The sequence below is a fragment of the Salmo salar genome, chromosome 07, assembly GCF_965601325.2.
Source record: "Salmo salar chromosome 07, fSalSal1, whole genome shotgun sequence".
Classification (NCBI taxonomy): domain Eukaryota; kingdom Metazoa; phylum Chordata; class Actinopteri; order Salmoniformes; family Salmonidae; genus Salmo; species Salmo salar.
The window spans coordinates 44,590,374-44,878,731 of NC_138297.1; the positions used below are offsets into that span (position 1 = coordinate 44,590,374).

General features: G+C 44.3%; 2 protein-coding genes, 1 non-coding gene and 1 pseudogene across 17 annotated transcripts; all 4 read right to left on the reverse strand.

Moving 5' to 3' along the window:
- Positions 1-45,862: 45,862 nt before the first annotated feature.
- LOC106609187 (zinc finger protein AEBP2) lies at positions 45,863-67,716 on the reverse strand. 2 transcript variants are annotated; one of them, XM_014207698.3, is made up of 8 exons: positions 67,091-67,716; positions 62,248-62,464; positions 61,595-61,702; positions 57,869-58,055; positions 57,274-57,398; positions 51,470-51,537; positions 49,488-49,601; positions 45,863-48,470 (listed from the first exon to the last, which is right to left on the reverse strand). In XM_014207698.3, exons 1-8 carry the CDS (start codon positions 67,594-67,596, stop codon positions 48,458-48,460), a joined length of 1,338 nt encoding a protein of 445 aa, XP_014063173.1. In that variant the 5' UTR covers positions 67,597-67,716; the 3' UTR covers positions 45,863-48,457. The 2 variants fall into 2 exon arrangements, with proteins under 2 accessions (XP_014063173.1, XP_014063172.1); XM_014207697.3 differs by having other exon boundaries at positions 57,274-57,416.
- Positions 46,139-46,268, reverse strand: LOC123743891 (small Cajal body-specific RNA 14). Its single transcript, XR_006770743.1, has one exon.
- Positions 67,717-69,243: 1,527 nt separating the features above from the next.
- LOC106609184 (pleckstrin homology domain-containing family A member 5) lies at positions 69,244-215,199 on the reverse strand. Of its 14 annotated transcripts, none has more exons than XM_082977663.1 (31): positions 215,049-215,199; positions 214,861-214,937; positions 213,987-214,044; positions 122,647-122,730; positions 115,043-115,237; positions 112,090-112,231; positions 108,763-108,867; positions 104,735-104,807; positions 102,872-102,972; positions 101,391-101,506; positions 98,970-100,049; positions 85,902-86,077; positions 85,254-85,579; positions 84,980-85,063; positions 83,881-84,000; positions 83,202-83,255; positions 81,337-81,417; positions 79,391-79,456; positions 79,077-79,157; positions 76,952-77,101; positions 76,680-76,781; positions 76,431-76,583; positions 75,977-76,165; positions 75,144-75,288; positions 74,761-74,894; positions 74,293-74,493; positions 73,462-74,097; positions 72,361-72,512; positions 71,991-72,157; positions 70,917-71,039; positions 69,244-70,595 (listed from the first exon to the last, which is right to left on the reverse strand). In XM_082977663.1, the coding sequence occupies exons 1-30, from the start codon at positions 215,138-215,140 to the stop codon at positions 70,957-70,959; spliced, it is 5,223 nt and encodes a 1,740-aa protein (XP_082833789.1). In that variant the 5' UTR covers positions 215,141-215,199; the 3' UTR covers positions 69,244-70,595; positions 70,917-70,956. The 14 variants fall into 14 exon arrangements, 13 of the variants coding, with proteins under 13 accessions (XP_082833789.1, XP_014063156.2, XP_082833794.1 ...); XM_014207681.3 differs by having other exon boundaries at positions 73,504-74,097; positions 215,049-215,198; XR_014392920.1 differs by lacking the exon at positions 71,991-72,157.
- Positions 91,087-92,462, reverse strand: LOC106609186 (toll-like receptor 13; annotated as a pseudogene).
- Positions 215,200-288,358: the final 73,159 nt, after the last annotated feature.

Consider the following 288,358-nt stretch of genomic DNA (forward strand, 5'->3'; position numbering starts at 1 on the left):
CCCGGGTGGCGCAGCAATCTAAGGCGCTGCGTCACAGTGGGCACAATTGGCCCAATGTCTTCCGAGTTCGGGGAAAGTTTGGCCGGCTGGGATATCCTTGTCCCATTGCGCACTAGCGACTCCTTGTGGCGGCCGGGCGCATGCACACTGACTTCGGTTGCCAGCTGTATGGTGTTTCCTCTGACACATTGGTGCGGCTGACTTCCGAGTTAAGCGAGCAGTATGTCAAAAAGCAGTGTGGCTTGACGGGATCGTGTTTCGGAGGACGCATGGCTCTCGACCTCGGCCTCTCGCGAATCCGTACGGGAGTTGCAGCGATGGGACAAGACTAACTGCTGCTTTTCCTTCACTCTGTCCAACTCATACCAAACCATCTCAAGTGGGTTGAGGTCGGGTGATTGTGGAGGCCAGGTTATCTGATGCAGCACTCCATCACTCTCCTTCTTGGTCAAATAGCCCTTATACAGCCTGGGAGGTGTGTTGGGTCAACGTCCTGTTGAAATACAAATGATAGTCCCACTAAGCGCGAACCAGATGGGATGCTGTATTGCTGCAGAATGCTGTGGTAGACATGCTGGTTAAGTGTGCCTTGAATTTGAAATAAATTACCAACAGTGTCACAAGCAAAGCACCATCACACCTCCTCCTCCATGCTTCATGGTGGGAACCACACATGTGGAGATCATCCGTTCACCTACACTGCGTCTCACAAAGACACAGCGGTTGGAACCAAATATCTCACATTTTGACTCATCAGACCAAAAGGACAGATTTTCTCCGGTCTAATGTCCATTGCTCGTGTTTCTTGGCCCAAGCAAGTCTCTTCTTATTGGTGTCCTTTAGTAGTGGTTTCTTTGCAGCATTTCGACCATGAAGGCCTGATTCACGCAGTCTCCTTTGAACATTTGAAGTTTCAGATGTCTGTTACTTGAACTCTATGAAGAATCTATTTGGGCTGCAATTTCTGAGTCTTAACTCAAATGAACTTATCCTCTGCAGCAGAGGTAACTGCAGCGAGGTAACTCTGGGTCTTCCTTTCCTGTGGCGGTCCTCATGAGAGACAGTTTCATCATAGCGCTTGACGGTTTTTGCGACTGCACTTGAAGAAACTTTAAAAGCTTTTGACATTTTCCGTATTCATGTCTTAAAGTAATGGACCGTCATTCCTCTTTGCTTATTTGAGCTGTTTTTGCCATAATATGTGACCCCAATCAGGAAACTAGGCGTATGTCATAAGTCACGACTTCACAGGAGAGCTGTTTGAACATAAACAATATTTTTTTATCAAAATGCGTTTTTTGGGGGAAAGAAATACCTTCTCGAACATGTGAACTTTCATGTACCTTAATATCAAACTTGTATGCCATCTGTAAATAGGAATACAATTGTTAAATTACGAGCCTAGTTGATTTAGCCACAGAAAAATTGAGAAACCTTCACGCTAGCCATGATTGGCTGAGATAATGAGTGGGCTGGACATGCCGAGAGATGAGTTTGGATTGGTCTACCATATAGCACGCATCAGTCTATTGGAGCTAGTCAGTATGTTTAGGTAATCGTGTCGAACACTACTTTTTTTTACGTATCGCATAGTAAAACTGCATAAACCTAATGTCAAGTTAAAGTGTACTGTTAGCTAGCTAACATTAGCTGGCTGGCCCACTAGCTAACGTTATGTGTATTTTTTATTTATTTCACCTTTATTTAACCAGGTAGGCTAGTTGAGAACAAGTTCTCATTTGCAACTGCGACCTGGCCAAGATAAAGCATAGCAATTCGACACATACAACAACACAGAGTTACACATGGAATTAACAAAACATACAGTCAATAATACAGTAGAACAAAAGAAAACAAAAAGTCTATATACAGTGAGTGCAAATGAGGTAAGTTAAGGCAATAAATAGGCCATTGTGGCGAAGTAATTACAATATAGCAGTTAAACACTGGAATGGTAGATGTGCAGAAGATGAATGTGCAAGTAGAGATACTGGGGTGCAAAGGAGCAAGATAAATAAATACAGTATGGGGATGAGGTAGGTAGATAGATGGGCTGTTCACAGATGGGCTATGTACAGGTGCAGTGATCTGTGAGCTGTTCTGACAGCTGGTGCTTAAAGCTAGTGAGGGAGATATGAGTCTCCAACTTCAGAGATTTCTGCAGTTCATTCCAGTCATTGGCAGCAGAGAACTGGAAGGAAAGACGACCAAAGGAGGAATTGGCTTTGGGGGTGACCAGTGAGATATACCTGCTGGAGCGCGTGCTACGAGTGTGTGTTGCTATGGTGACCAGTGAGATGAGATAAGGCGGGGCTTTACCTAGCAGAGACTTGTAGATAACCTGTAGCCAGTGGGTTTGGCGACGAGTATGAAGCGAGGGCCAACCAACGAGAGCGTACAAGTCGCAATGGTGTGTAGTGTATGGGGCTTTGGTGACAAAACGGATGGCACTGTGATAGACTGCATCCAGTTTGTTGAGTAGAGTGTTGGAGGCTATTTTATAGATGACATCACCGAAGTCGAGGATCGGTAGAATGGTCAGTTTTATGAGGGTATGTTTGGCAGCATGAGTGAAGGATGCTTTGTTGCGATATAGGAAGCCGATTCTAGATTTAATTTTGGATTGGAGATGCTTAATGTGAGTCTGGAAGGAGAGTTTACAGTCTAACCAGACACCCAGGTATTTGTAGTTGTCCATGTATTCTAAGTCAGAGCCGTCCAGAGTAGTGATGCTGGACAGGCAAGCAGGTGCGGGCAGTGATCGATTGAATAGCATGCATTTAGTTTTACTTGCGTTTAAGAGCAGTTGGAGGCCACGGAAGGAGAGTTGTATGGCATTGAAGCTTGTCTGGAGGTTAGTTAACAGTGTCCAAAGAGGGGCCAGAAGTATACAGAATGGTGTCGTCTGCGTAGAGGTGGATCAGAGAATCACCAGCAGCAAGAGCAATATCATTGATGTATACAGAGAAAAGAGTCGGCCCAAGAATTGAACCCTGTGGCACCCCCATAGAGACTGCCAGAGGTCCGGACAACAGGGCCTCCGATTTGACACACTGAACTCTATCAGAGTAGTAGTTGGTAAACCAGGCGATGCAATCATTTGAGAAACCAAGGCTGTCGAGTCTGCCAATAAGAATGTGGTGATTGACAGAGTCGAAAGCCTTGGCCAGGTCGATGAATACGGCTGCACAGTAATGTCTCTTATCGATGGCGGTTATGATGTCGTTTAGGACCTTGAGCATGGCTAAGGTGCACCCATGACCAGCTCTGAAGCCAGATTGCATAGCGGAGAATGTACGGTGGGATTCGAAATAGTCGGTAATCTGTTTGTTAACTTGGCTTTCTAAGACCTTAGAAAGACAGGGTAGGATATATAGGTCTGTAGCAGTTTGGGTCTAGAGTGTCACCCCCTTTGAAGAGGGGGATGACTGCGGCAGCTTTCCAATCTTTGGGAATCTCAGACGATACGAAAGAGAGGTTGAACAGGCTAGTAATAGGGGTTGCAACAATTTCGGCAGATCATTTTAGAAAGAGAGGGTCCAGATTGTCTAGCCCGGCTGATTTGTATGGGTCCAGATTTTGCAGCTCTTTCAGAACATCAGCTATCTGGATTTGGGTGAAGGAGAAATGCTGGGGGCTTTGGCGGGTTGCTGTGGAGGGTGCCGGGCAGTTGACCGGGGTAGGGGTAGCAAGGTGGAAAGCATGACCAGCCGTAGAGAAATGCTTATTGAAATTCTCAATTATAGTGGATTTATCGGTGGTAACAGTGTTTCTTAGCCTCAAAGCAGTGGGCAGCTGGGAAGAGGTGCTCTTATTCTCCATGGACTTTACAGTGTCCCAGAACTTTTTTGAGTTAGTACTACAGGATGCAAATTTCTGTTTGAAAAGGCTAGCCTTAGCTTTTTTAACTGCCTGTGTATATTTGTTCCTAACTTCCCTGAAAAGTTGCATATCACGGGGGCTATTCGATGCTAATGCAGACCGCCACAGGATGTTTTTGTGCTGTTCAAGGGCAGACAGGTCTGGAGTGAACCAAGGACTATATCTATTCCTAGTTCTACATTTTTTGAGTGGGGCATGCTTATTTAAGATGGTGAGGAAGGCACTTATAAAGAATAGCCAGGCATCATCTACTGACGGGATGAGGTCAATGTCATTCCAGGATACCCCGGCCAGGTCGATTAGAAAGGCCTGCTCGCAGAAGTGTTTTAGGGAGCGTTTGACAGTAATGAGGGGTGGTCGTTTGGTCGCAGACCCATTACGAATGCAGGCAATGAGGCAGTGATCGCTGAGATCTTGATTGAAAACAGCAGAAGTGTATTTGGAGGACGAGTTAGTTAGGATGACATCTATGAGGGTGCCTGTGTTTCCGGATTTGGGGTTGTACCTGGTAGGTTCATTGATCATTTGTGTGAGGTTGAGGGCATCAAGCTTAGATTGTATGATAGCCGGTGTGTTAAGCATGTCCCAGTTTAGGTCACCTAGTAGCATGAGCTCAGAAGATAGATTGGGGGCAATCAATTCACATATGGTATCGAGGGCACAGCTGGGGGCAGAGGGAGGTCTATATCAAGCAGCAACAGTGAGAGACTTGTTTCTGGAAAGGTGAATTTTTAGAAGTAGAAGCTCAAATTGTTTGGGTACAGACTTGGATAGTAATACAGAACTCTGCAGTCTATCTTTGCAGTAGATTACCTTTCTTCTGTTGCTCTAAAAAAGGACTACTGGGAGAGGAGAGGAGGATGGAGGGGGCATTGATGGAGCTGTGTCAGGAAAACAAAGGAGAGGAGAGAGGAGACGATCAGAGGGGAAGAGAAGAACAGGGAGGAGAGAAAAAGAAGAAAGGAGAAGAGAATAAGAAATTAGAAGAGAGTGGTGGAGAGACATGAAAAGGCAGGGGAGGAGAGATTAGAGGAAAGGAGAGAAGAGGACAAGGGAGGAGAGGAGGGACTGTACAACTGTACTACTAAACCGTATGAGCCATGTGTTATGATGCACTTAGTAGCCCACTTTTGAACCTAATTAACCCTTACTAATCAGCCAGAGCTCAAGGTTCAAACTCCTCTCCAAATCCGCCCAACTGGATCAACAAATCAAACATCCCATTTCTGGGAACAGTGTAGCATTTGGAGGGGATACAGATTCCTCCATCCATGCAGCAAAAAGCTACTAAAAACATCCCATATTTTTCCAAACACAGCCGGTGAATTTTTAACCTTCCCAAACGACAGTGATTCATAACCATAACAGGGTTTAATTAAGGGTCAATAATGAGTTCATATCACGGTTGAGTTAGACCGTGGTTTCTGACAGCGAGGCTGACCTGTGTTTGAACCCTGGGAGCAGTCAGGCAGAGAGGCTGCTGAACTGAGGCCTGAGGCTAAGTACCTATATCTCCGTGTGGGCTTTGTTGTGTAGTTAGGAGCCTTCTTTATCCATGTGTTGGCTTCAGTCACTTGGCTCTCGAGTGGTGCAGAGGTCTAAGGCACTACATCTCAATGCAAGAGGCGTCACTACAGTCTCTGGTTCGAATCCAGATTATATCACATCCGGCCGTGATTGGGAGTTCCATAGGGCGGCACACAATTGGCACAGCGTCGTCCGGGTTTGGCCGGGGTAGGCCGTCATTGTAAGTTAGAATTGGTTCTTAACTGACTTGCCTAGTTAAAGGTTAAATAAAAAAAAAGAAACATTCAGGATACAAGGCTAGTTGTGTAGAGACTGGATCGCTGAACTGGATGTCACACAGGGTCATTTAACACATTATGAGGTGAGGAAGGCCTGGTTACTCTGGCTCCAGTCAACCCTCGCTCTGTGTAGCCTACAGTCTATGAATGTGAACATTTTAGTTCATCTGATGACTCGTCAACCAGACAAAAGATCCACTTTCAGAAAGCACTAATGTTTCACAATGGAGTTTAGCACTCAATCAACCCCATGGGCAGATCAGTATGTTGATGGCAGATATCCAGGTGGATGATTCCCAGGTATACATTACCAGGGTCCCTTTGATGTCCATGGGTCTCCTCTCCTCCCCCCTTCCCCTCCTCTCCTCATTACAGTTGACACACACACACACACACACACACACACACACACACACACACACACACACACACACACACACACACACACACACACACAGTGAGTGTGCACACATATTGCCTGCTCCAGAGTTTCTGGTGTCGTGAGCTGTGAGCTTGCTGAATGAGCAGCAGCAGCCCCTGTGTGTCTACAGAACTGAGACACTGCCCCCAGCCTCAGCTTGCTACTGCAAAGAAAGTAGAGGACATTTTGAATCTCCATACTCCTAATGAATCAACACAGCTGTGTCAGTTCCTAAGAAACTGTCGTAATTAATATTAAATGTAATAATATGAACAATAATATTTTCCGTTAACTTACTCAACATTAATTCCACTTATACCTGTGTAGAAACATTGTAATTACACTAGTAAAAATATTGTATTAACATGCTGTTACATATTACTAGTGATCAATACATTTTTAGTTTCTAAATGGACAAATGGAGATTTTTTGGTTTTAGGCTAAAACCCACCAGAATGCCTGGGACGGACTAGTCTGCTGCAGCTGTAGTGGAGTGGAGTGCCGCCTGTTTGCTTCGTGGTCACAAGTCACTTATTCTATAACAAGATTTACACTTTCACTGTATGTACATGGAATACTTCTGCTTCTCAGGTCAATTCAGAATGCACTGCTATTGCCATAACCTTTTCAATAATAATAATACCACATAAAACTATTTGTCATGTTCTGACACTCTGGCCAGTGCGACGTCATAGGACGGGTGTTTGCTCAATGGCTGCCAGTACAAACAGCCAGCATCCCCCTCCTCTTTAGTAGAGGGCACACCACACTAGGTTACTGTGTTTGAGTGTGTGTGTGTGTGTGTCTGTGTGTTGGCGCATGTCTGTGTGTGTGTGTGTGTGTGTGTGTGTGTGTGTGTGTGTGTGTGTGTGTGTGTGTGTGCGCGTGCGTTTGTGTGTGAGGAGGGGCCTCCAGGGGCCCAGAAAAAGATGACTTCATTCTCAGCTCAGTTCCTGCCGGGGCGATTAGATGTTTTCCTAAACTCGAGGAATGTCGTTAGAAGGTGCTGCTCTGATGCTCTCACCCAGTGGTCCAAGGGGCCACACTTAAAGGTGCTTCAGAAACCTCCAACAACACCTTTACTCTCTGAGCCATGTCACCCGCAAACAGCCTCTGTGTACTTTTCTGTAATGTAGATTTTCCAACCTGATTCTAGAATGTAGATTTTCCAACCTGATTTCCTCAAATCAGCAGAATGAGCGATGTTGCTGCATTTTGTTGTGTTAAACGTTAGCCTGGTAAATGGAACAAATGTATTGTGTGACATTTTCAATAGGGTTGTTCCTATTACTAAGGTGGAAGGGGAGATTGTTCTTGTGCATTCATTATTATGAGTATATATGGAGTACTTATATCGTGATCTACCTTTATGAAACAGTATCCCTACAATTATCCCTGAAGTATTGTTATAAATGGAGAAGATAAACATGAATGGGTTATGGTGATAGCGGGTGATAACAGATTCCATCTGAGGGTTTCACATGCTGCAGTCTGTTGAGGAGAACATGATCCACTAACAGCATGGTTATTATATTACTGTAATCAATGACTCATACTAATGGACAGAGCAATTATAGAGGGCAGACATACCAGCTGGAGGCTCATCTGCCTCAATTCACAAACATAGTGTGTGTGTGTGTATAGCCTCAACATCTTACTGCTATAGCTTTAGCTGACCAATGTAACAGAGGGCTTCAACAAACAGTTTTTAACAATTACATACCACCAACCTTTTGCTTGACCTCTTGTGGTTTTATCACACATGCAAACATATCCCTAGAAATCTAAAACTGTCACAAGGCACTGTATCCAGCCTAGGTCTGTGGATAGATGACGCGACATTGCATTTGCATTTCGAGATGCTAAGAATTCAGTGTTTTTACTGCTAGAGGAAGTTGCTCCTAACCAGAGATCTAGGATGTCTGTCTTTCCCTACATTATGATTTTGTATTTTTCATCACTTTGCTGACAGGCAGAGATGATTAAACCTCTACAAAGAGTCCCTGCTTCCTCAGCCTGAAGACGAATGGAGGGAACTGATTTTAACATCAAAGCGTTAAAGATGCTTTCTCACTTTTTTTTTTTACGAGAGACAATTTTGGTAACATGATTTGTGGTGCATATTTTTACAACGGTTTAGAAATTGCATTCCAAGAAAATATCCTCTCCAATTACCTTCTCACACTCCTGTTTAGGGTTTCAAAAATCCGTTAACTTTCCCCAAATTCCCCGGTTTACCAGAAAACTCTGCTGGAAGATTTCCAGAATCAGGATTTCGGGAAAAACAGAATAAAAAATTATAATTTAATACATACAAAGGGATCTGCTAGCAGAAACAGTATTTTGTTAACAAATAACTTTTGTTGTTGCAGTTTTACAGCCAATTTCCTGCAATTCTACACATTTTGCAATGACTTATGTCTTAAGCCATGTTAACATGATATCTGAGTTAGAGTGACAAAATCAATGGGGGCCCGGCTGGTAATTCGGCCGTGATTAGTACAAGTTTAGATAACTGGCTGGACTCATTTACCAATGTAAAAATATTTAACTGACATGGGCTAACTGAGTGACTGTCAATGAGTGGCATACTGTATAACAAGAGGGAAACTGCTGATGCACAACCAAGTTTAGAAATTGCACCTTATCTATTCTACTATTCTCACTCTTAACAGTTGAGACTGAGTGAGTTCCTAAAATCTCTCTATATATTTATTTGTTTAATTCATATCTATGCTCATATCTATACTGAACAAAAATATAAACGCAACATGTAAAGTGTTGGTCCCATGTTTCATGAGCTGAAATAAAAGATCCCAGATATCTTCCGTACGCACAAAAAGTTTATTTCTCTGAAATTTTGTCCACATATTTGTTTACATCCCTGTTAGTGAGCATTTCTCATTTGCCAAGATAATCCAGCCACCTGACAGGTGTGGCATATCAAGAATCTGATTAAATGGCATGATCATTACATAGGTGCAGCTTGTGCTGGGGACAATAAAAGGTCACTTTAAAATGTGCAGTTGTCACACAACACATACCACAGATATCTCAAGTTTTGAGGGAGCCTGCAATTGACATGCTGACTGCAGGATTGTCCACCAGAGCTGTTGACAGAGCATTGAACGTTCATTTCTCTACCATAAGCCACCTCCATCATTTTAGAGAATTTGGCAGCACGTCCAACTGGCCTCACAACCGCAGACCACGTGTTACCACGCCAGCCCAGAACCTCCACATCCGGCTTCTTCACCTTCTTCACCCGGACAGCTGATGAAACTCAGGAGTATTTCTGTCTGTAATAAAGCCCTTTTGTGGGGGAAAGTTCATTATGATTGGCTTGGGCCAGCTCCCCAGTGGGTGGGCCTGGCTCCTAAGTGGTTGGGCCAATGCCCCCCCAGGCCCACCCATGGCTGCGCCCCTGCCCAGTCATGTGAAATCCATAGATCAGGGCCTAATGAATTTATTTCAATTGACTGATATCCTTATAGGTACTGTAACTCAGTAAAATCATTGAAATTGTTGCACGTTGCGTTGATATTTTTTGTTTAGTATAGCTATGGACCTGACAGCTTTGTCCTGTGTTTCAATCCAACAAATCCAAAAAATAAGAACGACAAACTATTCACAAAAAAATGATGTAAACCTAGCACAGAGCAATTTCAACATTGCTATAGATTTTACATATATACACTTTAAAGATTACCACCAGTAATTCCTGCTTCAAGGCTTACTCTTTTCCCCAGGAGAGGGTAGAGATTTACATTTAAACTGGATTACTGTTTTATTATCTTCCTTACTGCTCTGCTCTTCTCCTCTGCTAATTGTTTCCTTACGATAGAGGGCTTTGTTTATGCGTTGGTGGAGCAGGAAATTCTCAATTTCCCATTTTCTCTCCTGTACTGCAGTATAAATTACACAGACAGGCCTGTTCACACCAACAGTATGGTTAACATTGTAATGTGCTAGACAGTCCTCCATAGATTGCTGAAATACCTGCATCTCTTGATCCATGATGTATATCTCTTTGTGCGCACTAGGGGTTTGTTAGAAAGGGAATGGGGTTATTTTAGAATACTTTAGACTATTGAGATATTACCCACTCTCATAATGATTTTGACCTCCGACCTCTAAAGTATTACAGCTGGTAACAGGTCACTTCCTGCCCCACGTCCTCCATGTACTGGCTCAGTTGCATTCTAGACTTCTGCTCCTTTCCTTAGAGAGATGGATTACGTTGTCCAAACTCCCTAGTCCCTAGACGCTGATCTTAGGTCAGTTTAGTAGCCCCTACCCTAATGGTTAAATTTGGCTTTGGGTAGGCCTAGCTGATCCTAGATCTGTGTATGCTTATCAGCAATCCCGACTACCCATAGTGAGATAGGAGACTTCCATCCCACTCAGTCAGTGACGTCCATCTCCTCTCTCAGCCCAGACGTTTCAATCACTCTGATCTAATCTGCACAGCTGCAGGGAATCCAAGGAAAACCTATTATTCTCACTAGCTGGTCTAAATAGAAAAAAAAACAGAATTTCCTCCAGGCGGCCCAGTGCGTTGCAGTGCGGACCTCTCTTGCGTCAACAGGAGATAAGCCAGGGCTGCTAATCCTTTAGGAATCCAGGGATAAAAGGCTGGTTATCAGCAGCTGATTGGGGCTGCTCGCCCCACCCTCCATCCCTGTCTGTGTCCCTGCTCAGAGACCACTACGTATAGGTCAGGTGAGAGAGAGTCTGGAGTCTGGGAACATGACGGGGGGTGTGTGTGTGTGTGTGTCTATATGTTTGCGGATACAAACGTCCTTGTCCATGTTTCTTTCTGACACACACATTAACTTATCAGAGAGGTGAGAGAAAGCGAGAACAAGTTGGATCCTAGTGGACCACATCTAATCACTCATCTTCCATCTCCTCCACATCAATTTTCTGGTCACTCTCTCTCTTTATAGAGCAGATTTTCACCTGACCTTCATCACGACTATAGCGATCACTGAAGTAGCCAGGGATGGATTCCTACCGCCTGCAAACACGCAGAGGAAAGAAGCAGAATTCCATCCAAGACCTCTATACCAGGCGGTGTCAGAGGAAGACCCTAAAATTGTTCAAAGACTCCAGCCACCCAAGTCATAGACTGCTCTCTCTGCTACCGCACGGCAAGCTGTACGAATGCACCAAGTCTGGAACCAACAGGACCCTGAACAGCTTATATCCCCAAGCCATAAGACTGCTAAATAGTTAACCAAATAGCTACCTGGGCTATTTGCATTGACCCGTTTTAACTCATCACATACGCTGCGGCTACTGTTTACTATTGTTCACTTTATTCGTAGTTATATGTACATATCTACTTCAATTACCTCATACCCCTGCACATCGACTCGGTACTGGTACCTCTTTTATATAGCCACGTTATCGTTACTCATTGTGTATCTATTAATACTTTTATTATGTGTTTTAATTTTCTATTATTTCTCTACTTTCTTTCTCTCTGCATTGTTGGGAATTGCCCGTAAGCATTTCACTGTTAGTCCACACCTGTTGTTATCGAAGCATGTAGTTAATACCCTTTTATTTGATATGTCACTTAGGTTGGCCATTTAAACTGGGTAAATATTGAAGAGTTGCGTTTGTTGTTTTTGTGAATTTTTTTAAATCATGGCCTTAGCTGCTCTTGTATCCTTTACCAAATGCCAGTGAAATTGTGACTCAATGAATGAATATGACATATTGTCAGTGGAAGAAATAACTATGCACAAAGCCAAGACGTCTGGTTTTGATTATGGAGGACATTGGACAATAATGCCAGCAGTTGCATATGTGTTGGCGGGTGGACACCTGTGAGCTGTGGCGGATTTAGGTATAGGCGACATGGGCAGCCTATACCTAAAGGGGGGGGGGGGTTCTCCTAGGGAACCATACAAGCTAGAACCGCCACTGCCTGTGAGTGAGTCTGCACTGAGGAAACCTGAAACCGAGTCAACTGCATGTTTTCAATTATTTCATATGATGAACTGGAACATTTCAGATCTGGAGAGAACAAACGTGTTATTGAAGCGCAACGTTAGAGAAGCCTGAGCTAGAAAACGCTCTATTCAAATCGCCGGTGTGTGTTCATAACCCCAAATGATCTGATTTTCATCACTCTGTGTTTACAGCCAGAGGCTATTGCCAAGGGAGTGACGACCCAATCAGTTTCCCCATCAACCCATGAAATAAAGTCCCTAATAAGGGCAGGAGCCATCCATGCAGCAGGCATGCCGACTGATGAATAAACCACACACACACACACACACACGCAAAACCTCAATATCCATCCATGCCATTCATCAACATGTAAATCAAACCATTTTCATAACTGACCAAAACAAAAACCTTTGAACATGGTTAGATTGGGGCCAACTGGTGGTATTAGAGTTGTGGATTGGGAGATAGGGGAGGTAGTAGGAAATGAGGGTAGATCCCAGCTTAAAGACTGATCAGCATTTACACATACATGCTCATGTGCACACGCACACACACACACACACTAAACCAGACTGTACTTGAGAAGGGGGAGGGTGATATCAAGACTCATCAGCATTGTGTGTTTGACTAAAAGCCCTTATAGTCATCCTGGCATGGAGCCGCAGAATCATTCGACTCTCTGGTTGCTTTGAACATTATGCTAATTGCAACACCTGATTGGTATTCAGTATCATCGCTTGTTTATCCCACAACAACAAGAATAGATGACATGCTCTACAGTCAGGAGAACTTACCTTGCCACAAAGGAAATATGCGGCCTGCACTTTTATTCAATAGATTTATTAAATGTATTCACATATATTCTTCTTCGACATTTCCCACCGGGCACACACTGGTTTAAATCAATGTTGTTTCCACGTAATTTCAATGAAATGATGTTGAACTAACGTGGAATAGACGTTGAATTAACATCTATGCCTAGTGGGATGGCTCTTCTGAAAAGGAGATTCCTATCTCAATGGGACTCACCTGGTTAAATAACCGATGGATATAAAGTATAAAATGTCAATTTATGTGTACTCGTTCTTATCAAAAAGCATTCTAGAGATTTACATTCTAGAAAAGGATGTAGCAATCACAGGAACATACTATTGGGATATATATATATATATAGAGAGAGAGAGAGAGATAGAGAGAGAGAGAGAGAGAGAGAGATATATATAGACATACACACACACACATATATCACACACACACAGTAGCAGTCAAAAGTTTAGACACACCTTATTCCAGGGTTTTTCTTTATTTTACTATTTTCTACATTGTAGAATAATAGTGAAGACATCAAAACTATGAAATAACACATATGGAAACATGTAGTAACCAAAAAAGTGTTAAACAAATCTAAATCTAAATATCTATCTATCTATCTATATCTATATCTATATATAATCTGTTTTACGCCCAAAAGGCTAAATGCTAAGGTTACTGACACAGAATGAGTTGGATTTGTGTTTGAAAACCTTGTCCCAGAAGGCTTTGGGAGAGATAAAGCAGAGGTCAAAGGACATGTAAGGATATTTATCTATTGTTATGTTCTTATTCTTTAGCTAAGAGGATTTATGAAGATTATCACTCTCTCTAATGGCAGTTTAGGAACCACTGCATGCTGACTATGAACATCATGAGTTCAGAGGACACTAGATAGATTTGTATTACTCTCAAAGTTGCCACTTCTATGGAGGGATTATGTCAAGTTCAGGTTCAAGTTACATAACAAAACAGCATATGACAAAAGGGCAGCACAGCAAAATATCCTCACATCGGATGTATGGGACTTTCATCCATGCAATATCAAATAGAACATGATAAGGAATAGCAATATTTGATTGAATGAAGAAGAGATTGTCGTGTCAATGCTCAGTATGCCATTTCATCCGTTAGGAAAGTGTCACGTCCTGACCAGTAAAGGGGTTATTTGTTATTATAGTTTGGTCAGGACGTGGCAGGGGGTATTTGTTTTATATGGTTTTGAGTGTGTGTTTATGTAGAGGGGCGTTTTATTTATGTTTCCGGGGTTTTTGGTTTAGTTCTATGTTGTACAGTTCTATGTCTGTTTCTAGGGTGTTTATTTCTATGTTAAGTATTTGGGATTGGGGCCTTCAATTGGAGGCAGCTGGTTATCATTGCCTCTGATTGAAGGTCCTATAATTAGCAGTTTGTTTGTTTTGGGGATTGTGGGAGATTGTTCTTTGTATTGCTGTGTGAGCCTACAAGACTGTTTGTCGTCCGTTCATCATTTTCTTGTTTTGTTTCGTGTTTAATAAAAATGAGCATTCACATACCCGCTGCGCCTTGGTCCATCCGTTACGACGACCGTGACAGAAAGTATAATCTTGTGTTGTTTTTTACTTTGTGAATATAAGCGTGAATACCTGAGCAATCATAACCTCCTAGTGTGGGAAACACAGGAAACAGCCAAAATAGATGTACTGTATGTTGTCAAAATAAGTAGCAAATTGTAGTTATAAAGGAGTTTCAGTCCAGGACGATTGTCTCAATGTGTCTTGAGAAAGTTCGGAAGATAACAAGCTTTGATCTCATCCCATTTCTGTTCAACAGAGGACATGTTCAACATTTCCGTTCCTTTCCCATCAACAGCCAGCCAGGGCGGCATTCCCAGTTTTTCCACAGTCAGTCCTAGCCAGGATCAGTAAGAGAAGGTCCAGAAATGTCAACGTTGTCTAGCACTGGTGATGTCATCATCAGTTGACATGGAGTTTGATGGTTTGGGACAGATAAAAACACTAGACTTTCCCTCAGGACGTTAATGGTCTAGTCCACAGGGAGACGTCTTTACCTCATTTGCACACACTGTATATAGACTTTTTCTCTATTGTGTTATTGACTGTATGTTTGTTTATTCCATGTGTAACTCTGTTGTTGTTTGTGTCTCACTGCTTTGCTTTATCTTGGCCAGGTCGCAGTTGTAAATGAGAACTTGTTCTCAACTAGCCTACCTGGTTAAATAAAGGTGAAATAAAACATAAAAATGGGACTGGGACAGAGATTTCAGCTGCTAAAGGACCTGATCCAAACAGACCACTTTATAACGTGGCTCAGTTAGTAGAACATGGTGCTTGCTATGCCAGGGTTGTGGGTTCGATTCCCATAGGGGACCAGAACGAAAATGTATACACTCACTACTTACTGTAAGTTGCTCTGGATAAGAGTGTCTGCTACATGACTAAAATGTAAAAACATTCAAGTGGAGTTCTATTGTCAATTCAGGAAATTAATTGAAAATTCAATATTTAAAGAGTGTTGAATTCCATTTATTGTATTGGAATTTCAGCTTGTCCCTGAGCCTAAACAGACAAACATTCTATAAAGTCAAAAACATCCCATATCATCTCAGCTGAGGTGCCACTTGTGGACACGTACCATAAGTGTTTGGAGGGACATTTGTCATGCAATGTTTTGACAAAGCATCTTGATGGCTTCTTATGACAATAACCAAACATAGACACCTCACACATACTGTAATTTGCAGTACTTATTGTAAGTTTGATTTATGGGGTGTGGATATACTCTATATTTCACAATTTTAGGCAGATTCAGTTTCCATGGAGCTGGCAGATCCCCGATTAATTAGGTGATGTCCTCATTAATCAATGTTTGAGCTAATGAGAAGTGATCACAGTTGTGATTGGCTGACCCTTGAGCTGGCCAATTTAAACAGCTAGTTCATATTGATGTGACTCTTGAGTAAAAAAAAACTCAAAAACAGGGCCCATATTTAGGACTGCTGATCTAGGATGTTTTTTTCATTTTATATCGTAATTAATAAGATGATATGGAGCGGGATGATCTGATCCTAGATCAGCAAACTTTCTCTGAGATGCTTTTTGAATACCAGTGAACTATTGTGTCCCTTAGCACTTTAAATTTAAGACAATTTTTTGGTGCAACCTGGTCTCACAGCATTTATTCTGTACATAAATCCAAGACGCTCCATTTAGTACGACATGTTATGGTATGTATTAATTTGTGGATGTCCATGACCCATTTCGTTTGATATGTTACGATAGGTTAAAAGGTTAAGATTAGGGTTAGGATTAGGGGAAGGGTTAGCGAAAAGGGTTAAGCTTAGGGGAAGGGTTAGCTAAAAAGGTTAAGGTTAGGGTTAGAGTTAGATAACATGCTAAGTAGTTGTAAAGTAGATAAAAAGTAGTAAGTAGTTGAAGAATTGCTAATTAACAAAAATGCTATAGTCGTCCATGATGAGAATTGAAATCACAGCCTTTGGGTTGCTATACAATAACATTATATTCCCACCCATCCACCCTGATTTTGTCTTAAGTGTCCATCTGTTATAAGTAACCCTAACAAACGTAACATATCATACTAATTAGTGTCCCAGATTTACGTTTACTATGTTACGTCTAGTATATGAAACCAGGCTATTTTGTGACACATATACAACACACTCTAAATCACCTTTTCACCTGCATTTCCCAAAAGCAAAAGCCTCATTTACTATCTCAGTAATCTTCAAATGGGATGTCTGAAATGTCATCCCATAACCTACAGATGTAAGATCTTAACTTGAGCCAGTTTGTTAAAGCAGGAAAGTAATCCTGCAGCAACAGGAAATGTGAATTATTATTTGGATATAATTAATTATAATTAAATGGACATGTTTGTAGGGGATGATAAAATAAAATATAAATATAAGTGGAAATTACAAACTTTAGAAGCCTTTTTAAACTTAGAATACACTACAAAATTTGAATTTACTGCAGTGTTGGAAAATTCTCAGCCACAAAAGTGTGATCAAATTAAGATCCTACATCTCTATATAATGTACTACTTCTGGCCAGAACTCTGGCCAAAAGTAATGCACTGTATATGAAATAGGTTGCCATTTCAGCCACAGCCACAGTCCAACACTGTGAGAAAGTCCAGTCTCTGGCCTGGATGGCAGTAGTAATGAGTTGATAAAGTTTATAACAGCCCCCAGGACATTTACAGGCTGTTATGAAGCCGTAAAACTTCATACCTAGTGGACAGCCTGTCCACCCAGGGTACTCACTCTTGCGCAAGAGAGAGCGCAAGAGTGAGAGAGAGAGCGAGAAAGACAACAAGAGCGAGAGAGAGAGCAAGAAAGAGGGAGACAACAAGAGAGAGCGAGAGAGAGCAAGAGTGAGAGAGCGCGAGAGAGAGAGTGCGTGAGAGAGAGAAAAAGCAAACGAGTCAATATAACTGTGCCAGATTTGATAAACATCAAACCCAGCTCATTGCCGCCAGTCATACAGCAACAGTCATAAAGCTCTCAGTCTCAAGACAGTGTTAAGTTAGGTCCTATGTGGGAACCCTCTCTCTGCACCTGCCATCTATCACCTCTCTGTGTACAGTGATCACTCTGAGAATCATATAAAACACAAAAGCCCAATAAACCATGGCACTAATCAAAGCTGCTACCGACACAAAGTCATCCAGTACCGGTACTCCCAGCTTCACTAGAATAGAACTGGAAAGCTTTGGGCCGAACAGTGACGGGGGGGGGGGGGGGGGGGAGCAACAATATTACAAGCTAATTAATTAGCTATAGATTTGGACTTAGTTTAAACCTTGTCATTCACTCCAATGACAATAAATGGCTTAACAATTCATTGAGTAAACCTACAAGTTGGCTGCGGTTCACCATTCATGTTTAAAACAAGGTTGTTCTAGCATTTGTAGAACACACAGAGCACGCGCGCACACGCACACACACAAAATAACAAAAAGGAATGCAGAATCCTCCTGGCTCTTGTTATTAGGTCAGTGTAGCCCCCAGGCAGTAGCTCCCGTATGTGGATGGGAGGAGAGGGGAAGAGAGGCAGGCAGAGCAGAGGACAGTAAACGGCTGTGTTTGACACTCATCGTTATTGAAGGGGAGCATGTTCCCCAGACATCACAGCTCTGCTGACAGCTGCTCCCTCTCTCCTCCCGTCTCTGACTGACCTTACCCAGCACTAATGTATGCATGGACGCGGGCGGACACACACACACACACAACTTGTTTTGGTGAAAGGAGCTATAGGAGGATGGGCTCATTATAATGGCTGGAATAGAATTAATGGAACGCAGTCAAACATGTGGTTTCCGTATACTTGGTGTTTGATACGGATCCATTCATTCCATTTCAGCCATTACAATGAGCCCATCCTCCTATAGTTCATTCCACCAGCCTCCTCTGGTTGACACACTTCTCTCCCTCCCCCCATTTCCCTGGGTGCCTTCTTTAAAAGCATTCAGCACAGGAGGGTGTCCTAACAGTAGGTCCTACAGCACACACAGTCCTATACGCTGCTGTAAGGGTCCTTAGTATCGCTCGGTCTTTGGTGTGGGCTCTCTGGGCTACATCAGTCCTGGGTGACTGCTCTTAACACAAGGTAAGCAACTGCAAACTGTCCGGCCTCTGTTCCCTAGCCAAATGCATCTGTGACGCAGCCAAAAGTGGAAATGAAGTATGAAAGCTCCGGTCCCACGGGGGGGAACATATTGACTGTAACACCGCATTGTTTTTATGCAAATTGAATTTCCTAATCAATGGCGGTAATTAGGGGTTAGAGTTGGGAGCCCTGGGATACAGACAGGCATGTAAGGTCTGCGGTTTGCCTGGTGTCATCTTAACCTGCGAGGGCTATGAGACGTGACGCAATGGTCATTGCTCCCCTGCAAATCTAAATATTATCACAACGGGAATCTCCTGATTAGATGAAGGATGGATAATCATAAAACACTTTCTCCATTCAGTTGGAGTCAGTATGTGGACACAAAACAAACAGCCTAAGATGCAAGAGTGCCAGGGCTGGTTTCCCTCACTCTCCTCCCAGGTTAGAAATGGCATCTGACTAAGAAGAGATAAGGTCAGGCCTCTCCTCTTCAGTCCAGATCCACAATAATAATCCTGACTCATAGTTATTACGTAACTAAAAGAGATGGACTGATCGATAGAGATGGGAGAGAGGGGGAGTGAGAGAAAGAGAGAGGAGAGTGATATAGAGAGGGGACAAGTTTTCATCTCAGCTCTTAGCGCTGCCCAGTGTGTGTGTGTGAGCCTTGGAGCACATTTCTACCTGAGTGGTCCAGACAAAGACCTCTCCAGCATCACTCTAAACCGCCCCCTACCTCCTCATACATAATTATAGCCATAAACGTATACTTAACAGACACTTAACATAGTTATCGAATCTACAACAGCAGGACAACCTTAAACGAACCGTTCTCTTAAATGTGACGTAAAAATGCAATTATCTAAACTTAAATGATTCCCATTTACAGTACAACGAGCCATACCACCCTTCCTTCATTATCAACACACCATCATATACTTAAAAGGTCTATCTGTATGTTATTCATAATGTCTTCTAAATATAAGTACTCGGCCTCTGTGTCACGTGTACACCGGTCGCATGAGGATTAGACTACTGCATTATAATGGAACACTGCTTGCGTGTGACTGCCTCTCTTCTCTGTCAGCAGAACTCGTTCTCACTGGAGGGATCTTCAGGGATCACAATCACACAAGTAAACAATTTCAACACCCATCTCATGAGTTGAGCCCTCCACAAATCTTTGATGGAGGACCTGAAGCATTTACATAACTCATGAGAGCGAAGGAGGACGAAGATGAAGAGAAGGAGGAAGAGGAAGTGGTGGAGGAAGGAGAAATATTTGGTGTTTTTTTCGCTGTGGGTAGCAAAAAATGTTTTGCCGCACTACAGATGGCTATATCGGTCTGCTAACACAGGAATAGTAAAGTTTTATTTCTTTATTAATATATACAACGGCTTCGGAAAGTATTCAGACCTCTTGACTTTTTCCACATTTTATTACGTTACAGCCTTATTCTAAAATTCATTAAATCGTTCCCCCCCCCCTCAACCTACACACGTTACCCTATTTTTGCAAATTCATTACAAATAAAAAAATAAATATCATATTTACATAAGTATTCAGACCATTTACTCAGTACTTTGTTGAAGCACCTTTGGCAGCGATTACAGCCTTGAGTCTTATTGGGTATGACGCTCCAAGCTTGGCACACTTGTATTTGGGGAGTTACTCCCATTCTACTCTGCAGATCATCTCAAGCTCTGTCAGGTTGGATGGGGAGTGTTACTGCACAGATATTTTCAGGTCACTCCAGAGATGTTCGATCAGGTTCAAGTCCGAGCTCTGGCTGGGCCACTCAAGGACATTCAGAGACTTGTCCCGAAGCCACTCCTGTGTTGTCTTGGTGTGTGCTTAGGGTCGTTGTTCTGTTGGAAGGTGAAGCTTCACCCCAGTCTGAGGTCCTGAGCGCTCTGGAGCAGGTTTTCATCAAGTATCTCTGTACTTAGATCCGTTCATCTTTCCCTCAATCCTGACTAGTCTCCCAGTCCCTGCCGCTGAAAAATATCCCTACAGCATTATGCTGCCACCACCATGCTTCACCGTTGGGATGGTGCCAGACTTCCTCCAGACGTGTCGCTTAGCATTCAGGCCAAAGAGTTCAATCTTGGTTTCATCAGACCAGAGCATCTTGTTTCTCATGTTCTGAGAATGGAGTTTGCCAAAAGGCACCTAAACAAACTGTCTGTCATGTGCCTTTTACTGAGAAGTGGCTTCCGTCTGGCCACTCTTCCATAAAGGCCTGATTGGTGTAGTGCTACAGAGATGGTAGCACTGTCAACTGTGGGACCTTATATAGACAGGTGCGTGTCTTTCCAACTCATGTCCAATCAATTGAATCTACCACAGGTGGACTCCAATCAAGTTGTAGAAACATCATAAGGATTATTAATGGAACAGGAATCACCTGAGCTCAATTTCGAGTGTCATAGCAAAGGATCTGAATACTTACGTAAATAAGGTATTTCTGTTATTTATTTTTAATACATTTGCAAAAAATTCCTGCATTCCAGGTGACTACCTCATGAAGCTGGTTGAGAGAATGCCAAGAGTGTTATTTGATAGTTTTGATGTCTTCACTATTATTTTACTATGTAGAAAATAGTATAAAATAAAGAAAAACCCTTGAATGAGTAGGTGTCCAAACTTTTGACTGGTATTATATACACTGCTCAAAAAAATAAAGGGAACACTTAAACAACACAATGTAACTCCAAGTCAATCACACTTCTGTGAAATCAAACTGTCCACTTAGGAAGCAACACTGATTGACAATAAATTTCACATGCTGTTGTGCAAATGGAATAGACAACAGGTGGAAATTATAGGCAATTAGCAAGACACCCCCAATAAAGGAGTGGTTCTGCAGGTGGTGACCACAGACCACTTCTCAGTTCCTATGCTTCCTGGCTGATGTTTTGGTCACTTTTGAATGCTGGCGGTGCTTTCACTCTAGTGGTAGCATGGGACGGAGTCTACAACCCACACAAGTGGCTCAGGTAGTGCAGCTCATCCAGGATGGCACATCAATGCGAGCTGTGGCAAGAAGGTTTGCTGTGTCTGTCAGCGTAGTGTCCAGAGCATGGAGGCGCTACCAGGAGACAGGCCAGTACATCAGGAGACGTGGAGGAGGCCGTAGGAGGGCAACAACCAAGCAGCAGGACCTCTACCTCCGCCTTTGAGCAAGGAGGAGCACTGCCAGAGCCCTGCAAAATGACCTCCAGCAGGCCACAAATGCGCATGTGTCTGCTCAAACGGTCAGAAACAGACTCCATGAGGGTGGTATAAGGGCCCGACGTCCACAGGTGGGGGTTGTGCTTACAGCCCAACACCGTGCAGGACGTTTGGCATTTGCCAGAGAACACCAAGATTGGCAAATTCGCCACTGGCGCCCTGTGCTCTTCGCAGATGAAAGCAGGTTCACACTGAGCACGTGACAGACGTGACAGAGTCTGGAGACGCCGTGGAGATCGTTCCGCTGCCTGCAACATCCTCCAGCATGACCGGTTTGGCGGTGGGTCAGTCATGGTGTGGGGTGGCATTTCTTTGGGGGGCCGCACAGCCCTCCATGTGCTCGCCAGAGGTAGCCTGACTGCCATTAGGTACTGAGATGAGATCCTCAGACCCCTTCTGAGACCATATGATGGTGCGGTTGGCCCTGGGTTCCTCCTAATGCAAGACAATGCTAGACCTCATGTGGCTGGAGTGTGTCAGCAGTTCCTGCAAGAGGAAGGCATTGATGCTATGGACTGGCCGCCCGTTCCCCAGACCTGAATCCAATTGAGCACATCTGGGACATCATGTCTCGCTCCATCCACCAACGCCACGTTGCACCACAGACTGTCCAGGAGTTGGCGGATGCTTTAGTCCAGGTCTGGGAGGAGATCCCTCAGGAGACCATCCGCCACCTCATCAGGAGCATGCCCAGGCGTTGTAGGGAGGTCATACAGGCACGTGGAGGTCACACACATTACTGAGCCTCATTTTGACTTGTTTTAAGGACATTACATCAAAGTTGGATCAGCCTGTAGTGTGGTTTTCCACTTTAATTTTGAGTGTGACTCCAAATCCAGACCTCCATGGGTTGATAAATTGGATTTCCATTGATTATTTTTGTGTGATTGTTGTCAGCACATTCAACTATGTAAAGAAGAAAGTATTTAATAAGATTATTTCTTTCATTCAGATCTAGGATGTGCTGTTTAAGTGTTCCCTTTATTTTTTGGAGCTGTGTATATATATATATATATTTTTTTTAGGGGGTGCACCCTTAGCCCCCTTACTTCCCGCGGCTATGGAGAGGTGCAGGTGTGAGGAGAAGGAGGAGTCAGGGATGGTGAAGGAGATGGAAATCGAGGGGAAGGTGGATGAGGTTCTTTTGGAGTACCATGAATACTACAAGGACACAGCTGGAAGAGAGACACCATACCCTGTTCCAAAATACCACCCCACTCTGACACACACACACACACACACACACACACACACACACACACACACACACACACACACACACAGCGGGCAGGAGGATAGGAAAAGCCTGGTCCATTTAGTCATCATCCTTATCGAGCGAATCTGTGGCACAGCCATTACTGCCACACTCCACCCAGAACACTGTCTCTCGCTGCCACCAAAATGCCACCCCATTCCCTACATAGCACACATTTTTTTAAAGTAGTGCACTATGTGGGGAATAGGTTGCCATTTGGGACACAGACCGTGCCAGAACCAGGTGAAACCGATCAAATGACCTTGATTCGTAATGGATGGACCCAGCAGTGATCACCATGTCCTGGATAAAAGCCTTGGGGCTTTTCACCGAACTAAGTCCCCAGCAGTTCTAGGGATTATTCTGGATCTGTAAGAGCTCATTTAATGGGACAGCGTGTGTGGACAGGATTCATACAGGATAGAATTATATATAGACTATCCAAATATGTGGCTCTAAGTAGCTCTATCCATAGGTAAAAGGGTTGTCATTGAGCTTCTAATATAATCCTGATGCATGTTGAGTAGGTGGTTTTTGTATGTTACGTTACATCAGAGTTGCATTATGTGATGAGACAATGAGAAAGAATTGGAGCATATGGCAGTCAGTCAGTCAGTCAGTCAGTCAGTCCAACATGATCAGTGTGTCTCTTTTGCTTGATAAGTGCAGCTGCATCGCACTTGAAAAAATACTATACTGCTCAACAAAAATAAAGGGAATACTTAAACAACACATCCTAGATCTGAATGAAAGAAATAATCTTATTAAATACTTTTTTCTTTACATAGTTGAATGTGCTGACAACAAAATCACACAAAAATAATCAATGGAAATCCAATTTATCAACCCATGGAGGTCTGGATTTGGAGTCACACTCAAAATTAAAGTGGAAAACCACACTACAGGCTGATCCAACTTTGATGTAATGTCCTTAAAACAAGTCAAAATGAGGCTCAGTAGTGTGTGTGGCCTCCACGTGCCTGTATGACCTCCCTACAATGCCTGGGCATGCTCCTGATGAGGTGGCGGATGGTCTCCTGAGGGATCTCCTCCCAGACCTGGAATAAAGCATCCGCCAACTCCTGGACAGTCTGTGGTGCAACGTGGCGTTGGTGGATGGAGCGAGACATGATGTCCCAGATGTGCTCAATTGGATTCAGGTCTGGGGAACGGCGGGCCAGTCCATAGCATCAATGCCTTCCTCTTGCAGGAACTGCTGACACACTCCAGCCACATGAGGTCTAGCATTGTCTTGCATTAGGAGGAACCCAGGGCCAACCGCACCAGCATATGGTCTCACAAGGGGTCTGAGGATCTCATCTCGGTACCTAATGGCAGTCGGGCTACCTCTGGCGAGCACATGGAGGGCTGTGCGGCCCCCCAAAGAAATGCCACCCCACACCATGACTGACCCACCACCAAACCGGTCATGCTGGAGGATGTTGCAGGCAGCAGAACGTTCTCCACAGCGTCTCCAGACTCTGTCACGTCTGTCACGTGCTCAGTGTGAACCTGCTTTCATCTGTGAAGAGCACAGGGCGCCAGTGGCGAATTTGCCAATCTTGGTGTTCTCTGGCAAATGCCAAACGTCCTGCACGGTGTTGGGCTGTAAGCACAACCCCCACCTGTGGACGTCGGGCCCTCATACCACCCTCATGGAGTCCGTTTCTGACCGTTTGAGCAGACACATGCACATTTGTGGCCTGCTGGAGGTCATTTTGCAGGGCTCTGGCAGTGCTCCTCCCGCTCCTCCTTGCACAAAGGCGGCGGTAGCGGTCCTGCTGCTGGGTTGTTGCCCTCCACCGGCCTCCTCCACGTCTCCTGATGTACTGGCCTGTCTTCCTGGTAGCGCCTCCATGCTCTGGACACTACGCTGACAGACACAGCAAACCTTCTTGCCACAGCTCGCATTGATGTGCCATCCTGGATGAGCTGCACTACCTGAGCCACTTGTGTGGGTTGTAGACTCCGTCCCATGCTACCACTAGAGTGAAAGCACCGCCAGCATTCAAAAGTGACCAAAACATCAGCCAGGAAGCATAGGAACTGAGAAGTGGTCTGTGGTCACCACCTGCAGAACCACTCCTTTATTGGGGGTGTCTTGCCAATTGCCTATAATTTCCACCTGTTGTCTATTCCATTTGCACAACAGCATGTGAAATTTATTGTCAATCAGTGTTGCTTCCTAAGTGGACAGTTTGATTTCACAGAAGTGTGATTGACTTGGAGTTACATTGTGTTGTTTAAGTGTTCCCTTTATGTTTTTGAGCAGTGTATATTATACTATGGTTTAAACCTATAGTATTCAATGTAGTGTTTTTGCAGACTTTACTGTAGTATTTTTGCAGACTATAGTATTTACAGTAGTGTTTTTGCAGACATTACTGTAGTGTTTCTGTTTTATTATCTTTGACATAGAAGTGGTGGCTTTCTCCTTCAGGAAATCTACTGGAGAAATACTAAAAGAACACATTTTCCATAACCTGTAGGTATGACTTGGGTCTGAACAGATAACTCAGAGCTTGCTCTTTTCTATAACCTGTAGGGAACACAATATATGGTATATACTTGGCATGTAGGTTTCTCACTTATTGGTGGCACAAATTGCGATATGGGGGAGGGGAATGGGAAGGGTATATGCTAATGAAATACTGTAGTATTTACTATAGTTAAAGTGTTTTGTTTCTGTGGACATTACTGTAGTATTTACTACAGTGTTTTTTGTCTTCTGGATAATACTGTAGTACTTACTATAGTATTGTATAGTATACTACAACATTCCATTCTATAGAAAGTACTATACATGATCAAGGGATACTACCGTGTATAGTATTCTAAAGTGTACTACAGTTTACTATAGAATTCTATATTAAGTACTGTAGTATCATATAGTAAACTGTAGTATTTTCATGTGGGATGGTAGCCGCCATCTTGTTTTCCCCTATTAGTGTCATGTTATGGTGAAGAAGAACAACAACACTAACATGAGGGGACAGAGCATATTACTGACTGTGGAGAATGTAAAAAAACACAGCATTCAGAAGACAATGACCTCAGGTCTGGGCCAACTGGCTCTGACAGCATACTTAACTGTCTGAATTAAAAGAGCAGTAGGTGAGTTCTGATCCACATTGACTGGTTTTATGTATCCACTTAATGTCTCATGGGGTTTGAATAATGAGGCAGGTTAAGAAACACATGCACATGCAAACGCACACCACCTCGATGCCTCCAACATCTCAATCCCTCCAACATCATTTGGCAGTGCACTCTGCTTTCCAGAGCAGGGCTGTGAAACCGGGAGGCCGGTTTCACAGCTCATAAAAGCAGATTTGTGAATTTGCTGTGAGCCAGAGTCTGCAGCCACTGTTAAAAAGAGAGGAAAGAAGAGCTTTTATTGTCTGAAGCATTAGAGAGCCGGACCTCTACCAAAATGAAAACAATTATAGTCCCACTCCCTCCCTCAGTACTGACAAACACTCTTTCTGCTCTGTGAAATGGCTCCTGGACAATACAGTGGAAACAGAGAAATAAACATTCCTCACCAGAGAGGGTTTATGAGAAAATGTTAACCAGTCGGTAACTAGTGATACGGCTCCCAAAAAAACAACTACAACTAGAAATAGTGGAAAGAAGTTGTGTTTTTTTTTTAAAGGTGGTTGACAAAAAGTAAAGGCAGAGCACTTTTACTGTGTTCTTCAATATTAACAAGCTACCTCAGAATGTGAAGTCTGTGTGTGTCTGTGGGTACGTGCGTTTTGGGAATTGCACTCAAACCCCAGGAGACTGCAGACAAGCTGTTTTCATTTACATGGAATCGGCCCCTGAAGAGAGCTGTGATGGGGCCAAAATATGTTCCATAACCTCCTCTTCTCCTCCAGGGGAAAAATACAGTATGCTTAACTAAGCCCCATCATACACACAGAGTAGAGAACTGTATGACACACAAAGCAGACTCATCACAGCCCAGTCATTACACACTCCCAGTAGTGCATGATCCGGTACTGGGGTCAGCTTCAACGATGTGAGAAAATAATGAACACACTGTCCATGGCATCCATCTCTTCTGTTCAAGCTAAGACTCTGCTTTTAGAATGTATAAAAGTCCACAAGAATTTCAAAGCATGCCTGTCATCCAAGGGACATTATTGAGAGGATGAAAGAGGGAACGAGAGGGAGGGGAAAGAGGGAAGGAGAGGGAATATCTGATGAAAAAAAGAGGACATGTCCTGAGAATGGTACTGCAAGCCCATCCAGGGCCAGAGAGCAAGAAAGAGTATCAGTGGAGTTTTATGAAACATCTGGGAGTCATCAGGAATAAAGAGAGTAGAACACTGGACTCAGCTGTTTCACCATGTTCCTCTTTCTCCCTTCCTCCCTCGCTCTCTGTCTTCGTCGTCTTCACCCTCGATCCTCCCCTCTCTCTCTCTCTCTCTCTCTCTCTCTCTCCTCCTTTCCTCCCTGCTTCATATCGACCCAACACCTTCCCATGGGGGCTGGGGGCTTACAGTGACCTTACAGAGTCTGACAGGAAAGGGAAAGAGAGAGAGAGGAAGAAAAGAGAGACCGGGGAAGAAAGAGTGAGAGAGAGGAAGAAGAGAGAGAGACCCTGGTATCTCCCAATCCCATTGACCTACACTGAAAGTGTCAAATAACAGGCCATGTTGTTACCAAACCAATAACTAGCCTGCTAATATTGTTGCATTCGCTAAGTCTAGGGGTCTTAGGCCTAGTTAACTGGTCTATAACCTGATTAAAGACTTGATTGTGATTGTGTGTTTTGGACCATTGTCCTTCGGCATGACCCAGTTGCGCTTCAGCTTCAGCTCACAGACAGACGACCTGACATTCTCCTGTAGAATTCTCTGACACAGAGCAGAATTCATGCTTCCTTCTATTAAGACAAGTCGTCCAGGTCCTGAGGCAGTAAAGCATCCCCACCATCACACTACCACCACCATGCTTGACCGTTGGTATGAGGTTCTTACTGTGGAATGCAGTGTTTGGTTTTCGACAGACATATTGGGACCCATCTCATCCAAAAAGTTGATTCTAGTTTGCCAAAAAGCATGTGGAAGCACCTGGATGATCATCAAGACTCTTGGAAGAACGTTCTATGGACAGATGAGCAAAAATAATTCACTTTTTGGACGACATGGGTCCCATTATGTCTGGCGAAAACCAAACACCGCAATTACTTTTTCACACAGGGGCATTGGATGTTGCATAACTGTTAATAAAATAAATAAAATAAGTATGTAATTGTTGTTATTTGTTAACTCAGGTTCCCTTTATCTAATTATTAGGTTTTGGTTGAAGATCTGATAATTCAGTATAAAAAAATGTGCAAAAGTAGAGAAAATTAGAAAGGAGGCAAATACTTTTTCACAGCACTGTATGTGAACAATCAGCGAATGCGTTGAATGTACATGGGCCCTGGGAGACCGCAACCTTACCTTGTTCCAGGGCCAGCTCTGTCTCTCTCGACCTCTTGGTTGGCCATTCCAAGCGGATTATTGTTTGTTCAGATGGTGACTAAACATAAATAGATACAATAAGGAAACTACAAACAGGCATGCCTAAGCTAAAGATTCAAAACTAAATGAAAGGCCTCATGGCCACCAAACCAACCAGCAGCTTCACGGCTTTACAAGCTGGCACTCTGACTGACAACCTCCTTAAATTGGCAGCACCTGTCTCCTTATCAACCAGGCTCAGCATTTGGACAAGGTTGCTGCTGCCCCCTGGGGGAATGGAGTGTGGAAGTGGTAGTGTGCTGTCTAAACTGCCTAACCTATTCCATAACGATGTAAACACACACAAAAACAAACAAGGGAGTTTCAAATTAGCCTACTGGGCTGAACTGTTTGGCACCAAATAGATTAAAATCACACACACTAACATACAAGTACCAGCAGCCATACTTCAAGCTTACCGGCCTTTGCAAAAGCTAATGGAAAAAAGTGGTGTGTGCACACCCCCCTCTTTGCTGAGTGAGTGAGCGGAGCACTTACGAGGTCGTGCCTAAATTACAGCTTCATCTATGGATTGTCGTCACTCGCTGCTCCCTCCTCACCATTAATAATTCAAAGAATCTGCTGTTCGACGTTTATCAGCAGCACATTGCCATAGATGGCTGCAGCGCAGGTCAGTTTATAGTATGTAACTGGAAACATGTCTGTCCTGCTGTTTCCTGTGTGGCAGCGGTCTGATGGTCTGGGCAGCGGGCACGATGTGGACCAAGCCCTGTACCAACACTCAGAGGGATATGCCAATGTTACACAGCCTGATGGGAACGATAGTAAAGCTGAAAGAATTTCCATGCTACATTTTCTCAAGTCAGACATTCAGGGTGGAAGGCATGCAGTGAATGGCTGACTGGGTAGTGAAAACCAAATGGGGAGATTCACTATGATATTCTGTACGGTAATCTGTATAGTGTTATGTTGTGTGCATAGGGTGTTTCAACTTCCTCACATGAAAGCATATGCTTAGAAAGTATTTCACCTCTTGAAAGATTATTGTACAGAACACATACACAACGGTTCATGCACACACCGCTCGTGTAATATGCATGAGCGCTCGCACAAAAACGCACACGTCACACGTGAACCACCAAACAAACGCACTGCATAATAAAGCACGTTACTGCACTCTCCCCTTTCAGCTGCACTGTTACTGTACATCACACACACACACACACACACTTTGGGTGATTCCTCAAAACTCGAACAAAAAAAGAGCTTTGGAGGGAGGATTGTTGACATATATTTAACATTTGTATCGTAAAGCATAATTGAGAAATAATGAATCAAAGTTGGAATATTTCTGACATTTTGGCTTTACCCAGGCCTCCTTTAAGACTTCATAATGTTTCATCTGTAGATGCTACAAAGCAGAATTTGGTGTCGTGAAGCTTTACCACTTGCTCTGTAATATGAGTCCTATTTTGATTTCAATAACACATTTTCTTACATTCATTTATACATTTTGAAAAATATAAACATGAATATTGAAAATATAAACATTTGGTGTTGCAAATGTTTCAATATATTGTTGAACATAATATACTCCACAGAGTAGGATCTCGTCGAGTTTTAAAGTTATGGCCCATTTTATACAGGGAAATTGGCATAGTAGGCAATGTAATGAATTACAGCCCTCCTTTTACTTGTATCATTGCACATCCTTCTAATCCACAGCAGAAGGCGACCATTTTGAATCATTTTCATGCGGTAAAGCTTCATATGACATACATTTGTGCTTTGTAGCATCTACAGATGAAACGTTATGGAGTATTAAAGGAGGCCTGGGTATGGCCAGAATGTGACAAATAGTCCAACTTCAATTATACTTTAAAGATACTACTAATATCAAATATATGTCCACAATCCTTCCTCCAAAGGACCCTTTTATTGATTAAATGTCATGATTTTTTTTTTGTTCAAGTTTCGTGAGGAACCGCTCCTTCAGAGTTTTAAACATGACTAAGGCACGGTAGTGTGGGTCAACTCTCTGCTGTACGTCAAAACAGAATTAGCTTCAACTGGCATGTTATTCATAACACTTCAGTGCCATTGACAGCTATTCTACTAGGTGATTCAATACTCATCTATTGGTAAAGCTAACATTACAAATGATGTACCAAATATGTTTGCAGGTGTGCCCACCATGGAAGGTTTCTTTGAATGGGAATTTGGACTGGATTAGGAGCCAATAGGCCAATCAGAATCGTATGTACAGTATACTGGAAGGAAATGGGCCAATCAGAATCGTATGTAGGGACAGGAAATGTGCTCCGGAGCCTGTGGACCATGGCCAGATGATGTGTTTTATAACACACTGCTCTCGGCTCCCTTCTCTCTCTAGGGAAAGGCTGGGCCCCTGGGATAAGGCAGCTCACAGACCACGTACATCAATTCCTTAACTAACCACAGGGCTGGCTGGGGGTTAGCTAGACTTAGGCCCAGAGCAGTGTCACACTCACACACATGCACACGCAGGCTTGGTCATTGTCACAAGACACTGATCTCAGAGGGAGGAGCATGCAAAATGCCAAACACACACACAAATATTGACATTAAGCCATTTGAGAGAAAATGCACCAATGACCTGCTGAATATAAAAACTAATCAGAGATAAAGCACTGGTCAAAAATAGCCCAGGAGACACAATGGTGATTACAAGGCGGTCTCTTTTTACCCCAAAGACATGACAACGCTCTCAAGAAAGAGCAGTAGATAGATGCTTACATGGGCAGGAACTGAGGTGAGCACTTAACTCAGCATTGCTGGCAGACAATCACTGGCAACGCCTGTCATCTGTGATGTACTCACACACACACAACTGTATCAAAAGGCCTTCCTCGCTCTCTCCTCCCTCCCTTCAGTCCCATGGTCCTATCAGCATCACTGGCAGTCTCAGCCAATCAACATGCAGGAGACTCACTGAGCATATCCGTATAGATCACTCAGCAGGCAGAATTCCCCTATCATCATGTGACGCACACACAGGCAGACAAACACACACACACACACACAAAATGATAGGCAGATTAGATTCACCTATGATATCATGAGTGAGTCAGTCAAACCAAAGGGATGTTATTAGCAGTATCTGAAGGGAAAAGAGCAGGCAGACATTCATGTCTACAGGGGAGACTTAGTTAAAGAGCATTACGCTAATGATCTACGATAAAAATAACCTTTGAGTAAAGTCTATGTACAGTACATACACTGCCACAGGCAACACTCAGATACCATCCAGCAACAACCCTTCAGGGCTTTATGTCTCTGAGATACACTGAACAAAAATATAAATGCAACATGTAAAGTGTTGGTCCCATGATTCATGCGCAAAAGATCCCTGAAATGTTCCATATGCACAAAAAGCTTATTTAGTTAACATTTTGTGTGCCAATTTGTTTACATCCCTCTTAGTGAGCATTTCTCCTTTGCCAAGATAATATATCAAGAAGCTGATTAAACACCATGATCACCTTGTGCTGGGAACAATAAAAGGCCACTAAAATGTGCCGTTTTGTCACACAACATAATGCCACAGATGTCTCAAGTTTTGCCTCTAGTTTTGAGGGAGCGTGCAATTGGCATGCTGACTACAGGAATGTCCACCAGAGCTGTTGCCAGAGAATTTAATGTAAATGTTTCCACCATAAGCCGCCTCCAACACCGTTTTAGAGAATTTGGCCGTACTTCCAACCGGTCTCATAATCCCAGACCATGTGTAACCACGCCAGCCCAGGACCTCCATATGTGCACGACAGCGTGTTCCAGTTCCCACCAATATCCAGAAACTTCACACAGCCATTGAAGAGGAGTGGGACAACATTCCACAGGCCACAATCAACAGCCTGATCAACTCTATGCGAACGAGATGTGTTGTGCTGCATGAGGCAAAATGGTGGTCACACCAGATACTGACTGGTTTTCTGACCGTTTTTTTTTTTTTTAAGGCATCTGTGACCAACAGATGCATATCTTTATTCCCAGTCATGTGAAATCCATATATTAGGGCCTAATGAATTTATTTCAATTGACTGATTTCCTCAGTAAAATCTCTGAAATTGTGTCAATCCCTTATGCCCTTTCAAAACATCAGACACACACGTGAATGCTTTCACTCACTGACTCAGACACACGCATATAGGCATGCATTCACATAGACACACACACACACACTTTCTTCCCACCACATCTGTTTTTCCTGATGCATCTAATAATAATGATGGTGTGTTATGGAGATGGACCAAGCGGAATGTCCTGTCAGCAGTTGGACTCATTCAAAGTGACATACATTCCCAATTATTTATCCGACAACTGCCTTAGTACATTCACTCTGCGGTCGTCTCGCTGTCCTCACTGGCTGACCGGTTTTCCCTTTGCATCCAAAAGCTTACTTCACACATTCCTTGGATTGTGGGCTTAACACACACACTGCAAGAGAGAGCTATGCATGATACCAAGGCCTATCTTCTTCTAAAGGCAGTGATTTACTGTTTTAATAAATCACTAGAGCCATCCCCTTTGGATGGGGCAAACGCACGACATACTGAAACAGATAATCAGAATCTGAATAAATGGGTTTATTAATGAGAAGAGTTTAAAGAGTTTATGGGTCATATGAGACTCCTTCTGTTAACAACATTTACCGTGCCAACCCCAGATGACAATTTCCTCTTTCTGCAATCATCCACTTTTCGGATTCACATTATAATATGACAAATCCTTAGAACCCTGAACTTCCTAAAATGTAGTAGCTCATGTTCCTCTTGTATAGAGCTCACACAATTCCCTACTGTTCAGAGAATACAATAGGTCATTTATTTTCCATTTAATTAGAACAGAAATACGTCTTCTGCCTTTTCCCCAACCCCGGGAGCATGATGGACATGCATTTCTATTCTTCATAATATATCTGACTGTTCTGTTCCGTAACATCCTGTAATATTGCAAAGCTCTTGAGCGCGACCCTAGATCTTCCTGACCCTAGATCTTCCTCTCAGACGAGGTGGACGTGGGCCACGTCTCACATGTGTTTCCTGGACGGGTGTTGGAACCTCTCTCTCTCTGTCTCTGCAGCATTGTTTAATGTTTTGGTTGGGCACACCTCTCTGAACTGGTTCTTCTCTTCCTTTGACATTTCTAAATTCTACCTTTACGCCAATTTATCCAGTATGCTTCAAGACACTGAAGGAGTGACCCTATTTGAACAATGTTCTGTGTTCTGACGAAGGACGGGAGTTACATCAACACTCAGACACCTAGTGAATTTATAGTATTAGTAGTTCACTTCACTTCTGAAAATGAAGGAAACACCTTTCTAATAATATAGGCGTTTTCTAGTACATGGCACCTATACATGTTTATCTTCACTGTAGCCAGGGGCGCAACTTCGGTTTTAGAAGTGGGGGGGACATATTAATATTATAATTTAAAAAAAAATCCAGTTAGATAAACAGCCTACCCAACTGCTTGGAGGCGTCCGTGTGGTCCTAAAGCACACCGTTGCCTCATTTTGTATCACATTCCAATGATAAAACTGGGGGGGACAAATATTACATTTCAGAATGTGGGGGGGACATATCCCCAGTGAAAGTTGCGCCCCTGCTGTAGGCTAACAAGCTATAGAGCTTTCACCACCAGCACTATATAGGGAATAAGTAGTGGGCTTTTGTGATGGAAACTTTTAAGTCCTACATTTGTCTTAGAGAACGCCGGTGGTGGGTGGTAGGTTGTGTGTTGATGTCCTATACATTTGTCATATGTTTAGTTTTGTAGCCATAACTCCATGGATAATGTACATGTTAGAATAAACATGACACATTACGCAGTCATTAGATTACCATGGTTTGGGAACATATAAAATCAAATGCATTTGTCACATGCGCCGAATACAACAGGTGTAGGACCTTACAGTGAAATGCTTACTTACAAGCCCTTAACCAACAATGCAGTTTTAAGAAAAATAATTGTTAAGTAAAAAAGAGAAGTAAAAAATAACTAATAGTTAGAGAGCAGCAGTAAAATACCAGTAGCGAGGCTATATACAGGAGGTACCGGTAGAGAGTCAACGTGCGGGGGCACCGGTTAGTCGAGGTAATATGTACTTGTAGGTAGAGTTATTAAAGTGACTATGCATAGATGATAACCAGAGAGTAGCAGCAGCATAAGGGGGGGGGGGAGAGAACAGTCTATGACTAGGGTGGCTGGGGTCTTTGACAATTTTTAGGGCCTTCCTTTGACATGGCCTGGTGGATCCGGAGCCAGGAAGCTTGGCCCCAGTGATGTACAGGGCCGTACGCACCACCCTCTGTAGTGCCTTGGAGTCAGAGGCCGAGTAGTTGCCATACTAGGGAGTAATGCAACCGGTCAGGATGCTCTCAATGGTGCAGCTGTAGAACTTTTTGAGGATCTGAGGGCCCGTGCAAAATCCTTTTAGTTTCCTGAGGGGTAATAGCCTTTGTCGTGCCCTCTTCACGACTGTCTTGGTGTGTTTGGATCATGATAGTATGTTGGTGATGTGGACACTAAGGAACTTGACGCTCTCAACCTGCTCCACTACAGCCCTGTCGATGAGAATGGAGGCGTGCTCAGTCCTACTTTTCCTGTAGTCAACAATCATCTCCTTTGTCTTGCTAAAATTGAGGGAGAGGTTGTTGTCCTGGCACCACACGGCCAGGTCTCTGACCTCCTCCCTATAGGCTGTCTCATCGTTGTCAGTGATCAGGCCTACACAGTATCACTGTTGTGTCATCGGCAAACTTAATGATGGTGTTGGAGTCCTGCCTGGCCATGCAGTCATGGGTGAACAGGGAGTACAGGAGGGGACTGAGCATGCACCAGTGTGGGGCCCCCATGTTGAGGGTCAGTGTGGAAGATGTGTTATTACCTACCCTTACCACCTGGGGGCGGCCCGTCAGGAAGTCCAGGATCCAGTTGCAGAGGGAGGTGTTTAGTCCCAGGGTCCTTAGTTTAGTGATGAGCTTTGAGGGCACTATGGTGTTGAACGCTGAGCCGTATTCAAGGAATAGGATTCTCAAGTAGGTGTTCCTTTTGTCCAGGTGGGAAAGGGCAGTGTGGAGTACAATAGAGATTGCATCATCTGTGGAACTATTGGGGCAGTATGCAAATTGGAGTGGGTCTAGGGTTTCTGGGATGATGGTGTTGATGCGAGCCATGACCAGCCTTTCAAAGCACTTCATGGCTACAGACGTAAGTGTTACAGGCCGGTACTCATTTAGGCAGGTTACCTTCGCTTTCTTGGGCACAGGTACTGTAGTGGTCTACTTGAAACATGCTGGTATTACAGACTCAGTCAGGGACAGGTTGAAAATGGAAGTGAAAACGCTTGCCAGTTGATCAGCGTATGCTGGGAGTACACGTCCTGGTAATCCGTCCTGCCCCGCGGCCTTGTGAATGTTGACCTGTTAAAGGGTCTTACTCACATCGGCTATGGAGAGCGTGATCACACAGTCGTCGGGAACAGCTGATGCTCTCATGCATGCTTCAGTGTTGCTTGTCTCGAAGCAAGTAAAGAAGTAATTTAGCTAGTCTGGCAGGCTCGTGTCACTGGGAAGCTCATGGCTGTGCTTCCATTTGTAGTCTGTAATAGTTTGCAAGCCCTGCCACATCCGACAAGCTTCGGAGCTGGTGTAGTACAACTCAATCTTAGTCCTGTATTGACGCTTTTCCTGTTTGATGGTTTGTCTGAGGGCATAGCAGGATTTCTTATAAGCGTCCGGGTTAAAGTCCTGCTCCTTGAAAGTGGCAGCTCTACCCTTTAGCTCAGTGTGGATGTTGCCTCTAAACCATGGTTTCTGGTTGGGGCATGTACGTACTGTCACTGTGGGGACGACGTCATCGATGAACTTATTGATGAAGCCAGTGACTGATATGGTGTACTCCTCAATGCCATCCCTGGAACATATTCCATTCTGTGCTAGCAAAACTTAGTAGCAAAACATAGCTTAGCATCTGCTTCATCTGACCTCTTCTTCATTGATCGAGTCACTGGTGCTTCCTGCATTGGTTTTTGCTTGAAAGCAGGAATCAGGAGGATAGAATTATGGTCAGATTTGCCAGATGGAGGGTGAGGGAGAGCTTTGTACGCGTCTCTGTGTGTGGAGTTTAGCTAGTCTAGAGTTTTTTTTCCCTCTGGTTGCACATTTAACATGCTGGTAGAAATGAGGTAAAACGGATTTAAGTTTCCCTGCATTAAAGTCCCCAGCCACTAGGAGTGCCACCTCTGGATTAACGTTTTCCTGTTTGCTTATGGCCTTATATTGATCATTGATTGCGGACTTTGTGGCAGCATCGGATTGTGGTGGTAGGTAGACAGCTACGAAGAAAACTCTCTTGAAATAGTGTGGTCTACAGCTTTTCATGAGATACTCTGTAGACCACACTATTTACCAAGAGAGTTTTCATCTATATTTCAGGAGACTACTTGGTCTACCATTGACATTGTGGCCTGTAAAGACTGTCCCAAACGTGCTTGTGTGTTTGTGTACAAGGCCTCGGTCCCTCCGAATACTTCAGGGTTCGATTGCTCAGATCACTCTCTGGCACTCCACAGGCGTACAAATGTAAATACTAAATTCTGAAAGGTCTTCATTCCCCTAAGGGCAACTGGGGAGCAAGACGGATGGAGAAAAAGAGCACACACACTCTCTCACAAACACACACAAGTTAGTAACACTGGTCCAGAAGCCTGGGGCCCTCAGCTGGATGAGGAAATGTCTCCCACATGTCCAAATGAACTTCACCTGTTCCTGTTGTTCTATTCTCTCGAAGCTATAAACACAACACTACCAAGTCAGCAGGAGTGTACTGTACAGTACAGGCAGTGTGCCACCATAGTAATCAACAGCATGCTATGGCAAAGTAGAGGATAATGAAGTTAATGCCTCCAAATGCTCCTAAGTGATATTATCATCAACAGGATAGTGTACATTCATGCTAAAAGAAGCCAGAAAATGACAAGGAGCTCATCTGTTTGGATGAGCAACAAGAAGCAGACATCATTGGATGGAGAAAAGGGCAAGGATTCAGAAGACAGACTCAGAGGAAGGAATCAGAGGCTGTAGTAGGGAGAAGAGACTCCACTTAACCAGTTAATGACATACACAGCTTACACATCACTTTGACCCCTCATCCGTGGACCAGAAGGGATTTGGTGATCTGCAGTGCCAGAGCCTGAAATGAACTAAACGACTAGAACTGATATTCCAGCCAAATGCTTCATACCAGGATAGAGAAAATCAAACATTGAAGTTGGAAGGGTAAGCAGGCAATGCTTCATGCCAAATATTGCTGTCAATCGATCTTTATATAATAAAATGATGGGGTATTAGTCATTTGATTGATGGGGAAAATCCTTGTTTGGGAGCAAAGCATTTACTAATCAGCTGTATGTGTGTGTGTGTGTGTGTGCGTGCGTATACCCAGAAGATTTGTAATGCACACTCGGAAGTATGTGCTTACTAGACTACGAACCGAACGCAGGGACATGAGTCGCGAGTGAGCAACTCTGATTTAATCCACAAAGTATAGAGGGCACAGAAAATTATCCGCTATTTGGAGAAGCTATTGAATATGTAACAATCAGTCAGCCTGCCTGCACCTCCTCTGGCTGGGGAGAACACTCTCTCCGCTTTTCAACCACTCCATTTTCAAGTAGTCTCCTTTTATTCAGGTAATTTGTTGTGTGACAGTGTGTGCGTCCCAAATGCCACCCTATTAAATACATCAGAGCCCTATAGGCTGTGGTCAAGTGTAGTGGACTATATAGGGAATAGGGTGCCATTTGTGATGCAGCTGTGACTGTCTGGGACTGGGGTGAGGAGCAGGAATGTGGAGTACAAGGATGAAAAGGTTACTAGCAGTGGTGTAAAGTAATTGAGTAAAAATACTTTAAAGTACTGCTTAAGTCGTTTTTTTTGGGTATCTGTACTTTACTTTATTGCCAACCTTTACTTCACTACATTCCGAAAGAAAAGAATGTACTTTTTACTGCATAGATTTTCCCTGACACCCAAAAGTACTCATTACATTTTGACAGGGAAATGGTCCAATTCACACACTTATCAAGAGAACATCCCTGGTCATTTCTACTGCCTCTGATCTGGTGGACTCACTAAACACAAATGCTTCATTTGTAAATTATGTCTGAGTGTTGGAGTGTGTTGTGCCGTCTGGTTTGCTTAATATACAGAATTTGAAATGGTTTTTACCTTAACTTTTGATACTTGAGTACATTTTAGCAGTTCCATTTACTGTTAATACTTAAGTACATTTAAAACCAAATACTTTTAGACTTTTACTCAAGTAGTATTTTACTGGGTGACTTTCACTTTTACTTGAGTAATTTTCTATTAAGGTATCTTTACTTTTACTCAAGTATGACAATTGAGTACTTTTTCCAATATTGTCAATAATTAACATTTCAATAACTTTAGATAGCAAATAACAGAATGAGATGGGGTTGAATTACCAAGAGAAAACATGAGATAACTTGGGGAACAAACAGATTATGCCAAGTAACCATATCCCCCTCTCTCTGTCCATATTATACTCTTCTGTGGCTCTGTCTGTGTGAGACATTGTGTTGGGAAAAATAAAATAGACTGGAATATTATCCACATAACATGCATATGCAATAACCAGAAATCTAAGGTCTGACTTGGTTGTATCCAAATGCCCTTATGCTGAGGGCTGCTAACAAGCCCTTATGCTGAGGGCTGCTAACAGGCCCTTATGCTGAGGGCTGCTAACAGGCCCTTATGCTGAGGGCTGCTAACAGGCCCTTATGCTGAGGACTGCTAACAGGCCCTTATGCTGAGGACTGCTAACAGGCCCTTATGCTGAGGACTGCTAACAGGCCCTTATGCTGAGGACTGCTAACAGGCCCTTATGCTGAGGGCTGCTAACAGGCCCTTATGCTGAGGGCTGCTAACAGGCCCTTATGCTGAGGGCTGCTAACAGGCCCTTACATTTTAGTCATTTAGCAGACGCTCTTATCCAGAGCGACTTACAGTAGTGAATACATTTCATACATTTTTTCCCCCCGTACTGGTCCCCCGAGGGAATCAAACCCACAACCCTGGCGTTGCAAACACCATGCTCTACCAACTGAGCCACACGGGTTTAGTGTGGTTAACCAACGGTTCTGTGTGGTTAACCAACGGTTCTGTGTGGTTAACCTACAGTTTAGTGTGGTTAACCTACAGTTTAGTGTGGTTAACGTACAGTTCAGTGCGGTGTTTAACTATTCTTGTGGGGACTTGAACAAAAATTTGACCAACTGGGGGCATTTTTGTTGGTCCCCACAAGATAAAATCCTATTTCTAGGAGGTTTAGGGTTAAGGTTTAGACTGTGTGTCTGTGTGTGTGAGACACATCAGGCTAGCTCTCACAAATGGTGATCAGGTCCCTGTGAGAGAAGAACTCTCAGCAGAATTTCTCCTGGGAGGCTGGGGGATTGTACTGAAGACAACAAGTCATTAATCAATGTGTAGTCACCTCTAAGTCTGCTCCACTCCACACAGAGGGAACGGTAACTCCTTGCAGACAGACTGAGTCATTCCTACCATGACCACACAGGACGGAAGAGAGAGGGGATAATCAGTGGGGAACCAGCCTGGTGAACAGACTGGACCACCACAGGCCTGGGTTCAAATAGTATTTGCTTTCTTTTAAATACTTGCTGACCGTTTGATTGAGAATGCCTGGAACGCATATGAGCAGGGTGGTGTGGAGGAGAAGAGAAGCACCCATCGCTCCTCTACTGACAATACAGTTCACATTACACCTTCCATAGATCTAGGCCTACATGCTAAAAATGCGGTAGCCGCGGTAAAGACCGGTTAGCGCTGTGCAGCATTGTTTCGTTTGGTCAAAAGTTAAAACATCTTATCAATAAATGATACACACAAAGCCTGATCAACTCCAGATATGTAGTACTGTTCCAAAAATATTGTCTATCATGAACTAGCATCTTGTCTGTGTTGTTTGAGCTTCTCTCTTCAGGACAGAGTGGTGGAGTACAGCGAGCTGCAGGAGGTAGGGGCCGATGAAGAACTGCAGGAGGTAGGGCCAATGACGAGCTGCAGGAGGTAGGGCTGATGAAGAGCTGCAGGATGTAGGACCGATGCAGAGCAAATGTGTGTGCCTGAGTCAGCACATTTTGACGCATTACTCTGTCTTTGGAGAGGGGTACTATCTTTTTTCTTTAGAAATTATTCTGCCAGTGATAAAATATTATGCTCAGCCTTTTTATATGGAATAAATAATTGAATGGAATCTCGTAGTCGTCAGTGCTATCCTTTCAAGACTGAGGCCCTAGGTCTCTTTTGTACAGGTGGGGTTTGAACTTTTAGGACTATTCTATTGCTTTCATTGTGCAAGGCAAGTTCAATCAAGCCTAGCTAAAGTATTTTAAAACAAATAGTATATGAACCTAGGTCTGTGGACCACATAAGGCTTTGGTCACAAGCTGTAGGACTGGACAGACGAAAGTCAAATATACATGTGGCTTATTATGGTAGAGATGAGAAGTGCTGGGCATGTGTACAGCTAGCAACATATAAACTCAGCAAAAAAAGAAACGTCCTCCCACTGTCAACTGCGGGGTTTTTTCAGCAAACTTAACATGTGTAAATATTTGTATGAACATAAGAGTCAACAACTGAGACATAAACTGAACAAGTTCCACAGACATGTGACTAACAGAAATGGAATAATGTGTCCCTGAACAAAGGGGGGGTCAAAATCAAAAGTAACAGTCAGTATCTGGTGTGGCCACCAGCTGCATTAAGTACTGCAGTGCATCTCCTCCTCATGGACTGCACCAGATTTGACAGTTCTTGCTGTGAGATGTTACCCTACTCTTCCACCAAGACGCCTGCAAATTCCCAGACATTTTTGGGGGGAATGGCCCTAGCCCTCACCCTCCGATCCAACAGGTCCCAGACATGCTCAATGGGATTGAGATCCGGGCTCTTCGCTGGCCATGGCAGAACACTGATATTCCTGTCTTGCAGGAAATCACGCACAGAATGAGCAGTATGGCTGGTGGAATTGTCATGCTGGAGGGTCATGTCAGGATGAGCCTCCAGGAAGGGTACCACATGATGCAATGATGCTGTGACACACCGGCCCAGCCCACAACGGACCCTCCACCTCCAAATCGATTCTCACTCCAGAGTACAGGCCTCAATGTAACGCTCATTCCTTCAGTGATAAACGTGAATCCGACCATCATCCGTGGTGAGACAAAACCACGACTCGTCAGTGAAGAGCACTTTTTGCCAGTCTGGTCCAGCGACTGTGGGTTTGTGCACATAAACGACGTTGTTGCCGGTGATGTCTGGTGTGGACCTGCCTTACAACAGGCCTACAAGCCCTCAGTCCAGCCTCAGCCTATTGCGGACAGTCTGAGCACTGATGGAGGGATTGTGCGTTCCTGGTGTAACTTGGGCAGTTGTTGTTGCCATCCTGTACCTGTCCCGCAGGTGTGATGTTTGGATGTACTGATCCTGTGCAGGTGTTGTTACACGTGGTGTGCCACTGCGAGGACGATCAGCTGTCCGTCCTGTCTCCCTGTAGTGCTGTCTTAGGCGTCTCACAGTACGGACATTGCAATTTATTGCCCTGGCCACATCTGCAGTCCTCATGCCTCCTTGCAGCAGGCACGTTCATACAGATGAGCAGGGACGCTGGGCATCTTTCTTTTGCTATTTTTCCAGAGTCAGTAGAAAGGCCTCTTTAGTGTCCTAAGTTTTCATAACTGTGACCTTAATTGCCTATCGTCTGTAAGCTGTTAATGTCTTAACGACCATTCCACAGGTGCATGTTCATCAATTGTTTATGGTTCATTGAACAAGCATGGGAAACAGTGTTTAAACTCTTTACAATGAAGATCTGTGAAGTTATTTGGATTTTTACGAATTATCTTTGAAAGACAGGGTCCTAAAAAGGGAGGTTTCTTTTTTTGCTGAGTTTACATGTGTACAGCTAGTACATACACTGTATATGTATACACTGATCGTACAAAACATTAAGAACACCTTCCTAATATTGAGTTGCACCCCCACTCCCTTTTGTCCTCAGAACAGCCTCAATTCGTTGGGGCATGGACTCAAAAAGGTGTTCCACAGGGATGCTGGCCCATGTTGACTCCAATGCTTCCCACAGTTGTGTCAAGTTGGCTGGATGTCCTTTAAGTGGTGGACCATTCTTGATACACACGGGAAACTGTTGAGTGTGAAAACCCCAGCAGCGTTGCAGTTCTTGACACAAACCGGTGCGTCTGCACCCTGTTCAAAAGCATTTAAATATTTTGTATTGCCCATTCACCCACTGAATGGCTTACATACATAATCCATGTCTCAATTGTATCAAGGCTTAAAAATCCTTCTTTAACCGGTCTCCTACCCTTCACCTACACTGGTTGAAGTGGATTTAACAAGTGACATCAATAAGGGATCATAGCTTTCACCTGACACCTGGGCGTCTGTCATGGAACGAGCAGGTTTTCCTAATGTTTTGTACACTCAGTGTATATTATACATCTCCCAAATCCTGTCCAAACAAGCATCAATCCATATCTCCAACTTCATGCAAAGGTGGAGCCGGTTATGTTTGTTGTACATGCATATTTTTACAGTAAAAGAAAATGACCACATGGGCATATGAGGGGCGTTGGCAAACTCACAAGACAGAAAACATTCTCATTTTCTATATGTTTATTATGAGTCAAGTGATGAGAAACTCACAACCCCAGTATAGAGCCACCTCTGGGAATTGTGGGAAATCCATGATATCATTCATGACCACATTCTCATTGTTGGAGGACAGCTAGCTATAATCTGTGAGGCCCCCAGGAAAGATGCAGTTATAAGATGTGTCAAGCTATAAGTGAAACCCTGTGGTGTTGTTTCCCATGTTAACCTTGCCACAAACATTCGCTGTTTATTTGGAGTGGTTAACAGCTATAGAGCCACTTTTCCAAGTTTCTTTTTTTAACTATGGGAGAGTTACAAACAGTCCGCCTTCCATAGGGAAATAGTTTGAGAGAATCTGATTTAAAAGGGAGAACGTTTTTATGAGATTTCTTTTAACACAATCGCTAAACGACACAATGTTCTTGGACTGTATTGCGTTAAGATGGCCAAATTCAAATTAGCAGCCTACCCAAAAATCATGATTTATGAGCAGCTGGCTAATCAGATCCAATCTGCTGGATAAATCACAGAGCTTGTGAATCTTATGTAAAAAAATACCCCTAATGATCAAATCCCAAAGATAATGAATTTGTATGTGTGCGGGCAACATGCGTGTGTATGCATGTACAGTTGGAGTCGGAAGTTTACATACACTTAGGTTGGTGTCATTAAAACTCGTTTTTCAACCACTCCACAAATTTCTTGTTAACAAACTATAGTTTTGGCAAGTCGGTTAGGACATCTACTTTGTGCATGACACAAGTAATTTTTCCAACAATTGTTTACAGACAGATTATTTCACTATCACAATTCCAGTGGGTCAGAAGTTTCCATACAATACGTTAACTGTGCCTTTAAACACCTTGGAAAATTCCAGAAAATGTCATCACTTTAGAAGCTTCTGATAGGCTAATTGACATCATTTGAGTCAATTGGAGGTGTACCTGTGGATGTACTTCAAGGCCTACCTTCAAACTCAGTGCCTCTTTGCTTGACATCATGGGAAAATCTAAAGAAATCAGCCAAGACCTCAGAAAAACATTGTAGACCTCCACAAGTCTGGTTCATCCTTGGGAGCAATTTCCAAATACCTGAAGGTACCACGTTCATCTGTACAAACAATAGTACGCAAGTATAAACACCATGGGACCACGCAGCAGTCATTCCACTCAGGAAGGAGATAGGTTCTGTCTCCTTAGAGATGGACGTACTTTTGTGCGAAAAGTGCAAATCAATCCCAGAACAACAGTAAAGGACCTTGTGAAGATGCTGGAGGAAATAGGCACAAAAGTATCTATATCCACAGTAAAACGAGTCCTATATCGACATAACCCGAAAGTCCGCTCAGCAAGGAAGAAGCCACTGCTCCAAAACCGCCATAAAAAAGCCAGACTACGGTTTGCAACTGCACATGGGGACAAAGATGGCACTTTTTGGAGAAATGTCCTCTGGTCTGATGAAACAAAAATAGAACTGTTTGGCCATAATGACCATCATTATGTTTGGAGGAAAAAGGGGGAGGTTTGCAAGCTAAAGAGATTTTCAATGAGTGTTGATGAAATTAGTCGGATTATGATCTTGACGATGAATACAGTGACACCCACACAGAATGAGCCACGCGTCTGGCCCACTTTGCCTTACAAGAGGCTACAGCATGTCACAATGTGCTGGCGTCTGCGTTAGCCTAGATCCTCTACCGTGACTACTGTCCCTCACCCGAAACCACTCTGGATTATGTAGCTCCTGCTTTTTCTCCAATAACTATTCTACAATTGCAGGCTACTGCAAACCACAGCCGACCTTGTCACCACAGCCATAGTTATGGAATAATGAAATGACTAGGATCTTTCTAGGGAGAGAGAAGAAACTGTTCCAGACTAACTCAACCCTGAATGCTTTCTGCCAGCATTCATATTTTGAAACCATTAGGAATGGAGGCCGAGAAAAATATCCCAGAACTGATTTTAGGGTTCTACGTTATTGCCTTTGCTCTTGATATAAGACCTAAATTCTTGATCTCGACAGTACTAGTCATAGCCAAAAATCTGGAAAGGGATATTTTTCTACATTTTTCTTCCTTCCCAACTTGCACCCGACAAGTCAAAGTTGTTGGATAACTAGCAAGTAATATACTGGGTCATAAAGAAGTGATTGATCCAATACATTCTCAGTAGGAATCTGGCACGTCGGCAGAAGCATAAGCCGCTTTCAAATGTTTGTTCTCTACTCATATTTTTATGTCTACGGATTTCAGTCACCACCAGATGACATTTATCATGTAACACTAACAAACCTAATGCCAGATCTTGTCAGTTGGTGAAAAATGATCGATAGATTAGCGCTAGCCTAGAGGCTTCATCATGTTATTGTAAGGCTCAGAGTGGATTCAGAGTGGACTGATATTGCTAATATTGGTTTTGATCAATGTTTTGTTGTTCCATACCTCAATGTTCCAGCGGTGATGTCAGCGGTCATTGATCACTTCAATTATCAGTTGCACTTGGCCTAGATGTAAATAACATTCTCTAATCTGACTTCAGTTCACTGTGGACGGTCATGTGTGTTGGACATGCGTCACATCCCTGTCCAATGCATTGAACAACGCACACAGCCGATGCTGTAGGATGACTTTTATTGGGTGTGTCGTAGGTCCGTCCGCACTATGCTCACGAATCTGCTCAGCAAATCAGTCCCAGATGCCCCTACTGCCCCCGCATTCCTCCCAAACAAGCCTGTTACACAGCCTCCCAAACACCATAACAGCTCTGCTCTGGATCAACACACACAGGCCTGGTACACAGCCTGAACCAGCTAAAGAATAACCCCAGAACAGCACTCACAAACTAGGCCAGAGAGACAGCAAACCATGCTCTACCAACCAAGCCATAGAATGTGTATGGAACCATCGCACAGGGAGCCCAATAACTTGCTAGGTCCTGTCGGTGAGCACCAGTATCACTATCTGTGGTGTCATGGTCAACAGTACACTGCTCAGTACTGCAATTTTAACTGAACAACCACAATCTCCGCCGGATTCGAACCTACAACCCTTTTGAATATAGTGCAGTGTCTTAACCACTGGTCCACCAATCCACTGCCTAATGTCAGAGGCAATTATAAGAGATAACAGGTTTTATTTAAACATTTTATTCCAAAAGACCTGTGATGCCATGTTATAAATGGACCTCTATGGATGTTCAGACAGACCGTGAAGAACAGTCCTACTGTATAGTTCAACATGATTATCTCTAATCCCTGTGGACACTAACATGCAGAGGTTAGTTAGCCAGTCTGACAGAAGACTGGATAGGGGTTAATACTGTTCTTGTCTATTGCCAGCAGCACAAAGATAACACAAACACCTTCCTCATGACCATCAGAAGCTGCGACGGTAAAATGATCCTAGCTAGTGTCAGACAGAAGCCGGGTGTACTTAACAGCCTTTAAAGAAATAATAAGGAATTGATATCGTCCATCAAAACTATTTTCCTATTGCATTATGTACAATTATTACAGTTTAAAACATTTTAAAAACATTGGAGCAGAAACAATAAAAACATCTACAGTACAATTTCCAGGTATAAAAATATATTACCAATCTCCAGGAGTATTTACAAAGACAAGTTTCTCTACAAAATGCAACTGGGTCTCTACAACATCAAGTAACTGTGCTGTTTAGCTCATAGTCTAATTGTATTAACTAAAACTTACAAAAGCACCTCCAAAATGGCTCAAATGTTTAGCACCTAGTATATAATACATTTGGCCTACACTACATGACCAAAAGTATGTGGACACCTGCTTGTCGAACATCTCATTCCAAAATCATGGGCATTAATATGGAGTTGGTCCCCCCCCCTTTGCTACTATAACAGGCTCCACTCTTCTGGGAAGGCTTTCCACTAGATGTTGGAACATTGCTGCGGGGACTAGTTTCCATTCAGCCACAAGCGCATTAGTGAGGTCGGGCACTGATGTTGGCCCGATTAGGCCTGGCTCGCAGTCGGCGTTCCAATTGATCCCAAAGGTTCGACTGAGTTGAGGTCAGGGCACTGTGCAGGCAAGTCAAGTTCTTTCACAACGATCTCAACAAACCATTTATGCATGGACCTCGCTTTGTGCATGCGGGCATTGTCATGCTGAAACAGGAAAGGGCCTTCCCCAAACTGTTGCCACAAAGTTGGAAGCACATGTCGTCTAGAATATCATATGCTGTAGCGTTAAGACTTCCCTTCACTGGAACTAAGGGCCCTAACCTAAACCATGGAAAACAACCGCAGACCATTATTATTCCTCCATCAAACTTTACAGTTGCCACTATGCGTTTGGGCAGGTAGCGTACTCCTGGCATCCGCCAAACCTAGATTTGGCCGTCGGACTGCCAGATGGTGAAGCGTGATTTATCACTTCAGAGAATGCGTTTCAACTGCTCCAGAGTCCAATGGCAGCGAGCTTTACACCAGCCAACGCTTGGCGCATGGTGACCTTAGGCTTGTGTGCAGCTGCTCGGTCATGGAAACTCACTTAATGAAACTCCCGACGAACCATTCTTGTGCTGATGTTGCGTCAAGAGGCAGTTTGGAACGCCGTAGTGAGTGCTGAAACCGAGGACAGACGGTTTTTACACACCATGTGCTTCAGCACTCCCATTCTGTGAGCTTGTGTGGCCTACCACTTCGCGGCTGAGCCGTTGTTGATCCTAGACATTTCCACTTCACAATAAAAGCACTTACACCTGACCAGGGCAGCTCTAGCAGGGCAGAAAACTGACTTGTTGGAAAGGTGGCATCCTATGAAGGTGCCATGTTGAAAGTCACTGAGCTCTTCAGTAAGGCCATTCTACTGCCAATGTTTGTCTATGGAGATTGCATGGCTGTGTGCTCAATTTAATACACCTGTCAGCAACGGGTGTGGCTGAAATAGCCAAATCCACTAATTTGAAGGGGTGTCCACACACTACTGTGTATGTATAGTGTATTTTCAGAAACCATTAAAAACAAATACTAAATTCACTTCATCATTTGGAGGAATTTGACATTGAAAAGAAAGTGAAAAGAGCAGAAAGTGAACAAAGAAAAAAGGGGGAAATAAGAGGTATTGAAATCTCTGGTTTTCACTCCTGTCCAGACAAGACATGACATAGGGACTTCCTATGAGAGGTGACATCGTCAGGGCTCCTTCGGAGTCTCTTGATTGGTTGTTCTTAGTCTCTAGAAGAACATCCTGTAACGACAGGCAGCACTTTACATTAGTTTACAGTTATGCATATCATGACTTCTAACACGGTCCACCTCCACCCACAGTCATTCGTGTAATGTAAGCATCCCTCTACATACACAGAATGTTCTATGGGAGGATGCCGAACACTACATCAAAAACAAAGCCAGTCTGAAACCTTGTAAATGATCATACAGGCGTAATAAAGGCCCGGTGCACAACTTTTTTGGTTTTAAAGATTTTTTTAAAAGATTATAAAAAATAATTTCTGATTTATCAGGGGGGTGGTGATGAGAGGTATTGTAGTGGTCAGAAAGGTCCACAGCAGGGGATGACACTCAAGATGCAAGAAAAGGGTTGGAATGCTTCTTTTACAGCGTAGTACTTTCTACTGGCTGACAACAGTGACTGGCGCCACCTGGTGGGGAAATAAATAGCAGTCACATCATTCCTGAATCTTGCGACAACACACCATAACCTGACCCTACTGAATATCAGGATTCCTCCTCTCACCGTCCCGTACCCCAAAATACAACTTAAGTAGTACTTTACACCACGGGGGGGGGGGGCATTCTTCAGGGAACCATACCTTCTTCACTTTGCCGAAAAGCATCTACAACACTGCTTGTCAGAAAAGAAGTGAGGAAAGACTTAAAATAGATTTTGTTTCTAGGTAACACAAACTCAAAGCAGCATGCAAGGCCGACGTGGGGTTCAGGATCACATCTCCCCATCCATCTCTCCACAGCCATTGGGCGTTCAGATTTAGCTCTGTGCTGCATGGCCATCTATTACAGGCAGAATGTAGCCGTCATTCATTAGCTGTGTAAACAGAGTAGCACTGGCCCTCAGGGATCACTGGGGCCGGTACTGAGTCTAGGAAAACACACCGGCTGTGGTAGCTACGCTCACATTGCTTTTGTTGTGAGTCAACCAAAGTATGAGTTATGTGCACGTCCACAGGCACGCACACTATTTGGAGAGTTAATGATTAGCCCTAATGGTCTCTGCACGCACACACACCTGTATATGTTGGGGTCCAGCAGTACGTGTGTGTCCTGGGGCAGCTGGGAGAGATGGACCACCTTGGTCTTCTGCTGTGGCCGGTCACTCTCATTCACCCACACATCAGGTAGTCTGGAGAGAGGGATAGAGAGATTGAGAGAAAGCGAGGGGGAAGGAGGAGAGAGACACACAGAGAGAGAGAGCGAGGTGGAAGAGATGAGTCAGTACAAATCCAGTCTTCCAATTGGTTCCGTTGCCTCTAAGCTGGTGTCTGACTGGCATCAGCTTAGAAATGGGTTAAGAGGAGATTGAGTGGTACATATGCATGCTTCCTAAAGTGCTTGTCTAACTAAACAGTGTGTTTAGGTGTTATCTGTGGGAAACAATGGGAGAGGATCAATACCAGTACTGGGCTTCTCTACTCCTGCCACTGTGTGCGTCACCAGAAAAGCACCCCAGGGGAGAGAGCGGGGGAGAGCACGGGGGAAGAGTGTTGGGGAGATGTGAATGAGCGGTGCTTGGTTCATCATTAGCAGACTGCTTGGCTATAGATCACAGATTCAGAGAGGGGCAGATGAAAGCCCCAGGGGGAGGAAAGGAAGAAAGAGGGTTGGATAGCAGATGAAAGGAGAAGAGAGAGTGGTGATAAAAGAAATGGAGAGGCGAGAGGGGACCATACCCTTGCAAAGGGATGAACACAAGCGGACAGAGCCAAAACAAAAACAGCAGAAAAGCACCCAATAACATGGTAGGAGACAGAGAGGGCGTGGCCTCAGCTGTCTCCTGTTGCGGTTTAAATCATGGCAAATACAATGCTCGCTGCACAGAGGACTGTGTACATAGGGTGCTGCTGCAACTCTGTAGCTGAGAGCTACAGTAGGAGTGACTACAACAACATCTGTTAGACAACCTCCATGGTAGCGTGGGTGACGGTTGCTTTTACAGCAGCATGGTCCTTGGAGAGACATATCCAACTCTTAACCCCTCACAGCTTCTGAAACGAGTGCCGCAATACGTCTCTTGCTCCTCCTTCCTCCTTTATCCAAAAATTCCAAAGAGAGGGGTTTATTTTGGACATGTACCGCGAAAGCGAGCGTCGTTTAGGCTTTTCGCCCATTTCCTGACCCAGAAAGTTGTTTCTATCGGAGATGAGCTCTCGGGGAGAGGGGTTTTAGACGGAGCAGAGTTGAGCTGACAGCCCGTTCCTCCAGCTGAGAGACTAATGGCTAGAGATGAGGGGGGCTGCACAGGGCTTCGTCTCAGTCTGAAGTGAATTCCTCTCCTCTGGCTGAGAGACTAATGGCTGAGGAGTAGGGCTACACAGGGCTGCGGCTCAATAGTCTGAAGCGGCATCCTCTCCTTGTCTCCTTACCTTCAATACGTTTTCTGATAATATACTTTGCTAACTACATAGCTAACTTACAATATTCCAGTCTGAAACGCACGTAGCTGGTTAGGATAGCTGGTATGCTAGTCAGGGGGAAAGAGACAGGGGAGCTCTTGGTCCTTAATGCTCTAAACTGGGCCACTGATGCGGGCAAAAGGAACAGCGAAAGAGTTAGAGAAAGGGATGAAAGGAAGGATGGAGAGCGAGGCCACAGGGTAGCTCCCACCAGATGAGTGAACTCATCCAGATCACTGACCCTTCTGGATGGAGGAGACGCTTAGCTAGGTATCCTCCTGTGTGTGTGTGTGTGTGTGTGTGTGTGTGTGTGTGTGTGTGTGTGGTGGGGGGGGGTGTGCGGTGATGTGATTGCCTGCCTCCTGCCCCCAGCCACAGGACAACCTGTCTAACCACCACTTAAACACCTGCTGACATTTACAGAGCAGGGGAGGAGAAGGATATGAAGATAGGAGGGTAACCCTCTGCTTGCCAGTAGTACAGGAGAGAAAAGGGAGCGAGGGGAGAGAAGAGGACTGTGGCCTTGTGTCTGCCAACAGGAGAGAGATGAAGGGCAGGATGTGGGGAAGAGAGGAGGGTGGAGAAGAGGGCAACTTACATGTCCTCAGGAGTCCAGTGAAGGAGGACTTTAACCTTACCAGAATCTTCCTTCCTCCTCGCTGTTACCTAGAGACAGAAGAAGAGAGTCAAGACAGCACCCAGTAACAGAGACACTGGGAAAACAACATTGTTGTTGAGGTCATACTGGGAGACACACACCATTCCTAACCAAAAAGGTCTGATGCTGATGGCAAGTCAGTAAAGGAATGAGACACCTGGTTCCAGTCTAATTGAGCCAGAGTCAATCTGGCCACCCTCCCACTCTGCAGACTAACACTGTTACCTCACTGGCCTGAAGACGCCAGTCCAGCCGCTAAACATATACACACACCCCGTGTGGTAGGAACAATACTGCCCCCGACTGACGTTAGTGCATTCCACAGTTCGTGAGTGTGTGACCCTGGACCAAGGTGAAGACTAGGAATGCTATTTATCTTTAGAAACACACACACACACACACACACACACACCCACACACACACACACACACACACACACACACACACACACACACACACACACACACACACACACACACACACACACACACACACACACACACAGCAAGTAGCTAGTTACAGCGTGAAAAGACGTTATACTAGACTCTCTCAGGGTTTTATTTGCTTATAGCTTTGGCGTAGACAAGGCCTGCTGGGTTTGCCGGGCTACCCAAAGTCCTTGCTTCAGCCAAATGCTATGCCACGGTCGTCAATTTCTTCTCTGCAATGGGTCTGGATCAGAGTACCTCCCCGACAATTTCTAGAACGCAAACACATTCTAACCATTCTGATTGGTCTCAGAAACTGATGGGTTGGGAACACACGTGGGTAAAGCAGTAGTTTGAAAATGGAATTGGCTTTGATACTCTGATTAGAGACAATCCAAATTTCTGATGACTGTAACACCCCTCATTTGGACATCACCACAAACGACTTCAATGACGGCAGTCTCAGACTGAAGTGAACAGAGCAGCGGAAGAATTCAGTTGGAGTCGTCAGGCATCTGCTGGGTTCCTACGCTGTCTCTCTCTCTCTCTCGATTTCTCTGTAAAGATACTGGTCGAAGCACTCCAACTGCATGTGTAGGGGAGAGATGGAGGGCGGAGGGGTGAGGGAGGAGAGCGGCGTAGGGGTCTGTTTTTTAAGCGGCTCCAACAACAGGCCTGGCCTCTGGCATGTACGTCAGAGCAGTGTGTGTGTTTCGTGGGAGGGTTGCTGGCAGTTCCCTTATTAGCAGTTTAATTAAAAAGGGGCATGGGAGTCAGTGTTATTCCCTGGCTGGGCCCTTCATTTTCCACAGGCCTCAATACTGCACACATGAACTCATGAGAGTTTAAAGCAGACTGCTGGTAATACGTCCATTTTGGAAAACAAGCCGTGTCAGACTCTGGTATTATTACTGAGAAAAATGAGCTAGTGGTGCTTTTAAAAATCAGCATTTCATCTCAGCAGGCTTTTTATTTGAAATAAATGGCGGTTTAATTGACCCTGGGGAGCCAGTCGACTGCCTGGCCCTCTCCCAGCCTCCAGTTGGCTCAAAGGAAGTTCCGTCAACTTCTAGTGAATCTCTGTTTTCATTTCAATAACTTTCTACTTGTGATGTGCTAGACGCCACGAGGAAGATCACTGTAAAAAAAATGAAATAAAAATACACAGGGGCTGATTTGCTTGATCCTTTCTTGCTGCAGCTTTCTGATTGTAGAATCTTTAACACGTTTTACCTTACAATTATTTCTGGTGCCATCCTCAGGGTCTGGAAAGCGGCCCACATACTCCCCCTTCAAAAGTTGGTGACGCGTGTGACCTAAATAATTTGCGCCCCATTTCCAAACTCTTGCTTTGGTAAATACTCAACTTACATCCTTTTCAACCACAAAATGTATTTTAAATTATACACCGTGGTGGGTCTAATCCTGGATGCTGATTGGTTATAACTGCATTCCTGTCGGTGGCTATTCCACAAGTTACCATAGCTAAAACTATGACATTGAAATGCCTATTTTCTCTGTGCAATCAGCCCAGCCAGGCATAGCCGCCAGAAGCAGGGGTGCTGAGGGTGTTGCAGCATCCCCTGAAAAAAATCTGAATATTTAAAAAATATACATAATAATAATAATAATAATAATAATAACACACAAAAGTAGTGCACTGGGCCTTTACTAGTATTAGTGTCAGGACTATATCTCGTGGAAGGATGAAATAGTATGAATACATTCATCAAAATAAAGTTAATGAAAATATGTCAATAATTTTAATCTGTTGGTAACCCGTTGTATAAAAGTGTTAAACGCTCTCGAAGCCGGTGTTGAGGATATATTGGCATGGTTTATGACACCGGCTTCTCTGGCATTATCACTTAAAAGTCAATCAGTTATGTTTCAGACCAGGTTATAGCATCATCTCGGCTACTCCATTGGTTTTAAATTATGTTCTTAAATTGTTTGGATAAGTAGTAACACTGTGTGACCCTTTTTGTTGACCTGTCTAAAGCCTTCAACAGTGTGTTTCAAGCATGACTTATTCAGGTTTTCATCAATTGGCCTGGACCAGGCTGCGTGTAGCTGGTTTGAAAATTATTTAAAGATGCACTATGCAGAAACCGCTCTGCCATTTCCTGATTGCTAAAATTCAAAGTTTGCCTAATTTCAGTTCCTTTATTAGGAGTTTAATTAAAGGGGCATGGAACCAACATGTAGAGAATCATTGTACCATCTAAACCACTGTCAAATGTATTTTCCATAACCAAAAATATTGTATTTCCAGTTGTTTGACGCAGTTGTACAAAACCCAAAGTAAGACGCAAAAAACGAAACTTAGCGGAAAGCATAGAAATAAAGCACATATATGTACCACTTCGTCGACGTGCTTTCAATGAGAATGACAGATCTATAACTCACATTTCTATGTGAATTTAGTTGGGTCACCTAAAAAGTTACATATTGCTGCTTTAAAAAGTGTACAGTGTGTATTTACTGATGGTGTTAAATCAGGTTTTCTTCACATAACAAAGGGAGTCCTACAGGGATGGATTCTTGGTCTGGTTATTTTCACATTAACAATATCATTTATCTGTTAAAAAATACATACATGTATGCAGATGACACTGTGGTGTATGCCATTGACCCCATAGCTGACCAGGCCCGGTCAGTGTCAATCTGCCTCTATTGCCCTCCAGAAAGCCTTTGTTGAACTGACATTGGTACTTAATGCAGGGAAAACCAAGTTCTTTTCCAAATCACATACAAATCTGAAGATTTATGCATACGTACTTTGTAGGGGTGTAATGGTACACTTATTCGTACCGAACCATTCGGTCCAGGGACCTCGATTCGGTCTCACTGAACCCGAATGACTACATAAAAACAACAATTATTACAAAATAAAAGTACTACGCCTTTAGGCTATGCATACGCTGCGTAGTAGGCCTGTGCCGCTTGAGAAAGTCTGAGCTAAAAACAAACATTTCAGGCTATTCCGTTAAAACGAGCACCTATGCAGACGGAATCAAACTACCTTAACTGGCGCATTTCACATTTTGTGAAGCGCAGCCAGGGACCAGTTATGTATGATGGTGAGGTCGATAAACCAGAATTTGAGGAACATCAACAATCGTTTAAATCGCCAGTTTAGGAACATTTAGGCTTCCCAGCAGATTAAACGGAGACGGGCAGAACGTTGTGGATAAAACGTTAACAGTATCTCGCCACGCTCAACAAGAATAGCCGATGGAGCTGCCAACACTTCAAATTTGTTGACACGTTTACTCTGACGTCACCAAAGTACACCGGAGCAAGACAGAAACACAACGCCTCACTTCTGGTTTCAAGCATTCCGTGGCACCTGATTCTGACCGGGCCAAAGAAATTACAAGAGCGATAGGTAGGCTGTGTTTATATTTTTTTTTACAGTCTTTGCTTTATAACCACGGATATGCACCAACTCGCGGTGATTGAGAATAGGGGGTTTCAGCACCTTGTGAAAGTGCTTTAGCCACGTTAAGAACTTCCTTCCTGCACCAATTTAAGCAAACAGGTTGTACCCGCTCTATATAAGCAAGCCAAAAACGAAGTTCAGAATGAATTGGCCAATGCACCCTGTGTTGTGCTTACTTCACAGTGACAGCCCATCACATTACTAACAAATAGGAGATGTACCGTGCTACAGACATGCACCTTTATGAGCGCCACAACTGCGCATCTGTCACTGAAGGAGACAGTGTCATGGTGTGTTCGTAACCAAGTGAGAATTTACCACATACGACTGGGAAAACCCCACTTGAATGGCCCTCCAACTGGTACTTACTTGTGGGAAACTTGTCAATGATCTGAAGCACACACTTCTCCCACATGATTACCACAGACGTCACCTGCTAAGGAAATGGCCTCTAACAGCATTTGGCAGTTAAATGGAACAAAACATTTATAAAAAGCAAATCTATTGTGGTTTGTTGAAGAAAAACATTTTTTACAAGCATAGCTGTACTTTTAGTTTATGGTTGATGCAGCTTGTTAAGCCATTAGCCACTGGCGTTTCTCAACGAGTTCAAATCACATGAAGGCATCCAACTGCTATTTATGACTAAGCAACTCATAAATTCCCACCTCCCAGAGTGACATCAATGCAGCATCAGAGTGGAAACTTGAGAGGACCAACATAACAATCCTGCCACAACAGAATGACAGGAATATTGTGAGTGCTAAACATTGTGAATGGAACTTCATTTTCCCCGCTGTACAGAAACTGAACCGTGACCCCAAAACCTACCAAACAGTGGGCTTGATGAACTGTTACACCCCTAATACTTTGGATGGTGCCCTCATTGATCGTGTCCCCTCTTATAAATATCTGAGCATTTGGATTAACGAAAAGCTCTCTTTCAAAAAGCATGTTGATGAATAAGGTAAGAAATGAATAATTAAAATAGGCTTCTTCTATAGGGCCAGGCTCCCGTCTTTCGTTAAATAGCAGAAAAACAAATCATCCTGTCAACGTTCATTCCGGTTATTGACTATGGCGATATTGTCTAAATGAATGCTGCTGCCACGGTACTGAAGCCATTGAACACAGTTGATCACAGTGCATTATTACGGGCGATAGGTTCCGTACACATCACTGCATTTTGTATCAGAAAGTAGGCTGGCCCTCCGTGAAGTCTCGTAGATCGATGCATTGCGCTCTTTTTGTGTCTATAAAGCCCTCTTGCATAAACTTCCATCATACCTTAGCTCGTCCTTAAACTTCAGACTTACAAGTAACCAGACTCAGGGATGGCTAACCCGGGAGAGCCCTTCAATCTCCACCGAATTAGGTAAATCTGCTTTTAGTTTATTGCACCTCATGTGGAATAATCTCCACAAGTCCTTAAAGTTAGAGTTGGTGCCTCTAGAGAAATTCAGGCAGATGTTAGAGAGCCTTTTTTACTGAAGAATGCGTTTGTTTCATATGCTTGTGTTTTGCTTTTCGTGTTTACTTTTCATGTATCGTGTAATTGATGTGTGTAAAGATATGTTCAATAGTGTAATGGTTGTGTATTGGTGTGTTCATGCAAGGCCTCATCTGCGAAAGAGACAGTGGTCTCAGCATGACTCCCAGTTTAAAGGTAACAACAACAAAAAAGACTACTAAACTCCTCTGTGCAGCTGAGACCGTAATACTGTAGGTCTGCCGTGCCCTCTGCTGTCTGAACAGTGAAGTACAGTGTGTGTGTGTGTGCAGGACCATGCATGGTCTGCTGCTGCTGGATCCCTGACCACGCTGTGGAAGACGACTGTGATGGTGTGTGTGTGTGTGCACTACTACTAACCGTGCTGTGAAACACCACACTGTGTCCGTTGCCCAGGCTCTCTATATGTGTGGCCAGGTTGAGGCAGATGGCCCGGTGTCTGATAGCATCCATGGTCTGGGCATCAAAGAAGTCGTGAGGTCGTGCTGGAGGGACAGAACACACTGGGGTGAGAGAGGGGGAGCGTTAAACTGAGGTTCATAGGTCAGAGGTGATTAGCCAATCAGATGGATCTGACCCTCGTAGATATTCATCAAACCGTTTCCCACCACCCGATTGGTTAAGACGCTTGGTTTGAAAGCCAGGCAACCTGATCAGCGAGTACATGATTGATTGTTTGTATGATTGAGTGTGTGCGTGCATATCTGTGTATGTGTACATATGCTTGCATTTGTGTGCGTGCGCTTGTATTACCATCCTCGTGGGTACCAGAAATTCCAAATAGTCCCAGAGGACAAAGACTATTTTAGAATTAGGGGTTAGGTTTACGGTTCAAATTCAGGTAACAATTTGGGATTGAATGGAAATCCATTTTAGGTCCCCATAAGGATAATAAAACATATGCTGTGTGTGTATTGTGTGTGTGTTTATATGTGCGTGTTTCTCGGATACGTACGTAAAGTCCTCCTGCGTTTATTCTTGAGTTTCCGCCTCTTGTTAAGCCCCGCCTTCGAAGGTGAATCCTCCTTTATCTTGGCCTGATTGGCCAGCTTGTTGGAGTTCTGTGAGCTGAAGTGGGTGGGTACGTGGCGCGCCAGCCCCCCCTGGGAGGCAAATGTGGCATTGCAACCCCCCACCACACACTGGAGATGGAGACAACACCGGTGAGAATACAGCCTAGTAAATAGTTTATACAAGAGCACTTACATACAGTTGAAGTTGGAAGTTTACATACACCATAGCCAAATACATTTAAACTCAGTTTTTCACAATTCCTAACATTTAATCTTAGTAAAAATTCCATTTTAGGTCAGTTAGGATCACCACTTCATTAAGAATGTGAAATGTCAGAACAATAGTAGAGAGAATGATTTATTTCAGCTTTTATTTCTTTCATCACATTCCCAGTGGGTCAGAAGTTTACATACACTCAATTAGTATTTTGTAGCATTGCCTTTATATTGTTTAACTTGGGTCAAATGTTTTGGGTAGCTTTCCACAAGCTTCCCATAATAAGTTGGGTGAATTTTCGCCCATTCCTCCTGACAGAGCTGGTGTAACTGAGTCAGGTTTGTAGGCCTCCTTGCTCGCACACGCTTTTTCAGTTCTGCCCACACATTTTATATAGGATTGAGGTTAGGGCTTTGTGATGGCCACTCCAATACCTTGACTTTGTTGTCCTTAAGCCATTTTGCCACAACTTTGGGTCATTGTCCATTTGCGACCAAGGTTTAACTTCCTGACTCTTCTCTTGTCTTGAGATGTTGCTTCAATATATCCATATATTTTTCCTCTCTCATGCTGCCATCTATTTTGTGAAGTGCACCAGTCCCTCCTGTGGCAAAGCACCCCAACATGATGCTGCCACCCCCGTGCTTCACGGTTGGGATGGTGTTCTTTGGCTTGCAAGCCTCCCCTTTTTCCTCCAAACATAACAATGGTCATTATGGCCAAACAGTTATATTTTTGTATCATCAGACCAGAGGACATTTCTCCAAAAAGTACGATCTTTGTCCCCCTGTGCAGTTGCAAACCGTAGTCTGGATTTTTTTATGCCGGTTTTGGAGCAGTGGCTTCTTCCTTGCTGAGCGAACTTTCAGGTTATGTCGATATAGGACTCGTTTTACTGTGGATATAGATACTTTTGTGCCCATTTCCTCCAGCATCTTCACAAGGTCCTTTGCTGTTGTTCTGGGATTGATTTGCACTTTTTCGCACCAAAGTACGTTCATCTCTAGGAGACAGAACACGTCTCCTTCCTGAGTGGTATGACAGCTGCGTGGTCCCATGGTGTTTATACTTGCGTACTATTGTTTGTATAGATGAACTTGGTACCTTCAGGCATTTGGAAATTGCTCCCAAGGATGAACCAGACTTGTGGAGGTCTACAATTTTTTTCCTGAGGTCTTGGCTAATTTATTTGGATTTTCCCATGATGTCAAGCAACTGAGTTTGAAGGTAGGCCTTGAAATACATCCACAGGTACACCTCCAATTGACTCAAATGATGTCAATTAGCCTATCAGAAGTTTCTAAATCCATGACATAATTTTCTGGAATTTTCCAAGCTGTTTAAAGGCACAGTCAACTTAGTGTATGCAAACCTCTGACCCACTGGAATTGTGATACAGTGAATTATAAGTGAAATAATCTGTCTGTAAACAATTGTTGGAAAATGTACTTGTGTCATGCAAAGTAGATGTCCTTACCGACTTGCCAAAACTATAGTTTGTTAACAAGAAATTTGTGGTTGAAAAATGAGTTAATGACTCCAACCTAAGTGTATGTAAACTTCCCACTTCAACTTTATATAATAATAGTATTGGTCTTTCTATTTGATGAAATATAGGTGATTTCCTTTTCAATAAAAGTTAAAAAGGTTATAATACAGAGGAAACTGTAGGCCTGAGTATAGAACCACTGTTCAATGGAAGCATTCAGAATAATATCATGCATTAGCTTTACACAGGATAGTGTGTGACAGATGTGTCTTGTGTTAGAATGATTATAATGCTCTCCAAGGCTAGAATAATCTATAGCACATGATATGTACATACATGTACGGGGCCTTCAGAAAGTATTCATCCCTTGACTTTTTCCACATTTTGTTGTGCTATAGCCTGAATTTCAAAATGGCTTAATTTGAGATTTGGTGTTATGGCCGACACACAATACCCCATAATGTCCAAGTGGAATTATGTTTTTGAAAAAAATGTACTAATTAATTAATTTAAAATGAAAGCGGAAATGTCTTGCGTCAATAAGTATTCGACCCCTTTGTTATGGCAAGCCTAAATAGATTCAGGAATAAAAATGCGCTTAAATCACTTAAGTTGCATGGCCTAAGTGTTTCATAACATGATTTATTAATGACTACCTCCTCTCTGTATTCCACACACATCTTTAATGTCCCTCAGTCGAGCAGTGAATTTCAAACACCGATTCGACCACAAAGACCAGGGAGGTTTTCCAATGCCTCGCAAAGGGCACTTATTGGTAGATGGGGGGGGGGGGACAGACATTGAATATCCCTTTGAGCATTGTGAAGTTATTCATTACACTTTGGATGGTGTATCAATACACACAGTCACTACAAAGATACAGGCATCCTTCCTAACAAACTCAGTTACTGGAGAGGAAGGAAACCACTCAGGCATTCACCAGGAGGCCGGCACATGGGGACTTTAAAACTGGTACAGCGTTTAATGGCTGTGATAGGAGAACACTGAGGATGGATCAACAACATTGTAGTTCCTCCACATTACTAACCTAATTGACAGACTGAAAAGAAGGGAAGCCTGTACAGAATATTCCAAAACATGCATCCTGTTTGCAATAAGGCACTAAAGTAAAACTGTAAAGAATGTGGGAAAGAAATTAACTTTATGTCTTGAATACAAAGCGTTACGTTTAGGGCAAATCCAACACAACACATTACTGAGAACCACATCACATTTTCAAGCATGGTGGTGGCTGCATCATGTTATGGGAATGCTTGTCATCGACTAGGATAAAAATAAACAAAACAGAGCTAAGCACAGGCAAAATCATAGAGGACAACCGGATTCAGTGGGAGACAAATTCACCTTTCAGCAGGACAATAAGCTAAAATACAAGGCCAAATATACACTGGAGTTGCTTACCAAGATGACATTGAATGTTCCTGAGTGTCCGTGTTACAGTTTTGACATAAATTGGCTTGAAAATCTATGACAAGACTTGAAAATGGCTGTCTAGCAATGATCAACAACCAACTTGACAGAGTTTGAAGAATAAAACAAAAGACTAATGTGAAAACATTGTACAATCCAGGTGTGCAAAGCTCTTAGACTTACCCAGAAAGACTTACAGCTACAGTCGCTGCTAAAGCTGATTCTAACATGTATTAACTCAGGGGTGTGAATACTTCTGTAAATTAGATATTTCTGTATTTCATTTTCAATAAATTAGCAAAAATAAATAAAAACATGTTTTCACTTTGTCATTATGGGGTAGTGTGTAGATGGGTGAGAAAAAAAACAATTGAATCCATTTTGAATTCAGGCTGTAACACAACATGTGGAATAAGTCAAGGGGGTATCGTTAACTTTGAAGACACTGCCATGAGGATGTGGTTTGCAGAGTCAGTGCTTAGATGTCCTGTGTGTGACAGTGAAATGGAAGAAACGAGGGCGTTTTCTCACCTTGAATGGTTTGTCTCCGCTGTGTGAGACCATGTGTCTCTGAAGCCAGCTCTGACTGGTCGACGGGGTGTTATACACCTTGCAGCCCTTCCAAAGACACACAAACACCTGGCGAGAGGACAGCAACACTGTTACACACACATATCTTCACAGGTGACTCGCAACCTAGCTCTTATGAGTTACCCAAGATGCAATGTAAGAGACTAAATGTCCTACGAAATCCTACTATCCTAGAGAATTGGAGTAGTTGGCAGAAAGACATTTCATATGTAAATTCGATGACAGACCATTTTTAACTGAAGCACCTAGAAACCCAATCCCCCATAAACTGACCCCCGCCCCCTCTCTGAACCTAAAGTTCCAAGAGAGATAAAACATCAAGCTGTCTTTCATACAGCAAGAGTTTATTATGTACAGCAGTACTTTTCATCTGGACTTAGTTTAACACAGGATGTTTGGATTATCTTCAAGATGGAGAAGTGGAAGGGATTGATATTTTGAAGACAGGGTTGTGGTGGTGGTGAAGAGGGGGAAGAGGAGAAGACGAGTGGAGGCATAAAACTAGGAGGTGTAGGAAGAAGAGGATAGAAGATGGTGAGCAGGCAGGAGGACAGAGAAGAAGATTTAGGAAGTTGCTTTCCTACACTACATACCCCTCCTCGTTGTCCGTCCACGTGCACGCCCCTGATGTGCTCAGCCAGGTCTGGGCTGGTGGTAAAGAGGAGCTGGCATTGGTCCCAGCAGCAGGTGTATGCCACGCCCTTACCCACCGACGGGGTGGCGGTGGCAGGGCCGTGCCCGTTCATCATGGCAGGTGTGGAGCGCCCGCTGGAAGCTGTGCTCTCCATGTCCATCAGAGTACTGCTGATACTGAGGGAGGGAGAGGGACAGTGAGAGTGGGAGGGAGAGAGATGGGGTCAGCACAGAGATCTGTTGTACTACAAAACAAATCAAAATGTTATTCTTCACATGCACCAAATACAACAGGTGTAGACCTTACCGTGAAATGCTTACTTACAAGCCCTTAACCAACAATGCAGTTTTAAGAAAAATAAAGAGTTGAGAAAATCTTTACCAAGGTAAAAAAAAATAAGAGCAACAATAACGAGGCTATATACAGGGGGTACCGGTACCGAGTCAGTGTGGAGGCTATATACAGAGGGTACCGGTACCGAGTCAGTGTGGAGGCTATATACAGGGGGTACCGGTACCGAGTCAGTGTGGAGGCTATATACAGGGGGTACCGGTACCGAGTCAGTGTGGAGGCTATATACAGAGGGTACCGGTACCGAGTCAGTGTGGAGGCTATATACAGGGGGTACCGGTACCGAGTCAGTGTGGAGGCTATATACAGAGGGTACCGGTACCGAGTCAGTGTGGAGGCTATATACAGGGGGTACCGGTACAGAGTCAATGTGGAGGCTATATACAGGGGGTACCGGTACCGAGTCAGTGTGGAGGCTATATACAGGGGGTACCGGTACCGAGTCAGTGTGGAGGCTATATACAGGGGGTACCGGTACCGAGTCAGTGTGGAGGCTATATACAGGGGGTACCGGTACCGAGTCAGTGTGGAGGCTATATACAGGGGGTACCGGTACCGAGTCAGTGTGGAGGCTATATACAGGGGTACCGGTACCGAGTCAGTGTGGAGGCTGTACACAGGGGGTACCGGTACCGAGTCAGTGTGGAGGCTATATACAGGGGGTACCGGTACCGAGTCAGTGTGGAGGCTATATACAGGGGGTACCGGTACCGAGTCAGTGTGGAGGCTATATACAGGGGGTACCGGTACCGAGTCATTGTGGAGGCTATATACAGGGGGTACCGGTACCGAGTCAATGTGGAGGTTATATACAGGGGGTACCGGTACCGAGTCATTGTGGAGGCTATATACAGGGGGTACCGGTACCGAGTCAGTGTGGAGGCTGTATACAGGGGGTACCGGTACCGAGTCAGTGTGGAGGCTATATACAGGGGGTACCGGTACCGAGTCATTGTGGAGGCTATATACAGGGGGTACCGGTACCGAGTCAGTGTGGAGGCTGTATACAGGGGGTACCGGTACCGAGTCAGTGTGGAGGCTATATACAGGGGGTACCGGTACCGAGTCAGTGTGGAGGCAATATACAGGGGGTACCGGTACCGAGTCAGTGTGGAGGCTATATACAGAGGGTACCAGTACAGAGTCAATGTGGAGGCTATATACAGGGGGTACCGGTACAGAGTCAATGTGGAGGCTATATACAGGGGGTACCGGTACCGAGTCAGTGTGGAGGCTGTATACAGGGGGTACCGGTACCGAGTCAGTGTGGAGGCTATATACAGGGGGTACCGGTACCGAGTCAGTGTGGAGGCTATATACAGAGGGTACCGGTACCGAGTCAGTGTGGAGGCTGTATACAGGGGGTACCGGTACCGAGTCAGTGTGGAGGCTATATACAGGGGGTACCGGTACCGAGTCAGTGTGGAGGCTATATACAGGGGGTACCGGTACCGAGTCAGTGTGGAGGCTGTATACAGGGGGTACCGGTACCGAGTCAGTGTGGAGGCTATATACAGGGGGTACCGGTACCGAGTCAGTGTGGAGGCTGTATACAGGGGGTACCGGTACCGAGTCATTGTGGAGGCTATATACAGGGGGTACCGGTACCGAGTCAGTGTGGAGGCTATATACAGGGGGTACCGGTACCGAGTCAGTGTGGAGGCTATATACAGGGGGTACCGGTACCGAGTCAGTGTGGAGGCTATATACAGGGGGTACCGGTACCGAGTCATTGTGGAGGCTATATACAGGGGGTACCGATACCGAGTCATTGTGGAGGCTATATACAGGGGGTACCGGTACCGAGTCATTGTGGAGGCTATATACAGGGGGTACCGGTACCGAGTCATTGTGGAGGCTATATACAGGGGGTACCGGTACCGAGTCAATGTGCGGGGGTACAGGTTAGTCGAGGTCATTGAGGTAATATGTACATGTAGGTAGGGGTAAAGTGACTACGCACAGATAAACAGCAAGTAGCAGCAGCGTAAGGGGGGGGGGGGGGGGGGGGTCAATAAAGCCATTTAATTAGCTGTTCAGCAGTCTTATGGCTCAGGGGTAGAAGCTGTTAAGAAGCCTTCTGGACCTAGAGCTCCGGTACCACCTGCCGTGCGGCAGCAGAGAGTTCAGTCTGACTTGGGTTGCTGGAGTCATTTTTAGGGCCTTCCCTCTGACACCACCTGATATAGAGGTCCTGGATGGCACGACGCTAGGCCCCGGTGATGTACTGGGCCGTACGCACTACCCTCTGTAGCGCCTTGCGGTCTGTTCTAGTCATAGGTTTGGACAGCCTCAGTCACTAAATCACGGTGATTTAGTGTGTTTATAGCATGTGCCAACACAACTCTGAGCAGAGTCGGCACATGGTATAAACACACCATTAGCATAGTTTATGTCTGTGTGTTGACTTCTCTGGGGCATATGAGGTTTAGTATGCCTGGTCTACAAGGAGGGATGTGAGGGTGTCATGGCGGATTTGAATCTCATGGCATTATAGATGTAGAAGTGTCCCTCTCTGTCCTCACACCCACACAAAGCTTCTCAGAGAGCATTAGTGACTCAGTAATGCAACCACGTTGGACTGAATGAAGTGACCACACACACACACACACACCTCGTAAGGCTGCCTGCCTCCAGCTGCTCCCCTGCTCTGTTCCTGAGGTCCTCAGTGCCAGCAGGGGAACAAAAGTTACATTGAGACCATGCAGCTGCCCAAACAGCAGAGCTCTCTCCTCCATTCACTCCCTCCTTTCTTACTACAGGCCTTTCTGCCCCGGCCAGACAAAGCAACGCGCCATGACGGGAGAGAGTCGAGGGGGGAAAGGGGGGGAGAAATCGGATCCTCTCTCCTTCAGATACTACACTTCAGCTCCTGAAGCATCACAGGGACTTCAGCCTTTGTGTTAACTGGGTTTCTTTTGTCAGCTACCCTCGACAGGTCGTCGCATGACTACAGACTGAGGCAATCTACCGGGATCCAGAAAGGGGAATTATTCCACTATTCTAGCAGCAAAAGGAGAAAGGTGGACATCGGGGTGTATGAAAATCGTTGATTTCTCTGCTTCCATTTGAACAAGAAATGTATGTGTATATCGTCCTTATCCGTTGGCTCGTCCAGTGATATTCAGACGGCGTGTGCAGGGGCAGATCTGTGTGTATTAGTATATGGCTGATAGGACCCTATATCTACACTGGACGTTTGCATTCAGGCTTCATGCTATAGTTTATGTCTGTGTGTTGACTTCTATTGTTACATGTTACATAAAGAGTCAGGTTCAATTACATACACACGTAACTGGAGTTCCCCATAGAGTTAGGACAAACTCACTGCTTTGGAGGGGCCGCAGTAACCCCGAGTAAATGATTTGAAGTTGCATTGTATGAGAGTTGAGCAGTGAGTTGCATACAGCATTACTCATTTTTAACACCTTTGATCTGTCTTCTGCACTAGTTTATGATGCAGTGGAAGTTCCATCTTGGCCATTTCACATATTGTAATGGGGAATTCTGGGTACACATCTAAATATCTCAGAAAGATGTGTGTATGTGACTCACTCATGTGCATGAGGGTGAGAACCTGTGTGTGTGTGTGTGTGTGTGTAAAGGACTCATCAACACAGACATCCTGTAACTCGTCACCCAGCCAAACCAACTAGAAGGTGAAGTGTTACGACCACAGTGAGCCAGTTGACACGTCTGTAAGTGTGTGTGTGTGTGTGTGTGTGTGTGTGTGTGTGTGTGTGTGTGTGTGTGTGTGTAGATATGTTAGAAGTAGCTCTGTGCCTAAACACCACCCTTCATATGAAAGCTGGGGCCTGTTGGTTGGCTTGTTAGTGAGTGATTTGTTTCTTTGTCTCAGTGCTCCACTTGCGAAATTACTCATGGGACTTTCACCAAACGGTTTTCAAGGATACATGCCAACTTGGAAAATCTTACTAAACTCACTGAAATTGTTAATAAGATAAAATCAAGTCTGAAATGTTCATATTGCTGGTGTCTCTTTTTGACCGTGGTTTCATAGTAACGACGTTATTACACAATGAGCATCGTGGTGGCAATGCTGGCCATACATGGACATTATGTCCAGATGCGGGTGTACGTGCAGCGTGGAACCATTCCATTGTAAACTAAAAGGCAAGCTCAACTATCGGTTAAAACTATGCATGTTCTCTGTTGTCAACTGCCCATAACGCATAGTTACGCATTGGGTGCTGATGCATTGTAGCAAAACAAACCCGATTGTTATGCTAAACTGCTGTTTGGCAAAAGACAAAGTACGGAGATATCACACCACGCTACATAATTGCAAGGATAGTGAGTGCAACTTGTAACAATGTAGCTTGATCAAACGTAAACATCTTATGAACATTGAATCATTGTTGGAGTGGGCTGGCAATATTGCTGCGCTGCTTTGTATTCAACATTTGGTCGGGTATTAGTAATCCACAGACCTGTCTTCCGAATCCATTCGACTGAGAGGTTCTCCATCCGAGGATGATATCTCGACACTGGCCCGTCTTTTGATACCGCGGTCGGTTTTCTCCGTGGATTCCTCGCTTTTGGTCTTGTGGGAGCTGGGAGACGAGGACACGCTCTCCTCTCTTTGTTCTTGTTTCAGCTCCACGATGCTCTCCCCGGTTTCGGTGCTGCTCGCAGGGATTCCCTCCACGGGACTTTTAACCGGTTCAGACAGTTCACAGGCCGGTTCTTCTTTGTTACCATTTTCCGTGGACAAAACCGATTCTTTGGCGACTTCTAGTGCGACTGAAGGCTTTTCCTCTTTGCTGTCTCCGTTGCTCACGTCCATTTCTGTTCCGTCCTCGTTGTCACCCGGTTCCTGTTTAGAGTCTGTGGGGCCCTGCTTCTTATTCCCGTTTTCGCCTTTGTCCAATGTTCCATTTTGCTCGTTTGCCGATGTGGAGTCTTGTTCGGTACCGTTGGTTGTAACTGCAGCCATGTTCACAGCGCGTAGTAAGCTATTTTGTGTTGTAGGCTACCCCACAAAGTTGGTTCTTTCTCCCAATCGCATGCGCTGCTTCGCCACGGGTGTTCAACGGGGACGCTAGGGGAGGAGGCATAACCATGACGTAGTCCCCCGCATTGTGGACCGTTCCACGTGTTTCAGATAACTATTGTTATATTGGTTTATATATATATATATATATATAATATATATATATATATATATATATATATATATATATATATATATATATATATATATATATATATATATATATATAAATATATATATATAAATATATATATAAACCTAATATTTCCCTTTAATTTCAGTCAATCATCACCCTAACACATTTCAGTCATAAATCTAAACAATTCTTACCACCATACCTGTGCTCAATTCTATTAGTAATCCTAGCCTATGTGTAATGACATTTTTGCATAAAGCCTAGATTTTCATGCAAATTCATCAAAGCGGATTTATTTTATTTTCTACATGACCTCCAGGTCTTACTGTTGTAAAAGTATGGTAAGAGACCATGACCACATGTGATGGATTCTTTAAGTACAGGCATTGACATTCAAGAGACCATTCCAGTGTCCAGTGCAAGTTGGACTCCATTGCTGGAACTTGATGGAATGTCGGCACTGACTGATATTCAGTGGACCCCAAGAAGAGTATCTAATGGGGATCCTAATAAAATACTAAATACGTAAGGTGGTAGGGATTAGGAACTATAGGGTAGGAGGCATTCAAAGGGATGGAACTAGTGGAAGGAGTGGAATGGAACCAGGCCCAAATATCCACAGAGTGGTACAGACAGGGATTACAAAAGATTCAGAGCCTAATTAACATAATGGAAGTATAGCTACTGTCTGTCAAAGTTTGGCAAATGGGCAAAGCATGAAAGGAGAGAGGGGGAAGGGAAGGAGAGAGGGGGAAGGTTAGGAGAGAGGGGTAGGGAAGGAGAGAGGGGTAGGGAAGGAGAGAGGGGGAAGGGAAGGAGAGAGGGGGAAGGGAAGGAGAGAGGGGGAAGGGAAGAAGGATGGGGCAAGAGGGTGTGAATGGAGGTAACTGACCTTATTGTGCCGATGCCCTGACTGATTGGCTGCGTCTAGTGTGACAGTGGCATTGTCCAGAGCAGAGATCATTAATTTACCAAGTGGAGATGAGCTATTGGCCTGTAGGATACACATCCAGTTGAAGGCCAGAGTCCCAGTCCCTCAACAATGCAGAATGGAGTTTCTTGACCTTTAAAAAGTTTGTCAAAGTCTCCTCTTCAGCACCATCAGAGCTTCTATCTCATCAGTGATCAGCAAATCATATCCGTAACATGATAAAACCAAAACAGCAGGAAGCATTGGAAATTTAATTCCTTCTCCCAATAGTTTTTTAAATGTGGGGGTGGCAGGTAGCCTAGTGGTTAGAGCGTTGGACTAGTCACCGAAAGGTTACAAGATCGAATCCCCGAGCTGACAAGGTAAAAATCTGTCGTTCTGCCCCTGAACAAGGCAGTTAACCCACTGTTCCCCGGTAGGCCGTCATTGAAAATAAGAATTTGTTCTTAACTGACTTGCCTAGTTAAATAAAGGTAAAAAAAGTAAATACTTAGCATGTGTCCTAACAACATAACCACAGCAGTTAAGAACATCAACATTTATTTCACATGATATAAAACAGATGAGATATGAACATTTTGCATATTAACTCTAATAATAATAACCTCAGTTACAATTTCTGCTCTGCTCTTTCTATGGTGTACATCATTTACACAATGAAACTTTACATTTATGTACATTATATTTTAAGTCCTAGAGGAACAAAATGCCTGCTTATTGCTTATACATGTGCTATTCTCTTCTCTCTGTCCAGGACTCCACACAACCAGACAGAATCTAACACACAACCCTAACCTCATAAAACTATTTTATCTTTCATGTCTATATTTTACTTTAAATATATCTCAGCCATAGAAAAAAAAAACGAGAAGCAGATCGATTCTAACCCAGGACATTCACGTGTGGTTGCCGGCGGCGACCAGATCCCCATCCTCCCGACATAAATAAACACAACCTTAATAAAATATTTAAACTCTGTCCATCAGCAGCAATAGGGTGGCACCTTATTGAAGTATAAACCCATTGTATAGTTAGTTCATTCTATATGTTTTATATATTTATATATTAACAACTTGTATGAACAATGGGGGAATGTGCAGTGTAAAATATGTGGAAAATTAAACGTTTAGGGCCTCAGGTTAAAAACTTAAATGGGAGTAAAACCAGTAAAAAAAAAAAAAAAAAACGCAAGAGCATATGGCGCCCCCGTGTGGTTAAAGTAAAGCACTGCCTTCGTGTGTAGATTTGGTGCTTGGCCCTCTCCATAGTGTGTGACGATCTCAAATGCATACTCCTCGAGTCCTCAGGTCCTCGTCTCCTTCTCAAAACCCATTGGATGAGAAAGCCAGAGGTCCCTCCTCTCTGACCTTCTCCTCCAGTGGGTTTTGAGAAGGAGACGAGGAGACAGGACGCGAGGAGTATGCAATTGAGATCTTCCCAGTGTGAGACTCCTCTAGTGTTCTTATTTACAACTGTACAGTCCTCTCCTCGTTACAGCAGTGCTCATCACATAGACACTCAACGCATCCTCACAGAACATGTCCAAAATAACAGACCATCATAATACCTATAATAATAATAATAATAATCAATTATCACTCTGTAATACTATCTTGTCCTCTGAGATCTCTGTGTGAATGAGAGAGTTTTGTATCGCAGTTATTGTGTAGGCAGGCAGTAAGTAATACGAGCAGGCCTGTGGATCTACTCTTTCTGTCTGTCTGGCTATAGTCGTTTCTACTGTATACACACAGAGAGCTACTGGGCATGCTCTGTGCAGGCTGGCTGGTGCCATCTTGGCTCTGTAGGATGCCATCTTGGGTCTTCAGACTGGCATCGCTTATGAGTCACTGCTCACAAAGGTCAATGTCTGGGCTGCAGGGGTGAGTGGAAAGAGAGGGAAGAGAAAGAAAAGAGGAAAGAGGTGAAGAGACACAAAAATAGCTGAGGTCACAAGCCAAAATGTCTAAAATAAATCTGAGAAAATGTTTACGCTGACATGACTAGAGTGCGCTTTTTGATTAGATGATAAATTATGGCTGTGTTTAAATGTCCGGTGTGATATTGCCTGTAAGATCTATGTCGATTGGGGGGTAAATTACTGAGGGCTGAGCTTTGGGCCCTGGAGTTTAGGGGTTGATGGGTAGAGATGAGTAAAGGTCAAAGGTTGTAGGTAAGGACAGAGAAGTCTCTTACTGAGTGTAGTTCAGTTCACATAACCACCTCCTCGACACGTCTACACACACATGAAGTGGGATCCGTCAGTGAGTTGAGGAGGAGAAGGAGAGGAGGACTGGGGCGGACAGGGCAGGCTTTTCACTGCAAACAACACACACGGGGCAAACCCACAACACATACAGTACCAGTCAAAAGTTTGGACACCTACTCATTCAAGGACACCAATAAGAGACTTGATTGGACCAAACAACACAAGCTATGGACATTAGACCGGTGGAAATCAGTCCTTTGGTCTGATGAGTCCAAATTTGAGATTGTTGGTTCCAACCGCCGTGTCTTTGTGAGACGCAGAGTAGGTGAACGGATGTCTCCACATGTGTGGTTCCCACCGTGAAGCATGGAGGAGGTGTGATGGTGTGGGGGTGCTTTGCTGGTGACACGGTCTATGATTTCTTTAGAATTCAAGGCACACTTAACCAGCATGGCTACCACAGCATTCTGCAGCGATACGCCATCCCATCTGGTTTGCGCTTAGTGGGACTATCATTTGTTTTTCAACAAGACAGTGATCAAAAACACATCTCCAGGCTGTGTAAGGGCTATTTGACCAAGAAGGAGAGTGATGAAGTGCTGCATCAGATGACCTGGCCCCCACAATCACCCAACCTCAACCCAATTGAGATGGTTTGGGATGAGTTGGACCACAGAGTGAAAGAAAAGCAGCCAACAACTGCTCAGCAAGACTGTTGGAAAAGCATTTCTTATGAAACTGGTTTGAGAGAATGCCAAGAGTGTGCGAAGCTGTCATCAAGGCAAAGGGTGGCTACTTTGAATAATCTCAAATATATGTTTATTTGTTTAACACTTATTTGGTTACTACATGATTCCATATGTGTTGTTTCATAGTTTTGATGTCTTCACTATTATTCTACAATGTAGAAAATAGTACAAATAAAGAAAAACCCTTGAATGAGTAGGTGTCCAAACTTTTGACTGGTACTGTACGTAAGTGCTTTGACATTTATTAGTTATATATCAATCCATCAACCAATCATCATTAACAAAGCGATTTCTGAAAGCGTGTTCTCAAACCTGCCATCAGGTTGTTGAGTTTAGCTCCCTCTGCTGGTAGTTCATAGGATATGTCAATGTTGTTCCCCTGGGTCTCATGCTCCGGGACCTCCCCTCGCATCGCCTCACTCTGCATCACATCCTTCTTAGGTTCAGGAGTCAGTGCTTCTGACACAGCAGCTGGCAAACTGGCACATTCACACCTTCAAATTCAGGCCTTATTCCAATACTTACAAAATGCATCTTTCTTTTCTGCCTTTAATGAGGTAGTCACTGATCTAAATACCGTTGGATGAAAGAAGGGATGGTTTTAAAGTATTCAAAAAGGGTCAAAGTTGCTATCGATCCAGAGAGGCTAAGATAACTCCTGGTGAGGCCCAGCTAGTCTCACCTGTTGTGGGGAATGAGGGTGTTGGGAGTGTGGGTATTTCTCCTCTCTGTCTCCCTCTCCCCCTGCTGTTGATGTTGTCCAGGGATCAGGTACTGTACATACAAGGGCTTCACACCCTGATCTGATATCACCATCATCTGGGTCTCTGACACCTGCAACACATGGACAGTGAGATAGCCCAGACTAGTCGGTGTTCAGGAGGTACCAAACAGGAAAATATGATTTGAAAATGGAGCTCATATTTTCATATGCCCTACTGAACACGATCTTGGTGGTTTAATGTCAACCCCTAGAGGCTACCTCTTCGGTATTTGGGGATCTGAAGAAACTCCAGTCCTTGAGCAACACCAGCAGGACACATTTTTATTCTAGCCCCTGGACAAGCACACCTGATTCAACTTGTCAACTAATCATCAGGCCCTCCATGAGATGGATCAGCGATGTTTGTCCCGGGGCTACAACAAAAATGTGTACTGTTGATGATCCACAAGGACTGGAGTTGAGACACTGGTATAAAGCGCATGGTGATAACCAATGGTCTTAAGCAGCTTTCGCAAATATTATTTTTAAAACTGGGCAACTATATTAGAGGACATTAATTGATCCATCATCATCAGATCATGAGATTCCGTGGAGCTCAGGCCAGCTCAGGGAGGTGTGACTCTCTCTGTAGCCCAGTGTGAGTCACCACGGCTGGGCTGAGGCCCAGAGATAAACCCCTAAATCCAGGCTGGATCCTCCTCACGCCCACAAAGCCTCCATTAGCCTCCCAGATCAGATTAAAGGACATTAACACCGAGACCAGGCTGCTGCCAACACAACACAGCCATTTACGCCCTAAAACCCTGAAACAATCTTAGCTCAACGTTATTGGATTAAATATAAATTTGTCCTTGGACGGGGAATATGTTTCAAGTCTTTCCTTTATCTCTGAATACCCTCTTTGAAAACATTCATTTTTTAGTTAAAGAATACAGTGCTCTGTGCATCCTTGGTATGGATCTTTCTTATTCATACGGAGTTACAGTACACCATGCTGACTCAGTCACCACTCCTACTAGTCATCAACATACGTATCAAATGATAGTCTGCCATACATACTCTGCTCTCTGGTGGTCTGTGTGAGTAGGGACACTCCCGTACCTCTGTGTCCATGTTGGAGCTCTCCGTCTGGGGCTGTGGCTCCTCCTCACTCAGCCTGGGGACAGGGATGACATCCACCTCCTCAGCTCTGTAGCTGATCTCTTCCACCACAGTGATTTCCATCTCCAGCTCCACCAGCGCAGCCTTGTCAATATCTAGCGCCTCTTCTGAAGACACTGCAGTCCTCTCTCTCACTAGTTCTTCAGCTGCAGCTCTAGCTCTCTCCAATTCTTCTGCTGCTGCTGCCACTGCGGCCCGGTCTCTCTCCAGCTCCAATTCTGCAGCCCTGTCCATCTCCTCTTCTACAGCCACAGCAGTCCTGGCCATCTCCTGCTCCACCACTGCAGCCACCTCAGTCATGTCTCGCTCCAGCTTTTCTATTGCAGCTCGACCCCTCTCCATTTCTTCTTCAGCAGCTGCTGCAGCCCTGTCTCTCTCCAGCTCCAGTTCAGCACCTCGGTCTCTCTCCAGCTCCACGGCTGCAGTCCTGTCCCTCTCCAGCTGCTCTGTAACTCGGTCTCTGACCTCCTCCAGGTCTTGCAGTGCTGCCTCCAGCTCCTGGGTGTCTGTGGAGAACACCACCTCTCGCCTGACCTGTGGTAGACACACATGCCAAATGAATAACTCAGTTTTAAAGTGTGTACACAACGCTGAGAAACAAGGTTTATCAACACACGCACACTCGCGCACAGAAACACGCGACCCCCCCCCCCCACCCCAGCTGTCTCTGCTGTCATGTACACATCAAGTCCTATCAAACACACACACACCAAACAGAGGAGGACTTACCTGTGTAATGAAGGGGTTCTCCTTGGAGAAGGATGGCGAGCGTGAGGGGGAAATACTGCTGCTACTTCTCTTCTTCTCCTTGAGCGAGGCCTGCTGGTGTCGCCTGATCCTCTCTAGCTGCTCCTCTACACTCATCCTGGCTCTGCCGCTCTCCCTCTCCCCCGGTCCGCATGTCTGCTCCACCGCACTGTGAGGACGCTCCTACAGGAGGAGCAGTGGAGCAGGGATGAGTCACGTTGGATTATTTTTACACCGAGAATGTTTTTTCTGCCCGTCTATTGGTGACATATATCCATCTCCAGCTTTTGTAGTGGTAAAAATGGCAGGGAATGAATAGCAACAGTAGCACCTCCAAATCCAAAATCAGTGCTGTCCTGTCTATCAAAAAAACTGTTTCTAATATGTTTTCTAGGGTCAGTATATAGTTCCGTTCCCCTGCTATTCCCTAAAGTGCTGAGTCAGACTTACAGTCCTGGGGTCAGGCTTCTTGCTCTTCCTCAGGGTGACGTAGGAGGCGATGGTGCAGGACTCTGGGGGGCTCATGGGGGATTTGGTCCTGGGGGGCACGATACCCACTGGGTAGACTGGTACTCCTAATGGGACTGGGGGGAGGGGAGGGGGACTAAGTCAGTTACAAAGCCATTTGGGGTGTTACATTTCTTTATATTCAGTTAATAGAGTACTTCTAAATCATACTTATAATACTCTTTTTAGAAGTTTACTTTGTATGGAATTTGTAATTACAACTTGAATTCACTGAATTACAATAGTTTTGACCCTAGCCCGTATCCACCTTGAAACAGCGGTGACAGCGTGACCAAACTGGACATTGTTGACAGACAGTGACTGACCTTTAGTGGCCGCAGGCTCCTTGTCAGTGGTCAGCCCTGTCTGTAGTCTGTCCTTGTCATTGTCCTCTCCGTTGTTATCGTCCACCTCCTCGGCCACAGTGGTCAGCTCTGGCTCACTCTTATACAGACGGTAGTCTGGGCCTTGCTGTAGAGGGACAGTCAGTCAGCATACTGAGAGGTACACACATAGGAAACACGCACAGGCACGCAGGTCACAAAGTGGTCATGGTGGATGTGACCGATGGATAGTTGAGGGAAATTTAAAAACGGAGCTGCAAAGAGCAGAAAACTGTTAAACGGCAGCCAAAACACTAAGAGTAGGCACACCGCAGCACAGCACTCAGACACAGTCAGAATGACAACTGGGGTGGAATCACATAATCACACACGCTTCCATGGAAACAAGAACAAGCCAAACCGAAGAGCAAACTGAGATGATAAACCCAAGGAATGAATATGTCAAACTCAACACTCCAGGGTAAGAGGCAGGGAAAAACCTAAATGTCGACAAATGTTAAAACAAATGACAAATGATTCAGAGCAAATGAAAAGAGTCACAACGGTGACCCAAGTTGGCGATGAGAGATAAACCACGTATGATGAGGGTAAAGGTGGAGGGTCTGGGGTCAACGTGTACTGGTCTTGTACAGAGTAGGATAAAGTTGCCCCTAGACACGACCTAAGATCAGTTTTGTATCACCTCGCCTGAACGGTTAAGATTAGAATTTATTTGGTGAAGTTAAACAGATCCTAGATCTGTGCTTAAGGGCAAGTAGTGATGATGAAGCACAAGGACAGGGATGGGTCAGGCGTGAGGGGTCAGCGTGTCTTACACTGCTGTGTGTTCCGTTCCTCTGGCCGTGCTTGCTTGTGTGTGGTGGCGGACGGGTGCCCGAGGGGGAGGGAAGGGGGGGTACAGCGGGAGGGCGCTCTGTTGAGCCGTAGTACTGGGGCAGGGGCGGGCGGGGGGGCTGACGGTCACCCTCCGTGAGAGGACAGAGTGACCGGAACAAGGTCACCGGCTGCCGCATGAGGAGAGGATAGATAGAAAGTTGTTGTTGTTGAGACACTCTTGGGACAACAGCATGCCACACCAGACCCTGCTTAAGACAGATCAGCACAGCCTCCTGTGGCATTGAGTGGAGCTATCTGGCTCACATCCGTCTCACATGTAGGCTACGGACAGCTCTAAATCAGTTCACAAAGACTCCATACACAGATTATATTTATCTGGTGTTGACATATTCTGATGATTTTCTTTATCCACAAAGTAGAAGTGAGACTCACCTCGTTCTTCTGTAGGTTTGAGATGGGTTTGGAACCAAGGAAACCAGTGTCAGTGGTCCTCTGGGGTTTGTTCTTGGCCAGAGCCTCCATCACATCCTGGATCCTCCACAGCTCCTTCTGGATCTGGACATGCTGCTGGCTGGGAGGTTCTGTCTGCTCACACAGTGACAGAAAATGATTAAAAACACTCTCCATCTTGCTAATGTGTGATTGCATGTGAGTGAGTGGTTGAGACAGAGAGAGACTTACCTGTGGGCTGCCCAGGGCCTCTAGCTGTTCCAACAGGTTGGTTTTGGCCAGAGAGACGCCAGTCTCCATTTTATCATACTCCCTCCACGAGCGCTCCAACTCCTGAGAGACGAGAGGGTGTCACCACTAGACAGCCTGTGTGTGTGTGCGTGTGTTTATGCACTGACTCACAGCATTGACCCTGGAGAGATCTTGACAAGTGCTAATCAGTGTGTGTGTTTGTGTTGACATCTGCATGTACAGTGTGTGTGTGTGTATACATATGAACGCACAGTGTTGACCCGTGCCAGTTCTCTACAGGTACTGAGCAGTCCATTCTGCAGTACGTCTCTCTGCTGTATAAGGCTCTGTACGGCTGCTGGGTTGTCAGAGCTCTGCTCTATCTCCTGACTGGCAGACAGCAAAGCCGTCTCCAGGGTGTGCTGCAGAGAGATAGGAAGAAGAAGGAAGAAAGAAAGGAAGAAAGGAGAAGAAGACGTCAACGACACAGATCAGCACAACATCTACAGCTAACATTTGTCTGACAACTACACAGATACACAAACAGAACCACAGGCAAATAACCAACCAAACATTATCAAAGCATCTCCACCATCAAAAGGGGGTACCGCCACTCCCAGGACTCTAGGGGGCAGGCTAGGGCTGCTGTCTGAGAGGGAGAGACAGTTCCCAGCTGTGAGTCTGCTAGCTAGTCTATACACTGTGTACCTGTGGTACAAGCCTGGCAGAGGAGGGTTGGTAGCCTTGGAGTGACCATGAGAAAGTATTCATACCCCCTTTTTCCACATTTTATTTTGTTATAGCCTGAAAAAAAAATATATATATAATAACTCATTTGTCTACACACAACACCCCATAAATGACAAAGTGAAAACATGTTTTTAGAAATGTTTGCAAATTTATTGAAAATGAAATACAGAAATCTAATTTACATAAGTATTCACACCCCAGTCCTTTGGCAGCGATTACAGCAGTGAGTCTTTCTGGGTCTCTAAGTCTCTCTTCAGAATTCTTCAAGCTCTGTCAAATTGGTTGTTGATCATTGCTAGACAACCATTTTCAGGTCTTGTAATAGATTTTCAAGCAGATTAAAGTCAAAACTGTAACTCGGCCACTCAGGAACAATCACAGTCTTCTTGGTAAGCAACTCAAGTGTAGATATGTCCTTGTGTTTTAGGTTATTGTCCTTCTGAAAGGTGAATTCATCTCCCAGTGTCTTGTGGAAATCAGACTGAACCAGGTTTTCCTCTAGGATTTTGCCTTAGTTCCAGTCAGTTTCTTTTTTATCCTGGAAAAACTCCCCAGTCCTTAATAATTACAAGCATACCCATAACATGATGCAGCCACCACTATGCTTGGAAATATGGAGAGGGGTACTCAGTAATGTGATGTATTCGATTTTCACCAAACATAACACTTTGTATTAGAACAAAAAGTTAATTGCTTTGCCACATTTTTTGCAGTATGACTTGTAAACAGGATGCATTTTTTGGAATATTTTATTCTGTCAATTAGGTTAGTATTGTGGATTAACTGCAATGTTGTTCAACCATCCTCAGTTTTCTCCCATCACAGCCATTAAACTATATAACTGTTTTAAAGTCACGATTTGCCTCATGGTGAAATCCCCGAGCCATTTCCTTCCTCTTTGGCAACTGAGTTAGGAAGGACGGCTGTATCTTTGTAGTGAATAGTTGTATTGATACACCATCCAAAGTGTAATTAATAACTTCACCATGTTCAAAGGGATATTCAATGTCTGATTTTTTATTTTATTTTTACCCATCTACCAATAGGTGTCCTTCTTTGCGAGTCATTGGAAACCCTCCCTGGTCTTTGTGGTTGAATCTGTGTTAGAAATTCACTGCCCGACTGAGGGACCTTACCGTTAATTGTGTGTGTGTGGTACAGAGATGAGGTAGTCATAAAAAAATCATGTTAAACACTATTATTGCACACTATTATTATTGAGTCCATGCAACTTATTATGTGACTTGTTAAGCAGATGTTTACTCCTGAACTTATTTAGGGTTGCCATAACAACAGGGTTGAATACTTATAGATTTTTTATTAATTTTAAAAATGTTTAAAATCGTAATTCCACTTTGAAATTATGGGGGTATTGTGTGTAATCCAATGACAAAAAAATCTCAATTTTAATCAATTTTAAATTCAGACCGTGACAAAATGTGGAAAATGTCAAGGGGTGAGTATGCTTTCTGAAGGCACTGTATTCTCTCCCTCCCTCCCTCTCTCCCTCTCTCCCTCTCTCCCTCTCTCCCTCTCTCCCCCTCTCTCCCTCTCTCCCTCTGTGTAATAAAGGTCTACTCCAGCCTCAGACAGCCCAGTGTGTGTGTGAAGCAAGTTGTCAGTTGAAAGAGGGAGTACAGTAGTTACCTTCTCTCTGTGTAGTTGCTGTAGTTTCTCCTCCTGTGTTCTCACCACTTGGTCCTGCTCACATAGTCTGCTCAGCTTAGTCTGAAACACACACAGTGGTTGTTAACACACACAGTAGTTGGTAAGAATTCGGCATTGAATTATGATTTTTCCAGCGAGCTGAGCTGTGTGGTATTCTATTAACTTAATTGAATCTTTCAATCTATGTCTAGGAAGCCAACTGCTGTGTCTCTAGACTAGAGGATACATGCAAAGGGAAAGGAATACTTTCCCCTCTACCTAGACAAGACAATAATAAAAGGACTTGATCTTACGTCTGTGTCGATGTCTTCTGGCCTCTGGTGGCTGTAGGAGTTATCTCTGTAGTCCTCAGGGCTGATCTGAAACACCAGACAGTCTTAGAGACACATGCTGTGTTTACACAGGCAGCCCAATTGTGATCTTTTCACTAAAATGGTCTTTTGACCAATCAGATCTGCTCTGATTTGAAAAGATCTGATGTGATTGGTCAAAAGACCAATTAGTTGAAAAAATATCAGAATTGGGCTGCCTGTGGGAAGACAGCCACAGACAGGGGACGGCAAAACAACCTGTAATACAGACTCATGACATGGGGTGCTTCTCAATAGTCTACTTGTCACCTTGTTAAAGAACTGTACTAGTGAAAACCCATTTCTAGTAGGTATCCACCATATTGCTTACAGCCGTCCCGTATCTTCCGATCAGTGCAGATGAAGGAGAAGGCATGAGGAGAGAAGGCCACTAGAGTATTGAGATGCACCCATGGTCTGGTTATTCATTGTGATGTGGTTTTCATGGTAAATATCTGCGTCCTTACAAGGAGTTGTCCACAGGGTCAATGAAGCCCAGAGAGAGAGAGAGAAAGCGAGAGAGAGCAAGCGAGAGAGAGTGAAGTGATGGAGTTCTTCATGCAATTTCAATGACCTTCTCTTCTCATAACTTTACAACACTTCGGATACAACTTCTCAGCCCAAATTTCCATTTCATAATAAGGAGTGTCAGCCCCCTCTGCTGGGAAATCAGACTGTTTTCCACCTCAGTAGCATCACTGATAACAGTCCTACTGATGGAGGCTCCAGGGGTGTGAAGAAGCTATGAAGAGGACAGGAAGCTGGCATCAGGTCATCACCAGAGGAGGATGTTCTCTCTCTCTCACACACACACACACACACACACACCACACACACACACACACACACACACACACACACACACACACCTTAAGAGAGGCTAGAGGGCTGCTGTAGTGGTTGGCTAGGCTGGATGTATAGTCCTCTGTGCTGGCAGCTCTGCCCTGTGCCACACTAATTACCGTCCCCTCGGTGCGCTCTTCATTACTGTCCCCCGGTACACTCTGTCATGGCTGGAGCTTGACTAATGAAAACCTCTAAAAGACCTGGGCTAAATCTGGCCCTCACGGAGGCACACACATTAACGCGCACACACACACAGCTTGGAAAACCAGCCATCCTCACTTCAGTTAAGGAGCAGGCAGAGATTTTCAACCCCAGGATGGCTAAAGAGGGGGAGGTTTAAGAGAGCAGGGCTGAAATCATACCATTAGAAGCCTGTAATAAAGTGATAACATAGCACAGTGGAAAGGCCAGACTATGGACCCAACACAGTACTCACTCAAGGACAATTTCCCCAGCTAAAAATAAAATACCCCTGCACTCTTTCAATCACTGTTACACTATCGGGCCACCACCCAAAAAAGGAAGTCATTCTATTGAATACATAAACAAAATGTTTAGCATTGAGCTCTTATCATACCCACATATGGACAGACTGAAAATAATATTAGAGAGAAGAGAGGTGCTGATTTGACTGTGATCGTACAGTGCCTAGCCAACATAAGATCCATCAACAACAACATTGGTATTGCAGGAAGACGGGGTACGGCTGTAAGGTAGCATCCACCGTAATACCCAACAGCAACAATACCATCAAGTTACAATGAGGTAGGATGGGCATGGCTATGTAGCATCCACCATAAGCCATGCTAACATCAGTCCAACCTTGGACTGCCGAAAAAAAGCAAAAATGGATGAAGAGGATGTGCTGTAGTCAAATCAACACATGAAGGTAAGTAGCAAACAATGTTGGGATCATGACACCAGGAAGAGGGGGAACCGACGACTGACTGACTGCATCCAATGTGAACAAAAACAGGAGGGATCGATGATGAAGGGAGGAGGAGTGCGGGAGAGGAGTCATTGGTTTGCCAATAAGACCTTACTTGCTGGTACAGTTGAGGCCTTGGAGCAGAGTTCTCAATCATAGTGTGAATCATGAAGATTAACGGCTCATTGTCCTTCGTCTAGTGGGAGATCGAAGTTAGGTAGGGTGGAAGGGAGCAACAATACACAACAGCACAATATAGGTGTTAGTTAGTGAACACAGCAGCACAGCTTAGAATGGATTCATAGAAATACATTGTTGTCATAAGGTACTAGTGATTGAGGGAGACGGTGGCCAACAACCCTGGGGTTATAGCTACCACCTGTACCATAAAGACTCAGACCTCCTGGGAGAATTCCTAGTAAATTTACAGTACATACAAGGAGGCCACAGTTGGGTCCAAAGACAATATTGCCAGTCCCTCTCAGCAGACGGAGGAGAGACGTAACGTCCTGCTTTTCTTACTGTCATCGTTTATATCATCCCCGACCAATAACTACCAACAAAATAGCAAAACAATTGCATGCATTGGAGCCTGTGGACCAGGGGAATGAGCGCGGTGGCGAGTTAAAGTTCATTCATAACCGCTGTGAAATTGTCTGCCATTAGAGGTGAAAGCCTTTGAAATGGCAGATCAAATCATTTCACAATTGGTTAGAGGGGTCACAATCAGACTCAGTGAAGTCGCTAAGTGAGGTCCCACACGGTAGAGTGGTTTCTCCTGCTGCACATGACCTTTTCAGAAACAGGAACTCAATTATTTATCTATCGTGGAAACCCAGTTCTAAACCCCAAAAAATAAACGCCCCCCTTTAGACGCCTGCCCTGATTACCGATGCCTGAGTGAGCGTTAGTCAGAACGTCAGTCGCGAGGCCTAGACACTTTACCTGAAACCCCAGAGGTTGTTTCTATACAGTCTTAATTACATTATGACAATGCCATGACTGACTTACTACAGGTACACATCATCAAGTTAAAAACATAATGAGAAAACACGACATGCCTTAAGGTTCCCTTCATCCTCAAAAGTTTAAGTTTGCTCTCGTGCTTTCTCAAGCGTAAATTCAATTTTTTTTTAATAAAGAATGTTCTCCAGGGACTGTACGAACTATACAGCAAAAAAAAACATATGAGTAAGCTTATTAGCTTAGGGCAGCATTGCCACGCCAAGTAAAGTCGTTTTAAAAGTTTAAAAGTATTTTTTACTTTTCTTGCACTGAGCTAGACAATATATCGTCCCGTGGGAATGCAGGTTTGCGCAGCTCCTATTCTGCAGTGAACGGTATATGCTTCAGGAGGGCCGGAGAGAAAAGAGTGAAAAGGAGAGAGAAAGTATAGAAAAGAGAAAAAGGAGGCGGCCCTGGCATTTGAGTCACTAATAACCCTGGGCAGAGTGAGAGCAGCTGGGTGTATGACCAACCCTGAGGAGTGCCTAACCCTGAGAAACACACACACACAGACAGAGACAGAGAGAGACAGAGAGAGACAGAGAGAGACACAGAGACAGAGAGAGACACAGAGACAGAGAGAGACACAGAGACAGAGAGACACAGAGAGACAGAGAGAGACACAGAGACAGAGAGACACAGAGACAGAGAGAGACACAGAGAGACACAGAGAGACACAGAGAGACACAGAGAGACACAGAGAGACACAGAGAGACACAGAGAGACACAGAGAGACACAGAGACACAGAGACACAGAGACAGAGAGACAGAGAGACAGAGAGACAGAGAGACAGAGAGAGACACAGAGAGAGAGACAGAGAGAGAGACAGAGAGAGAGAGAGACAGAGAGAGAGAGCACAGAGAGAGAGAGACACAGAGAGAGAGAGACAGAGAGACAGAGAGACACAGAGAGAGAGAGAGAGAGAGAGACAGAGACAGAGAGCGAAAGACCAGAGATAAAACAGTACTCCTCACCTGGCTGTCCAGATACATGAGGTTCCTCTGAAGGTGATGAGACAGGACTTCACTCTAACATCAGAAGGTAGTAGAAAAGAGGCGAGAGAGAAGATTCAGACAGGAGAGACGGGAGAGAGAGATTGAGTACGGGAAACAGTAGGAAATAGAAGTAGAACTGGTACAAGCTGATAGTGAAAGATGGAGATGAAAGAGGAAGTTGCTACTGTGGCTTTGGCATTAATCGGAAGCATAAAGCACCACAGCCATTTACTGTTGCTTACTGAACTAAATCAAACCATGCAAAACCCGAAGTTGCCAGAGGATTTGTTCACCCCACATCCTATCAAACTACTTACCAACACTTTCCTTGTAAAAATATAATGGGAAACCACAGCAGACAACAAGCAGGCAATCGCATGATACTCATACCACGCTGTCCTCTGCACGTCAACAGTTCAAAAGATGAAATCAAGGCCAGACGAACGCAGCACACCAAAGGGTTGAAATGAGTTCAAAACTAAACCAAAACTCAACCATACACCACTGAACCACACAGGTAGGAACAAACGCATAATATGCATTCACTGGAATGCATGGCCTGCTCATAGAGCCTTGAGCTGCATGGAGATGGCACATCAACACCACCCCTGGAGATGACCAATGGCATGCTGTGCATGTGCTCCCTCCTGGTGCTAACCTTGGCGTTGGGCCCCTCCATGCTAAGGATCATTAGCTGAGCCACAGTGTGCTCCCGGATGCTGTTGAGCTCAGCCTGCTGCCGACGCAGCTTTATTAGCAGCAGGGTCAGCTCCTCTGGCTGTACAACGCAGCGTAGACACAGAGGAGATAACGAGACAGTCAATTCATCCAGCGGTCGATCAATGAAAAAAATAACACATGAACCAAACCTCTCTTGATTTTCCGTTTGGAAATGAGTGACAGGAAAAGCAGTGACAGGTTAGGGCAGGGATTACAAAAGCAATGATTCTAACCAGGACTCTGACAAGTCTTTAGGCACAACCCAAGAGGCCTTTGGAAACACTGGTTTGGAGTCTCGGCCTGTGCTGGAGCTGGGCTATAGGACTTACACCTTCAGATGATCAGAAATAAACTCCCTCTGTCCCCTGACTCCAAACTGACACACTCTCCATCAAATGGAGGTGAAAAAGAGAGAGAATATATTCAGTAAAAGCAATCATTTCAAATCACTTGATAAATATTTCTCATCGACTGCATTCTGAAGCCGCCCCCCTGCGTGCATTCCACTGAAGTTACGCAACCGCAATAATATTCAGAGAGTTACAAAATGAACTGTGCAGATTATCAATCTCTCCGGCTGATTCTAGTCTACTCAATTTGAGATGACACAGCTAGAAGGCAATTTCATTGGTGCCACTGTCTCTTTCCGTATCATCACCAAGACAATGGCATTATTTAAAATCAGATTGTGTCTGCTACTGACATAAATAACAAATGCTTGCAATAAAAGACAGCAGAGAATGTAACAAGGCACATACTCTGACAGAAATACAGTACACATACAGGCTATCCATTGTAGCATGACAGAATGACAGTAATACATGATAGCTTGCGTGTCAAACATTGCGTGCCTCATCAACATGTTTCTATTCCCGTCACAAAAACAGATTTGTACACTGAAATCATACCAATAGCATATGTCATTCACAATGCATTGTTGTTGAGAGAAAATAGGACAGTAGAGAGGAGAGGACAGGAGAGGAGAAGAAGAATGCAGAGACGAGGGGAAGAAGGTCAGGGTTCGTTAGGTGACTCACCGTCTTGCCCTGTAGTGACTGTGGGGTAATGGTCTGCATTGGGATGCCTGCTGGCATGGACCGGCGGTCAGGTGGGTAGTTATACTGAGAGAGAGAGAGGACAGGAAGAGGGCAGGGTGCTCTGTTACATGTACTGATTTGAACTGGCAGACAAGTAAAAGGAATGCTTTCAAATAAACAAAATAACTACCACTCAATGCAGAGCATTTCCAGTCATTTCTCTGTGATGTGTAAGACTGGCTTAGATGATTATGGTCCATTCCCTGTCCGTTACCTTGGTGAGGTGAGTCCTGTGCCTGCGGTCTATAGTCATAGTCTGGTCCCCTCTGAAGACCGGTGAGGACACCTCGGACCTGGTTGATCCTGGTGGGTTGTCTCTGCGGTGCTGGCCTGGAGGGGAGAAGGTGTGGTAGAGGGCCAGGGATCCATGGGAGGGGGATGTGGGGATGGAGTGGGCCACAGAGATGTTGCCCATGGCCTTGGGGCTGGGCAGGGTCCCGTAGTGGCCTGGTGGTGGTGGGCCCTGCCTGGAGAAGGCCTGCCTCTGCTGCCACTCATACAGCTGCCACATGGTGTCGTCCCTCATGGAGCGCCTCTTGTCTGCATTTACAGTTTTACATTTCAGTCATTTTGCAGAGGCTCTTATCCACACAGACTTTAACTAGGTTAAAACAAACACGATATATCACAGTCGTTATAAGTAAAACCATACAACCCCAAGATAGTGGCTATCTGCAAAATCAGTGCCAGAAAGAAAAGAAGTGTGAGTGCAAGAGAGACAAGTATAACAGCAAGTCTTCAACTGCGTCCCAAACGGCACCTTATCCCCTATTGTCCCTGGTCAAAAGTAGTGCACTACATAGGGAATGGGTTGCCATTTGGGGCACAGCCAAGTACAACAGTAAAGTTTAAGACCCATCACCTGAGTTGGATGTGGGAGCCAGGGCGCGGTCGTAGACGGAGCCGGCCACGCTGCAGATGCTTTCGGGTCGGGACAGCATGTTCCTGGGGAGGGTACGGTAGCCCTCGGGGTAGCGGGGAACGATCTGGGCACGGTGGCTGGGCATGTTGCGGGGCAACGTCTGGTAGGAGGTGATGCTGGAGGACGGGGGGTAGAAGGAGGGGAAATCAATTCAGTGAATCAGCTAATAAAACATGATTTTCAATAGCATGATTTACAAATACTTTGATCAATCAATCAATCCACACATATAGCATTTTATAAACTGGATGGTTCGAGCCCTGAATGCTGATTGGCTGACAGCCGTGGTATATCAGACCGTATACCACGGGTATGACAAAACATTTATTTTTACTGCTCTAATTACGTCGGTAACCAGTTTAAAATGGCAATAAGGCACCTCAGGGGTTTGTGGTATATGGCCAATATACCACAGCTAAGGGTTGTGTCCAGGCACTCCGTGATGCGTCGTGTATAAGAACAGCCCTTAGCCATGGTATATTGGCCATATACCACACCACCTCGTGTCTTATTGCTTAAATATAGTTCTAAAGAACAACCTGAGCCGAACCCCTAAAGAGCAATAATAGGTACTTAGTAGTGTAAGTACAGCATGCTCACTGCCTCTGTTAGTCTTAACAGTACTGTACCGTACCTACTACCTCCAGTAAAAGGCACTGCACCGTACCTACTACCTCCTGTAAAAGGCACTGCACCGTACCTACTACCTCCTGTAAAAGGCACTGCACCGTACCTACTACCTCCTGTAAAAGGCACTGCACAGTACCTACTACCTCCTGTAAAAGGCACTGCACAGTACCTACTACCTCCTGTAAAAGGCACTGCACAGTACCTACTACCTCCTGTAAAAGGCACTGCACAGTACCTACTACCTCCTGTAAAAGGCACTGCACAGTACCTACTACCTCCTGTAAAAGGCACTGCACAGTACCTACTACCTCCTGTAAAAGGTACTGTATAGTATCTACTACCTCCTGTAAAAGGTACTGTATAGTATCTACTACCTCCTGTAAAAGGTACTGTATAGTATCTACTACCTCCTGTAAAAGGTACTGTATATGATCTACTACCTACTGTATAAGGCACTTGGCTCCAGCTCCCTCTCACAGGAAATGTGCTTTAGGTAATACAAACCAGTCTTAAAACCCTTTAACTGTCTCTTCTTGAAAAACACGTTGAAAAAAATATGTCACCTTAAAATTGCTAGTATGAACAACTCAAATAACATGTAGTTGTTTTACAACTAGATGTTCATTTGGAAAATTACAGCTCTACCACGCGGTTGAGAAGTCGAGGGTCATACAAGCAATGTCATATTAGAATAGTAATTTGCATAGTATTTTTACTCATCACAAGAATATTACATACACTAATTTAGATCTGTATGAATTGCTTTTATACAGAAGATACTTTTATATGTTAATAAGGACAGATGTCAAATTTAAACAATTCATGGTAATTTTGTGTCCAAATCGATGCATTTTTAGGTGCTGTATAGCGCAATGTCCCTAAAATAGTTCTCACATTTCTAACGATCAAGGTTTTTCCACCATGTTTCACACATTTTCACACTATCTTTTGAGATCATGTATGACAAAGTGAATTTTTTTGTTGTAATAGTATAGGCAAGTAGGAGAGTTCAGATTTCTTATTTTCAATCCATCGCTGATTAAACTAAGCCAGTTCTACATACAGAACACACTTACATTTAACCATATTTAAACATTTTTGTATAAATATAGGGTTACAGGAAAGCTTATCTGGGGTCTGTAAATAGAGGAAGTTCTTGGAAATGATCTTAGCAATAAAGATTACAGCAATAATGCTACACGCACATACCCATATACACGAACACACACCACATGTGGAAAAGGAGGAGACAGAGCAATGTGTCTTCCTGCCACAAAGTATTTTTGTCCATTTTGGAGTGCCGCCATTTCCTAACGTTCTTGAACTTGGGATTTCACTTTAAGTATGTCACCATTATCTGCTACTGTAGTCTTCTCCAGAGCCCTGTAGCATGCCTTTATACAGGTTGATGTTTATTGGGATGAATCTTCTCCTGGAGGCCGAGTTGAGCGGTTGGCGTTAAATGGGCCAGCCGCAAAGTCAAAATAGGCTATATAGTAAAAAATGCTTGAAAAACTAAAACCTAAAAGCAAAATTTAGTTAAGGTTAGGCATAAAGTTAGCAGTGTGGTTAAGGTTAGGTTTAAAATCCGATTTTATGACTGTGGCTATGCCCGCTAGTGACAACCAGTGTTGAGATGAGTTACTTGAAAAAGTAATATATTTCCTGCTAGTTAACACCAGATTATTGGGATTAGTTACTTGAAAAAGTACATATTAATCATTACATTGAAGTAAAAAGTTACTTAACAATATTACTTTGTGTGCAAAGTGATGCATTATATTACTACTTATGTTAATTTGCTTTACATTCATGAAAAAATCTCACTGTTTGTTTGACTGTTGGAGGGAGCAAGGTGAGCCACGCACGCTCTACCAAAGACAGGCTACTTATTAACTCAGGTTTGACCACTAATTTCTCCTTTCATCTGTGGCGCTGCTTTCCTGTGCTAGTCTACAAGTGCTGCGCTACATATGGGCTGCTTAATTAGCCATATACAGTATTCTGTAAGCCAAACACCTGTACAGATTTCCTATCTTTTCATTCAAAATCTCTCTCGAGTCGCCAAGTTCTCGTTATAGACTGTACACGGACCCATAGAGATGTATAGAGGGCACACTTGCCACTAGACGGGAAAGCCATCTATGGGCTTATTTATCACAGAAGCGATCATTGGCAAAGACCAGAGGTGCACCCTCTCTATACATTTCTATAGACAGCAGCTGTCATGACATTTCTCCAAACAGCTTCTCTCCGCTCGCACGAGAACTAAATGAGGAAACAAGTCGAGAACGGATCATGGAAACACATACTCGGTAGAGATATGATTCTGAAAGTAATGCACGCATTGTTTGACAAAATAACTAATATAGTACCCAGTTTGAAAAAGTAACGGGTTACTCTACTCTGTTACTCATAAAAGTAATCTGATTACATAACACTTTACCCCAGCATTGGTGACCACCCTGCAGAGCTGCCTCCAGGACAAGATTCATCCCAATATATGCCAAGCTGCTGCTTTTACAATTACCATATTACACTGCTTGGCTCCCCGACAGACTCCACTCTAGGTCGATATCATACTGTACTCACTGACAGGTATCTGGTCGACTCTATAGGAATGCACAGTATGACAGAGGTAAATTGTGTGGCGGAAAACACAGCAGAAGTCCTGAGATTCGTCTGCCACCCCCTCCCCTTCTGTAACCCTAACCACCCACCACCGACATTAACACCTTTCCAGTCTTATCCCCCTGGCTTTACCCGTGACAATGCAATGTGTGTGTAGTCCCCTACTCTCTATGGAGTCCATAGTCACCTTGATAATGACATTCACCTTGGACGAGCGCTAGGAAGACCTGTGGCTAGAGAGATGCTTCTGTGACCAACTGGGTATGAACCCGGGTTTCTTACTTGTGTTTGCCCACAGAGCTCAAGCCTTAAGGAGCTAGCATAATTCTTCAGGTCTTAGGCAAGGTTACTCCCAGGGAAGACCTGACCTTCAGCTTGAGGGATGATGCTTCTCTGTGGCTTGTACAGATAAGGCTGTACTCTCCATCAGACACCATAAAAATGGAGGCTAAACAGCCATGTCAGGCCTACTCTATGGCCTACCATAGTCAGTGCATTGCTGGTCTAGGCAAGCTGCTGAAAACTGGTCTGATGAGAGGACAGTTCTGTGCTGCATGTGCCAGAGATAAGAATCTGGAATATTGAGGCGTTCTAGAATATCTTTAAATCTCTGTTATATATATATATATATTTACACACAATGAGGTTGGAATAATACTGTGAATTTGTGAAAATTATGATGATGCCCTTTTAGAGTAAGAGCTGTTTGAAAAGATTGCCTGAAATTTCAGCCTGTTTTGGTGGGATGAAGTTTTGCCTGCCTGGCAACATCAGAAATTCTTGCTTGAGAAATTGCTATTTGCCAAAATGCTATTTTTTGTCTCTTTTTGACCATTTTAATTGAAAACAATCACAGTAAGGAACTTAAATGTTGACAAGAAATTATTTAATATTGAGATAAAATAGCAGAATTGGACCTTTAAATAGAAACAAAAGCCAGTTTCCAACGTTTCGGCTGTATGCCTTTATCAAGAGCATAAACAATAATCAAATTATACAATAAAATTAGGTTCCCTCCAACTCACAAATATTGAGCAGAAATGACTTATTTGGGCAGAAAGGGGGACACCTCTCCACACCCATAAGTTAACAAATTGCTATATTACATATGTAATAAACAATACACAGGCAACACTCAAGCAACAAAAAAAAACATTTATTAAACAACTAGCAACTTAATGTATGTACAAACCTCTGATCAATGTTGAAATTAAAATAACTGGTTCATGGTCATTCATGTATTGTCATTCAAAGCATTATACTGCAGATGGTCACATAGTATCAAACCACTGAAACCAGCCTTTTTCAGTTCCTCTAAGCAACAAAGATACAAAGATTTGTGTTAATGATAAGGTGTTGAAAAAAATGAAATAGGATCTGATAACAATTGGAGAAGTAAAAAAAATGGGCTTATTTCTAAGTCATTTCAGATGAAGCCGAAATATTACACTCCAGAAACCTCAAATAACGGTAGACGTTTTGTACAGAGGACTTTGTACTTTTAACCCCTTTTCTGCCCAATTGGTAGTTACATTCTTGTCCCATCGCTGCAACTCCCCTATGAACTCGGGAGAGGAGAAGGTCGAGAGCCATGCATCCTCCGAAACGCTGCACTGCTTCTTGACACACTGCTCACTTAACCTGGAAGCCAGCCGCACCAATGTGTCAGAGGAAATACTGTCCAGCTGGCGACCGCCGTCAGCTTGCAAGTGTCCTGCCCGCCACAAGGAGTCGCTAGAGCGCGATGGGACAAGGAAATCCCGGCCGGCCAAACCCTCCCCTAACCCGGATGACGCTGGGCCAATTGTGCGCCGCCTCATGGGTCACGGTCAGCTGTGACACAGCCTGGGATCAATGCAGTGCCTTAGACCCCAGCACCACTCAGGAGGCCCTTGTACAGAGGACTTAACTGTAAATGCAATATCTCAAATCTGCCAACATTATTTGTCTCAGCCTTAACACAAGGTCCTACATAACCCTCTGATCTCAGGCTTCAGTCAGAGGTTTCAGTTTAGCCCACAGTCTGTCCCAGAATTCCTGGTGCTGATGGGGGTCCAGATAGGTCCTAGTCTTGATCAGGCGAGACAGCCTGTGGTGGGGAGACAGCCAGCCGGCGAGGGGGGGGGATCTTCTCCAGGAAGACCAGGATGAAGATGTCCCTTTGCTCCAACTGCAGCCTGGAGGTGGCCAGCTTAATCTCCAGGGAACACCAGTTACAGTGCAGATAGTGGTGACTGACCAGGCAGAGGGTGGTGGCGGCTCCGGTAGAGGCTGTCTGTGATGTTCTCCACAATGTCCTTCCCCAGCTGGAAGTCCCTCCCTGCTGTGCAGACAGAGGTGCAGGAAAGGGGGACCCCTCTGCTCCAGGTTGGGTAGCAGCTCCTCCACCACCCAGTGCGCATCCTTCCCGATGGAAGGAGACAAATGCATCGTAGTGGTAGCGCCCCCTGGTGTTTGATCGCATCGCCTCCGACAGCCAGCCAAGGGTGATGTGGTAGAGGGGGAGGAGGTAAGGACTGAACAGGTTATGGACCAACACCACCAGCATGAAGAACAGGACTCCCAGGCCAGTCGCAGCAAAGAGCACAAAGCCCACCTCTGTTGTGCAGTTGGCTTCTTTGTACTTGACAAAGTTAGGTGTGTCTAGTCCATTGTCCGACAAGCATTTCAAGTCCTCTAAATTATACATAAATTCATGATTAAACATGATCACTTCAACCGGCCTGTAACCCTTTGCCCTTGCAATGAGCCAAGCATTGTCACAACTGCAAAAAATCTGTAATGTGTCAAGTATCAAATACTTTAGGTCAGAGAGAGGTTCAGTAAAGCTGTAGATAACATGATAAATGTTCTTGATACGCAAATATAATGTTTTCATGGATTTAACCTGTTGGGGCTAGGGGGCAGTATTTGCACGGACGGATAAAAAACGTACCCGATTTAAACTGGTTACTACTCTTGCCCAGAAACGAGAATATGCATATAATTAGTCGATTTGGATAGAAAACACTCTAGAGTTTCTAAAACTGTTTGAATGGTGTCTGTGAGTATAACAGAACTCATATGGCAGGACAAAACCTGAGAAGATTCCATACAGGAAGTGCCCTGTCTGACAATTTGTGCTCCTTCTGCGGCATCTCTATCGAAAATACAGCATCTCTGCTGTAACGTGACATTTTCTAAGGCTTCCATTGGCTCTCAGAAGGCGCCAGAAAGTGGAATGACGTCTCTCCAGTCTCTGGGCAAAAAAACAGCAGGAGTTTTTGTGAGAGGTCAGGCTGAGAACAGTGACACTGGAGATGCACGTTCATGTGAATTCTCCATGTTTTTCTTTCTCTCTTTGAATGAATACAACGTTGTCCGGTTGGAATATTATCACTATTTTACGAGAAAAATAGCATAAAAATTGAATTTAAACAGCTTTTGACATGCTTCGAAGTACGGTAATGGAATATTTTGAATTCTTTTGTCACGAAATGCGCTCACGCGTCACCCTTTGGATACTGACCTGAACGCACAAACAAAATGGAGGTATTTGGATATAACTATGGATTATTTCGAACGAAAACAACATTTGTTGTTGAAGTAGAAACCTGGGAGTGCATTCTGACGAAGAACAGCAAAGGTAATCCAATTTTTCTTATAGTAAATCTGAGTTTGGTGAGGGCCAAACTTGGTGGGTGTCAAATTAGCTAGCCGTGATGGCCGGGCTATCTACTCAGAATATTGCAAAATGTGCTTTCGCCTAAAAGCTATTTTAAAATCTGACACCGTGATTGCATAAAGGAGTTCTGTATCTATAATTCTTAAAATAATTGTTATGTATTTTGTGAACGTTAATCGTGAGTAATTAAGTAAATTCACCGGAAGTTTGCGGTGGGTATGCTAGTTCTGAACATCACATGCTAATGTAAAAAGCTGTTTTTTGATATATGAACTTGATTGAACAAAACATGCATGTATTGTATAACAATGTCCTAGGAGTGTCATCTGATGAAGATCATCAAAGGTTAGTGCTGCATTTAGCTGTGGTTTTGGTTTTTGTGACATATATGCTTGCTTTGAAAATGGCTGTGTGATTATTTTTGGCAGGGTACTCTCCTGACATAATCTCATGTTTTGCTTTCGCTGTAAAGCCTTTTTGAAATCGGACAGTGTGGTTAGATTAACGAGAGTCTTGTCTTTAAAATGGTGTAAAAATAGTCATATGTTTGAGAAACTGAAGTTACAGCATTTATGAGGTATTTGTATTTCGCGCCACGCAATTCCACTGGCTGTTGACTAGGGTGGGACACTTGCCCAGGGAGGTTAAAGTTTTTAGTTAAACTACCCTCCAAAGAGTCAATCCTGCAGTTTGAAAGTTTCAGAACCTCCAGTTTGGACAGGTTGTGGAAAATGATGTTGGCAGAACCCTGTATTCAAAGATCCACCTGTATTAGAGTCAGTTTCCTTAGGTGAATCAGCTGATTCATTGATGTTAAATCCACACTTTTAGCTGAAAGCTTTGATCTGTACACAAATGTCTCCACAGACCCGAAGTACTTTCCCATGAATTCAGATCCACAAAGGAATTCTTCAGCATCAAGATGGGCTACAGACTGAAAGAAAGGTCTGTCACAGTCTTCAAATGACACTGTCTGGCCTTTTGAGTTGGAGACTCAGGTTATGTGATGTTACTGACAATAATCAACTGCATTGGCCTCATACCTGAACTAATGTAGAAATGAGTCAACTGACTCAGAATGTCACCGAATACAAGATTCAGCTTTATTACAGGTTCTCTTGGTGGATAGTTCAAGTAACCCAGAAACACTTGTCATAGTGAGAGGTAAGGTGAGAGACAATCTTTCAGAAAAGACAACTGACATGAAGGATATGTTTGAACATGATAGATTTCAGAAGATACCTAAAATATCAGTGCTAGAAATATGGGACTATTTTATTTCCAAGAATCTTTAGGGTAGTCAATAATTTTGACCCTTACCTTTAAGAAAAAAACATTTTACTTGTTAAACAAAATCTCTTTCCCTGAGTAAATTGTATTAGAATAAAATATTATTTCCCAATTTTGTGAGCATACTACTATAGCTCAGTACTTGCATTATTTATTTTATACAGTCATTATTGCTAATCTTAATCCCTTTAACTCTCTTCTTGAAAAACATATTGAAAAAATTCTCACCTTAAATTCTTATAACACCCAATAGTTTTTTTTTTTAACAACGTGATGTTTATTCTGGAAATTACATAGCTCTACCAGACGGTTGAGAAGTCAAAAGAGCGTTATTACTAGCAATGCCATAATAAAATGGTAATTTGAACAGCATTTTTAATAATCTCAACATTATTACAAAATTTACTTTAGGTCTGCTTCGATAGCTTTTATAGGTAGGTAAGCATTGTTAAATGAGGACTGATGTTACGCTAATTTCGTATGTCCAAACATGAATATTCAATTACATGGAAATTCATGCGTTTTCATGTGGTTTATAGTGTGCAATGTCCCTCAAAATGGTTTTCTTAAATTTCAAATGATCCAGGTTCTTCCACCATGTTTTCCACATATTCAGACTACATTTTGAGATAAATGGAAAAGTGCAGTTTTCAATTACTATTATAGGCATTATTTTATAGGTGACCATAAGTCCGAATATTGTCCCTGTGGGTCATGAAACTTGGTTTAACACCAATGTATGTTTCCTAATATAATGAGTCAACAATTCAATCATATTTCTCACCAAGTATTTTGAATTTAAATTTTTTTTATACACGGTTCTTTTTACTTACATATCAACCGCCTGGTTGAGCAAATATAAGAATTCTTGCTTTATAGCCTTTTTACATTTTAACTATTAATTTCCATATTTCTACTGTCTAACAGGAATGGTGCAATATTAATCCCTCACCAACTGTATTCCTGCCTTTTATCCAATATCTTTGGTGACTGAGTTCTCTTACTGCCCTCTCAGTGGGCAAAGTGCCAAAACACTTAACTGCAGCAACCCAAAAGGATACAAATTATGTTAATGTTTGCAAGAGGGCTGGGGGAGTTGACCAATCAATAGGGATGTGCATCTTTCCCTTTCAAGGCAATTCGATACCTACAGTGCCTTCGGAAAGTATTCAGACACCTTGACTTTTTCCACATTTTGTTATGTTACAGCCTGATTCTAAAATTGATTAAATAAATACAAATCCTCAGCAATCTACACACAATACTCCATAATGAAAAAGCAAAAACACTTTTTTAGAAATTGAATCAAATGTATTAAACATTTTAAACAGAAATACCTTATTTACGTACGTTTTCAGACTATTTGCTATGAGAGTGAACATTGAGCTCAGGTGCATCCTGTTTACATTGATCATCCTTGAGATGTTTCTACAAATTGATTGGAGTCCACCGGTGGTAAATTCAATTGACTGGACATGATTTGGAAAGGCATACACCTAAATTAAAATCTGCTGCTGATGGAGCTCATGAGCTGGGCCTCTCTGAGTTGGATCTGTCTGAGCTGACGTGTGTGTGTGTGTGTGTGTGTGTGTGTGTGTGTGTGTGTGTGTGTGGACATGTTTCACGTCCACACACTAAGTTAAAGTTCCCACAAGAATAGCAAATAAACAAAAAATTGGACCAACTGGGGACATTTTGTTAGTCCCCACAAGGTCAAATGCTATTTCGAGGGAGTTTTAGGGTTAAGGTTAGGAGCTATGGTTAGGGTTTTCGGGTTAAGGTTAGGGGAATGGGACTGAATTGTGTGTCCCCACAAGATTCATTATACAAGACAGTGTGTGTGTGTGCGTTTGTACTATGTAGGCCCCTGAGCTAAACCATAACGGAGACTATGCATCAATATTTAGCGCTTACAAATTAGCTATGACATAGCCAATGAATATATAGCACAATTTGGGATTTCACTACCATCAGTTCTTAGAGTGATTTTCTCTTCATCTCTCTGTACAGCCATGAAGTAGGCCTCACAAAAGTGATTTACCCTGTATATCTAAAAATGACCATATACACTGATTCTTTAAAACTATTGCCGATAGTGAATATAAAATATATTGTTAGCCCTGTTACGCAGGTACAGCCAGATGAGAGTTGTGTTTCCAGTTGACTTTTACACTATTTTCAACAGAGAATAAATAAACTAAGAAATAAAGATCACACAAGCCAATTTAGCATTTGCAAGCTGAAGGTGGTGCACAGATGTGCAAGATCAGGAACAGGCCTCCTACCTGGCGAAGCTGGGCACAGTGCGCAGTTTGACTAGGCTACTCATTTTCCCTGGGGGTTGTTTGGCATGCAAAATTACTTGTAGACCAATGACCGTCACAGTTACATGTGGTTCGACACTGTTGTCACAAAAGATTAGTTTTTTTCGGAAGGCAGAAATAATGTAATATGAGCATAAAAAAAAATGGGGAAACGGAGATTCTTAACGTTTTAGTAGATTTTTGGACCGGCATGCTACATTTGGATCGGTTTGCAAAACATGCTCTGCCCACCGGTTGAGAATATTAAATGATCTACATTTACATTTTAGTCATTTAGCAGACACTCTTATCCAAAGTGACTTACAGCAGCAATTAAGGTTAAGTGCTCTGCTCAAGGGCTCATCGACTGATTTTTCACCTAGTCCGCTCAGGGAAACGAACCAGCGACCTTTCGGTTACTGGCTCAATGCTCTTAACCGCTAGGCTACCTGCCGCTGCTAATTACCTGTGTGTTTATCTAATTAAAGCATTATGCTAATAAGTCCCAGCTTTTGCTTTACCTTTATACACCTGGGAGACACAATTAATGGCTGGGCCATTACCATATCATTACCATATCACAGACACACTCAGGTCTTTATCAGGAGAGGAGGGGCATGGATAGGTCATGACCTCATTACAGTAAGAAGTGATTGGCTACTTGTGTTAATAGGAGTCACTGATTCGCCGAAGGTACAGTACTTTCTAGCTAACAAGTCACTATACATGCCAGTGGAGTGACTGAGCTTATTAACAAGGCTAAGTATCAGACACAAAGACACCAACAGCCTTTATGAAGTCTAAAAATCGTGTCCAGAAACTAGCCTGTATACGATAAGAGCATATCCCCTTGAGGATGAGACAGGATGAGTGTCTGACCGTATATAGGCCTACTACAACTGCATGGTAAGAGTCCATTTGGCATTACAACAGTAAGCTAAAGGGGACAGGGGACATTAAGAGAACCAGGGGCTCAATTGAACCAGTCCATTGTTTGTGCTGTTTAGCATCAGTTCCTCTGAGTCCTTCCTCTTTTCAGAGGCTTAATTGCCGTAAACAAATGCAGTTTAATGGATGGTAGAGAGGGAAAAGGGAAAGTAGGGCGCTGGCTCTAATCTGTATTCTTGCTGGCTCTGAGACTAGGCTATAGTAGAGGCTGCAGGCTGAATGTCTGGGCTCCTAATATGGGCTTAATACCGTAAATTCACAGCCAGAGAGGAGGGACAGAGTGAGCTCAGTGGTATAGAGGAAAGAACCTCAAACACAAGCCAATAGCCAATGTCATACAAGCACAGGGGCATAAATTCTGCATCCATAGCTTATGTTCTACAAACACAGGCATATACGGTCTTCTGTAGAGCCTAGTGAGCTATAGCCAATACCTTTACTGGACAGCCATCTTGAAATACATAATAATAAAGTCCTGTACTAGGTGGAATCATATGGATTTCATTGACCTATATTCCACAGTACAACAGTTCTAATATCTCACCCTGCTGCCCACAGTTCAAATAGAAGCTTGGGGCCTGAGCGTTTGCTTTGCGCTGCTACGGCTATGTACACACTATCTCCGTCAAAGGGAATTGGAAATGTGAGAACACCTGATTGTTGGGATAACACAGAGGCCAGAGAGGGAATCGGTGTTTATACGTCCCAAATGGCACCCTATGTAGAGCACTACTTTGACCAGAGCCCTTTTGGCCCTGGTCAAAAGGAGGGCACTACATAGGGTGCCATTTGAGACGTAGACAAAAACATATCATCAGGAAGTTTCCCTCCTATTCCCTGGGCTGTTATAGAGGACTGATGATGATGCAGTAGGAGCATTGAGCTGTGCTCTACTTGTAACAGGGACACAGGTCCATAACTAATTCATCTAACGGAATGGGAGGAGGAGTGTGAAGAGACAGGGAGAAAACATTCCCTCGCTCCTGTTCTCAAACAAGCCCAGCAAAAGGAGTGTATGATCCCTGACAGCGACATTCAGCAGTGACATGAAAAGCTTTTAGCTCTCGCCGGCAAGCACAGGCCAGGGATTCTATAGAACACTGAGCAAAGACAGTGAAAGAGGGAGGGAGGGAGGGAGGGAGGGAGGGAGGGAGGGAGGGAGGGAGGGAGGAGGAGGAAGGAAGGAGAGAGAGAGGGATATGGTGAAGATAAAGAGGTCTGGGAGATATAGCCACGGGCGAAGAGGATGTGGTTGTTTTTTTATTTCTCTGTCTCTGGCCGCCCGGTGCTCTTAGAGACAACCTAACGTCTAGATGGCTGGCTGACTCACTGACAGAGTGCACTGCAGACACACAGGTTGTGGTTTTTACTATCTGAGAGAACAGTAACAGATTTCAGAGAGGCATGAGTACGTGCAGACCGATAAAGATACAGACACACAGAAATGCAACCAACCCACACACACTCCACCCCAAAACACGCACGCACGCACGCACGCAGACAGAAAGAAAGACACACACACACACACACACACCCTCTTACCTCCTGGTATCGTCATCCTCTTGTGTCCTCTGGGTCCTAACCCAGTTCTCCAGCTGCCTCATGGAGTTGGTTCTGGTCAGACTCTTCTCTGGCTCCTGGGCCTGCTGGTTCTGGGACTGGTTCTGAGGCGGGTCCTGGGCCTTTCCTGCTCCTCTCCCCAGGGTGCCTACCACCTCCCCTGGGCTGTGGTCACCAGCCCGCTCCCCAGAGCCGTTGACCTGTGGTGGGGCCATGTGCTGGGAGACCTGTACCTGGCGGGAGGCTGTAACTGCTGCTGCGATGGCTGCTGCCTGGGCTGGTTGGAGCTTGATGCTGTTGATTTTAGTCAGAGGCCTCTCAGCACTGCCATCCCTCTGGAATCCATACTTGTTCCCTTCACGGAGGGTTCCATACTTATCCACTTCCCTAAGGGTACCATACTTATCGAGCGTCCCATACTTATCTCCATCCCTCAGGGTACCACTCTTACTCCCTTCCCGTAGGGTTTTATACTTCTGTCTTTCATCAAGGGTCCCATAACGATCGGACCGATCTTTCTCAGTCATAGACATTTGTCTCTCTACCCCTTTCTGGTGGTTGTATTTCTGTCCATCTTTTTGGAGGGTGTATCTCTCTCCTTTTTGCAGTGCATATCTCTCTCCATCTTTCTGTACCAAGAACTTCTCCCCGTCTTTCTGAGGTGCGTATTTCTCCATTTGAACATCTTTCTGCACAGCATATTGTTCGCCTCCATCTTTCTGCAATGAATACCGCTCCCCGTCTTTTTGCAGGGCGTACCTCTCTCCGTCTTTCTGCAACAGGTACCTCTCCCCATCTCTCTGCAGCGTGTAGCTCACCCCGTCTTTCTGAAGGGAGTATCTCTCTCCGTCTTTCTGCAGGGTGTAGCGCTCCCTCTCTCTCTGAAGGGTGTTGTGTTTCCTGTCCCCGTCCGTGCGGTCCATGCTGCGGGTGAGGGAGGGCTGGCGCGGCTCACGGTTCCTCTCGTTGTTCTGGATCTCTGGTCTGGTCAGGACCCGGTTGTGGTTCAGAATGTTGTTCACCTCCTGGGGACAGCAGCGGTCCACCTTCAACTTATCCAGTCTGGGAGAGAGAGAAAGAGAGAGGAGGGAGAGAGAGGAGGGAGAGAGAATGATGGACGAGAGAAAAAGAGGGAGAGAACGAGAGGGGGATTGGAAACGGTAAGTGAAATAAAAAAGACAGATGACTGAAAAAGATGACAATAAATATACACCATAAGCCATTACCAGGCAGGTTCATAGAAAAACATATTTCCACATTCCAACAATGGACTCTTGCTGTGTGGGTGTCAGGCGCTGGGCTCTACTGCTACCTCTCCTCCAACCTGCCTGACTGCCTTCCTCGGGGGACCAGAGAGGAGAAGAGGAAGAGAAGTGAGAGGTTTTGAAAACATCACTGTCCGCCCACAGCACTCCGAGGGCACAGTGAGACGTGGCTACTTTGACTGAGCAGCCATCCACTGCTGCAACCTTTCAGTCTGCTACAGAAAGGCCATTAACAGGTCTGGTACTCCAGAGGGAAATAGCTCAATTCTAGGCTAGCCAGTCTTTTACCGCCTACTGCACTCAGGGACAAGTCACTGTGACAGCCACTTGGGACTGCTAATCTAATGGTCAAGTACTTTATGTATTTCTTCCTGGGGTTTTCCTAGTATTTCTCAGTGAGGTAAAGGTACAGTAACAGCAGTATGTCTAATTTCTATTGCAGGCTGTGGAGTTTACAGACACGGTAGTTCTGTGTAATTAAAGCACGCGGTGGCCTGAGTGCGGGTTTGTGCCCCACAGCATCCCTTTAAGATGAGAGCAGTGCTGAAGTACTTGCAGTGTGCAGACATACAAACAAACCTCCACACACGTCCTGCATCACGCCACAATGATGAAGCTAGGACTGCTGGTGTGCTGTACTTACAGGACTGTGAAGAGTAGGTGTTACTGTCCATCTGAGTCTCTCCAGAGTATAAAGCACTGTATGCCCATGTCGAAAAGCCTTCAAGAACAGCTCATGGCTAAAACACTGCAATTACCAACAGCACTAAAAGTATTTTGTTGTATCGAGTGTGAAGTGCAGTTGCCTCTGATGTGCCACATCAACAGAAAAAATAAAGTTTACCTGGAGGCAGTGAGGATGGATACCATTGCTGTGCTGTATAGCCCTAAAGCTCTAGATTCTTGTTACCAGCTATGCATCTTCAACACAACATCTGGTAATTGTCTTCTAAACTGATGCGATTTCTCACTTCTGCAAGAAATACCGCCGGCTCTCACGGCCGTCCGTTTGCTTACAAAACAAAAGATTGCCCGGTTCAGCTGGTAGCTGTCATTGCCATAGGTCAGGCAATCAAGGCTGGCTGGCTGCTATAGGAAGGATTTGGGTTTGTGGGCAGTTCTATCTGGGTTTACCCACCTTCTGATTGGCTCTGTGTGGACCAGGGCTGCGTCCGTCATCACTTTCATCCAGGACTCCATGTCTTTGGCTGTGTCTGTGCAGAAGTAGTATGTCCTCATGTTGGAGTGGGTCGCCTAGCAGGGAGAGGGAGAGAGAGAGAGAGAGAGAGAGAGAGAGAGGGAGAGTTCCAAAGACAGAGGAGTGTGAGGAAGGTAAGTGGGTGACCTTGGCAAGACTGCAGGGAGTGTTACATCACCTTCTTTGGAAGAGGTATGCGCGTGCATGGGTCTGTCGGTCTGTCTGTGCACACACGCCTGTGTGTTTGAGCGTGAATGTGTGTGTGCATCCCTACCACTCCAAGGCTGTGTAGCTAACTTTAATTACCTGCTAAGCAGGCTTAGGACCATAAATATGAGCGACAGGGAGACACTCCAAGCTGAGTGTTACTCTTGTTTCCTGCTGCAGAGGCAGAGACTGGCACTAAGTCAGTGTCCCAATTGGCACCCTATTCCCTTTATAGTGCACTACTTTAGACCAGGGGTAGTGTACTATATAGGGAATACGGTGCCATTTGTGACACACCCTAACACACAGCAGAGGAGAGGACAGATAGTAGGGGATGTGGGGGAGTAGAGAATGGATGGGCTTGTTACTGTGTTAGACGGTGTCAATGTGTAGGAGTGAATCAGTGTTTACAGTGGTGACTTGTGTGAAACGGTATGTGAGGCTAACATGCTCAAAAAGGTGGATATAGCCGTGTCTGTCTTTCAGTATATACTTTTCTTTATCTTCTCTCTCTGCCCATCTTGCTCCTATCACCCTCTTGCATACTGAGACTAGAAAATCTATTGACTTTATCATGGATCTACGCACAAAGAGCTCTCCGTATACAAACGCATTTTCAGAGATTCTCTGAAAGGAAAGACCAAAAGCGAAGAGAAGCGTGTGTGTTACAGTGCGTTTACACTTTGTGCGGTGAAACATCAGAAGCCATTCACTTTCAATGGAAGGAAAGAGAGAGAAGCGGAGTGGGCGAGGGAGCTGAACAGGGCGGGACTAAAGCTGAACTCTATTCAAATCCTCCATGATATCGCGACGCGAGTGACCAATTGAAGCTCACCATAGCTTCCTACCCATACTGGATTGTCTGTCAATTGTCTGGCTGTTGATCCATAGCACTACAATAACTCACTACAAAAGCAATATCTCTACTGTGGTATACAGCGGGAAGACGTGCTTTCGCGTAGCCTACCACTGTCTATGACAAAATAAAGTGAGTATCTATACAGATATTCACACATTATACAATCCGGACCGACAGACAAGGGAGTTACGGATTATAGATTTCCCTTCAGTAACAGGATTTTCGGAAACAAGTACCACCCTAACCATTTCTCCGAAGTAATTTTTCAGGCTCCGTATTGCAACCACCTAGGAGGTCCACGCGCAGAAGCGCGGCATACTTTATGGGGCTTTGTCTGTGTGTGTACAGTACTGACCTTGAAGGCGTATTTCCTGCTGATGTGGTCGTCGACAGACAGCATGGAGATGTGGAAGCTGGGCAGCAGGATACTACCCAGGATGCCCTCCTCCTTCTCATCTACAGGAAAGAGGACGAGAAGAATCGTCGTATATGGTTTATAATGTCGATACAGGCTTTGGAATAGTGCATTATGGTCCATCTGGTGGAGGAAAGTCGGGAGAGATCAGAGGGGAACTATCAGCATTCTAACAGGACAGTGGGCACAGGATGTAACGGAAACAGAATGCGTCAGAACTTTGTAGGCACCTTTATCTTTGGTCAGGGTGTGATGGCTAGGTAAGCTGCTAACAGGACCCAGGATGTATCGGACACAAAATGTGTCAGAACTACATAGGCACCTTTATCTTCGGTCTGGGTGTGTTAACCGTCTCAGATAGGACCATTTAAGCTGGAGTTTATCAGAGCATGGCAGACAGGGTTGAGCATGGCAGGATATTCACTTTCTTTCTTCACTAAGAACCCCAAAATCCCGGGCTTCCAGCATGTTACACAGTAGAGTACCCAAACCAGATAGAACAAAACCGTTTCTCCTCGGGCTGCTTTGCCAAACATCTATAATTTCGCAGTCAAATTTAATCCTAACAGCGCAACTTGGTAAACAAACACACTAACTTGAGTGTGATAGCATACAACAGTGTTACTACCGTATCAAAGACAGACAAGTAAACAATGATGGAATCAATCTGTCTGCTGCTCAGAGCGTTTCGTACAGCTGGGTTGTATAATGCCTACACTGTGTTGTAACACACCATCTGTAGAGTAGAGCACAACTGCAGCAAAACCAACAGAGCCCAAACTCAGCTTCAGGGTTTACTTTAAACAGGCAAGTACAGCAGAATTCCCTGCAGCACTCCATCCCCGCTTCTGCCCCGCTCTCTCTACTGCTGCTGCTGCATTATTAACCGAGAGGCGAGGGGGAGAGGAGAGAGGGAGAGAGATCAAGAAGATGAAATGAGAACACAGCACCTCCTCCTTCTAAAAGCAGCACCTCTACCCATATGTACATACTGTATTAGCTCAATGACCTACCTCGTACCCCTGCACATTGACTCGGTACCGGTACTCCTATATCGCCTCATTACATTTTTATTATGTTACTATTTCCTTTTTTATTTAGCAAATATTTTTAACTGCACTGTTTGGAATGGGCTCGTAAGTAAGCATTGCGCTGTTAAGTCTACTATACCTGTTGTGTTCGGCAGATGTGAACAACATTTGATTTGATTTAAAATGGGGTTTTCACTAGATTCTACAAAGAAGAAGCAAGGTGACCTTAACCTTTAAGCTATGTGATGATATGATTAGATTTGATCATTCTGTTGAGACAGAGATCCTGACCAGAGCAGAACCATCAATCAATCAGACATGGTCATTCATATTCCCCCAACAACCTCTCATTCTTGCCTTCAGACAGACACAATTCCTAGCCAAAACCTTACCTCTGAAAACTCATTGACAGACAGCACTTAAGTTAAAATGAAGTGAGTGAAGAAGATAAGAGCGCGAAAGAGAGATAGATGTTATCAGAAAGCATAGCACGTCAACACTCTTAAAAACTCTTCTCTCGTCTCTTGGTTTACCAATAAACAGGAAATTCCCCTCTGGGCATGTCATGAAAGAGCTGGCTGATTGCACTCCGGGACCGTTTAATTGAACAATTTATGGAAATTAAACTCTCTGAAACCTGGGAGAATTGTGGTATGTCTACGTCCGCAGCAAATACGTTTGCATTTTACTGCTAGCTATGATGCACCTGGTGGATATCCTATACTCAAACTTTGACCATGTGTTGCGCTTTGAGAGTGTGTGTGTGTCTCACCTCTATAGTAAAACAGGCACATGTCAGACAGCACAAACCACCTCTTCTTCCATAGCTTCATCCCTGTGCTGTCCTACAGGGGAACAGAAGACAGGAGACATCAGTCAGATACTGAGACAGAGCAAAACATTTGGTAGAAGCTGCTCCTTGCCCTCTGATAAGCTAGGCAAGCCTTTCGACAATAATTGGTATATTTCTCCCATCTATTCAAGCATTTGCTATCAGATCTAGTGTATAGAGCAGTGTTCCTCAATCCTGGTCATGAATACCTATAGGCTGCCCTTGCTTTTCATCTAGACCTACCTTGGTTTGTTCAATTGGATGCGTAAGTAGAGCTAGGCTAGAACCAAATCCTGCACACCCTGCTGTCCCTCCGGATCTGAGTGGCCAACACCAAGACTGTCACAGAGTTTAGGAAGCAACGTACGCACTCCCTCTGATCCCAGACGGTTTCATTAACCACAGCCATCTCCTCCCACTGAAGCAAATTGGCCCTTTTTATCTCTTAACTCGCAGACAAGTTTCCCCTTTCTGTTTTTATCGCTGTATGTATGCGCACATGTGCACGCCTTCGTTGGCTTTGGTCTCCAGATAATAAGCTCCAGTCTTTTCTCTGTAAAAATAACGGCTTCTCGTCTAACGTTGCCTTTATTTTTTATTCATAACAAATAATCCAAGACGGTTTTGTTGTTTTTCCTCATCTTCATACGCAGCGTTCTTTTGATGCACGAGGAGGAGTACAAAGGCATAAAAGAAAAGCCCATCATCAATAAAACATTTCCCCTTTAAGAGAAGACTTTGGTTGTCAGGTTTGAGAAGGAGAAAAGGCACGTCTTGCGAGAGAGAATCAACGCAGCTTTGAAAGGGTAATTCAGCATGGTAGAGAGGGAAGCGCATAAGAGAAAGGTTATTGACAACAGCTCAACTCTAGTTGGAAACTGAGTGATGCTAATGTTGATTGCGCTTAATGAGTGAGTGAGAGTGTGTGTGGGTGCGAGTGTGTTTGTGTGTTGTGTGTGCCAGGGGGTTGAGACACATTGACAAATTGACCCACAGCTAGAGCTTGGTGAGGGAGAGGAAATGCTCAAGTTGCATTGTACAGGTTGAAAGATAATGAGCAAAATAGCTCAGCCACCACAAAGTTGGTCGAGCTAGTCTGTAAAGTGACCTGATTAATTGAGGCAGAGAGAGAGAGAGAAAGTTACATCCAATCAAGGATGGTTGTCACTTTGCTTGAGGGACCAGGCCACCGTATCAGTATTAACTAAAACAAAGGACTCAGGCTATTTAAATGAGAATGACAAAATTATGCATCAACGTTTAGATTGAATACAATTGCCAGATAACAAGAGACAAGGTCAAACTCTCCCACAAACCAATCTGATTTAAATTCACTGTCTGGGAATACAGATTCAAAGTGAATGTGTCTCTTTCTGAATGTGAATGAGGATGTCCCTGTTAGATAGATAACTGGATAGCCCAACAGACGTGTGTGTGTGTGTGTGTGTGTGTGTGTGTGTGTGTGTGTGTGTGTGTGTGTGTGTGTGTCTGTGTGTGAGAGATGTTACACAGCTGACCGCTGCTGCTTAAGAGATCTGCATGTGTCCATTATTGCAGCTGTAATTAAACCTATTTTAGATTGTCAAGTTCCCTTTGAGTGTGTGTGTGTGTGTGTGTGTGTGTGTGTGTGTGTGTGTGTGTGTGTGTGTGTGTGTGTGTGTGTGTGTACACACTACCATTAAAACGTTGGGGGTCACTTAGAAATGTCCTTATTTTCCATGAAAATATACATTAAATGAGTTGCAAAATGAATAGGACATATAGTCAAGACGTTGACAAGGTTATAAATAATGATTTTTAATTGAAATAATAGTGTCCTTCAAACTTTGCTTTCGTCAAAGAATCCTCCATTTGCAGCCTTGCAGACCTTTGGCATTCTAGTTGTCAATTTGTTGAGGTGATCTGAAGAGATTTCACCCCATGCTTCCTGAAGCACCTCCCACAAGTTGGATAGGCTTGATAGGCACTTCGTACCATACGGTCAAGCTGCTCCCACAACAGCTCAATAGGGTTGAGATCTGGTGACTGTGCTGGTCACTCCATTATAGACAGAATACCAGCTCACTGATTCTTCCCTAAATAGTTATTGCATAGTTTGGAGCTGTGCTTTGGGTCATTGTCCTGTTGTAGGAGGAAATTGGCTCCAATTAAGCGCCGTCCACAGGGTACGGCATGGTGTTGCAAAATGGCGTGATAGCCTTCCTTCTTCAAGATCCCTTTTACCCTGTACACATCTCCCACTTTATCACCACCAAAGCATCCCCAGACCATCACATTGCCTCCACCATGCTTGACAGATGGCGTCAAGCACTCCTCCAGCATCTTTTCTGAGTCTCACGAATGTTTTTCTTTGTGATTCGAACACAAACTTAGATTTGTCTGTCCATAACACTTTTTTCCAATCTTCCTCTTTCCAGTGTCTGTGTTCTTTTGCCCATCTTAATATTTTATTTTTATTGGCCAGTCAGAGATATGTCTTTTTCTTTGCAACTCTGCCTAGAAGGCCAGCATCCCAGAGTCACCTCTTAACTGTAAACCGTTGAGACAGGTGTTTTGCGGGTAGCTACAGTGCCTTCGGAATGTATTCAGACCCCTTGACTTTATCCACATTTTGTTACGTTACAGCATTATTCTAAAACGGATTAAATAAAAATCCTCAGCAATCTACACACAATACTCCATAATGACAAACTGAAAACAGAAATACCTTATTTACATACGTATTCAGACCCTTTGCCATGAGACTCGAAATTGAGCTCAGGTGCATCCTGTTTCCATTTATCATCTTGACATGTTTCTACTGCTTGATTGGAATGTTTACCTGTTGTAAATTCAATTGATTGTACATGATTTGGAAAGGCATACACCTGTCTATATAAGGTCCCACAGTTGACAGTGCATGTCAGAGCAAGAACCAAGCCATGAGGTCGAAGGAATTGTCCGTAGCGCTCCGAGACAGGATTGTGTCGAGCAACAGAACTGGGGAAGGGTACCAAAACATATCTGCAGCATTGAAGGTCCCCAAGAATACAGTGCCCTCCATCATTCTTAAATGGAAGAAGTTTGGAACCACCAAGACTCTTCCTAGAGTTTGCTGCCCGGTCAAACTGAGCAATCGGGGGAGAAGGGCCATGGTCAGGGAGGTGACCAAGAACCCAATGGTCACTCTGACAGAGCTCTAGAGTTCCTCTGTGGAGATGGGAGAACATTCCATAAGGACAAACATCTCTGCAGCACATTACCAATCAGGCCTTTATGGTAGAGTGGCTAGACAGAAGCCACTCCTCAGTAAAAGGCACATGACAGCCCGCTTGGAGTTTGCCAAAAGGCATCTTTCGACTCTCAGACCACGAGAAACGAGATTCTCTGGTCTGATGAAACCAAGATTGAACTCTTTGGCCTGAATATCAAGTGTTACATATGGATGACGCCTGGCACCATCCCTATGGTGCAGCAACGTTCCACATCCAACCTGACAGAGCTTGAGAGGATTTGCAGAGAAGAATGGGAGAAACTCCCCAAATACAGGTGTGCAAAGCTTGTAGCATCATACCCAAGAAGACTATGCTGTAATCACTGCACCTTCAACAAAGTACTGAGTAAATGTGATATTTCCGTTTTTTGTATAAAAACTTGTTTTTGGTTTGTCATTATGGGGTATTGTGTGTAGATTTATGAGGAAAAATAACAATTTAATCAATTTTAGAATTGATTTTACATGTGTGTGTGCAGGTGGCGATCCCCACAAAGCCCTGTCACACAGACTCTCTCATCAACCCACTGAGGAAGACTGTGTAGGCTGCACACTTCCACCAACACCCACTCATCATCACACATATTGCAATCAGCCATTTGATTTGTACAGGTTCTGCAATTCTCTAGACTATTTTGAGAGTAAATTGCAATTAAGTAATTTAGTCAAGTTCTTCTATACTGGGAACTACAAACGATGTACAACTTTCCAATACCTGTTTGTAAAGCCAGTTGCTCTTGACCGCCGGGGCATTGGGGTTCCTCTTAATAGAGTTGGACCTCTTGCCAAAGTTATGGACCTTTTTGTAAGACCTCGAAGGCTGAAAATGTAAATAGACAAACTGTCAGTATACTGTATGTAAAAACATTTATATACAGTGCCGTGAACAAGTATTTTCCCCCTTTCTGATTTTTTTTAATTTAAAAAAATATATATTTTTGATACTGAATGTTATCAGATCTTCAACCAAAACCTAATATTAGATAAAGGGAAGCATTGTTTACAACAAAAAAGTATACTTATTTTATTTAATGAACAAAGTGCAACACCCAATTCCCCTGTGTGAAAAGGTAATTGCCCCCTTATACTCAATAACTGGTTGTGCCACCTCAGCTGCAATGACGGCAAGCAAATGCTTCCTGTAATTGTTGATTAGTCTCTCACATCGCTGTGGAGGAATTTTTGCAGAACTTCTTTAACTCAGCAACATTTGTTGGTTTTCAAGCATGAACTGCTTGTTTCAAGTCCTGCCACAACATTTAAATTGGGATTAGGTCAGGACTTTGACTAGGCCATTCCAGAACTTCTAATTTGTTTGTTTTTAGCCATTTTCATGTGGGCTTGATTGTGTGTTTTGGATCATTGTCTTGACCCAGCTGCATGTTGCATGACCTAGCTGCCCTTCAGCTTCAGTTCAAAGCATCCCCAAACCATCACACCACCACCGCCATGGTTCTTACTGTGGGAATGCAATGTTTGGTTTTCGCCAGGCATAATGGGACCCATGTCATCAAAAGTTCTACTTTTGACTCATCTGTCCATAGAACATTCTTCCAAGAGTCTTCCAGGTGCTTTTTGGCCAAAAAAAGTCCCGTTATGACTGGCGAAAACCAAACACTGCATTCCACAGTAAGAACCTCATACCAACGGTCAAGCATGGTGGTGGTAGTGTGATGGTGGGGATGCTTTGCTGCCTCAGGACCTGCACAACTTGCCTTAATAGAAGGAAGCATAAATTCGGCTCTATATCAGAGAATTCTACAGGAGAAAGTCAGGCCATCTGTCTGTGAGCTGAACCTGAAACACAGCTGGGTCATGCAGCAAGACAATGATCCAAAACACACAATCAAGTCAACATGAAAATGGTTAAAAAGCAACAAATTTGAAGTTTTGTAATGGCTTAGTCAAATTCCAGACCTAATCCCAATTGCGATGTTGTGGCAGGACTTGAAAACCCACACGTCGTGGAGTTAAAGCAGTTCTGCATGCAAGATTGGGCCAAAATTCCTCCACAGAGATGTGAGAGACAGAGCAAAAAAATTCAAAGCATTTGGTTTGCAGTCATTGCATCTAAAGATGGCACAACCAGTTATTGAGTGTAAGGGGGCAATTACTTTTTAACACAGGGGAATCAGTGTTGCATAACTTTGTTAATTAAATAAATAAAATGAGTATACATTTTTTTGGTTGTTTGTAAACTCAGGTTCCCTTTGTCTAATATTAGGTTTTAGTTGAAGATCTGATAATTCAGTATAATTATTTTTTAAAATATGAAAATCAGAAAGGGGGCAAATACTTGTTCATGGCACTGTATATATACACTGAACAAAAATATAAACGTGTTAGCTGGGGCAAAACTGTGACACCAATCAGGCCCTCGAGAACTGGAGTTGCCCACCCGTTTTAGAGAATTTGGCAGTACGTCCAACCAGCCTCACAACTGCAGACCACGTGTAACCACGCCAGCCCAGGACCTCCATAATCCAGCTTCTTCACTGCGGGATTGTCTGAGACCAGCCACCCGGACAGCTGATGAACCTGAAGTATTTCTGTAATAATGCCCTTTTTTGGGGAAAATCTCATTCTGATTGGCTGGGCCTGACTGCCCAGTGGATGGGCCTGGCTCCCAAGTGGGTGGGCCTATGCCCTCCCAGACCCACCCATGGCCGCGCTCCTGCCCAGTCATGTGAAATCCATAGATTCGGTCCTAGTGAATTTATTTCAATTGACTGATTTCCTTATAGGAACTGTAACTCAGTAAAATAGTTGACATTGTTGCGTTTCCATTTTTGTTCAGTATATATACACAAACATATTTCTAAAGATGCATGATTAGAGGAGGAGAGTTACAAATTCATTCAAATTATCGTCCTCTGTTAGTAAATATAGGTGAAGACCGTTAACCTGCATTTGGCTCTTTGGTGTTAATAAACAAATAAAGTTAAAAAGCAACAGAAGGAAAAGGTACAGTATTCACCTCATTAAACTAGCCCATTCTACAAGACCATCTTTACTGAGAGAGGGAGAGACAGAGAGAGACCGATACAGAGAGAGAGAAAGAGAGCAAGAGAGAGACTAATTTACAGCATTGCAGAACCTTCTATCCATCCCTACAGCAGCTGAGCATAGTGCTACAGTAGCTCGACCCACAATAGAGTTCCACAGTATGTAATAATACCCAGGGAAATAGTTCCAATCCAGATCATCACGGTATTTGTAGGTCTTTATGATAGCCACATTAGCAGCCAATTAATCCAGGCGAATATATTGCTAAAAGTCACCTTCTCCGAGAGATTTACATGGTTATCAAAATGTCACACCAGAGTAAGCCTATACGAAACACAGCCCTTATTTTAAGTGTTACTAAAATCCCCTATGGGAAAAATGAATGGTGGAAAAATAACTGGAACCCTTTCCTTGTTTGACCGCTAGATTTTATGGGTATTATGACACCTCCACTGTAGGGCTCTATGGTAACTTATCAATAATTACAGCTCATTAATAAATACATGCCACCAAGCTACATTTTTAGTCAGTGTAAGCCGAAGTAAAACATCATTAATTAATGAAAGCATGCATATTTATACACTAGTCTATTAAGCATTTATAAACTGACACGCCGTACAATAAAATCACTTAGTTACAATTCTAGAATGGTCACCATCTGTGACAGGCCTGGGATAATCCAGCACATATTATCTCATGTAGAGTCCCTGTTCTGATACTGTCTGTGGACTAATACAGCTCTCACAACATTGACTTAATGGAGAAAATGGGAGAGATCACTGACCCACAAGACTCCTCTTAACATCCCAGAACTGGGACCTTTATCTCCCCTCTCACAGGCCCCTATTAGCCAAGTCACTCTTGATACAGTACATTAATCCCACCCTGTCCTTGTACATGCATCATAATTGCATGACATCCATTACAGTGGCGTTCATGTGCTCTTTAGGAACCCCCAACTAATCCTCTCAGATCCAGGGAATGGGTCTAGTGGTCTATTAGGGGTTGGGTGTACAGGCCGACGTGGAGCACTCACCCGCGTGGCGGGGCTGCTGCCAGGGTAGGTGCTATAGTCTGACCCTCCTGTGAAGTTAGACGCCTCGCTCATGGTGCTCATTGGGCGCTCCTTCTTCACTCTGTCACTCTCCTCTGATGGAGCCTGCTCTGGAGCCTTAGGCCTGGGGGGTGGGGAGGGGAGAGAAAGAGAAAGAGAGAAATGCAGTCGAAAATGAGAAAAGCGACATGAAGATTACACAAATGAGGCTCGGACTCAACTTCAATCTGTGGGATTAATGGGCGGGTTAAGAGGCGAAGCGTTGCAGCTGTGTGTGTGACACTGATTGCTCTGCGAAAGAGCTGCCTGACGGCCAGTCTGTCTAGCGCTATCGGTTCGGCAGTTTAAACTGCAACCACAATGAGAGCCCGTCTCTGTTAGAGCCAAACCCTGCTGTTAGAGAAAGAGGAGAGAGAGAAAGAGGCCAAAAAAAATTGAAAGGCCCCATAAATCAAACCAGTTACTCACTGTGTCACCTCTGATATATTCCTCCAAGTCAGACCACTTTAAAATCGCCTGCCAACCTTGCCTGACAAAACTAAATGGCCTCCCAATCCAAATAGAGCAAAGTTCAAGGTCCCCTAGGCTAAACTACCTAGCACCAAAGGCTTTAACGCTTATAACAATGGTAGCAAAAAATAAGCTAAACTTGCCTATAAATCTTCCTATTTGCAGAGTTGCTACATCTAGAGTTGTATTCAGATCAGTACTGTCTCTGAGCAGTGGCCTATATTCTGTGTTTCCAAGGGGAGTGCTGATGTGACTGTGTGGGCAAATGACAGTATCTGGAGCGTGGAGGGGGGTAGAGAGAATATCTGTATCGGTCTGTCTGGGAGATAATAAAGCTGGGTTTTTAGGTCCCCACCTCACAGGAACAAACACCTTGTACACCGCTGATTTCAGCTCTGGTAACATAAGGTATGAAAATCCACTTTTCCGTCTTCTCCCCTCCTCTCCTGCCAGCTATCATCCCCTAAAGTATGACAAATATTATCCTACATTTTCGCTTAACCCATTCCTCTCCTCTACTGTAATCGTCACCTCTCCTCCCCAACCCGCCATATAAACAGGTCAGCCTGTTTGTCCGTCACAGAGCCTGTGATATGATTGGATCATGTGTATGACGCTTGCATGCAGGGATGTTGCAGGACTGGTCAGACAGGACAGGAGGTTATAACAGGATTGTTATGACAGGTACGTCAATGTGACTTAGACATGTGAACGTAGGGGCAAGGTTACTTCACAGACACACATTAGTTCAGCTTGGTGTTCAAAAGCACAAAGGCCAGGCCTCAAATATGATAGCAATGACTGCTGTTCACTTACACACAATGACACATACATTCTTAACAATACACAGAGTGTACAAAACATTAGGAACACCTTCCTAATACTGCACTGCCTTTCGCCTTGCCCATTCACCCTCTGAATGGTATACATACACTATACATGTCTAAACTGTCTCAAGGCTTAAAAATCCTTCTTTAACCCGTCTCCTCCCCTGGTCAGTCTATGTCATGGAAAGAGCAGTGTATATCAACATTAAAAACCTATTTATTGTGAATTGCTAGATAGATATATAGTTATTATCTTCAAAGTGGATAATTGTCTTCGCAGGCCATTTCACTGGATCAACCTCCATTGTGGCTTTACGTTCCCTAAATGCTTGTCAAATTATGTTACTGTGGGCTGGTGAACCGCGCGTGACCTTCCAAGCCACACGGATTATCACGAGTTAATTCAAGCGTTTGAGAGAGATTGAGGGAATGATGGATATTAACAGATATTAAATTACACTCCTCTCAGCTGAGGCTGAAAAGTCTCCAACTCCAACGCTTGTCTCCAATCAAGGCTTTCCAGCATTAAATGTGTGTGCGCATTTCAAGCATTTCCAGAGGCAGGTCCAGTGAATAGGTCTGTGAATTGCGGGGCAATGGATGACATCAGTCCCGATGACATCATCAATAGAACTGAAGAGTGACTCATGCAAATCATGTTTAGATCATACAGTCTTTCTATACTGCATTCACTCTCTTTGTCACTTTTCTCTCTCTCTTTTTCCCTTTCTATTGATCTCTTTGTTCCTCTCTTGCCCTAACAATGCTTCTCTTTTCCACCCTCTATCTCCCCCAGGTCTTTATCTCTCTCCCGTCATCTGTATGTCTCCACCTTCCCCTCCTTCTCCCTCCCACACCCTCTCTGTCTCTGTCGCCGCTGCTGGTAGAAATCCCTAGCAGTAAACCGGTGTATGACCTCTCTGAGAAGGGCTGTCGACCCACACAGCCAGGCTCCTAGATCATCCCAGATCACACAGCCTCTTCCTCATAATCAATGGCCCCGGTGTGTGTTAGTATGTCAGCAGGGAGGATGAGAGAGGAAGAGGAAGATAAAGGTTACAGAACATGCCTTCGAAGTGACGCACAAGAAGTATTTCTTAAAGCTGCATTGTAGTTGTGACGTGGTTGTGTTGTGAGATACTGGAGCAGTTTGTTACTGTCCGAAAGACCTGGGCTCAAATAGCATCGGTTACTAGTTTCTGTCTGGAGAATCAAAACGGACAGAGGTAAATGGTAGACCCCATTGCGAGGAACAATTATATAATTTGATTCAGGCTTGGAGACAATGTATTTTAACCCGTTGCGATCACACACATACACACGCTATAGTAGTTTCATGATGGAAGCTAAGCTTCATTTTTTTTCTATTAAATATACTTAAAGACAAATCGGATGGCACAAATAAATCGTGCATGTCTTAGCATTAGCAATGCATAGCAGGATTTCAGGCAATCCAACACACGGCAGACGCTGCATACGGTTAGTGGTAGGACTGACTTAATGAGACAGAGATAGAGGCAGGACTTCCAGAGAGACAGATGAAGAGGCTAGGTAGAGCAAAGCATCCATCCAGCCCATAGCTAAGTATACTATATTACCTGTTTGATACAGGGTCTGTAATAGGGTCTGTTAGCAGGTTGGCTGTAACAGGGTTGACTGTAACAGGGTTGACCGTAACAGGATTGACCGTAACAGGGTTGACCGTAACAGGGTTGACCGTAACAGGGTTGACCGTAACAGGGTTGACCGTAACAGGATCTGTAACGGGGTGGACAAGCTTTGCAGAAGTCACGCTAGAAAACAAAAAGGGAAGGAAACAAAATTAACTGAATTAAAGAATAATATCAAACAATCTAACCTGAAAATACCAAACACATGATAAACTAATTATATGTAATCATGACATTTAACAAATAAACATTCACATCAAACTTAAATGAAATTATAATTGTAGTCTTCAGGGATGTGTTTATATTTACATTCTGTAAATGCTTTTCACTGAATATCCATTGTGAAGAGAACATTACAATTGCATTAATTTATGCCATTTAGCTGACACTTTCATCCAAAGCAACTTACAGTCATGCGTACATTGTTTTATGTACGGGTGTTCCCAGGACTCAAACCCACTATCCTGGTGTTGCAAGCACCGTGCTCTACCAACTGAGCTACAGAAGACCATTACCTGTTTACGTTACAAAAGCCCATTAACCTAGCGCTAATTGACATTCCCCCTCTAGGCTACTGGCAGCTCTGTACTGTAATTAAGGAGATGGGTTTGTTGGGAGGACAGTCCCTTCTCCTTGCCTACTTCCTACTCTCTACCACCAGTCTCTCTCTCCCTGTGCCATATGAAGGCTGCCCCCAGCATAGCCCCTTGCTTTAGGGCTTCTTCCCTTGCTTGCACACAGCTGGATGCCGGGCAGCATTCAAATATATCATCATAATATGGTAATTTTGCAGATGCTTTTATCCAAAGCCACTTACAGTTAACACATACTGAACGTGGCTCATGAGGTTATCACATCTAGTATTCTGGAGAATTGCACATCAGAAAGCTGACTCCCATCTAGCACCAAATACAGTGGTCCTTTCTCATCTCGTCTTGAAGCAAGACAGGTTTCATATCAACAGCTTTGATGGCAACACCATCATCAGTTTAATACCAACCCAGGCTGCCATCTTCCTTTAGCATGCAGCTTATGTGTTATGATATCAATATCAGTTTCCCTTCAGAGTAAAACTAGCTGATTGGTGTCCAGCCCCTTCCTCCCCTCAAACCTAACTGCAGTTTGGTCTAGCACTAAAATGTGGCAAGGTTAAACATTCTCTGTGAATGAATTCATATACTTCAGAGGGGGAAGATAGGGGAGAAATAAGAGGGAGGCAAGAGAGGATGATGGACAGGAATGGAGCAAGAGAAGAAAGAGGGAAGAGAAGAGGGAAGAGAAGAGGGAAGAGGGAAGAGAAGAGGGAAGAGAAGAGGGAAGAGAAGAGGGAAGAGCGAGAAAGTGGAGAGTGAAGAGGAATGTAGAACAGTGCCTTCAGAAAGTATTCATACCCCTAGACTTATTCCACAATTACAGCCTAAATTAAACAGAAAAATAAATCTCACCCATCTACACACAATCCTTAATGATAATTTATTGAAAATGCAATACAGAAATAGCTAATTTACATAAGTATCCCCCCCCCCGAGTCAATACTTTGTAAAAGCACCTTTGGCAGCGATTACAGCTGTGAATCTTTTTGGGTAAGTCTAAGTCTCATTCCACTACTGGCTTGCGCCACATTTGTCCATTATTCTTTTCAAAATTCTTCATGCGCTGTCAAATTAGTTTATGATCACTGCTAGACAACCATTTTCAGGGCTTGCCATAGATATTCAAGTAGACTTAAGTAAAAACTCACTTGGCCACTCAGGAACATTCATTGTGTTCTTGGTAAGCAACTCCAGTGTAGATATGTCCTTGTGTTTTAGGTTATTGTCTTGCTGAAAGGTGAATTCATGTCCCAGTGTCTGGTGGAAAACAGACTGAACTAGGTTTTCCTTCATGATTTTGCCTGTGCTTAGCTCAATTCCGTTTCTTTTTTATTCTGAAAAACTCCCCAGTCCTTAACGATAACAAGCATATCCATAACATGATGCAGCCTCACTATGCTTGGAAATATGGAGAGTGGTACTCAGTAAAGTGTTGTATTTGCCCCAAACATAACAGTTTGTATTCAGGAAAAAAAGTGTATTGCTTTGCCACATTTTTTGCAGAATTACTTTAGTGCCTTTTTGCAAACAAGATGCATGTTTTGGAATATTATTATTCTATACAGGCTTCCTTCTTTCACTTTGTCAATTAGGTTAGTACTGTAGAGTAACTACAATGTTGATCCATCATCAGTTTTCTCCTATCACAGCCATTAAAATCTGTTACCGTTTTAAAGTTACCATTGGCCTCATTGTGAAATCACTGAGCGGTTTCCTTCCTCTCCGGCAACTGAATTAGGAAGGACGCCTGCATCTTTGTAGTGAATGGGTGTATTGATACACCATTCAAGTATAATTAATAACTTCCCCAGGCTCAAATGGATATTCAAAGTCTACTTTTACTCATCTACCAATAGGTGTCCTTCTTTGCGAGGCATTGGAAAACCTCCCTGGTCTTTGTGGTTGAATCTGCTCGACTGAGGGACCTTACATATAATTGTATGTGTGGGGTACAGGGATGAGGTGGTCATACAAAATCATGTTACACACTATTATAGTGTATGCAACTTATGTGACTTGCTAAGCACATATTTACTACTTTACTTATTTAGGCTTCCCATAACCAAGAGGTTGAATACTTACTGACTCAAGACATTTCAGCTTTTCATTTGTAAACATAATTTCACTTTGACATTATGGGTTAGTGTGTGTAGGCCAGTGACAACAAATCTAAATGCAATCCATTTTAAATTCAGGCTGTAACACAACAAAATGTAGAAAAGCCAAGGGGTGTGAACAGTTTCTGATGACACTGTAAATGTTGCTGTGATGGATGATGAGAGCAAGGCCTCTCCTTTAGGCCCAGGGTCATTGCAGAGGTGGAGGACATTTGAAATCTAATGTGCTGAATAAGTTATGTGAAGAAACACAAGGCCATTAAAAGTGTATATGCAGAAATCATTCCACCATTTCCTGGTTGCTAAACCTAATAAGCTAGTAAAGTGTAGAGAATCATTGTATCATCTAAACCACCGTGAAATATATTTTCCGTACCCAAAAATATTATCGTTTCAGCGGTTTGAAGCTGGTGTACAAAACTGAAAGTAAAAGACGAAAACAAAACTTAAGAATGGGAAGCACAGAAATAGTGCACATCAAACAAAATCTTAAAAACGTTCTTTCAAGTAGAACGATAGCTCGATAACTCACATTTCTATGTGAATTTGGACAGGTCGCCCAAAAAGTGACATATTGCCGCTTTAAAGACTGTCTTAAAAATAATATAGGATATATAATATAGGAAACTTGAAAATATTACAATAAATATGAAAAATGGTGAAAGGGTATAAACTAATGAGCCAAGAAGGTAACTTTTGTATACTTTCTTTTGTCTGGATATTAGGCACACACACAAAGTGACATTTCTGCACTATAAAGCGGAGCTCAGTGGTTTGTGCCTGAGGTCTAAAGCGATTTAAGCAGAGGTTTTTCACACTGTAACCAACTCATTACAGGGTCTGGCAGGACCAGGAGCACTGATCCTATTGAGAAAGAGAGAGAGCGGGAGAAAGAGAGAGAAGGAAGTTGGAGAGAGAGGGAGCGTGTGTGTGGGAGGGACAAAGGGAGAGACTACGCATGAGGAGGAGAATGAAAGAGGGAGAGAAGAAAGGTGAGGGTACATGGGTGAGTCGGAGAGGCAGAGGGGGAATGTGGGCGACATGTGGAAAGAGTTGGAGAGAGAGGTATACAGGGAGAGAGAGGATGTGTGGGTTGAAGAAGTGTCAGCTGGTTATCAAGGAGGAGTGCTTCCTTCAGAACACCATTAATCCACATTACACCCGCTATTAGGTCTATAGGGAAGGTGGAGGTGTGTGAGGGAGAGGTGACATTTATCTCAAGTAGATGACTTTTTATCCCCTATATTCGCTTCGAAAACTTTCCTTTTCAGAGATTTATAAAGATTCTAATACTAGAGTTTTATAAAAGGAGTTTTGACGTGTCAATCACCAGGGAGAACGGTGATAATGTCGACCAGGATTCAGGGACAGCAGTTCAGATCAACGAACGTTCAGAGAACACACTTCTTTCAAAACGCAGTGATGGTCATAAAGCAGAGGATGTTATACTCTATTTTATCCCCTTCTGTATACAGTATATTAGTTATTTTATTTATTGCTGCATTAGTCTCATATCCACTGTTATTTTACTATTGTTATTACTATTTTAATTTCTCCGAATTTTATTCAAGTCCATCATGATTTTATATTTTCATAGAAATGTTGTGTTATCTTTTCTCACCTTTTTAATATTTTATTAGTTAAGCACCTTGAAATACATTTGCTGTAAGAAAAGTGCTATATAAATGAAGTTTGATTGATTGATAATACAGTCTTCAGACAGACAGAGACTGAGTGACAGGGCCAGCCAATTAACATTGCTTTGTTATCCGCTCACGGATAGGCCGACGCTCGCTGGATAATCAGGATGTGAAGCTGCGTTTTTCCACTGGGAAGAACGAACACATTTGCTTTCTGTTGTTTCAAGTATTCTGCCCTGACATTCTCACAACCTACAAGGAGTTGAATAGAAAGTGCGTCTTCATTATGAAAAACCAACACATTCCAGCAGTCAAGGCTTGGTCAGCCCAAGAACCCTAATGAAGGTGGTGGTGTCGAGTTGGTGTTTGAGATGAAACATTTTATACAAGTTGAATTTCCTTGATATGACTGATGTAAGAGCCTCTTTCCATTTTTGTTTTCGTGATCGGAGGTGACCCTCCGATCACACAAACCTTTTTGTCTGTCACCAACACACCTCAATCTGTTATATTTGACTTTCTAGCCTCACTCCCAATTAACAGTTAACACACTGAGGAGAATATTTGCATATTCTCCTCAGACAACCTCAGTGCGGTGCTAATAGAAAGAGCAGACCTGGGTTCAAATAGTATTTGAAATAATTTCAAATACTTTAGATGGGCTTGATTGAGCTTGCCTGCCGAATTGGAACCAATGGAATGCTCACAAAAGATCAAACCATTTCCACTTGGCACTCCAGTTAGGCTAAAGCAAACGCTAAAACATTCGAAAGATTTCAAATGGTATTTGAATACAGGTCTGAGGAGGAGAATGTGATGGAGGGGATAATTGGGACGGGGTGCAGAGCAGAGTGGAGGGGGGTTGTCACTCAACGGCACAGCCAGGAAGGAAGGAACAGACTACAAATCTCCACAACAACCAAATGTTCCATCCAGAAAAATAGGATTCAAACGTGGTCATGACTGCATCTGAGATGGACCATATAATTCCCTAATTTCCTTGTTTTTTAGGTAAAGTGAGGAAATGGCTGCCAAGCTTAAGGAATTTCTCCATCTCTCTCTCTGTGTGTGTGTGTCTCTCTCCCTCTGTGTGTGTGTGTGTGTGTATGTGTGTGTCTCTCTCCCTCTGTGTGTGTGTGTGTGTGTGTCTCTCTCCCTGTGTGTGTGTGTGTGTGTGTGTGTGTGTGTGTGTGTGTGTGTGTGTGTGTCTCTCTCCCTGTGTGTGTGTGTGGTCTCTCTCCCTCTGTGTGTGTGTGTGTCTCTCTCCCTCTGTGTGTGTGTGTGTCTCTCTCCCTCTGTGTGTGTGTGTGTCTCTCTCTCCCTCTGTGTGTGTGTGTGTGTGTGTGTGTGTGTCTCTCTGTGTGCGCGCGCGCGTCTCTGTGCGTGTGTGTCTCTCTGTGTGTGTGTGTGTGTGTGTGTGTGTGTGTGTGTGTGTGTGTCTCGGTGTGTGTGTGTGTCTCTCTGTGTGTGTGTGCGTGTGTGTACGTCTGTCTGTGTGTGCATGTGCGCGTGTCACTTTCTCCGTCACACTCCATTCTCCACTATAACTACGGTGGTGGTTGGTGGTCTTAGAAAAACAATATTTAGACAATATGAAAAAATATATGAACAACATCTTGTTTTAGCACGACCAAATTGTATATCGTGCAGACTCTGGTTAGCTGCCTAGCAGCTACCTAAGACGTAGTTGTCTGCAGGTCAGTTCATTCCTGTTCATTCCTGAGAGACGCCATTCTCTGTCTGTTTGGAAGTAAACAACTCTGGCTTCTCCACACGCGCATGTACAAGCCCGCACACACACAGCAAGCTACAAAAGGCAACCGGTATTGACTTTGCTGGAGGACAGCTTGCAGGGGGAGAAGAGAGAGCAGTGTGCGTTGGGTAACACTGTCTGTTCAGGTTGAGAATGTCTGGACAGCTCTGACAGGCCTTTGAGCCTGAACTCAGATATGTGTGTACACACACACACACACACACACACACACACACACACACACCTCTCTACTCCAACACTCCTCTTCCCTGGCTTCTCCTCCCTCCATCCTCTCTCTACCGTGGGTGTTTTGGAACGTGTTTTGTCTGAGAGCCCTTATCAGAGCTCGGCAGGAAAGATTGGCGAAGTAGCAACGCTGCCTTCGATTCCCAAATCCTCTCCAAGAGTTCTGCAGCTGTAGCTACGGCACAGTTGAACCAAACACACTCACGTTTTCCTTCAGATTAAGTTGAGCCAAAGACAGGGAAGGTGAATGGTGAAGTAGCAACCGCTGCCTTCCATTTCAAAAGTCTCTGGTCTCGCTGAACGACAAGCAGTTAAACCCAAACCAAACTCACACTGCCCTGTGATTTCATAACATCTCTTTAGAAGGGAGACGGAGGCATAGTTTCTCCATCTTCCGCAGGGTGCTTTGTGTGAAGCGGAGGTCTGGCACTCTGGATCAGACGTCACAAGACTCTTCAACACCTCCAGGAGTACAATGCACTCTATATTCCATAAAAGCCACTCTTCTCACAGCGTCTCAGTCAATTTACAAAGGCATAAAAGCTCAAACTGTGAATATATGCCATTGTGAATACATGCTCAACTACTGAATACATCTAATTTACGTAAACACCACATAACCAATTTAGTACATCATTTAACATGTAATATACTGTGGCGTGATCTGACAGTAACGTGGGCCCTGAAGCATTACTGGAGGACAACGTTGTGTGTTTTATAAGTTTCATATGAATGTGATTCGTTGAAAACTTCCCTGTATTTCAACTCACACTGTGACATACATCTTGTGCCATAAAGAACGGACACAGGATGCAGGGGTGAGACCAACCCGGCATTATAGGTTAATGTGTGTGCATGTCATTCCACCGGTATGTATGTTCCAGTCATTCCACCGGTATGTATGTTCCAGTCATTCCACCGGTATGTATGTTCCAGTCATTCCACCGGTATGTATGTTCCAGTCATTCCACCGGTATGTATGTTCCAGTCATTCCACCGGTATGTATGTTCCAGTCATTCCACCGGTATGTATGTTCCAGTCATTCCACCGGTATGTATGTTCCAGTCATTCCACCGGTATGTATGTTCCAGTCATTCCACCGGTATGTATGTTCCAGTCATTCCACCGGTATGTATGTTCCAGTCATTCCACTGGTCAGGGTGTGGGAGAGACGAGACTTACTGTTCGTTGACGACAAAGATGCAGTTGTCTTGTGAAGGAAGACCAGAGACTGGATGCTTACAGGTCACCTTCCGCTCATTGTGACTGAAGAGAGAGAGAAAGAGAGGTGGTGGGAGAGAGGGGGACAGGGAGAGAAAGGATAAAGAGAGGGGGAAAGGATAAAGAGAGGGGGAAGAGAGAAAGGGGGGGACAGGGAGAGAAAGGGATAAAGAGAGGGGGGAGACAGGGAGATAAATTATAAAGAGATGGGGGAAGAGAGAGAGAGGGCACATTAGACCACCAAAATCATACATTGAGTAGACTTAATTAATAACAGCATTGTTAAACATCTTCCTCCACACAACACTAACCATACGACCCATCATCAAGCATATGACCCATAACCATATGACTCATTGTCAACCAGCCAATACTAACCATATGACTCATTGTCAACCAGCCAATACTAACCATATGACTCATTGTCAACCAGTCAATACTAACCATATGACCCATTGTCAACCAGTCAATACTAACCATATGACTCATTGTCAACCAGCCAATACTAACCATATGACTCATTGTCAACCAGCCAATACTAACCATATGACTCATTGTCAACCAGCCAATACTAACCATATGACTCATTGTCAACCAGCCAATACTAACCATATGACTCATTGTCAACCAGCCAATCCTAACCATATGACCCATTGTCAACCAGCCAATACTAACCATATGACTCATTGTCAACCAGTCAATACTAACCATATGACTCATTGTCAACCAGCCAATAGTAACCATATGACTCATTGTCAACCAGCCAATAGTAACCATATGACTCATTGTCAACCAGCCAATAGTAACCATATGACTCATTGTCAACCAGTCAATACTAACCATATGACCCATTGTCAACCAGTCAATACTAACCATATGACCCATTGTCAACCTGTCAATACTAACCATATGACTCATTGTCAACCAGCCAATAGTAACCATATGACTCATTGTCAACCAGCCAATAGTAACCATGACTCATTGTCAACCAGCCAATACTAACCATATGACTCATTGTCAACCAGTCAATACTAACCATATGACTCATTGTCAACCAGCCAATACTAACCATATGACTCATTGTCAACCAGCCAATACTAACCATATGACTCATTGTCAACCAGCCAATACTAACCATATGACTCATTGTCAACCAGCCAATAGTAACCATATGACTCATTGTCAACCAGCCAATAGTAACCATATAACTCATTGTCAACCAGCCAATACTAACCATATGACTCATTGTCAACCAGCCAATACTAACCATATGACTCATTGTCAACCAGCCAATACTAACCATATGACTCATTGTCAACCAGTCAATACTAACCATATGACTCATTGTCAACCAGTCAATACTAACCATATGACTCATTGTCAACCAGCCAATACTAACCATATGACTCATTGTCAACCAGCCAATACTAACCATATGACTCATTGTCAACCAGCCAATACTAACCATATGACTCATTGTCAACCAGCCAATACTAACCATATGACTCATTGTCAACCAGTCAATACTAACCATATGACTCATTGTCAACCAGTCAATACTAACCATATGACTCATTGTCAACCAGTCAATACTAACCATATGACTCATTGTCAACCAGTCAATACTAACCATATGACTCATTGTCAACCAGTCAATACTAACCATATGACTCATTGTCAACCTGTCAATACTAACCATATGACCCATTGTCAACCTGTCAATACTAACCATATGACTCATTGTCAACCAGCCAATAGTAACCATATGACCCATTGTCAACCAGTCAATACTAACCATATGACCCATTGTCAACCAGCCAATACTAACCATATGACCCATTGTCAACCAGCCAATAGTAACTATATGACCCATTGTCAACCAGCCAATAGTAACTATATGACCCATTGTCAACCAGCCAATAGTAACCATATGACCCATTGTCAACCAGCCAATACTAACCATATGACTCATTGTCAACCAGCCAATACTAACCATATGACTCATTGTCAACCAGTCAATACTAACCATATGACTCATTGTCAACCAGTCAATACTAACCATATGACTCATTGTCAACCAGTCAATACTAACCATATGACCCATTGTCAACCTGTCAATACTAACCATATGACCCATTGTTAACCTGTCAATACTAACCATATGACTCATTGTCAACCTGTCAATACTAACCATATGACTCATTGTCAACCAGCCAATAGTAACCATATGACCCATTGTCAACCTGTCAATACTAACCATATGACCCATTGTTAACCTGTCAATACTAACCATATGACTCATTGTCAACCTGTCAATACTAACCATATGACTCATTGTCAACCAGCCAATAGTAACCATATGACCCATTGTCAACCAGTCAATACTAACCATATGACCCATTGTCAACCAGCCAATACTAACCATATGACCCATTGTCAACCAGCCAATAGTAACTATATGACCCATTGTCAACCAGCCAATAGTAACTATATGACCCATTGTCAACCAGCCAATAGTAACCATATGACCCATTGTCAACCAGCCAATTGAAGAGCATTAAGATGAGGGTTAGTGTCCCTCTCCACAATGTCCTGTTGAATAACAACGAACAGCAGACACAATGCCTACACACCTTGAGTGTTGGGTGGTGCTAAACTTCAGCATGGCAGCCCATCTGTTTTCTGACCTGGGTCAAACACTCTTCTATACAGCACCATCTAACATAGTTCTTCCACTGACACTATCCTCTCTTCTCTCGCGTGACAAACAGCTATCCAGCCCAGCCGTGGATCTTCAACACTGCTGCAGAATACAAATTATCTACCCCTCCCTAGAAGCCCCTAACTGCTCCAGTCATATGCCCTAGATCACAAGAGCACAGCTAACAGGCTGTTTCACAGCAAGTGGTGACTTATCTATAAATACAATTACAGCACCACAGCCAGTGAGACAGAGAGACACAGACAGAGAGAGAGAGAGAGACCCCTGTAGCCGGCCCTCTAAGACACAAGCAGCGTTTCACGCAGAGTGGAGGGGGGAGGCAGGGGAATGCTTAATGCTGATAAAGACTAGAGAGAACAGAGCTCTCTTTTCTGCTCGCACGCAAAGATGAGCACACACACACAGATGCATGCATGCACGCACACACTGAGGGTAGGAGGACAGACTGTACAGATAGAAAATAAGGTTGTCTGATGGATTAACTGAGAGGGTCATTGTACACACAGCACAACCCCCGTCAACGCATAACAGCCCTGTAGGCTTATCTGGACATGGACGGGTATCTGAAAGAGAGAGTGTACTGTATGTTTATCAATTGATTCTCTCTGGGAGGTAGCAGTGCAGGCTCGCACACACGCGCACACACACACTGTCTCAGCTGGGCTGTGGTTAGCTAGGCTTGCGGCTGAAACACCTGGTTTGATCTGTCACTTGCGAAAATACCATTGCAACACACATATACACAAACTGGCATTCTCCACTGCTGTAGGGCCTGCTGTAGCTCTTGTGCAATACAACACACTTCAGTTAACTCAACACTGGAGCAAGAGAATAGTCAGGCCTGCAGGAGTCACAGATGGAAATGCTCCTCTCTCTCTATGGATCTGTATCCTACTAAGGCCATGCCAGGGGGTCTGCTGGGCTAATCTACCCAGTGAGGCAGCAGTGTTGGGCTTGGTCTCTGGACAGTGGCCCTGCTGGAGATGTTCCAGTCCTGACATCCAGGACACAGTCACAGCTGAGCCAGAGAGACATGTTGCCTGTACTGTCTATTATTAACTGCGCTCCATGTCTCCCATCTGTCACATAGAATCACAAAGCACAATCACTCAAAGCCACTACATGACAGGATCTGCTTTTATTCATCACTTCCTGGAGATTACCCAAGTGCATGCGTGTGTGTGTAAGTGAGTGTGTGTGTACACATCAAGGCTGTGGAGACACCACCGGGGGGTCTCAGAAGAGGTTCCACTTGGCCCTTTTTTCCCACTGCGAGTAACAAGAAATCAAGATGGCAATGTGGGAAACGATAAACAAAACTCAATGAAAGAGGGAAGATGTATTTTCTCTTTCTCTTTGGTTCAACATGAAAGTAGGGGGCTGACAATGATCATCAGTCAGAGATTCGAGTGACTGCATCCTCCATTGCATCCTCCACTGATCTCCAGTATCAGAGAGCAACATTCATTTCCACTGGTTAAACACATAAGGTAATAATGTCTTTCTAGCCTCTGAGGACAACTTATATACACTCACTGTCAGACACAGTCACGCTAAAAGTAATAACATATCATGAAATTACAACCTGGGGCTTGTCAAAGCAGCAACAGACTTCACAGCCTCTGAGCCAAAACTTGAACATACAGTACCAGTCAAAAGTTTTGACAAGCCTACTCGTTCTTCTGTATTTTTAATATTTGCTACATTGTAGAATAATAGTGAAGACATCAACACTATGAAATAACACATATGGAATCATGTAGTAACCAAAAAGTGTTAAACAAATCCAAATATATTTTATATTTGAGATTCTTCAAAGTAGCCACCCTTTGCCTTGATGACATCTTTGCACACTATTGGCATTCTCTTAACCAGCTTCATGAGGTAGTCACCTGGAATGCATTTCAATTAACAGGTGTGCCTTGTTAAAAGTTAATTTGTGGAATTTCTTTCCTTCTTAATGCGTTTGAGCCAATCATAGGGGTGGTATACAGAAGATAGCCCTATTTGGTAAAGGACCAATTCCATATTATAGCAAGAACAGCTCAAATAAGCAAAGAGAAACGACAGGCCATCATTACTTTAAGACTTGAAGGTCAGTCAATCCAGAACATTTCAAGAACTTTGAAAGTTTCTTCAAGTGCAGTCGCAAAAACCATCAAGCGCTATGATGAAACTGGCTCTCATGAGGACCGCCACAGGAAAGGAAGACCCAGAGTTACCTCTGCTGCAGAGGATACGTTCATTAGAGTTACCAGCCTCAGAAATTGCAGCCCAAATAAATGCTCCAGACAGTTCAAGTAACAGACATACCTCAACATCAACTGTTCAGAGGTGACTGTGTGAATCACACCTTCATGGTCAAATTGCTGCAAAGAAACCACTACTAAAAGACACCAATAAGAAGAAGAGACTTGCTTGGGCCAAGAAACATGAGCAATGGACATTAGACTGGTGGAAATCTGTCCCTTGGTCAGATTTTTGGTTCCAACCGCTGTGTCTTTGAGACACAGAGTAGGTGAACGGATGATCTCCGCATGTTTGGTTCCAACTAACACTGTCAGTGATTTATTTAGAATTCAAGGCACACTTAACCAGCATGGCTACCACAGCATTCTGCAGCGATACGTCATTCCATCTGGTTTGGGCTTTTTTTGTGTTATTTTACTAGGCAAGTCAGTTAAGAACAAATTCTTATTTACAATGACGGCCTAGGAACAGTGGGTTAACTGCCTTGTTCAGGGGCAGAACGACAGATGTTTACCTTGTCAGCTCGGGGATTCGATCTAGTAACCTTTTGGTTACTAACCCAACACCCTAACTACTAGGCTACCTGCCGCCCCGATCTGGTTTGGGCTTAGTGGGACTATCATTTGTTTTTCAACAGGACAATGACCCAACACACCTCCAGGCTCTATAAGGGCTATTTGACCAAGAAGGAGTGCTGCATCAGATGACCTGGCCTCCACAATCACCTGACCTCAACACAATTGAGATGGTTTGGGATGAGTTGGACCGCAGAGAGAAGGAAAAGCAGCCAACAAGAGCTCAGCATGTGGGAACTCCTTCAAGACTGTTGGAAAAGCATTCCAGGTGAAGCTGGTTGAGAGAATGCCAAGAGTGTGCAAAGCTGTCATCAATGCAAAGGGTGGCTACTTTGAAGAATCTCAAATATATTTTGATTTGTTTAACTTTTGTGGTTACTACATGATTCCATATGTGCCATTTCATAGTTTTGATGTCATCACTATTATTCTATAATGTAGAAAATAGTCAAAATAAAGAAAACCATTGAATGAGTAGGTGTGACCAAACTTTTGACTGGTACTACAGTACCAGTATTTTCTACTGGCTGAGGCAGAGATGACGGTCACCTTGAATTACAGCCATTACATAAGTCTTAAGAGTCCCTTTGTGTCCTCTTCACATAACTGATTATCAACAGTGGCTGTATGTTTTACTCATTTTCTGACGATTGCAAGGTGAAACAATAAAAGGGTATGAAGTAGTGAATTCTATTGAATAGCTTTTCTGTTACTCCCCAGAAAGAGGATGATCTATTCTCTTTAACATGTAATCAATGTTGAGTACAAGGACAGGAGCTGAATTGTAAACAGACAGGGAAATAAATCGGAGAGCAGTGTTTTATGCCAAAGCAGTACGTCGCTGCTTTCTTCTGAAATGTCATCGTTTCTGCTCCGGTGACTATGGTCTGTTGCAGCTCTAGGTAGGTATGTAAGGGCGGCAGGTAGCCTAGCAGTTAAGAGCGTTGGGCCAGTAACCGAAAAGGTCGCTGGTTCGAATCCCCGAACCGACTAGGTGAAATATCCCCACTGTCCAAGGGTGTCTCAGGGGGAATTGAGATATGCAACAACAACAAAAAAAAACATTTTTATCTCACACTCGAACCACAGTGAAACAGAACACATAAGTATCCCCTATTTGACCGTCGAGGTAGGTAGGCAATAAGGAACATACGGAGAGGATTACACCACCTGTCAACTGGCTGTCCAACAGGAATCTGGAAAAACTCCTGGCCCTACCAATAACTTATGGTTTCAAACTAAAACAGCCTGTGTTCAGTAGGGCATACCGTAGAAACGCGTTTTGGAATGGAAAATCTATGTTCTTATTATACAAGTACAGGTACTCCCCGTTTCAGAATGTTTCTTTCACAGTAAAATGATGTATGGGAATGTTGTTTGCCGTCACGCTGAAGTCAACCCAGGTCTCAGTACGGCCTTTGATTAGTCTTCTCTGTGTTAGGCTAATTGTGCTTGGTAGGAGGGACTCTGAGGGATCGAGAGAAATAATGTGTTTATTGGAAAATGCTGATGAAAATCAACAGGCACTTCGTCCAACCTCTCCATCCCTCCCTGCCGCCCGCTAACACGCAGCACAACACTACAAATCACCCTAATTGGCTGTAAAGAATTTTTCAAAAGCCGGCCACCAGCGATGATGGAGGGAGATTGGGAGAGAAAACAGAGAGAGAGAGACAAAGAGAAAGATATTCAGACCAGAGAGATAGAAACCGAGAGAGGGAGAGACACAGACTAAACAGAGAAAGAGCGTGGGAGAAGTAATCACCCAAAAACAGAAAAAAGGGAGTAGGTGGTGAGTGGAAGATGAGAGGAAGGGAGGATGAGGGGGAGAGTGGAGGAGGAAGGGAGGATGAGAAGAGGGCATGTTGCCAGCGGGAGTCTGTTTACTCGTGCTGCTCTCTGATGAGCGCCCCAGTGGGTTGTTGGTAAAGGGAAAGGGGGAAGGGGTGTACCTAGTCAGTTGTACAACTGAATGCCTTCAACTGAAATGTGTGTTCCACATTCAACCCAACCCCTCTAACAAGCCCCTGTGTGAGGACACTTTAGCTGAACCCTTTATCATACAGTACATAAGGCATACACAACACTGTCATAGGGCCTACATAACCCTGACACAACAAGGTGCCAGGAGCAGGAGGAGCCCCATCAATCTTATGATGACAGCTAATCCATAAGATGTCAGAAACATTACAAACCATATTTAAAATGTCAGACCATGTTTGTTCCCGTCTGTATGATTCCCTCTGCTCTAAATGCCAAGCGAAACGTTGCCTTGGTCAAATGGCTGTAACGCAGGCCAGGGCCCTTCTAAATGTCTTCAGCCACAGTGGATGAATGACAGGTCTTCTGATGTGACCTTGTTGAAAAGTGTGAATACGTCTCGGTGTTCGGTTCTGTACAGGCCCGGCATGGAGAGAACAATGTGTCCATATTCAGACCCTTGTCTCAGTATTCTGCTATTATAAAGGCTGAGGGTCAGTCAACAATTGCTAATCCGCTCCCCGTACAGCCCCCTGCCATTCACACTGCTCTCTCTGGCACCACTGGGTAACCTTTCAGAAAGGCCACAGAGACAGACCTTCCTCATTTCCCTTGCACTCTCTCTCTATCCCTCTCGCCCGATGCTTCTCTCTCTCTCTATAAAGCATTCTCTCGCTCTCTCTGCATCCTGCTCTCTCTCTCAGCATTCAGAATAGCACTCTGACTCACCCATGACATGTATTGTACACCTTTCCTACGGAGGAGAAAAGCTCTTTAAAAACGTCAGATACTGCCTCCACTGCACACAACCCAGGCTGCAGCAAACACACACAACAAAACAACCTCTAACTAATCCACCTACATCACTGTAGAGATTGGCTTTGGTTGGCAGTATTCTAAACAATAACAAGAAGCACTTCTAATTGCCATCAAGCGGACGCAATCTTAATTTTCCTTGCTTTCGTCCTTGTTAGCAGATCTATAAATAAACAGTCCTCCTACAGAAAGCCATCCTCTCTTCTGTTCCTCGTGTTAATGTGACGTCTTCCATGGCAGTAAGATTCACTACATGACCAAAAGTATGTGGACACCTGCTCGTTGAACATCTCAATCCAAAATCATGGGCATTAATATGGAGTTGGTCCCCCCTTTCCACTAGATGTTGGAACATTGCTGCAGGAAATTGCATGCCACAAGAGCATTAATGAGGTCGGGCACTGACGTTGGGCGATTAGGCCTGGCTCGCAGTTGGAGTTCCAATTAATCTGAATGGTGTTCAATGGGGTTGAGGTCAGCGCACTGTGCAGGCCAGTCAAGTTCTTCCACACCGATCTCAACAAACCATTTCTGTATGGACCTCGCTTTGTGCACGGGGGCATTGTCATGCTGAAACAGGAAAGGGCATTTCCCAAACTGTTGCCACAAAATTGGGAGCAGAGAATTGTCTAGAATGTCATTGTATGCTGTAGCGTTAAGATTTCCCTTCACTGGAACTAAGGGGCCTAGCCTGCCCAGAACCATGAAAAACAGCCCAGACCATTATTCCTCCTCCAACAAACTTTACAGTTGGCACTATGCATTCAGGCATGTAGCATTCTCCTTGCATCCACCAAACCCAGATTCATCTGTCAGACTGCCAGATGGTGAAGTGCGATTCAGCACTCCAGAGAACGCATTTCCACTGCTCCAGAGTCCAAAGCCGACTGTGGAACTCAAATCAAATCTTATTTGTCACATGCGCCGAATACAACAGGTGTAGACCTTACAGTGAAATGCATACTTACAAGCCCTTAACCAACAACGCTTTGAGAAGTTAAGAAAAATAAGTGTAAAGTAAAAAAAAAGGCAAAATAAAAGTAACAAATAATTAAACGGCAGCAGTAAAATAACAATAGCGAGGCTATATACAGGGCGTACCGGTACAGAGACAATTGAGGTAATATGTGCAGGAATACCAGTTAGTCGAGGCAATATGAACATGTAGGCAGAGTCAAAGTGACCATGCATAGACAGAAAGCAGCAGCGTAAAAGAGGGGTCTGGGTAACCCTTTGATTAGATGTTCAGGAGTCTTATGGCTTGAGGGTAGAAGCTGTCAAGAAACCTTTCAGACCTAGACTTGGCACTCCGGTACCGCCTGCCGTGCGGTAGCAGAGAGAACAGTCCATGACTAGGGTGGCTGGATTCTTTGACAATTTCTAGGGCTCTGACACCGCCTGGTATAGAGGTCCTGGATGGAAGGAAGCTTGGCCCAAGTGATGTACTGGGCCGCACTCACCACCCTATGCAGTGGCCCGCGGTCGGAGGCCGAGCAGTTGCCATACCAGGTTGTGATGCAACCAGTCAGGATGCTCTCTATGGTGCAGCTGTAGAACCTTTTGAGGATCTGAGGACCCATGCCAAATCTTTTCAGTCTCCTGAGGGGGAATAGGTTTTGTCGTGCCCTCGTCACGAATGTCTTGGTGTGCTTGAACCATGTTAGTTTGTTGGTGATGTTGACACCAAGGAACTTGAAGCTCTCAACCTGCTCCACTACAGCCCTGTCAATGAGAATGGGGGCATGCTTGGTCCTCCTTTTCATGTAGTCCACATTCATCACGTGGAGGGAGAGGTTGTTGTCCTGGCACCACACGGACAGGTCTCTGACCTCCTCCCCATAGGCTGTCTCGGCGTTGTCGGTGATCAGGCCTACCACTGGTGTGTTATCGGCAAATGTAATGATGGTGTTGGAGTCGTGCCTGGCCGTGCAGTCATGAGTGAACAGGGAGTACAGGAGGGGACTGGGCACGCACCCGAGGGGCCCCCGTGTTGAGGATCAGCATGGCGGATGTGTTGTTACCTACCCTTACCACCTGGGGGCAGCCCGTCCGTAAGTTCAGGATCCAGTTGCAGAGGGAGGTGTTTAGTCCCAGGGTCCTTAGCTTAGTGATGAGCTCTGAGGGCACTATGGTGTTGAACACTGAGCTGTAGCCAATGAACAGCATTCTCACATAGGTGTTCCTTTTGTCCAGGTGTGAAAGGGCAGTGTGGAGTGCAATAGAGATTGCATCATCTGTGGATCTGTTGGGGTGGTATGCAAATTTCTTATACGCTCCTTGAAAGCAGCAGCTCTACACTTTAGCAACAGGTGTGGCTAAAATAGCCAAATCAACAAATTTGAAGGGGTGTCCACATACACTATATATACAAAAGTATCCGCTGATGAGCCAGCCCACTACGCTGTGATGAGGTTTGTTGACAGTCTCTCCAACACAGAGAAGCCTTCTGTTAGAAGAGCCAGTAACTAAAAACTCCAACAAGCAAGCATTTCAATTAAATTACAACTACACATTGATGTAAGAATGAAATCCTAGTGCCGTTACTCGAGAATGGCATACTCTACCACTATTAACTGAAAAGCTTATCAAGGGACAAAACACCTTGTATCATTTGAACTGAACATGAAGTGCACTAAACAGCTAGGCTATTACGAACAGTAGCAGGGACCACCTACTCTATAACAACAAGATCTAGAGTGAGCTAAGTAAGCTAAGGCAGATAGCTAATACAAAGCTGATTCCCACTAGCTGCCCTCCACATCGCCGACATGCTAAAACTTCTTTCTTGAGAAGGGGAACGAGAACAAATCTCCTTTGTTGCTCAATCAAAAAGTAATTCCTGCACATACAATTCAGAATCAGGTTAAGAGTGAGAGCTTGGGCTGATACGTCTTGTGACAAGTCCAGGGACAATGTTTACATACAGAATACATACCAGCTGATTTGATATAGGTTGCATCCCAAATGGCACTTACTCCCTATATAGTGCACTAGTTTTGACCAGAGCTCTATGGACCTTGGTCAAAAGTAGTGCACTATGTAGGGAATAGGGTGCCATTTGAGATGTAGCCATAGTCTTCTGTAGGGTTATGACGTTTAAACAGTGGGCTCCCGAGTGGCGCAGCGGTCTAAGGCACTGCATCTCAGTGAAAGAGGCGACACTACAGTCCCTGGTTCGAATCCAGGCTGAATTGCATACTGCTGTGATTGGGAGTCCCATAGGGCGGCACACAATTGGTCCAGCGTCGTCCGGGTTTGGCCGGGGTTAGGCCGTCATTTTAACTAAGAATTTGTTCTTAACTGACTTGCCTAGTTATATAAAGGTTAAATATATATATATTTTTAAATTCAACGAATTTGAGATCATTAACGTTAGATTTTTTTAGGGGGGGAAAAAAACAACCTACAGTGCAGTTATCCCAAAACGACCACTAATAGGTCCCGTTAATCATCATAAAGGCACAACAACAAATACCTAACACAACAATGCTTTAAATAGGTAGAGATATGAATCTTTCAATTATTTGCCACTGATATAAAGCGCTCCTCACATCATCGTCGTTAACAGTTGGAATAGAAGAGTGAGAAAGCCAAGTGACAGCAGCGAAGCCCTGTATGGCAATACTTTGAGAAGTTAAATGAGAAGGTGATGAAATGCAAACTTTTGCGAGGTGGAATTGAGCTACAGTGGCAGTACAGGTGCTGAAAGGGAGGCACAGTGAGACCCAACCCGTTGCTGGCAGCAGTGCGATAAGGGACAGAAAATCTGAAAATCAGAGTCAGAAAATCACAGCACAGATTACAGAAATGATTGCAGTTTATATGCAGCCGTTGTCGGTCAATGGTAGAGGATGTCGGCTTTAATACCCTAATGACATATCTAGAACCAGATAACATGATGCCATGTCGAAAAAAAACGTGACGGCCCCGGTGGAGAAATTGTACAATGATTGCTCTTCAAGTACAAAGCGCGCATTGTCAAACACCATTATTGGTCTTAACAGATTGTTAGATGTTTTTGAACACGCTGTTATACATCACTGAAACGAGCCCTTGCATTGATGAAAAGGGGGACATGTAGTCCCAGGTACTGATAACTGAGAACATGGAGGAGAGTCACACAAAAGAGAACCTAGAACAGCATTAATACCATCGTTGTTGAGTGGGTAGAGGACAGCAGTAAGGTGAGCGCAGTCTGATCAGTGTTGCCAAATCATTTTCAGGGGAAGTTGCTAGAGGCAGGTCGATTTGTTACTAAAAGACGTCGTGATGTCATTGCGTGATGACGTCATTACGTAGAATACACAATATCGTTACTCAAATTGACTGGCCATCTCGGCAAAAAATATGATTTGACATTTGTTAGCTTAGATTTGTTTGTTTATTATCATATATTTTATTTGTAAAAGTAATAAACACAACAAATATTATATGATCACATTTTTATTTTTAAACACAACACGTTGAATTATTGAACAATTACACATTATTGAAAAATTACATTTTATTTATTTTCTTTTTAACTAGTAAACCTACACATTCTGAACAATTATAGTTTTAAGCAGTGTATCGGTAGTTAGTGAACATGCTACCTAACTGATCAACAATTATAGGTGCAGACTAATAACAAGGTATATATGCTATCTTACTGAACAAGCAACTTAACTCAAATAATGATGTATGCGCTAGGCATCTCTCTCCAGGTTGTTGTGCTGCTTGGCTGGCTAGCTGCTCAATGGTTTCATCCAGATATTGCCACTGTTCTCGCACACACTGCAGTACACACTGCCACCATCAGCTGTGTGTCTCCGCCAGTTCCAGAAAGTCCACTCCTTGCATACGTACCGTAAATATGATGAATCATTGATTGGCAAGGAAATCCTCTTCATCTTCACTGTCCAACTGCATTGTCACAGAGCTGGAACCAGCTGTAGAGGATGGAGTGGCCTTAAAGCTGTATGCTGCTGTGGTGCCAAACTGCTGCAGAATTTCACTTGGTAGTTTATGCTGGTAACAGGTGTCACCAGCCAGCTTCAGTCCATACCGCATCAGGAGTATGGAGTTGAGTGTGCGCAGCGACATTCTATTTCTTAACTTTGACTTGACCACACTCATTTGGCTGAACAGCCGTTCAACCTCCGCATTTGAGTGTGGCAAGGAGAGGGCAGTGAGTGCAGCTTTGCACAGTTCTTCAAATGGATTTGACCCGGAAGAGTCCGTGTAGTTATTGACTTCACTCCAAAACTCGACTGTATTTTCACTTGTCCTACATAAACAGATGGATGTTTCTCCATTGGGAAACAATTGTATCAATTGTTTGGGGCTGGTATCCCAGTAGCTCAGCTACTTTAATAATTTCAGTGGTGCCTTTATTGTGCTTTAGCGTTTCCTTAACACTGAACAAGGCCATGTTTCGCAAAGCTTCTAGGTTGTCTATGAGCCTTGCTTGCAGCTCCTTGCTTAAAGCAACAATGTAGTTGATGCACTGTCTCCGAATGACCTTATCGTCCTCTGGCGCAAGACTGAGTTGGTACACCGTGCTCTCGAAAAGGTACCGATGGTATGGTGATGGACTGAGATGTCCATCAATAGCATCCTTCAGGACATCAATTTTTGCCATAGGGTTGACTACTCTGCTGCAAATTGATGTTAAGAGGTGTACCAGATTGTCCAAAAGCTTGACAGGATCTGTTTGCTCTCCCTCAAATGACTTCACTGCAACTTATACGTTGGACAGATTTGATTTCAAGAATGTCAGGTAGACATAGTTGGTCTTGTCCATGTACATGGCGTGGAGCACATCCGTCATGTAGCAATGCTCACTGGCCTTGATCAACTCAAAGTGGAGTTTCAGTTCTTCCCACTGGCTCAATATACGAGTTACCGCAGGCTCAATCGATTGGGTTTCTGGCCACAATTAATGGTGGCATACACTGCTTTGTACGCCTCGCGCCGTTTTGGGGAAATCGAAAACCAGTTGTAGGTTTCCCTGATTAAGTACTCAACACTCCTAGGGATGGTTTCTTTGGATGCTGCACAGACTGCCAATTGTAAAGACTGGCACACACAGCGGATGAGTACCAAATTGGGCAATGCACATTCTTCCTTTAAAATCTTGTGCACCCCGCTGTGCACCCCAGTCATCACGGACGCATTATCAGTGCCAATACCCTGAAGATTCTCTTTAAGGTTACACTTCTCAAGAAACTCAACTACCGCCTTTGCTATTGATCTGGCATCGCCCCCCTCCAATTCAACCAGCCCAAGAAATGTGTACACAACGGTTCTTTTTTTAGCACTGAAATACCGAATCACCACACCCAGGTATTTTGAGACACTGACATCAGTGGACTCATCCAAAAGGAGACTGAACTTATCATCCCCCAAATCTGATGTTACCCTTTTGAGAAAATAAGGAGCCAGTACTCTCCTAATAATTTCTGTGCACTTGGTGCAGTGCATTTGGAAGTTTGTTGCTGCCACAGAATCTGAAAGGGCAGCTTTGCAAGCCATACCTAAATGGTCGCATGCTAGCCATTGCCATAGTAGCTTCTGCGCTTTTGAAGTTACCCACTTTTTTAACCAACTGTGGTAATGTAGACTGCGTTGTTGGGTTGTACGGTTTTGATTTATTTATATGCTTTGCTGTAGCACAATGTTTTTTGATGTAGTACATTTTTGCAGTACGCACAGTATGCCCGACAATCATTAAATTCAGGTACAGACTCCCACTCTTCTGTGTACTTCTGGCTGTACTATTTTTGATTGAGACATGTTGATTGAAGTTCTGTTCAAGATCAAACATTTGTGACCAACTATATTCATTGGGTTTGTCTCGTTGAACACATACTACTGCTGCTGCTGTCAGCCAACAATGATTTGCAATTTGTTCAAATTGCTACTTTCCTGCTGCTGACATCACTCACAATGCACTTTTGCAGCCAGGAACGTGTGTTGTGACTGAGTGTGTGACAGAGAAAATCGTTTTTGTGTCATTTAGAGGGAAAATGTGTGCATTTTAGCATTTCAGTCACTTTTCAAAAGTTGCTAAAAGTTCCAAATACATTTTTAAAAGTAGCTACATTTGTTGCTAGGTGCTGTTTGAAAAAAAAGTTGCCAGGGTAGTCTGAAAAGTTGCTAAATCTAGCAACAGAATTGCTAAATTGTCATCACTGAGTCTGGTACGTAGGCAGGACTCCGGTAGATTGAACTGCATTGCCCCCTAGCGTTCATACCCATTGTCATTTTTTCGTTTAAACTATAAAAAAAAAATTGGTTGAATATTTTTTACATTCGTTACATCCCTAGTCTCCTGTGACAGTATGACAGACTCTAAACAAATTCTGGCCAGTGCACCGGCATGCAGCATTTGGTTCTGGGTTCCCAGATTAGATATGACATATCAACAAGGTGGCGTTTAAAATAACATACATGGCAATCTCCTTAGCCTTTTCTAATCTGCAAATAACAGTCTGCTATAACTCATCCATACGAATAGATTATAATTATGATTACACTCAACCCATAGACTAGCTACTGTAGGTACTGCAACAGCATATGGACTCAGATTCACCTCAGAGCAGAAAATAACCCACAGTTACATATTAAATAATGCAGTCAGGAAAACAGCACTGCTCAAACTGACCCAAACAAGTCAAACTGCTGAGGTATTTCATCCTAAGAGCTCCTCTCCTGAGTGTGTTGCCAATAGTAACCCTGGCAGATGGCTGATGTTATGTAGATCTACGGCAGGGGGAATGGAATGCCAGGCTGTGAATGGTTCAGAACAACCTTATTGGATTTCCTTGTCTAGATAAAAGGACAGTTCAAAAGAAGGCAGGGGAAAATAACAGATATAAAAAAACAAATGGAAGAAATATGAGGTCTGGATTGGGCCAGAGGGGGCGAGGGGCTTCAGTCAGGGTCACCATGGAGACAGTAGAATTAGAGTGCCACATGTTGCCCTCTGTCAGTCAGTCCATCCATCCATGGTCTTGTCAACCACTTTCAGTGTCTCTAATGGCACCTTGGTCCCCAATATAGTGCACTACTTTTGATCAGAACAGAGCCCTATATGTTTGTGGCAAAAGTCGTGCACTTACAGGTAATAGGGTGCCTGCCAGCTGGCTCCTCTTGTCCTTGTGATGGAGATGCTCTGAGTCTTAGAGGGCTCTAATTTCTCAGACTTCTTAAATTGGTAAAGTTGATCTATAGGGAATTAAATCAGGTGAACACATCCATTACTCCCAGTCTCTGTTTTTATCAGAAAACGAATGGCCAGAAAGACAACTAAGGGCATTTAGTTCTGAGCTATACTGTAGTTCCATTATATTTCTTTTCATTTGGTCCAGTTGGTTTCACATTGACAAATGTAAAACAAACTAAAATGCCTAAACAAAACCATGTGTTCATGCAAGTCATTTGTTTATTGGAGAAAAATGCTCATGTTAAAACCATTTATGATTAACAAGAAGCATAACTTGGGTCCCAATCATCATATAACATTGGCTTTGGTGTTCCAACAACATGCGGGAGGAAACAATAGTGCAATAGACACTCTAACTGCGATGTGAATAGACTACATTTAGCCTATATCCCCAGTATAGCCCCAGCCTAATCTACACAGGATGCGCTCTTAAATGCACTGCTACTCACAGAATGTTTGCGATATCAAGTAATGGTACTGTGTGCATTTCACCAAATGCTCCCAGTCCAAAAAACTGCATGCCTCTGATTATTTTCCTGTGTTTGGTTCGGTCTGTGTTCTCACCTGCAGCGAACCGCGCCATGGTAAAAATGGAATCGGACCGATACCACCCTTTTTGAGTGAACCACGCTGTGTTGTTTAGTGTGCTCCCGAGTGCAGATAGTTTGGACTGTTGTGGACACACTAACGGACCTAAGGGTGAAACCAATTTGGTATGAAAGCCCCCTAAAAGTCTACCTCCCTTTAATGAAAATGATAAGCCCACACACACAGAAAACGTCTGAACTCAAAGTAATTACGTGTATCACCAAAAGGACACTGGCATAGTGAGACTGATAGCTGCTTAATAGAGTCTAGCCTAATTCCAAATGGTAGAAACAGAAACTCCCTAAATTAACAGAGAAAAGAAACCCTGACAGAGGAGTCTAAGAAGTAGGGAGACTAATCAACATGGACTCAGAGAGCTGACCAATGAGATGCATGGAGCTGGCTGAGGGAAAACATGGTCCCTTTGGCATCACTGAACCACAGCTTGTTAATACAACTTTAATCTGATTCACAACGGGACGCAGAGAACAGCCTGACACCTATAACGACTTCATACTGTACACCACAGGAAAGAGAGGGAAAACATGGGTCTAGAATGAGAAGGAGTAACAACAATTTGAAGGACAGAAAGAGAGAGACAAGCTTCCATTCTATTATCCCCAGGGGTATGGGCAGGTTGATTGAACGATAGATAGAGAGGAGAACAGGAGAGGCTGAGTAACATCAGCTATAGGATACAGTAAGCAAATAGAGCTGAATGCATGACACTAAATACAACAAAATCAAAACAATAACTCATTTACAGACTTCATTTACAGTTTCACAATTTAACCCTGCCTTGTAAGCCTCATTGTAAGCTGCCTTAAGCCTACTGTCCTATAGGCAGGGTTACACAAGGCAGCAACGAATAGAGCACAGTATATCACAACAAATGGTAAAGTTCCCTATATGGAAGAATCTGAGCATCAGTACTATTTTGAGCAGCGCATCCCGTGTGTACCTCATAAAATATGCATAATGTATGAAAACGAGTGGGCTACAGTGAAATATAGCCTGTCATACCAACAAGGCATCACAGAACCACAAGCGTAAATAGCAATGCCATTATTTCAATAGCCTATATAATAAACAAATGATACCTAAGCGTGACTACAGAACATGACTAAATCATCTCCAGATAGTGTTTACTTACGAGAGGACGCCTGCGGTGGAGAAGCCAGTAAAACTGGTGAAATAAAAGCAGTCTTTCCAGATGCGGACTGGGTGAGAGCAGCCCACTTCAGTGACCGCTCACTCACTGGCGCGCTCTGTTAAATGCGCGCGCTCCCACTCGCCTGCTCTGTTAAATGCGCGCCGCCGACCGAGCTGGAATAAATCTGCCGTGCTGTGCGCTTATGACTTTGAAACCTGATTTATTTGTGCATTACATTGCGTTTCAGAGTTGACTCGTTCAAATAGGATGCCGTTTGGTTTGCAGTGCTTTTCAAAGCAGATGTGTCATCACGTGTGCGTTGATAAACAAGGAATAGGCTACAGATACTATGAGTTGCAAGGCTCAGGCTGTATGTGCGTGCCTGGGAGCCGTGCAAAATACAGTAGACACAACTAGTTAACAGGCTCCTCTCAATGTAAACTATAGGCCTAATCGTTTAGAGCTATATGAACATTACATGGGAACAAAATCACATCTAGTGCATGGTGTCTACTGAGTGCACATAATAAGGGAAGCCTCTGCTCCAAAGCTAGGCCTATATCATTAACTTAATGCTTGATGTTCCTCTAGACTCCCATTCAACATGTATTTATACCAGGCTGTGATATGTGGTAGTAGAACAGCACACACACACGTGTGTAAATTGGCAACAAGAGCCTGAAGAGACCCTGAAGTTCAACCACAAGTCAGGGCTCTTTCTAATAGGAAGCGGACAATGGTTGTGGAGGGGCTAATCTGCTTCCCCCAGCTTAGTGCTGTTATTCAGGCCTGGAGGAGAGGAGGGGCAGTGGTGATGGGGAGGAGAGGAGACGCCAGGCCACAATGGCTCCAGAGAGAGAGGACCATTTTAGTGTACGTGTGTGTGTGTGTGTGTGTGTGTGTGTGTGTGTGTGTGTGTGTGTGTGGGGGGGCAGAACGCCAGATTTAACCAGGCTCATCACTGCATATCCTCTCCACACAGAAAGCTGTTTTGAACCCTGCTGGGGCTCCTCAATAGGTTTAAATAGCAGAGGAAAACAACCAACCTGGCATGGTTCAAAAACCAGGTTGGTGCTACAACTACAATTGTAGCACAACTCGAATTAGTGCTACAATTAGAATTTCTCCCCTATGTGGAAGCTAGGTGAATTGTAACAGCAATAGGCTGCATTCAAAACCAATCTCCCCCATCCCATAACATGATGGATATACAAGGGAAGGAGGGATGTAGGAGGATGAACAATACCCATTGCCAGTGAAGAGGTAAGATGAGGTCAGGAGAATGGAAAAGTCCACTAGATCCACCCTGCATCAACTGTCCAGGAAACAACAGAAGGCATGCGTTTGAAGTCTAAATCCATGGGTGCGTCCTAAACGGCACGCCATTTCCAATATAGTGCACTACTTTTGACCAGGGCAGATAGGGAGCCATTTGGAACGCAAACCATTTCAGTCAAATCCAGTGAGAGAGTGAGAGAGAGCGAGGGAGAGAGAGAGGGGTTAAGGTTTTGAGAGCTGGCTAGCTGAGGAAAGCTGATATTGTCAAATGGGCCCAGGGAAGAGAGCTGCTGTGTTGGGCTCCATAGTGCATGTGAGCTCATATTGGATAGACAAGGAACTCTATCCTAAAACTAAGTTAACAGTAACTGTATTCGTCCAACCCCAGAGGCAGCGCCCACCGGATGAATGGTACTTGATTTGAAAAACGTCTCCGCAGTATTTTATCAAGTGAATACCGACAGCTGAGACTCTGCAATCTCCTGCTCTCTCTCTGCTGATAAGTGAAACAAGCTTTTAAGCAGAATATTTTGGGAAGCAGCCATCTGTATGCAGAGACCAAGTAGGCAGAGACCAACACACTTGCAAAAGTGCGCACGCACACACAAACAGACAGGCGTAAGCACTCACCCACGCATGCGTGTGCACCCAGCGTGACGGGGAGATAAAGGAGTGAATCAATGACAACTCAAGAGCCTATGGGCGTTGGAGCATTGGAGATGAAGTGTGTGTTCTCCAGACCAGATGTGTGTGTTTTATCATATCTAGGCTCTCTGGTCTCTGCTGCTGTGTGCCAGTCAGCAAGTGGTAAAGGAGACCGAGTTAACAAAGACCTTTTCTATCCTGCTGTCTTCTCTCCTCTCCCCACTATAACTGTCAAAGAGATTACGGATGTTTTCCTATAAAACCCAAAATAGTTTCATATTTGGGCCGACCACATTTCCTGTTCCATTTTTAAGGCGCTGCGATAAACTGCAACGGTTTCGAAAAGTTCCATAAAAAAAAGTTGTACTATAACTTCTTATCTAATGTGATGAGTTTGAGCCTGTAAAACCCAATGCCCTTAACCTTACTGCTAGTGTGTCCTGTAGGGTCAGTGTTTCACAACCCTGGTCCTCCAGTACCCCCAACAGTACACATGCTTATTTTAACCCTGGACAAGCACACCTGATTCAACTAATCATCAAGCCCTTAATGAGCTGAGTTTATCCAGGGCTACAACAAAACTGGGTACTGTTGGGGTTACTGGAGGACCAGGGTTGGGAAACACTGCTGTAGGCAACCTGAATCCATTAGGACGGACGGAGGAAAAAAATAAAATAAAAAGTACAACAAAGCCTCTGATATCAGGCCTCCCGAGACAGACAGAACACCATTTAGTTCACTACTTTTGACCTGAGCCCTATGCTGGCCCTGGTCACAATGAGTGCACTATGTTGAGAATAGGGTGCCATTTGGACACACAAGGAGTTACTCTCCTGTCATAGTGATACTTACTTGGGAATTTTAACAGGCTAGTAGAGGAGAGGGCAACAACACAAGGGTCAGTCACTGAAACATGCACCCTGCTTGTTACCCTCTCAGACAGAGGTCATTAATGAAGCCATTATAAACAGTATGTTCATTAGAGGACTAGCATTAGCAGCAGGGGTAAACACTGATAGGCAATGGCTGAGTTACGGTAAAGGGCTTGCGAGGAGAGGCTGTATGAGGTTGATAAGATACACACACGTAACCCCCCCACACACGTCAGACTACTCTGCTCTTCACAAACATGGCTTGCCTGTTTGGTCACATGTTTGAGGCAGGTTGCCGGGGCAACAGGTGAGAGCAGGGCCACAGTGCAGCAGCGTGACATTTACTGTGTCCTTCAGCAGAGGGAGGGAGGAGAGAAAGAGGAAAGAGGAAGTAGGGATGGCTTGGGAGGATGGTTGAAATAAGAGGGGAGGGAGTGGGGGAGAAGATGGGGAAGCGGGGGGGATGGACTGAGGGATGGAGGAGAGGAAAGGATGGGGGAGACCATAAGAAGATTGAGGGTGGCAGGTGGGTGGATGGAGGGAGGAGAGGAAGGATAGCAGGCAGGCAGGGTTGGCTGTTCTGCTCCACTGGAGCCTAGCAGTGGATGTGGTAGTCAGACAAAAAGAGAGAGAGAGAGAGAGAGAGAGAAGGGGGGTGAGAGCGAGGGAGAGAGAGAGGGAGAAAGATAGTTGGAGGGAGAAAGCAGGGTTTTTTCTGGATCATAAAGGGGTTTAGGCAGTGGGCGTGGAAAGAGGCAATGGGTGGATCGTAGAGACAATTTGAGGCCTCCATCTTTGCGGTGTAGAGAAATTTTAATTTCTCTATTTAAGCCAATTTCCTGCAATTCTATATATTTCTCCATGGAGCTGAGAGGAATTGTTTGTTTTAAAAGCACATTTTCCTACGATTCTACATATATATATACACACGTGTGTGTGTGTGTATATACATACATACATACATACATACGTACATACATACATACATACATACATACATACATACATACACACACACCAGGTTGACCGATTAAATCGGAATGGCCGATTAATTGGGGCCGATTTCAAGTTTTCATAACAATCGGTGATCGGTATTTTTGGACACCGATCATGACCGATTACATTGCACTCCACGAGGAGACTGTGTGGCAAGCTGACAACCTGTTATACGAGTGCAGCAAGGAGCCAGGTGCTAGCTAGCATTAAACTTATCTTATAAAAAACAATCAATCTTAACATAAATCGCTAGTTAACTACACATGGTTGATGATATTACTAGTTTATCTAGCTTGTCCTGCGTTGCATATAATCGATGCGGTGCCTGTTAATTTATCATTGAATCATAGCCTACTTCACCAAACGGGTGATTTAACAAGCACATTTGCGAAAAAAAGCGCCTTTCTTAAAATCAATACACAAGCATATATTTTTAAACCTGTATATTTAGTTAATATTGCCTGCTAACATGAATTTATTTTAACTAGGGAAATGTGTCACTTCTCTTGCGTTCTGTGCAACAGAGTCAGGGTATATGCAGCAGTTTGGGCCGCCTGGCTCGTTGCGAACTGCGTGAAGACCATTTTTTCCTAACAAAGACAGCCTACTTCGCCAAACGGGGGATGATTTAACAAAAGCGCATTTGTGAAAAAAGCACAATCGTTGCACAAATGTACCTAACCTAAAAATATATGCCTTTCTTAAAACTTCTTACCTGGGAATATTGAAGATTCATGATAAACAGAACCACCAGCTTTCATATGTTCTGAGCAAGGAACTTAAACGTTAGCTTTTTTACATAGCACATATTGCACTTTTACTTTCTTCTCCAACACGTTGTTTTTGCATTATTTAAACCAAATTGAACATGTTTCATTATTTATTTGAGGCTAAATTGATTTGATTGATGTATTATATTAAGTTAAAATAAAAGTGTTAATTCAGTATTGTTGTAATTGTCATTTTTACAAATAAATAAATTAATAAATACATGTAAAAAAATGTTATATTTTTTTTTATTATTATTTTTTATTTTAGTTATTTAAATCGGCCTATTAATCGGCATCGGCTGTGTTGGTCTTCCAATAATCGGTATCAGCATTGAAAAAAAATCATAATCGGTCGACCTCTAATACATACATACACAGGCCCATTATCTCTTCTACATACATTATAACTGGTTTTAGTTGTTTAAGTTTACACTGAAAGCATTTTTCAATCTCGAAATTTACACTGCTATTAAAATCCGCCCAAGGATTTCAATAGCAGGAAAATCCCTGGAAACAGAGGGGGGTGGAGGGAAGGGTAGAGAAAGCCATAGGCCCTCAATGCCACCAGTGTCACAGCAGCACAACACAGTGTAGCTGAACCGAGACCCAACATGTCCGTAAGAGTTATTGTCATACACTCTCAGCCAGGGCCTTCATGGGGTATTGCATCCCCATGCATAAGCTGCACTGGGAGGGGACAGAAAGACTAAGACGTGCAGTAAAATTACACCATATGTTTAAGACTTGCACCAAAACGCTATCAGTGTGACCAGTGGCATATTAAAAAAAAATACATTTAGTAGACTTCACTGACGACTAGTCCATATGTGCTGAAACACACACAAAGGAACACTGAGTCGAAACAGCCATTTCTTTCAGGATATCATTACTGAAACTATGCCAGAGCTAAGCAAACACTTCCAGAATAAAGCAGGACTTTTCTTCTCACTGTCTCCAACGGTACGTTTTAGTGTGAATAATTCATTAAGGATTTCACTGGTAATACAAACATCAACAGTGGGTCTCCCAGGACTAAACAAAATTACACATTAATATTTGATACAGACCTCAAAATAACAGCAGAGGCAGCATAATATTTGTAAGAGGTAGGGAGGGGAATGGGATATGATACACTGTAAAGGGCTTTGAACATGTCAATACCATGGGTCTGCACTTCCTCCCTGTCTCTCTGTGATGTAACTTCCTGTTTCCTGTCAGAGTGGGAATCCAGGTGTAGGTAGAGAGGGACAGCTGAGTGGGCTGGCATGAGGCAGGAGGACAGTGTGCTAGCTAGAGTACAGCATGAAACATAACATTGTGATGACTAGGGTTGTTCTATCCCCATTCTATAGGCTGGGGTACAGTTTGTTATACGTCTACTGTTCTATCAGTCACACTTGAGCTCATTGATGGGATGTACAGGTAACTGCCAAAATAAAAAGGAAACACTTGAGTAAATGAGGGATACAAAACATATTGAAAGCAGGTGCTTTCTGTTAATTAAGCAATTATCATCCCACCATGCTTAGGGTCATGTATTAAAAATGCCCAGTTGCCCATTACTTTGGCTACTATACCTAGAAGAGATCTCAGTGACTTTTAAAGAGGAGTCTCAAAGGAGCATAGGGGGTTTAAAGGGTGTGTGTGTGGGTGGGTGTGTGTGTAAGAATGGTGTTTGCATCCCACCAACAGAGTTCCAGACGCTTGTAGAATCTATGCCAAGGCACATTGAAGCTGTTCTTGCTCGTGGTGCCCCAATGCCCTTGAAGACACTTTGTTGGGGTTTCCTTTATTTTGTCAGTTACCTGTATATGGATGTTGTTAGTGTGCTGGGAATGGCAAGCACGACATGTTGGTCTGCTACAGATGCACCTGTAGACGGCCATGAGAAGACGGGATCGTTTGAATGCAGTATTTCTGTAGTGAAACTGGGGCACGGAACGTTGTGTGTATGCACTACAAACCACTATATCCAGAGGCGCACAGACAGGGAGAGAGACAGAGAAACAGAGACATTTCCCTCAGATTACACAGACCCACAAAAAATTCGAAAACAAATCCAATTTTGATAAACTCCGATATCTACTGGGTGAAATACCACAGTGTGCCATCACAGCAGCATTATTTGTGACCTGGTGCCACAAGAAAAGGGCAACCAGTGAAGAACAAACACCATTATAAATACAACCCATATTTAGGTTTATTATTATTCCTTTTGTACTTTAACTATTTGCATCGTTACAACACTGTATATAGACATATGACATGTCTTTATTCTTTCGTGACTAATGTTTTCTGTTAATTTTTTGTTATTTCACTTTTGTTTAATATCTATTTCACTTGCTTTGGCAATGTTAACATATGTTTCCCATGCCAATAAAGTCCTTAAATTAAAATTGAGAAAGAGAATAACAACAGGCAGAAGTTTATACCAGACGCGAGAGAGGGAATGAAATATGGAAACCAGTGGGCAGATAGCTGCCTTTCTCTCTCCTCTCCTACGCAGTGTGATTGCATACCTCTCTCTCTCTCGCTCTCTACCTGGCAGTGTGAGTCTTGCTGTATGATTCACAAACAGCAGCCAGGTCACTAATGCCCCTCTCTGTAGCAGAGTAGATATGACAGGTTGTAGTAGTGTTCATAGTATCCACAAGCAGCACCTGTGTGTGTGTGTGTGTGTGTGTGTGTGTGTGTGTGTGGTGTGTGTGTGTGTTTGTCCTGGATGTGTGTGGGTAAATGACAGCGAGAGGGGAGAGTGCCGTGGTTGGGTCAGGGTGAGCGAGAGCCACATCCACCATCATTACACAGACATTTTATGTCACTGGGAGGGAGAGAGACTCTAATCAAACCTCAATCACTAATGCCTGGAAGAGCATGTGTGCTCTGCTGGGCTGGCTTTCCCCACTAGCGTAACCTCATCAGGCGCACACGTGTGCATGCAAGCGAGTGTGTGTGTGTGTCTATGTGTATAGCTTCTGTAAAACTCCAGCCTCTCGGTGTCCTCTGAGAGTTGTCTCTCAGTCGAGGCAGAAGAGAGGAAGTCGCTGTCATTTTAAACATCCTGTTAAAAAAGTATAGAGGTCTAGCAGCAAGGCATTCATCTTCAGAAGACACATCTCTGTCCACTGATGCTGCATACACTTAGCATATCTCAGGTGACATATTACCGCAGGCTAAATCAGCGGTAAAACCCAGCATTTTGTAATGACAGTCTGCAATTGGTACAATGATGTTAGAATTTTATTTTAGGCCAGGACACATTGTATCGATCGATGCAGACAGAAAAAAAATACTAATGTACAACAACATGAATGAACCTCAATATATAAAGCACAATACATCAATTTAATGTGTAATAGAATATGCTGTAAAATGTATAAAGTCATAATGGATCATGGATGACTATCAAATCTGCCTCCAGTGCTTCCTGATGGAAGGCAATCTCATGTCACTAAGAAGACCTTGTGATAACCATTGTTCGGGAGAGAGACTTTGTGAGCTAAAAGGCCATGAGTGACGAATCAGATTCACCTTCAGTCATACAATGGCCACTCACACTAACTACTGTTTGCAGATATGTTTTCCACATGACTGCTCTGCTGCTGAACTGGTGTCGTGTGTGGTGTGTGTGTGTGTGTGTGTGTGTGTGTGTGTGTGTGTGTGTGTGTGTGTGTGTCTCTATCCGTCTGCCTGCCTGTAGCACCTCTTAGTGAGACTACGGGACAATACCAGTTTCCAACCATAGAGCATATCACTAAGAGTCGAAGCAGACAGATCCATTTGTAAGGATGTGACTGAGAGCATTACGAGTCTAGACTCATTTCAGCAAATGTGCTAGTGTATAATACAATTGTCTGGGAGGACTAAAAACACCCTCACTATAATTGAGTCTCCCACACATTAAAATGTCAGAGAGAAAGGATAGGGAACAGGTTCATCGACAGAGAGCAGGATGAAATAATGAGGGAGGAGAAGGGGATGAAGCTCATTATGAGTTTAAGAATCGGGTCGTCTGACCTTAATCGTAAACAGTGAGTTTCCGGTGAGCAAGATGTTGCTAGGGGCAACCAGGCCATTCAAGCTCAGTGTCTGCGTCTCAGATAGTTTGGTGTAGTATAGTGCACTACTTTGATAAGTAGGGATAAATTGTCCTGTCGAAAGTAGTGCACTATATGGGAAATAGGCACTCAAAAGTGGGTAACTATATGGGGATGTCATTTGACATTCCTGTGTATTTTCCCTTCTTCATGCAGTACCTCTATACTGCTCCAACTGGAATCCTGAATTTTGGTTCTACAGCCAGTCATGCTACGCTGAACTGATCCCCTCTAGAATTCCACAAGAGAAGAAATGCTGGTGAGAGGAGAGGGGCCAAGGGGAGGGGGAAGAGGAATAGTGGTGCGTGTAATGAAGGTATGGGATTAGATGCATGTTGTGATCAGCTGCACGACATCAAAGAGAGAGAGATGCTTCGTTACCAAATCCAATAAGATGAAGGTGACAGACAAGCTGACTGAGTAGAGATTCTACCCAACTGATTCTAGCTACCTAACTTCTAGGTTCTCTCCTACAGCCATTCTAGTTCTACTGATTGTCAGGCTCTGTCACAATGCACATGGGGAAATTCAAAAAACTCTTTCAGTCAAGTGAATCAGACAGCAGCGGTTAAAGCTCTCTTGCCTGACAGAGCTTTCAGAGACCTTATGCCCCTCATACACACAGCTGGCCTGGAGGAGACACACACACGGCAATGAGATTTTGCATGCTCTAACTGCCTCTCTGTCAGTCAGAATCAGGCCCAGTGGTTAGATTACATAACTACATCCTCACAAGTGTGTGTGTGTGTGTGTGTGTATGCATAACTAGACATCCTCCCGGCTGTATGCACGGCTGAAAGACCATGGGAATAACCACTCCGAGCCGTCATCCTCCAACATGTAGTGGGGCTAAAAATCCACTCTCTTTTGCCATTCTACTGTTGCCTGAATAGGTTTGAGACTGGAGGAGTACGGACATGAAAAAAGGACACTTGGATCAATTCTCTCTCGTGTCTGTTAAAGAAAAAAAATGTAAATGTTCCCTGTCTGTTCTGTTTAAAAGCATGCTGACACCCGGGCTCAAGGTGAAGAGACGGCGTAGCCTCCCTATATTTGAGTGTAAAGGACCTCAGCCAAAAGGTCTGGACCTTTATGGCACGCACAAGGAGGACATTGCTGGTTCAAGCACCTCTCCGGTCGTTCCCCCTGAATCGCTACAATGGTACGGCTATTGCCTTCCTTCGTCGTCGTGAGCAATGTTGACTGGATGAGAGACAGAAGTGTATCTTAAGTGTCTGCAACTAAGCATTACATTCACAGGTCTGTTAAGGCAGTTACGACTGAATGCCTGGCTCTCTCTCCAAACCACACAATATAATAGCTGTCCTGCAATAAACCCCTCTGTTGGGACTATCAATCATCACCAAGTGACAGCAGGTTCTGGTTCCTATTGTTTTATATCTGGTGAGATCAGCCCATGTAATATCCTTTCTCCTCACACTGGAGACACACACACACGCAGACAGATCAACTGTCAAATTAATAATAACTGTATGATGTTTAGGTGTGTGTGTGTGTGACTAACACATCCAAGTGCAATGAAAAATAGCATAACATTATCAAAGTAATACACGGTCTAGCATTGTAATGGATGGATTATAATGCTAATGCATAATGGATTATAATGCTAATGCATAATGGATAATATGTAAATGGTTATTTTCCAGGTGTTCAAAGTGCTTTATATTGTACGGGCTACAATGTTAATCAGATACTATGAGAATACAAGGCAAAGAGGGAACTGAGACAGAGACAATGGTAATAAAATGAAACCTTCCACTTGTTTCTCATTATGTAAATGTTCCAGCCAATTATCAGCCACAATCAGACCTGCCTGCAGTCCCCATGACTACGGACCAAACACGTGTTTGTGTGTGTCTCGTTTGTGTGTGTGTGTCTCTTTCTCTTTCTCTTGTGTGTGCGTGTGCGTGTGCGTGTGTGTGTGTGTGTGTGCGTGTGCGTGCGCGTGTGTGTGTGTGTGTGCATGGGCACGCAAGTACGTGGGTACATGAGGACAACTGCATACTATGATGTGGAAGAAAGATAAATGTGAGCCAGCCAACCAACTTTCCTTCTCCTAAAATCAGAGATATTGTTTCCTTCTCGCCTAGACCCAGGGGATATATCAGACAGGGTAGTGAACGGCCCGGAACCTTTTATTCTGGCTAAAACAAATCCCAGGCAAATAACGTTTCAAAGAGGAACCGCTTATGCCGCCGTATCATTATGCAGGAGTTAGCAGCCATGCTGCGTTCACCTTGACAGCCCACTCAGGTGTGTGTGTGTGTGTGTTTATTGGCTAGCCCAGTCATCTTCCTTCCATAACAAACCAGCTGGGCTCTCAGTGTGTGCGTTCGTACATTTGTGAGCCTGCGTGTGTGTGCTTAGCTAGCCGTCTCCTTCCTCAGCAGCTAAGAGCAGCTCTCAGATCATCAGAGACACAGGTCCCTCGCTTCTGAAACCTACCATACAGTGTAACTGTGGGCAAACATGAGAGGAAACTAAAGAAACGGGAGAGGAGGAAAACACGAGGGGAAACTAAAGAAACGGGAGAAGAGGAAAACACGAGAGGAAACTAAAGAAACGGGAGAGGAGGAAAACACGAGAGGAAACTAAAGAAACGGGAGAGGAGGAAAACACGAGAGGAAACTAAAGAAACGGGAGAGGAGGAAAACACGAGAGGAAACTAAAGAAACAGGAGAGGAGGAAAACACGAGAGGAAACTAAAGAAACGGGAGAGGAGGAAAACACGAGAGAGGAAACTAAATAAACAGGAGAGGAGGAAAACACGAGAGAGGAAACTAAAGAAACAGGAGAGGAGGAAAACACGAGAGAGGAAACTAAAGAAACAGGAGAGGAGGAAAAAAGCTTTGGTTGGCCTACAACTCACACCACCAGGAGGAACTGTGGTGAATATCAACACTGCCTATGACAGAACATATTCACACCGCCTGGGGTTAGGCTGGGTGAAAGAGGTTATTGTATTACGATGAAGAAGTGAGGGATTTGGAAGATCATTGCTGATGGACCTTCCGGGAAACAGAGTATATCTACAGGATAGCAACGTAGGCCGCTAAATCTCTGTTTTCAGAACATTTCAGCAAGGAGCTAAGTCCCTGTAGGTTAACGTGGGGAATGAGCTACCTGGAAGCACACGCCAACATTCTACCAGAAGACACGATTTCTTCTGCAAAAATGCATCACTTTATAGTTTTGGCCTTGGAGAAAGAATCAGTCTTTTAACATCACACCTCTACAACACCCTTCAATGAAAGATCGAAGCTGAACCAAGAACAGAAATGAGACCTTGAGAGCTTCACTCAAACACTTGACGATAAACACATAGAGAACATAAGCTTTCCATCTCCCCTCGAGAGGTAAAATCAACCTTATTAAATTATTACATTTCCGTACGGCACGCACACACACATCTGCACCTCATTAGCATCAGAAAACAGCTCTTCTGCAAAGAAGAGAATCGACCGTAACAATTACATTTCATTACCTTCCCCTCTCCCAGTGGGTCCATTGGTTTCCACTTACCCAAACACAAATGTGATTTCACTCAGGTGCCACGCCGATGCTTCATATTAGACGTCTTTATTGTGGTAGCAGTTGGATTCACGGCAGTCTGGTCTGTCTGTTTACCTGATAAATATCATCATTAAGCTGCCTAGGCAACGGGTGGGGATTACAGAGGCATTTTAACTGTCATCTGAAATATCTTCTCTTCTCTCACTGTAGGAAGACAGAGGCTTTTAACAATAACAGATTGAGGAAAATAACTACGTTGCCTCGTCTCATTACAGTTGAAGTCATTAAAACTCGTTTTTCAACCACTCCACAAATTTCTTGTTAACAAACTGTAGTTTTGGCTACTTTGTGCATGACACAAGTCATTTTTCCAACAATTGTTTACAGACAGATTATTTCACTTAAAATTCCCAGTATCACAATTCCAGTAGGTCAGAAGTTTACATACACTAAGTTGACTTTGCCTTTAAACAGCTTTGAAAATTCCAGAAAATTATGTCATGGCTTTAGAAGCTTCGGGTAGGCTAATTGACATAATTTGAGTCAATTGGAGGTGTACCTGTCGATGTATTTCAAGGCCTACATTCAAACTCAGTGCCTCTTTGGTCGACATCAAGGGAAAATCAAAAGAAATCAGCCAAGACCTCAGAAAAAAAGTCTGGTTCATCCTTGGGAGCAATTCCCAAATGCCTGAAGGTACCACATTCATCTGTACAAACAATAATATGCAAGTATAAACACCATGGGACCACGCAGCAGTCAAACCGCTCAGGAAAGAGATGAGTTCTGTCTCCTAGAGATGAGCGTACTTTGGTGCGAAAAGTGGAAATCAATCCCAGAACAACAGCAAAGGACCTTGTGAAGATGCTGGAGGAAACAGGTACAAAAGTATCTATATCCACAGTAAAACGAGTTCTATATCGACATAACCTGAAAGGCCCCTCAGCAAGGAAGAAGCCACTGCTCCAAAACCGCCATTAAAAAGCCAGACTACGGTTTGCAACTGCACATGGGGACAAAGATGGTATTTTTTGGAGAAATGTACTCTGGTCTGATTATTTTTTTTTTTATAACTGTTTGGCCATAATGACCATCGATATGTTTGGAGGAAAAAGGGGGAGGCTTGCAAGCCGAAGAACACCATCCCAATCGTGAAGCACGGGGGTGGCAGCATCATGTTGTGGGAGTACTTTGCTGCAGGTGGGACTGGTGCATTTCACAAAATAGATGGCATCATGAGGAAGTAAAATTATGTGGATATATTGAAGCAACATCTCAAGACATCAGTCAGGAAGTTAACCTGTTGGGGCTAGGGGGCAGTATTTTCACGGCTGGATAAAAAAACGTACCCGATTTAATCTGGTTACTAATCCTACCCAGTAACTAGAATATGCATATACTTATTATATATGGATAGAAAACACCCTAAAGTTTCTAAAACTGTTTGAATGGTGTCTGTGAGTATAACAGAACTCATTTGGCAGGCAAAACCCTGAGACATTTTCTGACAGGAAGTGGATACCTGATGTGTTGAATTACCTTTAAGCCTATGCCATTGAAACACACAGGGGTTGATTAATGTTTTGGCACTTCCTATTGCTTCCACTAGATGTCACCAGCCTTTACAAAGTGTTTTGAGTCTTTTACTGTGAGATCTGACCGAACAAGAGCCATGGAACGGTGATGGCCGATTAGACTCTGGCGCGCGAGTTCATGTTGGGTACCCTCGTTCCAATACGTTATAAAAGAGAATGCATTCGTCCACCTTGAATATTATTCATGTTCTGGTTAAAAAAGGCACTAATGATTTATGCTATACAACGTTTGACATGTTTGAACGAACATAAATATATTTTTTCCCCTCGTTCATGACGAGAAGTCCGGCTGGCTTAGATCATGTGCTAACAACACGGAGCTTTTTGGATATAAATGATGAGCTTTTTTGAACAAAACTACATTCGTTATGGACCTGGGATTCCTGGAAGTGACATCTGATGAAGAGAATCAAAGGTAATGGATTATTTACATAGTATTTTCGATTTTAGATCTCTCCAACATGGCCGTTTGTCTGTATAGCAAAGCATATTTTTCTGGGCTCAGTGCTCAGATTATTGCAACGTGTGATTTCCCAGTAAGGTTATTTTTAAATCTGGCAAGTTGATTGCGTTCAAGAGATGTAAATCTATAATTCTTTAAATTACAATATAATATTTTACCAATGTTTTATAATTTTAATTATTTAATTTGTGGTGCTGACTTGACTGCCGGTTATTGGAGGGAAACGATTTCCTCAACATCAATGCCATAGTAAAACGCTGTTTTTGGATATAAATATGAACTTGATAGAACTAAAAATGCATGCATCGTCTAACATAATGTCCTAGGAGTGTCATCTGATGGAGATTGTAAAAGGTTAGTGCATCATTTTAGCTGGTTTTATGGTTTTGGTGACGCCTGGCTTTGAATTGACAAAACATTACACACAGCTATTGTCAATGTACTCTCCTAACATAATCTAACTTTATGCTTTCGCCGTAAAACCTTTTTGAAATCGGACGTGGTTAGATTAAGGAGATGTTTATCTTTCAAAGGGTGTAAGATAGTTGTATGTTTGAAAAATTTGAATTTTGACATTTATTTGGTTTCAAATTTGCCGCTCTTGAAATGCACCTGTTGTTGATAGGGTGCACCACGGGTGGCACGCTAGCGTCCCACATAGCCCCAAGAAGTTAAAGCTTGGTCACAAATGGGTCTTCCAAATGGACAATGACTCCAAGCACACTTCCAAAGTTGTGGCAAAATGGCTTAAGGACAACAAAGTCAAGGTATTGGAGTGGCCATCACAAAGCCCAGACCTCGATCCTATAGAAAATTTGTGGGCAGAACTGAAAAGGCGTGTGCGAGCAAGGAGGCCTACAAACCTGACTCAGTTACACCAGCTCTGTCAGGAGGAACGGGCCAAAATTCACCCAACTTATTGTGTGAAGCTTGTGGAAGGCTACCTGAAATGTTTGACCCAAGTTAAACAATATAAGGGCAATGCTACCAAATACTAATTGAGTGTATGTAAACTTCTGACCCAATGGGAATGTGATGAAAGAAATAAAAGCTGAAATAAATCATTCTCTCTACTATTGTTCTGACATTTCACATTCTTAAAATAAAGTGGTGATCCTAACTGACCTAAAACAGGGATTTTTTTACTAGGATTAAATCTCAGGAATTGTGAAACTGAGTTTAAATGTATTTGGCTAAGGTGTATGTAAACTTCCCACTTCAACTGTATAGTTAGGAGTTTTAGACGATCTCACCAAATGATCCTCTAAATGAACCCGCAACATCAGAGAAGACTCAGGGTGGAATAACAATACAGTAGCCTGCAGGAGATTATTTTCACCCTTGGCCTGATTACACAGTACGGGGGCTGCTGTTAATGGTGTGTTCCTGGGGGAACCAAAATGGCGTACAAGACCATTATATGATATGAAGAACTAGAGCCAGAGTGGAGGGAGGTTTGGGGCTGGGTTTCACACAGCACAGAGTTGGTTACACAATCACATCTTAACTGCACTCAGCTCGACAGCTCCCCCTCTCTCAGTCTCTCCTGGGAGTGTACGTATTTGTCAGTGTTTTTTCCCCCGTAGCAATCTCTGTCCAATGACAGACAGACACAGTGTGTGTGTTACGGACAGAGAGAGAGTGTGTGTGTGTGTGTGTGTGTTCGTGCGCGTTTGTGTGTACACGGGTGTGTGTTCGTGTGTGTTCTCTGCTGTGGTCTCCAGAAAGCGTCTATCAGTGAGAAGCCCATAGGCAGCAGACACAGGTAGACAGGCTGTAAGAGGTCTCTACAGACTCATTACAGATGAGGAGGCAGGCAGCATTGGGAGAGACTGGCTGTGTTATCTGAAACGCCTCTCCACACACACACACACACACACACACAAATCTGCAGTAATTAGGCAAAAATGTAAAACAGCTGTCATTAGTCTAAAATTGCTTATGGCAAAAATGAAACACTCAGCCCATCATGTATTGTCCTTGGTGCATCAGTGGTTTGTCATTCCCTGACAAATAAGTTATTTTTACTAATGGGTGTATTTAATTGATAACAATGTCAAAATAGTTCCCCAAAAACGACATTTCTGTAACACGTTCATCTTAATGGTTCTATATAATTACTGTATAGTAAGTTACAGATGTCAACGCACCCGTGTGCTGAATTTAACAGCACTTAAAAATACACTACACAGCCTAGAGAATGTGGACACCCCTTCAAATTAGTGGATTCGGCCATTTCAGCCACACCCGTTGCTGACAGGTGTATAAAAATCGCACACACAGCCATGCAATCTCCATAGACAAACATTGGCAGTAGATTGGCCCGTACTGAAGAGCTCAGTGACTTTCAACGTGGCACTGTCATAGGATGCCACCTTTCCAACAAGTCAGTTCATCAAATTTCTGCCCTGCTAGAGCTGCTCCGGTCAACTGTAAGTGCTGCTATTGTGAAGTGGAAACGTCTAGGAGCAACAACAGCTCAGTCACGAAGCCACACAAGCTCACAGAACGGGACCGCCGAGTGCTGAAGCATGTACAAAAAAAAAAAAATAGTCTGTCCTCGATTGCAATACACATTACCAAACTGCAATGTCAGCACAAGAACTGTTCGTCGGATGCTTCATGAAATGGGTTTCGATGGCAGAGCAGCCGCACACAAGCCTAAGATCACCATGCGCAATACCAAGCGTTGGCTGGAGTGGTGTAAAGCTCTCCACCATTGGACTCTGGAGCAGTGGAAACGTGTTCTCTGGAGTGATGAATCACGCTTCATCTGGCAGTCCGACGGACTACCTGCCCGAATGCATAGTGCCAACTGTAAAGTTTGGTGGGGCTGTTTTTCATGGTTCGGGCTAGGCTCCTTAGTTCCAGTGAAGGGAAATCTTAACGCTAAAGCATACAATGTGCTTCCAACTTTGTGGCAACAGTTTGGGAAAGGCCCTTTCCTGTTTCAGCATGACAATGCCCTCGTGAGGTCCATACAGAAGTGGTTTGTCGAGATCAGTGTGGAAGAACTCTGGTGGCACACATATACAAGCCATGTCTCAAAGCTCAAAAATCCTTCTTTAACCTGTCTCCTCCCCTTCATCTACTTACTGATTTAAGTGGATTTAACAAGTGCCATCAATAAGGGATCCTAGCTTTCACCTGGATTCACCTGGTTAGATCATGGAAAGAGCAGGTGTTCCTAATGTTTTGTACATTGAGTGTATGTTATGCTCCTGCTGTACATCATGCAAATAAATACTATACACTGGGATGTACTGAACCCTGACTGCGCTTTGGACACAAAAACAGGCAACAGACATAATATCAAGACATCCATACTCAAACAAAACCTCCAGAGCTTACCATGAACACAGACTTTCTGGTCGATACGGAGAACATGTGAAGAATACTGCTGATAAGGAGGACTTCTCTCTCTCCCCCCTTACTTCCCTGCTCTCCTCCAGTCTCCCTCTATCCTCCAGAGTTTAGTGACAGCGGCACACATTTGGAGTCACCGAAGGGAGAACCAGTGAGTGAGGGAAGAGAGAAAACAAGGGAGGCGCTGATACTGCTGCTGAACACATTCTCTCCCTCTCTCTCTCCATTTAACAGACGCTTTCATCCAAAGCGACTTACAGTCATGCGTGCATACGTTTGTACATACGGGTGGCCCCGGTGGGAATTGAACCCACAACCCTTGGGTGTTGTAAGTACCATGCTCTACTGACTGAGCAACACAGCTAAAGCTTTATGTCTTTATTTCTGCAAACACTGAGTGATGACTGAGTCACACAGACAGACTGCTCTGATGGACTATGTCACATTTTACTTATGGCCCCAAAAGGCTAGGGCCAGCTCTGACTGCATGTGTGGGTATGGATGTGGGTTTGCAGACCCGCGAGCGACCGCGGCCCCTCATTCGTTTTTTGTGGCCCCCATCAAAGTTGCCCATCCCTGGGTTAGACACTGAGCTACGTTAGGGGAACCACTGGTACTGATGTGCAGAGGACAGGGGGTGCATGTGGACAGCTGGAGCTACTAGGGCAATGAGGGGACCGGACCAGACTGTCCTGCTCTAGTTCTGCCATGATCTGACCCCTGGCACTGGACCTTGGCCCAGACTGCTGGAGAGTCATCTGTACTGACCACTGGAGCCAGAACACTGTTCATCAGAGCCAGGAGCCAGAGGACCCTTGGTTCTACAGATGCTAACTGGGTCACATTCTGATAGATCACAGAACAGAGCACAGAAAAACCCACAGTCATACTACTGGTTAGCAAGCTATTCTCCTTGTTGGCACCCATCTTATTCATTTGTGAAAAAAACAACACAGAGCCCACTGAAGGAAGTCTGCAGATGACCTAGGCCCCTCAAGAAGGAAAAAAGGTTTAAGTAAATAGTATTCAAACATCTATAGGCCTATTTCAGCGAGCAGAGTCTGTCAGTCAGCTGTCTGTCAGTCACAAGCTGTGTTGATAGACCAGTCCCAATGTGTGAGCTTCAGGGGACAGACAGATGGACCCCACGAGGGACCAACATCCCTATTACCCATGGCAATGATCTGACCTGAAATCAACAAACACCTGTGGGATTCATTCATATCCAACTACATCTAACCACAAGGTATGAGTATAGTACCGTCATCTGTTCATAAATATGGGGACTAAAATCTACTACTGCAGAACCCAGAGTAAAAGATCCCGAGAGTAAGAGAAAGTCATCAAGAGACCCTCCTCCAGTGGGTTTTGAGAAGGAGGCTAGGAGAGAGAGGACGCGAGGAGTATGCAATTGAGTTTCTCCCAGGGAGGAAGAGGGATAGAGAGGAAGGGAGAAAGAGAGGAAGTGAGAAAGAGAGAGATGGTCCAACTGCCGTGAGCAGCAGTACTTCAGGGTCTGTGTTGTCATGGTTACCATTCTGCACGCGCACACACTTCAGACACTACACTGAGCTGCGAGTGTGTAACTGAAATCGTGTTTGAGTTGGTAGAGGGAGAGAGACTGCATGCCGAAATAATCCATCCCATACTCTGACACCCTGAAATGTCAGCCCCCTTCCCCTAACATACACACTTATCCATAAAGAGAGGAAAACACCGGTGTAGTCACTGGTGTAGCCTTTACCTAAAAGGATGGAGCACCAAGAGAACAAACAGGACCAGCAGACACAAAACTTGCTACTCAAATAACTATGAGATTGATTACACACAGACAGAGACAGAGAGAGAGAGATAGAGAAATGATTGGCCATCTCTAAACAGCCATATGGGACCATGAATAAACCAGTCAACATGCTGAAGGCAGAGAGGAACATCCCTTTAGTTACACACATGTCCACACGCATGGACACACACGCCGATCTATCAACACACCATTAGATATTCTTCCTATACACCAGTTACTCTCGCCACAGAATGCATCGAACCACATTTCCAACAGCACTCACAGATTGTGTATGCATATATACAATACATATTCAAATTCAATGAATAGCAAAACCAATTTCAAACATCATTAAACCAAGACGCAAACAATTTCTGGAGAAAAACAGCTGTTATTCAAACCAAATGGCTTACCTGTTAAGAAGTAATGGTGGAGGCACAGCAGGACATGGAGAAAGAGAAGGGAGAAATATGTTAATGAGGGTTCTCTGCAGTCTACATATCCACATAATGAGAATACAGAATAATAAATAATAACAATGGATATTAGCTATACAGTAGCAGTCAAAAGTTTGGACATGCATACTCATTCCAGGATTTTTCTTGATTTTTACTATTTTCTACATTGTAGAATAATAGTGAAGACATCAACACTATGAAATAACACATATGGAATCCTTTGGTGACTAAAAGGGTTAAACAAATCAAAATATTTTATATTTGAGATTCTTCAAAGTAGCCACCCTTTGCCTTGATGATAGCTTTGCACACTCTAGGCATTCTCTCAACCAGCTTCATAAGAAATGCTTTCCCAACAGTTTTGAAGGAGTTCCCACATATGCTGAGCACTTGTTGGCTGCTTTTCCTTCACTCTGAGGTCCGACTCATCCAAAACCATCTCAACGCATTAAGGAGGAAAGAAATTCCACAAATTACCTTTTAACAAGGCACACCTGTTTATTGAAATGCATTCCATACCTCAAGGCTGTGTAAGGGCTATTTGACAAAGAAGGAGAGTGATGGAGTGCCGCCTCAGATGACCTGGCTTCCACAATCACCCGACCTCAACCCAATTGAGATGGTTTGGGATGAGTTGGACCGCAGAGTGAAGGAAAAGCAGCCAACAAGTGCTCAGCATATGTGGGAACTCCTTCAAGACTGTTGGAAAAGCATTCCTCATGAAGCTGGTTGAGAGAATGCCAAGAGTGCAAAGCTGTCATCAAGGCAAAGGGTGGCTACTTTGAACATTATCAAATATAAAATGTTTTTATTTGTTTAACACTTTGGTTACTACATGACTCCATGTGTTATTTCTGGAGGCGGCAGGTAGCCTAGTGGTTAGAGCGTTAGACTAGAAACCGAAAGGTTGCAAGATCGAATCCCCGAGCTGACAAGGTAAAAATCTGTCGTCCTGCCCCTGAACAAGGCAGTTAACCCACTGTTCCTAGGCCGTCATTGAAAATAAGAATTTGTTCTTAACTGACATGCCTAGTTAAATAAAGGTAAAATATATATATTTTTAAATGTCATAGTTTTGACATCTTCCCTATTAATTCTAGAATGTAAAAAATTGTAAAAATAAAGAAAAAACCTTGAATGAATAGGTGTCCAAACTTTTGACTGGTACTGTAGATTGTAGAGAACTGAACTACATATTAACACATGATAAATGATCATGCAATGTTATACAGTATGTAAAGTGTGTGGTGTAAACTACATTCGGAAGACAACCTTGCTTGAGAATTAAAGACTTATGTTACCTGTCAGAACTAATGCCTAGACTTTAGCTCAATGGGCCAACAAGGACTTTAAGCCAAGCATAGGACCTGTGTTTGATTCCCGTTCAGTTACAGCTTCATTGCATATTGAGGATCCAGTCGTCAGGCTCCACTTCAGAGGGCAAATACAACTCAAGCCAACTCAACACTGCCCTCTATAGGGTGTCTTATACCAGCACAGCTTCTAAAATACAGATGATGTCATCCGCTCACAAGCCTGCTCTATGATCACAAGTGTTCACTTGTGTTTTGATTATTTGTTGTCAGAGAAATACACTTTAAGAAATCCTATCACAGCAATACTCCAATGAAGTGTTGTACTCAGCCGATTATCAGTACTGTCCTCCCAGAAAATAAACTGTCATTACAAAAAAGTTCTAAAACTTTAGTCCATTTCAAGGTAAAACGGAAATGTGGCTTTGGCTTTCAGTACAGATTCAAACCCCAACAATAATATACATGACAAGTACACCAAGAACACCAAAAACTATGAAGAACAAATGGAATGGTTTGCTTTCGCAAAACGGTAGAAAAACAAAGATAAAACGTTAGGACGAACAGATATGGTCATAATCCACGTACACACTGAGCTAACTCCAACGCTGAAATGGGGACCCAGTGTTCTAAAGCAAAGCCGGTGTTTGAGGAACACCTCTAGTCATCTAAAATGTAAAAGTGATGGGATGCTGCCAGGACACACCCTGGTGAGACCAGGCAGAGAGAAGACAGAGGCAGGCAGCACACGTCTTCCAACAGGGATTTGTCTCACACAAACATTCTATTAGTCTCCCACTGAGATCATTCTGGGTTCACTACACTGCCCAAACAACAGAAACATGCACACACATACACACACAAAAACAAGGCAATGTGCACTGCACGCACACACATTGATAAAAACATCCAGATGTGCATGAACAGTCAGTCACACACACACATTCACAGTGTAATACACACAAATACACTAAGTTATATGAACAGCCACCTAAGTGACAGTCAAGGGGTCAGCAGGGAAATTAAACAGTAACAAATGTGGTTGACAACAATACCATCACTAGACTAGTGGTCGGATAACCTCAGATTATAACACGGGTAATGGCCTGAGAGGGAGGGGGGGGGGGGCTGGTGCCCTCTAGTGGTCACATGGAGCTACAGTGAGGCCCCACAGAGGCCCCACCTCCTTTTCCTCCTCCCCTCCACCAGCACCGAGCACGTCCCCATTCTCATTGACAGGGCTGTAGTGGAGCAGGTTGAGAGCTTCAAATTCCTTGGTGTCCACATCAACAACAAATTAGAATGGTCCAAACACACCAAGACAGTCGTGAAGAGGGCACGACAAAGCCTATTCCCCCTCAGGAAACTAATAAGATTTGGCATGGGTCCTCAGATCCTCAAAAGGTTCTACAGCTGCAACATCGAGAGCATCCTGACCGGTTGCATCACTGCCTGGTACGGCAACTGCTCGGCCTCCGACCGCAAGGCACTTCAGAGGGTAGTGTGTACGGCCCAGTACATCACTGGGCAAAGCTGCCTGCCATCCAGGACCTCTACACCAGGCGGTGTAAGAGGAAGGCCCTGAAAATTGTCAAAGACCCCAGCCACCCCAGTCATAGACTGTTCTCTCTACTACCTGTTCTCTCTACTACCGCATGGCAAGTGGTATCTGAGTGCCAAGTCTAGGACAAAAAGGCTTCTCAACAGTTTTTACCCCCAAGCCATAAGACTCCTGAAAAAGGTAACCAAATGGTTATCCGGACTATTTGCATTGTGTGCCCCCCCAACCCCTCTTTTACGCTACTGCTACTCTCTGTTTATCTTATATGCATAGTCACTTTAACTATACATTCATGTACATACTACCTCAATTGGCCCGACCAACCAGTGCCCCCGCACATTGGCTAACTGGGCTATCTGCATTGTGTCCCACCACCCGCCAACCCCTCGTTTTACGCTACTGCTACTCTCTGTTCATCATATATGCATAGTCACTTTAACCATACCTACATGTACATACTACCTCAATAAGCCTGACTAACCGGTGTCTGTATATAGCCTTGCTACTCTTATTTTTCAAATGTCTTTTTACTGTTGTTTTATTTCTTTACTTACCTACACACACACACACACACACACACACACACACACACACACACACACACACACACACACACACACCTTTTTTTTCTTCGCACTATTGGTTAGAGCCTGTAAGTAAGCGTTTCACTGTAAGGTCTACACCTGTTGTATTCGGCGCAAATAAACTTCGATTTGATCCCCTCCACATCTCTCTCATCTCATCTGCCCTCCACTCTCCTCCACCGCCCTACCCAATCAGCTCTTCACACAGCAGGGCTCTCTGGAAGTGAATGGAACACGCCAGGTGCTCCTGACTTTGGCTTTCAGTGAGTTCACTCCATAAGGGAATGGTTCTGTAGCTAACTAATCAACTCTATACAGACACCACAGTAGGGTCTCTGAACATCTGACTCAACAGGAGTCTCTCCCCCTCTCTTTTCACTCTCATCTCTCCCATTCCTGTCTCTGCAAATATGAGATCAGTACATTAATAAAAAGGGCCTTATAATACACATCAAATATCAAAGTGTTAGGGGGGGGGGGCTTTTGAAGTGTGGGTCATTTGAATATGGAGATGGCTAGCTTGAAGAAACATGTGATTGAATGACCCATACTACACATTGCAATGAGGGCAGAACTCACGTGTTATGAAGGATACACATTCCACACATACACTACTGACTGATCAGGAATCTGTTTCATTTTCCAGGCGGTACAGAAACAGGTGTCTCGGTGAGCACTCAGTCATTCAGACTGTGTAATTATAGTTAGGAATGGCCCACAGTTCTATCATAAATTACAGTTTCCACACGGTGGAAATACATATTGGGTAAAAAAATGTAAATACTGGAATTAGCACTTCCCACCAGAATGATACATTTCATTTATTGAAGCTGAAGAAAAGGAGAGTAATGACAAAAGTTGTACAAACATGCATGCTGTGACAGCAGAGAAAAGTGCCCTGAGCCTCCTCAAGCATAGCAAACTCTGATGTATTCCAACAGACCAGGAACATCATTAGGGACTCATAATTACAAAGAGAAACAGAAGAAGGTGACCAAATGGTTCCATTAGAAGCTGCTCCACTGGGAGGACTGTGGCAGGTTGATCAAAGAGATCTGGTTCTCTGGTGCAGTGAGGCCATGTAGCACAGAGATCAGAAAATAGGATGGATGGAGGAAGAGAAGTGATGATGTCTATCGCTACGGAATGCTGAGTAATGTCTCCAATTCGAGTAATTCTGTGTGTGTGTGTGTGTGTGTGTGTGTGTGTGTGTGTGTGTGTGTGTGTGTGTGGTGTGTGTGGCGTTACTCTGAGGTATCAAGAGTAGGTGGGTCAACAGGCAATACATTGTAATTACATTGATGAATATGAAAGTGAGTATATTGCAGTACCACTCTAGAGAGCAACAGGCCCAACGCTTCCACATGGCTGATCTCTTTTTCATCAGTGTGTCGAAATGAATACAGAGTGTAATGGGATCCTATAACGAGACTGTCCAACACAATCATTACTCAATACATAATGAATGAATATAAGTGAAGCCTGGTGACCTGTGGCCACACACACACACACACACACACACACACACACACACACATTGATTCCTTAGTTTAGACTTTATAGGGTTGATTATTCTGCACAGTGAGAAGACACTTTTCTGCCTCGGAGACGAAACAAGATCAGTCTTCTGTTCTGATGCTTTACCTAACCAATCTTCTCCAAAAACACACTGAGGGCCAACAGCGTTTGTTTACCCCAACGTTTATTATCTAACAGATCCACAACGTCTGTCTGAGCTTTCTCAATGAAGACAGAGACTACCCCGCAGCAGAGAGACAGATCTAGGCCAGGGATCAACAACTAGATTCAGCCGCGGGCGGATCATAATTACAAATCATTTGTACGCTGCAAGAAGCCCAAACAGAGATATTTGACTAAAACATAATTATTTAAAACATTGCTTACATTTGTATACAATCACGTGTCTCTCTACTATGTGTGGGAAAGCTTAGGGACAGACTTTCAAAATGAATAAAAAAACACTTGGAGCTGATTGGCTGGTGTTTTTAGAGTGTTTTATGTCCAACAATGAACATTTAAAAAAACAAGACAACTTGGGGCCAAATAAAACCACCGGGCCGCCAGCTGGGGAACCCAGATCTAGGCTATGGGTCGATGGATGGTAAATAGGGCTGGTGCAGGGCCATGAAAACTTCAACTGATAACAGAAATGAAGTATTCTATCCATTTGAGCAGAGAGAGAGCAGAGAGAGCAGAGCAGAGAGAGCAGTAATGCAATAAGCCCTCGGGGTGATGAATTCTCCAGCTCGGTGTTCCTCTAAAGCAACAACAGACACGTAGAGAGTCAGGAAGTAGTAACTGTAGACACAATCAGCTCTGTACCACACTCTGGGAGAGGGAACATGGCAACCACAATTAGAAACCAGGGCAAATCTTAATTACCCTTCACTCACTCCCAGTCGTTAGGGAGAGAGAAGGAGAGAGAGGTGGAAGAAGAGAAGAGGGAGAGATGGGGGAGAAAGAGCGAGAGAGCGAGACAGAGAACCATCCAGTGTTTAGAGGGGTGGTGGGTTTTACCATAAACTTTAACTGATTGCTTTTTCCAGGCGTCAGAGGGAGAAATGCACACTTATACAGGGCTGATGAGACCTCCAAAACCCCACATGTACTCTGACACGCACACACTTCCTCTTACCATAGGAAATGGGCATCATCAGCCAGACTATAATTTCACTGGTAGATGAGGTGATGGAAAAACAGGTAAATATGGACAGGGGCCAAAACTATTTGCTAATCCTTTTTAGAAAACATTATGCAATCAAATCTGCTGCTTTTCTGCCATTTGTTTTCGTTACAGTACGCTGGTACTGCACCTCATTCCCAGTGGCAAATTCCACTCATAACGCAACACTCCAACATGTGAATTAATGCATTGTGTTCAAAACACGTCACTTAGTTTCACCGAGTGGGTTTTCAGTTGATTGACAGTCAGTGTGCGACTAAGAGAGAGTGAATAATGACACTTCAGGTCTCTGTCAACGAAGAGGCTCAACCTGAAAATGAACCAATATGTGAGCAAGCGCCAGACAGTAGGATCAAGGTATTTACCTTTTAGTGTTGATCCACCCTGTACTCTCTACTGAGGTTTACCAAGGCTGTGTCTGCGCCTCAAAATGACATAGTCCTGGTAAAAAGTAGTGTCCTAAAACACAGAACAGGGTGCCATTTGGGATGCAGCTGTGTGTGTGTTCTGACAAGAGAGGCTTGTCTGATGAATAATACAGCGGTTATTAGAATTCCGTGGAAGCACTGAGGGAAAAAGAAAGATTCTATGAATCGCTTTCAGCGAGGGAGGGATGGAGGGAGAATGGAAGAGAGTAGAAAGAGTACTGTTCACTTTGAGAAAACAGTACTTTGGTAAGAGTAAAATGTCTACTATTTGCCAGTGGATGGAACCCTTCAAACGAGATGGGGGGGGGGGGGGGGGGGGTCAGGTGCTCGACTGCAGGACTTGAAAATCCTAAAAACATTCCTTATGCCAGGATGCAGTACTTCAACTGGTGACTATCAGGGAGAATAAAGAAAAAGGACCACTGTTGCTGCGTAAATCTGACGGGACAAAAAACAAACAATAGGCTTACGTTTCGGCAGGAATCGCCTTCATCGGAGCGTTGAGTAGGAAAAGAGTGGGAGGCACCTATATGAAAGTGGGTGTGGACCCTATAAAAATGCCTGTCCATAATGCAACACACATGGAGAGACACGCGTACGGCCGGGGGCGCGCACACACACACGCACACGCTAATTTCACTAACACAGAGAATGTAGACAATTTGGTACAGAGAATGTGTGTTGTGCACATGTGTGTGTGGTCTGAGAGCCTTGGTGCCATAACACAGCTAGCTATCCAGTCCTGAAGAGACTAGAGGATAGTAGAGAGGCTAACATTAGCATTTACTACAGCCCAGAGTAAGGGAGGGAGGCTAAGTGAGCACTATGCCCCTGTAACACCACCCTGAGGGTCTCCTCTCCTCTGCCCGTTAAGGCCGAAGACAGGTTTTTAGGAGGGATTTGGGATGGAGCCTTTACCCTTCCTCGGGGTGCAGAGATAGAGGGCTATAGCCTTGTGTTGGTAGGAGAGGACGAGAGGAGGTATGCGTGTGTCTGTGTGGAGATACTTAAAACCCAGAGCAGGGCCAGTTTTCGGATTCGTCAGAAACATTAAAACATCCCATCTGTCTCTCGTCCCAGAGAGAGCGGAGAATAAAGCACAACACGTCTGGGTGAGCGAGCGAGCACGCATTTAATATTCTGCCTCAAATCCTATTTATGCTGATTTGAGGCGGCTAAACTGATCCTAGAACTGTGACTCAGGGTACAGGTGTGAGCAGGCAACAGTTAGATACAGTTTGAGTTCAATCTATTCCCTATTTACTCGACAGCTGGAGATGTTACAGGGAATTAATATCCCCGTTGTCTGACTGAGTGACCGGAGGGCTGCTGCTCCCTCATGAATAAAGGATGGGAACAAATGTTCCATTCTGCAGCATGTCTCTGCCCAGCTGGGTGAGTGGATGGGTGTCTCTCTGTTATGCAGAGAAATAGAGAAGAAGCCCAATCTCCAGTCCAAACTGTTCCACAGGCCAGCGATAACCCCCAGGGCAGAGAGAGCGAGAGAGAAGCCCCAGCCTCAGTATCCAAGTCACTGTCCCATGTCCCAAGGGTGCTCCCACATTTTCTGAACCCTGAGCCCTGCATCTATGTCCAGGCTATAGAAGAGCTTTGATTGCAGTTAGGACAGACACTGCAGCTACAGCTGTATTTCCAAGAACACTTGAATGTCTAAAGACAACAGCCTGCAGGGAAGAGAGGTGGGAGAGCGAGAGCAAGAGTGGGGGAGAGAGGAGAAAGAGAGTGAGACAACAGTCAACAGGCGGAAGTTTACACCAGAGGCATCTGTCTCCAACCACTGCTCTAACTAACTAGCCTAGAGGCTGTTTGGACAGAGTCTGTCACAGTCTGTCCTGGAGGAAGGGAGAGAGGGAGAGGAATGGAGCCCATGTTCAAACACTGACAGAGGCAGAGAGAGAGATGGTAGCTGTAATGTGCACTGTGCAGCATGTGACAACAGCTGTAGGACAGTTAAAGATCCTGTTGGAAAATGCATCCTCCCTTTCTCCCTTCCTTCCTTCCTTCCGTCCTTTGATAATCAACTAGGGTATGAGGCAAACATGTCCAGCAGAGGGCACTGAGAGAAAATCTCAGGACAAATGATGCACACAGATTTCAGCTGTTGTCCCATTGTGAATTATTTAGAAAGCAAAACGCGTTTCATACATCTGTTATGTCATCTTGACTTAGCATGCATGCGGCTGATGAAATTAGGTTGCAACGTATGCGTTTTCTATGACACATGCTAATTAGCAACTTTTCACGCATATGTACAACCCTTCATCTTTTAAATCATCTCCAGAAGATACATCTACTTGATAAGGAAACAAATAGATGCATAGGTACCACTACAGCGGTATAGATTTAGAAGCTTAAAAGCTCAGCCAGTTAGAGGTAAGAACAAGTTAAATATTAATTGTGCACAGATAAAATACTTTGGAAGAAATGAGAATAGAATCCATTGAGCTGTGAATAAAATATCCACAGAGACACAGACCGATAGAGAGTGTACTATAAGCTGGGCTTACATCTGGTAGAGGCTGTCAAAGTGACACTTTCCCGCTGTTAGGGTTGACATGCAGTTGCATAACATAGCCAGCCAGCCTATCCCTTCACTACAGCCTTAACTCAACCCTCTATGAGCTCAGTCTATACTTAGACCAGCGTGGATCCAGTTTCACTGAGATTCCTATTCCTTGGAGAGACACACACGTCTCGGCCCACATACACACATACAGTAAACACACAAAGAAACACGGTCATTACTTTTTTTAAACAGAGTGAAGGGTGGCTGAACTTTGCAGGAATATGGTGATGTGCAATGAAGTCGGGCTGTCTCTGTTGCAGGACAATGAGACAGACCGAGAGTGGAGACAGAATGGGGAGCCACAAAGGCAGAGGCACAGTAATGAGCCAGGCTGGGACTGATAGACATGGGTACACTACAGCAGGCATACAAAACACACGGATACGAACACAAGTTAGAAAACTAGTTAACATTTACATTTAAGTCATTCAGCAGACACTCTTATCCAGAGTGACTTAGAGGAGCAATTACAGTCAAGTATTTGTATGAACATAAGATTCAACAACTGAGACAAACTGAACAAGTTCCACAGACATGTGACTAACAGAAATGGAATAATGTGTCCCTGAACAAAGGGGGGGTCAAAATCAAAAGTAACAGTCAGTATCTGGTGTGGCCACCAGCTGCATTAAGTACTGCAGTGCATCTCCTCCTCGTGGACTGCACCAGATTTGACAGTTCTTGCTGTGAGATGTTACCCCACTCTTCCACCAAGGCACCTGCAAGTTCCCGGACATTTCTGGGGGGGGAATGGACCTAGCCCTCACCCTCCGATCCAACAGGTTCCAGACGTGCTCAATGGGATTGAGATCCGGGCTCTTCGCTGGCCATGGCAGAACACTGATATTCCTGTCTTGCGGGAAATCACGCACAGAACGAGCAGTATGGCTGGTGGCATTGTCAAGCTGGAGGGTCATGTCAGGATGACTCCGCAGGAAGGGTACCACATGAGGGAGGAGGATGTCTTCCCTTTAACGCACAGCGTTGAGATTGCCTGCAATGACAACAAGCTCAGTCCGATGATGCTGCGACACCGCCCCAGACCATGACGGACCCTCCACCTCCAAATCGATCCCGCTCCAGAGTACAGGCCTCGGCGTAACGCTCATTCCTTTGACGATAAACGCGAATCCAACCATCCCCCGGTGAGACAAAACCGCGACTCGTCAGTGAAGAGCACTTCTTGCCAGTCCTGTTTTGTCCAGCGCCGGTTTGTGCCCATTGTTGCCGGTGATGTCTGGTGAGGACCTGCCTGCTTTACAACAGGCCTACAAGCCCTCAGTCCCACCTCTCTCAGCCTATTGCGGACAGTCTGAGCACTGATGGAGGGATTGTGCATTCCTGGTGTAACTCGGGCAGTTGTTGTTGCCATCCTGTACCTGTCGCGAAGGTGTGATGTTCAGATGTATCGATCCTGTGCAGGTGTTGTTACACGTGGTGTGCCACTGCGAGGATGATCAGCTGTCCGTCCTGTCTCCCTGTAGCGCTGTCTTAGGTGTCTCACAGTACGGACATTGCAATTTATTGCCCTGCAGCATGCCTAAGGCACGTTCACGCAGATGAGCAGGGACCCTGGGCATCTTTCGTTTGGTGTTTCTCAGAGTCAATAGAAAGGCTTCTTTAGTATTCTAACTTTTCATAACTGTGACCTTAATTGCCTACCGTCTGTAAGCTGTTAGTGTCTTAACGACCGTTCCACAGGTGCATGTTCATTAATTGTTTATGGTTCATTGAACAAGCATGGGAAACAGTGTTTAAACCCTTTTTCAATGAAGATCTGTGAAGTTATTTGGATTTTTACAAATTATCTTTAAAAGACAGGGTCGTGAAAAAGGAAAGTTTCTTTTTTAGCTGAGTTTACTAGCCCAAAGCTCTTAACCGTAAGACTACCTGCCGCCCAGTTAAAGAAAGAGAGAACGAGAGAAAGAAGAAAACGTGAGAGAGAGAGACAGCAGCACAGTGAACATTCCTTTCAGTGGCACAAAGGTGTCAGTCTAGCCAGCCCTCCAGATTCCCAACCAAGTGGAACATTCTAGGAATGGCTGACTGGGAATGTGACAGCAGAATGCCAACCAATTAGATCCTTTCGTACAGCCTCTACCTCTCTCCCGCTCTTTGCTCTTGAGTATAACTTTGCCATGCACTAGTCTAGCAGGGATACAGTGGAGGAATTCCGGGAACATCAATGGGAAAGTGACGTTCCGTATTGGGAATGTGGAAGCAGAATGCCAGGCTTTCCCCAAAAGAGAGGCTGAGAGCAGCTCCAGCAGTCCTCAGAGTAGAGGAGAGCTTAGCTCATCCCTCTCAGCTAGCTAGTTCCCAGGCTGGTTGAGGATCCACTCTGTGGAGACAGTCCATTCCATTTCCATTCCAACAATTTTTAATGTAGTAATAAGTAATGTTGTCAATTGTGTAGGAGGATAGATACTGACATTGTCATGACTGTCATTCTGTTCCATTCCAGGAAAATACACACTGCCTGAGTCCTGGGGATGTTTTCCTCAGGCTGTGTGTGTGTGTGTGTGAGAGAGAGAGACCTGAGACCTGATAGTACACAGCTGTTGTTGTTGTTCCATAGAGAGCAGAGCAGACACACTGACACAGTCAGTTCCATGACACACAGCTGGGCCATACACATTCCCTCCCTCTCCAGCAGTCTGCCACGGGCACGCCCTACACACGCACTCTCTCCCTCTCCAGCAGTCTGCCACGGGCACACCCTACACACGCACTCTCTCCCTCTCCAGCAGTCTGCCACGGGCACGCCCTACACACGCACTCTCTCCCTCTCCAGCAGTCTGCCACGGGCACACCCTACACACGCACTCTCTCCCTCTCCAGCAGTCTGCCACGGGCACACCCTACACACGCACTCTCTCCCTCTCCAGCAGTCTGCCACGGGCACACCCTACACACGCACTCTCTCCCTCTCCAGCAGTCTGCCACGGGCACGCCCTACACACGCACTCTCTCCCTCTCCAGCAGTCTGCCACGGGCACGCCCTACACACGAACTCTCTCCCTCTCCAGCAGTCTGCCACGGGCACGCCCTACACACGCACTCTCTCCAGCAGTCTTCCACGGGCACGCCCTACACACGCACTCTCTCCCTCTCCAGCAGTCTGCCACGGGCACGCCCTACACACGCACTCTCTCCCTCTCCAGCAGTCTGCCACGGGCACGCCCTACACACGCACTCTCTCCAGCAGTCTGCCACGGGCACGCCCTACACACGCACTCTCTCCCTCTCCAGCAGTCTGCCACGGGCACACCCTACACACGCACTCTCTCCCTCTCCAGCAGTCTGCCACGGGCACGCCCTACACACGCACTCTCTCCCTCTCCAGCAGTCTGCCACGGGCACGCCCTACACACGAACTCTCTCCCTCTCCAGCAGTCTGCCACGGGCACGCCCTACACACGCACTCTCTCCAGCAGTCTTCCACGGGCACGCCCTACACACGCACTCTCTCCGTCTCCAGCAGTCTGCCACGGGCACGCCCTACACACGCACTCTCTCCCTCTCCAGCAGTCTGCCACGGGCACGCCCTACACACGCACTCTCTCCAGCAGTCTGCCACGGGCACGCCCTACACACGCACTCTCTCCCTCTCCAGCAGTCTGCCACGGGCACACCCTACACACGCACTCTCTCCCTCTCCAGCAGTCTGCCACGGGCACGCCCTACACACGAACTCTCTCCCTCTCCAGCAGTCTGCCACGGGCACACCCTACACACGCACTCTCTCCAGCAGTCTGCCACGGGCACGCCCTACACACGCACTCTCTCCCTCTCCAGCAGTCTGCCACACACACACACACACACACACACACACACACACACACACAGAGAGAGAGAGAGAAAAGAGCAAGCCTCAATGTCTCTTCAAGGTCTCTCATGACCAAGGCCAGAAGAACACAACACAGGACCTGCAGAAGATTTCAACAGGGTAAGAGGACGACATGCAGGGCTCCCAACCTCACCCTTTCAGCTGACAGAAAGGGCTGGAGCGAGGATGACACATAAACCAACCCTGCAGACACACACACACACACACACACACACACACACACACACACACACACACACACACACACACACACACACACACACACACACACACACACACACACACACACACACACACACACACACACACACACACACACACACACACACACACACACACCACCACCAAACAAACAGCAGAGCAACCATGCGTTCGTATAACTGTCATGGTATGCACTGAGGAGGAAAGCACGCACACACACACATCCTCACACACAGGCACTCGTAGGCAGCTGAATGTGGTAATGAATATTAAACACAATGCGCTGCATAATCGGTCTCATCCACATGAATGACAAAATAATCACTGTTAAGGGTGCAACAACAACAGCTGTCACTTTACACAGGCAGCGATGAGGCAGAGGGATGAGACTCACGACACAAGCCAAGGACAGGAGAGGAGAGGTGTATGCTCAAGGCTGTCGTTTCTCAGCCTCTCTGCTCTGAGGCCCAAACCAAGACAGCTGTGACGCGACAGCATTGGGGAGCGGGGGCCGGCTTTTAGATGTAGCCTAGTATTACTGGAAGCCAACCATTTTGTCTGAGGCCCCTTGCCCTGTACTGCCCTTGACCACACAGGTTCACCATCTTCACTTCCACATCAAAAGGTTTGTTTTTATTGTGTAAACAAACAAACAAACACACACACACACTTTCACGCTCATTATTTTAGCTTGGGTAGTTAGCATTAGCTCTAGCGAGAAGGTAATAATCCCTTTAGCCTGTGAAGCAGAGTGTGCGTTTCTGTGTGTGTGTGTGTGTGTTTGCCTGTGTGTGTCGTAATCATGCGTGTGTGTGTGTGTGTGTGTGTGTGTCGTAATCATGTGTGTGTGTGTGTGTAGTAACCGTGTGAGTGTGTGAGGTCCCAAGTCTGAGCATGCTGGGTCTCTGATGGGGTTAGCTGCTACATTGCTGATGTGATTGGCACAGGAACCACTACTGCTAATGTCAGCCTTACAGCAGAGTCATGCACGCACACACACCCTTCTGCACTACAGCACTGGGAGGGAAACACACTGGAGTGCATACGCCTCCACAGATTGCACACGATTCAGCAAAAGCGCACAAGAAACGTCCTAATAACTTAGTCTCACAATCCATTATTGATCCCCGATTTAAACTCCACACACTGCACCACAGAGTCACGGCAGAGCGCTGATGTTGTGACTGCATTCATGTGTTCATGTCAAATCCTACCCCGAATCTTCCCAAAGATAGTAAATCACATATGATTGTCACACACAGAGGACCTGTGCTACCAGTCTGGCTGATACCAAACTCAACGTCCGGAAAGGCTGTTTTGATGTTGTCAACACGATGCGTTGATAATGAAGGGTGATATTGGTTCTCCTCTGCGTCCTTCTCACTGAACCACCCACAGCCCCTGAGCTCCGCTCCCTTCCATTACCACTGTTGGATTTTCTAATCCAATAAACCCCCCCCCCCCCTAGCAAAAAAGAAAACATTTGAGAGAACCAATCAATGCATCCGCTCAATTTCTGAGCTAATACTGCATTAACAAACGGCCTCCTTTCAAGAACAGTAAGTCACAGCTCTTCCTCACTGTGTGGTCACGTGGGTCACGTCAGCCAGGCTACTGTGCTACCAGGGGGGTGAATCAGGCAAGAGAATGGAGAGACACTCAAGGGCCTCTGATGTTGCTGCGTGGGGCCACACAACCCATGTTAGACAGCAGAGCTTTCCTCAATGGGCCGTAATGACACAGCATGAAATGGAATGGCCTGGTGGATCACTGCCCCTCCACCTGCTGAGGGCCATTCAGAGGTTTCAATTAGACAGCCGATCACTAATGGAACTGAGCCAGGACACACTCTCTCTCACACACACACACACACACACACACACTCGCGCACAGGCATAGACACACACACACACACACACACAGATGGACACACACACACACAATCCATCAGGTTCCTCCTGGAAATAAACAGAGGATTTTGACACAGGAGGAGCCCAAGCACACAGACAAGTCCCCATGGAGAGACATGTTCCTGTTGCCTCATGACGTGTTGCCCAGATGGAGGGAGGACAGACGCTAACACAACACCAACAATAACAGAGTCCTTCCTACTGCTCCCCGGCCATCAGCCTTCCTTCCATCCGCATTGGGTTTCGACATCAGAGTTCATACTAGGACACTACTAAGACACACCCACTCATCCAGGCAAAATGTTCATAAGCGTTCATCAATAATTTGGTATGAAGGATGGCCCTTGTGGACGTAATTGAAATCAAATAATTGGTGATAAATGCATAAAGGCATTGATGAGAAAAGTTCAGCACAGATTCCATCTGGCTTCAGTCATGAGTGAATCTGACATTTATGGACAGAGCGAAATATTCCCTGGACTGTTACTATGGGAGAGGGCTTGGCCTCACATCCAATCTCACACACACACACACACACACTTCATTTCTCCAGGCCTATGTAAACACATGAGGAATGGTTCAGTTAACGGCCAATAACCCCAGCATAGTTGATCTGCAGCCACTATAACTGCTAGTCAGAATCTGAAGTGGCTGCTGTATGAAATAACATTAGACATGCACCACAGTCTTTGAAGGAAGATCAGAAACAGTTTTCCTTTTTCGCCATCCCTTATGTCATTTGTTTAATCTTAACTCTAATCCAAGCTTTGACGGAAACTTCAGAGAACAGAGATGAAGGCTGGCACTGGCTGCGTTTCATTCCCAAAATGTTGCTCCTTTGCAATCTTTCATTTTAGATACGATAGGAGCACTGGATAGTAGAAGTCTATTACTCCCAAGAAGGGAAATTGAGGAGCATAAATAAAAGAGTAAAATGAGGAGTAAAAGGGAGGGGCCAACTTCTTAGAATGAGACCCAGCCCAGGTCTTTGATGAGTTAACTGGGTGTGTTGACAGGAAGCCAGTGGTTTACTCTGAGTGCCTCAGGGGAACAAGACGAAGCTGCCTCTTTAGACACTGGTCTAAGAAGAGTTTAGGACTGTTCAACCTAATAGTTAAGGTGAAGATTGGGGAGGATAAGCTGACCCTAGATCTGTGCCTAAGATTGGCAGCATCGCGTGTCGCACCCAGCCACAGGAGGCGTGACCAACGGAAAAGACGAGGCCTGAAATCCTAATGAAAACTTTACAGGGTCCAACATCTTTAAGGAAAAGAAAAAGAGGGCTGAACGAAACAGTGGAGCTCTAATGCATTACAATCCGTGGAGGCAGAGAAACACTTAGTTATAGGAGGGCAGATGGATTCTGTGATGACTGAGGGAGAGAGTGCCTCAGTTATTACACACACACAACCGACAGGAAATCAACAGTAATGAAATGAGGTTGAGCAGCGGAGTGGTTTCTCAGGCAGGACTCTGCAGTAGGATCAAGTTGCTCCTAAAACATAACACTGATCTAAGGTCAGTTATGGGTTTTACCCTCATAGATATGCATAGGATTTGGGTACGGTAAGTTGATCCTAGATCAGTGCCTAATAGTAATTAAATGTGAGTGGTTTCCCAGGAATTAGATCAACTCGCCTCTAACCTGGACACTGATCTAAGGTCACGTACTGGTTTTCCCCTCCCAATGGTTACGGTTAGGAACTGGGAAGGATAAACTGATCCTAGGGGAAATTTCTCAGTCATTCTGGCATGATCCTCAGCCTATTCAGAGAGGCCTAGCCTTGGACAAATAGCAGTATAACAGAATCTAGGAGAAGCAGTGACCCATGAAACAAATCACAGCTCGGATACAATCAAATAAAACCCAGTAACACAACAGAATCTAAAGGGCAATCCTTCAGCTGAGGTTTGGAAACAGGCTTTTCCTGTCAGGTGAGATCAATGTGTTCTGTGTTATTGTGTTTCAGTGTTCCACCCCACACTCCCTCAACACTGTTCTAGAGGCCTTCTCCCTACGCATGGGGAGGACAAGCCTCACTCGCATGTCACTGTACAGACTCTCCCTCACACACACACTCATGAGAACAAAGCTACTCAGCCACAGTTGCATGCTGTGTCATGTTGTTATGGTGTAGTCAGCACGCACGCACACGTTTGTTTTACCAAGTTATTGATTCCCATTCAAAAACCCTTAACTAGTCTTGGGCGATATACCGTTTATACCATATACTGGCGTATTTTGAAATACAGACAGTATGATTTTCAATACTGTTTAAAAAGTATTTTTTTTCTTTCATATATATATATATATACACACAAATTAATGGGGGGGTTGGGGGCACCCCCGCCTTGCAGGGGCTGCATTGGTGCGTGCTACGCTACTGCTTATTAACTACAAGTATAACAATAAGAAATCGCTTTTGGTTTGCAAACTTGCTAGCTAAGTGGCTAGATGTCAAGATCAAGGTTCTTAGTTACAGCAGACATTCAATCCCCTCCTGGATCAAGATCCCCTTTGCCTAAATTGTTTTGTGCGTCCCCCCAAAAAAATAGCGCTCCTTGTGTGCACAAATCAGGAATACCGTATATGCCGGTATGGTATAAAACAGTATGACGGTATGAAAATCTGGATACTGCACAACCCTAACCCTAAATGTAAGTGTAACCCTAAACCTAACCCCTAAGCATAAAGTAGCCTTTTTCCTTGTGGGGCAAGTGTCCATGAAGTTTCCATGTTTTACTCTCCTTGTGAGGACCCCCAGGCACGACACAGCTACTTATCAGGTGGAGCAGCAACAGGCTCATTACCATAGCAGGCTAGTGTCACACATACACTCCTAGCTCCTGCGGCTCCTGGACAAAGCCATTAAATATACAGCCAATGCAGCTGCTACAGAGGCAATGCATTTGTGTGCGTGCGCCCGCTTGTCCGTGGGGCTGGGAGGACGTTGGCCAAGGAGGACAAGCTTTGAGTGACGCACCAGAAAATCAGAGAGTACACCGGCAACACAAGGACCCATGCAATTACTCCTCTTAAAAGAAAACTCCCCTCACACGGACGGGCGGGCGGGCGGTTGTAACCGGAGAGATGAGAACAGAAGAGATTAGCGAACAAAAGGAAAATAGGAAATACAAGAAAATAGTATAATAGAGAAGAGAGCAGTCTATCCCTTTGGCCTATAGTCACATGGCCAGGACTATTCTACTATATTAAAGTGATGCTAAGCAGGGCCAGTCTCATCTATCCAGGCCAGTTCATTGAGTGGGCTTCTCTCTGGCCTCCTGGGTAAAGTCATTAAGGCCAACCAGTAGAATGAATGAGTGTTCTCTCTGAGTGACTCACTCTCTACAACCAGGCCAGGAAGCGAGGCACGGAGAAATGACAGCAGAGGAGAGGACATGTTAAGTGGGCTGGAGACCCAGATTCTTAGTGTAGCTGGGTGAGTGGGCTCTGTATGCAGGCTGTAGTGTGGACTAGATTCTCTGTGTGCGAAGATGGGGAATGTGGATTGGGTTCTATATAGATGGTGAAGGGGAGTCGACAAAAGTAGTGCACTATATGGTGGATACGGGTGTGTGTGTGTGTGTGTGTGTGTGTGTGTGTGTGTGTGTGTGTGTGTGTGTGTGTGTGTGTGTGTGTGTGTGTGTGTAGGCCCTGTGGCTCTCTGGGAGCAAGAGGAAAGTGTCTCAGGGTTTGTAATGACAGTGTTGCTCCACCTCCATAGAACCACAAGGCACTGTCACTCAGCTCTACACACACACACACACACTGAATAGATAAACACACACACACACCAAGAAGGCACTTCTAGAAAACATGGCAGGGAGTCAAGCCCACACAACAACAGGAAGAGAGAGAAAGGATGACTGCAAACTAAAAACACACTCCCCAAATGAACAGTAGAATTCACAGGTTCAGACATAGTTTCACAACAGAAAGTAATATCTTATCACAATAGTCCATTCTATTCTAAGGCAATAACTCATATCTCTCGGAGACGACATTAAAATGCTGGCTGATATTTGATGTAATAAATAAATGTCCTGGACGTTTTTTGGGGTGAGTCTGTCCTATTACTCAAGTCACTTTTATCTCTTGTCGTCACACACACACACTTCTGGTAGAGGAAGGGGCTGTGTGTGCAATCAAAGTGAGTTTGCGACTCAAATAGCTCTTTCCGGTCATTACCTACCTGACCGTGTGCCAAGCGTCTTCAGACAGCCATGAATGTATTGTAAATGTTTTTAAATGTAGTACTGCCTTAATTTTGCCTTGGCAGTAGCTAATCGGGATCCATAATAAACACAAATACAGTAAGGAAGGTGTGTGGAGAAAGGCCAGAGTGACTTCTACTCAAAACCACAGGTCCTGGTCTGGTCCTACCTCCTAGCCTCTAGCAGTGGTTTAACATGGTTATGTCTAACAACATAGACATGGTCTGGAGCAAGCTGGCCCAAGAAGACACACTGGGACTGACACACAGGGACAGCGTTTGAACTAAACAGACACACATACAAACTTCAAGGCAAGGTCTGGGTCAGAGGTGGAGGAATAGAAAATAACCCCCTCCCCCCAAAATCACACACCCCCACTGGTGCAGGCATGCACGTAGACCAGCAAGCCCAAACACACCATCTAAATTTCCAAACACTGCCCGTTCCCACAGAGTAGCCTTACTGCGTCACGCTACTACAGTACACTGCGCCTACTGTAGTCCTACTCAGCAGGAGACTCTCTCAGTCTCCTGGGAAACAGATCAGAGACAACACAGAGAGGAGGGATGGGAACCCTGTCATAGAGAAAGAGGAAGGGAGAGAGACAGAGAGCGAGAAAGAGAGGGGGTGTTTTGATATGTGAGGGTCAGTGAGTATAGTGCTGTATCGCTTTGCTTACGGGCAGAATTTTCTGTTCTGCACACACATGATCACAACCAGCTCCACACTCCCAGCACCAACTCCAGTCCCAACAACATCCAGTGTGCTCAGAAGTTATCAGAAATACTTCTCTGTCTGTCTGTCAATCTGGAGGCAGAGTCAGCAATATCAGTACCTGCAGAGGTGGACTGGGGGTAACACACATCTTCCACCGCTGCTAAACAGCTCAAGTTTGGCAGCAGCACACAGCAGGCACTTTACCCTCATACTATTTTGAAAGTGAAAGCAGTGTGTGTGTGTGTTGTGTAGTGTGTGCGTTAAGACGTCTCCCCACCCCAGACAGGATTTACTCTGCGGCTGACCATCTGAACCCGGATGTTCTGCACGGCTCGCTGCATACGCTGCAAAACTAGTCTTTAAGCCTCGACGCTGCTCCACATCCCAAATCCTCCATGACTGGACACAGCCTCATATAAAATGACCCCTTTGAACTCTCTTTAACTCACCACATCTCGTCTGTACACACCCCATTACAGACACACACAATAACGGACGGTCTCTGCAGTTCAAATGGAAGTGGTACTGTAGCTCTGTGACTTGTGCATCTAGGAAAACGCTGATTCATTTGAGGTCTTAGGCAGATGAGTCGAGGTGAACTAGGAACTTCCAGCTGCCGGTAGTTCTTTAAGAAAATGAGAGAAAATACAACTAGAAAAGCATATTGGCCCCTTGGCTGTGAGGAGCTGTGTTGAGCACCATTGGGTGATTAACTGCAGTCTGTGTTCAGTCGACAGAGAGGAGAGAGAGAGAGAGAGAGCAGTTTGAGACTCTCGGTCCAGATGGAGATGCTTCTCCTGAGTGTCACAGCCAACATCACAGCTTAATGATCCACAACAGGTTGAGCTGCTGCTGTAATGAGGAAATGCCTCTGACATCTCAATTCTCTCCGCTTGACTAGTATGGCTCTCACATCTCATTCTCTGGGCTTGATTAGTATGGCTCTCACTTTTCATTATCTGTGCTTGATTATTATGGCTGTTACTGCTGCAGAGGCTGATCATACCACAGAGGTGAGCTGCCAGAGACAGAATTGGAGGTCCTATTTCTCCTCTCAGGGTTAAACCTTTAAAATGCCATCCCTTTTCCTGCTGCTGTTGCTACTCTATTCGAGTAAGGTCCCTGATGCAGTCACCTCATTGAGACAGAGCGATAAAAAGAAAGAATTTAATAACGGTTCCTCTCCAGGCACAGAAACACATAGTTCTGTTTCTTGTCATCACAGAACTATGTCGACATCTCACATCTGTGGCCTAAAAGTCTGAGAGTGCTGAGGGGGAGTGCGCTCCGAGTGAGACACTGAGCTGACACACACAAAAATCGGACGCACACACACACGTACGTCTGCAAGCACACATACACAATCATGCCCTCTCTCACACACACAATCATGCCCTCTCTCACACACACACACACACGTACATCTGCAAGCACACATACACAATCATGCTCTCTCACACAGACACATACTTGCACAACGATTCACATGGTAGATTTCAAGCTTGTTAGTTGATTTAACAGGACAGTGAGATCTACACACCATCAGCTCCCTGTAGGGAGAAGACTAACATGCTAAAACATTCATAAGAGTCTCATTGTGATGACAGAGGAATGACAGATAAAGGGAGGGAGGGAGGGAGGGAGGGAGGGAGGGAGGGAGGGAGGGAGGGAGGGAGGGAGGGAGGGAGGGAGGGAGGGAGGGAGGGAGGGAGGGAGGTGAATGTGATGGTAAATGTTTTATGGAGTAGCCCAAGCAGTTAACAGACAGAGACGCCGTGTATCTGTGTGAAACAGAGTGTGACAAACCAAAGACAAGAATCCAGCTCAGCCTTCAGGGTTGAGGCTAGAAAGGGCTGCATGGATCTTCAGGTCTATGTCTACGTTCCAAATGGTACCCTATTGCCGACATAGTGCACTACTTTGACCAGAACACTATGGGCCTTGGTCAAAATTAGTGCACTATTCTGGGTTCGAGTCCAGGCTCTGTCGCAGCCGGCCGCGACCGGGAGACCAATGGGGCGGTGCACAATTGGTCCAGCGCCGTCCGAGTTAGGGGAGGGTTTGGCCGGCAGGGATGTCCTTGTCCCGTCGCGCACTAGCGACTCCTGTGGCGGGCCAGGCGCAGTGCACGCTGACACGGTCGCCAGTTGTACGGTGTTTCCTCTGACACATTGGTGCGGCTGGCTTCTGGGTTAAGTGTGCATCGTGTCAAGAAGCAGTGCGGCTCGGTTGGGTTTCGGAGGACGCATGGCTCTCGACCTTCGCCTCTCCCGAGTCCGTACGGGAGTTGCAGCGATGAGACAAGACTAACTACCAATTGGATACCAAGAGATTGGGGAGAAAAGGGGCAAAAGTAACACAAAAAAATAGTGCACTAAATTGAGGTGGTGCTGTAGTAATCTCTCTGGAGGCAGAGATCTAGATCCTCTGATATATAATTCAACAGCCCAGCCATACACGCCACACACAACACAGTTCAAACACTGCTGCTAAACACACTATATACACAGAAAACACATAACCTCTGCAGTGACTGTGTATTACATGACCGGCGGCCAACACCTCACATCTGTGAATCTTTTGTTTTGATATTGAACACACACACACACACACACACACGGTCAGTGCTATTCGGATTCCTTGGGATGTTCCTACCCTAAACATTTCTGTAATTTCAACTTCAAATGGGGTCAGGACGTCCCAAGGATCCCGGATCGCACGGACCCCCAGCCAACCACCCACCCACACCACATGTTATTCGTCACATGTTTCGTAAAAAAACATGTGTAGACTAACAATGAAATGTTTACTTACACACACACAGCTGATGAAGACAAGTGATATCGCATGACAAGCCAACACCTCACATCTGTGACTCTTGCTTACACGAACACACCCTCTCTGTGTCTCTCGCTCACACACACACACACACACACACACACACGTTTCGATAGCAGATGAACCATGAAGTGTGTGTTTGTTGACAAGTCAGCATGTCATGATAAGTCAAGACGTTGACGAGACAAGTCCACCAAGATCTTAGTGAAAGTCTGTCTCTCCCCTCTCTCTGTCTACCCCGCTCTCTCTTTTAATTCTGCCTTAATCACAGCAGTGCCTGTAGAATCTACCATCGATCTCTCCTCAGATCAATGGTCCTGCTTATCTCCTTACACTAGATTACAGGAAGGCTTTCTGCAGAGACCCAAACCCTTTGCGTTCTACTACAATGGAGAGCAGGGCAGCCAGTCTAAGGGGCTTTATTGCCCAGTAATTACACACCCTTAGACCAGGGGGGTGAAGATAGATGGAACAACTTAACCTATGTCCCAAATGGCATCCTATTCCCTATGTAGTGCACTACTTCTGACTTGGGCCCATAGGGAATTGGGATACACCCAGACTGAACAATATAGCTACACTACACATGACCTAGTTAGAGTAGCTGTTAGGCCATTTAAGGTTCTCTGTTAACTAGCAGCAAGGTTCAAACAGGGATTGTGTTGCTGAGCTAGGAGGAACATACCGTCTTAGTTTGGATTTGAAGGGGCGAATGTGGCCATAACCCAAAAACACTCATGAGCAATTCCTCTCTCTCCCTCCTCTCGGTCACTGTGTGTCTCTCGCTCTCTCCCCTCCCTCTATTCCTAACTCTCCTCTCTAGCTTTCACTCTCTAGTAAACAGTGGTTGTGTCTCCATGTAAGGCTATATGGAGCAGCTCGGTGACAGAGCTGTGAGGAGCAAGACACACAGAGAGCTGGCACTACACTGCAGCCCTCAGAGCTCTGGTGGAAAACCTAGCAGGACAGTGGAAACTAAGTGGGGGACAGAGGTGTGGAACCGGTTGGATCGTTGAAGCTCAACGATCTCCAGCAAGTTCCTTGAAGCAAAAGGAGCAAACCTTTCAAATGCTTTTAATACTTCTCTCGCTGAAGTCATCTTTTTCTGCACCTCTCATTTCCAGGATCTCGCCCAGTGCTTAGAAACACGAAAATAAGTGAGAGGGGGGGTCACGACTTAGAGGGGATTACTGTCCTAAATCTGTCTAGTCTTCCAGTCAGTCAGCCAGCCGCTCAGGTGTCATCTACTCCGCTGTAAAGTGAAGTTGTCAGGTGTCACAACGAGGTAACAATAACAGATCCTCTCTAGCCATTACACACACACCGCAGTGCCATTATCCAGGTCAGATAGCGTAGCGGTGTAGCATAGAGCGTGTGCAGTGGAGCAGAGAGAGAGGCTCTTCTATCCTGGGGGGATCCTACTACAAGACTAACTGGTCTTTCTGTCTGCATGTATTTTTAAGTTGTTGTTCAACCCTTTTCATACCAGGTAGTTAGATACTTTTCTCATCTGCAGAAACAAACCTGGAGAAGAGTTCCAAGAGTCAAACTGGAAGCTGGGGATGATTAGGTGGCAGTGACCATGGTTGTATCAGGGGTTGGCCTGGTGAGGGAAGTTAGTGAGGAGGACACTAAGACCCCAACTTCAACCACCCATATACTCTCCCTACAATATAAAGTACCTGGGAGAACTATAGCGTGATGCTTGTATTGATGTATCCTCCACACTGCTAACACGCTGCTCACGTGTTGTTATTGTTTCCGTGTACTAAGCTCCCCTGAGTGATCCAGTCTGTCAGGTGACTCTCTCCTCTCCACTGTACTATAGCTACGGCTAAATTTAGTTCTGCTCCATTCTCTGCTGTTAGGTTTAGTAATTAGAACCATCATTTCTCTCCTCTGAGGTGGTTTCTGTTGCATTTGGACTAATTTGGGTTCTCTCTCCCAGCTGGTGGAGACAGTGTCAGGATTTTAGAGTGGTGGAGTGGAACAAATGAGTTTGATGGTGAAGGTGTTGGATGATTGTCCTTAGAGCTCCAGTGACATTCGAAACATTCCATTACCCACAAAAGGTCAAATATGGGGGGGGGGGGGGCGTAAAAATGGAAATGTATTTTGTTTTGCATATCACAAATTCCCCCGAGACACCCTCGAAGAATGGGGTCACGGCCAGGGATCAGCCATGATTGACGGCGACCCTACAGCCATTAGAGTTACGTGGCAGACCGACCGACTTTTCACCTTGTCGGCTTGGGGAAATCAAACTAGCAACCTTTCGGTTACTGGCCCAACGCTCTAACTGCTAGGCTACCTGCCACCCACCCAGGCGATAGGTGGTACGGTACACAACGCAAACAGAGAACAGACATGTGAAACAAGAGGCAACTGAGCAGTCGCACAAGAACACAGTCAGACAAGTGCATCACACACGTCAGGGAAGGCGTGCACAACCAGAAGACCTTGTTGAACAGAAGGAATCACAGAGGTGGGTTCTAGTCCCTCAAACAACTGTATAAAGCTGTCACAGCCCACCATCACCAGAGGGTGTGGGAAGGACTGAGTAATATGACTGATGTTTTGGTTTAAGCCACACACACACACACATTTTTCAGCATCCACTGCCAGTAGACATTCTCTGAGCAGCTTAGCTCAGAGACTACAGTTCGGCCTGTGGTAGTGTGCACATCAGAAGCTACAGAGAGGGAACAGAAGGAAACAGGAGCCAAGTCTCTTCATAGCACCACTAAGTAGCCCCAGTACTGGGTTGTTGTTACGAGTCATGTTGCATCCATACTGAAGCCACTTTAGACTAACAGAGAGGCAGCTATAGTGCAGCATATGTCTGTGAGTGGTACAATACAATAGGGCTCCTGATAATAGATGTAGGTTGCATTTAGCAGCACCTCTTCTCAGGCGGTTTGAGGACTAACCACCCGCCTCTCTAGAATGGGAATGGAGAAAACCCTGGCAACAGTTTGACCCTCTTGTTCTAAAAAAACTGGCAGTACAGCACCGAACAACTACGCTCTCGCTGTCAGCCTCGTTCCATCAGTCTCTCTCTGGCTCTCCTTTAAGCCTTCTTCATTCCTCCTCTCTTCCTCTGTTACCTCACACTGAATGGATTTACCCTGTGTTACGTAACATCATTAGCAGTAGAAGGGCTATTCTCTATTCTCAGGAGGCCCCCCCTCTTAAGCATGGATAAAACCAACCGGCATCTCCCACACAGTGACCCACTCAACTGGCCGCAGTGGAGATCTTCGGTGATAGGCGAGAGAGGGGGGGGGGGGGGGGGTGAAAGAAAGAGAAAGGGTGAGAGAGAGATGGGAGATGGAGTGATTGAGAGGGGGGAGAGAGGAAAGAGCGAATGGGAAAGGGTGAGAGGGAGAGAGAGAGCGCAAGAGCGAGAAAGAGGCGGAGAGAGGGAAAGCGAGAAAGGCCCAGCTCTGACACTAAGCTGACAGAGAGAACAACCACAACTCTTCCCCCTCAGCTTAGAACGTGTCCTCTCCTCTCGCCTTCTCTCCTCTCATATCAAAGCCACTCTAAACCCAGCTTCTTTTCTTTTCTTTTCATGATCTCCATTAGAAAACCAATCTAATATCCCCTCTTGCCCTCACAGCCAAGAAGCAGAAGTTGTCAAAACTTTTTCACAGCTTTTAGCCGAGTCATCCTCCATCCCACACTTACATCACTACTCCTGGTGATGAAGCCGTTTTTCTAATTCCATTCCAGCAGCAGCCATGAGTGAGATCCTGTAAAGCACATAGAGTTCACCTCGCCAGCCTGCCAGGCAGGCCAATTATTTATCAGCGAATAAGAAATCTTACTCCGTCTGGTCTGGCAGGACGTATGAGGGAGATGATTTAGAGAAGATGAAGGGAGTTCGTACATCTGCTTGATCCTAGGTAACCCCACACTGTTAGCTTCTGCAGACACACACACACACACACTGGCATATGCGATATGCACGTGAGCCCACATCTCGTCAATCACCCTACTGAAACACTCTACGCAGTGTCCCCACTGCTCTGAGACTGGTGGCTCACAGCTGTATGTCGTGATGACGCCTCCAGAAACATCAGTAGTTAGATTGCTGGACCACGGGTGTCGATCACAGAGCAGAGCAGGTGAATGAGGAGACAGCTCCCTGGGACTGTACTGCTAATGAGACTGTTCAGAGTGTGTGAAGAAGTCTTTGTTAAGGGTTTGTGTGTGGGCCCGTTACGCTTAGATCATGGGCCTGCTCTTTAAAAATACAAAAGCAATCTTTAACAGAAGATAGAACCCCAAGTAAGAAGCCCACACACACAGAGAAGTATCACATCAAAGCCTGGCAGGTTATTCTCTAGGACTAGAGGGAAGGGCGGGGCAGAGGGGTCGCCCTGATGTGAGCATCTATAATTGGTTCTGTAGAGACTCAAACCAGGACTTGTGGTTGTATTCCGGCTCGCTACAGTCACAAGGTAGGACATGCGTTCAGAACAAGGTGCTATTTACACAGGTCTTTGTCAGGGCAAATACAAAAAGTTCAAAAGGAGAGCGTGCGCACACACACACACACACAGGGATCATGCTACAGATTACAAGTAAAGCAACGGCACTAAAATCATCGTGTGGAAGGACTCTGTCAGTCAGTGAGCCAAGGCCCTTTACAATGACTCTGTAATTCAATATTGTCCCCGATCCACACGCTGGTAACTAAGCTTAAGTACAAGATGCACTCGCTGACTAAACACGTGTCCCTACTCCTACACACCCACGTGCGTTTACTGTCATTCTATACATAGAGCACAGCACAGACAGTACTGTATGTTCATGGCTTCAGAGAACCTCTGAAATTATACTTTATCACAATAGACCAGGGACGGGCAAACTTTTTGGATAAAGGGCCACGTCGGGATTTCAAAATTCAGTGGATGGCCACACAATCTTTTGGGACCGATGTGTTTGCCAAAATCAAATTGCAAGCCAGAAAAATGAGTAATTTAAAATATACAGTTGAAGTCGGAAGTTTACATACACCTTAGCCAAATACATTTAAAAACTCAGTTTCACAATTCCTGACATTTAAACCTAGTAAAAATTCCCTGTCTTAGGTCAGTTAGGATCACCACTTTATTTTAAGAATGTGAAATGTCAGAATAATAGAGAGAATGATTTATTTCAGCTTTTATTTCTTTCATCACATTCCCATTGGGTCAGAAGTTTACATACACTCAATTAGTATTTGGTAGCATTGCCTTTATATTGTTTAACTTGGGTCAAACGTTTCAGGTAGCCTTCCACAAGCGTTCCACAATAAGTTGGGTGAATTTTGTCCCATTCCTCCTGACAGAGCTGGTGTAACTGAGTCAGGTTTGTAGGCCTCCTTGCTCGCACACGCTTTTTCAGTTCTGCCCACAAATTCTCTATAGGATTGAGGTCATGGCTTTGTGGTGGCCACTCCAATACCTTGACTTTGTTGTACTTAAGCCATTTTGCCACAACTTTGGAAGTATGCTTGGGGTCATTGTCCATTTGGAAGACCCATTTGTGACCAAGCTTTAACTTCCTGACTGATGTCTTGAGATGTTTCTTCAATATATCCACAATTTTCTTTCCTCATGATGCCATCTATTTTGTGAAGTGCAACTGTCCCTCCTGCAGCAAAGCACCCCCACAACATGATGCTGCCACCCCCGTGCTTCACGGTTGGGATGGTGTTCTTCGGCTTGCAAGCCTCCCCCTTTTTCCTCCAAACATAACGATGGTCATTATGGCCAAACAAGTTTTTTTTAAGTAAAAAAAAAAAAGCAGACCAGAAGACATTTCTCCAAAAAGTACGAGCTTTGTCCCCATGTGCAGTTGGAAACCGTAGTCTAGCTTTTCTATGGCGGTTTTGTAGCAGTGGCTTCTTCCTTGCTGAGCGGCCTTTCAGGTTATGTCGATATTGGACTTGTTTTACTGTGGATATAGATACTTGTGTGCCTGTTTCCTCCAGCATCTTCACAAGGTCCTTTGCTGTTGTTCTGGGATTGATTTCCACTTTTCGCACCAAAGTACGTTCATCTCTAGGAGACAGAACGCGTCTCCTTCCTGAGTGGTATGACGGCTGCGTGGTCCCATGGTGTTTATACTTGCGTACTATTGTTTGTACAGATGAACGTGGTACCTTCAGGCGTCTGGAAATTGCTCCCAAGGATGAACCAGACTTGTGGAGGTCTACAAATTATTTTCTGAGGTCTCGGCTGATATTCCCATGATGTCAAGCAAAGAGGCACTGAGTTTGAAGGTAGGCCTTGAAACACTTCCACAGGTACACCTCCAATTGACTCAAATTATGTCAATTGGCCTATCAGAAGCATCTAAAGCCATGACATAATTTTCTGGAATTTTCCAAGCTGTTTAAAAGGCACAGTCAACTTAGTGTATGTAAACTTCTGACCCACTGGAATTGTGATACAGTAAATAAGTGAAATAATCTGTCTGTAAACAATTGTTGGAAAAATGACTTGTGTCATGCACAAAGTAGATGTCCTAACCGACTTGCCAAAACTATTTGTTAACAAGAAATGTGTGGAGTGGTTGAAAAACTAGTTTTAATGACTCCAACCTAAGTGTACGTAAACTTCCAACTTCAACTGTAGGCCCATTATAATTTCTACATATTTTTTTATTTTTATTCAAACCTCCTGCGGCTCGTGGGACAGATTTTCCCACCCCTGCCATAGACCAGGACCAGGACACCAAGTGTACCACACAAGGAATAGGATGCCAATCCCTTCTAGGTGTAATCAAGGTTCACTACATTCATTTCATCAACCGGGTCGTGTCAGATCAGTGATTAAGCCAGCTCAAGGAAGGGAGGAAAGAAGGATTAATCCTGCATTAAAATGTATATGGGACAGGCTCATAATGACACAGGTCAAAGTGTGTGTCTGTGTTGTGATTATCATGCAGAGTCCCTCTACTCTGTGTCTCTGATTCAGAGCGACCTAATCTGGTTTAATGAGTCTGGTGGTGGAACGCTAGTGAAATATTTAAGGCTGCTGGATTTCCATGACACACACAGATAAACGCACACACAGATGCACGCAAACACAGATACACACACAGGCTGTATTTCTACAGTATCTACAATGCTGATTTCAACTGGGGCCGAGATCATTCAGGAGTGCCTAGAGGCGAGTGAATCACCAGGGCAGTTTATTCTAGCTGTGCGTGTGTGTGGGCGCGCGCGTGTACCATAGGCGTTTTTCAATGCAGATGACATTCTGATTCCCACTGAATCAGAAAGTGTGTGAAGCTAAATCTATTCTGACCAAGGAGGGAAAAGAACATACAGCCTGTTCCCTCAGAGCAGGTACAAGCTGTACATAATCAGTAGTAGTACATTTCAAATCCATTAAAATATCATGTTTGTGAGATAAATGTTCTATCCACTGGCCAAAGCCAGTTTTCCTTCCTTTTATGAGCTGCGAGCTAGAGCAGTGTATTTCTCTCTTCTTCCATTCACCTCTCCTCCTCCTCTCCTCTCTTTTCCTCTGAGCAGTTTGAGAGCAAGAGCTGTCCTCTATAAACTATCACTTTGAAGCATCACTGGTTCATCCCAGATGTACGAGGACGTGCATACACAATTAGATTCAATTTGTTTTTCCATTTCAACCTGACTGACAGTAATTCACTTAGCCAATGTGGTCTAATTAAAACAACCATTATCTTTTCATAGTGAAAGAGGAGGAGGAGACCGGTAGACCGTCAGAGAAAGACAGTAAGAAAGAGAGAAGAGAGAGAAAGAGAGAAAAAAGAGAGCGAGATCAACAATAAGAAGGCTGTCAACTGTAAATCAACAGCCTTACTACATAGGCATCTCCTCCAGGTGCCATTTAACCCCTGATTAGAACCATATCATTTCAGCTAACCTCATTATACACACACCCACTTCATAGAGTACCACAGTATGAGTCATAATACCCATAAAACCTAGCGGTCAAACAGGGAAATGGTCCCAATAGTTTTTGTACCTCTCATTTTTCCCATTAGAAATCCTTAAAATAAGGGCTGTGTTTCGTGTAGGTTTACCCTGACGTGACATTTTGATAACTGTGTAAATCTCTCTTGGACAAGGTGATATTTATCAATATATTTGCCTGTATTTACCCCCAAAAATGAAATTCTAATGTGGCTATCATACAGAACTACAAAAGCCATTATGCTCTGGATGAGACTGCCGAATCGAGGCAAAGGTAAGAAACTCTGGATTAACTAATGAATTGAGTAACTAATAAATTGGCTACATTTATTTAAATGGACCATTCTGGGAACTGTCTTGGGCAAGTTTTAAATTGACACAATACCTGTTAGCAAAGGTGTCAGCTGAAGATGACGTGCAGGAGCAGGCAGGAATTTCTAGCATTTTCAAATCAGAGTAAATAGAGCTGAATAGATTGATAAGTCACCTTGTCCGATAGAGATTTACACAGTTATCAAAATGTCACACCAGGGTAAGCCTACACACAACACAGCCCTTATTTTAAGTGTTTCTAAAATCCCCTATGGGAAAAATGAATGGTGGGTAAACGATTGGAACCATTTCCCTGTTTGACTGCTAGGTTTTATGGGTATTATGACACCACTGTGGGGCTCTATTACCCTCGACAGTAACAGAACTGTAGGCCTATAGGTCAACCCATGTAGCACCAATGTCAGTCATCTCTCATCCACCTTCCCCTTAATTGGCATCCCATTTGTGGTGGAAGGATCTAATGTGTATTGTTCAGTTGTTGTACACAGCATATAGCACTGCAGAAAAACAGACACCGTCTTGAAAGCTTGGCAGCCATTTAGAAATGTGATGATGGGTAGCTTGTTTCACCTTTGGGTGTCATTGGATGGCACAGCTCAGCACCAAACCCAATGACCCTGCCACACACACGACCAACTGTACATCTGTATGGACAGTAAAGCGAATGTGCGCACACACACACACACAGATTGTTGGAGAGAAATCCTAGAGATAACAATCCTTCACTTATCCGTTGGCTTGGCCCTAAGGCAGCATAGACAAAGAATTCTCAAAGCTATATTTCAGTTCCTGAAACAAAAGATTTTTCACATTCAAAGCCATAAAAATTATTCCTGAAAAACGTCCCAAAATAGAACTATGAAATGGCAAGCGTCTGTATTTTGTACTGCCTATCGATAAACAAACTCCTTTTTAACGCAGAGCCAGAAAAATGTCAATTGATTCTGGTAGCTACAGAGACCAGCTTCAGCTTCACCTCAACAATCCCTTTCATTTCTCTCATTCCGTTTGTTTTTCTCTATTCAATCCATCTGATTGCATGAGAGTATTTGGGAGGATCTTTTCACAAAAAGAAAACAGATTTAGAACATTACCATATTGAAAATCACTCATAGAAACAGTCCAAACCAGTTGCCAACACAGATTGGAATTTTCAGAATCATCAAAAGCCTTGCAGGCAGCATATGCAGATCCCCTTGATCATTACAAAGCTGGCAGTGTAGTCCATTACCTATTTAATAAATCCCTCTCAGCCTCAGCATGTGCCCTAGCTCTGGGCTCGGCCCTGGTGTCAGGCTGCTGGAGGGTAGTGAGCGGGCCAAGACTGGGGCTGATACACTGAGTTGGATTAGTACATTCACTGGGAGGACTATAGCCAAAACTATAAACCCACCATCTGAAATCTATAGGCCCTGTTCTGGGAGGCCTGCATGGGGCCTGGGCACAGAGTAAACAGCAAAGCCAAGCTCTCCAACTTTGGAGGCATCAGCCCAGCTATTACAGAGGTAGCAGAGAAAGAGGGGAGGTTTTTAAAGGGAGCCCAAGTCGCATCATTTCACGTAGATCAACCCAACGGTTCACGAGAAAACATGTGTTACTTTGACCATATGGTGATACAAATGGTACTTACAGTGGCAAGAAAAACTATGTGAACCCTTTGGAATTACTTGGATTTCTGCATAAATTGGTCATAAACTTTGATCTGATCTTCATCTAAGTCACAACAATAGACAAACACAGTCTGCTTAAACTAATAACACAAACAATTATATGTTTTCATGTCTTTATTGAACACACCGCGTAAACATTCACAGTGCAGGGTGGGAAAAGTATGTGAACCCTTGGATTTAATAACTGGTTGACTCTACTTTGGTCACAATAGCCTAAACCAAACTTTTTCTGTAGTTCCGTTCCAGACCTGCACAACAGTGAGGAGGAATTTTGGACCATTCCTCTTTACAAAACTGTTTCAGTTCAGAAATATTCTTTGTATGTCTGGTGGAAACCGCTCTCGAGGTCAAGACACAGCATCTCAAATCGGGTTGAGGTCAGGACTCTGACTGGGCCACTCCAGAAGGCGTATTATCTTCTATTGAAGCCATTCTGTTGTTGATTTCCTTCTGTGTTTTGGGTCGTTGTCCTGTTGCATCACCCAACTTCTGTTGAGCTTCAATTGTCGGACAGATAATCAAAACATTTTACAGGAGAATGTAAGGCTAACATGGGAATTCATTTTTCCGTCGATGATAGCAAGCTGTCCAGGCCCTGAGGCAGCAAAGTAGATGGGATGAGGTTTTGATGTTGGTGTGCTGTGCCTTTTTTTTCTCCACACATAGTGTTGTGTGTTCCTTCCAAATAACTCAACTTTAGTTTAATCTGTCCACAGAATATTTTTCCAGTAGCGCTGTGGAACATCCAGGTGCACTTCTGCAAACTTCAGACGTGCAGCAATGTTTTTTTGGGACAGCAGTGGCTTCTTCCGTGGTGTCCTCCCATAAACACCATTCTTGTTTAGTGTTTTACGTATCGTAGACTTCTCAACAGAGATGTTAGCATGTTCCAGAGATTTCTGTAAGTCTTTAGTTGACACTAAGATTCTTCTTAACCTCATTGAGCATTCTGCGCTGTGTTCTCACAGTCAACTTTGCAGGACGGCCACTCCTAGGGAGAGTAGCAACAGTGCTGAACTTTCTCCATTTATAGACAATTTTTCTTACCACGGACTGATGAGAACACCAAGGCTTTTGGAGATTATTTTATAACCCTTTCCAGCTTTTTGTAAGTCAACAATTCTTAATCTTAGGTCTTCTGAGATCTCTTTTGTTCGAGGCATGGTTCACATCAGGCAATGCTTCATGTGAATAGCAAACTCACATTTAGTGAGTGTTTTTTATATTGCAGGGCAGCTCTAACCAACATCTCCAATCTCGTCTCATTGATTGGACTTCAGGTTAGCTGAGTCCTGACTCCAATTAGCTTTTGGAGAAGCCTAAGGGTTCACATACTTTTTCCAAACTACACTGTGAATGTTCAAATTATGAATTCAATATAGACAAGAAAAATACAACAATTTGTGTGTTATTAGTTTAAGCACACTGTGTTTGTCTATTGTTGTGACTTAGAGGAAGATCAGATGACATTTTTTGACCAATTTATGCAGAAATCCAGGTAATTCCAAAGGGTTCACATACTTTTTCTTGCAACTGTAGCTTGGACCCTGATCATTGCTGCTTGAAATTATAATAAGTCCCAGAGAGATGCAATTATTATTTATTTTTTTACAAGGGAGCCCTGAATGAGCGAGAAGCATACAATGGATGATACAGGACACTGCTGGTATAAAATCAAAGCATGCTGGTATATACACACCTCCGTTTTCTTCCTACATATCAAACTTTTACAGTCACAAAGGGGACCAGGATGATGTTGCAGCTGAGAGTTCGCTTACAAACTGCACACACACACACACACAGTCAAAGGTTTGGACACCTACTCATTCAAGGGTTTTTCTATATTTTTACCATTTTCTACATTGTAGAATAATAGTGAAGACATCAAAACTATGAAATAACACATATGGAATCATGTAGTAACCAAAAAAGGGGGGGGGGGGAAAAGTGTTAAACAAATCAAAATATATTTTAGATTCTTCAAAGTAGGCACCATTTGCATCGACAGATTTGCACCCTCTTGGCATACATACTTTTGGTAATGTTGTGTATAAACCCCACCCCAGTAAAGAAGAGATGACAGCATGAACACTCAACACTGAGGTTATGCACTGTACACAGAGCCAGGTGGGAATTTGAGGGAATTATTGGAAGTAGAACAATTTGGGAGCGCGAGAGAGGAGACCCAGAGATCCACGGGGAAACTGGACCCGGTTGTATCTGGTCAAGAGGACTTTGTTAGTATCAGCTGTTATTTGGCACTGGGCCGCCTATACTAACCCCTCTCTGACCAGCAGGACATAATGTACTGGAATCACACACAATCGCACACACACACACACAAACAAGAGACAAGGTCAGGGAACACAAGGGATGGAATAAAAAGACAAACAAACACTGTGTGGATGGAACTGGAGGAGAATGCAGCTGCAAGCTTACGCTTTGTTTATGGTAGTCAACTAGATTAAATGACTGATCCAAACAATGGCATTGAGATTCACTGAGAGGAGAGTCATGCCCTTCCTATCCCGAGATTCTGTCTTTTGTTTGGCCTAACACACACAGGCACGCAGGTAGGCAGGCAGTCAAACACACAGCTCTGTGTTTTGTGTATGCCCCTGGATAACCTGGACAACCCATGAGCATACGCCTGATGACCACTTCCCTCACTTCACCACAGGAGAGACGGCCACACACACACACACACCGCCTGCTGTGTGTTGCCATACAAGGACTGTGGGATTCTCCTGCTCCTTTCACATAGGATTCATGGTATGTTGCCTGTCAAAAACAATTGGGCAATGTTTATATGATCCTCTTTCAAATAGCCCCATTTCTACATCTTTCTTGTCGGCGTTTGCCTTTTATATAGCCATCGCTATACCCGGCAAGGAGCAAGAGACATTCAACTTTGACCCGGTTGATGCGCCAGTTGTCATGGTAACCCGTCGAGACAGTAACATGTCCTAAATTCCTCTGTTTAAATTCAGACCCGCTTTCATTCGTCACATTCGCAACAGTAAGTTAGCAGCTCATCATACTTGTAAATAATTACCTTGTAATGTGTTCATTTTCCTGGTATGGTGAATAAAAAAAAAAGGTTGGCTAGAGTTAAACATAAAAAACGTTGTCAGATATGTTCTGGTAATTATATGAGCTGGATAGCAATGAACCAAAACATTGCCTAGGATGTTTCATTTAGTTGCCCGGCTTGTTAGATTGACCTACCCTAAATACATTTTTAAACAGTTTATTTTTTTGGTGAGCATCTAACGTTGCTATTTGAACCAGTCATTTATGTGTTAATACTTTTTTTGTAACGACAAGGACAAGTTTGATGTCGGACAACAACAGAATGTTCATGACTTAAAGCGTGGTAAAGCATACACCATCACAAAGAAATGCATTATTTTATTTTTTTCTCCAAGAACAACACATTCTGTGACGTGCTCAGTTTTTTGCCGGCATGAAGCTTTCATTAGGACCAATGAAATTGCCGAACGGGTTAAGGTCAAACAACTTTTTTTTTTTTTTACTGTTTAGATTAAATCGAGCGCTCTCAAACCTCCCATCATTCTGATTACGGTAGTCATTTTGTCACCCTCATCATGGCAAAGACACGGAGAAATGCATATGATGCAGCTTTCAAGTTGAAGGCGATTGATCTGGCTGTTGGAAAAGGAAATAGAGCTGCTGCACGGGAGCTTGGTCTTAATGAGTCGATGTTAAGACGTTGGAAACAGCAGCGTGAGGAATTGACTCAGTGCAAAAAGACAACTAAAGCTTACTGCTATTTTTACATTTTTTGTTACAAGCAGTGTTTCGTTAAAACCTATTTATTTTTGTTACAAGCCGTGTTTCGTTAAAGCCTGTGTAAAGTTAATTTGTTTCAATGTACCAGTAGGCACATGCGGCTTATAGACATGTGCGGCTTATTTATGTTCAAAATAAATAAAAAATTTAATTCAGTGGGTGCGGCTTATATTCAGGTGCGCTCAATAGTCCGGAAATTACGGTAATACAATTTATTTTCAAAAGAACAGAATATTTTGAGTTGATGTTACTAGTCTGTGCAGCCTACGCCATGTGTCAGTTGTTATTTTGTTCATTAAAACAGACCAGACACAGCTGGATGAACTTCTCTCCTTTCAAACTCCCCGCCAGTTATTTTGGCTGAAGACAGAAACTCCACATCTCTAGGAGGCTAAATTAGAAACAGTAACGGCGCTTTCTCTCTCTTCCTCTCCAAATTAATATATGTTATTAGCAGACATTACGGGGCATGGCATAGGATGTCTACCCTTATTCACACCAGTAATTCCACCATCTGGACATTGTGTTCCTCCATCACCTTCAACACAATCAGAGAGGGGTAGAGATGTGTGAATATACGAACACAAATGGCCATTGTGAAGGCCCTCAGGAGGTGATTTAATGCATCACACCTACGATTTCATGCATTACTATGACACCTTTCAGACAGCTGAGCAGCCAATTACTTTTCAATTGAGGCTATCTGACCAGAGTCATTAAGGTTACAGAATAGCTGAGAGTATGAACAATTGAACCTAAAATTACAGTTTGTGCACTTTCCTGGATTTTTCTCCTTAGGTTACAGTAGGCTAGATTGTTTTTTTTCCTGACCAGAATTACTAAGAGCCAACCGAATACATAGACGTGTTCCCCCTCCCCAAAATAAAGTAATTCAAAGTTGGGGGTGATTGAGGGAGAAACTCATAGTAAAGGGTGGAGGATATTGGGTTGTGAATCATCACGTACAGTAATCCAAAGCAGATGCTTCTCTTCGTAATACCTCAAATATGAGTGAGGCTTAGCTGCAGTGTGTGTGTGTGTGTGTAGCCATTGAGCTCTATCACCCTGTTGAAACAGTGGTGTTAATTACAGTTGATCCCTGGGTCTCACAGGAAGAGGGAGGGGTGATTGAGCATCCAATCTCAGATGAGAAAAGTCCAAGCCACTACACCGCTGAACACCATGGCTTGCCTGGCATTCTGGATCCTTCTGGGAGACTTTAAATTTCCACTTTCCACAGACAAATCTGATGCTTGGATAATGCAGTTACACAAGCGCACACAGACGCAATGACAGACACACCACACTCTCCGTATTAAAGCTTATTCCCACACAGTATCAGTAGACAGAGCCAATCCAGTTTGAAGGTAAACAGTTGATTATAGCGTGACTTGGACTGCAGTAAACAGTCTCTGTGTGAAGCACCAACAGTCTTGTCTGCTGTGGATCTGTGTCCAGTGCTGTCTGATTTCACAGTGACTGTTTATACTGACCTTAGGGGACTAATGGATATCATATCATGCTTTAAAAGCTTGGTTGGCGACATGAAGAAAAACTGAACAGATATGAATTGGTGACCACAAAAGAGAGAGAGAGGGAGGCAGAAGAGCTGCAGTTACCATGACAGCGTTCACACATGGATAGGAAGTAGATTAGTCTGTTTCCTGCGGCCTGTGGGCCTGACTTCCCGTGGATCAGAGGGAGGGCCTCTTATCTATGGAGGGGTAGTAAATCACTGGCTAACCACAGACCACAAAACCATTTCAGTGACAACAAAACACAGACTCAGCATTTCAGTAGCCTGACGACTCACACTAAAGGATTCTGCTGCTGCTCTGTCGTCCGCCACATACTTTAGTCTGAGACTGCCATCATTCAAGTCGTTTGTGGTGACGAGGGGCGTTGTACAAAACAAAGTCACCAGCGATTGGATTGTTTCTAATCAAGGGATCAAAACCATTAACACATTTTCAAACCGCCGCTTTACCCACCTGAGTCCAGGCTCTAGACCAACCCATTGGTTTCTGGACCAATCAGCTGGCCCGGGAAGTCGGGAAGGTACTCAGATCCAGACTTATTGCAGAGAAGAAACTAACGTCTGTGGGCGTGGCGTAGTGTTTAGCCGGAGCAAGGAGTCTGGGTAGCCAGGCAAGTATGTCAGACCACAACACAAAACAGAGGGGATAACTGACCACAGGCCATGTAATATCAGCCACAACACAGAGAGACCTGACTGCCCAATACAGAGATCTAGGCCTACTCATACAATCAACTAGACCTTCAGAGCAATACCAACATAGGCTGTCACTCAAATATGGACCTCGAAGCCAGTACCAAGGCATTTTCCCCCTCTAATCAGGGACAGATTTTGACCTGGGACAGCAGTTGGGTGCGATTCGTTATCAGGTAGAAAACAAAACCAGCAGTAGTCCGGCCCTCGTAGGGTAGGATTTGAATACCCCTTCAACCAACTGGCTCTTCAGACACAGTAAGTCTGTTGAGTGGGTCAACATCTGTCTCCTAGAACCAGTCTAACCCAAAGAGGCTGTCAGAGTTGATCTACTGAAAAGAACCAGAGGATATAATGTCCATGAAAACAAGAGTGAATATAACTCTCCATTTGCCTGTCCCTCCCATGAGATAATACGCTTCCACTTCTGCTGCTTGTCATCTCAAAAGATGACCGGTTTTCTAGGCATATCTATAACCTATATTATCACGCATTACACTATTATAATGATTAGGGATGCACAATATAAAAAATATAATTAAAAAAATAAAAAATAGAATAAAATAAATAAAAATAAAAAAAATCGGTGAACATATCGGAATCGGACGATATTTGCTAAAAATGCCCACATCAGTATCGGCCCGATGTCTACTTTAACGCAGATGTGCAAAACAGATGTCAAAGCTGACGTGCATACCTTTCACGTAGGTGCATGACGTAATGACGCCACGTAAAATGTTGCGCTACATGTGCAACACAGTATTCCTAACCTAGCCCACAATGTCTGCTGTGTGGATCGAGCAGTCAACATGTCGAGCAGTCAAGAGTAAGAACATTTCAGCTAGACAACTCAAAGGCGAAATCCATTAAAAACGCCAAGATAATGGAATTCATTGCCCTTGACAATCAACCGTTCTCTGTCGTGGGTGATGATGGCTTTAGCACGGGTACACACTACCAAGTGCATTATTTTTCAGATGTTGCCCTACCGGAGTTGGACAGTAATAGTGCCACTGCTATTAGCTTTACTCCATACAATGGAACGCCGTTTGGGTCTTGCGTGTCAAAAAAGATACACGTCAAATAACACAATTTGACAATAAGACGCGTTAAAAGCTTTTAATTTGACACATCAAATAACACAGTTCTATTATAGAATGTTGTGTGTTCTGAATTTGCACATTCAAGCCAAGCGCCACCACTACTATCAGTAGCACTGTCAAAGCTGTACAAAAAAGTCTGCAAACAAGCAAACACCGGGCACGAACAATGTGTTTACAATACTGCGTAGGTAATTAAGCATTATTTGTTTGACCGCAACTTCTGGGGTAGCTAGCTTTAGCTTGGTACCTAGCAAGCACCAATTCAACCAGCCTGAAAACAATGAACAGTAGAAACTGCAGTCATTTTCATTTTTCTTAGCAATGATTTAGGAATCCTTGTGACAGAGTATTAGCTAGGTAGCCACTTGTTGTTCGCCTATTGAAATTGAACTTCAGTTCATGAAAATAAATAACTAGCCAGCTACTTAAACATGTTGCCCAAAGACAACGTTATAAGCAACCAGCCAGCTTAATCTTGCTAGTGAGGCTCGACCGCACCGGGTTATGTGTTGTGAAGCTAGCCACAATAATGATTAGGCACAATAGTGGAAATTGTGGTTTGCCTTCAAAATAAAAAGTACCTCTTTGAAAGTGATGCAGAAGGTTACAATTGGTGGAATCATGCCATATTTAGAGTAGATAATGTTAAACAAGTGTGGAATGTGAAGCAACGAAATGGGGTATCAGTGTACTCGATGCCACCCAGAGAACACAACTGTGAAGAGTTCACGCAAATATTAGCATTGTAGCTCTTATTGCGGAACAGTGACTGTGAAATCACCTCCCCAGTCAGCCTATTGTGTGTATTGACATTTATATTGCACTGTACAGCTTTACCTAAGGATTGGGGATCAATGAAATATCAGTCTATATATATTTTCCCAATGTCCTCCTCAGAGTTAGACTCCAAAATATCCATGCAGTATTGTTTTTCCTCGGGAATAGTGTTCAATACACATAGGTTGACAATAAATGTGGCTCAATTCACAGTTGTTTCAGAGTCCCGCAATAAGAGCTACGACTCTAAAGTTCTCTGGGTGTCACTGAGTAGACTGATAACCCATGTCATTGACCCAGAACCCATAGTTAAGGCTGTACAGTGAAATAAGTATGCCCCAATGCAATTCTGAAGTATAATACAACCAGTGTCATTCTAAAAGATTTATCAAATTAACAAATTACTGTCTTTTGATGATTTTTATAGCATTCCAACCTCGTTTAGCATGATCTATTCAATTATGGCATAATTCTACTATTTGTATTCATTTGCATCACTGTCAATTACATACGTTTATTTTGAAGGCAAACTGCAAAGTCCACCATTGTGGATCATCTTTATTGTGGCTAGCTTCACATGAACTCAGCAAAAAAAGAAACGTCCTCTCCACTGTCAACTGCATTTATTTTCAGCAAACGTAATATGTGTAAATATTTCTATGAACATAACAAGATTCAACAACTGAGACATAAACTGAACAAGTTCCACAGACATGTGACTAAAAGTAATGAAATAATATGTCCCTGAACAAAGGGGGGGGGGGGGGGGGGGGGGGCAAAATCAAAAGTAACAGTCAGTATCTGGCGTGGCCACCAGCGGCATGAAGTGAATCTCCTCCTCATGGACTGCACCAGATTTGCCCGTTCTTGCTGTGAGATGTTACCCCACTCTTCCACCAAGGCACCTGCAATTTCCAAGACATTTCTGGGAGGAATGGCCCTAGCCCTCACCCTCCATTCCAATAGGTCCAAGACGTGCTCAATTGGATTGAGATCCGGGCTCTTCACTGGCCATGGCAGAACACTGGCATTCCTGTCTTGCAGGAAATCACGGACAGAACGAGCAGTATGGCTGGTGGCATTGTCATGCTGGAGAGTCATGTCAGGATGAGCCTGCAGGAAGGGTACCACATGAGGGAGGAGGATGTAACGCACAGAATTGAGATTACCTGCAATGACAACAAGCTCAGTCCGATGATGCTGTGACACACCGGCCCAGACCATGACGGACCCTCCACCTCCAAATCAATCCCGCTCCAGAGTACAGACCACGGTGTAACGCTCATTCCTTCGATGATAAACGCGAATCCGACCATCACCCCTGGTGAGACAAAACCGCGACTCGTCAGTGAAGAGCACTTTTTGCCAGTCCTGTTTTGTTCAGGGACGGTGGGTTTGTGCCCATAGGCGACGTTGTTGCTGGTGATGTCTGGTGAGGACCTGCCTTACAACAGGCCTACACGCCCTCAGTCCAGCCTCTCTCAGCCTATTGCGGACAGTCTGAGCACTGATGGAAGGATTGTGCATTCCTGGTGTAACTCGGGCAGTTGTTGTTGCCATCATGTACCTGTCCCGCAGGGGTGATGTTCAGATGTACCGATCCTGTGCTGGTGTTGTTACACATGGTCTGCCACTGCGAGGACGATCGGCTGTCCGTCCTGTCTCCCTGTAACGCTGTCTTAGGCGTCTCACAATACGGACTTTGCAATTTATTGCCCTGGCCACATCTGCAGTCCTCATGCCTCCTTGCAGCATGCGCAAGGCACGTTCACGCAGATGAGCAGGGACCCTGGGCATCTTTCTTTTGGTGTTTCTCAGAGTCAGTAGAAAGAGGCTTCTTTAATATTCTAAGTTTTCATAACTGTGACCTTAATTGCCTATCGTCTGTAAGCTGTTAATGTCTTAACAACCGTTCCACAGGTGCATGTTCATTAATTGTTTATGGTTCATTGAACAAACATGGGAAACAGTGTTTAAACCCTTTACAATGAAGATCTGTGAAATTATTTGGATTTTTACGAATTATCTTTGAAAGATAGGGTCCTGAAAAAGTGACGTTTAGATGGGTCCGACCATCATTAATCAAATAACTGTCTTATAATTGAGGGTTATTTTAGATGACCCCTAGCTATATAGTTAGCTAGCTAACTATATAGCTACTGAAACAGATATCGTTTTGCTATGTTTTTGGAGAAAAACAGTGTTGCATCCATGAGCTCCCTAGCTTTTTTTTTTAATGACCAGCACTGTTGGTGCGCGAGACAACTTTACCAGCATCATAGCATACATATCGATGAATCGCTGTGACATATGAAATACGAGTGAGTGTAGTCAATGTGTAATAACTACATAAAATATTTATGAACGCTTAAATTATGTGATGTGCAGTCATATTCAGGTCCTGATTGGTCAACAAGCTTATTTAGTGTTATTTGACACGCGTGTATCTTTTTTGACACGCAAAGACCCAAACGGCGTTCCATAGTATGAGAAATCCTGGTTGAGAATGAAACTGAACAACGAAACAGCAAGTAAGTGAAAGAAATAGGTTTTGATTATGTTTTACTGGTAATGGGGACATACGTAAATGCCAACAAAATAACTTTTTGGTTAGTGTGTGTGTGTAACCTTTATTTAACTAGTTAAGAACAAATTCTTATTCACAATGACGGCCTACCCTAGCCGGACGACACTGGGCCAATTGTGCGCCGCCCTATGGGACTCCCAATCACGGACGGATATGATACAGCCTGGATTCGAACCAGGGGCTGTAGTGACGCCTCTTGCACTGAGATGCAGTGCCTTAGACTGCTGCATCCATGTGTGTGTGTGTGTGTGTTAACTATTTAACTGTACTAGAATGCTTAAAAAGGCCACAAACATTTTTTATTTTTTATTTGGCAAGGAAAATATCGGTATCGGCCAAAAATGTCATATCGGTGCATCACTAATAATGATATGATATCATAATAACAGGCCATCATATAATGGCACCATTATTATGACCCAATACCATATTATTGGCCTGATCCCACAGGCCTTATTTCTTTGTGTAAGAGTGGGAGTGTTTGTCCTGAGTGGGAGAAAAGCTGCCCTACAGCCACATACAGGTTCCCACGAGACAAAAGGTCTGGTCTCCACCTTTCCTCCAGACTCCTACTTTGAGGCCCCTCCTAATCTAATAGAGCCACAACCGGGAATTTGGATTCGTTCCGTTTTTCAGTTACCACTTACACCAGAGACTATCTGTATTGACAAGGACTAGAGTTGGATGATAAATTGGGCTAATGATCCGATCCCCATGTTGCTTTTGCTGCAGTGAGGCCATTATCAAGTGTTTTGAGCTGTGTTCCATCCTCCCAATGCTGCAGACTGAGCGGAGAGGTAAAATAACGGTCTGCTCCTCTCTGCAGTAACACCAGACAAATCAACGCAGCGCTCTACCTGCTGTGTACCACAGAAATAAATTAGATGAAACAACTAAGCCTACATCAGAAAAACAGTCAAATAGCAGACTTCATCCTGAGATAACACGATGAAACAAACAGCATCAAAACACTCCAACAGCAAAGTGTTCACCTTCAGTTCACCTCCTTGTCTTGTAGTCATAGGACCTTTAAACAGATCAAACCTCAGAGACTCATGCCCCTCTACTGAAACACATGATTAAGACAGCAGCGTCGTGTGATCATGGAGGATCAATGAACGCAGCTGAACGAACAGGTCGGTAAGGTCTGGTTCTCCACAACAACTAAGGATTCAAACATTATCTGCTATTTGTTCAGGAGCAGATTACCTTTTTTTGGTGTAGATGAGAGATCAAGGTACCCAAATGCTTTCTTATCATTGCTCCTTAGAAACTAAAGTGTCTGTCGTCGCAGAGAGAGGGAGAATGATTGAGTGGATCAACACGTATTAGGGGATATCATTCCCTTCTTAAAGAACACACAGCCATATTCTGTAAAACAGTGTATTAGAATCCAGCTAAACATTTTACATTTCCAATAAGTCGCCGGGACAGGCTCGCATGCTTTCCAAATGTTATGCTTTTAATAACACTATTAGCACTCGCAACAGCATTGCGTATTTGTTTCCACATGGTCAGAGAAGTTGTCCAGATCCTAGCCTGGCGCTACAATAGGTTATCCTAAACCGGAGTCCCTGAGGCCAATTTCTCCTCTGAGTAGGGAGTGTAAACATGTATCTGGCAACTGGCTCACATCGCTCCCTGTCTGATCACTGGTAAGTAAACAAGACCTTGGCAGCATTTACACAGGCAGCCCAATTCTGATCTTTTTTTCACTAATTGGTATTTTGACCAATCAGATCAGCTCTGGAAAAAAATCTGATGTGAAAAGATTGATGTGATTGGTCAAAAGACCAATTAGTGGAAAGAAAAGCTGAATTGGGCTGCCTGTGTCAACACAGCCTCAGTGTCCTAACGGACACCAGTACTCAGGACATTACAAGTGCAGTGGGGACAATGCAGAGGGGACACGTCAATGAAATTGGACATGATAATTGGAAGGTAGCTAGGTGAACAGACTAAAGTATTGAGCAAAGTATGCAAACACGCCCACGCAGGTAGGCGAGCACGCACACACCAATAAGCCTACTATTGACAGACACAGCAGGGAAGGCCATTCTACAGAGCATTGCAGAGGAAAGAACAGAGCAGTGAGGAAAGGCTTTAACTTAATAAAGTTACTGCCTGTGGAGAGACAGTCAGGGCCTCGAGCTCTCACCCTCCTACTCTCTCTTGCAAACTTCCTCCCTCTCGCTCTCTCCCTTTCTAACCAGCTGTACACATAAGTGCAGTGGCAGACCAGGGGAGCCCCTCACGTCTTCAACAGCCTTGGTACGTGCACACTTCACACACACACACTACTGATTACCATAGTCTGATTAATCACGACTGCGACCAATGCTCTCTCCCTCTATTGGGCCATCCAAAACAAGGCGTATCCTCATCCATTAATCTAGCAATTGCTGTAGAATTAACTAGCAGTACATTCACCACTCTGAGTTGCACCCAGACAACTGACCCTGAATCCAACACTTAATGATTTGCCAGTCAGTCCCAGTCAGACGAGCGTTGACCTGAGAGTGATTGGATTAAATGTTGTCCATTACATTCTCCTCTTTAGCGCCAGGAATTAATCAAGTGGGCCTGCCTACGTTTCTGCATCGGGCCTGGTGGCAGAGCACACCCCTCCCTCTGCTGTAAGATGTGTCCATGTCCTGCTACAAGTAAATGTGTGTGTGTATTAGTATATTGGAATTGTGTATTCATGGTATGTGTATAATAAAGTGTAATGAGATTTCCATTAAGTATAAAAAAATGCATTGGATTGAACACACTCAGGCTTTGCAATGAGCACTGGCTAGGAGTGGGAGGTTAATGGTAAATCAAGTCAGTGATATCTCAGATACTGACAGATCACTCACTCATAGATATGGCCAGTCGTAACAACTCAAGATTTCAGGTTGAAAAGATGCATACTCCATCATAGTACCACCACAGACTATGGTATGCAGTGCAGTGGTACCCAGGGCTGAAAAGGACTCAATAAGGACTTTTGCAGCTAGAGTTGCACATTTTGGGGAATATTCTGAGGTGGAAACTTTCCGTGGGAATTAACGGGAATATATGGGAATTAATGGGAATATGCAAATTAATATTAATACCATTTAAATGTAGATGTTTTTTTGCATTGGATATATTTACCAGATCAGATGGAGACAGAAACATAAACCTTTTACCTTATAAAGTAGGTAATCCTTCCAATAGAAATAAAAAAATATATATTTAGTTACAAATTTAACTTTTAATTAAATGAGCTGACTCTTCACATGGGATGATTTCACTGAACAACAAAAGAAAATTAATACTGAATGATCCCCAATGACCCATTGCATCTTCCAAAAACATTTAACATACATCTGTAAAATGATAGTCTAGAAACTAAAGCTTTGGTTGTCTTCCAGTCAGGCTTCAATGTCTTCTCCCTGGACCTCCTCAGTGTCCACCGCTTGAACATCAGACTCTGAGGCCTCATCTTCACTGTCACTTTCCAACCTTGTTGAGGATGGCTCGCTGTCAGGCTCGAAAAGCCTCAAATATACCCGGATGGCCACCAATTTTTCAACCCTTGTATTGGTCAGCCTGTTGCGTGCTTTGGTGTGTGTGTTCCCAAACAAGGACCAGTTGCACTGAGGCGGCTGATGTTGGTGGGATTTGGAGGATGATGGAGGCAACAGGGGAAAGAGCCTCAGATCCACAGTCCCTTTCACCAGGTGGCTGATGAGATATTTTGGCACGACTGCCATATTGCATCTCCGTCCCAAAGCCCTTGCTTGGAAGTGTATTTCGCCAGAGTGCCAAGAACCTTGCCCTCATCCAGGCCAAGGTGGCGAGACATGATAGTGATGACACCATAGGCCTTGTTGATCTCTGCACCAGACAGGATCCTCTTGCCTGCAAACTTGGGGTCCAACATGTATGCTGCGGCGTGTATGGGCTTCAGGTAGAAGTCTTCAAGCTTCTTGATGTATTTCAGAACTGCAGTTTCCTCTGCTTGGAGCAACAGTGAAGTGGGCAGAGCAGTAGGGATTTCCTATCTTACATCTGCAAGTAGAGTCTGAGCATTAGACAGGATGGCATTGTCTCCCTCAATCCGTGCAATGGCTACTGCTATAGGTTTCAGGAGTTTCAGGCTGCTTACCACACTCTCCTAAAATACATCATCCAGGAGGATCCTCTTGATGGGGCTGTCCATATCGGCAGGCTGTGATATGGCCATTTCTTGGAGACTCCTTCCCCTCCAGGAGACTGTCAAACATGACGACAACACCACCCCAACAGGTGTTGCTGGGCAGCTTCAATGTGGTGCTCTTATTCTTCTCACTTTGCTTGGTGAGGTAGATTGCTGCTATAACTTGATGACCCTTCACATACCTAACCATTTCCTTGGCTCTCTTGTAGAGTGTATCCATTATTTTCAGTGCCATGATGTCCTCGAGGAGCAGATTCAATGCATGAGCAGCACAGTCAATGGGTGTGATGTGAGGGTAGGACTCCTCCACTTTAGACCAAGCAGCCTTCATGTTCACAGCATTGTCTATCACCAGTGCAAATACCTTCTGTGGTCAAGGTTGAGATGATGTAGTTAATTATTCCTTGCCCACGAACATTCGACCACCCATCAGAGACGATTGCAATACAGTGTGCTTTCTCTATGATTTGCTTGACCTTCACTTGAACTCTGCATGCAGCAAATGAGTAGATCAAGCATGTCTGGTTGGAGGGGTGTATACTGGGCGAAGAACATTCAGAAATCTCTTCCAATACACATTGCCTGTGAGCATCAGAGGTGAACCAGTTGCATACACAGCTCGAGCAAGACATTAATCAGCATCTCTGACTACGTTCCTCCATTGAGTCAAAAAAACTTCTGATTCCAGGAGGACCATGAGCTGTTGCTATTGATAAGGTGTCTGATTCATCATTTTCACCTCGAATAGAAGTAGAGGGACTTTTGTCAGAGGTTGCTTGTTGTGAGCGCTGAGGGAACTTTATGCACTTGGCCAGAAAATTCTGCATCTTTGTTGCATTCTTCACATATGATTTGGCACAGTATTTACAAATGTACACAGCTTTTCTACATTGTCTCCACACATAAGAAAAAAATATTTCAATACAATTCCATGTACAGATAAATAGTTAAGCAGTTAGATTAAACAACTCCTTTGTAAGATAAATGATTTAAAATGAAACATGTATGAAAATGGGTGAATTAACACTCAGTTAGCACGCTTAAGCAAGCTACAACCCACATGGTAACAAAAACTACATATCAGAAATTGTTAACAAGTTAGAAATTATTTAAACACACTTTGCTGTAGGCTACTATTTACTAGTTAACCAAAAATCATGCATGCCATCTAAAATATATCCACCCCACCCAGCACTGTAATCAAAACTTACCAGAAAGCATGTAGTCCTTGGCTCAGACAGTGTAGTAGTGTGGGATCAATATCATCTCAGTAGTGTGAAAGATCTTGAGAATCAGCTGTACATGTGATGGAAGAGTGCGCTGTGCATGCAGAGGGTTGCAATTCCATTGAAATGGGGATAGTTTAACCAAAATATGCCACAAGACCTAGAATTGCCTTATTTGTATCCCACAAAAAAAAGGTTCACTGTTATTAGCTAACTTTTTTTGATGAATTTAAGCAAAATTTCCCAAATTTCCGGGCTTAACTTCCCATGGACAAATTCCGGAACAATTCTGGAAATTTACCGGAAAGTTTCCGACCCTTTGCAACCCTAGTTGCAGCACAGCCAAACACAATGTCTGCATCCCAAAGGGCATCCTATTCCCTATATGGTGTACTAAATCTTGACCAGGGCTCATCAAAAGTAGTGCACTATATATAGGGAATAGGATGTCATTTGGGATGTACTGTACAGTGTGCTTCTAGATCTGCATTACTTGTTCTTTGGGGTTTTAGGCTGGGTATCTGTATAAGCACTTGGTGACAACTGCCAGTGTAAAAATGGCTTTACAATATAAGATTGATTGACTAAACAGCCTTTTCGCAGCTTATTGTAAGCAGACAATGAAACTTTTTTCGTTCATTAGAGGCTTGTGGCGTGGAACCAGAGGCGTGTTGTGTTTAGGGAGGAGTGGAAGAGCAATTGGACAGAGTTGCTGAAAAGCCATAAGAGTTTAGTGTCTCTAGTGAATCATACAACAGCTTTGACAAGGGCCTGTCATCACACGCTAGTGTCAAAACAATCAGCAATAGAAATGTTACAGGCCATTCTTACTCTCGTCTCCCGCTGTTGAGAGCGAGCTTGAGCAAGAGTGAGCGAACGAGACAGGAAGCTTTTCATCTGTGTAGCAGCTCCACCCAGCCAGCAACCCACTTATAGATCTGTCCCTACTTCAACCACAGCTCACATGATCCCAGAGGTGGAAATGTGTGTGGACACAAAATGTACACACACTGCTGACAGATGTCCAGGAAAAGTTGAGTGGCTCTTGTATCCTGGTGGAAACACCTGCACCTCCTGACAGCTGAAAGCCTATTCCCAGCTCTTATCCTATTCACAAAGCTCTCTCTCTCACACACACACACACACACACACACACACACACACACACACACACACACACACACACCTCTATGTCTCCCTCTGATCAGGTCTCTTTTTTGATACTCTTGTTCTCACTCTCTCGTTCTACATCTCTCGCTCCACTCAACTCCATCAGATCGCTCTATTTAGCCTGACTCACAGAAACCTTTCTCGCCATTATTCCTTTGCAGCACCATTCTCAAATTGAAACTCCAATCCTTAGGGTGCATCTAGATTCACAACACAGATTGTTTCATTTAACGCAGCCTATTGAGAATTCCACTATGGCGAGTGCTGCAGTAAAGCTGAGACCACTAGCTATGTCACTTCTCCTTAATGCTGCTTTGTGGCCTCGCCTGTAGGCTCCACACACACAGGCCTAAGCCCAAAACCTGATCTGAGTTAAAGAAGCGGGCCTAGAGCCTCCACCTCTCATCCTCCTCCAATGGGAGAGCAGTATTCACAAGTGGGCGTGGAGGAGAAGGGGAGCAGGCCATGTTTCGCTAACTGTTTATTTTGTGGTATTCCCTAAGTACTCCCCCAGCTGCCAAACTAAGCCAGGAGAGGACTGCAGCAAAAACACACACACACAGCCTTGTCTGTCTACCAAGGCGGTCTGACTAGCTCTCTTTGCCTACCCACCTACACTCCAAGTGTCAGTTACAGGTCATATCCTCCAACCATTTCCCAATTCACATTCATTCCTCCTTCCCCCTCCTCTCTCACTCCAAGAAACCAGCGTGGGAAGCAGGGGAGGGAGAGTGAAATGAATCCACACTGCATGTCTTACACATGGCTCCTCATCCAGCTTTCTTTGCCACTCCTGGGTTGCATCCCAAATGGCACTACTTTTGACCAAGGCCCATAGGGAATAGGGTGCCATTTGGACCGCATACCTGTGTGAGCTACATAAATCGTCCAGTGTGTGAGTAATATTCACATCCAAAACACCCTTATGAAGGCTATTGCAGCTAGCTGAAACGTTCCCTATTGTGGTTAGTGGTATATCAAATCACTTGGGAGCTGCATATGCTGTGTGTAGGCTTTCTTCCTTTATTCTAAGTGTATACATCTGCTTGTCCAGCAGGTCCCTCCCTCCTCGGGTCCCAAACGGCACCCCTTTCCCTATATAGTGCACTACTTTTGACCAGAGACCTATGGGCCCTGGTCACAAGTACTGTGCTACATAGGAAATAGGGGCCATTTGGGATGCAGGCAAACTGCGTGCGCCAGTGAAGAAAGTATTTGAAGGCTAAAGGGAGAGAGGGATAAGTGAATTAAAGATGCTGGGTGAAAACAACCCTGGCCGTTAATGAATGGGATCTGTAAAGTAAGTGTGTGTGTGTGTCCTTTAGAGAGCCCCTCCACAACTCCACACAGCCCAGGAATAATAAATGCACTGTATCATTCCTCATCTCTGGCAGCCTTCCACCTGCTGCTGAGGTAATACTGTAGAAGCCAGCGTGACACACTGAGGTCAGACACATTAGGGGGATCATTAAAGGTCTCAACCACATCAGCAATATCCCAGTGGGCAATATTAGCTAGTTGAAGCACCGTTATGCTGACGTCTTATATGTTATGTCATGGCCAGCCAGGTTGGATACTGAAAGAAATGGGAAGTATTTTTAATTACCAGAAAAAGTACATTTCTCTTAGTGGGAGGTAGAGGACCCTGAATGACTATGTTTTTGTTGGGACGAGTGGGGGAGACACTTCCATAGTCTTCAGTGGGTTTAGCTCTGTCACGCGTTCAGAGTCTGAGTCAAAGGGCTTAGAGTGCATACAGGGATACGCTACACTAGCTGCCTGTGAACTAGTGTACTTCAGGGAGTGTGCACTAGCCAGGGGGCATTGACTCTTGGGAGTGTTTACTGAAACAGAGAAGGAAACATCTAACAGTTCTCCTTGGATTGGTCTCCAGGTGCACTGGGACAAAGGGGAACAGAGAGGAGAATCCCTGTGTATTAACGGGAGTCACGAGGACACCGGCTGGGTCGTGACACACACACACACACACACACAGACACACACCCTCCAGCAGCCCACTGTCTGGGTCCCATGGGACCACTTCAACACCAGAGAGAAAGAGAGGGACATAAATCTGTGTCCAGTCTCTCTAAACCCTCTTCTTGGCTTAGCATTGGACTATCAAAGGGCATTAAGTTCCTTTTGAGATGTAGGAGAGCATAGGGGACGTGGAGGGCATAAGGCCCGCATAATGGCCCAATACATGGGCTGACCAGCAAGGAATTTGAGAAGAATTTTTAAAAAAAAATCATGAGCAGTGCAAACTGCAAAACAGCACACCATGCACTGCCAATGCAATGCTGTCCAAAACACAAACTGGACAAAATAGGCCTAATTGTTCTCAGTCCAAAATGCTGCTCTTTGTGTTTCGGAAAGATACCCCATCTAGAAGTGTGACAGTGATTCAGCCAATCCCATTCCTTCAGCCTACGGTCCAACTTGAGTCCATGCCATCAGCAGTGTGCCATAATAATAATCCAGTGGAAGGAGGAGAGAAATCACTGACAGTGACAAAATAAACACCCACTAATTCACAGCCCAGCGATACAGTATGTATGCCTTGAGATACAAAACACACTCCTGTTAGTGGACCTATTTATAACACACGCTATTAGCTCACTGTATGTTTCAGTTGCTACTCTCCAAATGGCCATAGGAGAGAACCAGAAGAGACAGCGGTGAAGGAAATCCAACTGAATAAATAGCACTGGAGGGCTTAAAACATGATATACATGTGTTTCTTCAAACACTGACTTATCAACCCAAATATGAATGTTCAACAAACTCAAGCCAATTTTTAATAACGCAGTGTCTCAGGTGCGAGTACACACACGTACTTAAACAGGATCTAGCAGCGTAGTGTGCAGAGGGAAGGAGGCCCCAACAAGTAAAGCCTGTTCAGCCAAGATTCACACTGGCTTGTCAAACTCCATCACAGACAGTAATGACTTGTTCTGAGGAAAAACTAGACCTCGAACTCTGTGTGTGTGTGTGTGTGTGTGTGTGTGTGTGTGTGTGTGTTCATAAGGAGGGAATGTGGAGGAGATATTTCCTGAATACTCCAGAAGGGCAGAGGGAGAGAATGGGAAAATCTCAACTGCCGTCTAACAAAGCTGCCTGCCAGCGACAGTATGAGAGGACAAATATCAAGTGTTTCCATAAAGCGCGGTGGCTTTGAAAATCGAACTCACTTGATGAAACAGCGGGCTCCTTCGAACGTATATCCCTCCTCCCATCCCGTTGGTAAATCTATGCGGGAAAGAGAGGGGGAAGAGGGGGGAGTAATGAATAGGCTAGGAGACAAATAAATCGCAACACACACAAGCGGCTGTTGAGATAGGAGCAGAGATCTGCGCGTGACCGAAAACACAGTTTCCCACGGCAGCCCCTTTGGCAATATTTATAGCCTACCGCTATGCTATCTATTAATGATATATCCTAGTGCGGATGATAGAATAGCCTCATTGTCATTTCCATTCGTATCCGTTATTCAACCTATTGTAGTGATAGGAGCCAATTAAAATGTGAGATAGGAAGCAGGCTTTTACAGTGTGAGGACCTATACATTCCGCACACGAAGTCTTCTCTATTGCGGTGGATATGGAACGGTAACGATAACATCCTTATCAGCAAGTGAAGTCATTTTCACAACAATGCAAACATGTGTTGCAAGTTACGCATCGATGTTTCACGTTATAATGTTATCAACAACTGTTGTTACAATTGTTACAAAATAACTGCCCACTGCTTCGACTACGGGCTTATGCCTTAGTGTAGGCTACAACCATAGCAAGTGGCAAACAATCATGTAAAAAACGAATTTATTCGTTTTTTAAATGTGAATGCATACGTGACGGAACTTTCAACAAGTCTGTCGCAATGCCTAGGTAACATTAACGTTAATTGGCGGCTCAACTTGGTGGTCCTCGCGCAGAGGAGAGAGACGGCTGTTGCTTGCGGCAGGGAGTCTTCGCTCAACGTTTCTCGGTGGTTTCTGAACCCCTTTAAAACCGAGACTCTTGCGGTATGTAACGAATGGAAGAGTTCTATGAGAACTGTTTTTACCTGGGGTTTTTCTGTGCCCCGTTATGACGGCCTCTCCGGTGACGGGATGCAGCCAGGTCGTACTCTTGGCTTCTTCACTGTTGGGTAAGAAACGGGTAGAAAATGAACACGCAAATAACACAGACATTATCAAACGCGTCGAAACAAAGCCAATACACTTCCATGCGATGTATCCTGGGAATATTTACTTGATGAAGAATATCCTTCCGTCCCGAGTAACCCCATAACTCCAAGAAGAAGGCAGGCAGGAGAGCCAGTCTGGGTTTAGATCCGCCGCCATGACTAGCAGAGGACGGAATCTGGAGTGCGCGTATCCGTGCCGTCGGCGCGTACTCGGGAAAAACCTTAGCAACTGGGCGCGGGGAACCTCTGTGGGGCGGGAGCGTGCTTGCGTGGTAGAGAGGTCTCCTCCTGTTTTTACATTCTTTTCCAAACTTTTATTGAAACAAATGATAGTTTGTAAGTTCATACTAAGGAGCATAAACAGTAGCCTATATAAGCATAGCCTAGAGCAAGCCTATGATTCAGAAAAATAGCCCACCTCAGTTATTTACATGCTAAAGATGTCAAATTCAATTAGATATAGCATTGAGTAATATCAATCCATACAGCATGTCCTTGTAGCCTAGGGCTACTGAATTCACCAATGGAATTCTCATCCCGAAAGTGTGATATAGCTTACGCGGATGGTCAGTCTGTGCTGTTCTGTATTATCACACATGCCATCCCAGGTCAACCTTGAACCTCACTGCATGGTTCAGCTGTCTATAAATCCTTCTTCCACCCAAACAACCCTCCCCCTCCCTTCACCCCCTCTCTATAGGTCAGACAGAGCAGAGGATCCCGAGTAGATTAGATGCATGTGTGTGTGTGAACGGGTGCATGTATGCGAGTGTAGAAGTGCAAGTGTGTGTATGTATGAGTGGTTGTGTGTGTGTGTGTGTGTATATGAGATTTATCCAACAAAACACAACTACATAAATGAAAACAAAGCACTTCAGATACATGTCCACTGTCCAAGCCAAAGTCAAACAAAGGATACCCACTAGATACTGATCTGGGGTCAGTTTGCTGCTCCACTTCCCTAATGGTTAAGGTTAGAATTTGGGGAGGGTAAGCTGATGCTGGATATGTTGTCTGAGAAGGGGAACGTCTACCCACCCCTCAGGCTCCCTGGCCTTGTGAACTCACCACTAAATCCACCCAATTAGTAATCCTTATGTCCAAGGGGGTTTAGCAGATTAGTGTGGGTGTGTGTGTGTGTGTGTGTGTGTGTGTGTGTGTCAGAGGAGACTGTTATAAGACCTCGGTTGGAGTCAAAACATATCTGTTGAGTAACTTGTGCAACAACATACAGTGTAGTAACTACTGTGACTTACTTAATAAAAACAAATGTTGACTATTGTTTAGCACATCAAATGAAAGCAATATTTGCTTAAGTACAGTGATTTGCACAATAATAAATGCAAATCATCCAATGAATACATGGACTAGTAATGTATGATGTAAATGGTAAATCATGTAAATAAATACATTAACTAGCTAGTGACTACAGTTATATGTAAATCATGTAACTCCCAGAGTGTTTACGTTCCAGTGTAGATATGGGAGTGGGACAGGAGGATGGAATGCAGTGCTGCTAGTGATTACCTTCTCCTCTCCTCTGGATATCAAAGGTAGCGAGATGTTAGACTACACCAGACACCAGAGCCAAGCAGGGCTGGGGCTATATGGGGAACTGCTGCTGTGAGTGAGGGAGGGAGCCGCAAAACAAACATGATGAAAACGTTTCAAACGCTGCTCTGGTTTCTGTCAACGGTCATTAGGACGGAAATGTAGCACAGGCTGTACTGTGTGTATATGTGTGTAGGGGAGGGGTTTTGTGTGTGTGTGTGACACGTGCTTATGTGCGAGAGTGCCTGTGGTCTTGGATTCGGTCACGGTTTACAATATTCTGTCTTAACTGTGACTCAGACAGTTTTACTGTGGAGCTTTAGACCAGAGGCTGGGAGGATTCGTCAAATGCCCATCAAATAACCCTGACGGCCACTACATGTTTGATTTGAGTTCAGCCTTGTCCGAAATCTGGCTTGCCTACTACTTACTAAAACAGCATACTGTGCACTACTCGTGCTACATACTATTTAGAACGTACTGTTTAGTAAAAGGTATGCTGTAAGCAACAAATATCAATATACTACTCATCCATACTGAGAAGGTGTCATCAAATGTGCAATAGCGCTTGTTCCCTGCCATTCGTACATTTCTGTAGAGCACATCCCCTATTCTGATTATCAGCTGTTGTCAAACATAGGTGGGAGGTAAAAGCCAATTCTCTTCCTCAATAGATTGCAGCGAATTCTACTAGATGAAAAGCCAAAATGAGTATGACATCCTGGAATGTATTTTCGACATTTCACATACTCTAAAATGTTTTATTTTTGGTTACCCAAAAAGCCTACTATTTAGAATTCAACAATGGTTATTCGGACATGGCCTCTGTCTGATGCTCTGCTTCTGACTGAGTCTCAGTTTGGCGAAAATAAAATCACTCTGAGAACAGATATGGCCTTTCTCCCAGACCCATTCTGACTAACTATTCAAGGACTGCGTCCCAAATGACAATACTCCCTATATAGTGTACTACTTTTACCCAAAGTCCTATGGGCCCTGGTCAAAAGAAGTGCACTATAAAGGGAATTGGGTGTGATTCAGTATGCATAAAAGGTCTCCATCAAACTTCCCACCGACCCGAGGGTCTGTCTCTCCCCCTAGTCATGAAAGGGACTGTGAGGGTCTGGAAACTAGGCTCATAATGATTATTGATGAGACTGCGGCTTAGCTACGACCCCTGCCGCCTTTTTGAAGTCGCCTAGCGCAGAGCAGAGCAGTTCGTCTGATGTCATCATTAGAGGGTCCAACCAAGCCAATGGCCTCTTTAGAAACAGAGATGACTTCCTGCTTAGGGACCAATCTGTACCCCACTGTTACTATAGGAGGGCCTCGACCCCCTTTATCAAAACAAACAACTCCATTCCTATTCCATCCACTCATCCATCACACCCCTTATATTTTCCCTGCCATCCTCCTCTCCACCTTATTCTCCCAATATTTCTCTTCATCTCCCCTCAATCTCCCCAACCCTCTCCCAATTCTCACCTCCTATCCTCCCACCACCCCTAATCCTCCCCATAATTTGTCTCCCCCATTACTCTCCTCTTTCACCATGTCCTCCTTCCTATCTAGAGTCTCCGGCCTCCATGTCACGTCTGTCCCCTCTCTCCGGATCAGCGACTGCAGCATGTCATATTCCTCTGTGGAGCTTTCTGTCAGGCCCACTCAGTCTCTCTCTATGGGTTCTGTGTCGCTATAAGTGTTCAATTTAGGAGACGAGGACTATTTCAGCAAAAACAAGACACCTGCACTGCAGGTTGGCACTACGGTGTTGTGCATTGCAGTGGGAATTCCACAGCTAGGGTAAAAGCTTTACCTTTCAGAAGGAATAAAACAAGCTCGAAAACACATCGGGCTTCACTGGTTGAAGTGCTCTCCACATGACCACGGCTTTAAAAGGTCGGTTTGTGGCTGGAGCTGGCTCGCTACCTACCCAGTTAAGGGTCCCTTGAACGATCATGCAGTGTGTGTGTGTGTTTCACTAAGACCAATCTATAGATCAGAAACTGAACACAAGGACCAGTTAACCAACACCACACTGGTTCTGTTGCCTATTTGGTTTCCTTATAGGCAGCAGAGGGGGGGAGGGGGGGTCTATTGTCTGTGCGAAAGATATTCAACCATCCTAGGAAGACAAAGGAAGTTATTTAGAACATGCTTCTTTATTATTAAAGACGGTTGTCTGTTGTGGAGATGGCCCAGTGTTGAAGAAGGTGGTTTGAACTTTATGGAACAGATTGCTGCTTTACATTGTAGTCTATGTAAGGTTGACTCCATCCGCCATGTGTACTGTACTGTAGCACCCACCACAACATCCCCAGGGCAGGCAGGTCTTCGTGACATCTGATGCCAGGGAGAGAGTTAGACGAACGGGTCAGACGAGGGAACGCTAAGCCCTGGAGGCCGGAGGGCAAGGAGAATGCCAATGTCTGCTAAATACCAAGTTTGTTATCATCGAGCTTGTCTAGCATTGAAATCAGGGAGAGAGCGAGAGTGAGCCCGAGAGAGAGAGAGGGAGACAGAGAGGGAGACAGAGAGAGAGGGTGAGGGAGACAGAGAGAGAGGGTGAGGGAGACAGAGAGAGAGAGAGAGAGGGAGACAGAGAGGGAGACAGAGAGAGAGGGTGAGGGAGACAGAGAGAGAGGGTGAGGGAGACAGAGAGAGAAAAGAGCCAGGTTCAAGGTTGATACGTTCGAGACACAGAAATGCAGAACATGCAGAGATGCTGCTGTGGTCTGGACTAATAATAACATGGTTAACGTTATGCTGCAGAGTCAGACAGAGACTCAGGGGAAACACACTGTAAATGGACGAGTCAGACAGAGACTCAGGGGAAACACACAGTAAATGGACGAGTCAGGCAGAGACTCAGGGGAAACACACTGTAAATGGACGAGTCAGGCAGAGACTCGGGAAACACACTGTAAATGGACAAGTCAGACAGAGACTCAGGGGAAACACACTGTAAATGCGCGAAGCCGAAAATGGTGCAAATAGGGTGCCAATTGAGAGATGGCATTAAGCCTCTGTGGTTGGACTGGAGAGGTGTGAGGTCGTAAAGGGTGATTGCCTCATCGTACTGCTCTCTAGTTTTGATGGAAGGCAAGGCGTGTACGTTGTAACGTCAATACTAACTGACAGGCTTTTGAATGTGGACGGTGTCACGGCTCAAGACCACATCAGCCCACTAAGCTAAAGCCTCGACATCCGTTTCAGTCAGTTTTATTCGTCACACAAGCTTGGTTCATCAAACCAACTCAGTCTTGGTCCGATCTAAATGCTGTGTACAATCAAGGCACTTTAGGTACAGTAAGAGTTAACCCACTGGGCAGAGACGTCAATTTAACGTCTATTCCACATTGGTTCAATGTCAATTTATTGAAATGACGTGGAAACAATGTTGATTCAACCAGTGTGTGCACAATGGAAGCCTTTTACCACAGCTCTTTGTTTAAAGATTAGAAAGACAAACCTTCTATAGACGTCTGAAACGCTGGCAGCCCCTGCCAACTAACACAACATTTGCATTGAGAAACATTTACCCTGTTGATGACCACAACCTTCAAGGTGATGTTACTCTGCCAAGGGAAATAAACCAAAATGGCGTGGTCGTAAATATTTTGTGGTGAAGGTCTATTTACAATTTAAATGTGTTTACACTCTCCGCTGGTCTTCGTCTATGTTTGTTGAGTAGGATGCACCGGCCAGGTTCACAGCAGTAGCTCCTTCATCACACAGCAATTAAAACTCTCTGGAGTAACTTTTAGTGTTCTGTGTGTGTGTGTGTGTGTGTGTGTGTGTGTGTGTGTGTGTGTGTGTGTGTGTGTGTGTGTGTGTGTGTGTGCGCGCGCGCGCTAACCCTGGCACCTGCTTTCTTATACTGAGGCTGCCTTGAAGGACTACAGAACTACTGAGGCGATGCTGAGATCATGCAAACTGATTAAACTAAGATTCTTTACAACAAATAACTGGTAGAGATGACAGTAAATGTTTTTTGCAGTGGTAATAAAGTGCTATTTTTGCCATTTTCGGTAATACAGTACTGTAATGCATAGCTTGCCCTTAAATTGATGCATTGCAGGACACAGGGAAATGGCCTGTTGCTAATAGGCTTCAAAAATACTCTGCCACCTCCAGCCAAGTGATTACACATGGCGTGTGTGTGTGTGTGTGTGTGTGTGTGTGTGTGTGTGTGTGTGTGTGTGTGTGTGTGTGTGTGTGTGTGTGTGTGTGTGTGTGTGTGTGTGTGTGTGTGCGTGCGCGCGTGCGTGCGTGCGTGCGTGAGCGCGTGTGTGTACATTTTGCATCTGTGTGTGTGAGAGAGAGAACGAGAAAGAGACAATTATTCTGACACTCTTTAACCAACTACATTAAGAACGATCCTGTCTGACCTTTAATACAGAACAGACACACAAACATATCGCTGCATTCCAAACAGTTTGGTAATGACTTAATTGTCTGAGTCTAGCCGAGAAGAGAATTTGTCAGGCACTCTGGATACTTTTTTTTAGGCCTATTTACCCTATGGGCACACACTGGTTGACTCATCCTTGTTTCCACGTCATTTCAATGAAATTACGTTAAACCAACATGGAATAGACGTTGAACTTGACGACTGTGCCCAGTGGGTAGTGTACATTGTTTACCATTTGGAGAGATTTTATTTACAAAATATGTAAAGCGTTCTTGTTTATTTATTTCCCTAATAGGTCTGCCTGTTTAAAGCAAAAAATATATATACCGTAGGCCATGTATTTAGGATATTAAAACCTATTTTCCAGAGTCATACAGAATAATTATGTTCTGTGTCAGTCTGGCCTAAGAAGCTAGTGAAGCTTTTCCTCTCTGGCTTCATTTCAAATGGTACCCTATTCCCTATATAGTGCACTTCTTTTGGCCAGAGCCCTTTGAGTATTGCACTATATACTGTAGGGATTAGAGTGCCGTTTGGGACGTAGCCTCTACAGTATCTCCCTTAGTAGCCTGGTCTATTTCAGTTCCCAACCTCACCATTTAGCGCTTTTGTTGCCGTAAACCCCAGAGCACGGCCAGTGATCAAGGTCAATATGTGATGGTTGGATCAGAGTCGGAAAACTGGAGGCTCCCTTTCCTCGTTTAATAAGACCAGAATACCAACGTTACCTGTCCTCGTTTAATAAGACCAGAATACCAACGTTTCCTGTCCTCGTTTAATAAGACCAGAATACCAACGTTACCTGTCCTCGTTTAATAAGACCAGAATACCAACGTTTCCTGTCCTCGTTTAATAAGACCTGAATACCAAGGTTTCCTGTCTGCGTTTAATAAGACCAGAATACGAACGTTTCCTGTTTCCTGTTTCCTGTCCTCATTTAATAAGACCAGAATACCAACGTTCCCTGTCCTCATTTAATAAGACCAGAATACCAACGTTACCTGTCCTCGTTTAATAAGACCAGAATACCAACGTTTCCTGTCCTCGTTTAATAAGACCAGAATACCAACGTTACCTGTCCTCGTTTAATAAGACCAGAATACCAACGTTTCCTGTCCTCGTTTAATAAGACCAGAATACCAACGTTACCTGTCCTCGTTTAATAAGACCAGAATACCAACGTTTCCTGTCCTCGTTTAATAAGACCAGAATACCAATGTTCCCTGTCCTCATTTAATAAGACCAGAATACCAATGTTTCCTGTCTGCGTTTAATAAGACCAGAATACCAACGTTTCCTGTCTGCGTTTAATAAGACCAGAATACCAACGTTTCCTGTCTGCGTTTAATAAGACCAGAATACCAACGTTTCCTGTCTGCGTTTAATAAGACCAGAATACCAACGTTTCCTGTCTGCGTTTAATAAGACCAAAATACCAACGTTTCCTGTCTGCGTTTAATAAGACCAAAATACCAACGTTTCCTGTCTGCGTTTAATAAGACCAGAATACGAACGTTTCCTGTTTCCTGTTTCCTGTCCTCATTTAATAAGACCAGAATACCAACGTTCCCTGTCTGCGTTTAAGAAGATAAAGGTGATTAAATAAAGGTTAAATAAAGGTGGAAAAAAAGAAAGAAAAAAGAAAAGAAAGACCAGGAATACCAAGGCTCCCTGTCCACGTTTAAGAAGACCTGTCTGCTTCATTGCTCCCTCTTGGTCAGGTCATTATTGTTAAATAAAGTCAGGTACTTCTCTAACAGTCACACAGGAAGCTGAGTGGAAGACTCTTAGGATTTGAACTCCTCTCACTCACTGCCTTTTGCCTGTCAGTGTTTCTGCCTTTAAACTGCCTCTCATGGAGAAACTGTGGAGAAACTTTGAGAAACTCTGTTTACTCAGGCAGCTGAGAAGAAGACTGAGTTCTTTCAGATGTTTTTTTCTGCCCCATCCCCACCTCTATAGAGGGCAACTTTATAATTTATTTATATCAAAACATGACGTTTTTGCGTTTCCTCTTGCCTCTTTGCCTTTACCTTCTCAAAGGAACTTTCTGAATAACATGTTCTCTTTTTTCAAAAATGGAATTCCATGATTTTCCATGTTGCTGCATATAGCATATCTGACTTCAAAGATGAGAAATGGTCCCAATTTAAATTTTGCAGAGCCCAAAGAGATAGCTCTTGGAGAGATGACTTTGTTTTTAGATGGAGGAAACTCTACAATTATGGAGTAGATCATTTGAGGAAAGTGGAAGAAACACCTCTCAAGAATTCATGAACCATCTTGTACCTTCAAAATGAACATCACATTCTGCACTATTCATTACTCTGTTGGCTTCTTTCATTTAGTTTTCCTCGTCTTGCCTCTGCCAACTGCTGAGCTTTGCGACCATGTTGATGAAACAATAGAGATGCACTACTTGTTCTTTCTTAGACGCCTCAATATTGACAAAATGAAAGGTCGAGCTCTCTGGATGGGCTCTCTGAGTGCGTCCCAAATGGCACCGTAACTCTATCCCCTATATAGTGCACTACTTTTGACCAGAGACATGGTCAAATGTAGTGCAATACATAGGGAATAGGGTGCCATTTAGGAGGCAGTCTATATTGCCTCACCACAGAGGCCTGCAGCATTTCTGTGGTCTGAAGCTCAGTTGCCTGGACTCACAGAACCCCTGCTCTCCCTCGCTCTGCTTTGCTAGGGAGTATAGTGTGTCTGTGCTTGGCCCTGTTTCCCCGTTTCTCTCCCCCTACTGTGGATATTTTCTCTCTCTCTCTCTCTCTCTCTCTCTCTCTCTCTTTCTCTCTCTCTCTTCTCCCTTTACCCTCTCTGTTTGCTGTTTGCTTAAACTCTCTCTGCCCCATTTCTCGCAACCAAGTAGGAAGGACCCAAATAAAGCTGCTCTCTCCACCACCACCACCACCACCAGCCCCACCCCACCTCTCTCTGGCTCATCTTCACTCCACAGTCTGAAGTATACACTGCTCAAAAAAATAAAGGGAACACTTAAACAACACAATGTAACTCCAAGTCAATCACACTTCTGTGAAATCAAACTGTCCACTTAGGAAGCAACACTGATTGACAATAAATTTCACATGCTGTTGTGCAAATGGAATAGACAACAGGTGGAAATTATAGGCAATTAGCAAGACACCCCCAATAAAGGAGTGGTTCTGCAGGTGGGGACCACAGACCACTTCTCAGTTCCTATGCTTCCTGGCTGATGTTTTGGTCACTTTTGAATGCTGGCGGTGCTTTCACTCTAGTGGTAGCATGAGACGGAGTCTACAACCCACACAAGTGGCTCAGGTAGTGCAGCTCATCCAGGATGGCACATCAATGCGAGCTGTGGCAAGAAGGTTTGCTGTGTCTGTCAGCGTAGTGTCCAGAGCATGGAGGCGCTACCAGGAGACAGGCCAGTACATCAGGAGACGTGGAGGAGGCCGTAGGAGGGCAACAACCCAGCAGCAGGACCGCTACCTCCGCCTTTGTGCAAGGAGGAGCAGGAGGAGCACTGCCAGAGCCCTGCAAAATGACCTCCAGCAGGCCACAAATGTGCATGTGTCTGCTCAAACGGTCAGAAACAGACTCCATGAGGGTGGTATGAAGGCCCGACGTCCACAGGTGGGGGTTGGGCTTACAGCCCAACACCGTGCAGGACGTTTGGCATTTGCCAGAGAACACCAAGATTGGCAAATTCGCCACTGGCGCCCTGTGCTCTTCACAGATGAAAGCAGGTTCACACTGAGCACGTGACAGACGTGACAGAGTCTGGAGACGCCGTGGAGAACGTTCTGCTGCCTGCAACATCCTCCAGCATGACCGGTTTGGCGGTGGGTCAGTCATGGTGTGGGGTGGCATTTCTTTGAGGGGCCATACAGCCCTCCATGTGCATGCCAGAGGTAGCCTGACTGCCATTAGGTACCGAGATGAGATCCTCAGACCCCTTGTGAGACCATATGCTTGTGCGGTTGGCCCTGAGTTCCTCCTAATGCAAGACAATGCTAGACCTCGTGGCTGGAGTGTGTCAGCAGTTCCTGCAAGAGGAAGGCATTGATGCTATGGACTGGCCCGCCCGTACCCCAGACCTGAATCCAATTGAGCACATCTGGGACATCATGTCTCGCTCCATCCACCAACGCCACGTTGCCCAACAGACTGTCCAGGAGTTGGCGGATGCTTTAGTTCAGGTCTGGGAGGAGATCCCTCAGGAGACCATCCGCCACCTCATCAGGAGCATGTCCAGGCGTTGTAGGGAGGTCATACAGGCACGTGGAGGCCACACACACTACTGAGCCTCATTTTGACTTGTTTTAAGGACATTACATCAAAGTTGGATCAGCCTGTAGTGTGGTTTTCCACTTTAGTTTTGAGTGTGACTCCAAATCCAAACCTCCATGGGTTGATAAATTGGATTTCCATTGATTATTTTTGTGTGATTTTGTTGTCAGCACATTCAACTATGTAAAGAAAAAAGTATTTAATAAGATTATTTCTTTCATTCAGATCTAGGATGTGTTGTTTAAGTGTTCCCTTTATTTTTTTGAGCAGTATATTTATTTTGCTCAGCTGTCTAATATTCAGAGCATTTAAATTCTCTGTCCTCAGTGTGGGAATGATTGAATTTAATTGAATAAATACTCTTGTTTTCCTCATGTCTTGGGAAGATGATAGAACCCCCTCTGGAGATCTCATAATGTTGAAGCCGGCAGCAGTAGGGGAGAATGAGGATGTGTCCCAAATGGCGCCCTATTCGTTATATATTGCACTACGTTTGACCGGAGCCCTATGCACCCTGGTCAAAAGTAGTGCACTATAAAGGGAATAGGCTGCCATTTGGGATGCCGCCTGAGAGGGCAAGGTTAAAATAAGCCCCTTCCTCATGGTGAGGGATGACTCTCAGGAGAAACACGTTGATTTAAGCAGCTGGCGTGATGGAGAGGAGGCACTCTTAGGGCTTGAAGGGCATCAGCTTCACCTTCCTCTGTGCTGCTTAGAGAACTCTAAACACAAACACACAGGCACTAAGGCGTCAGACAGTCAGGCAGGCATGCACACACCACAGACACAGACATGCACGCACCAACACAGACACACATTCACAGACACACACATGAACTCATCTACTGCACCAGTCCATCTTACTCTAAAAAAGTGAAGGGGAAAACCACCTTATTCACTTTAGTAAAAGACAAAAAGTTGCTGTCTACATTCTTCAATGATACTTCATGGTCTCCAGGGCCAATAGCAGCAGCCACACAAAGAGAGACAATCAGGGAGCCCAGCCGAGCTGAACCACAGCAGATGACGAGGGAGAGAGAGATGGAGGGATGGAGGGAGAGAGAAAGAGACTCCTGGATGCGCTCCTGCTGGCTTCAGACTCTTCTCGGGGAGGTCCAGGCCGCCCAGCCCATCCACTGTCACACTGAAAAGGAACCCCTTGATACAATTACTCAACCCACTGTCTGATCTAACAACACACGGAGAGAAGAAGAGAAGCGTATTGTTCAGTTTTGGATTGAATGGCATGAGAGAATCACACCAACCGTTACACATAGTTCATCCTACAGTGGCTTTAACATCTCATCAGTTCAGCTTAATGACCTGTCTCTCCCTCCGCCTGACAGTAAACAATACAATGACTCAAGATGTCGAATAGGAAATTCCACGCTGCAACACCGATGTGACCAAAAGGTGTCCCTCAGTGTTTACAAAGAGGAGTGCCGCCTTCTTCTTAGAAATGTTGCAGGGGTCTTTCTTATTGAACCAGTATTTGCTCACTGACCATGCAGGATGTAGAACCACTATTTAGAACTACTAAAGCAATGTCTGTTTATTCATGATGCTTGTACAATATGATAGGGATTGGTCATTCACTACCATAGCAACGTGCAGGAATACCTTGGATAGGATAAAGTAATCCTTCTAACCCCCCCCCCCCCCCCAACCCCCCCCACCCCCCCCCCTAAAAGATTGAGATGCACTATTGTAAAGTGGTTGTTCCACTGGATATCATAAGGTGAATGGACCAATTTGTAAGTCGCTCTGGATAAGAGCGTCTGCTAAATGACTTAAATGTAAAATGTAAATGCAGTACATAGCAAAAAGACACACAGAACAGATAAACAAAACTATGGTTGTTTTCTTAGATAGGCATTCACAATATCAAGTCAATATGTTGATGGCATAGTTGGTTTCCTAGTGTATTTTATATTAGGTTTGTATCAAGTTTTACAGAGTAAGAATGCTAATCTAGGATCAGTGACCCCTGTCTTATTTATTGTGACCTTAAAGGCAAAACTGATCCGTAATCAGCACAATTACTCTGAGATGCTTGAAACATACGGCCCCAGAAGTAACTGCCATGAATAGGGCATATGGAGTCAGTCAGTCAACTGCATATGAACCTGAAGCTTTAGGAACCATCTCTGGGTTCTGTCATTACTTCACTGGCACATTACATCCAAGGAGAATAGTATTTGGTAATGTAACTGATTACATCACTGGCACATTACATCCAGGGAGAATAGTAATTATAATGTAACAGATTACAACAATGGCACATTACATCCAGGGAGAATAGTAATTATAATGTAACTGATTACATCACTGGCACGTTACATCCAGGGAGAATAGTAATTATAATGTAACTGATTGCAGAGCATGGCACAGTAACTACTTCCTGTTATGCACCCACGCATTCACACACACACAGTGGGAATCATTTCTCACGAAGGCCCTCGTAGGTAAACATTGCACAATGGGCCATTACACAATCCCACCATGATTCCAAAAGAGCAGTTTAGGTTTTATTTAATTGATTTATTTTACCATGGCTCAGTACAGACTTGAGGCATCAACATTTAATTAATGGATCCGTATTATCAAACAGCTGTTGGAGCTCTTTGTTCTGGGTCCAGCTCAGAGGACCCTCCAGTGTAGACTCCCTCCCCTCCCTCCCTCCCTCCCTCCCTCCCTCCCTCCCTCCCTCCCTCCCTCCCTCCCTCCCTCCCTCCCTCCCTCCCTCCCTCCCTCCCTCCCTCCCTCTGTCTCTACTCTCTCTCGCATCTCCTTCCATTTCTCTCTCTCTCGTTCTCTCTCGCTCTCTTTCTCTCTCTCTCTCTCTGAGAAGAAAACCCACAGAGAGGGTTGGCTGCTGCTGCTGCTGCTGCTGTGGGGAGTCAGCATTAAAGGGCAATTCCACAACTTTTCAACCTAATTTTCATTATCTCCAGCACAATACATATATATATACATATGTTAAAAGTGGTGCATTTTAGCATTTTGTAGAAACAAATATAAAGTAAAAAGGTTCTACCCAATGACATCATCAGAAACATTTAAAGAAAAGTGATTTTCCAACACTATGAGATTCGGGGAGCAAGAAAATACCTTCCCTCTGGCTAGAAACTCGTTGCAGGTTTTGAAAATCACCATTTAAATCACTTTTAATCCTACCCTGTGATGGCACAGAGAAGCATTTCTTTAGGACCTTTCTTCTTATCTTTTTAACCACAGATCATAGAAACGTGCTGTTTTCACATATGTTAATGCTGGTTTGGTGCTGGAGATAGTGAATATGAGGTTGAAAAGTGGCGGAATTGCGCTTTGATTGCCTCCTTTGATTGCCCCAATCAAAAAGAATGCTCAGAGAGAGAGAGAAAGGCTTTGATCTTTCCCAGCTCTTCTAAGGAACCCCTTCATCGTATTTTGTGTTGGGGACTATCTGTGTAAGCCCCACATGTTAAGTCACATACATACCGTAGTGGCCCCTTCCTCCCTAGAGCCCAAACATTGTGTTGTGTTGTTTCTGCTTGCTGTATAATGTGCAGGCTATGTTCCTCTTTGTTGGTGTGTGTGTGCACTTGCAAAACACCAAGAAAATGAGTCATTGTGTGTCTCTTTGAAAAATAGGGTCACAGTGAAAGTACACTATGCTCCTCTGGCTCCACTGCTTCTCTCTGTGGACTAGGCCTAAGTCATGAAGTCACAATGAGACTAGGCCCGATACTCTCTCCACTCCTCATCGCCTCCTCTTCATTAGCCTCATAATGAGCATTGCGAGAGAGATCGAGAGAGAAAGAAAGGGAGAGAGAGAAAGAGAGAATACCCTCCTAGATGAGTTTTACGTAGCATTGTCTGTTCTCCTGGCAGCTTCATAATGACAGTTTTTAATGAGGGCATTAGGTTTTTCCGCTTCATTATACCTTATATCATATGATGTTTGCTTTGTTATGGAAACTTCTCTGCTCTCCGGTGGGACTGGATTTCTAAGCTAATGAGTCCAAAACAAGTAGCTTTTAAAAGGAGCAGCCAGCTTGAAGCCGGGAGCTGGAGCTAGTGCTGTAACGGTCCTCTCCCTCACATCGCTTTGCCTCGCTGTGTGGAGATACACTATTCAGCATCATTCAGCAGGGTTCTCTCTCTCTCTCTCTCTCTCTCTCTCTGTCTTTGCCCCTCTCTTTATCTGCCTCATTCTATCTTGCTCTCTCTCTCCCTCCTCTCTCTCTCTCTCCCTCCTCCCCACCTCTCTCTCTCTCTCTCTCTCTCTCTGTCTCCCTCTCTCTATTCAGACAGCAGTGTAAGGCCTGTGACGGCTATAATAGATCCACTTTATTCCAGAAGGTCATGAGGTGTATGAGCACGTGCTCGCTTCTGTGTCAAGTGATACAGTTCTATTTTTCTCTGAACACACACACATACACGCACACACACTGACCTTGGTTCAACCCTTTGATGCTCGCTAAGCGCTGTAGCTGCCGGGGATCATGCAAATCTGGGTGGCATTTTGCTGCTATATTATTGGATGAAGAGCCCAGGCCTGTTGTCTGTGTTCATGCATTGATAGCTCAATTGTCTCCTGCCTATTGTTTGTGTGTGTGTGTGTGTGTGTGTGTGTGTGTGTGTGTGTGTGTGTGTGTGTGTGTGTGTGTGTGTGTGTGTGTGTGTGTGTGTGTGTGTGTGTGTGTGTGTGTGTGTGTGTGTGTGTGGTGTGTGGCATAGTACGTTAGTCTTAAGCCAGTGGACCACTGTCTAGTCTAGGTACTTTAACTGGGTTTGCATCAGACTAAAGCTATCTAAATGACATCTGTACTGTAAGACACTCAGTGCTATGAGGACACATCAGAATTGGATGGACTATGGGGTGAAGTTCAAGTCCTTCTCAACGTCCGGTTTAAAATGAAAATGAATTACATTCCAGTGTTTTGATGAATGTTTTGGGGCTTTGGAGCCATTTTGTTTAACCTTTGTTTTACCAGGCTAATTGAATGGGAGAGAAATACTGACTGGGGAAAAGGGGTTTTAGTGGAGGGATCGATATCAACACCTGTGGTTGTGTAATTAGATGGTGGGCAGAGAAGTGTGTGTGTGAGTGTGTGAGTGTGTGTGTTCCGATGTGTACATTATGTGGTGAGGATCCAGTAGGATGTTCAGTCTGTCGTCATGTCACAAGATGACAAAATAAAAGTTTGAACTCGATCATACTCCCTTTAGCACGCAGCCCATTAAAATCACAGGAATCTCTTTCTCTCTCTCTTCAGAATTAGTGGTTAGAGCATTGGGCCAGTAACCGAAAGGTCGCTGGTTCGAATATCCGAGCGGACAAGGTGAAAATCTGTGGAATTGCCCTTAAGCAAGGCACATAACCCTAATTTGCTCCAGAGGCGCCGTACTACTACGGCTGACCCTGGAACTTACCGTCTGCATTGTGAGGCTGTATTACGGATAGAACCAGTTATGATCTACAACTGTAAAAGAGATCAGACGAGACCCAGCCTGACAGTCTAGTGAGTGAGGTAATCTCAGCAGTAACCCTCCCGAGGCGAGAGGCGGAACTAGATACCACCGAGGGAAACATAATGCTCCTTTTCACCATCCGCTTTTTTATCAAACAACTCCTGCAATCAAAACATAATTATGCTTCTTCCCCCCAAAAAACATCCCGATGGGCCATTTTAAACTTTGCGATTCTCTTTCTGACTGAGAGTTGGATTCTGTGGAGCACGCAAACATGATTGCACTCCCTCTCAGAGTCTGAGGCAATTTATTAGTCTAGCTGCACCTGTTATCTTTGTGACAGGCAGGCTTGGTCGCCTTCTCCCTTATCGTCTGCCTGTCAGTACAGAGACTGTAATCAGTGAGTTTCAATAGAGCTCGCAGAAATCTGCACTACGGTCTCACTCACATGTACACACACACGCACACAGTCACGCACGCACGCACACACACACGCACACACACACAAACACACACACAGTCACTCAGTCTGCTTCTGAGGCCAAATCTCAATGATGTAAAATTCATAGAGAGCCTAATAAAGCTGAGTGCCAAGTCATCTGCTGTGCAGCTAGAATATAATATGAAGCTGCAGCAGCACATCACAACACACTGTCTTTGAGCTTTGGTCCACTGTCTCCAGGGTAATAATGGGTTGTAGTTCATGATCTTGTAGAATGTGGATCTACGCACAGAGCACGGCTTGGTTTAGCCGGGAAACAAGTGGTGCTGTGAGTTGTGTACAAGTATGTCTCTAATTGAAAGGGATTCTGTACAGAAAGGAGTGCAGGGGGAACAAAGCGTACAGCTGATCGACAGGATATGATGTATCTGTGGATCTACAGGATATTATATATCTGTGCCTCTACAGGATATGATATATCTGTGGATCTACAGGATATTATATATCTGTGGCTCTACAGGATATGATATATCTGTGGATCTACAGAGTGCAGATACACTATCTCCAGCACAGATAAAGGCTTAGACAAGGGCCTATGAATCAGAGTTGCAGCAAAGCCAGAGCCTGGCAATAGAGTCTACTATTGGACGGGAGCTACACTACAGCTACGATACATTACATCACTGTTTGTTGCTTTTTCTGAAATAGAGCCTGATGGAAAATGAAGGTCAATTTCGTTTTTTTTCAATGTAATTATTATAATAATCTTCTATGTTCTGTTAACCTTTACAGCTTTGGTATAGCATAAAAAGATTTTGCGCCAAAGATTACACCAGCCTACTAATCATGAACAGTGGGTGTTCAGTTATGTGTGACCAATGGTAGTAACCATTAACAAGGGGTTAAAGGTCAGCATTAGCCAATGAGCTGCAGTGTCAGTGGTGACCTGGGCAGTGGAATGCCGGCGGTGCTTATTCCATTAGAGCATTGAGCTGAGAGGGTGTAGAGTTAGAGCGGGTCTGATGTGAACCATCTCTCTGCCTCTCTGCCTCTCTCGCTCTCTCTCTCTCTCTCTCTCTCTCTCTCTCTCGCTCTCCCTCTCTCGCTCTGTCCCTCTCTCTCTCTTTCTCGCTGTTTCAATTCAATTCAATTCAATTCAAGGGGCTTTATTGGCATGGGAAACATATGCTAACATTGCCAAAGCAAGTGAAGTAGATAATAAACAAAAGTGAAATAAACAATAAAAATGAACAGTAAACATTACACTCACAGAAGTTCCAAAAGAATAAAGACATTTCAAATGTCATATTATGTATATATACAGTGTTGTAATGACATGCAAAAAGTTAAAGTACAAAAGGGAAAATAAATTATCATAAATATGGGTTGTATTTACAATTGGTGTTTGTTCTTCACTGGCTGCCCTTTTCTTGTGACAACAGGTCACAAACCTTGCTGCTGTGATGACACACTGTGGTATTTCACCCAATAGATATGGGAGTTTTTCAAAATTGGGTTTGTTTTTGAATTCTTTGTGATCTGTGAAATCTGAGGGAAATATGTGTCTCCAATATGGTCAATGTTTTGGCAGGAGGTTAGAAAGTGCAGCTCAGTTTCCACCTCATTTTGTGGGCAGTGTGCACATAGCCTGTCTTCTCTTGAGAGCCAGGTCTGCCTACGGCGGTCTTTCTCAATAGCAAGGCTATGCTCACTGAGTCTGTACATAGTCAAAGCTTTCCTTAACTTTGGGTCAGTCACAGTGGTCAGGTATTCTGCCACTGTGTACACTCTGTTTAGGGCCAAATAGCATTCTAGTTTGCTCTGTTTATTTTTTGTGAACTATTTCCAATGTGTCAAGTAATTATCTTTTTGTTTTCTCATGATTTGGTTGAGTCTAATTGTGTTGTTGTCCTGGGGCTCTATGGGGTCTGTTTGTGTTTGTGAACAGAGCCCCAGGACCAGCTCTCTCTCTCTCTCTCTCTCTGTCTCTCTCTCTCTCTCTCTCTCTCTCTCTCTCACACAGACACACACATAGGATTGTGTCTCAATCTCTTATCAACTCAATCTCCCAGGAACCTTGCTCCCTTTCTTTTTGTCTTTCTATCCTTCTCTGTCTTTATCCTTCTCTCTGTCTGAGTAAATGAAGGAGATCTGCTGGTCCTGTTTCTTGTCGATGAGAAGAGACAGAGAGAGAGACAGACAGAGCGAGAAAGAGAGGGAGCTGTCACTCACTCAGACACAACAGGTCATTCCATTATGCAGCACCCAGAGGTATTCTCCAAACATACGTCCCACACCAAGGACACAGGCTAACAGGAAGTTACACACAATCAATCTCATCTAATTAATCAGATCCCATATAATTAGCTACAGACATGTTATCATCCAACGTACATACATATAATTTATGTCTGATAGTCTACATGTTATTATGAATCAATAGCCCTGATCCATTACCTGAGATGAAATGTAATGAGATAGAGCTGAGAGAGAGGATGCATTTGCACTGTATTTCACCAGAGAGGTGTGATTGGCATTTGTTGCTATTTATATCAACACACATATTGATGCGTGCCACACAAGCAAGCACGCGGGCATGCATGCGCGCTCAGATACATGGCATGGTGTAGTTGTTCACACTCTAAAATCCTGTTTGTGTGTCAGCCAGGCCACAGAACAGCTTCAATGTAATCCACTTTTGTGACACGACTGTGATTACTCTTGTTAATCAGGATTCAGAATACATTTACATTTACATTTAAGTAATTTAGCAGACGCTCTTATCCAGAGCGACTTACAAATTGGTGGATTCACCTTATGATATCCAGTGGAACAACCACTTTACAATAGTGCATCTAAATATTTTTGGTGGGGGGGGGTGGGGGGTTAGAAGGATTACTTTATCCTATCCTAGGTATTCCTTACATGACCATCTCTTCTTCACGTTCGCCTTGGCATCCTGAGGTGATTACATAACTCATCTCTCTCTCTCCCCATATCACTCTCTCTCTCTCTCTTAGTTGTCTCTATCTCTCTCCCCTTATCTCTCTCTCTCTCTCCTTCTGTCTAAATCAGCCTCCGTTTCCTTTTCTCTTCATTAAGACCTGTCTTTTGTACTAGAAGAGTAATACTACTGTAGCTGTTGTTTCATCTTGACACCGTCTCGTTGTCCTGCTCTACCTGGGGACTCAGCTGCAGGGATTGAAGGATGGAGAGAGGGAGAAGAGAAGTCAGAGGTCAAGGGTTGAAGTTCAGACGGAGGAGGGAAGAAATAGAACTGTAATACAGTAGTATTATTTTTAGCATTGGAATGGCCTTTAAAAGTTTCGCTATTAATTCCCAGTGGTTAAAGGGATACTTCGGGATTTTGGCAATGATGCCATTTATCTACTTCCCCAGAGTGAAATGAACTTGTGGATACCATTTTTATGTCTCTGTCCAGTATGAAGGAAGTTAGAGATGGTTTCGCGAGCCAATGCTAACTGTTATTAGTGCAATGACTGGAAGTTTATGGGTATCTGCTAGCATGCTAGCTATGACTATCTGCTAGCATGCTAGCTATGGGTATCTTCCAGTCATTATGCTAACTCTAGTTTGCAATTGCGCTCGCCTTAGTTAGCAACTTCCTTCAAACTGCACTTAGAGATCTAAAAATGATATCCACAAGCTCATCTGACTCTGGGGAAGTAAATAAGGACCTCATTGCCAAAATCCCAAAGTATGCGTTGTCTACGGCTGTCGGATGGGCGGGTGACATATGTGGTGGGGGAGATGCGGGAGCGGACTGTGGAGTTTTATACTGAGTTGAATAGGGTAGAACTTTGTGATCCTATGTGTGTTCTGGTTTTGTTCGCAGAAATCCCTAAGCTCTCTCTGGCACAGGGATGAAATGGACATTCCCCTGTTATTCCATGAACTGGTAGAGGCCGTAAGCATTGCATTTAACCATGGAAAGGTGACTGGGAAGATGGCTGAATACAAACAGTGTAGTTCTTCCCTCCGTAAGGCAATCAAACAGGCAAAACGTCAGTACAGAGACAAAGTGGAGTCGTAATTCAACAGCTCAGACACGAGACGTATTAGGGAGGGTCTACAGACAATCAAGGACTACAAAGGGAAAACCAGCCACGTCACAGACACCGAAGTCTTGCTTCCGGACAAGCTAAACTCCTTCTTCGCCCGCTTTGAGGATAACACATTGCCACAGACGTGGCCCACTACCAAGGACTGTGGGCTCTCCTTCTCCGTGGCCGATGTAAGACATTTAAGCGTGTTAACCCTTGCAAGGCTGCCGGCCCAGATGGCATCCCTAGCTGCGTACTCAGAGCATGCGCCCCATAGCACTCACTTCTGTCATCATGAAGTGCTTTGAGAGACTAGTCAAGGATCATATCACCTCCACCTTACCTGTCACCCTATAGCCACTTAAATTTGCTTACCGCCCCAATAGATCCACAGACGATGCAATCGCCAATCGCCATCGCACTGCACACTGCCGTATCCCATCTGGATAAGAGGAATACCTATGAAAGAATGCTGTTCATTGACTATAGCACAGCATTCAACACCATAGTACCCTCCAAGCTCATCATTAAGCTTCAGGTCCTGGGTCTGAACCCCGCCCTGTGCAACTGGGTCCTGGACTTCCTGACGGGCTGACCTCAGGTGGTGAAGGTAGGAAACAACACCTCCACTTCACTGATCCTCAACACTGGGGGCCCACAGGGGTGCGTTCTCAGCCCTCTCCTGTACTCCCTGTTCACCAATGACTGCGTGGCCACGCACGCCTCCAACTCAATCATCAAGTTTGCAGATGACACAAAAGTAGTAGGCCTGATTACCAACAATGACGAGACTGCCTACAGGGAGGTGGTGAGGACCCTGGGAGTGTGGTGCTAGGAAAATAACCTCTCACCCAATGTAAACAAAACAAAGGAGCTGATCATGGACTTCAAGAAACAGCAGAGGGAGCACCCCTATCCACATCGGCAGGACCACAGTGGAGAAGGTGGAAATCTTCAAGTTCCTCGGTGTACACATCAATGATAAACTGAAATGGTCCACCCACACAGACAGTGTGGTGAAGAAAACGCAACAGCACCTCTTCAACCTTAGGAGGCTGAAGAAATTTGGCTTGTCACCTGAAACCCTCACAAACTTTTACAGATGCACAATTGAGAGCATTCTGTTGGGCTGTATCTCTGCCTGGTATGGCAACTGCACCGCCCACAACCGCAGGGCTTTCCAGAGGGTGGTGCGGTCTGCCCAATGCATCACCGGGGCAAACTACCTGCCCTCCAGGACACCTACAGCACCCGATGTCACAGGAAGGCCAAAAAGATCATCAAGGACAACAACCACCCAAGCCACTGCCTGTTCACCCCGCTATCATCCAGAAGGCGAGGTCAGTACAGGTGCATCAAAACTGGGACTGAGAGACTGAAAAACAGCTTTTATCTCAAGGCCATCAGACTGTAAAATAGCCATCACTAGCACATTAGAGGCTGCTGCCTTATATAAATAGACTTGAAATCACTGTCCACTTTAATAATGGAAAACTAGTCTCTTTAATAATGTTGACATATTTTGTATATACTGTATTATATTCTATTTTACTGTATCTTAGTTTATGCCGCTCTGACATTGCTCGTCCAAATATTTATATATTCTTAATTCCATTTCTTTACTTTAGATTTGTGTTTATTGTGTGTATTGTTGTGAAATTGTTAGATATTACTTGTTAGATATTACTACACCATTGTAGCTTGAAACACAAGCATTTCGCTACATCTGCAATAACATCTGCTAAATTTGAACCCAGATGTCCCCCGGCCGTGCACCGGGGGTTGATGGACTCCCAGTGGAGTTTTATAAAAACTTCTGGGGAATAATTGGACTGGACTTACTTTGCATGTTGCGTGAGTGCGTCGGGGTAGGAGAGTTGCCGATGAGCTATGGTCGGGTGGCTCTGACTCTCCTGCCCAAGAAAGGGGACTTGTGTGAACTTAAAAACTGGAGGCCTGTGGCATTGCTCTGTGCGGACGTCAAGATATTTCACAAGGTCCTCGCTAACAGACTGAAGTCCTATCTGGACTCTATTGTACACAAGGAACAGACATATTGTGTACCAGGACGCTCAATCCCAAACAACTTGTGCTTAATCAGGGACATGTTGGACTTGTCGAGAGTTTCTAATGTGAACGTTGGACTGGTCTCTTTAGACCAAGAGAAGGCTTTTGATAGAGTGGACCATGAGTATCTGTTTAATGTGATGTCTGTGTTTCAGTTTGGTGAAAGGTTTTTGGCCTGTGTGAAGATGTTGTATGCTGTGGCGTCATGTCTGGTCAAGTAGGGAGGGGGGCTCAGTAGGCCAGTCTGGGTGAGGTGGGGCATTAGACAAGGATGCCCTCTATCGGGGCAGTTATATACACTAGCCATTGAACCTTTTTTGGGCCTGCTATGCAGGAGACTGCAGGGAGTGTGCTGGACAGGCATGGATGTGTTGACAGGCATAGCAGTGTCGGCGTATGCAGATTACGTTTCTGTGATGGTCTGGGATGGGCACGATATGCAGGCAATAGAGAATACTCTGAAGGTGTACGAGGGAGCTTGGTCAGCTACGGTGAACCGGGGCAAGAGCAAAGCTCCGTTATGTGGGACATGGAGGGATCTGCTTCCAGATGGTTTGCAGTGGGGTTGGAAAGGGCTTAACATTTTGGGGGTGTACCTGGGCTCGGGGAGGTGGTTCAGGAAGAACTGGGAGAGGCTGTTTCAGGCAGTAGTGTCAATACTGGCCAGGTGGAGGTGGCTGCTGTCCCAAGTGTCATATAGAGGGAGGGTGCTGATAATCAACAACCTGGCAGAATCTTCCCTGTGGCATAAACTGGCAAAATCCCCCCCCCCCCCCCACCCAAGATTTGACAGTACATGGCCCCGTCAAATGATGCGGTGAAGTTGTCCTGTCCCCTTAGCAGAAAAACACCCCCAACGCATAATATTTCCACCTCCATGTTTGACGGTTGAGATGGTGTTCTTGGGGTCATAGGCAGCATTCCTCCTCCTCCAAACACGGCGAGTTGAGTTGATGCCAAAGAGCTCCATTTTGGTCTCATCTGACCACAACACTTTCACCCAGTTGTCCTCTGAATCATTCAGATGTTCATTGGCAAACTTCAGACAGGCATGTATATGTATTCTTGAGCAGGGGGACCTTGCGGGCGCTGCAGAATTTCAGTCCTTCACGGCATAGTGTGTTACCAATTGTTTTCTTGGTGACTATGGTCCCAGCTGCCTTGAGATCATTGACAAGATCCTCCCGTGTAGTTCTGGGCTGATTCCTCACTGTTCTCATGATCATTGCAACTCCACTAGGTGAGATCTTGCATGGAGCCCCAGGCCGAGGGATATTGACAGTTCTTTTGTGTTTCTTCCATTTGCAAATAATCGCACCAAATGTTGTCACCTTCTCACCAAGCTGCTTGGCGATGGTCTTGTAGCCCATTCCAGCCTTGTGTAGGTCTACAATCTTGTCCCTGACATCCTTGGAGAGCTCTTTGGTCTTGGCCATGGTGGAGAGTTTGGAATCTGATTGATTGATTGCTTCTGTGGACAGGTGTCTTTTATACAGGTAACAAGCTGCGGTTTTGAGCACTCCCTTTAAGAGTGTGCTCATAATCTCAGCTTGTTACCTGTATAAAAGACACCTGGGAGCCAGAATTCTTTCTGATTAAGAGGGGGTCAAATACTTATTTCCCTCATTAAAAAGCAAATCAATTTATAACATTTTTGACATGCGTTTTTCTGGATATTTTTGCTGTTATTCTGTCTCTCACTGTTCAAATAAACCTAACATTAAAATTATAGACTGATAATTTCTTTGTCAGTGGGCAAACATACAACATCAGCAGGGGATCAAATACTTTTTTCCCCCACTGTATATGTCCGTACTCAAAGGAGGAGTACAGCCTCATGGAACTGGAGAGCAGGGTGGCTGCATTCCGACTAAAGGCGGCGCAGAGACTGCTGTACTCTACTGATGTCAGCTGGAGGGAACCAGCATGCGCGCTGCTGAGGAGAGCTGGCGTATTAGGGTTGGACCGGCAGCTGTTCCTCATGAGGCTGGAGAGGCTGAGTATAGCAGGTCTCTCTGATTTTTACTCTGCGGTGCTGAGGGCCTGGCAGCTGCTAAGACCCACACAGAAGGGGTGTGGAGCCTGGGCTGTGAGTGTGGGAGGAGCCGATCTTCCACAACCCAGCCATCCTTTTGAGATCGGTTCAGTCGGCCACCCTGCAGATGCGACTGGTGGCAGAGGTTTACTAAGGCTGGGTGACCTGCGGCTGCTGGGGGAGGAGGGGTGGAAAACCCCGGAAGTCCTGGCACAACAAACAGGACTAACATCTCTTTAGGCTGCTGGAGAGATTCGTGGGGGAGGTCCAGGAGGCGCTGTCTGAGCCTGTAAGGGGGGGGGGGGGAGGGTCTGAGCGGCCAAAGGGGGAGGGGCCACCAATGTTCCCGCCATTGCAGGTGACGGCAGAGACTGGGGACTGGCAAGAGTGTCAGGAGGACTTATTCAATTTTAACACTCCGAGCCTGGGGGAGTTTGAGGGGGTAGGAGGTGAAGCCCTCTTTAACCTCTTCATTAAGGTGAGGAACATTGGGAGCCTAACATGAGTGAAGGCACATCAGTGGCAGGGGGTATGTGGGGCAGAGAGTAGGGTGGGTTTTTGATGAAGAGGGCTCTACAAACTCCCAGTACCAAAGAGGTCACGGGACCTCCAGTGGAGGGTTCTACATGGAGCCCAACAGCTGGTTGGCATGGGTTGAATCGGGAGTCGGGCAGGGGTGTCCTTTCTGTGTTATGAGTGAAACTGTGCATGATGGCATCATGGCCAAGAAATTGCCATTAATGTCTTTGTTGGAATGTCTGTGTGAGAAGTTGGGGGTGGAGTTTCCTGCCAGGATGTTTATAATGGGGTACAGGTATTCGAATAAGGAAAAGGCCAATGTTTGTTGTTGAATTTTCTGTTTGCTCAGGCAAAGTTGGAGGAACAGGATCAAAGGTGGGGGATAACATACCCTTTGCTATTATTTAATGGGATGGTCTCTGCGCGCCTTAGGATGGAATTTTAGTTCTATAAATTTATAAAAAGTGTGGAGATGTTTCAGTAGATATGGTGTGTCTGTACAGCTGGGCAAGATGGGTTGGATATACGGTTGTAGAAGTGGTGCGGTTTTTGGTTATTGTGATGTGTGGTTTTGTTTTGTATCATGGGGTAGAGGGCAAAGTGAGTATGTAGTGGTGAGGTTTTAATGAAATGAGGATGTATCATTAAAGAAAGACAAAAAGTCTCTCGCTCTCTCCCTCTCTGTCTCTCTCTCTCTTTCGTCTCTCTTTCGTCTTATCCAGAGCGACTTACAGTAGTGAATGCATACATTTCATACATTATTTTTCTGTGCTGGCCCCCCGTGGGAATCGAACCCACAACCCTGGTGTTGCAAAAACCATGCTCTACCAACTGAGCTACAGGGAAGGCTTCATGAGCTAGTCACCGGGAATGCATTTCAATTAACAGGTGTGCCTTGTTAAAAGTTAATTTGTGGAATTTCTTTCCTTCTTAATGCGTATGAGCCAATCAGTTGTGTTGTGACAAGGTAGGGGTGGGATACAGAAGATAGCCCTATTTCGTAAAAGACCAAGAAACGACAGTCCATCATTACTTTAAGACTTGAAGGTCAGTCAATCCAGAAAATTTAAAGAACTTTGAAAGTTTCTTCAAGTGCAGTCGCAAATCAAATCAAATTGTATTTGTCACATGAGCCGAATACATCAAGCGCTATGATGAAACTGGCTCTAATGAGGACCGCCACAGGAAAGGAAGATCCAGAGTTGCCTCTGCTGCAGAGGATAAGTTCATTAGAGTTACCAGCCTCAGAAATTGCAGCCCAAATAAATGCTTCACAGAGTTCAAGAAACGACATCTGAAACTTCAAATGTTCAAAGGAGACTGCGTGAATCAGGCCTTCATGGTCGAATTGCTGCAAAGAAACCACTACTAAAGGACACCAATAAGAAGAGACTTGCTTGTGCCAAGAAACACGAGCAATGGACATTAAACCGGAGGAAATCTGTCCTTTGGTCTGATGAGTCCAAATTTGAGATTTTTGGTTCCAACCGCCGTGTCTTTGTGAGACGCAGAGTAGGTGAATGGATGATCTCCGCATGTGTGGTTCCCACCTTGAAGCATGGAGGATGAGGTGTGATGGTGTGGGGTGCTTTGCTGGTGACACTGTCAGTAATTTATTTAGAATTCAAGGCACACTTAACCAGCATGGCTACCACAGCATTCTGCAGTGATATGCCATCCCATCTGGTTTGCGCTTAGTCGGACTATCATTTGTTTTTCTACAGGACAATGACCCAACACACCTCCAGGCTGTGTAAGGGTTATTAGACCAAAAAGGAGGGTGATGTGGTTTTGCATCAGATGACTTGCCCTCCGTAATCACCTGACCTCAACCCAATTGTGTCACATCTGCTCCTGCTACGCCCTCTGGTGTTCATTCGGTGTCTTCTTGACCTGCAGTTACTCCCCCTGTACACTATCTCTCTCTCCCACTCCCTCTCTGTGTGATTGTGTGGTTGGAGACAGGTGTGCTGGAGTCAGAGCAGATCCCTACCAGCTGCAACTCGTTCCATAATCAAGACCTCTACAAATACTCAGTCCTGCCACTTCCACTCAGCCAGATCGTAATCTCTGCTCAGTCAGATCCTGATTCTAGCCATTTATGATTATTCAAGATCCTAGCCATTTATGATTATTCAAGATCCTGTTACTCTGCTGTGCCTGTTTCCCTGCCTGACACCGTTTATCCTCTCATTGCAGTTTACCACTCTGTCTCTGGCTCCTGTCTCACATTCCACATCACCACCCAACTACCTTGCGCTGGATTTTACTCACCACCACTACCTTGGATTCCCTTCAGGACCTGTTTACCCTGTTCTACTCAGCTAACTCCAACCTCAGTCTCCACATCTGTTTTTTTCTGCATCTCATCCGAGCTTCCCCGGATCTGCACTCCATATCTCCCTGTGTACAATACATATTTTGGTTCATTCATCCCTGTTTCCTCATCTGAGTCTGCTCTTGGGTTCCCCTGTGTCGCTCCACTTAACAAATTGAGATGGTTTGGGATGAGTTGGACAGCAGAGTGAAGAAAAAGCAGCCAATAAGTGCCCAGCATATATGGGAATTCCTTCAACACTGTTGGAAAAGCATTCCAGGTGAAGCTGGTTGAGAGAATGCCAATAGTGTGCAAAGCTGTCATCAAGTGAAAGGGTGGCTACTTTGAAGAATCTCAAATATAATGATTCCATATGTGTTGTTTCAAAGTTTGGATGTCTTCACTATTATTCTACAATGTAGAAAATAGTACAAATAAAGAAAAACCCTTAAATGAGTAGGTGTGTCCAAACGTTTGACTGGTACTATATAACTTATGTCTGATAGCCTACATGTTATTAGGAATCAATAGCACTAATCCATTACCTGACATGAAATGTAATGAGAGAGCTGAGAGAGAGGCTGCATTTGCACTTTATTTCACCAGAGATGTGTTTGGCATTTGCTGCTATTTATTTCAGCACACACATATACATGTGTGCCACACAAACAAGCACGCGGGCATGCACATGCACGCAGACACACGGCATGGTGTTGTCCTTCACACTTCTCCTCTAAAATCCTGTTTGTGTGTCAGGCAGGCACAGAACAGCTTCAATGTAATGCCTCTCTCTCTTTCCCTATGTCTCTGTCTTGTTCGCTAGGTCGTATTTCCCACTTTTGTGACTGTGATTACTCTTGTTACCGGTAGAGAAACTGCTACACATTCGTTTTTTCTCTTAAATAAGAAGGTACACTCGAGCCATTAACGTAATTAGATCTCGTCTGTGAAAAGGCGAGGTATTAAACATGAAAAGTAAATGCTTTGAAGATGTTGAATGCATTCATTTGGTGCATGGAGAGAGAGCACTCTTCGGTTGTCGCGTCTGTAGAGATGCAGCTGAATGAACGGAATGCGGAAGAAACATTAAAATAATAGATATTATGAAGATATGGAATATTTTTTTGTTTATTGTGTCTTATATACTGTATCTAATGAATAGCCTAGTTGGAGTTGGAGACAGTTTTACTGCATGTCCATAGGGAAATCTCTACTGCATGTGTTTTAATGCTGACCAATTACAGGACAGAATCAGGATTCAGAATACATGGCCAACTCCTGAGGTGATGACATAACTCATCTATCTCTCTCTCTCTCGCTCTCTCTTCGTTGTCTCTCTATCTCTCGCCCCCTCTTTCCGTCTTAATCAGCCTCCGTTTCCTTTTCTCTTCATTTAGACCTGTCTTTTGTACTATGAGAGTAATACTAACTATTGTTTCATCTTGACACCCTCTCATTGTCCTGCTCTACCAAGGATTGAAGGATGGAGAGAGGGAGGAGAGAAGTCAAAGGTTGAAGTTAAGACGGAGGGAAGAAATAGAACTGTAATACAATTTTCAGCATTGGAGTGGCCTATTAAAGTTTAGCTATTAATTCCCAGTGGTTAAAGGGATACTTCAGTATTTTGGTAATGATGCCAAATGGATACCATTTTTATGTCTCTGTCCATTATGAAAGAAGTTAGAGGTAGTTTTGCGATCCAATGCTAACTAGCATTAACTCAATGACTGGAAGTCTATGGGTATCTGCTAGCATGCTAGCTATGGGTATCTGCTAGCATGCCAGTCATTATGTTAACTCTAGTGAGCAATTGTGCTAGCGCTAGTTAGCAACTTCCTTCAAACTGCACTTAGAGATATAAAAATTATATCCACAAGTTCATCTGACTCTGGGGAAGTAAATAAGGGCCAAAAGGGCCAAAATACCAAAGTATCCCTTTAATGCTTCATTGCCATGTCAAAGCTGCCCAAAAAACATGGCTCAATCAAAAGGCACAGTTGTGATCATCAATCAGAGATAATGTCATCCCGGCAATCAGTGTGGATGTTGTCACTCTCTTTACCATCACAGCTGAAGAGTAGAGCTGCCAGATGCCAAGTCAGTATAGCAGACTGTCCATACTGACTATAGCAAGCTGGTGTGAGGCTTTAGGAAATCACAAATCCAGTCTGTCACACTCCCACAGTGTCCCTCTCCTCTCCGCATGGGGTCCAGTAGGACCCTGGATGGTCATCACTAATCTGGATAGAGAGCACATAATGTATATTGGTACTAACATTGGCACTTTGCCCATTGTAGAAAGGACTGAATAGAACTGTAGAATAGAACTGTTTAACCACCAACCCTAAACTTAGCCACCTCAACCAGGATCCTAACCCTTGCCTTGATTAGGAATAAATAGCTCATAATGTGAATGCTAAAGTTCTGATGATATTCCCGGGGTGTCCTTTCTGGCATGCCTATTTAATGTTGAACCACAGGACCCCATCTGATCGCCACACCTCCTACTCAGCGTGAAGCTCCAGGGCTGTGCCGTCCCAAGGCCGGGTCTGTCAGCACTCTGCGCCGGCCAGGGACCTCTATTTGGGTTTTGAGCTCAGTGGGAGATGGCCTGCATGAACAGGAAGTCCCCAGCTGGCAGGCTTCATCTCTATCCATCTGAGACTGCAGACTGGGTGCGTCCTAAATGGCACCTGATTCCCTATATAGTGGACTATTTTTGGCCAGAGCCCTAGTGCACTATAAAGGGAATAGGCAGTGATTTGGGACGTAGGCTATCAGGGCTGTGAACCAGTAGAGCAAACGAAACAGCTCCGATAACTCAACACCCGCTGACTGAACACAGTGGAGGTAATCGAGGCACTCAGGGGCAACAAAGGGACCGAATCAGCAGTAGAGCCAGGAAAGGAAAAGAATGTGCGAGGCCGGGGCCCTCTCACCCATACAGAGTAGAGGCCTCTTGCCATCTTTGGATGACTCTGCACCACATGCTATGCCAACGATCAATGCCCACTGCCCAGAGAGCAGGAGGGTGAAAACTTGATAGGGATTCTGTGCCCTATCAAAAAAGAAAACATCATTTTCAGAAAGGTTGAAGTAAAGCGTATTTTGTGGGGTTTTGGTTGCATGGTTTTTATTCCTTTATTGATGTATTTATCTGCTTTCAGCCAGCCAGAAGATGGCTCCTCCTGGTGAGGCTGAGGCTGTTTGGATGTTTGTGCCCGATCTTTCAGGTAAATAATATCATCCCTGAGCCCATGCAACCAACTCTCTCTATCTCTCTCTCTTCCTCGTTCTCTCCCCCGCTCTCTGCCCCCCTCCCGCTCTGTACAATTGGATCTGGAAAAAAAACAGAAACAAACAAAGAAAAGCAAATAATCAAATAGCTCCCCGCCAGACGTGATAGCTGGCAGCCTTAGCCCTGAGGTAGCAGACACACTGTCGTCAGCCTTTTCAGAACCCTCTCACAACCCTCCCTCTGTCACTATTTCTCGCTCTCACTTTGGTCTTTGTGTCTCTGTCTCTCTCTCTGTCTCTGTCTCTGTCTCTGTCACTGTCTCTGTCTCGCTCTCTCTCTCTCTCTCTCTGTCTCTCTCTCTCTCTCTCTCTCTCTCTGTCTCTTTCATTTGTCATTAATCTTGTTTACTCCTCCTTTTCTCTTCTCTATCCCTATCCCTTCTCTATCCCTCTCCTCCTCTCTAATATATTAACTTGTTACTCTCCTCCATCGAGCAGAGTACAATCTCCAGCAGGTTGTAGGTTTAGGAGGCTAATTATCCTCATAGGGTTAGTGGGGGGACAGGGAAGGGGGCGAGAGGATTAAATAGAGGTCTAATTTGATTACCCTCTCTCATTCTGTTCAGGCCAAGGAGGGACTTGGCTGGGGACTGGGCTTTTGCATACTGTACACACACACATGCACGCACGTACGCACACTCATGCACGCATAGATGCATTCACACATGCGGTAAGTCAATTCTAATGAACATCCACACATTGTAATGTTATTTCATAGCTGTGCCGCACAGTAACAAGTTCATATATTTTCTTATGGTCAACAGCTGTCGAAGCATCACAACGTGTGCTTCTAGTGCCAAGGCATTTTATATTACGCTTTTGGTGCCATTGGTCTGCCAAACTATGTAGCAGTCACATAACTCTTCCTTCACTGCTCTGTAAAAGTATCCTGGTGCTAGGATACAGTAGAGCAGTGGTCACCAACCTGTGGTCCTGGAGACCTACAAGGTGTGTAGGTTTTGTTCCAACCCTGCACTAACACCTAATTCAACTAATCAAGGAAATCATTGGTGATTATCTCTGAACGACCAGCGTTGGTGAATGATGGTGTGCACTTAAGATAGACCATGGTCCCAGAGTGTACATAACACTTGCAATGCTCTACTGACATGATTTATCAATGGTTAAGTATTTCACTATATGTATTTCTATGGGATTCTGCATGAATAAAGACCATTCAACACTCTGCCTTTCTACCCCAAAGCTGCAGATTGGAAAAGGCTCAGAAAAAGTAGTTTGTTTATTATGCAATAAAAGCAGAAGCATAAAAAAGACAGAAGGGATGAGTTTATGCAGCAATCTTTCTTTAATGGTTGAGAACACTCTTCACTAGGCCATACAGGCACATGACAAGAGGTTTGGCAGGAACAGTTTGGACTTTGTGTACATGACAGACTCAACCCTCATGACCAAGATGCTGTAGGTTCATCATAATTCCACCTAGAGCAGCACTTGGAGAGTGTTACAGCAGTCTGAAATGAATTGGTTTTGACTGATGCGTTCAACTCCCACATAAAAAATATTACAATTTACTACAGAAAGTACAGTACTTACTATAGAATGATGTAGTAAACTGTATTATACTGTAGAATAGTATACTACAAACTGTAGTATCCCTCAATGTGTAGTACTTAATATAAAAAGTTGTAGTATACTGTAGAATACTATAGTAAATAATACAGTATACTACAGGTCGCAAAAACACTACAGTATGCACTATAGTGTATACTACAGTATTTCATTTGCACTTACCCTGCCCATTCCCCTCCTCCATATCCCAATTTGTGCCACCCATAAGTGAGAAACCTACATGCGAAATGTAGACCATATTTTGTGTTCCCTACAGGTTATAGAAAATAGCATAAGCTCTGAACGATCTGTTCAGAACTCAGTTGTACCTACCTACTGTACAGGTTATGGAAAATTTGCCGTTTCAGAATTTCTGAATGCCCCCACTGCTACAGTGCATTCGGAAAGTATTCAGACCCCCCCCCCCCCCCCCCCCTTTTCCCACGCTTTTTCAAGATGAACGGAGCAAAGGCCAGAGATCCTTGGTGAAAACCTACTTCAGAGCGCTCAGGACCTCAGACTGGGGCAAAGGTTCACCTTCCAACAGGACAGCGACCCTAAGCACACAGCCAAGACAATGCAGGAGTGGCTTCGGATCAAGTCTCTGAATGTACTTGAGTGGTCCAACCAGAGCCTGGACTTGAACCCGATCGAACAACTCTGGAGAGACCTGAAAATATCTGTGCCGCGACACTCCTCATCCAACCTGACAGAGCTTGAGAGGATCTGCAGAGAAGAATGTGAGAAACTCCCCAAATACAGGTGTGCCAAGATTGTAGTTTCATACCCAAGAAGACTTGAGGCTTTAATCCTTGCCAAAGGTGCTTCAACAAAGTACTGAGTAATGTAACGGCCGTCGTCAAAATGAGACCAAGGTGCAGTGGAGGATGTGTTCATCTTGAAAGATTTTAATGGACCGAATGAACACTTACAAAATAAACCAAAAACGACCAGCAACAGTTCTGTCAGGTTACAAAACTAAACAGAAAACATTCACCCACAAACCCCAAAGGAAAAACAGGCTGCCCGGCTGGCGGGCGACCCTGGCTGCGCCCGGCTGGCGGGCGACCCTGGCTGCGCCCGGGCTGGCGGGCGACCCTGGCTGCGCCCGGCTGGATGGCGACCCTGGCTGCGCCCGGCTGGCGGGTGACTCTGGCTGCGCCCACTGGCGGGCGACTCTGGCGGCTCCAGACAGGCGGTCGGCTCTGGCGGCTCCGGACTGGCGTGCGGCTCTGGCGGCTCCGGACTGGCGGGCGGTTCTGGCGGCTCCGGACTGTCGGGTGGCTCTGGCGGCTCCGGACTGGCGGGCTGCTCTGGCGGCTCCGGACTGGCGGGCGGCTCTGGCGGCTCTGGACTGGCGGGCGGCTCTGGCACAGGATTCACCAGGCTGGGGAGACATGCAGGAGGCCTGGCTCTGGGCGCACGCACAGGACTCACCAGGCTGGGGAGACCCACTGGAGGCCTGGTCTGAGGAGGAGGCACAGGATAGACCAGGCTGGGGAGACCCACTGGAGGCCTGGTCCGAGGAGGAGGCACAGGATAGACCAGGCTGGGGAGACCCACTGGAGGCCTGGTCCGAGGAGGAGGCACAGGATAGACCAGGCTGGGGAGACCCACTGGAGGCCTGGTCCGAGGAGGAGGCACAGGATAGACCAGGCTGGGGAGACCCACTGGAGGCCTGGTCCGAGGAGGAGGCACAGGATAGACCAGGCTGGGGAGACCCACTGGAGGCCTGGTACGAGGAGGAGGCACAGGATATACCGGGCTGTGGGGGAGCACTGGAGTTCTGATGCGTAGGCTTGACACCCCTACTCCAGGCTGAATGCCCACTCTAGCCCGGCACGGGCGGAGCGCAGGCATAGGACAAACTGAGCCCTCCCAGCGCCCTGGAGACACAGTGCGCAGAGCCGGCGCAGGATAGCCTGGACCGAAACGGCGCACTGGAGACCAGACGCGCTGAGCTGGCACAATCCGCCCTGGCTTGATGCCCACTCTCGCATGGCACTTGCGGGGGGCTGGCATGTAGCGCTCCGGGCTATGAGCGCGTACTGGAGACACCGTGCGCTTCACCGCATAACACGGTGCCTGACCAGTACTACGCTGCTCCCGGTAAGCACGGGAAGTTGGCCCAGAATTCCATCCTGGCTCTGCCACACTCCCCGTGTGCCTGTTGCGCTCCCTTGCCTCATACCACCGCCTCTCAGCTTTCGCTACCTCTAGCTCCTCTTTTGGGCGGCGATATTCCCCAGCTTGTCTCCATGGTCCCTTTCCGTCCGGTATTTCCTCCCACGTCCACGAATCCTGAACCCTCTGCTCCTTCTTCTCACGCTGCTTGGTCCGTTTATGGTGGGTGAATCTGTAACGGCCGTCGTCAAAATGAGACCAAGGTGCAGCGGAGGATGTGTTCATCTTGAAAGATTTTAATGGACCGAATGAACACTTACAAAATAAACCAAAAACGACCAGCAACAGTTCTGTCAGGTTACAAAACTTAACAGAAAACATTCACCCACAAACCCCAAAGGAAAAACAGGCTGCCTATGTATGACTCTCAATCAGCAACAACGATCTACAGCTGTTCCTGATTGAGAGCCATACACGGCCGAAACAAAGTAATACACCAACATAGAAAAAGGAACATAGAACGCCCACCCTAGTCACACCCTGGCCTAACCAAAAATAGAGAACCAAAACCCTCTCTATGGCCAGGGCGTGACAAGTAAATGGTCTGAATACTATGTACGGAAATATGATATTTCCGTTTTACATTTTTTATACATTTGCAAAAATGTCTAAAAAGCTGTTTTTGCTTTGTTATTATGGGGTATTGTCTGTAGATTGATGTGGGGGAAAAAAACTATTTAACAATTTAATCCATTTTAGAATAAGGCTGTAATGTAACAAAATGTGGAAAAAGTTAAGGGGTCTGAATACTTTCCAAAGGCACTGTATGTCAAAGATAATAAAACATAAGTGCTTTAGTAAATACTAAGGTAATGTCCACAAAAACACTACAGTAAATACTACAATGTACTACAGTCCGCAAAAACACTACAGTAATTACTAGAGTACTGTATATACTGTACTACAGTCCGCAAAAACACTACTGTCATCTCTGCAACACTACAGTAAATGTATACTATAGTATTTTTTTCATTTGGGCTGATTTGATGAGGGAATTTGTCAGGTTCGTTTTATATAATTTTTCATTATTTTTAGCCTTGGTTAAAAATACCATGATGGGGAAGGCAGAGGCTTATATTTTATGAGCAATGAAACATTTCGATTTTGCAAATGCCTGGAGGGGATATTAGAGTTGTGAAAGCTAGCTATGCCCCACAACAAAACTCACTCTGCTGTTTGGTAGAAGAAAGTGAGTCAAGATGGTTAATGTCAAGAAGACAGAAGCCTTTACATTGCGTGTTGGAGTGTGACATGATACATTGTTGTGAATCATGTCGTACCGCATTTCTGAATCACTTACTTGCACAATGCTATTTTTACACCCCACCATGGCAGAAGTATGGTTTGGTTAGGTTTTTCTATAGCAGTGCTCCCCTTCGCGAATTTAAACTGTATTTGCTCCAGATTCTGTGACTATCTTGGCACCCACACAAGGGCTGTGTCCCAAATGGCCCCCTCTTCCCTATATACTGCACTGCGTTTGACCACAGCGCTATGGGCCCTGGTCAACAGTATTCGGAGCTGTATAAAGAGGAGAGGCAGCACCTGCAAAGTGAGCGCTCCTTCCTTCTCAAGGAGGTTGAGTGGATATATTTATAGACAGAGCAGCACAGCATGAAAGAACCCATCCTTTAGCCCCATTGAGTGAAACATTGCAGGTTCCACACCACTCACTGCTGCGATGGATGGCTTTAGTGATGATGTGAGATACCTCACTGAGTACACCAGTCAGCATAGGTTTCATCCCATCATTGGGGTGATGGAAATAACATACAGCATATTACATTGCCACAGGGCTCTCTACCATGGCATATCACATCACATGTTTATGTTATTTTCAGGTTCTTAATACATTTTCAAAGAAGTGTGCATAGCAACATGATGTGCTGGAGACAGGTTGGAATTTTCCCTTAGTGATCTCCAACATCATGTAAACAAATGACGAATATTTGCTTCCAAGATGTATGTGTTTCTTCCTGTGGAGTATAGGCCTAGATGTTTCTGGCAGGCTCTGCTCAACATGACCTTTCGCTGTCTCCTCACCCTCCTCCTCGCCTCTCTCTCTCCTCCCACTCCCACTCACAGACAGCTTGTTTCATTCCAGATCTATGCATAGTTTCATATAAGGCATCCATAGGCCAGTTTAATTAGATCACAAGTGAGGAACATTGTTACTTAGTATAAAGCATGGCCAGTTTCGGTTGAATGGTATAATCATGCTCAAATGGTTTTGATTTCATACCCCATTAACAATGAGCACATGGCATTTTTTTGCAGTGGAGCCTCTGCTCTGCAATCAAACAGTCACATTTATTAACCCACCACATGGCATGGCTATAGGAGCCAATTAAACATAATGTATTCATTGAAATAGTGTAGATTATCTAAGCTATTGTATTTATATTAAGAGTCAGATGGAATTAAAATGTCCTCTTGAATGTGTTAACCTGCTGGTTACCTGTTACAAGTGTGTGTGGGTTGGGGTGGGGCGGGGGGCATGTTTGTGTGTCTGTGTGTGTGTGTGTGTGTGTGTGTGTGTGTGTGTGTGTGTGTGTGTGTGTGTGTGTGTGTGTGTGTGTGTGTGTGTGTGTGTGTGTGTGTGTGTGTGCATGCGTCACAGCTGCACTTGCCTCATACACAACTCTATAGGAAGTCTAAATATTGCAAATATTCATCCCATTCAACATCCTGTTTGACTATTCATCACACTTCCACCCAGAGCCATTCTGCTCCAACACAGGAGTTGATGAGAGTCTTATGAAAAAATAATATGTCATAAGAAATGGAGCCAGAATGGTTTATTTCAACAGCTTAGGAACTCTCAAAGTCAGCTGTTAGGCAAGGTTTCTTACGAGGAAATGGGAGTGTGTGAGGAAATTAGAGCGAAGTGAACCTTTGCTTTACTAACTGGTTCCCCACAATAGTCCTTTTCTAAAATAAAGTTGCTGTAATGTTCTCTTCAAGGCCACAGAAGCTTTTAAAAGATCAGGTCCCTATCCCCAGACATATTGGATAACTTAATTGGGCAAACCAAAGTCCGAACTATAGACACTAGATTCCTCAACAAAACTATCAGACTTCTATTACAGCTCTAGAGATCAAGTGTTTTTACTCAGGTCCATTTACTCCTGATGTACACCACCTTTGATGATAACTACCAGGGTTAAAGCGTTTTGTCTGTGGCCCTCCAAATAGGGTACTTAATCAGTTGTCTACAGAGCAACAGCTCGATAAAGACGCCGCATTGCATCGTATCAGACACAGCTTGCATCCCAAATGGCACCCTAGTCCCTACACAGGGCACTACTTTTGACCAGTGCCCAGCACCATATAGGGAGTAGGGTGCCATTTGGGATCCACACACATTCTCCACCCTACTTTGTTTCTCTTTGAGGTAGAGCCTAATGGATCTCTGCTGTGATCAATAACAGAATAACATTATCATCTCACGCGGTGCCAACTCCACGATGACAGGGAGTTTTATATTTGACCATCCATTTTGTATCCGAAATGGCCATGGCAGACACGCACGCCGTTATGCAGGCACGCACGCTCACACACACACACAGACACACAATTATGTGTTGCCAAAATGACAAAGAGTAGGATTGACCTGTGGCTGGTAAAGCAAACATAACATTACGGATGACTTGAATGGTGTGTCTTGACTCTCCTAAAAGAGTGGTATTTAGCACTTTCAATCAACCTCTTATCATCTGACCTTCAACAAGCTAAAAAGCCTTCATTCCCAACTGAGACGATTGCAGTTGGCTCCTGTCCCAAATTAGAAAACCGTCACATCACAAAGGCCAATCATGGACCATCTCTCTTTGCATCTCTTTTTAAAGGCTTTGTGGAAATTGATCGATCTCACACACACAGAGACACACAGACACACAGACACACACACAATAAGAGTTTCGTTTTACTTCTGGCATGGTTAGCTTGTGATTTCTGGCTGGCACTGCGGTAATGAGCCTGATGATTAATCACACAGCTCCACCATTAGAGATCCATCGATCGCAGCAAACCGTCCAAATCTCTGATGTATAAATTCCCAGGCCTCACATAGAGTTTAGACAGACAAAGGCTGAATTAGATGTGGATCTCGGTTAGACGTCCAGACAGCGTTGGGGAATATAAACTGGTACAGACTGAGAGGCGCAACAGGTCTGGCTCTTCTTGTCTGAGTGATGTTACCTTCATCCAGCTTGTATGATGTGCTGTGGAAATAATTGAAAGTCTGTCTGTCGTGTGTGCCTGTCGTCTGTCTGTCTGTCTGTCTGTCTGTCTGTCTGTCTGTCTGTCTGTCTGTCTGTCTGTCTGTCTGTCTGTCTGTCTGTCTGTCTGTCTGTCTGTCTGTCTGTCTGTCTGTCTGTCTGTCTGTCTGTCTGTCTGTCTGTCTGTCTGTCTGTCTGTCTGTCTGTCTGTCTGTCTGTCTGTCTGTCTGTCTGTCTGTCTAGGTAAAAGCAATTGATCCTCATTCCTTGTGCTTCCTCTTTGCAGTGCTTTTCAAACCTCTCCTCGGGGACCCCCAGCCGTTCCATGCATTTGATCTTTTCCAGAGGTGGCATACCTGATTCAACTTGTCAACTAAGTTTCAAGCCATTCATTAGGCGAATCAGGTGAGCTAATTCAGGGATACAACAAAATTGTGAAGCGTATAGGGGTCCCGGGGAGAGGTTTGAGAACCACTAAAAGTATGTCTGTCCGTCATGTAAAGATGGCTATAATAGAGCTGTTCCCTACGTCTTAGTACCTGTAGCATATAGGGATTATCCATTGTAGTGAGGGTGGATAAAACTACATGCTGATAACTAGGAAAGGGCTGTGTTAATTTGATTTAATTAGAGAGGAACAATTACGCCGGGTCATGTCTCGATCTGGGCGGAGGGTAGAAAGGCCAGGCTCCTGGGGGTGGTTTTGATTTATTAGGATCCCCATTAGCCGACGCCAATGGGGACAGCTAGTCTTATTGGGGTCCGACACGTAACAAAAAAGACATTACAGACAAAATACTTTACAATTTACATACATTAATAAACATGAACATGTAGTCTGTGTGTGCATCTATCAGTTACACATACATGTCAGTACATACACAACAAGTAGGTCACATGGGGGAGAGGCGTTGTGCCATGAGGTGTTGCTTTATTTGTTTTTGGATACCAGGTTTGCTGTTCACTTGTGCTATATAAGATGGAAGGGAGTTCCATGCACTCATGGCCCTGTATAATACTGTACTTTTCCTTGAATTTGTTCTGGACCTGGGGCCTGTGAAAAGACCCCCGGTGGCGTGTGTGGTGGGGTAAGTGTGTGTCAGTGCTATACAAAACAGTTTCCAACACATGAATGTTTCTTATAAAAACAAGAAGTGACGCAGTCAGTCTTTCCTCAATTTCCTCAACTCTCAGCCAAGAGAGACTGGCATGCATAGAATTGATATTAGCCCTCTGATTACACTGAAGAGCAAGACGTGCCGCTCTGTTCTGGGCCAGCTGCAGCTTAACTACTGTAGGTCTTTCTTTGCAGCACTTCACCATATGACTAGACAATAATCAAGAGAAGATACAACTAGAGCCTGCAGGACTTGCTTTGTGGAGTGTGGCATCAAAAAAGCAGACCATCTCTTTATTACGGCTAGACCTCTCCCCATCTTTACAACCATTGAATCTATATGTTTTCACCATGAAAGTTTATAATCTAAGGTAACACCAAGTAATTTATTCTCCTCAACTTGTTCAACAGTCACACCATTCATTACCAGCTAAGAGCTGACAGGAAGCTAATCGGTCTGCTGTTAGAACCAATAAAGGCTGCTTTACCTCGATAGGCTAGCAGAATGACTTTGGCTTCCCTCCAGTCCTGTGGACAAAGACTTTCCTCTAGACTCAGATTAAAAATATGACAGATAGGAGTGGCTATAGAGTCAGCTACCATCCTCAGTAGCTTTCCATCTAAGTTGTCAATGCCAGGAGGTTTGTCATGATCGATAACAATATTTTTTCCACTTCTCCCACATGAACTTTACAAAATTCTATCTTATAATGCTTTTCTTTCATTATTTGTTTTTTTATGCATGAGTACGATGGCTCACTGTTTGTTGTTGGCATTTCCTGCCTAAATTTGTCCACTTTGCCAATGAAGTAATCATTCAAATAATAGGCAACCTCAAATGGTTATGTGATGAATAAGCCATCTAATTCGATGAAAGATCGAGTTGAATTTGTCTTTCTACTCATAACTTCATTTAAAATTTTCATCATTCTTTATATCATTGATCTTGGCATCATGATACAGTTTATTTTACATTTTTGTTGAGTTAAGTCACATAATTTCTCTATTTGCAGTAAGTCAGCCAGTCAGATGTGCAACCAGACTTCTTAGCCACTCCTTTTACCCCATCTCTTTCAACCAGAAGCCTTAACAGTTCTAACAGTCAGTTTCTTAACAGGTGCATGTTTATCAATAATTGGAAGAAGCAATTTCATAAATTCATCAAGTGCAGCGTCTGGGTGCTCCTTATTAACCTCTCTTGGGTAGGGGGCAGTATTTTGACGTCCGGATGAAAAGCGTGCGCGTAGTAAACTGCCTGCTACTCAGGCCCAGATGGTAGGATATGCATATTATTAGTAGATTTGGATAGAAAACACTCTGAAGTTTCTAAAACTTCAGAGTACTGTAGAAGATGAGTACTGTAAAAGAGTACTGTAAAAAATTATGTCTGTGAGTATAACAGAACTCATATGGCAGGCAAAAACCTGAGAAAAAAATCCAACCAGAAAGTGTGGAAATCTGAGGTTTGTAGTTTTTCAAGTGATTCCCTATCCAAAATACAGTGTCTGTGGGGTTATTTTGCACTTCCTAAGGCTTCCACAAGATGTCAACAGTCTTTAGAACGTTGTTTCATGCTTCTACTGTGAATGGTGGGAGAATAAGAGCGCTTGGAATCAGATGACTGAGAAAATGACATGAGCTCAATCGCGCGCTGCCATGAGAGTTAGGTGTGTTCCTTTTCATTTCTGAAGACAATGGAAGATTTATGATAAAAACATCCTAAAGATTGATTCTATACATCGTTTGACATGTTTCTACGAACTGTAATATAACTTTTTTGACTTTTCGTCTGAACTTACTGCGCGAGCACAGTGCATTTGGATTACTCGACTGAACGCGCAAACAAAATGGAGGTATTTGGACATAAAGATGAACTTTATCGAACAAAACTAACATTTATTGTGGAACTGGGATTCCTGGGAGTGCATTTCGATGAAGATCATCAAAGGTAAGTGAATATTTATAATGTTATTTGTGACTTCTGTTGACTCCAAAATCGCGGGTATCTGTATGGCTTGTTTTGATGTCTGAGTGCTGTACTCAGATTATTGCAAAGTTTGCTTTCGCCGTAAAGCTTTTTTGAAATCTGACACAGCGGTTGCATTAAGGAGAAGTGTATCTATAATTCTTTGAATAACAATTGTATATTTTATCAACGTTTATGATGAGTATTTCTGTAAATTGATGTGCTCATTCACCGGAAGTTTTGGGAGGCAAAACATTTCTGAACATTTCACGTCAATGTAAAATGGCCTTTTTGGATATAAATATGAACTTTATCGAGCAAAACATACATGTATTGTGTAACATGAAGTCCTATGAGTGCCATCTGATGAAGATCATCGAAAGTTAGTGATTCATTTTAGCTGTATTTCTGGTTTTTGTGACGCCTCTTCTGTTCCCTAGCTTCCCTGGTTCTGACCGCTCCTGGATTACAGACCTCTGCCTGCCTTTGACCTGTCTTTTGCCTGCCCCTGTTTGGGCCAATTGACATCTGTGACTCTAGCTGTCTGCATCTTATCCTGAGTTCTGATACTGTCAAGCATTTTTTTATTTAACCCTTATTTTATCAGGTAAGTTGACTGAGAACACATTTTCATGAACAGCAACAAGCTGGGGAATAGTTACAGGGAGAGGGGATGAATGAGCCAATTGTAAACTGGGAATGATTAGGCGGCCATGATGGCCAGATTGGGAATTTAGCTAGGACACCAGGGTTAACACTCCTATTCTTACAACAAGTACCATGGGATCTTTAGTGATCACAGAGAGTCAGGACACCCATTTAATGTCCCATCCAAAAGACAATCCCCTACAGAGGGCAGTCCCCAAAGGGTGCCTCCTACTGGTCCTCCAACACCACTTCCAGCAGCATCTGGTCTCCCATCCAGGGACTTACCAGGACCAACCCTACTTAGCTTCAGTATAAAGCCAGCAGTCAGATGCAGGGTGGTATGTATTTCACACATATTATTTAGATACTCACTGTTAGCACTTGGTGGCCTATAGCAACACCCTAAAAGAAAAGGCTTTAGATGTGCCAGGTGAACCTGCAACCACAACACTTCAATAACAATTGACAAAATATATTCTCTAAGCATTACAGGGATATGGTTCTGAATACAGCAACACCTCCCCCATAAGCATTCCTGTCTCTTCTATATAGATGTTGTATCCTTGCATTGTGGCAGGTAGCCTAGTGGTTAAGAGCAAACCAAAAGGATTCTGGCTTGAATCCCCAAGCCAACTAGGTGAAAAATCTGTCAATGTGCCCTTGAGCTAAGGCACGTAACCCTAATTGCTCCTTTAAGTTGCTCTGGATAAGAGTGTCTGCTAAATGACAAAAATGTCAAACGTAAAAATGTATTGCTACTGCTATATTATCTAAGTGAGTCTCAGAAATGGAGACTAATAGGAAAGGAAAGGGCTGAAAATATTCCATATTAATATATGTAGCTTTAGAAATAAGGTTCATGAAATCAATAACTTACTAACATCAGATATAATTCATATATACATGTATATATGAATGTTATCTGATGTTAGCAAGTTATTGATTTCATGAACCTTATTTCTAAAGATACATATTTTAATATGGGCTATTTTAAGCCCTTTCATGGGTAGCTTATCAGAGATAGACATAATATGGAAAAGAGCAAACAAAGCAAGAGAAAAGAATATACATTCAGCAGTCCATTAATCGGTTGGATTGTGTAAGTGTGTGTGTACTGCTGCCAAAGACTCTATTCAAGTGATTACATAACCTGTAAAAGGTAAGGAACACATAGCACACTGCAATCTTTGCACCCATGTGATTTATAGACAATGTTTTGACCCTCGGGACTTGAAGACCTTTAATACAGTACTGATATGCTGAATTTACACACAAAATAGCTTCAGCATCAGCTAGCTAATTCCACAGTGCTTTTGGTAGTCTACTCCCACCTGTTGCTCCATTTCTATGTTCTCTGGTTTTGTTTCCTGACTGTCCTCGGTTTAGCTAGGACAGCATCATTCATGAGAGAGGATCAGAACCCAACTACTCATTGGAATGTGTGTGTCAGTGTGTCTGAGGTTAAACCATACCCTCTTGTTTCTGACCAGAACGACCTGAACCTCACACTACAGTAATAGTAGTGCAGAGGAGGGTGAGCACATGATGACCGATCTGCTCTCCACAGATGTGTGTGCGAGTGTATGCACATGCGTGTGTGTGTACCCACACAGTGATTAGTGTAGGAAACAAACCCAGACAACAGGCCCTGTAGCAGCACAGCCACAGTTTAACTCCCCCACACTACCTAACCTCTGACAGCTCTCTCTCTCTCTCTCTCTCGCTCTCTCTATCTCTTTCTCTCATTCTCTCTATCGCTCGATCTCCATAATATTTAAACACAATAGACTAGATGCAGTAGCAGTTCAAGTAATCAGCCTCCGCAAAAATGTTTTGTTCACCGTCATATTGTATCTTTCAGCCAAGGTTGAGCGGCTGTACACATACCTTTAAACAAACAAACCACAGACCACTATAAGAAGGTTATGTGGAATCATTTGAATATTGCCAGTGTGGATGTTTTTGGGGTTTAGGATCTTAAACTTCCCCGTACAATTATGGGTTTGACTGCTGGTGCGCGGAGCCACTATGGCTCTATGAGGTCATATGTGCCTCAGCCATAGGCAGCATATACAAATGGACAAAGCCATCGATGACGTCACATCATTCATTCCTATGTAGTCTCATTGGCGCATTTGAAGATCAGGAAGTCGGTTTTAGCTTACTAAAATGGTGTCTTAATTGGGGTGGGGGGGGATTCTCAAGACAAAACATGCACAGTTTGAGTTACTCCAGGAAGACATTGCAAGCTGCGACCAGGGGAGAATGACTGCCCCCTCTCATTGAGTATCTCAAGTTGAAGGTCGACCAGGATACCGCAGGCTGCCAGTGGCAACTAAATTAAGGCAACTCAACTTCCTCTGCGTGTGATTTTAAAATAATCAGGACATACATCTGGTGTAATAGAAGAAATTATTGGTTCCATGATTGTCTTCAAATTCTTTATTTTTCACACAAATATTGACCAGGAACATTGCCATTTTCCTATTGACTATATTGAGTAATCCTGCTTTCTGGATACAACAACCTGCAGTACCGCGGTCGGCCTTGAACTGCAGAGCTTCCGTGAGAAGGTTTCAGTTGTTCTCCCCTGGCCCCAACAGACAGACAGGCTCATTATTGTGGTTTGAATGAGAGAAGCAGACTTCTTAGGAATGGCAATAGTCAGAGAGAAGCTTCAAAGTGTGACATTTATTGACAGATAAACAACACAGCGTTGGACAATGTGAGGAAAGAACGGGGCTTTTTGTTAGTGCTGTGGTACTCACACCTTTTTCTGTGGGTACTAAAACCTCTAATAAAAAAAAAATCCTGTTTTTATTTCTACAGTATCTTTACTTCAAGCACCGTGTGGGTGTCTGCCAGGGAAATCTGCAGCTCTCAGAGAAGAGAAGCAAAGTGGTTGTATGGTTGGTTGCATCATCGTCGCCATCTCTCCAAGTATTAGGTCAGTAATAAACACAAGCTCTCTCTCTGTTACAGCCTGATTGCGTGATAATTGTATTTGCTGGTGCTTAATTGGGTTGAAATATGCCTTGTTCCCATGGTTTCTATTTGGGTTATTGCCGTATCATTAGGGCATGATTGTTCGCGTTACTAACGAGAGAGAGATCCAGATAGGGGCTGTGGAGTTCTGTGTTTGGAGAACGATGCTATTATTTGAATGTGTGACACACACACAAACACACAAACACACACACACACACACACACAGGCGCGCACATACACATATCCCGACTTACTCTATACATGCATGTATCCCATGTTTCTTGAGGGGATAGAACAATAAATATATTGTAATGTTTTCCCTTCACTCTGACCCAGAAAACTAGACGGCACTGAAACTTTCCCTTCTAATCTCAGTGACAGGTCCCCTCCATAGTGTCGGTGGGAAACAGCCTCAGCTTGGGGACTGTTACTGTACGTCTTCTTTGTATAGAGGGAACCAGTGTTTGCACTGAGTATATCTCGTACAGTAGCTATTAGCTATTCGTCTTACCACCATGATCCTTCAGCTAGCTGTGTGGCACCATACCAGGCTGCTGCTTTCACATGCCACAGCATCATTAACATGTATCGACACACACACACACACACACACACACACACACACACACACACACACACACACACACACACACACACACACACACACACACACACACGTACATACATAAACACACATACGCACACTAGCATGTATCGACACAAGGCTTAAGGCATGATATTAAATAATTGAGAGTGCAGTAAGACAGAACCTGACTGCTACAATGCTCAGGTCATTCTTGAACTGGGACAGGCTAGCAGAGCAAGTAAACGTTACTGCATAGGGTGACACACACACACACAAACACACACACACACACACTCTGCAACGGTTCAATCTGAGCTACTGTTCTAGCTCCCAGTGCTGCAGTGTTCCCACAGGAGACTCTCGCTCTCTTTCCAACACAGAAAAACAAAAACTACAGGACACAAAAGAAGCTGGGACACTTTCCAGTATATTCTCACAAACAACATTAGTCTGCCCTCCCATATCCCAGTGTGTATTAGAACTTCAGGCTAATAGTTATATCAAAACAAACAATGCTTCACAGGGCTAATTCTATGAAGCAATCAGAGAGATAAAGTACTCTGACTGTTCAGCTTTGAGTTTTGAAAGGGAGAAAAACAAATCCACGCTCTCCGTCTGACCCCGTCTTCTCACAAATGAGTAAGGTTAGAGACAATACGCACAGCCTGGAGAAAATATGTTACATGTCAAATTAGAAGCGTTATCAGTCACATTGCTGAAGCACAAAGGTCGAGATCAGGTCAGGAGCAGAGCAGTAAAGATGCTGTGCTCAGATACACAGCACAGTGAAAGAGGTCAGTGGCTAATATATAGGTTGTGTTCAGATACACAGCACAGTGAAAGAGGTCAGTGGCTAATATATATGTTGTGCTCAGATACACAGCACAGTGAAAGAGGTCAGTGGCTAATATATATGTTGTGCTCAGATACACAGCACAGTGAAAGAGGTCAATACACATTTTAGTGCTGTTTTATTTCTTCATTCTGTGTTGCGACTCTTGCTGTATTTATTATTATTTTTTTAAATGTTTTTTTATGCTAATATATATGTTGTGTTCAGACACACAGCACAGTGAAAGAGGTCAGTGGCTAATATATATGTTATGTTCAGACACACAGCACAGTGAAAGAGGTCAGTGGCTAATATATATGTTGTGTTCAGATACACAGCACAGTGAACGAGGTCAGTGGCTAATATATTTATTTGCGCCAAGGGACAGAACTGGCAGAGAACAGAGGGCCTTGGAGTGTGTAGAGAGAGAGCCTTATCATGCCTGGCTGTCTGCTGTTTCTCTTTCTTTTTCTCCCTTTCTTTCTGACTCGCTGTCTCTTTCTCTTTCTCTACAAACTGTCCCCTGGGGTCACGTCTCACTCCCACGCCCGGCCCCATGCCCACATGCCCACACACACGCTCTCTTTGCTGGCACCCTCAAACCTGTGGCGGTTCCCGTGGAGCAGCAGCAGGGCAGTGGGAGAGCTTTGAAGATGGTTCAGAAATGCTAATATCACCTCTGCTGCTAGAGACAGATAAACATCCTCGATCTGAGGTGAAGAGTTCAAAAGGCTCTGCCGCCCTCTGTTCCTCTGTTCTTCTCTCTTCACCCTGTCCCTCTCACCCTCTCGCTCCTTCTCTCTCTCGCTCCACTCTCTTGCTGTCTCTCTCTCACACAAACAAACTCAAACCTTGTGTCACGAATCCCACCGAAGGTGGCTCCCCTGCCTGTTCGGGCGGCGCTCCGCGGTCGTCGTCGCCGGCCTACTAGCCACCGCTGATCCCTTTTCCCTTTTCTGTTTGTTTGGTCTTATTGGTTGCACCTGTTCCCTGATTTGTTTCTTGATTTGTGTTTATTTAAGCCTGTTTAGCCCGCCCAGGTTTGTGCGGGATTATTTCTCTGTTTGTATTTTGGATGTGCTGGCTGACGTCTTGTTTTTCTCTCCGGACCGTTTTGCCCTGTGTTTTGGGTTGGTCATTATTATTACGCGCCCTTCTGTTTTGGTGTGACCGTTTTTGTGCCGGAGAAAATAAAGATGATATACTTACCCTCTGCTCTCTGCGCCTGATTCCAACCACCACTCCTAAAATCCTTGACACCTTGTCATATGAAGTGCATTGGACATAAACATTACACAACTTGGAAATCACAAATTCAACAATGAGTCATTTGGAAGGAATCAGTGGCTAATTGCAAGCGTTGCAAAGCAATCACTAGCCTGCTATTCAGTGGAGAGGGTGTGTAGTCCAAGTCTGAGTTTAAGGATATATTTTCCAAGCTTAAAAGGATAAACATTCACATGCAACCCCATGGTCCAGAAAAGGTTGAATACATTGGCCATGCTGTCAATCCAGCATGACTTCTGCGACTTTAAAAACAACTGGAAACTCGGAACTGGGAAATCTCAGACTTCAGTGAGTACAAGACAACAGGGAACTCAAAAAAACAAGGACGGAGAAAATTTGTTTGAACCGTCATCCAACTCGGAATTCCAAGTTGGGAACTCGGGCCTCTTTCTAGAGCTTCGACCTTGTTTTTTGCCGAGTTTCCAGTTGTCTTGAAAGCACAATAAATCCATAGAATGCCAGACATTGATGACAAAGTTTGATGACAAAATTTGCCCACAAGAAGGACTGCTGGGCCACCTTCCTGTTCAAATGAGCACAACAAGGTGAGTCCAAAAATGTCTTGTATGCTGCTGCATAGATTATGTAATATGCCAGGGAGATATGTATACTGTATCTAAGAAAGTAATACCAAAGATTTTTATAACTAAACCAAGAAAAGACCACAGCCTGTCATTTCAAATGGGAACAAATGAGCCACAGTGGACAGAACAATCAAGGAGGTGGGCAGAGCCAAGTACGAGCTAGCGAGATCCTATTGGCGCTTTCTAGCTACATTTGCGTATTTCCGTTGGGGAACGACTACTCTGTGAAGTGCGCGTGTGCAATAACTCAAAACTTAGTCCACTCTGCTCGTAACAGATTGTAGTTTTGGGATACAGAAAACTGTGTTGAAATCAAATGTTTCATCGATGAGTAAATTATCAGAATGTTGGCCAAAATCCATCTCATTCCATCGTCTCCCACTGCTGGCCATTGGGCTTCCTCTATCTACCATATGTGGTAGTGAGTGGAAATGCCAACCGGATGCTTCATATTTATATTGTCTCTTCTGTGGTAACAATAAGTGTACGTTATGTCATAAGCTGTTAGTAGCCCATGCCCCTCACTCTAATAATTTGGTCCCTTTCCCCCTCTTAACTTAGCCTACTGTTCTGACTTGGTGGTGCACATGTAGCCTATAGCCTGTTTTAGAGAAATGTCATCATCGAATATTGTAAGGTCTTTAATTGTTTGCTTTAATTGTTTGCTTATATGCTCCCTTTATTTATCCTACAGTTCTGACTTGGTGTACAGGGAGAATAATGTAGAATGGCCTATGTTCTGAATTCTGTCGCTGTACATTTCAAAGTGCTGAACAAATAGTTATATTTACTACATACATCTTAGCTTGCTAATTAATTGTCTTAATCAAAATGACAGATTTTCTCTTGTCCACTCATCATTCCCTTATGCCATAGTTTGTCAGTAGAAACCACATTTGTTTAAACAAGTCAGCCATATCAGCTATGTTTTTTAAAAAGTCAGTAAATGAGACTGAATTAACTGTTTCGCTGCAGAAAAAGGCTCCTCTGACAGCCAGGTGTAGCGGTGGTAAGGATTCACTCCATGGTGCTGAAAAGAAAGCTCTGCTGTTGGGACAGCTTTATATAGGCCCTAACAGTTTGTGGGCACCGTTTAACACTGTTATAGTGCAATTAATGTATTGTTTAGTGTTGTGTTGTGTAGTGTAATGGTTTTGCTGGCATGCATCGCCCAATTTCTTTTTGCGTTTGCCCCACCAAGATGCTAAAATCACCTCTCCCCATCTCCATTTCTCAATCACTTACTCTTTTTCTCCTTTCTCTATCGTTATCTCTCTCTCGCTCTCTCTTTTGCTTTCTCTTTCCTCCTTTCTCTCTCTCTTTCCTCATATCGCTCTCTCTCTCTCTCTCTCTCTCTCTCTCTCTCTGTGTGGCGCATCTATTACCCAGGCTAGGGTGGGCTAAATGACACTCTTTCTCTCTCTCTCTCTCTTTCTCTTTCTCCCTCCTCTCTCTCTCTCCCCTTGAGGGTCTCTTGGATTACTGTACGACACAAGTGTTTGGCTGCCATCCCTCTGGAGAACCATTCTGTTGTTGCTTTTGTTTCTTTGATGTACTGAAGCCATATGTTTAACTGTCGCGTAAACATCAGGACGATTAAGACACCTTTGGTTGACTGTTGTCAAATGACATTAATCCTCTGATATCTCTCTTTCTCTCTCTCTCTCTCTCTCTCTATCTCTCTCTCTCTCTCACTCTCTTTTTGTACCCTCATAATCCTTTTCAATGCAATGGATGGGGAACACTCTTGCTCTGTAGATATCACCATGAGACATCTATAACTGGCGAGCAAAGATACAAATCACATAAAAGGAATTGAATTTGAGTCCTACGTGGAAAACGATGACATCAAACACACAGATTAAAGGGTACATTTTTATTAAAGTAGGAAAAGCATTAGCTGATGTGTTCCTGTAGTATGCGGTGATATTCAGTGACACGCTATCTATCGTCCCCTCTTTTTAATTGCTAGGCTGCGTCCCAAATGCCACCCTATTCCCTATACAGTGCATTACTTTTGACCAGAGCCCTACGGACGCAGCCCCAGTCTGTCCTCAAGAGACAGGCATCCTGCAAGAACATCCATTTACCCCCTGCCCTCCCAACTAATTGTGTTTTCTAATCACTGCACATTCTCATATTCTCGTTATTGCCTGATTAAATATGGTCCGCAGGGCTTCCTAAATGGACAGAAATATTTAACTGAAAATACCCCTGACTTGCTCTGGAAGAGAAAACAAATAAAAAGCATTTTCTGATCATAGAGGGGACATGTGACCTTTGTAAGAGCTAGCAGGTCCTGCTGCTGACAGGTGTAATTAAAAGGAATGTGCTGCGGTGACAGGCAGGTAGAGCCGTAATGTCCCCTCAGTACTTGGCAGAACAACAGGTTGGCAGGAAACTGTACACCTGCTGGAGCCGTAATGGAGTGTTGACGACAGCGGCCACCCAGTGAAAGACAACTCCACTTAAAATGCATGGGGAGGGATAGACACTACTGAGTGAACACAAAGTTTTGTTTGCAATAAGTGTGGTGCAGTGCTTCGTGGTAGGCCGAGCGTCTCTGACTGTGTGTGCACAGAAGGTTTGGGCTGGGAACAGGGGATAAGGACGTTGCTGATTTAATTTATGTGAACAGACAAGTACTGTAGGCAGCCTCCTCCAGACTGCTATTTATATATGGAGGGAAGGGCATATTCTCTCTCTCTCTCTCTCTCTCTCTCTCTCTCTCTCTCTCTCTCTCTCTCTCTCTCTCTCTCTCTCTCTCTCTCTCTCTCTCTCTCTCTCTCTCTCTCTCTCTCTGTCCCTCTCTTTGTCTTTCATAGACATAGTCATTTGTCCTGTCACCCTGCAGTTCTATTCTGGGTCTGGATCTCATTTTCATTCAACAGAAACACAAAACCAAACAACAACACGTGAATGCAGTGACCTTGTGTCCAAGGAGAGAATACACAGGCTGGTCTTCTGCTGCAGTATGTATGTGTTTGTGCGTTAGTCACTTCAGAGATCCAGCTCTGCTTTGGCGTGGGAGGTGTATGTGTTTGTACATGTGTGTGTTTGTCTTCACTGACCTTTCTGTCCAGTCAGGGACCTGAGAAAGAGATGCAGCCTGCATCAAACCAACAACTGGACCTCTCTCTCTCTCTCTCTCTCCCACTCTCCATTTACTATCGTTGAATTCCTAGCACTATGCGTCTCACACAGGTCTTTTGAAACAGCGTGTCAGGGAGGCAAGCTCTTCTGGAATGCCTGAGTTCCTCTACGAGGCTACGGAGGCTTCATTTCCCTAACTACAGTCTTTAACAATGCTGCTGGCACTCCTCTGCTTAGTATTCGTCTGTCCATTATATACAAATATCACTGCAAGGAGCCTCTCTGCAAACAGGAAATAGCTTTCAATCTGAATTGCCCTCGTGACAGAAAAATCCTCCTTGATTGAATAATTTGAGCTTTCCCTTTTTCACTTGAGAAATCTTTCCTGTTGTGTAGTTATAATTCCTGGAGGAAATTGAAAAGAAAGGAAGTGTGGATAATGCGGAAGCATTAGGATCCTGCCGTTTCTATAGTTACCATGACACCCTAGTAGCAGCCTAAGCGCGAAGCTGCTGTAAATTTGACCATACAGTAGTTAGTTATTTTTAGGTGGTTTTAATTGTTGTTTTTTAATCCGTTCTTTTGTTTTTGATAACACTGAGTTTTTCTTGCGTATATCTGCCGTTTTTGAAGCACAGATTTGCAGATTGACTGACAGGTTAACACCTTTTCGCTTGGCTAACTAGCTTTTGTTTGAAAAATGCGTCTGGATACAGTACCATCTTTTTTGTTTCACCTCGCCGCCAATTCCAGATCCTTTGAGAACATCATTTCGGGACTGGCCTGAAGCGTGAGAGGAATGGGAGACAGAGGAATACAGCAGTGCTGAGGCAGAGAGCTCGTAGCGAGGAGGACTGACTACTATTCTGAACTGTGTATGATGAGCTTTCTGGCGCCCAGAGCTGCTGAGACATCAGCAGTGTTACACAGGGAGGAAGAGGAGAAGTCCTGTAGCTATAAGTGCCTGGCTGGTCCCCTGACTTTCCCTCTACAAGATCACCAGCAGACTCCATCACCATCATCTAGCATCCTCTGTCCAGCTCCCTTCGCTCCAGTCATGAACTGACCCCGTCTTCAGAGGATGCAGCTTTTAAATACTGTACATGGCCTCTATTGGTTGACCTGTCATGATATATTGCTTCTTTGGTTTTTTGCTTGAGATTCTACAATAAGATTAGATGAAAATGTAATAAATTATTATTATTATTAGGCTATACCTAAGCTGTATATATCTATCTAAGTAAATGGCTCTTAGCTGTACTATTTGTCAAGGCTTTGACTGCACTACAATTACACACCAGCTGTGGTGTGTGTGTGTGTGTGTGTGTGTGTGTGTGTGTGTGTGTGTGTGTGTGTGTGTGTGTGTGTGTGGTGTGTGTGTGTGTGTGTGTGTGTGTGTGTGTGTGTGTGTGTGTGTGTGTGTGTGTGCGTGTGGTATTGCTAAGTCTGCTTAATCAATTGATTGGGTTGTTTTGCTCGTCTAAAACACTCTAATTAGGTGTCTAAACTGGTAGAATTAATATTTTTCATATCCAGTCTTATTTGGCAGTGTGTGTCCGTGCGCCTCACAGCGTCTGAACGCGGGTGTGTGCATCATCATCTCCATTCTCATGCTAACAAGTGATTTGCCATCTGTGTGCAGGCCAGAATATCAAACAGGGGGGGCATTGTTTGTTTGTTTTTGTAGAGACTTATCGTTGACGTGGATGGACTCACACCGTTGTATTCTAGCCAATATTACTGACCTATCCTGTACTGTAAATGATTTGCACGTATGTTTGTGAGCAAACACCTTGTATTTGTTGACCGCCGGGGCCCAGAGACTGCGATCAATTCGGGAATAGACCCTTAGCCCATACTCCCTAGGCAGCTGTGGAGATCTTATGTAGATCTAAAGGAATTTAATATACGTAAATAGCAGGGTAAATATATTTAGTACTGCCATATTGTTTTTCCATACAGGTATCTGACCGATTGGGAATTTAGACTCCTTTATATGCAGACACCCATTTTTGCTTCTATTCTCCTCTACCTGAAGATATTCCATTTACACCAGGTGACTTGTTCAAATCAAGGTATATTTGCAAATCAAGGTCAAACCATGCAATGTGGTATGCAAGCTTTGGATTTGACTTGGATTCAGTACATGGAATGCAATACATTTCAGATCAATGGTTGTCTTAGTTTTGTGTAGATTTCTCTGTTTTTTGGAACTCAAAGTCAAAAACAAATTCTTGGGCCAAAAAACTCAGTCAGACTCGTCAAGATACAACCATCCATCCATTCATCTTATATTGTATCGATCCATTAGTTTCAACACAGATATGCATCGCGGACACAGACTGCTTAATGAGTGTCTTATTGCTCTACTGTAACATCCCAATGTTCTGTAGCTATAGCTCTAACTACACAAGCCGGTAATCCTTCCTTATCGGCCATGACATTTAAACAGGCATGAACAGCTATCTCCCAGACCCAGACCCAGCTTAGGAAACAGGACTTAGTTTCTACAACGATAACGCTGATTGTAGATTTGCCTTAAAGCTTCAGCCCTTTAGAAGGTCTCAGTTATTCAGCCAGAAGAAAGCCTTTAAAGGTGAAATCTCAGATCGGGGAATGTGTTCAATCCCAGATTGTAGCTTTAATGGGCCCATAGATGTTATCAGGCTGCTTCTCATCACAACATTCACTTGGCGGTTCTATGATTGGGTGTGTGTAGAGTTAGAGTTACATTTATTAAAGTGTCACTGCACAATGATAAATAATAGACAATACAAAATACAGATTTAAAAAACACACTAAAATAGAGTTTTGAGACACTAAAAACAATCATAGTCATGCATGGTAGAGTATTTCCTTTGCTGTCATCTATAATACGTGACATTACCTATGCATTATTGGTATCAGTTATTACGTCAGATACACATGTATGGAAAAACAAAGAAGAAAGTACAGTAGATAAAAGGACACTTAAAAAATAAAAATAAGTGTACATGGATAATAATAAAAGACATGGATAATAATAAAAGAAACTCAATCTACTGTAGGATAATCTAAGTACTTGACTGTTATTACATTGAGCAACAGTTAAGAAGACACCAACAGGTTAGCCTAAATGAAGCAGGGAGACAGCTATAGAAAACTCAATAGAAACCTGAGTATAAAGTTGTACAAACCTCAGTTTAGCCTATGTACTCAGAAACTGTCTAGAGGTCTTAATGATGATTTACTATGAAAAAGCAATCAGGGTTGGAGTTATAGATTGGAAGTGCCAAAATGTGTTGCGTGGATGGATTTCTTTCCCATCTTAAGGCCCGCCACACAAGGGATATTCTGTATTTTAGAGGCTATGGTTAATGGTTGTTGACTTGCTGTTTATATTTCAGACCTGTTTTATTCCTGTCTGAAACTGCCTCCACTAAGCAGCCTAATACTCCGCTCTCCATAATTGCTTCAGTGAGGTTGTTAAAAGATACAGGGGGTTGTATACCATTTGAAATAAACCCGTGATTATATGTCCGCTATAACAAGTGCCAGAGCAGTTCTCAGGTAGTTGGAACAAAAAAGTTGTGGGTTAGATTCCTGCATAGGCCACATCTGGATATTGAATGTACTATTTGTAAGATATAAGCTTAGATATGCGTCTCATAAATTCCCATATTATGACCATTGGGAGTAAAACACCAACCCCACCTTATAGCTGTGCCTAGGGACAATGGTGTTATGATCCATGATATGATGACGTACACTAAGAATGACGGTGTTGGCTTAAGGTGAGTAGGGGTGGTTGTAAACTAAAGGATGTGTCTGTGTGGTCGTTTGCCGTCTGTCAGATCTACAGCCAATCACAGGAATCCAAGCAGGGCGGAAATGGAATGTTGCCCTGAGGAGAAGGGAGAGTACCAAACACCACACAACACCCCCATGAGACTTACCACTGGTAGGAAGAGGTTATGACAAAAGTAGACCATCGTCATTACTGGTTACCCCATGGTCAAATGACTGGTTTTACTTAGAAGTGCTCCTTGTCAAAAATGCATTTAGGTAGTATGTAATGTGAATTTTACTTGGTCTTTATAAAATACACTGGTTGCAGGTTGCAGTCTATGTCGACCCCCTCCAACATTTGCAAACAGAGTAATTCAGGTTTTGACCCCACTACTGAAGCCTCTGGCAACAAGCTTGATGTATTTATAGTTTTGCCTCGGTGAGGGGGAGAGGGAGGAAAGAGAGGGATAGATAAATAGATTGGCGAGGAGATGCGATAACAAAGAAGCTTTGTGTGTGTAGGTACATCACGGATCTCTGAAATGTCCTTCCATTGCAAAAAGGCTTTCTGGGGCAGAGATTCTGTCTGTGTTATGTTGTAGGGATTTCAGTAGAAAATGAAATTGGTCTGTGAGTGAATTTGTGAGTTGGAGGTGACCTCCATTCAGTTGAGTGCAGCCCAGTTCAGCTCAGGCCTTCTCTTCAAGGGGAATGGAGAATTCCGTTAGTCAACTCAAAGATCTCGGTCATACAGGTTCAAAAATACACATGTTCTGCTCAGTAGCAGCTGCCTTTGTGAACATGTTCATTTCTCTCTTGCTCTTCCCTTTCCTCTTATTCACTATGCACACACAAGTCAAGTTTCACGTGTTTTAATGTCACATGCACAAGTACAATGACATGTCAAAACCCAACAATGCAATAATCAATAACAATGTAACACCAGAAAAAACGCACAAGAAATAAGAAGAAATATGAAGAACACAATAAGTAAGTAAGCATACTATATACAGGGTCAGTTCCAATATCATATATACAATGTGCAGAAATACTGGAGAGATAGAGGCAGATATGTATAGAGGTAAGGTTACTAGGCAACAGGATATAAGTTAAACAGAGTAGCAGCAGCTTGTATGTGAGTACGTGTGAGTAATCAGATGATGGTGTGTGTGTGTGTGTGTGTGTGTGTGTGTGTGTGTGTGTGTGTGTGTGTGTGTGTGTGTGTGTGTGTGTGTGTGTGTGTGTGTGTGTGTGTGTGTGTGTGTGTGTGTGTGTGTGTGTGTATGGCCCTGTGAGTGTGCATAGAGACTGCAAAAATACAAATTAAAGGTCAACAAAGATAGCAGGTTATCTCAGTCTGTATAGCTATTTTGTTAGATATTGCTTGTGGTAGAAGCTTTTCAAGAGCCTGTTGGTGTCAGACTTTGTGCACCGGTAACACTTGTCGTGCGAAAGCAGAGAGAATAGTCTATGGCTTGGCTGGTTGGGGTCTTTAAAATTGTCAGGGTCTTCCTTCCACACCGCCTGATATAGATGTCCTGGATGGCAGGTATCTCTGCCCAAGTGATGTACTGGTCTGTCTGCCCTACCCTCTGTAGCGCCATGCAATCGAAGGCAGTGCTATTGCCATACCAGGCAGTGATACAGCCAGTCAAGATGCTCTCAATGGTACAGCTGTAGAACATTTTGAGGAATTGAGGGCCCATGCCAAACTTTTTCAACCTCCTGAGGGGGAAGAGGCACTGTCGCGCATTCTTCACGACTGTACACGTGTGTTTGGACCATTTGAAGTCTTTAGTCATTTGGACACAGCTCCCGGCCTGCTCCACTGCTGCTCCGTCGACGTGGATGGGGATGTGCTTGCCCCCCTGTTTCCTGTAGTCCATGATCAGCTCCTTGGTCTTACTGATGTTGAGGGAGAGGTTGTTGTTCTGGTACCACACTGCCAGGTCACAGACCTCCTCCCTGTAGGCTGACTCATCGCCACCGGTGATCGGGCCTACCACTGTCGTGGTGTAAGCAAACTTGATGATGGTGTTGGAGTCGTGCATGGCCAAGCAGTCGTGGATGAACAGGGAGTACAGGAGCGGACCAAGCACACACCCATGTGTTGAGGGTCAGTGTGGCGGAGGTGATGTTGCCTTTACATACACTTAGGTTCGAGTCATTAAAACTCGTTTTTCAACCACTCCACAAATTTCTTGTTAACAAACTATAGTTTTGACAAGTCGGTTAGGACATCTACTTTGTGCATGACACAAGTAATTTTTCCAACAATTGTTTACAGACAGATTATTTCACTTATAATTCACTGTATCACAATTCCAGTGGGTCAGAAGTTTACATACACTAAGTTGACTGTGCCTTTAAACAACTTGGAAAATTCCAGAAAATGATGTCATGGCTTTAGAAGCTTCTGATAGGCTAATTGACATCATTTGAGTCAATTGGAGGTGTACCTGTGGATGTATTTCAAGGCCTACCTTCAAACTCAGTGCCTCTTTGCTTGACATCGTGGGAAAATCAAAAGAAATCAGCCAAGACCTCATAAAAAAATTGTAGACCTCCTCAAGTCTGGTTCATCCTTGGGAGCACTTTCCAAACGCCTGAAGGTACCACGTTCATCTGTACAAACAATAGTATGCGAGTTTAAACACCATGGGACCACGGAGCCGTCATACCACTCAGGAACGAGACGCGTTCTGTCTCCTAGAGATGAACGTACTTTGGTGCGAAAAGTGCAAATCAATCCCAGAACAACAGCAATGGACATTGTGAAGATGCTGGAGGAAACAGGTATAGAATTATCTATATCCACAGTAAAATGAGTCCTATATCGACATAACCTGAAAGTCCGCTCAGCAAGGAAGAAGCCACTGCTCCAAAACCGCCATAAAAAACTACAGTTTGCAACTGCACATGGGGACAAAGATCATACTTTTTGGAGAAATGTCCTCTGGTCTGATGAAACAAAAATAGAACTGTTTGCCCATAATGACCATCATTATGTTTGGTGGAAAAAAGGGGGAGGCTTGCAAGCCGAAGAACACCATCCCAATCGTGAAGCACGGGGGTGGCAACATCATTGTTGTCGGGGTGCTTTGCTGCAGGAGGGACTGGTGCACTTCACAAAATAGATGGCATCATGGGGGGGGGGGGGGGGGGGGGGGGGGAATGATGTGGATATATTGAAGCAACATCTCAAGACATCAGTCAGGAAGTTAAAGCTTGGTTGCAAATGGGTCTTCCAAATGGACAATGACCCCAAGCATACTTCCAAAGTTGTGGCAAAATGGCTTAAGTACAACAAAGTCAAGGTATTGGAAGCTTGTGGAAGGCTACCTGAAACGTTTGACTCAAGTTAAGCAATTTAAAGGCAATGCTACTAAATACTAATTGAGTGTATGTAAACTTCTGACCCACTGGGAATGTGATGAAAAAATAAAAGCTGAAATAAATCATTCTCTCTAGGATTAAATGGCAGGAATTGTGTAAAACGGAGTTTAAATGTATTTGGCTAAGGTATATGTAAACTTCCGACTTCAACTGTAGGTGGGTGAGTGCAGTGAGGAGAGCAATTGAGATTGCGTCATCTATGGATCTGTTGGGGCGGTATGCAAATTGGAGTGTTTCTAGGGTGTCAGGGATGGTGGAGTTAATGTGTGCCATAACCAGCCTCTCAAATTACTTCATGATTACAGAAGTGAGTGCTAAACGGCGGTAGTCATTGTGGCATGAAGCCTTAGAGTTCTTGGGGACAGGAATGATGGTGGTCATTTTAAAACATGTGGGGATTACAGACTGGGACAAGGAGAGGTTGAAAATGACTGTGAATTTGCCTGCCAACTGTTCTGAGAACGCTCCCTGGAACACTGTCGGGCCCCGCGGCCTTGCGGGTGTTGACCTGATTAAAAACCTTCTTAAGACCTTTCTCACAGCCTCGGAGAGCGAGATCACTTCATCCTCTGGGTTGGTAACGGCCCTCACACCCGGCACGAGGGTGTTGTTGTCAAAGCGTGCATAAAAATGCATTGAGTTCGTCTGGTAGAGAGTCATCATTGGGCAGATCACGGTTGGGCCTTCCTTTCTAATCCTAGACTGTAGCCCCTGCCACATGTAGCAGACATCAGAGCCTGTGTGATATGATTCCACCTTATTCCTGTCTTGTCCTCTTGCTTGTTTGATGACTCTGTGGAGGTCAAAGCGGGACTTCTTGTACTTATTCCTCGTCCTCGGCAGTAGCCTCAGGGTTGTCTACATTAGCTCTGTGTGCAGTAGTCCTGTCCTTTAGTTTAGTGCCAACTTCGGTGTTAATCCAGGGCTTTTAATTGGGGAAGCAGCGAACCCTCACCGTGCGGATAACGTCGCCGATGCATTTTCCAATGAGGCCAGTGACGGAGGTGGTTAGCTCGTCAATGTTATCGGCGAAGTCTCAAAACATTATCCAATCAGTGCTAGCAAAGTAGTCCTGTAGCATAATCAGGAGGACGGAAGCAGGAGGAAGCAGGAGTACGGAGTCATAATTTATTTGCTTAATGGCAGATGAGGGAGTGCCTTGTATGCTTGCTTTTGGGTAGAATAACAGTGGTCTAGGATTTTATCGACGCTAGAGACGTTGGAGACGTGCTGATGAACGTTGGGCATCACGTGTCTTAGTGATGTGGAATGAAAATTTGCCGGCAACCAGAAAGCAACCGCTGGATGTTGGTTTTCTTGCTTGTTTATAGCCTACAGTTCGTTAAGTGCCAGCTTATTATTTTTCTTGTCCTGAGGTGGAATGTATACAATAGTCACAATAACAGCTGAAAACTCTCTTGGGAGGTAGAATGGTCGGCATTTGACCATCAGGTATTCCAAGACAGGTGAACAGTGGGTCGACACTTCCACCGAGCTGGAGATAGAACACCAGTTGGTGTTGATGTAGAGGTAAACCCCTCCCCCCCTCGATTTCCCAGATTCCTCTGTCCTGTGTGCCCGGTGAATGAAGAATCTATTAAGTTTGATAGCCATGGGGGAGAAAGCCATGTTTCAGAAAAGCGAAGAATATTGCTGAATCGAGAGTCCCGTTGGGAGCAAATCGGCTATCAGAGGTCATCCATCTTATTCTCAAGTGACGGTACATTGGCCAGTATATGGAGTGAATAGGTGGCCGGTTTTCCCTTCGCCTTAATCTCAACAGGACCCCCCCCCCCCACACACACACACACACACACACACACACACACACACACACACACACACACACACACACACACACACACACACACACACACACACACACACCTTTGCCTCTGTAACGCCGGCGTTTTCTCTTGGGGAACACGGAAATTGGGTCGGGATTAGAGAGAGAGCCCAGAAGTTCAAGCCGGAATTGGGGTAAGTAACTGCCGATCTGATGTTTAAAATATATTTTTGGTTGTAAGAAATAATAGTGGATACATTTTGTGAAGATGAAGTAAAAATGAACTACAAAATAATAAAAAAATAGCAAAGTTGGGTCGGAGCTTTTAAAACGGCGGCCATCCAGTACAGCGCCATTTCACGTCTTGAAACAAACGCAGGTATGCATGTCAACATAAAAGCTCAAATGCACAAACACACACACAAACATATGCTCATTCACATGCACAAACACACACACAGCCATCTGTAACCTAGTCATACCCTATTGATGCCACTGAACTCTGCCGACTCCATAGTCCTCAAACTGTATCCGAGGAGGCATGAGATTCTGATGGAGCTGAGATGACCTCCAAACACTGCCTCAAGGACTAACTCAGTGGGCTTTCCCTCACTTTAACCAAACAGCCTGCTCCACTGCACAATACTAATGTGTTACCTCAGTCACACAGGTAAAATAAGAGACAGGCATCCCCCTAGGGCTTCTCTCTACCCCCCAGCCTTAATGCTGCATAGTAGATGGTGTGTGAGGACTGTTAAATATTCCTATATGTGACTGCTCTCTCTCCTCTTCTGTTTTCTAGGGAGACTGTGACTTTCACATCCCCTTCAGTCCCTCAAAGAAGGACAATCTCTTCTCTTTTGTTTTCTTTTCATTTATCCTCATCTCCTCTCCTCTCCTCAACTGACAGATGTTCTAAGAATCAACTCACTGACCTGGCTCTGAAGAGCAGTGACCACAGTCAATTCTCAGACTGTGAGTCCATTACAGACACTGTCTTTTCTGGGCTGTCAGAACTGCTCAACACACACACACACACACACACACACACACACACACACACACACACACACACACACACACACACACACACACGTTCATGCACACAAGTGACCGCAAATGGTCATTCTCTCCAGCACTTGACTAATGCCTGAAGTGCTCACCATTAAAAAGGAGAGAGAAAGAAAGCGAGGGGTGGTTTACTGGGCCTGGAGAGCTGCTGGATGAGAGAGACATAGAGAGATGGGTCCTGGCCTGTGTCCAGTCACTGCAACACTCTCACAGTCATCAGAAGAGGCGAAAGCTATATAGAGCTACGTAGCAGGTTACTGTGTCGAGAACAGCCTCACAATTTAACGTACAGTAAATTAATATTAAAGAAGCTTTTTGAATTGAACTTCAGTTCACTGTGGTTAAACATGTCTTGCACATTGAACCTGAGGGTAACCAACCAGATCGTCCGTGATTAACAAAGTTAATTTCTTCACTGAGCACCAGCCCACCCACCCACACAGTGATTAACATGACCATTTACACACTGCTGCTTGGTTAGCATGCCACGTCTGTAATGCTGTGAGGCCCAGGCATGCTGCTAACCTGTAGTGACACTCAGTGGGAGGCTACTGTATACAGTAGGTGGGACTCTTCAAGGCTGCTATTAGAGGATGGGAGGAGATTCGGCCTTGAGAGAGGGGGGAGGGAAAGAGGAGAGAGAGTGAGATTGTGGGGTAGAGAGAGGAGGGAGAGAGAGTGAGATTGTGGGGTAGAGAGAGGAGGGAGAGAGGAGAGAGAGTGAGATTGTGAGGTAGAGAGAGGAGGGAGATGAGAGAGAGAGGGGGCGAGAGAGAGATATAGGAAGTGTGTGGGGTCATGGGGTCATGGGGGCTGATTAAGATCTCTGCACTGCAGCGTCAATGTTTCATTCATGATTAAGTAGAGCTAGTGCACCAATTAGGCCATACACCAATCTCTCTCTCTCTCTCTCTCTCTCTCTCTCTCTCTCTCTCTCTCTCTCTCTCTCTCTCTCTCTCTCTCTCTCTCTCTCTTTCTTTCGCTCTCTCTCCTCTATCTCTCTATACACACACACACACACATCCCCGCTGAGGGATGCTGCCACATTGTAATTAGTCATGCTCACAGGTGAGGTGCTTATTAGTTATTGGGTACTGGTCCGACTGATAACACAACCTATCATTAGAGTCTGCAGCTTCTCACACACACACACACACACGACCACAAACACACAAACATGCTCAGGAATGGCCTTTTCCCCTTTATTCAGATTAACACCTGCTCACTTTTGGTTGTTTGAAAAGGATATAATCTCCAACATTTCGTTATGTTTTAAACAAGCCTTAGAAAGTTTGTTGCAATTTCAGTTTAATCCACCTGAAAAGACAGAACAAATAATACAACAAATATTGTGGTTAAACTCAAATATACTAATTGATAAAAAATAAAAAAATATTTTTTGAAGAAATGTTTAAAAAAGGTATAATTTTAGTGAATGAAATCAGAAATAGGACTGGTGGAGTTATGTCACACATGCAGCTAACACAGACATATGGTAATGTCTGCTCTACCCCAAATTACAACCAACTAATTGCAGCATTTCCACAAAAATGGAAGAGACAAGTAGAAGGGGAAAAAAGTAAGGAACTTGTATGTCGGACCTGTATTAAAGAACATAAATGGTTAAAGAAACGTGTGATAAATAAAAACATATACCAATTTAATTTAAGGACCAAAAAACTGACAGCTGTGCCATATAAATTGGAAAATAGTTGGGAAGAGATTTTCGATGTACCCATTCCATGGCATATGGTTTATGAATTGACACGCAAAACAACGCCGGATTCAAAACTTTGAATTTTTCTATTTAAATTACTATACATAATTCTTGCAACCAATAGAATGTTATATATATGGGGGATACAATCTTCCCAGCTCTGCGGATTCTGCTGTGAGGAGGCAGAGTCATTAGATCATTTATTTTGGTATTGTCCATATGTAGCTCGTTTTTGGTCACAGGTCCAGGAATGGCTGAAGAATTGCAACATTTGCCTGAACTAACACTGCAGATAGCAATACTGGGTGATTTGAAAAGCCATAGTCAATCAATCAATAAAATAATTATTATTTTAGAGAAATGTTTTATTTTTTATTTATAATCTGTAGAAGCTATGAGAATAGAAAGGTTCAGTACTTTTGTGAAGCATCACAGCACAGTTGAAAAATATATGGCAATTAGAAATCCAAAATGGATGGTGTTGAGAGATAGATGGGAGGGGTTGAATGGAGATGAAGGATAGGACTAATAACAAGATAAACAATGTAAAACATACGGGGTCTGTAAAATGTATATAGGTTCAGAAATTTTGTGAAATAGCACAGTTACAAATAGAAGTAAAATAGATTGTGTCTGTAAAATGTGTATAAGATATATAAACTGAAGGTAGAAGCCTAAGTGTTATTGTTTATTAGTTTACTCCAATTGGGGGAAGGGTGGTAGGTTTTGCGGGAAATAATAAAGGTATATTCTAAAAAAAGTCTGTATATCTATATAGGTATGTGTATGTATATATATGTGTGTATGTATGCATATGTGTATTTATATGGATACATACATTTACCCCCCAAAAATATATGGGGGATTGGAAATGATGCAGACATTGATGGAAGCAACAATCTTTCCGCAATAATAAGCTGATCAACCCCTTAAATAAATAAAATAAAATAAAACAAACAACACACACACACACAAGCCTTCCCTTTGGCAAATCTGATCATAACTCTATCCTCCTGATTCCTGCTTACAAGCAAAAACATGAACGGGAAGTACCAGTGACGCGCTCAATACGCAAGTGGTCTGATGAAGTGAATGCTAAGCTACAGGACGGTTTCACTAGCACAGACTGGAAAGTGTTCCGGGATTCATCCGATAACATTAAGGAGTTTGCCACATCAGTCACCGGCTTCATCAATACTGTAAGTGCATCGACGACCTTGTCACCACAGTGACTCTACATACATATCCCAACCAGAAGCCATGGATTACAGGCAACATTTGCACTGAGCTAAATGTATGCGCTGCCGCTTTCTATGAGCGGTACACTAATCTGGACACTTATAAGAAATCCCGCTAGGACTTCTGACGAGCCATCAAACAGGCAAGCGTCAATACAGGATTAAGATCGAATCCTACTACGCCAGCTCTGATGCTTGTTGGGTGTGGCAGGGCTTGCAAACTATCACAGATTACATAGGGATACCCAGCCATGAGCTGCCCAGTGACGTGAGCCTACCAGATGATCTAAATGCCTTCTATGCTCGATTCGAGGCAAGCAACACTGAATCATGCATGAGCGCACCAGCTGTTCCGGACAACTGTGTGATCTTGCTGTAAAACAGGTTAACATTCATAAGGCCGCATGGCCAGATTGATTACCAGGACGTATGCTCAGAGCATGCACTGATCAGCTGGCAAGTGTCTTCACTGAGATTTTCAACCTCTCCCTGACCCTGTCTAATACCTACTGTTTCATATGTATATGAAACGGAAGGCCGAGCATGCCCCATCCACATGGACGTGGCTGTAGTAGAGCGGGTCGAAAGCTTAAAGTTCTTCAGTGTCAACATCAATAAGGAATTGACATGGTCCACACACACCAACAGAGCTGTGAAGAAGGCACGATTTGTCATGGGCCCTCAGATCCTTAAAAAGGTATACAGCTGCACCATTGAGAGTATCTTGACTTGCTGCATCACCACTTGGTACGGCAACTGCTTGGCATCCGACCACAAGACACTACAGAGGGTAGTGCATACATCACTGGGGCCGAGCTTTTTGCCATCCAGCACCTCTATACCAGGCAGTGTGAGAGGAAGGCCCTAAAAATTCTCAAAGACTCCAGCCACCCAATTCATAGACTGCTCTCTCTGCTACCGCACGGCAAGCGGGACCGATGCACCAAGTTTGGAACCAACAGGACCCTGAACAGCTTCTACCCCCAAGCAATAAGACTGCTAAATAGTTAACCAAATAGCTACCCAGGATATCTGCATTGACCCCCTTTGCACTAACTCACATACCCTACTGCTACTGCTTATCATCTATCCTGTTGCCTAGTCACTTTATCCCTACCTAAATGTACATATCTACCTCAGTTACCCCTCCAGTCGGTACTGGTACCCTGTGTATATAGCCTTGTTATCGTTAGGCATTGTCTATTTATTCCTTGCATTATTATCTTTCTATTATTTTTCTATTTTTCTTTCTGCAATGTTGGGAAGGCCCTGCAATCATTTCACTGTTAGTCTACACCTGTTGATTACAAAGCATGTGACAAATACTATTTTATTTTGACGCACATACACACACACACACACACACACACACACACACACACACACACACACACACACACACACACACACACACACACACACACACACACACACACACACACACACACACACACACACACACACACACACACACACACACACACACACACACACACACACACAGAAAGAAACAAGTCTGGCTGCCAGACTATCCAACACCTGTAGCTCTCAACTACAACTTATGTATTCCAGTGGTAAGACTATGTGAACCTTTAGTGTAGTATAGATTCTTCACCTCACCATGCGTTTCATCTGGCTCCTAATAGTCTTCTTAGTAGTAAAAGGCGTAATTGAATATAGGGCCTTCACACAGACCGAGCAGGTTCAAGGCTAAATTAATAATGAGTTCACTCAGACAGGGGCTGTTTGCCAAATGGCACCCTATTCATTATATAGAGTGCTACCTCTAACCAGGTTCCATAGGACTCTGCTCAATAGTAGTGCACTACACTCTTAGAAAAAAGGGTTCCAAAAGGTTTCTTCAGCTGTCCCCATAGGATAACCCTTTTTGGTTCCAGGGAGAACCAGTTTTGGTTCCAGGTAGAACCCTCTTGGTTTCCATGTAGAACCCTCAGTAGAAAGGGGAACCAAAAATGGTTATTCAAAGGGTTCTCTTATGGGAACAGCTAAAGAACCCTTTTAGGTTCTAGATAGCAATTTTTTTTCTAAAAGTGTACTACTGTACATGGTGAATATGGTTCCGTTTCAGCTGCAACCAGACTACATTAGTTAGTTCAAATCAAATACCATTTGATTGGTTGCATACACATATTTAGCAGATGTTATTGCGAGTGTAGCAAAATGCTAGCTCAAACAGTGCAGTAATATCTAACAATTTACAACAATACACACAAATCTAAAAGTAATATTAGGGCAAGCTATGTCAGAGTCTGAAGTTTAAATATATATATATATATATATATATATATATATATATATATATATATATATTACACTGAATAAAAATATAAATGCAACATATAAAGTGTTGGTCCCATGTTTCATTGAGCTGAAATAAAAGATCCAGAGTTCCTCTGTCCAGTGTCTGTGTTCTTTTGCCCATCTGAATCTTTTCTTTTTATTGGCCAGTCTGAGATATGGCTTTTTCTTTGCAACTCTTCCTTAAAAGACTAGCATCCTGGAAACTCCTCTTCACTGTTGACGTTGAGACTGGTGTTTTGTGGGTACTATTTGATGATGCTGCCAGTTGAGGACTTGTGAGGCGTCTGTTTCTCAAACTAGACACTAATGTACTTGTCCTCTTGCTCAGTTGTGCACCGGGGCCTCCCACTACTCTTTTTATTCTGGTTAGAGCGAGTTTGCGCTGTTCTGTGAAGGGAGTAGTACACAGTGTTGTACGAGATCTTCAGTTTCTTGGCAATTTCTCACATGAAATAGCCTTCCTTTCTCAGAATAAGAATAGACTGACGAGTTTCATAAGAAAGTTCTTTGTTTATGCCCATTTTGAGCCTGTAATCGAATCCACAAATGCTGATGCTCCAGATACTCAACTAGTCTAAAGATGGCCAGTTTTATTGCTTCTTTAATCAGCACAAGTTTCCAGCTGTGCTAACATAATTGCAAAAGGGTTTTCTAATGATCAATTAGACTTTTAAAATGATAAACTTGGATTAACTAACACAACGTGCCATTGGAACACAGGAGTGATGGTTGCTGATAATGGGCCTCTGTACGACTATGTAGATATTCCATAACTAATCAGCCGTTTCCAGCTACAATAGTCATTTACAACATTAACAATGTCTACACTGTATTTCTGATCAATTTGATGTTAATTTAATGGACCAAAAATGTGCTTTTCTTTCAAAAACGCGGACATTTCTAAGTGATCCCAAACCTTTGAATGGTGTACATATGAAACGGGTAAAACTGTATCTAACCATTATTAAAGTGACCAGTGTTCCATGTCTATGTACATAGTTAACAGTCTGATGGCCTTGAGATAGAAGCTGTTCTTCAGTCTCTCGGTCCCAGCTTTGATACACCTGTACTGACCTCGCCTTTTGGATGATAGCGAGGTGAACAGGCCGTGGCTCGGGTGGCTGAGGTCCTTGATTATCTTCTTGGCCTTCCTGTGACACCGGGTGCTGTAGATGTCTTGGAGGGCAGGCAGCGTGCCTCCGGTAATACGTTTGGCAGACCGCACCATCCTCTGGAGAGCCCACACAGACTGGCAGTTTACAGGGACAACATTAGATTAGCATGGAGAGATGGAGTGCTAGAGCTGAGAGAGTGATCAGCTGGAGAGAGTTGTAATCAGAGTGACAGACACAGACAGAGAGGTTACACAGTGTTGACTGTGCACTCTTCATGACATACAGTGGATACTATTTGAACGATGAGCTCACATAATGCTGTAGACATGTATTTTAATGATGACGTTGTATATCGGCTGTGTGTGTGGGTGTGGGTGTGGGTGTGTGTGTGTGTGTGTGTCTTTACTAGATGGTAGCCTATAGCTGATGTTGAGTTAAACAGTGTGACCATGTCTGCCTCACCGTGTCTCCCTCTAAACCACAGATTGTCTGGTGGTGGAAAAACACATGGCTGATGATATTAACAGATCTAGGATCAGATTAGCGTTTTCAAATTCTAACCTCAATCATTTGGTGTAAAACAACCAAACTGTACTCAGAGGTAACTTCAACACATTTTAATGACAACCACCTATAGGGAGGAGATAAGTGAAGTGGCATTGTCGTCCCAGGACAACAACCTCACTCTCAAAGTCAGCAAAAAAAAGGAGATGATTGTTGACTTCAGGAAGCAGAGGAGGGAACATGCTCCGATCCACATCAGCAGGACTGCTATAGAAAGAGTCAGCAGTTTTAAGTTCCTCGGTTCCCACATCACCGAGGATTTGACATGGACCAACAACACCGCCACTCTTGCCAAGAGGGTGCAACAGCATCTCTACTTCCAAAAGCGGCTGAAGAAATTTGCCATGCCATCTCGGGTCCTCCCCAAATACTACCACTGCACCATTGAGAGTGTCCTAACCAGTTGCATCACGGCCTGATACAATAATTGAAGACAGCCCAATGTTGAAGACAGCCCAGTACAAGAGTTCTCCCACTCATCCAGGACACAGTGCCTGAGGAATGTCCGCAGCATCATCAAGGACCTCACACAGACCCCAGCCACAAGCTGTTCACTCCCTTACCATCGGGCAGATGGTATCGGAGCATGAGGTATGATACCAACAGGCTCAGAAAAATGTTCTATCTACAAGCCATCAACACTCAAACCGGACTGACCACCTGCACCGACTCTCCACACCTTAGCACACATGCACTCACTTGCTCACACACCAACGTTATCACACCCTGATCTATTTCACCTGTCTTTGTGATTGTCTCCACCCCCCTCCAGGTGTCGCCCATCTTCCCCATTATCCCCTGTGTATTTATACCTGTGTTCTCTGTCTGTTGCCAGTTCTTTTTGTTTCGTCAAGCCTACCAGCGTTGTTTCCTCTGCTCCTGTCTCTCGATAGTTCCTGTTTCCTAGTTTTCCCGGTGTTGGCCATTCTGCCTGTCCTGACCCTGAGCCTGCCTGACGTCCTGTACCTTTGCCCCACCTTTCTGGATTATTGAACATTCTGCCTGCCTGCCGTCCTGTACCTTTGCCCCACCTATCTGGATTACTGACCTCTGCCTGCCCTTAACCTGCCTTTTGCCTGCCCCTGTTTGATTAATAAACTGTTGTTACTTCGACGTTGTCTGCATCTGGGTCTTACCTGAAACGTGATAGTACGAACTGGCCATGACTGACCCAGCAGACTCGGACCAGCTGCGCAATGCCATCTCCTCCCAAGGAGCCACCGTTGGTAGGCACGAGGAATTGCTTCGTGGCCTTATGGAGGTGGTTCACACCTTGGCCGAACACCATGACCGGCGTTGGACATCTTGCTGGAGCAATTCTGCGGGTTGGCTGGGAGGCAGCTGGTAACCTCACACCCCTCTGTCGCTCCTCCTTCCCTGGAGCCCCGCTTACCTCCCCCAATGGAGAGCCGGGCACCTGTCGGGCGTTTCTAGCTCAGTGTGCCCTCATTTTTGAGCTTCAGCCCTCCACCTTCCCCTAAGACTGCTCTAAGATAGTGTACCTTATCACACTGATGTCTGGGAGGACGCTTCCCTGGGCTACAGCTGTATGGGAGCAACAGCCGGCCATATGCGTCAGTCTGGAGGAGTTCGTGGGAGAGGTCAAGAAAGTTTGGCAGAACTCCGGCAGTGTGGCAGACTATGCGGTGGATTTTTGCACGTTGGCAGCTGAGAGTGCCTGGAACCAGGAAGCGCTGTTCGACATGTCCTACATGGAATCTCGGAGGAGGTCAAAGATGAGCTTGCAGCCCGGGAATTACTGATGGATCTCAATTCCCTCATCGCCTTGACCATCAGGATCGATGGGCAACTACGGGAACGACGGAGGGAGAGGAGATTAGATTTCGCTCGCCCATCCAAGGATTCCACTTCACCTCCAAGGCATCCCGGAATTCCCCGACGGCCCTGTTGCCAAGAGAACCTGAGGCTACACGAGATTCCCTGTGAGTTGCCGAAGACGGCCGAGTCACCGTTTCCCTAGCCTATGCAACTAGGCAGAGCTGGGTTGTGGAACGGTGGAACGCCTATACAGGCTCAACACTAAGAGTTGCCTGTATTGCGGGACACGTGGTCATTGTGTCTTCTTGTCCGTTAAAAGACCAGGATCACCGGTAGGGGCGAGTGCTTCCCTTAATCGTACTCCGTTTCATGCCATTCTGCTGTGGGGAAACCAGTCGAAATCTCTCCGGGTCCTCATCGACTCTGGGGCTGATGAGAGCTTTTTGGACTCTAACCTGGCTTCCGAGCTGGGCACCCCCACTCAGCCCCTCTCTATATTCCCATGGACGTTAGAGTGCTGGACGGGCGCTCTATAGGCCGGGTCACCCACAACACCACTCCCATCAACCTACGTGTGTCAGGGAACCACAGCGAGGCTATCCAGTTCCTGCTCATTCCGTGGCATTGGGATTCTCCTGGCTCCAGCGACACAATCCCCTCTTTAACTGGTCTACTGGTGCCATCATGGGCTGGAGCCCGTTCTGCAACCCCCATTGCCACAACCTGCCCCTGGACATCTTCCTGGGGGCTTGGAAGTTGCCCCAGACCTCTCCGCCATTCCCACGGAGTACCAGGACCACCGGGATGTGTTCAACAAGGCCTGGGCCGCTTCGCTTCCGACACATCGACCATATGACTGCGGGATTGACCTTCTCCCTACCACTACTCCGCCCCGGGATGACTGTACTCTCTGTCGGGACCAGAGACCAAGGCGATGGAGACTTACATTGGGGACTCCCTAGCTGCAGGATTCATCCGTCCTTCTTCCTCTCCCGCTGGCGCAGGGTTCTTATTTGTGGAGAAGAAGGACAAGATCCTGTGCATCAACTACCAGGGTCTCAAAGACATAACAGTGAAGAACCGCTACCCGCTACCCCTCATCTCCTCAGCCTTCAAGCCGCTCCAGGGGGCTACCGTGTTTTCCAAGCTGGATCTACGGAATGCCTACCACCTGGTATGGATACGGGAAGGGGACGACTGGAAGACCGACTTCAACACAGCCAGCAGTCACTACGAGTATCTGGTCATGCCATTTGGCCTTACCAACGCCCCTGCTGTAGAGACCAGTAGACATGGTCTCCGATCGGGGTTCTCGTCCCAGTTCTGGAAGGCTTTCTGCACCCTCATTGGGTCGTCAGCCAGCCTGTCCTCTGGCTTCCACCCCCAGTCCAACGGCCAGTCAGAGCGAGCCAACCAGGACCTAGAGACTACTCTGTGCTGCCTGGTCCCCGCCAACCCCACCACCTGGAGCCAGCAGCTTGTGTGTCATCTGATGCAGAACTCCATCACTCTCCAAAAAAACAGAGATTTCAACAGGACAATGACCCAACACACCTCCAGGCGTGTTGGGTCATTGTCCTGTTGAAAAACAAATGATAGTCCAACTAAGCCCAAGCCAGATGGGATGGCGTCGCTGCAGAATGCTGTGGTAGCCATGCTGGTTAAGTGTGCCTTGAATTCTAAATAAATCACAGACAGTGTTATCCTCCATGCTTCACGGTGGGAAATACACATGCGGAGATCATCCGTTCACCCACACCGCGTCTCACAAGACATGGTGGTTGGAACCAAAAATCTCAAATTTGGACTCCAGACGAAAGGACAGGTGTCCACAGTCTAATGTCCATTGCTCATGTTTCTTGGCCCAAGCAAGTCTCTTCTTCTTATTGGTGTCCTTTAGTAGTGGTTTCTTTGCAGCAATTCAACCATGAAGGCCTGATTCAACAGTTGATGTTGAGATGTGTCTGTTACTTGAACTCTGTGAAGGATTTATTTGGGCTGCAATTTCTGAGGCTGGTAACTCTAATCAACTTATCCTTTGCAGCAAAGGTAAATCTGGGTCTTCCATTCCTGTGGCGGTCCTCGTGAGAGCCAGTTTCATCATCGCACTTGATGGTTTTTGCGACTGCACTTGAAGAAACTTGAAACGTTATTGAAATTGTCCGTATTGACTTACCTTTACTTCTTAAAGTAATGATGGACTGTCATTTCTCTTTGCTTATTTTAGCTGTTCTTGCCATAATATGGACTTGGTCTTTTACCAAATAGGGCCATCTTCTGTATAACCCACCTACCTAGTCACAACACAACTGATTGGCTCAAACGCATTAAAAAGGAATGAAATTACACACATTAACTTTTAAGAAGGCACACCTGTTAATTGAAATGCATTCCAGGTGACTACCTCATGAAGGTGGTTGAGAGAATGCCAAGACTGTGCAAAGCTGTCATCAAGGCAAAGGGTGGCTATTTGAAGAATCTCAAATATAAAATATTTGTGATTAACACTTTTTTGGTTACTACATGATTCCATATGTGTTATTTCATAGTTTTGATATCTTCACAAATATTCTACAATGTAGAAACTTTTGACCGGTAGTGTACACTTAGGTTGGAGTCTTTAAAACTTGTTTTTCATCCACTCCACAAATTTCTTGTTAACAAACTATAGTTTTGGCAAGTCGGTTAGGACATTTACTTTGTGCATGACACAAGTATTTTTTCCAACAAATGTTCACAGACAGATTATTTCACTTATATTTCACTGTATTACAATTCCAGTGGGTCAGAAGTTTACATACACGAAGTTGACTGTGCCTTTAAATAGCTTGGAAAATTCCAGAAAATTATGTCATGGCTTTACAAGCTTCTGATAGGCTAATTGACATCATTTGAGTCAATTGGAGGTGTACCTGTGGATGTATTTAAAGGCCTACCTTCAAACTCAGTGCCTCTTTGCTTGACATCATGGGAAAATCAAAAGAAATCAGCCGAGACCTCAGAAAAAAATGGAGACCTCCACAAGTCTCGTTAATCCTTGGGAGCAATTTCCAAACGCCTGAAGGTACCACGTTCATCTGTACAAACAATAGTATGCT

Bases quoted from the DNA above. Each gene is read 5' to 3' on its own strand.
- LOC106609187 (XM_014207697.3), bottom strand. From the start codon at position 67,596: ATGGCTGCAGTTACAACCAACGGTACCGAACAAGACTCCACATCGGCA. The intron at 58,056-61,594 runs GTGAGAAAACGC...CTCCATCTCCAG, and splicing joins GCGGAGACAAACCATTCAAG to TGTGTGGTGGGGGGTTGCAA. The intron at 49,602-51,469 runs GTAAGTTGCCCT...CCCTCTCTCCAG, and splicing joins CACTGGACTCCTGAGGACAT to ACTACCTGATGTGTGGGTGA.
- LOC106609184 (XM_082977663.1), bottom strand. From the start codon at position 215,140: ATGGCGGCGGATCTAAACCCAGACTGGCTCTCCTGCCTGCCTTCTTCT. The intron at 102,973-104,734 runs GTGAGACACACA...TCTTTCCTGTAG, and splicing joins GTGCCTGTTTTACTATAGAG to ATGAGAAGGAGGAGGGCATC. The intron at 71,040-71,990 runs GTTTGAGAACAC...TGTTGTTTGCAG, and splicing joins ACTCAACAACCTGATGGCAG to TGAAAAGCCTGCCCTGTCCG.